The 278,607-nt window shown below is 38.4% G+C and overlaps 2 protein-coding genes across 5 annotated transcripts; both read right to left on the bottom strand.

Moving 5' to 3' along the window:
* Window positions 1–44,270: 44,270 nt before the first annotated feature.
* ITGA8 (integrin subunit alpha 8) lies at window positions 44,271–152,715 on the bottom strand. Its single transcript, XM_071560461.1, has 30 exons — window positions 152,300–152,715; window positions 151,985–152,109; window positions 140,834–140,934; window positions 138,217–138,340; window positions 137,394–137,455; window positions 136,362–136,407; window positions 135,284–135,409; window positions 134,098–134,142; window positions 133,152–133,195; window positions 132,116–132,172; window positions 131,879–131,931; window positions 127,323–127,528; window positions 125,025–125,216; window positions 110,695–110,740; window positions 108,742–108,849; window positions 102,033–102,088; window positions 101,346–101,500; window positions 100,089–100,226; window positions 99,562–99,629; window positions 98,467–98,614; window positions 92,220–92,312; window positions 87,019–87,098; window positions 83,910–83,990; window positions 78,888–78,993; window positions 76,968–77,126; window positions 72,009–72,134; window positions 68,698–68,811; window positions 54,893–54,994; window positions 48,740–48,862; window positions 44,271–47,488 (listed from the first exon to the last, which is right to left on the bottom strand). Exons 1-30 carry the CDS (start codon window positions 152,482–152,484, stop codon window positions 47,402–47,404), a joined length of 3,156 nt encoding a protein of 1,051 aa, XP_071416562.1. The 5' UTR covers window positions 152,485–152,715; the 3' UTR covers window positions 44,271–47,401.
* A 3,711-nt stretch (window positions 152,716–156,426) lies between these two features.
* MINDY3 (MINDY lysine 48 deubiquitinase 3) lies at window positions 156,427–203,896 on the bottom strand. 4 transcript variants are annotated; one of them, XM_071560449.1, is made up of 15 exons: window positions 203,723–203,896; window positions 195,816–195,895; window positions 193,684–193,741; window positions 193,079–193,252; window positions 189,465–189,516; window positions 187,476–187,590; window positions 186,984–187,057; window positions 186,448–186,527; window positions 181,186–181,256; window positions 178,771–178,851; window positions 165,167–165,239; window positions 164,280–164,352; window positions 159,728–159,815; window positions 158,363–158,434; window positions 156,427–157,489 (listed from the first exon to the last, which is right to left on the bottom strand). In XM_071560449.1, exons 1-15 carry the CDS (start codon window positions 203,817–203,819, stop codon window positions 157,340–157,342), a joined length of 1,338 nt encoding a protein of 445 aa, XP_071416550.1. In that variant the 5' UTR covers window positions 203,820–203,896; the 3' UTR covers window positions 156,427–157,339. The 4 variants fall into 4 exon arrangements, with proteins under 4 accessions (XP_071416550.1, XP_071416552.1, XP_071416551.1 ...); XM_071560451.1 differs by lacking the exons at window positions 193,684–193,741; window positions 195,816–195,895; window positions 203,723–203,896 and adding an exon at window positions 192,219–192,341 and having other exon boundaries at window positions 189,465–190,516; window positions 193,079–193,168; XM_071560450.1 differs by lacking the exons at window positions 193,684–193,741; window positions 195,816–195,895; window positions 203,723–203,896 and adding an exon at window positions 192,219–192,341 and having other exon boundaries at window positions 189,465–189,542; window positions 193,079–193,168.
* Window positions 203,897–278,607: the final 74,711 nt, after the last annotated feature.

Raw genomic sequence — 278,607 nt, 5'->3', positions numbered from 1 at the left:
ACAAATCATAGAATTAAAAATGAAGAGGGTTCTCCTGCAGACTAAATAATTAAAAGGCATTTCATGATTATATTTAAATGCTCTTCCTTTTTTTTTTTTTTTTTTGTGTGTGTGTGTGTGTGTGTGTGTGTGTGGTCCACTGCTTTTCTTTTCTGACTGCACTGAGACTGAGCATTTTTTGTAATATAGACTCAGCCAAGAAGTTAATTACCATACTGGCAAATATTTATACACTTTTACCAGGACTTCTCTAGGCAAGGTTTTGCATTTCCTCCCCTGTATTTCCCTGTATACTTATTGGAAATGCACAGAACTCCGCATTGTTTTCTTTTTGCTTTGTCCCTACATTTGTCCAAAGTGTATAGATATGGGGTAGGCACATGGGGTGAGTTGGTCCTGTGCAGAGCCAAGAGCTGGACTTGGTGATCCTTGTGGCTCTCTTCCAACTCATGGCATTCTATAGCATGACATGGCATGGCTGAGCAGTCATTTGAACTGTGATACTTTTCATGGTAAGTTTGCACTATCCTTGATATACAGTAGATCATATTGACTGAAGCACAAAGACAGAATCCAGTCACTGACTGCTAATTAAACTTGACATCTGTGCAGTTGATTATAAATGTACCAGAATTGAACAGCTGCTGAAAGTTTTATTAAATGACACTAAAAACACGGGAGATCAGTTATTGTCTCTGTTGCTATCTGAGGACCAACTTTTCCCAGTTTTTTGCAGAGCTGTCTGTCTGAATCAGATGGCACCACAGATTTTCAAGGGAGGGGAGCAGGAATGAGAGAAGGAGCATCTGCAGGTGGTTTTGCCTGAAATACTCATCATCTGGAAAAGATAGAACTTAAGTAGCATGCAAGATAAACACAATGAAACATGAAATACTGAAAAATGGGCAGGACTGTATTATTAGTTTCCGGAGTGAATAAGACCAGGCATCATAATTCATCAGGAATAGAACTGGCTGTGAGGGACTTCTCTCATGATTACTTAGGAAAAAACTGAGCTTCCTCTAGGGGCACAAGCCTCAGAAGGTGGGTACTGAAATGTTCTGAAATTACTTTTGTGTCTGGCATTCTGAACCATTTGAACATTCATGTGGACAGGACTGGCTCTGAGAAAGCGAAACTGAGTAATTGTCTATTGGAGCAGAGTCCTACAAGCAGCAAACCACTGCTATTCACTGAAAATGGGATCAGCTGCTCCTAGGAAAGGCAGCAAACTTAGCTTGTTTCACGGGCTCTGCCTGATCTGTTGGCATTTTCCACTGTGCTGACATACCATGCCTGCTCTCATTATGGATTACCCACTTTAATCTTACACCAAACCCTGTGCTGCTTACTAAGGAATATTCAGCCCCTTATGTGCACTCTAACATCCCATGCTGATCCAGAAACAGCCCTCCAACTGAATGTATCTGTCTTGTAAACTACATTAAAAAAGTTCTATTATCAGCTTCTGCATCCAACACAAAGAAAACTAAGGCAAGATAGTTTGTGGCCATATGTTGGGAAAGCAGGGTAGAGACTAATAAGAAATTTAAAAATGTGGTGGTTTTTTTTCACCAGGAGGGAAGAACTTATGGATCTGCTGAGTGTGGGACTGTGGAACAATGTTCATAGATAAAATCCAGGCTATCCCCATAGTGCAAGGCTCAAGGACGTAAGGACTACTCTGTTTCTATTACAACCCTTGTACGCTGCAAAAGAATACGGGAGACAGGAATTGGGAAAACATATTGAGATCATTTATTGACAGGGATGGTATGGCCATCAAACAGTGTGCCACAAAAACCAAGATGCCAGCAGTTTCTGCTTTCAACTAAAGACATTATGCCAAATAAAGGCATTAATGTCAGTGTATTCTCCAGAGCACAATGAATATAGTTTTTCTGGGGAAACCCTGAAGTGGAGAGGTGAACTCATTACTTGTATTTTATAATGCTGTGATTTTATCTAGCTGGAGATAATAAAGATAAAAATGAGTGGGTTTGACCCAAGAAAAGTAGACAAAATCCTGGATCACATACTTGCAGAGAGTGAGAGGTTCTCAGGATGCCCTGCATTTGTTCTGGTGTAGAGATGTTATTTCAGCAGGAGAGTAACTCAGGCTAGTTCCAAAAGTTAAGCTGTTCAAATGTGCCCTGCATTTGTCTGCCTGTGTTTCAGACTGGCTTAGTGCATGCCAGTCTGCTTTTGAGATGTGCTGGCTTGGAGGACTTCAGTATCTCTGACTGTCAGGCACAGTGTTCACAGGAATGTTTAGGTACACAATTCACACTAAAATGAAGGACTCAGGCTGGTTATAGGCTATACAAACACTGCTGAAATGATCACTGTAGGAAACTGAAACTCTTCAAATATTAGGCTTAATCATGTATACATGTACATGCATGTGTATACACGCAAATTGAAAACGGAAATCCAGTAGTGCCAATATGGAAGTTGTAAAATTCAAGCATGTTTTTCTTGTATTTCCTCTCCATGAAAAGCATTTGTTTATATGTTTAAAATGTCACTGTGGAATACTGTCCTTTTTCAATCTTCATATACATATTGTAAAAGAAAACATAGGTATGCATACATATATGTATGCATACAACTATATCTGTGCATGCCACTGGTAGGCATATAGATATGTATTTATATATATACACAAGGAAAGTATTAACTGAGTAAAAGAGTTTGATTCTTTGTTCACTTTAAAGTCTATGGTCTTAGTTTAATTCTTTAAAAATTACTATACCATGTAAAGGCACACATACATTACACATTCAGCAAAAACATCTTGACAAAAAAAAAAAAGGCACATTGGTACACTCTTACAGCTCATGTTCTTCCGTTCCAGTCAGTGCTTCAGAATAGAGTTGTGACATTAGAGGCAAAGCATGGCAGTGACTGTAGTCCTAATACAGCCTAATAACCTGGGCTGGGATAATTAGCATGACCTCCCTGCTATTGCCATTAAGAGATTTTAAAATGAGGGAATACAGAAGGAGGAAACCAGAAGTGGAAAGGACTAGACAGAAGATAAAGTCTAGAGACTGGGAAAGTGGAGAAGGTGGTTGTAGAGCGTTCCAGCTACAATGGGAACAATGGTTTCTTATTCTGTAACACGATCTAGTGGTCCCAGCTGGCCCTAACACTGATGGAAAGGCTTTATTTAAAAACTATAAAAAACATTTTTCATAAACTATGACTGTAATCTGGGAAGAGAGAGAATTTCTCTGATCATGTGGTCTTTGTTCACACTGTATTCCTTACTGAATCTAGGGAACAATATGAGAGCCCTCCTGTGGCCAGCTGAACACCTATAAATTCCCCTGATCGCAGTCAAAGACAAGACAGCCCACTAGGTCATTACCTGGTGTCTGATTTCTTGTTCAGTGGGAGTAAGTTGTTATTATCACACTATTTATTATGTAGAGGTGTGCATGGCACTCTCAACAATAAATCAAAGGTGACTGGCCTCAAATACTGATCATCTGTTAGTGCACAGACACAGCGAAGAGGAACACAGAGATAACACTAGTACAGTACATAGTGACTTATTATCTATTGCTGTAAATTGACACAACTCCGCCAACACAGGCAAAAGAAGAAAAGTGAATTGAAGAGGAAGCCACATGGAATACTTTAACAAAAGACAGTGAACTTGAAGTGCAAAGGATGTCTCTGAGCACCAGTCTGTGTCTTCACACACAATGCACTGACATTTACAGCAAAACAGAATAGATGTGAAATTCTGTGCTCTGACTGGGTATTTTTGATAGATCTCTCTGCAGAGTGTAGATACTGTACAAGCTATGAAGCTGGGTTCTTGTTAAGAGTCTCCCACGTCTATACTGCTTGGACTCTACCAGGCTACTTCTCATTCACATCAACTTGGTTTACAGAAGGATCAGAACAAAAGGAGTCAATAATGTAAGAAAGGCTGAGAGAACATGTTTTCAATGTCCATAACTCTTCCGGTAAAATTTTTCCTTTTGCTACAGAGGCAGAAAAAGATTTTATGTACCCTCTTAAAAAAGTGAATAGCTGGTCTAAGCACATAGATACCTTAAAAGGTTAAAAAAGAACAACTTACATTATAAAGAATATGAACAAAAATGATACTTTTTAAGCTAAGAAATTTGACAACAATTTAGTCCTTTCATAGTTATGAAAATGCCTTGCCATGAAATAATTATTAATTTACATAGTCAAATTTAAGAGGACATACTGAGAAGCAACAGCTTAGCTCTTCTGAACAAATGTGCCCTGAAGAGTTAGCCTGAAGAGCCATGTGTGTGCCCAATGCAATGCAATGCATTACATTACTGAGCTCTTTAAATGGACATAGGAAGCAGACCACCTTGGGAGAGTTGTCAAAAATCATTTACCCAATATTTCTGATTATTTTCATTAGCATGAGTAAAAGTGCAGGAAAAGAAAGCAGCATTTAATCCTTTCAGTACAACATTAATCAATGGTGCCTACCGTACAGTCACCAGTTTTTCATGTTTTGTAAGTCAAAGCAAAATGCTGTTTGAATAACCAGCAGCTCAGCATTACCCAAACCCCTAAATAGTTTCTCCCTGTAATTGCTTAGTTTCATGATTCTTCTAGACTCCTAAATTCTGCTGTCTTTGCTCTCCTTGTCAGGCATATGTAACATGAGACAAACTTTGGTTCCATACATGAATTTCAATGTGTGAATTAAAATCTGCAAATCCAAGTTGGTCCAAGTGAGGGTCTCCCTCTGTTGGTAGTACAGCCAGCTGATCAGTAGATGGTGGTGGTGCACTGTCACCTGATGCTGCTGGGCAAGGAGAGGACCCAGATATTAAACCATTTTTATTATACAGCAGTCCAGTGACAGTCTCGGAGATGACTGAGTTTTAATGTATCAGAACATTAGAACACTAAGAAGTGAGAAAAGCTAAATATCTTCCTTTTAAAAATTATGGAAAAGTTGTATTTTATTTTTTCCCTAGCATTTCAGGAAAATCCTAAACTTTTTTTTCCCACATCCTTTAGCATTTGCTGTTTTCATATACTAATCAAAATGATAGAACAAGGAGAGCTATTATAAAGAATGGAAAGATACCTAATGCAATTGTCAAACTTTAGAAATCTTGCCAACATGGTTATTTGCCACTTTCCCTATCACACTGACTTTGACACAGCAGCATCTATCTGGAGGTGAAGAAGGGAGAAAAGGAGCTGGTGTTATTCTCCTCTTCTGAGGCGGGTGGAATGGAGACTGGGAACATCCTCTGCCTATTCACATATGGGATTCTGGTGTGCCTTTATCTCTGAGGCTTGATCTGGTTTCACTGCTGTAGGTATTTTAGAGTTTATTCCTAGGGATATATAAGGCATTATGCATCTGGAGCCAGTGTGCTTGGCGTGGGGATGGACTATATTGATCTTGGGGCCTCTACTGAGAGAGTAAGAAGTGAGGTCTTGGACCAGGACCACAAATGAGTGAATTAGAGCTGCCTCTCTGAGCAGTGAAGTGCTGCATCTTTATAACAGGACTTCTGATGGGAGTGACAAGATAAAAGCAGAATATGAAATATTGTAGACTAGGGGCCACATAGCAGGAGTGGATCAGATTTCCAGTTTGCCACCCCTTGTCCAGACTGCAGATTTGCCTGTTGCTGCAATGGGAATTGGCAGCTTGTAGATAAAAGTATATGTGTATGATGGGTGATTAGGATGTTGAAAGTGCAGTTTAACAATAGAGTATATTTGAATATTTCTAGGCTTTTGTTTACAATTTTAAGTGTAACCACTCCAGACCTGGGCAGTGATAGGGCCATAAGAACACTTTAATTTGTGGCTCAAATATGCTGTCAGAAGCAATACTTTCTCAGTTCCTAAGTCATCCTTACGGAGAAGGAGAGAGGAAGAGTCTCACTAACTGAGAGATGATGTGGGTGAACAATCAGAGCTAAAAGAGCAATGTCATTTGGGCTGTGCATAAAACCTATTACAGAGGTAAAACCAGATGTTAAGTCAAAGCTGGATTAGAAGTTGAGAAGAGGGTGAGGAAGCCGATTCAAACTGTTCCTTTTCCTCAAGCATGTGGTGTCAGAATTGGAATCTGGTGTCAGAAAAGACTTGGCTGAAAACATCTTCCAACACTATTTGGTTTTGGTTTTGGTCCTCCCTTCACCCAGAAACAGAACTGCATCATGAAGGTGGATGAATCTTTACCTTGTCTCAAAAGCACTAGTATAAAGCAGACAGAGACACAGAAAAATTGTGCCCCAATGTTAGCAGGCCAGGAACAAGAAATGAGCTTTTCAGATTTCTCCAACATGAGTTGGGTTCCTGTTTCTTTCTCCTTTCCTCTGTCCCTATTTCACTGTAATTTTTCTATCACATAGAAAATAAAAGAAATGCGTGTTTAAAGATGTAGTATAGAGTCATTCCCCTGCTGCCCCTTTTGGATTTAAAAGCTGGTAAGAATTTATTGCTCAGTAAGTTAAACCTGATACTATGACATTTCTGAGGTCAATGGTTATGAAAATGCATCCTTATACTGTCTCTGGGGTGTCGCTGCAAACAAAACACAATCCCCACAGGGTAATGATAGCACATTTACGTAACTGAATACAGAAAATGGAAGATCATAAAAATAACCTTTTATGAACAGTTTCTCCTTTATTAGGTCCTGCAAAAATGTGTATTGCTTCAAAAGGAAACAAAGCAGTGAAAGAGTGTGAAATTTAAATATTTTTTCATTGTACCTTCAAATATTAAAATGGGAATAGGATAAAATACAAAGGAATTCAGAAACTCTAATGCCCAGACATAATTAATTTTGCACTATGAAGATGTCAGTGCAGAAACATTATCCATGTCAGAAAAAAATCAAATCTTTGGATTAAATTAATATCTTAGAGAAAAATCATACCACACTTTGTGCTATACGGCTTAGTCATTAGTGAAGCTATTAAATATTGCTGTTTAATCATGCAGTATAACTACAATGATAGGTTAGCCATAGTTATAACAGTTCTGCCTTGATTAGTGTACCTTATTCTTATATTCTGGTGGTTTTCAGTCTTATAGTCATGAGCTCCTTGTAATCTGGGCATAGAACCTCCGTATAGAGTCATAAGATTTTGCATGCAAATGGCATTTCAAACCCTATGAAAACTGAAGAAAATTTATCTGTCTAAATTTACGTATTTCTAGTAACCAGATGTAGGAAATAGTCCTTTAAGTCTACTATGATAGTCATGAATATTGTAGGAGAATAAATTTAGATTTCCTCTGTATATGCATATGTATATATATACACACACATACATTTTATATATATATATTTATATGTGTGTGTGTGTGTGTGTGTGTGTGTGTGTGTAGTGTTAATTGTCACACCTATCCATTTAATGTGAAATTTACTTTTCTTGCATAGATGCATGGCAAAATATTCAGACACAAGGCACTATTTAGAGAAAAATATCATTATCAGCACTGCAATAAAAATATCACGCTCCCTCTGTTCTTTACCATGTTATAGGGCATAGTACTGCACTCCCTGATTCTGTAGGTGATACCCATGTGTAAAGAAAGGCAGACAATAAAAGTCAAAATTTGGTCCTTAACTTTGATTTGAACTTTGTAATTCATTTTGTGTTATTTCCCAACTGAGAATGTTTCAATGAAAGCAACATGGAGTATTAAAGATGAATTTTGTACTTTCCAAGGTGTGCTATGGGAACTTTCCTGTTCCTTGAAGACCTAATGAATTTTTCAAGGCAGTACTTAAAAAAAAATTGCCACTCAGCTGATTACCTCTTTCTGCTGCTGTTGATAGACTTACAAATAGTACTGGAAAGACTTCTGGTACTGAGAAGGACTCTGTGAGGTTGCTATTACCACTTTTCTGCCTTAGGCTATGCTCAATCTCTACAACCCATTCTCAGCTAGCCCGAGTGATCCAGATCTTATGTGCCAATTAATTCCCCAGGGAATATGATTCCTATGCTTCTCTGCTCTGCCTGTTCAGAAACACTTTCTAACATTTAAATCAAATGTCCTTCAGTGACATATAAACCTTTCTTTTTTTTTGTCCTATCCAACATGAACATGGCAAACCAATTACGTCCTTCCTTTTGCAAAAGCAACTTTTTACATGTTGGAAACTTGTGGCTTCCCCAGTCTTCCTTCCTTTTGGCTGTCAGTCTTTCCAGACAGATAATCATTCTTATTGCCCTCTTTTGGACCTCTTCCCAATCATCCACATCTTTTTCAAAATAACTGGAGTTGCCAAACATCCCTTATAATGTGGGATTTCCCATGTTCAGACTCAAATATCACATGCCTTTATTAAAAACATGTGAAATATCGCCTGCTCTTATATTTCATCTTTATTTTAATAGGTAACATGGGTTTTGAGGTTGCAACTTAGAAACCTGCAGCTGCTTTCCTGTCCCATTCTTCAGAGCTGCCTTTGGCAGGGTGGAGTCATGACCTGGAAGTAGCTGTGCTAGAAGTAAAGGCCAGAGCACCCCTAAAGGAGCCAGGGAGGTCTGAAGGACAGTGCACACCCTGAAGCACCAGGAAAACATATCAGTGTTTTAAAATTCAGAACACACCAACTCTAATATGCTGTCCCACATCAGATATAATTCTCCTGGTAAGAGCCCACCAACATAAGAGAGTAAATCCTTCTATGTTTTGTAGGCGATGCTTTTGATTATACAGCTCAGGAGAGGACATTTTAGGTCCATAACTTCTGTTTGGCTTGGGATTCTCCATGCTCCCCAGCCAGTCATGCTTCATCCTGCATTTATTCAGTTGCTTATACCTGATTACCTAAGTACCTTGTCTTTACTACACTTCATCTTTATCTTATCAGAAGACTCTTCTAATTTGCCAAGATAATTCTGAATTTTGTGCCCTGTTTTCCATTATCCTTGTTGTTTCTCCCAGCCTGGGGTCACTTGTGAATTTAATGCCTATTTTCCCTTCAAGTATACAAATTATTAAAAAAAGGCCCTTAAAACTAGAACCAGACGTTGGACAGACCTTTGAACTGTATTTGATGTAACTTTAATTTCAACAGAGGTTCATCTGCTCTGTTATTTGGAGCAAGTCAAGAGCGGAACAGACTCTATTGTTCAGACACCATTTCTGTGGATATGATGCGACACTGAGGTATGAGTTTGTTTCTTCCACTTCCAGATGTATGGAATTACTGTGTTGCTTGGAGAAGCCAGTATCAGCATTTGTGTCTGGAAGGAGAGACTGGAGAGGCAATCTGAGTGTCCTCAGCCTGCCCACTGCAGTAGAAACAGTTTCATAGACATGAGTGCAGCTCTAGTTGGGGCAGACGAGAAGATCAACCCAAAGGAAGAACCGTCTCCTCTCAAAGCTGAGAATACCCCAGCACTGACTGCCCTCTGCAAAGTATTTACTACAACAAATGGGATTTTTTTTTCTTGAGGTCTCCAGGAACCTTGATAATATGAGAGAAATTACAGCCTTTCCCAGCCTCTAACACCTGAGACATTCAACCTCAGCAGTGTCCATCACCTCTGAAAATTTGAACTGTAGTTGAGCCAAATTGCATGAGAAGCATTTCCTCCAACGTTATCAAAAGTCTGGGATCTCTAACTTTATGAAGAGTTTTGGAGGAATCTTTTAATAATTTCTATGAATACGTGTGAAACTTTTCAATCTGGGGCCTATCAGAGGGGTGGGGTGTAGCTTTAGGAAATACTTGAACCAAACTCGCTTGATTTTTTTTTCTCCCGCACTCAGACTGATGACCAACTTCAATGTAAAAGGTGGCTTTACAGCTGACCTTTCTATTCCTGCCAAGGAGGCCCTACAAGCAGTGGCAAATTCTGTCTTTCCACAAGGTGAAAAAGATACTGTTCATCCTTACCCAGTCTGGACATCTTGGCAGAATCAGAAATATTCTTCTAATTAATTCACTTCCAATGCAAAAGCTTCTGATAATGAAAATGGGTGAAAGGGAGTGGAAAAAAGCAACTAAACTAAGTTTTAAAGTTAATTTCACTCACCTATGATATTTCCAACCTAATTTATAACTTTTAAATCAGCACTATTATTTTCCAGATCATTAAAAAAATAAATTCCTGTTTTCCCTTTGAAAATGGAGATGGTGGTTTATGCCATCCACCAGCCAATTATGAGAAAGAGGTGGCTGGAAAGATATGAAATGTGTACCAGTGCTGATAGAAGATGGGCTCACAGGATTTATATGCACTCAGGGACCACTTATGGGACGGTTTTGTGCCTGTGTGGTCAGACATGTGAATGGCATGGGCCAGTTTTTCTTTGCAATGATGCAAGGAGGTAATAATTCCCACATTTTTCTCTCAGTGTCAGAGGGAAGGTAGCTTTAAAAGCAGGAAGGCTGAGGATTGGGACCTCTAGTTTCTCCAAGGTGATATTAAAAGATTCTTTAACTCCAGACACGTTGTAGTACTAAGCTCCTTAAAGATTTATGGCCTTTATGACAATCATTTTCCCCTGTGAAATTTCCTTTTTGCTTAAGTGTTTACAGGAAGAAAAAGTTTTCTTTTTTCCCCCTCAAGTTTCAGGAACAAACTTTTACTCACTTTAGAAGCATTTACTGGCTTTTCTCCCATGCCTCCTGTCCAGCTGGCTGGGCAGCCACTGCCCTGCCTGCCTCTGTGCTTCAGCTTTATTTTGGGGGAAGGAATTGGGGAAAAATATCCACAAACAAGCTTTGAGATGCTTTACATCATAAAATACCACTTGGGAAGAGATTGTTTTTTACTAAAGGAGGGAGCTTCACTTAATGGGATTAAGGAAATTTCCGACTTCTAAGAGCCTCCTTTTCTTTGCTTCTCATTGTCAGGGGGAAAACGTTCAATCATTGTATTTCAGGATAATGCATCCAATGGCTTTTGACTCTGTGCCCACAGCTACCACTGTCTCAGCTGCACAGAAGGGAGTCAGCTGTCCTAGGGGGGGTTTTACCAAGACCTGTTTCTTACCAAGATAGAGAATATTTATTTTGGTACTTAGATGCACCTTGACATTTGCCTCAAATGAATAGCTCCATTTTTATGAAATATTGTTCTGCTGGAGATGTTTTGGGGAAAAATGCAAAGTATTTTCTTTTGTTGCACATTAGCTCTTCACAGAAAATCACTTCAAACTAATTTCCTTTTGTATTTCTTTTGGTTTTGGAGTATGTTTCAGTGTAATAGTGATGAATCTGCACAATGGGATCATACAACTACTTTGTTAGTACATAGTAAGCTGTGGAAAGACAGGCAAATACAGCAATGCAGCTTAAAAGTAATAACCCCACCACCACCACTTCAAAAACTACTTGCATTACATTTTTGAGCCTGTGTTTCAGAGTCAGTCCTCTTTACCCTTTCACACCAGCCTACAAGTTCGTAGCTTTGTTTCCTTGAAATATTTTGAGGTGGCATTAAAAATGGGCTAATAGGGTATTTTGAGACTGAGAACTACATGATCAGGATGCTTTGGGGTTTTTTACAGCATAAGTAATCTGTAGATTTGCCTTTGACATGTATGTTTCATTAGTATAATTGTATCTTGCAGTAAGTTCATAGTTAGAAAAATAGCCTTATCCATAATGGTTCCTAAAATTCAATTTATGAAATTATTAAAGAAATATAGTGGGTTTAATGAGTATGTCAGCTTTTTTCCTTTTTCTTAGGTAGACTGAAGACAACTGGATAAATTGTGCTTTTACTTTAAACATTTTCAATGGAAACTTTTATATTTTCAAAGGAAATATAAAGCTTACAGAAACTTTTGAACAAATTGAGGCATTCTTTTTGAAATAACTTTTCAGTTTTTCCTAAAGAGTCCAATATGTTTGCCTCAGAAAGATCAAGACAGTTGAAATTAATATTCTTTCATTTTGCTGCAAGACTTGCAGGAAGCCTCAGGAATTTTTATGAGGAGCTTTGGTGCCTTAACTGCATAATTTTTTATGTAAATGAAGCTTTTGTTAAATGTTAAGTAAGGTTAAATCATACTCTGCAGAGATTGTTAAGTAGTTTGACTCAGATTTGGGCTTTCTTCTTGATTACCTGATTTTCTCATGAATTCATCATTTCAGTACTTTCCCAGTTGCCGTAGGACTTAAACAACTTATTGAAATGAGACAAATTCCCAAACGAAATGAAAACCAAACCAACCCACAAAAACAAGACCAAAACTGCAGCAAAATAGAACAGTAGCATAAAGAGAAAAGGTTCTGACCAGGTAGGCAGAAACAAAAATTTCAGTGTATTCTTCAGAGTATGTCCCACTTGTACATCATTTTTAAGGTAATCAGTGCCACAGTAATACCAAGAAAAATAGCCAAACTTCATACTTCTTAAAAAATAAGTATATAACATTGTTACTTTTCATTAATTTCATTAATGTGTTACATTTCACTACTGTCTTTTCACTGTTTGGTTCACCATGTTCTCTAACTTTCACCCACCACAAGCCTGCTGGAGGAGCCTCAGGGCTTGAGTGACACATGAATCACTGTTGGACTCTTGGAGAATTCATCTTCATGCTGGCCTGGTTCCTTGGTGCCTACACCATTTAAGCACATTTTCAGTACAAGTATCTCCCAAATGTTACAGTATGAGACTTGGAAAAATCTCGTTTTATGATCTCTCTGCAACCCTCCACAGTTTATATGTTTCCCAAAGGAGGAGCTTTGTTATTTAGCTCTTGCTAATGTCTCTTGGCCAACAGGACAATGTATATCCATATCCAAAATGTTCAGTTCCCACAGTGCAGCAGGCTCATGCCCAGTTTCCCCAAAACACCAGGAGAGAAAAGGTGGAACAGTAGAGTCTTTTATGTAGAAAATACTTGGCAAATATACAAGCCTGCTGAAACATCCCTTGAGAGGCTAAACAAATTTAAACTTGTAATTCTCTTACAGCTCTTTTAAGATGGTATTTTCTCCCCTAAATACCATGTTGAAATTCTACTTTCAGCAAGTTTAAAAAATGTAAATTACATTTTCAAAACTGAAAAGGAAATCTCTTTGAATAAATAAATCTCAAGAAGTATATCTGCGGGTCTACAAACACAGGCATTGCACCACTCCAAAGTTTCAAAAAGTACAGCATTTGAGCTTAATAGACTCAGAATCACCTGCAAGCCAGATTAGTAAAAGGCTATGCTCTGCTCTCCTGCCAAACTTCAGGGAAAGCTCATATTTTCAAGAGTTCATAACTCAGTTTTAAAATGTTAACAACTGTTTTCCAGACTTCTCTTTGGTATACAAGATCCAGCCCAGAAATCCTTCCATTTCATCAAGTATAAGCATTGTGTACTGCATACAGCAACATGTCAGTTGTGAAATTGTCTCCTGTTGCAATTTATGTTCCTTAGCCTATGCAAAAAATTAAAATAATTAAGTTCCTAAAAAATAAATAAAAAGTAGTCATCTGATTCCTTGCTGCAATATAAAGCTGAATCTTCGGTCTTCAGTGACCTCTGTGAATTTATTCATGTCCCAGGCTGTGACAGTAACAAAGGAAAATCTGTCTAAGCAGACCATGCAATTATTACCCATTACAAAGACACCACTGGAACAGAGATATAATTAATTACAGTAAATTTAGCACCATGAATTGAAGGACTTGACTCCCATTAGCAAACAGGGGAGGGAAGCTCAGCAGGCAGATAACATCTTTTATAGACAGGGATTGTATAAACAGCTATTTCACACTTATTAATCTTGCAAAAGGACTATTGGGGATAAAAAAAGTTGTTCCTGAAAACCAGATGAGCTGTTTGAAGGTATATAGACTCCACCAAAGAGAGTGTGTCAGGACATCCCGTGATCCAGGCTGGCAGACCCACTGGGACAGGATGGAGCCCTAAGTGCTGCCATGGACAGATGCACAGCAGTGCTGCCAGGACACTCACCTCTCCCCTTTGGATGTGTGTCAAGGGAAGGATGTGCTGGTCCTTGCTCTGCACTATGACTCACGTGTGGTGTGCACAAGAGGCTCTCTGGGGTGAAGGATGCCAGATGGGGCAAGGAAAAGGGTCCAGGGCCACACAGATGCCCTTCCCAGGGTTTAAAACCTTCAATAAGATTCTCAGTGAAAACCAGCATGGGATATTGCTGTTCTCTGGAGACACCAGCAGCCACCAGAGTGGCTATGTTCTTGTGAAAATTCCTGAAAATGAGACCACCATATTTGGAGCAAAAGCATTATAGCACCTTTCTTTTTATTTCCCAAATATGCAGCAAGACTAAGCAGAAAACAAATAACTGGGAAAACAGAAATGGCTTTGAAATGGAAGTGTAATAAACAAAAATCAGGAAAAAAGCTCACTTTACCATAACTAAAAACAGAATCATTCAAAATTTCATCTGTGAAAATATATAAGAATTGACATATGGACTGACCATCAGCTGCTCCATCATCTAGGCTAGAGGCGTGATGTTGAAGCTTCTACACTGGGAACACAGCTAGAAAATATTACAAATGCAGTCTTTACCCAGGACTCTCTCTGAACCACAGGCTGTATCAGCGAATGCAGAGCAGGAACCACTTCCACAGATGGAAAGGTCTGTTACATTCCTAAAAATATTAGCATCTAGTGCTGGAAGCTTTTTTCTCTAATAAGATACAGGTGACGAGAACAGCACAACCATGAGGAGGGTCCCCTGCTCTCTCTCTGCAACACTGTTTTCAGGGAAGAACTGAGAAATGTGTAACTGCTGAGTGTTTAATCCAAGACTGAGTATTTGGTGCTGAGGATTCTAGTAATGCCTGGAGCAGGCAGCAGTACTCTGTTTTTGTATAGTCACTTATTTCATAGCCTTCAGGTGGGAAAACTTTAGCTTAAATCTTATTGATAACATAAAATAGAAGTAGCTATTGACTTCATCGACATTTTAGCATGCAAGATACTTTAAAACATGATTTTGAACCTCTTCCATATCTTCACAGATAACTATATTTCTATTTTGCTTGTGAAAGAATATAATTCAGGTGCAAAATGTTTCATAATTCCTCTCTACAAAGGAACTACGTAATTTTTCTTACGTAAATATGTAATGTCAGCTGATGATAAGCACCATTAGCTGCAGAATGCTGTAATGTAATCTTTAGTTACTGAAAACACACCAACACTTCTCCAAAATGTTGCAAGTCATGTCAGTGTCCAAGTTAGCTGCTAACCCTGTGTGGAACTGAAACTTTGGCACCAGGCATTTTGTCACAGGGTCTCAGTGTTTGTTAAAAATGACAGAAGGAAACAAGACATGGAAGAAAATATCTAAATTCAGAAAACTAAAATCTAAATCCAACACTTGGTCTTAGTCCCCTGAAACTTGAAACCTATTGTTTCATTTGGTAGTTTTCTCAGGATATCAATTAAAAGTCAGCATAAGTGCACAAAAACAAACCACATATCTTGAAATATTGCTGTGTCAGAGTCTCAGCTTTCACCCCAGGCAGTGCCAGGGTGTGCACAGTAAATTGTTGTGGCTTTACAGATGACACTGCCTTCCTCATCTTTCCACCACGACCCCCTTGAACAACTAGAAGGACCACCAGCAATACCAGTTCCTGGCCTGGCAAGTGCATTGTCCAGACTAAAACATCTTAATAAGTAATGCTAGGGATTAGAGGGGAAACAGCTCTCCCATGGCAGCATCCACAGAACTGGCTTTCATGTTTTTCTGTCATCAAAGGCTTAAACAGTGATCAGTGTCCGACTCCACAACTGTTTTCTTGGACATTTTATAATTCAGGTATCATTCCCCCAAGAACCTGTCATATGGGGGTCATGTAAATGAGAAGATGTATTTAAAAGTCTGTTTCTTTATGAAGCACTTAAATTCATGCCCTCTGTCCTACAGCTGTGTTCAAATACTTCCAAAACAAGTGAAACATATGTAGCAAAATCAGACTGGGTATACACAATCACTTGTAGTTTCTTCAAGTAAGGCCACCTTAGAGAAGCAAGAATAGTTCTCTAGGAAGTGTTGGAGAGACTTTCCAACATGCACAAATCTACAGTTACTTTGTTCCCAGGGGCCAGTTTTGCTGTTCCACATCACAAAAACTTTTGTTTAATTTGGCCTGCATTTTGGCATACAGCTTACACTGCTGTCCTAATATCGCTGTTCATCTGAGACTATTATAAAACATCACTTTTATCTTGTTTCATCCTCTGATTACATTCGTATTTTCTTCATAGCAGTTTCCTACAACAATTCAGGAGCTGCCACTCTGCTAAACCAGAATGACAATTCAGTACAACCCCTCCCAGTCTGAATTTATTTTTGCAGGATTTCACCAGCAACTCTTATCTAACACTGTTGTATCTAGGAATGTTCTAAAGTCAGATTCATGCACATATAATTGATAGTTTTTGCTTGGCATTGCTGCAATTTCTATCCTGTAGCAAAGATAGCATTTGTACTTCTGACAGCTCTCAGAGATCACACCTTATTTGAAAGTCATGTATTTTCAGATGGATAAAAAGAATATCTGTATTTTAATTCTAGCATTTTCAATGTCCCTTGTAGAAATGGCAACAGTCAGTTTCATCTACCCATACTTTCCTATAAAGACATTAAAGTTTCGTATCCATAAACCAACCTCTACTTATTTGAATTAATTTCTGATAGCACCTCTGTCATATGTCCTGGTAATGTCCAGTTTTCACCCTGCTGCTGTAGGAGGTCTGTACTAATGCAGTTTGTTGAAGTCTTGTTTAGGCAATTTGGGTTTGCCCTTACTATTGCTGGTTAACGGGCTCAAGCTCTGCCAGGGGAAATTTAAGTTGGATACCAGAAAAAAATTCTTTACAGAGAGAGTAATCAGGCATTGGAATGGGCTGCCCAGAGAGGGGGTGGATTCACCATCCCTGGAGGTTTTTAAACAGAGATTGGACGTGGCACTGAGTGCCATGATCTGGTAAAAGGACTGGAGTTGGACCAAGGGTTGGACTTGATGATCTCAGAGGTCTTTTCCAACTCAATCGATTCTATGATTCTATGAATCTCAACTGTTTTGTCAAGTACCAGTCCCAGATTTTCTACAGTTACAATTATTTTACCACTTCATATCATCCTTATTGTTTCAAGGGACCCACCTTGAGTTTAAACCTCTAATTCATAGGAAAAGCTCTTCCAGCCTTCAGGAGCTCTGTATTAGGCCCTAAATGATTCAACTAATTAGGCAGTTAACACCAAGCAAGTCTCAAGGTAAGGGTGGATAGATGGGAACCCAGGGGGACAGGAAAGATGCTCTGCAGCTCTCAGAGTCACAGCTTTTCTTGTGTGTTGAAGAATTGCAGCTTCTGATACTGTCAATAGGCTCGAAAAAGGAGCAGCTGCGAGAGAGGATGGAAGGGAGAATGGCTGTGTGGGACCTCCTGACTTGACCCCACACTTCTGGAGTGTAAATTTTTCCTCCCTTTTTCCTGCTATACTTCACCCATAAAAAATTTGATTACTATGATTTCATGCAGGTGAAGTGAATTTCACTTTTAAGGCTTGAAAGTTGTTTCATTTTCAAACCCTAAGGTTTTACAGTGAGAGAGTGGGAATGAGCTCTGAGAGATTATGGGTGTGATTTTACATGTGTGGGGTTTGGGGGCACTCAGGTTCAGGATCTGGCTTTTTAATACTGCTGAAAGAACTCCAGACTGAGGATTGCAAGCTATCAGGTGAAGGCCATAAAATGAAATGCAATCTCTGCAGGGGGTGGTTTGTCTGTGTAAAATTTCACATCTGCCATTTGTAATGGCATCCTTATAAACCTAAAAAATTCAATGCTCATGCTATTTTGTGTTTAAATACAAAACATTAATTAAAACCTATTTTAAAGCCTGTATTTTATTGATTCATGTCTTGCAGAATAAGCTATGAATCCTCAGCATATATAGTGACTATAAAAAAGAAACTGTAATTTCCTATGTAGTTAAATTTTTTCCTGAGTACTTATTGCTTATCTAATATAGGTTGTTCATCTAATTATTACATTTCCAAAAGAATGTATTGTTTCAAAAACTGACCTCTTTATTAGGTATTTCTCTTGCAAAACAATTCAGAACTCTCCATTCTGACTTTTTTCCCTACAACATAAAACTGCATAGATTGTGCATCTAATTGGACATATTGATGCTTTAGCAGATTTCAGTTTTTTCTTCAAAAGTCAATGATCCTTTTCTTTATTTAAAATATGTTAATATTTTATGGACAGCTTTACAGTTGATTTAGATAGGTCTGTAAAAAGAACCATAGTACTTCAAGACAGCATTCTGCTTTGGAGACCCAGCGGGAAGCTGGGGAACAAGACCATGGACTGCTGGGACCACAGGTCTGCTCAGACCCAGTGGGGCAAAGCCCCAGTGGGGCTTTTTGGCTCTTGGACACAGGAAGCCTATGGCAGCATGAGAAGAGTTTGGATTTATTAGCTACAGTATGATCCAAAGATAAACAGGAGAGATGGATGTGTGGTGATTATCGATCCCTGACTGTGGAATTGGCTGGCATTCTTCAACATGGGCTTTAGTTTTCCTTCTTGTAAAAAACACAGTGTGTGGCAAGAAAAAGAGGACTGGTAGGAGATACACCCACAGTTCACACTGGTAAGAGACTTACCAGTCTGCATGCTGGAATCTTTTCCAAGTCTGATTATATAGGTGTTGCCTTAGAACTGTAGAGCCCTGAATTCTTCCAAATTCCTCATTTCAGCCTTTGAAAATACATGCTGGAGTCTTTCACCCCACAGCCTCCTGGCTGCAGCTTCATGACAGTTCTACTTTCTACATCTTAATCCATCTTTCTCTCTTAAGATCATCTATTTGCTCTCTTTACCGCTAAAACAAATATAGTTACCACATTTGAAGTGGTTGAAGTGAAATATCACACAATGTGCCTGGGTTATAGCCATGCATTAATCCTGAGGGAGGGATGGGGGGATACAGCCATGGGGCCATACATGCCAGCTACAGGCCTCCTTCTTCTGTTTCTGGCTCATGCTGTACCAGAAAAAGTACACTTGGTTATGGAGCTCCTGGTTGGGAGAGGTACCCAACTTAGAATTGTTTAATTGTCAATAATGTCTGCTGAAGAACAGCCAGGGAAGATCCAAGAGATTGACCTTTTCATAGTATGGCACAGAGATATCAACTATAGTAGAATCCCTACACACAGAGATGCCAAAATCGTGGGGCCAAATTTGTTCTTAATGTAGTTGTATTGGCACTAATGAAGTTACATCTGGGATGAATTTGGCCCTTAGCCTGTGAAAATGGAAACCGTATGAAAATCTCTTGCTGAGTTAATGACAATGCTGAGCAGTAAGCAATTCCCCACTAGGTTCCAATACACAGTGTATTCCTTCTTTACTGGCAGCCAGCCCTGTTCAATCAGATTGCTAGAAGGTGGGAAGTGTCCAGAAATCCTAGTTGCTCTTTGCTCCTCAACCACAGTATCTTTTAGGACTAAAAAATTTGACTGTATGTGCATCTGTGAAGCACCAGCAGAGTAGCCTCCCCTGGCAGATTTGCTTTGCACAGCAGCATCCAGCCTCAACCTCCACCATTTCCAAAGGGCGAGGGTTGGTGGCGAAAGGAAAACTGATGTCCTGACAGAAGGGTGGAAAGGTACAGCTCTCTACTGCAATATTACTTGAATAAGGGCTGGAGAACAGGTCTCAGGAGAGAAGGGGAAAAGTCTGTAAGAGAGTCCCACTGAAATATCACCTCTGCCTGAGATGGTAAAGCCTGGAAGAAAACCTCACCTCAGCAAGCAGGATAGGTGAAAAAACACCTGTTACCACTGCTGCTTTGTTTTATCCTGCACTCTTGAGAGCAACACCAAGTGCACAACGGGCTTTGCAGAAGGTCTGCATGGGGTGCAGATGTATTTATTTCCCTGCCCCAGGCTCTCAGTTCTGGTTGGAAGGGGATATGTTGCTATCTCAGTGGACTTTGCCACTGAAATCAATTTTGCTCTGACTATAAGATACTAGGATTCTTTGTGTTGCTGTAAAATATACCAAGGGAAGAATAAAATGCTTATTTAAAAATAATTTAATATAATGTTCCAAAATGTTCCTGAAAATGGAATTTTAGAAAAAGGAGAATTTAAAAAATCCATAGAAAAAAGGTATTCTAAGTCTTTGTTTTTTAACCTCTTTCCTACCAGTGAAAACAGTGGCTTCTGTGTAGCATTTAACCTTTCTTGCAGCTCCACAGAAACTTCAGATGGAGCACTGAAAACCTCTAGTATGTGCTGTTGCTTCACACTAACTATACTTACATTATTATGATACAAATGAATGTATCTTTCACAGCAGTCATCATACCAGTGGCAGTAATACCTCTAAAGACCTCAAACAGCATAATGAATTCTAAACCATTCTATTTTTCCTTAAGAGAGTGAACATTTCCAGGTGTTCTTTAGCCAGATTGCTTAAGCTCTGTCCAAGTTTATCTACAAACAATGTTCCATTTGCTAGTTTATAGTTTCCTGTCCTTTGCCCTCTTGATAATGTGAGATTCAAATCTGCTACTTCTTAATCTTCAGGAATCTCTTCCTGACTCTTGTGAACTTCTAGAAAAGGTCAGTGAAAGGATTGCAGATGTGCCTCTCCTACAAACTTACAGATATACATTATCTGGACTTCAGGCTGTTTGTTTTCAATGCATCTAGAGTTTTTATAGTTGATACTGCTATTATCTCTAACACGTGGGCAGACTCTTGCCCTCCCTTTCCTTTCTGCAGACAGCTACAAATGAGCTGCTCAACAAATGTTCTGTTTGCTATCACCCAGTATCTATTCCTCACTATCATTTTTCATTGACCCTACGGTTATCCTTTCTCTGGTCTGTGTATATATATATATATATATATATATATATATATATATATATATATATATTTATCACACTAACCACATATAAATTCCAGAACTGGACAGTTGTAAGACATTATTTTATGTGGAATCAAAGTCACTTGTCTGAATGATTTGCAGATGTGATCTCAGAGCTGCCTCCAAGTGCAGTGGGAGGAATAGTTACTGTGACCAAGAGCCCTCCCCTCCTGCTGGAGAGGAATCACTGTTGGCAGTGTTAGTCAGCCTCAGCCTCAGCTCCTGGGTAGGACGATAATCAAGTAATGCAAAGTAGGCAAAAGAATCTTTTGCTGACATAAATAGGAACACATATTTTCAACTCATTTAGGAAAAAACAAATTAACTAGCAAATGCTTGTGCTTGAATGGCAATATTCAGAAGTATATCGTGAGTTTGAGATGCTTCTATTGATGATGACTCTGTCACTTCACATTGGGGTTCTCCACATGATTTCTGGAGCATGTTGGAAGAGTTGACAGGGCCCTAATTGCTTAATAGAGAACTTCAGTGCTGTCAGTGGCAATGGAATTAATTTTTCTTTGCTTTTGAAAAGGCCTGATATATTTTACTTTCCTCAACAATTTCCTGGAATTCTACAGCCAGCAGTTCTACACAAAATGTAATGCATTTTGTATTTGCTAGCACCTTTTCTTGTTTATTCTCAAAATTTTGCCCATTCCATAACTATAACGACCTACAATGAGAATGGAGAATGCACAAAGTGGTTAGTAAGCCTACTGCAACTTAAGGTATTCCTTACATTGCTCAAAAATCCACTTCCTAAAATTTAGTATACATTATAGAAACTAATTTAAAAATCATGACCCACAAGCAAAACAATTTCTACTCAATGTAACATCCTTCTTTGTCGTAGGCAGCCCCAAAACATCCTTGTAGTAGAACTACAAGTCATTGTTTTCAGGTAGGCACGAGCACCAAAAGCCAACTTCTTTTATTTAAATAGACATAATGAATGTGTATTTATTTCTATACCTTCAGTGATGGTTATTTATTTGTGCAGTAACAAAGTAGTGATTGCCAGTATGAAATGGCCCAATCGATGTAGTTCATGCACAGCTATGCAGCAGACACCAAGTAAATCATGGGGGAAATGTGAGTCTCCTGAAATGACTGACATTTACAAGGAGAATTGAGCCTTTAAATGTTCAGTAGGTGTAAGGTGGGATTCATCACATCTTTTGATTTTCCCTATTTTGTTCTGCATGGGTCTCCTTGGAGTTGCCCTGTACTGGGTTTGGAAAATAATTACAGACTTGTTGCTTTCTGACAAATGACCTCGTTTCAGAGATTAAGGGAAAGTCTATTTAATAGCGATTAAAATGTAGCAAACTCAACAGATTTTAAAAGAAGTTGTCCTGCAGTCTCATTATTTGATTTTTTTTGCAGTTCATAAAATTTCATATTCATGTAGTAAAAGTGGCTTTTTTCATAGTAGAACAGAGATGAAACTGGTCATAGCCTCTCAGATAGACCTATTTTCCACCAGAAACAGTTTGCTTCAACGTGTGTATTTCTCCCTGACAAGATTCACATCAAGTTTTCAGCCTCTCAGAAACCCTGAGTTGATTTATAATAACAAATGCGAACTGTGTTTTACGGCTAATATTTAAGAGAGGCTATTCGGTGTGTATTCGTTCCCGCAGTTGCCCTGCAGGGTCCGCACAGTTACCTGCGCTGTCCAGGTGAGACCGGGGCGGGCACAGCCACGGCCGCCAGGGGGCGCTGTGGCACCACCCCCGGCGCGGCCGCCCCAGAGCTGCGGGCGGGGCATGGGCGGGGCATGGGCGGGAGCGGGTGGGGCCGGGCCGGGCAGGGCACGGGCGAGTGGGGGGACCGGGCTGGAGTGGGCACGAGCTGGGCTGGGCTGGGCTGGGCTGGGCACGAGCGGGAGCGGCACAGGTGGGAACGGCACGGGCGGGAGTGGGTGAGGCTGGGCCGGGCTGGGCACGGGCGCGAGCGCGCATGGGGCGCGAGCGGGAGCGCATGTGGGGCTGGCTGGGCTGGGCTGGGTTCGGCTCGGCTCGGCTCAACTCAACTCGGCTCGGCTCGGCTCGGCTCGGCTCGGCTCGGCTCGGCTCGGCTCGGCTCGGCTCAACTCAACTCGGCTCGGCTCGGCTCAACTCAACTCGGCTCGGCTCAACTCGGCTCGGCTCGGCTGGACTGCGCTGGGCCGGGCTGCGGTCCTGTCCCTCCTCACTCTGCGGACACAGCCGTGCGCCCGCGGGGCTCCCCCGGTGCGGTGCGGGCTGTGCCTCCCCGTGAGGCGACTGTGCCCGGCCTGGGCACAGCCCGAGCCTGGGGGCAGAATGTCGGCAGGGACGGGGCCCTGGAGGGCACCAAGGGCAGTTCTGGGCCCCGTTTGGTTCTGGTTTGAAGATGAAAGTAAACTTTTTGGTCCCACCGAATCCACTTGAAAAATAGTTTTTAACTTATCATAGAATGTTCATAGAATCATAGAATTGTCAAAGTTGGAAGAGACCTTTAACATCACCAAGTCCAACCCACCTACTCAGCCCTGTCACTGTAACCCCTAAACCACTAAACCAGATCACCCAGTGCCAGATCCAGACACCTCTTGAACACTTCAGGGCTGGTGACTCCATCACCTCCCAAAATAGCAGTTGACAATCTTTTCGTCTGTGAGCATAATCACAGAATCACAGGCTATTCTGAATTGGAAGAGACTCACAAGGATCATCGAGTTATTCTCAGAATGGATCATTGAGTTACAATCCCCTGCCACAAGCCGGAACATGTCCCACTAGACCAGGTGCTCGGAGCCCCTCCCAGCCTGGCTTTGGACACAGCCAGAAATGGGGCATCCACAAGCTCCCTGGGCAACCTGTGCCACTGTCTCACCCTCACCGTAAAAATTTCTTCCTAATATCTAACAAAAATCTTCCCTCTCAATTTGTACCCATTACTCCATGCTCTATCCCTACAATTCCTGATGAACAGTCCCCCTTCAGCTTCCCAAGTAGGGCCCCTTCACACATAAGGTTGCTGTGAGGTCTCCACACAACGTTTCCTGCTCCAGGCTGAACAAACCCAACTTTCTCAGCCTGTCTTGGCAGGGAAGGTGCTCCAGTCCTCTTATCAATTTTGTGGCCCTCCTCTGGACTTGCTCCAACAGTTCCATATCCTTCTTATGTTAGGGACAGTTTTGTGGAGTTTTTTTTTTGCATTTTTTTGCATTTTTGCATTTTTGTATCTCGCTCCAACCTTCTTGCATTTTTACTTCTACTCTCAAAGCAAACAGAGATTCTTCTGTTTTGTGTGCACTCTCTAGATATTCTAAATATTTTTGTTTACTTTTTTTGAATTTCACATATTTCATCTGTGTTTTATTCAGACCGAAAACAAATACTTGAATATTATGCCAGTTCCTCTCAACTCTGCTGCTTCACTGTGATTACACAGCACTATCTGAAACATCCTTGAGACAGTAAAGTGGCTCAGAAGTGCTGTTTACAGCCCCTGACAGAGGCCCTGTTCCTCCTCCAGCCCTTTTTCCACAGCTCATTAAAGCAACCACAGTATAAAACAGAGGTTGGGGTCGTTCGTGCTGCCATCCTGGTCAAACTGTATTTGGTCCATAGTTGAAGAATTTTGACTTTCTGGATATTATATTCACCTCTGAGAGTGAGTTTAGAGACCCATCAGTTCTGGCCAGCTGGCTACAGCTGTCAGCCTGATTTGTGGCCAAAGCTGTTGTGTATCTTTCTATTTTAAACGTTACATTTAATACTATACATAAACATTTAATGATTTTAATTTTTTTTTGCCTATGAGACTTCTTGAAATATCATAAGCAGGTAGAAGAGATCATGTGTTGCTTTCTTTTTCTAATCTTTAGGCAAGTCTGCTGAGTTGGAGGAAACACTGACTGGCACATGGTGCCCGAGGCTGTGCCAACCTTAGTGGAAGACAGTGTCACCTAAAGGGGGAGAGCTTCAACCTTTAACTGAGATTACCTTTGTGTGAAATAAAATATTTTTTTTCGTACTATCTACCTGCCATGAATTACACTGCCAGGGGAGGACATATTGAATCAGAGAAAACATTTAGAAATACCAACTTCTGGTGGTTCAATTCTGATTTTTACCTCTCTTTCACAACAGTTATAATAAAGAATCTCGAGAGCTGTCACTTGAAAGAAATCTTAAATTTCCTACAGCCAAGAAAAGTTTTCTTTTCTGCTTACATTGTACATTGGACACCATGTCATATTTGCTCTCTTTTATGGGGAACCTGTACAGGTGACTTGAGAATGAGTAGGACTAAGCCTTGAGAGGCAAGTCGAAAGCAGGTGAGTCAACAAAATAGCATAGATGAGATGAAACTTTATTAAAAATATTAAGACCTTTTTTTCTTTTTCTAACTTAATATTGCCACGTAATTAACTCAGCAATGCATGATGCTCATCCATTTGATGACCTGGCAAAGAAGTTGTGTTGATCTCTTATGTTTCACTGGAGTCATGGGGCCGTATAGTGAACAGTATGGGACTGTAGCACTGACCAGGTACTGGGAGGCGAGTGTGTACATGAGGTGTGTCATGGTGCCACGCTGGTGTGATGGCACAGCTTGCAGACAGGAGCTGGCTCCTCTCCTGCCAGCTCAGAGCGCAGGCAGAATGAACACGTGTCTGCCTGTGCTCCTCTTCACAGTCTCTCCAATTTCCATGAAGGTAAGAAAATGCATTATCACACAGAACATGTGGACTGCCCTATGCATCCTGGTTCACCTTTTTGTGCAAATGGTATGGATTTCCATATAGTCTTGATTCATCTTTAAAACAATTCTTCAGAGTTTACTAGCTAAAGCTCAACTTCTGAAATGGACTGTTTGGCTGTTAATTTGCTAGAGTTCATATGCAGTTTCCTTCTCCTGGGAATCCAGTACTTCCCTTGATTTGAAGAGGCTATTTAGGAACTGAACAACAGTCCTAAGATGATAGGAAGCCACTTTTGTCCTTCATGCTGGGTGCTTGGGCAATGCAACATGTGGGTTATGCCATCTTGTGCAACGCACAACCGCATACTAACATACAGAGAAACAATCTGAAATGGAATTCCAGTTCCCCACACTTCCATCTGAGAAACACAAATGAAGCCCAACACAACACAATTTTGCCCTCCTGGCCATACCAATAACCATCCCACATCCTCTAGAATGTTCTTTCATAGTGCATTTACAGAATGAAGTTTTGCCACTAAAAATTGCCACAGGAACATTCTTATTCACCAAAACAAGAAATCAAGTGGCTGCTGCTTCTTGAAAAACATGAAGGTGTTGTTGTGAACATTGCTGTAGTATTTACAGGGGAAAGGGAAAAATAGCAGCTGTTTAGAGGGGTTTAACTCAAATCTCCATGTGCAGCAGTGTTGCCTCCAGCCTAAAGTCAATGTTGGTTTTGATCCTGAGCCTTGCAATCTGAAGCTGTCCTGTGGTTCTGCAGTTGTGTTTGTTTTGGAAGGTACACAACAAACAACAAGAGGAAGGATATATGAGATAGCACACAGAGCTACAGGGAAAGGGGTTGCGGCTCCAGGGAGGGGGGGAGCTTTGTGCATGTGGCCTCTAAAACCAAAAACACGTCTGTAGAAAATATTTGTTTTTTTCTATACTCCCTTGGGCAAACAAAAATAAAGGGCAGAGGGAAATGATTTTTTTTTAAACTATAGCCCCTGGCTACTAAGGATCAGATACTGTTTTAATCATTTGATCTACTGAGGAGGAGAGCAGAAAGTTTTAGTCTCAAACTCCTAGAGAAGGTTGCAGAGCAGACAGGAAATCCATACCATAAATGGGAATCTGCTGTGAGCTGGTTGAAATGCCCAAGTTCTGGGGTTTTGAGAAAAAATATTAGCCAGATAAATTTACTTCCGTCTTTGTTGGAATGAAAAGTTAGAATTCATACTCCCCCGTATACCAAATATTCCCCAAACCTGAGTTTTGGGAATACTAAAGTGGCCTTGTCAGCACATTTCATTTGAGTGAAGTCACAGCATTTTGTCTTGATAAAGTCAACAGGCTTTGTTTCAGCTTTTGATCTGGAAGTTCTTTGTCACAGAAAATTATGGAAGCTTGTTCTCTGGAGGATGTGTTACTCCCTGAAAAAAAAATCTCATGGATTGTTTTTTCAAGCAAGCTGGGGCAGAAGAAGTTAACTGGAATCTAACTCTGCAGTGATGGCCAGCTTCACAGTAATTCAAATGCCACTAAAGTGTTCTAGTAAGGGGCAGTATTAAGAGTGGCAGCAGCTTGAAAATCCTTAGTGCTGGCAAGGGTATCAGTAATGGCATTATATATACATATATATATATGTGCGTGTGTGTGTGTGTGTGTGTGACTTTTTTGTGCTACAGTATAATGAAATCTATTGAAAACCTGCTATATTTTTCAGTAATATCTTAAATGAGCATAATTAAGCAGACAAGGTCAAAGAAAACAGTTTTTTGTACCTGGGCAGTTAATTATGACTGGTTGCTTGTTTTTAGTTGTAGCTAGCAGTTGTTATCCTGAGGTCAACATCTTTAGGAAATGTCAGAATAGCCTTGTCAAGAAGACAACAACCAGGGCTATGGGGTGAAAATAAGTGTTACAAGAAATAATGATGGAAGTGTTACAAGTGGTTTAAATGTTCATCCGTGGGAACAAGGAAAGGAAGGAAATTATAAACAGGGAAAGATAAGGAACCTGCAAGCAAAGAAGAGCAAGATTATCTTGGCCCAAGAAGTTCATCACTGCTAACTTTCAGGAAAATAAAATCAGATGCAGATCCAAATATTCACTAATTATTAAAGAGATGATTCTAAAAAGATTATGTGACTAAATGCAAGTGAAATTTCATAGGTAAGTGGGTAAGGGAGAGAGGGACTGTTGGTTGCAGCTGATAAAAACAAAGTGCACAGAACAAGCTAAAAAGAAGAGTGAGGACAACAGTAATTAACTGCAATTGAGCTCTTGATGGAAATGGATTAACATTCTACAAGGGAAAGACATGAAATATGTACTCTATTATCTGATCTGATACCAAGGAGGAGGGCAGTTATTTTAAAGAAGATTCATATGGTTGATAGGGAGGAAGGAAATAAGGACATGTTTAAATTAAGACATGGGAAACCAGAGAGGAACAAAACAACACACTGTCAAGGAGATGGACAGGATGACCTTGGAGGTCTTCTCTACTGTGTGCTTCCCAACATACTGACACCCTGGTCCCTTCATGTCAGTATGTTGGGATTTCATATGCTCTTAGATCTAAAGGGTGAGCTGTGTATTGAACTTGCTTCTGTATTTAGCGTGTTGTAGCCTTAAGGACTAATTAATGAGATCAGCGGCTCCTGCCACCTTCTCAACAGATGTGTGTAATCGGCCAATTAGAACAGGCTTTGTAATGCAAACAGCATTGGTAACCAATAATCAGTGCCAATGTGGCACAGCCGCGGAAGAATACAGTTTTAAAGTGTATGAGTTTGTGTGCGTATGAATAAAGTTGCCTGTTGCTGCTAACTGCCGTGGAGTTGTCTCATCAGGTCAAAAACCCGTCTCCCTTGGTTACATCAGTAGAAGACATTTAAGATATCATGTTAATGCTCAACTTTGGCAGACTTCTCTGGCTGCAAAGAGACTGCTTCTCTGCAACCTCTTCGTAATTTTAGAACAATGAAGTTACTAAAATGCAGCTCTGAGTTTCATCAAATCATCTCTTTTAAAATACTGGCAATGAGTAGAGGTGCAAATTTTCTCCTCTTACTGTCTAAGGGTGGTGGTATCTGAGATGTGAATTATTTTGATGTTTTTCCAGCTGCTTTGTACTCTGCTGAAAATAACCAGAATATTCATCTGGGCCAATCTGCAGTCACTTCACACAGAAGCCACCACTGCCCATATACTGGCTTGCATCCAGTTTGTATTTGTGGGTCATGCTCCAGTAGTTTTCTGTAGCCTGGGCCAAATCACTGCACACCATTTTACAGAGTCAGAGAATGGTTTGGATTGGAAAGAACCTTAAAGGCTATCCAGTTCCAACCTCCTGCCGTGGACAACTTCCACTAGATCAGGTTACTCAAAGGCCCATCCCACCTGTCCCTCCCCATCTTTCCTGTAGGCACTCTTTAAGTACTCAAGGCCACTCTAAGGTCTCCCTGGAGCCTTCTATTCTCCAGGCTAAACAACCCCAACTCTCTCAGTCTGTCTTCATAGCAGAGGTGCTCCAGCACCCTGATCATCTTTGTGGGCCTCCTCTGACCTGTTCCAGCAAGTCCATGCCTTTCTTATGCTGGGGGACAGTGCAGAGTAGAGGGGAAGAGTCAGGTCCCACAGCCTGCTAGCCATGCTTCCATTGATGCAGCTCAGGGTGCAACTGGCTTTCTGGGCTGCAAGAATATATACATCACCAGCTCATAATCAGTTTTTCATCCACTAGTACCACTAAGTTCTCTTCTGCAGGGCTACTGTCAATCCAGTCATAACCCAGCCTATATCTGCATGAGATTGCCCTGAACTGACCTTACTGAACTTCATGAGGCTTGCACAGGCTCACCTCTAAAGCCTGTCAGGGTCTCTCTGAATGGCATCCTTTCCATCCAGATTATCAACTGCACCACTCACTTTGGTGTCATCCACAAACTTGCTGAGGGTGCACTCTGTCACTGACCATGTCCCCATCAAAGATGTTAAATAATATTGGTGCCAGTATGGACACCTGAAGGACACCACTCATCACTGGTCTCCATCCAGACATTAAGCAACTATTTGAATGCAACTTTTTGTGTGACCATCCAGCTAATTCCTTATTCACTGAGTGGTCCACCCATCAATTCCATCTCTTCATTTTAGGGACAAGGATGTTGTATGGGACAGTATCTAATGCTTTGCACAAATCCAGGAAGATTGGAATTGGACTGTTCTATATGTCCCAGCTCTGTGGGGAAAAAGAATGATAAAATACCAGTCTCTGCATCCAGACCTGTGGAATTGCTAAGGCAACAGCCAGACAGTCACAGGAATGCCATGCACTATTGAATTAAAGGGTACTAAGATGATAAAACCTTATTTCCAGTGATGCCCCCTCTATTGTCTGCATTTAGATGAGTTGGACAGGATTTTTGCACTGGATCCTAATACCTTGGATTTGATTCTTGTAATAGAAGTAACTGTCTGCTACCATAGAGATGTATGTGGGAATCCAGCTGGGTCTCGCCAACCTCGTCAGGTGCTCCTCATTCCCAGATTTCTGTCTCTGAGAACATGCAAGCTGAAAGAAGCACTGCATTAGAGACAAATCTCTAGTCACCAATCACATAATTACAGGTTATAAGGCATATCTGGTAGTCTTTTAAGTCCTTGGTTTTGGACACATGCAAGGTAGTTACTTTCTGAGCTCTCCTTCCCAGATAAAAAACTGTGAAGATGATGTCAAGGTACTTTTTTAACAGTCTGTCCACCAGTCGCTTCCTTCCTAAGCACTTACTTTTTTCCTGCTTGCTTGTATTGATTTTTTTGATTTGCAGTCTTGCTCTGACTGTTAAAACAGATAAGCAGCTGCAGTGTGGCATAACAGGCATGACTGCTGGAAAACAGAACTGCACTTCACCTTGTATTTTCCTTCTCTGTTGGGCAACCTTCTCACTCATACCTAACCCCCAGAACCAGCACAAGAAGAATTTTAAAATCCCCCATCAGGGAAGGTATACAGTCAGAAGGATACTCAGCCAACTATTTTTGTCTTTCATTTTTGTGCACATGCCAAGGTGTTTCAGTACAGTGGGAAATAGTCTTATTAAAATTCGTGTCCAGCTCTGCACATGTGTGGACTCATCAATAGTAAAGCAAATGCATGTTCTCTCTCATCTACATTAGCACCAGCCAGAGCAACGGTGATTTCATCTCCTGGGATGTGGTCTCCCTCCATTTAGAGGGGAAATCTACTGTTACAAATAGACAGACTGGGTCAGAGACTTTCTATAGCCCCTATGGCCCAAAGGAAGGTGCACCTCCCAGACTGAAATTCACTGAGGTAGAGAAGGATGTAAAGCAAACTGCCCTTCTAGGACTGGGTACTCTGAAAAACATGCTCCTAGTGATGTAAGGTCAGTGCTAGCACCAACATGCCTTGCACAGTGAAAGCATATGTAGGACATCAGTTGACATCAGCACTGTTGTGTGTTATTAATGACAATGGTGCCTGTGGTTACTGACACCATCCTCCACAATTTTCTCTAATTCTACTATCATCATCATCATCATCATCATCATCATCATCATCATCATCATCATCACATAATTAAGTACCAGGCATGTTTTTTTTAATGAAGGAAATTCAGGAAGTGGTTGACCACCGAAGGACAACAGAACTGTAGTGTCATCTTCCTCCAGGAGCCTGTCCCTGTTTTGGTTTAAACAACAGACCCTGATGATCTGGAAGTTATTTTTCCAGAACCTTCTAGAGACAGAGGTTCTGTACTAACAAACCCCAGACAATGACTCCAGGCAATGTTAACTAGACCTGAGAAAACTGAGCCTCCATTAATATTAGTGGCTTCTTTGTGGTGCATTGACTTGCTGGTCAGCGTTTGTAAACTTCTCAGTCAGGTGCTCCTGGGTTTCTGAAAAGCTGCTACATCTCCCCAGTAGTGCAGCATCTCCAATCTGTCCCTTGCTTGGACAAATCCCAGAGCGAATTTGAAACACCAGGATCAACTATCAGAGAATTTGTGAGCAAGGTGGAGCTGCAGGCTAATCAGACTGTCTGGTGCAGATAGTTTGTCCAGCTTTAGCTTTATAGACAGTATGTACTCTGCTTCCTACACTGCATGAGGGTGTGGGAGACAGTGTGTACAAACAAAACTGGAAAAGCCCCTGATATACACTGTCTTGTAATTAAGTATGTCCTAGAGAGAGAAAGAATAAACGTTACCAAACAGTTCTGGCTTTCTCCTAACCTTTGCAATGAAATCATCCTATAATTTATGGTTTGATTTTTTAAATGACGTTTTATTGGATGAATAAGCTCATGTGTGCATAAAAGTTCATCAGTCAAGAACATATATATACATACAACTTTTAAAGACTAGGAGAAAAACAAGCTCCTTTTTTATTATTTTATTTTCCCTGCAAAAAATGGAGAGAGTCATGAAGAATGTCTTGTGTATGAGTTGGAAACCAGACAAAAGAGAAAAAACCTGCCCTTTTTGTGTTTTATGGCACTCTGCTGTCTTTCTAAAGTTATGGGTTTTTGTATCAGCACTCAGCAGATTTTAGGTGAGATAAAGTGTCCATTCTTCTCTTGTTGCCTTCTTTCCACCTTAGCATCTGCGATCTTAAAACTAAAAAAACACCCAAACCCCCCCTTGTGATTTATTAACCCTAATTGTCATGTAGTGGGTTTCAGAGAAGAGATCATTAACACACCCAGACATAAGGCAGATGTTCCAGTGATGACATGTCAGCGAAGGAGTGTGTTTCTCTTTTGCCTCCTCCCTCTTTCTTATTTATCTAATCTCATTCCCCTCAACACATTTGTCATTTATATCAGTGTGATGTGTGCTGATGGAAGTGGAGGGGCAGGGACAGCTCTCACAGCACGAGCATGGTGGAGCCAGGCCGTGTCCTGCGGGGTGTCCTCTGCTGTGCCTGGCCGTGGCACATCAGCACACAGGCTAGTGCGGATCAGGATTTCAGCAAGGATTAGTAAAACTGACGTGGATATTCAGGCAAGTGGTTGTTTTTATGTGTCATTCCTGAGACAACCATCCCACCACAGTTAAACCTCTCACCTGCTGTCCTGGCTTCATGTCCCAGGGCTTTCCCTGAGGCCGTTCATTCACAGCCTGCCTGGGGGAAAAAGGCTCGTAACAAGTCAGCTTCAGCAGCACATCTGTTTAAGCAAAGTATTATTTATGACGATTTTCCTTTAAAAAAATAGATGTCCTCTGGCCTGAGGGAAAGCAATAAAGGCTCTAAATTATATTCACAATCAAGAATTAATCTAAGTGACTGGACAAGGAACTAAAGAAAGGAAGAAACATGAGCTTCAGTCTATAAAGAAGCATTTTTTCCCCGGCTGCCTGGCAGTCTATGTTGAGTAGCACAGAACTTAGTCTATAAAGGTAAAGAATAAAAACAGTTAGTGTATCTATAATTTTAAAATATTTTCTTTAAGAAAAAACTCTAAAAACCAGAAAAAACAAGAAAGATCCCAAATAACTATCTTGATAAGAAGTATTTCCCAAAGACAAACCAATGAAAACCCTTCCAGAGCAGGATCCTAATGCATGGTTATATATATAAAATCCTTCTCCTTTCCCCCTTAAACCTATGCTGCATGGAAGGTTTATTTTATTCTTGTCATGGTAAGTGATTCCATGGCTGCTTTTCATTTTAGGAGTAAAGGCTAAACTTTAATTATGATTGCACCAGTTTTAAGTTTCGGTATATCTGCACACATAACACTTAACACACTTAGAACAGAAACATCATACAGAGGCATCATATCTCCCACTACATTTTGTGTGTTTCTAATATGAGGAAGCCAGAAATGGAGTAAGCTAGCATGCCTATCAACTTCCAGCTCCCAATTTCCCTTTCCTTGTTCATCAAGAAAGCTGTGAAAGGCTTTGAGAAGACTAAAGAGCTCACAGCTGCTGCTTTCCCACACGAGTCAAGATATCCACAAAGACGCAATCACCTTCTTTCTTCCTACCCCCTTCACTCTCTATGTGGAAAAAAAGAAGGGAAGCTTTGATGGCAGCTCTGACTTTGTGATGGCAAAGGGATGCAATTTGATCTTCAGTGCTCTGAGTCTTTTATAGCTGAGTATTACCATTAAAATCAGTGTCTCCAGACAGGATTCTTTTTTTAAATTGACTAACAATTCCAGAATTAACTTTTTGTGGCACAGATCTCTCATGCTTTTCTTGCTCTCTCTGCACACCACACCACCTTCCTGAATTATGTTCCTCAGAACGCACTCAGCACTGGTTTCAGAACAATACGTTTCCCATCTAAATGCATTTTTTTAAAGCAGAAGAGACACCTACTAACTCAGGGCCCAGAGATGACTGATTTGGGCAAGAAAACCAATCTCTCGACAGACAAGGAAATAGGGTTGTCTTTATCTTTGGGACTGACTAAAATTGTCACTGTCAGTGTTACATATTTTCTAAGTGTGGGTAAAATTTAATGATTTGTGCCTTCCTTGCTAGATGTCCCCTCAGCAGGTCAAGAAAAAAAAATCTGCGTTACTCGTTAGCGTTAAGTTAGTCCCTCAAAAGGAGGTTGACATGACAGAGTTCCCTCTGGAATAAGTCCTGTAGCATCCTGACTAACCTTGTGTTCTGTATGCCTGATGGCTCTGGCTTCACATAAGTGTGTTAATAGTGCAGTGGAGGTAACAGATTTTTTTTTTGCCAGTCAAGAAGCATTGATGGGAAATCTGTTCTTGTCTACCTATATATTAAAAATGAGACTATAAATATATTTGATAAAAGCTGCAGAACTGCTGAAAGGCAGACTTCTTTAAAACTATTTGATTTTGTGAGGTTCTTTGACTGCAAAGTAGCTTCAGTCAGAATTAACATGGCTCACACTGAGTGGATTAGCAACTAAATAGACAATACGTGACAAATTACTATGTGGAAGCAGGAGGACATTAGAACTGAAGGATGTCACTGAGCAGGTGTGTTTCTAGAGGTATCCAGTTCTGCTCCCATGTTATTTAAAGTTTATTATCAATAATTCTATAGGAATCACAAGCATTACTGTAATATTAACATACATAAAATATTGATGCAACATTGACAGGAAACTCCCTGTTCAAAGGCAAACTGTAAGAAAATGAAGCAACGGCTGTGTGCTTAAGTTAAACAAATTTGGACTGCAATTGAGACATGAAATTTTCAATAGTGAGGACAGCTAAATAGTTGGCAAATCAGAATATCTCTCAGATGAATTTGACATAGTATGTAATTAATTCCTGAATAATTGGATGCTCAGGAGATGCAAGTAAGCACTCAAGCATGAAGAATGGCAAAATCTGAGGCACAGTATACTCTTTAGATTCATTATGATGGACTGTTAGCCCTGTGCTTTCAATAGAGACCACTGGATTTGTTCCAAGAGTGAGCAAGGAGTTCTCTGTGTTTCTGTCCAGGCTCTTCCACAGTGTTTTTCACCATTTTTCAACATAATTTCTCCTCCACATCCATTCTGGTGACACATATAACTACCAGAAATACTGCTGGAGATGGTGCAGGAACAAGTCAAGCACACATGGAAATGTTTGAAAAGCCAGTTGCTGGATGCACTGCAGATGTTGCTTGTTTGGAACACTGGTTGCTGTTCTGCTCACAAGTATTTCCAAAAATACACTGAACACCAACATGAATTGCAAATCCTTTTTTTAACCAATACTTTCACTTTGGCATAGTTTTGTTCTGTATTAGACATTTTATAAAGGAAAGAAAAAGTGATTGCAAAGAGAAGTTAGAATATCTCAGGCAAAAAAAAAAAAGATTCACAATGGGGAATGATAGTTTTTGTTCTCCATTGAATGGCATTTTTAAAAACAAGTGGAGTTCAATAATTCTCAGGACAGAATCTTGTCCTGAGTCTGACATGCTTGTGGAAAAAGCAAAACAGGAACAGTATGCAGGGTATTGTATATTACAAATACTCTATGCCTTATGAATGGAAAAAAAAATCCATCACTGTAGATGTTACTGCCTCATAGTTTGTTTTTCCTCTTCTCTGACTTTCATTATTCCAAAATTAATTTTTGAAAAAATTTATCAACTGTATGTAAAAAAATTAAGAGATAATAGTTTTAGATATCACATTAATTTAAAATTACTTTGTACCTTTTGCCTAAATAAATATTAATGGTTTCAAACATTGACCTTTCTTTTCAGAAATGGGATTGTTTTTAAGAGGTTAAGTATCTTGGCATGCTTCTTCTTTTTAAAACTTATTTTAAAAATAAAATCAGATGCAGATTAAACTTGAATTTCAGAATCAGAAAGCAAGTTTTTGTTCAAAAAAATTTTAATGATAAACTACATCAGCTGGGGAAGGGAGTGGTTTTGAACTGCCTACCATTGACCTACATGAAATAAAAAAAACCAAACCCCAACTCTTGAGAACTGTAGACAGAAGAAAAACCTAGACATACAAGAGAAGCAGGCTGGATCCTCCGTATGTGTATTTCCCCATCAATAATTTACACCAAAGAAAAGCATTTTCCTTTCCTGTCTGTCCATTCCACATGCCCATCAAAATTCAGACTTGAGCTTGAAAGTGCAAGATGTCACCGTCCAACATAATACCTGTAACAGATGACTGAAGCTGTGATGATGTGGTGCTGCCGATCTCATAGTCACCATCTATGCAAAGGGTTTTTTCCTCTGGCAAAGAGCCCCGATGCCAGCTGACTTCTGTGGGGTCAGCAGAAATGTGTACCAAAAAGCACCAGAACTAGCCAGTTATAAAATTTGCTGCTACTATTATGGCTGTGGCTTCTTGTAGTTAGTTTCAAGACAGGCAGAGTTTCTGATGCTGAGATGGTCCTGATGGTGTGCATGAGGGTGAGTAATGGAAATCCCCACCTGTGCTCTCAGCAGGGATGCTGGTGGTGTCCCTCACTGGAATTTGCACTCGGGCCATGCTCTGTGAAAAGCAGCAGCTTGTATCTGTACTTCCCAAGAAGAGGAAAGAAATGGCTTTGTGGAAGACACTTCCGCATTACAGACATTCCAGTTGTTCCTTTGAGCCACAGCCATAACTCTCTCCAGATGTAACCCTTCACTTCTCCCTCTTTACAAGTTTATTTTCCTTGTAAGGAAGAAAAACATGGAAAAGATTTTTGGTGGCTGTAAACCAAACTGAGAAGTACTGAATGTAAAGAATGAAAAAGGCTTTGTAGAAGATCTGACTACAGCCAGTGAGTTGAGTCACACACAGAAAGCCATGGAAGTGCTTCTGTCTATATGAAATTCATCTTCTTGCCTAACATTGTATGGGAGAGGAGTATGCATGTGCTGGTGCAAACACATGAAGGGAAATCTTTGCCTAAATTTATGACTTGAGCAAGGAACTCCATTGCCTGTGTAGCTCCTGCTGAAAATCTGTGAGAGACTGAAATCTGAAGGCTCTGGACATATCCTGCCTGGAAGGTTTTCATCATCACAGCAAACATGTATGTACAAGGCTATGGCAGCTCCACAGCTCTCACACTTCTCGGTATCTTCTCTCTGAAGCAGGAAGAAGGTACACTGTGAAAGCACTCCATTTTCACACTTCTTAAATAGTAAGCCAATGGGCCTATCATATTTTTAAGTTTAAAACCAAACCCAGTGATTTCTGATGCCAGCAGCCCTGGGCATCTCTTTGATACTGCCAAATGGGGCATCATACCATTAACTTTTTCTTCCCCCAGAAGCCCTCCTGAGTCTGTCAGTTTGCAGAGTGGGCCTGATGCCCAGAGCTGCACAGCTCTGTCAGCTAAGACAATAGCATAAGAACAGAAAACATGAAAACCTTTACTCATCAGTGACACCAAAATTCCTTTTTGAGAAGTTCAAGGAAAATAAGTAAGGACAGGAGGAAGTGAAGACCTTCTGCTGAGGCATGGTGGGCACCTGAATTCCATTGTAAAACATTTCAGTGCAGAGCTTGCTGTTTTGGTATGTGTGAGATACAGTAGTTCTTCCAAGGACACTCTGAACTACTGATTCAATAATTCACATTGGAAAGAAAACTCTGCACATGCAGATGCAGTAGGCAGGGATTATTCCACATTTTATGTCAACACATAGGTATCCTGGAGAGCATTGTGTTTTTTTCCTTCCCCCACTTCTCTGGTTTTTGGTCTGGTTTATGTTTAGATTCTTATTAAAAACATGTGAAAGTATCACAAACATGAATTTGGCTGCCTAAACTTAGGTTCCTAAAGCCATATGTAGCTATCTAGAGTGGCTGATTTTCAGAGATGAGGGTTCAGAGCGTGGCAGAGCAAGCATTGATACATAACAGAGGTGCTTGTTTTGGGTGATCTAGTTTGAAAGTTTTGCCTGGTATATTCATGAAGTTCAACATGAAAATGGTGAATCTCTGGGCATCTGACAAATCAAATGCTTAAATGATTAGCAGAACATAGCAAGGCTGTAAATTTTCTAAGACATTCATTGGGGATCTCAAACAACATATTTGGAATTCCAGGCTTCTTTGTTTATTGACAAGAAACCATATTTAGACTAATTGTTAGCAAACTTAAGGATGATTTAAGAGAAATTTAGGAGCCTTAGTTCAACAAAGTACATAGGACCACATACTAGTTGGGGCAGCCAGCCCTGGAGGTGTCCAGCCTTAATAGCTTCTCCTGCTGCTGTCGGTATGTGCTCGTGCTTTACTGCACATATTTAGAAAAGTATCAGCACAAGCACTTCATTGCCAGAGGTTTTGCAACTAGTGCAGAATAACTTGAAGTCCATGGGAGCCCCCAAACCACTGAGCCTGTTTAGATGATGCCACACACTGACTGGCTCAAGAAAGGATGAGGGAGAAAGGGACACTGTGTAACAGCCTCTTCGCTACTCTATTCAACTGCAAAGCAGAACAAGTGAATGCTAGAATTTATTCAACCTGTCAGGATCTGAACAACCATTTATTTTTTAGAAGAGTGTAACTGTGTGATGGACATGTCTGGAAAAAGACATATGCTTCATCCCTCTCATGGTATTAGTGCCTTTGGTGCAGAAAAGGATGCTGGACACCCAGGAACCACAGGAGAATAAGCACCCTGGTACGCAGGGAGAGGGGACCATCCTGGGGTGCAAGAAAGTCCATGCTTTGGGCCTACTTGTGCATTTTGTAATACAGAAGATGGAAACTGCTTACTAATGTGGGCACAGACCACAACTTTCCAGTTCAGAATATCAATCCATTTGTCTGCCTGCAGCTCTGTAGTCCCACTGCTCCATAGGCTGCTGTGAACAGCAGTACAGCTGAGAGCAGAGCAGGCAACACAGGGCTGAGACGAGTTGGGCACAGCCTGTGCCTGCTTGCCTACCTTACCTTGCACACCAGTGCTCTTCTGAAAGGTGGCCTTGGGACAGCACCCAGTGCCTCAGCCCTCAGCAGGGTAGGGCAAAAAGCCCAAGTTGGTACATGCTGTTTCGTCCTTGGCACTAGACTCAAATGTTGCTGAATGGGCTCAAGGGAGTTGCTGAAGAGTAAACCCACAGCTGTGACTTCCACTGGCTGTATAAGGCATTGGAGTAACTCGGAGAGATGCCCAATTTAGGAATCCAGAATAGGAAGTCTGCTTATGGCCCTGGTATGCTATGACCATTGCTTATTATGCTGTTCATAATCACATCATTGTTTTCGTATGGTTCTGTTTTATTACATCCATCTGCTGCTTCATATTTTATATTTGAAGTGCAGGCTTTCTGTACCACAAATTTGGAGCCAATCCACCATAGTACAAGCATGCCAACACCCCAATCCTGCACTTCTCTCACAGGTCCTGGTGAAAGCACTCAACAGTAGGATGAAACACTTGAGAGAGTAGATTGTGCAGAAAAATGCTTCATTTGTCCTTAGAGAACCAGCATTTCAGGTGTTTGCTGGTGCCTGATACCTAGTGTAGCAAGAATTCAGGACTTGGAGGACAAATTAAGAGGTTGATTCTTCTATCAGTTTTTTAAGCTGTAGACATCACTGGAGTTAGTGGAGAAGTTTTCACTAAAGCTTTACATGTCGTCTTTACATCTGTGACACAAGCCAGGCAAAACAAGGAACTGCATTAACATACAGGCTCCACTGCCACCCTCTTCTACTCATGGTGGTTTCATGGCAGCTTTGGATGCCGGTATGATGTGATCCTGATGGGTTTAAAAAAACACTGTGACTAGGAGAGATTTTCAAGTATTATAGCTTCTGACTGCTCAGCTTCAGGTAGGTCCAATTTTTTGTAAGGCACCTGGGGACTCAATGCACCAGTCACTTCATCTTTAACCCCTCCTTATTTGAGTCAACACACCAGCATGGCTGTTCCTCAGGGACACACATTTTTGTTCCTCCAAAGCCTCTTCAGTGACCTGATTCATGGCTGCTTGTGTGTCTGTATTCCCATTCCATGTTGTCCATTCCCTCAGTTATGGAAACAAAAAAGGCAGTGCAGTAGAGCAAAAGCCAGGCTCTACATTTCTAGTTTGTAGCTGGAAAGCTCCAGAGTAATTTGTGAGAAGTTCTAGATACGACATATAATTCCAAGATAATTCTATGTTCAAGAGAAATGCAAGCTTGATCCTTTTAGTGTTCATGAATCCAAAGTTGAAAAGAAAAGTATTTAATATTAATAGTTCTTCCCACCTGAATTAGTCTACACAGCAGCTTGGAAATCTATTATTTGTATGATATTTTAGTAGCTTTGTATGTATTGAATTAATGATAATGTAAGAAGAACACTTTCTCTGGAGGCCTGAGATGAATAAATAGCTCAAATCACAGTACCCACTACTACTTTCCTCAGCAGTTTGGTTTTACTTTATTTCACCAATTATAACCAGTGCCTCTAACAGAACACGCTCAAGCAGCTGAAAAATAACCCTATATGGTTTCGTGGGTCTGCGCAGAAAGAAAGGGAGCAGTCTCATGCTTCTCCAATACATGCCCTTGAACTTGCAGCTGCTAGTCCATGGATGCTGATGTTACTCAGTACTGATATGGCATTTAAAGTTTGCTTCAGCCTTAAGAGAATTAGGAGATTCCTGGTTTCCACCAAGGAGTTTATTATTTGTAAGGTATATCCAGCACTGTTCTTTGGTGGCATTGATGCAGAGGTGGAAGCAAAGGATGAAGAGTTTTGCCCAGAATTATGTGAAGTTTGTGAACAATCCAACCATCCAAATTCAGCCCAGCACCCAAGGCCATCCCTTCCCTCCCATGTCCTCAGTGTACACTGACAAGAAGCTGAAGCACCTGAGTGGTGATGAGGAGGATGTTATAAAGATCCAAGATACATGTAATAACATGGGCAGCTGGCAGAGGCTGTTTTGAGAGGTGGTCTGCAAGGAATGGCCCAGGACACTGTTCTGGGATAATAAAATCAGCTCAACATGACCTACACAAGATAAGTATATGCCTGACACAACATACCAACTGTAGTGATGACACTGAGGAGTCCACAACATACTAGGTAAGAAGATTTGCTCTTAAAGACCTTGCAGTGAGTCAATGTATTGGATATTGAATGGCTTCACACAGATGTTGTTTGCTTAAAATGGCTGGAGGGTCAATTTCAGGCTTACTTTGTACTACTAAATTACAGAACAAAGACTTGGCTGGTTGCTTAGTGAAATAATCTGTAATAGGTGCCGTAGGACTGACGTTTTGTGTATATACGGGCATTAGAAAAGTGGGGTGGAGACTAAACACCCCTTACCCTCAAAATTAAGTAGAATAGGTTTTTACCAATCATATGAGAATACTGAAAAGTTGCAGACATGCTCATGAGATGGGAGATATCCTCAGCATTTCAAACAAGCAGGTGTATAGGAGATGGCATTGATTCTCTGTGATCCAAACTGAAGCTTTCTACATGCATAAAGAAGCTTGTTAGTGTATGTAGCAACACTTAATAAATAAAAAAATCCCACTTAAATACTACTTTACTCCTCAGGGTAAGCAAGGCAGAGACAGAAAGTTTCCACAAAAGATTTAGTTTTTACTGGTTTGAAAGAAATGTCTATTACCATTGGATAGCACAGTCTGTACTACCACAGTGAAAGATGTCATACAGCCTCAGCAAATACAGAAGTCACTCTGAAACAGCAATGAAGCCAAAAGCTGGAAGAAATTCAAGTGTCATCTGTTTACCACCTCCTTCCTTCTCTCAAAGTCAATAAATACAGCCCTTCATTTAAGAATGAGAGACTCACAGTTAACTCAACAGTCCTGTCACAGCTGCAAGTATTTTTCCCCTTTCATTATCTACTTTCTAGGGAAATGGTCTTCCTCAAACTTTGCATGAGCAATGAATCAGTTGGCCATTGTGAAAAAAAATCACTTTAGTAGATCATTAGTCTCATTATCTTCTTGGGTCAAAATTTCTCATCTCCTGTAGCTGGGCCTTATTTCCAATCCACTCACTTACTAATCAACATTCATGTTGCTCCTGATCTACTCTGTGATAACAGATATATGTTTAAAGGTTTGAGTTCTCCTCTAGAGCCTCCTACTCCTTCTCTATTCTACTTCTCTTCTCTTTTCAAAGTTAATGTAGTATCCTGCAGCCTTTGTAACTGCTTGATATCAAGTGCTCTGTACCCAGACACTTTGCGTTCATGCTTGTAACCATGGTGTTTGAAGGGCAGGGCTTCTGTGGTGTTGTCCTCCTCAAGAAAAACAAATCTTTCCTAATTTTAGGCACTGACAAAATCTAGTCTTTGTCCTTCTCCACAGCAAAGTTTCTTCCTGGTGTACCAGGTCAAACTGTGAATGTTTCATCCTACTCCTGGTTTAAAGGTGCCATTTACCCATGCACTTCCTGTTCTTATACACAGGGATGACAAGACTATTGGATCTTTAAAAATAAAGTCTTCTGGTTTTCATGTTAGTTGGCACAGAATAGTTGTTACAACAAAGCCATAACACTCTTAGAAGTCTCAGCAGACATCTGAGCTATGTCCTGATACCTCTTCTGTGCCTAAAATGGAAAAAGATTAATCCAGATCTAAGCCTGGGTCTCCTGTGAGATTTCACTGTTAGTTTAAATGTATTTTTTTCAGCTCTTACTATGCTGACCTAACTTTTCTCATCTGCTATTAAAATTTTAAAATCCACCATCATCACCAAAATCAGTAAGGCTACTTGAAGAGCCAAGAACTATTGTGTATACTTTAAAATGTGAAATTTCTACAAAGGATATGAAATTCATGGAACCTTTTTGCAACCTCAGAGATTATTTTCTGTTGCTGCTGGTCTAATGTGATAAATGGGCAGATTGCTTTTGCTGTGAAAATGTTAACCCTCATGACCAGGAGAACATCAGAAGAGAGATGTTATTTGTGCTTTTGTCATGCACTTGCCTTGGTTGCTATTTATTTGTCTTGTGCAAGTTTAAAATTTGCCCTCCACTCCACAGCTTTGCTGAGAGAATTGCTTGGTATTTGGCTTGTACAGTGATGATAAATGAGGGCACACCCTGACCCTCCTTGACAGGAGAAATGGAGAACCAAAGATTGATGTTAATATGATTCTGAATATGAATTTGGGTAAACTGATGAAAAGTAAGCTAGTCCCTGCAATGCAATGACCAGCCTGAATTCTGCTCTGCTGCTGTTATCCTGAGATGCTTCTGGAAAAGCAATACTGTCTGATGCAGTCCAGTTGGAAAGAGTTCCTGCAGTCTGCTTTACAAACCCTTACTGAAATAAAGAACAATACACAGCCAAATGAAATGTGAAAACAACTCAAACAATTGAAACACTGAAAATAAATGAAACCATATGAAAAATGAGTTGAACAAGTATTTCCATTCTTCTTTTCTAAAAACCACTGTGTACAGTAGGGTAGTATCTGCCCCTCAAATACACCACACAGGCAAAACAGGAACAGTCCTTCAATATTAAAACCAATTTTGCTGTGTCACATCATGGCGCCTCCACAAGCTGAATTCAAGACTTTTTATTCTTAAGAGGCACTACCATTGCACTACATTTTCATGTGCATCTTTGCCAACAATCATAAATAAAATAATCACTCATAAACAATTCCTAAAGGTGGTGTGTCAGATGGCATTTCATTAAAAAGAACACCTTACTGCAATGTAGTGAAATACCATAGGCCATGGCTGGTTGGGGCTTTCTTTTCCCTGTGTATCTCTAGGTGTTTTGTTGGTTCCCAAAAGGCTTTTTAGTTAATATATGCTGTGCCTACCAGAAGATCCTCCTTGGTAATGGACGAAAAATTCACAGTTAAAAGGTAGAGAGAATCAGTGCCATTTTCAAGAGCTGTCTAATGTGGGAAACCTGTAAAAGCTGTCGGGAGAAGAAAGCAAAAAGTAAATGAGTTACAGAATGGTGACAAGAAAAAATAACCTGTGGTAAAATGAAAATTGTATTTGCTCAATACCTTTTGAGAGTAAACCTGTAAGTGAAAACGTGCTCAAAGGTACTGATCCCTGTAATGTAAAATCTGAAACTTTCATGAAACACAAAACACCACTGGACACTAAAGACAGTCTGCTGCACGGATAAAATAACCCAACACCACTCACACTCAGCAAGAAGCATGAGAAATAAAAGATGAATATCTCTCTGTTTACTAGACTGCTGTGGTTGTCATAGCAATAAGAAGTTTCAAAAGACTTTAATTTTTAAAGTAACCTTTTGCTTTTCCTGCTCTCTGGACTTCTCTGGTGCTCTCAGCAATCAGCAGCTTGTTGCACACATGTGGAATCACAGGCTGAATTACTTGTACAGAAAGTTGCATTTAGTACTCATTACAAGGCTGACGTCACCGAAACAAAAGTTCAGTCATGGAGGGATGTGGCAGAGGTATCATGCAGCACATTACTAATATACTGGGGGGAAAGATTATGTCAACTGCTTGCTAGTATCCACATCCAGGATGCAATCTCCCCAGGGAATAAACACTCTTGGCAAGCAGTGAAATCCAGAAATCTTCACAAAGCTGTTTATAATTTTCAGTCAAAGCTATCCACAAATGCTGGGAATAAAGGCTACAGTACTTGACAGCACACGGTTCCAGACATTTCCATGGGGGAAGTTTAATCTACAAGGATGTAGAAATATAAAACAAAGTATTGCTCAAAGTAACTGTTTGTCAGATCATGTGCCTCTAATTTGGTTTCCAGTGACATTACACAGCTGCAGCCAATGGATTCCAGCCAGGCCCAACAGACACTGAGGTTCTTTATTGTTTAAATTTAGTATCTGAACATGTTTTGCCCATCATTAAAATAGAGAGTAATTGCTCAAAAGTGAACTATAGATGTTACAACTGCAAAGAACTTATTAGGTCACCAATCCCATCCGTGGAGCAATGCAAGATTGAAAACACATTGCAACAAATACTGAACAAAGCTGTATTTGTTTTCATTTTTTCACTATTATTTTTTTTCTTTATTGTAACCATTATCAGTATATTCAAAAGTTTAAAAAACAACCACAAATGCCAGTGTAAACATGCTTCAGGTATATAAGTAATATAAAGTTATTGCACATACAAAAGTCCTATGTTCAATATCTCCTTACGGTACTATTTCATCAGAGTAAGAGTTGTGCAGATGATGTGACCGCATTGAGCTACCTGACCTTATTTCGGAAGCTGCTACACACAATTCAATATTTACAAAAGCCAGAAGCTCACTGTCTTTCATGGAAAGATGATTTTGCCTGGAATGTATAGGATAAAGAAGTGTGCAAATAGGGATAGGCTTGCTTTATGGTGGTATTTATCAGCTGATCTCTCTAATCTAAAGGGTCAGCTGAAACCCATTTGGAGGAAGAAATCTTGTAATGGCTTCTGGGAAACTGAGAAGTTGTCAGGCCTCCCTATCCTTAGGAAATGGAGGTGCTTGCTTGTGTGACACACACAGATGCTGCACCTCCATTTTTGGAGGCACATGTCTTCTCTTCTCGTTAAATCTAAGGGGCGCAGTGCATCTGATAAGCTAAAGACTCCATAAAGATCTTCTTGCAAATTTGGCTTAGATATGAAGAGGTAACACAGCTCCTGCTTGGATTTCACAGGTCAGTCTGTGTGCAAGAAATGGTGAAACTGTAAAATCTTGTGCCAGACTCACAGAAGTGACAATGTTCACGGCTGCTCCTGTCCTGAAGTATTACGAAGCAGAAGGGTAGTTATCTAAAAGGAGCCAACAAGTGGCAGAATGGAGGACGCCATTTGCCAATTGAGAAGCTGAGACAGACTAGAAAGAAGAGAAGCTCAGGAGAAGGCAAGAGTGGTGTATGTTTCAGAAAATGAACAATTCCTCCTGAAGTTTACACAATATAGCTAATTTCACGCTCACAGGCAGCACTGAAAGACTCAAGCTTTCAGGTGCAAATTTGTACAGACCAGAGCTTAGAGTCCCTGTTAAGGAGCATTTGCTGACAGAACAGAAATAATGAAACATTTCTTCTTCAGAATCCTTAACTCAGAAAAATTAATCAATCCTAAGTGTATTTTTTTACTCTTTACCTCAAAATATCTTTTCCTCTTTTTGTTCATGCTCTGCTGGCTGGTATCCTATTTTTCTGCGTGAATACAAATTCTGCCCTCCTTGCCTGCAAGTCTTTGCTTAAAAAATAATTCAGTCCTAAACTTTGCTGAAATCAACACTGGAAAAATGCTGCCATCTTGAAGACTGTAAAATTAAAAAAAGGCAAAGATTTCTTTAGTGTTAAGATCTACTAAAACAGAAGATACAATGGTGAGAAGCCATATTAAGAGACAATTTCAACAAAGTAACAGAGCAATGGAAAAGAAAATCTACTAGCCCCCAAACCCTTAAGACTTCACAATATCATCAGTGTGACTGTGATAATTTAAAACAGTGTTTCAGAAATTATTGTATCCCACATCAACTGTACAGCAAGGCAAGGACAGGGTAACTCATCCCCTGCACTATGCTGTGCATGGATTTAGTTATCTTGGTGGGATACTGCCAGCTCTGGGCTGAAAGAGATACAACATGTACTTGTTTATGACATGTCTCATCTCCTAAAGTGTTGCATAAATCTGCTTTACAAACACCTTGTAGTCAAGAAAGTTGTGCTCTTGTGGATAAAATGAGTTTACTTTTCTATTTACATGCAAATTAAGAACATGATTTCTATTTTTTTTTTACTTTCTTCTCTCAAGATCTATGTTGATTATTATAACAGATACTTATTCCAAAAAGGTGGAAACATAAATAACTGTGCCCCATCTATTACGTTCTTCATAGACTACCTTTGTTATTCAGAAGTACTTCCACAGTACTGATATATTGCTTGTCTCCCTGAGCCATAATTTCATAGAAGTTCTTATTAGGGAGGTTTCAAACGTATTCTGCATGATACAGTAGCATTTAGAAGGTTTGTCCTGGTCCATCTTCTAGACAATACAGCAATGAAGGCATTCTCTCCTTGAGAGGTCTGGACTTGTTCTGGAACCATCTCAGGATACCACACGTGCTCAAAAGAAAGCATCTGCTGAAATGTAGACTGACTGTAATGTGGGATAAACACTCTGTTCAGTGGCGAATATGTAAGGCAGTGATAAAGCGACTTTCTTTGGCATGGATGGCCATCATGTGGCATGTTCTCAGAACACTGCACAGATCAGAGTGTGACACCATGTCACTTGCAGGTATAAAGAAAACTGGTGGAAGGAATCCTTCATTTAATCCTCATTGTGTTTCTAGTCTCAGGCAAGATTCTGACTGGAACCGTCACTCTCTTCCTTTATGCATCAGTAGTCTTGTTATTTGTCAGCTGTTGCCTGTCAGCCATGTCATCTTGAGGAGGTCTAGCTCTGTCAAAGAAGCCACACTGTAGAAAACAATCAACAGAAACAAAGGTGTCATGGTAAAACAACCATAGGAAGACTCAGATGCAGCTTGATTCTTCACTCACCCTGGAAGGTCAGACACAATCTAAGGCAGGCAGATAGACTGTGAATATACTGTATTTCTACACAAGTCATTCTCTATGAAAAATTAGTTTTATGTGAAAAGCACTGAGTTCCCAAGTAAACTTTAAAAATTCCCATTATATGAAAGATGTCTTTGCAGGAGGTGTAAAGTTGGTCTGAATGCTGATATGGATTGATGCTAATGTGAAAACTACTAATTTCAGTTCAGCAAGATGCACATTCAGAAAAGATATTTATACAGACAAACAGTAATAATAATAGAGGTTGAATATGTGTTGGGAAATGTGCACAGGACAGTGTTGTGACCCAGATTAAAGATCATAAAAGATGAGATATGTCTGACCCAACTTTAACTGCCTAGAAGTTACCCTTTTAGTCAAAAGGTTGCACATTCACAAGAGGTCAAAGGAAGGTACCACCAAAAGGTAGTTCGTCTCATCCTTGCATGTTTGAGTCATAGCCTTTTGCTGCTGTTGTTACCTGACTGGGTGAATTTGGGAACTTTGCACAGACTGCACACCTAACCATAACCTTTAGGCTGCTAAAGACAGATGAGCCATATCGTAACTTGAGGAACTATTTATATCTTATTTTTAATGTTAACTTCGAGGATCGTCAAAACTACATTGGTTTCCTGTAATATAGAAGTTTCCAATAACTTGCCTTAAAACTTGGGAAGGTAGTGTAACAACCCAACACAGAAATAGAAAACTTTAAAAACAGAAGATAAGTTATAGTAATTTAAAAGGAAATCTTCTAAAAATTAATTCTCACAGCTGGGAGTGTTGTTCCATGCTGACAAAAACTGGAAATTCCTGAATTATTCAGAGAAAACAAAGTTAGAGTAACTTCTTTTTGAACCTAAACATCCTGAAAAAGAGGTTCATAGGTCTTGAGAAACAGCCAAGCTCTTTATGCCCATTTATAACCAGACTTTAATAATAAAGGAGGATTTTGAAAACAAGTTCCCTGCATAAAGGTCAGTGACACTAGCATGTCAGAAATGCCAAAACAAAAGACGTGTATTGTTGCTTTTGCTCCAAACTGTTAAAGAGCACAAAATTCCAGCCTTTCTTTTTTTTCTATCTTCTAGTATCTTCCAGTATCTTTCAGGGTTTTTTTAAGGCAACAGTAATAATGCAACATACCTTCCACAAAGCTAGGGTCAGCAGAGCTAGTACCAGTAGTCCAAGAAGTATAGCTAGTATTATAACCCATAAAGGGATTTCAAAGGAGACATTTGGGGTGGACCAAATGACAGATGTTCTGATCTGAAATGAAAAGAATACTTTAAATGAACAAAAATGAAGCAAGTAAAGCAAATCTGACAGTAGAATATAGAGGTTAGAAGCATTCACTTCAACAGCGTTCTGCAGGTTAGAAATACACGTTCCCTGAAATTCTCCCATGTTGGCTTCATTTACTCCAAGTTCCTTCGAACTTGCTCAGGACAACTTTTAGAAATAGAATTCATACATACACAAAATTCTTGTCGTATCAGACACACAAACCATTTCCCTTAATACAAAGTAGCAAAAAATACTGTGCAGATGCTTCAAGGATATTCAAGGAGTAAAGTTCTACTCACATGCACACTGGTACAACCTAGGCCTCAATAACTGAATTACACTAAATTGCTCTGAAACAATGGTTGACTTCGGCCCAAACTCTTAATTCAAACCACAGTAGATACCAGCTACATTTTTCTTATTTTAATTTCTGCTGACATACATTTTTTCTGATGATTTGCATTTCAGCTACGCAGTCAAAAAATGAAACTCAAGCAGCATGTATTGTCCTTGTGATAAAGCCCAATGCACAGTATGATAATATGTTCCTTAAAAGAAGCCAAGCATATTACCTAAATGGGAAATAAGCATGACATGCACTCTCTCATCGTATGAGGCTCTGGAAAGCAGCAGGTGTTAACATGAGTTATCAAAGCTTTTAATTGACTTCACGAAATTCTCTCTTTAAACCTTCATGGGGACAAAAGAGTAGTAACAACCCTTCTGTATTTCTCTTCTGGGGCCATCCACACTCTCCTCCTCATTCTCCTTGCCATACCTTTTACCAAATTTAATTCACGCTCTCAGACTCCACTTGGAAGGCCCCTGGTCAATCTCACTGAATATTTGCTCTGTCCCTGCTTCTCCTGAGTGACAGACTACTTACCACAACCACCTTAATAAATATTTGTAACAAGCAACAGCAAAAAACACCAACCCCAGCAGTGCTTTCTGTCCTCTCAAGTTTGACAAAATGACAGACTCCATTTTACAGCAAGATCAAACCTGATGGAAGACCCACTTGCATTCAAAGATTTTATTTCGCCATTTCAGGTACTTGTAACTTCAGCCAAATTCCCAGGTAGCATAATGTAACTGAGGCAAATGCAACAGGAAATGGAGTCAGTATTGCTGCCTTGGCAGGGACTGTAGAACATCAGGAAGCCAGAACAAAAAGACTCAGACAAGCTGCTGGTCAGGTATGGATGGCTTCATAGACATACAGTCTGCTGAAATTGTAATCCTGAATATGGAAATTGTTGGAGTGATCAAATACTTGGGGAAGGATTTTTTGTTTACAGATTTCTTCAGATAGTATTTAACTGAACCACATCTGTCTTCTTGGGCACCAAGTCCACTTTCATCCAGTCTAGGGCAACTACTTATCTCCACAGGTGCTCTCACATGGGATGAACCAAGCTGCTGCCTGGTGTTTGAATATTTCATAGGACTGCCTACTGATAGCTGCACAGGAGCAGAGCAACTAGACTCTTGACTAATGTGCACCAGTTCACTGATCAAAATTAGGTACAGTCAATCTAAACTTCAAAGCCTGGTTGAGATCCTGCTGAAATCAATTTCACTAAGGTTGGTGGATTTTGGATAAAGCTGATATAGAGTGCATGCAGCTGTAAGTACCTGTGTTGCCATTCCATGTCTTCTTTGACGTGCCACTTCCCAGATCTTTACTATATTTGTGTATTGTTTTCTTTCCTCTTAGGCTATGAAAACAATAAGGCAAGCAAGCTCTTTCTGTAATACCTAAAGCACCAATCGGTATGGATCCAGATAAGAACATGTGGATCTTCCTGAGGATGCTAACCAATTAGGAGTGGTGCAGCAGCACTCAGCCTAGCTTGCGCTGCTTGGGTTCTGAACCCTTTCTCCCTTCTCCCTTCTTCCTTGTGTTGTTCTGCCTTCACAGACAGCCTAGAGCAATTTGCAGTGTAGTTTCAGTAGCTCATCTGGAGCCTGACAAATGTTGAAACATAAATAAGAAACTGTAATCTTAAAGAAGTGCAGAGCATCATGTTTATAATCCTTAGATTATCAGCAATGAGCCAAACAGATGGCAGAAATCAGGTCTATCTTGTATCAAGCAGAATGGTGCTGCAAAGCCGCCACATCTCTCTTCTCTTTTAGCCTGAGTGAGGCCAGAGCTAATGAAATATTTGTCTGTTAAAATCTTGAAACCATCCTGTCACACCCATACCCTTTTCCCATGATTCCTTCTTTGTCTGAGGTTTTGAAAGCAAGGGAAGGGTTGTGCTAAGTGCCTGAGATTTATTTCCTGAGCAGGGCGTTATTTGTAGACATCAGTCTCACTCCTGCCTATATACCAGTAGAATATGCAGCCTCTGGGCTGCCCCCTTTATACTCTATACAAAGGCTTGCAAGGCTACTAATGCAATTGCTGATGAACAGTTTGACAGGGCAATTCCTGAACACCCACAGAGTTGTGGCAGAAGCTAGGGGGGAAGAAAATACAAAGCATCCCTTCAGTTTTGCCTGCCTTGTTTCACCATTTCCACAGAAGACTGTCCCTCCTCCACCCCATGCCGTTCCGCAACAGTATTACATATGATTTTGATTAAAGACAAGTTTGCATTATTCAACTTGGATTTCTGTTCTTCTCCATGTGGTAGGTTTAGTACTGCAGGGGTAGAGCCAGTGAATTTTTGGGGGAGAGATTTATCTGTTTTCATCTAAGGTGGCCAATGTGAAGAAGTGGAATTTTTACACAAGTGTTACATGTTGGCACCGTACTTCAGATGCATGTTGGCTTTCCTCTCTGTTCAGGACAAGGCTTTCTTATGCTGAACACTGAAAACAGTGCTTGCCTCTCTGTCAGAGAATGAAAAGCATAGCTCATACACTTGAGAGGAGCCATCTGACTTTAGGCTTTCATACTGCTGAACGTCTCACGCCTGTCTGTATGCAAAGGATGCCAAAGAATGCCATCTGGCTCAGGCACTGAGATGAGGCTGAAGCCAACTCAAGAGTTATGGAAAGAGCCTTTGTTTGCTATCAGAAATAAAATCCATGCTGGTCTTAGCACAGATGCTCTCTGATAGTCTTAACTTCAGAACCCCTGTTGTGGTTTCATGAAAGTCACTTGTTGCTCATGAAAGTGTATCTATAGGGGGCTTTTATTTTCCCTTTTTTTTTTTTTGAATGTGCTACAGTTAAGTAAGTAGATAAAAGAACTATTAATTTTTTTGCCACAGTTTTTTCTACAGTTTGAATTCTGCTCCTAAGTTTGCTGCTACTCAATGCATCCTCAAAATTGTTGCTGATTCCTCTGGAAGGCAGAACTAGGCAGAGAAGAGCTTTCATGAGTGGTAAGCTGCTGGTTCACTGTCAATCCCTTGTGGATAGACAGGAATTAGGTTTCACTGGTGGAAACATCCTGCATCCATAATCAGAATTCAGTGCATGCTAGTGGGATTATCACAAAGCTATTTTTTTCTCTCTGGTTGTTTAAAAGACTCACTTTAAAATCTAAAAAAAACCTCTCCATAGTATATTCTGCTACTTTAAGAGACAGTAGCTAAACTGATTATTATTCTAATGCTACTACTTTTGGTGCCCCCGATGACCTTCCTCTAGTCTTTAGCAATTGTTTTTTACAGAGGCTGAGAAACAGGAATTCTTTTGTACTCCTACTAGTCCCCATCCAATCTTTGCAGCATGATGTTCTTATATGCTCTGAAAAAATTATCCAAGTAGAATGTAAAAGCTCCCTTGAACTTGGAGTCATAGTTAATATTGACATTTATGTTCACACTTTAAAAATTTTTATGTAAATATATTTCATAAGGAATATATGCACATCTAAAATGAAAGTACTATCACCATGTAATAACTAAAAAAAGTTAAGCGCCTTAGTCTGTAACCAGTTTTACTCACTGTAGGATGCTGATCAAACAGTTTAGACTAAAGGCATCCCACCTGAAGGTCCTATCAAACATTTAAGAGAAGCAATTATATTTTATTAAACTCCCAAACTGGCTCAAGAATCATATATTAAAATAGAACAAATTGCTGTTTATTCTAACTCTGTACTTCTTGTAATAAAAAGTACTTTCAAGTTGCACATGAAATTCATCAAGTAAGACAGTATCATTTACCATAATAAAACTTTTAAGAAAAAATGACCATTTTCTCTTGAATGATACAGCCATTAGCAAGGAAATCCAACCAGCTGCAATTCCAAGTATATGAAAATTAAGATAAATACTAATACTGATGTCAGTGGTTGAAGCTCCACTAAATTTCATGCTAATTTTCTGTTTGATGCATTTTCACTCCCATGTTTTACTATACAAGATTAATATCTTCTTACATTTATCTAACCTTTCCCGCACCTTTGTATCATGACCCTACTCTCTCTGTTCAAGACCTACAATTCCATAACGATGCAAATAAAGACCTCAGTGCTGTAAATACGACTACATGACTCTGTAGGTTACTGATGTATATGGGATTATTCATGCCATTAAAACTAAACATAAATATCAACTTGCATAACTGGAACACAGCCCTCTATGAGTTAAATAAGGACATATGATCTGTTCTTTTAACTATAGTATCTTCTCTATAGAAACTTTAAAGTGTTAGCTAATTATTCGACATATACTTTTGACAATTAATTTAAAAATACTAAAATCTTTCTTTCTCTTCCACTCTTTCATCGTTTAAAAGAAAAACACAAACTTACAAACGAATCTTTGGAAACTTTTAAAACATAACTAGTAATCTTTTTCAGAAGGAGCAAAAATACTGAGCTTTGCTCAACTTCAAGCAAATATTTCTTCTTGCAAGTGGAACATCAAAGAACCGGTGCATATAACACATCAAGCTGTAGAGCTGGCAAGCATCCACTGCCATGTCCAGATATGAAACAACATAAAAGTGCTATCATTTTTCAACGTTTTACAGTTGCCATTTCAGGCATTTTGCTGTAAATCATCTGCAGCAAATAACAAGCATTATACTGGCTGGAGTAAGAGAATAAAATGCTTATCTGATCATTTGGTAGATCATCTGACACTTGTTGGGAACAGCAGGCTATCACCTGGGATAAAGTGCTTCAGTCCAGATGAAGGCACCACTACCAACAGAATTCTGCACAACATGTGTTTCTGGTATGGAACACATGCTGCAAGAAAATAAAAAGAGCCTGAGTGTATCTATCAGCTTGGAGCCTTTGAACCTTTCTGGATGAATACTGCATTAAGCACCAAATCTCTCTGTTGAAATCATGGTTCTCCTGATGGTGGAGGTTGGAGTCGCTGTGCATACAGGATCAAGATTTTACCTTGAGTCTTCCCAGAGCAAGTATCAATCAACCATGCAATCTGTGCACGTTCAAAACAGCACTTTATAACTTTTTTCATATAGTAATCCAGGGCCATACAAATTTGGACTGCAAATAAGGCAAGTACTTTAGCATCTATCTATCATGTCTGCATGATGTGCTTGCTGGGCTGTGAAATGGGAACCCTAGAGAGGTATGCAAACCTTTCTGAAAACCAGAGTATCAAAAAAGCTTAATATAGACAAGAGAGAAGTTGCTGTAGAAATCCATATGCTTGTGTGACAGAACTGCTGACTGGGAGAAGAGTGAGATCTCTAAATCTGACAGAAACATGGTTTGGAATTTTGCATAAAAATTTCCTCTAGACTTATTTTACCCCAAACAAAGTAACTAGACACTTGCTTTCACAGTTCTGTTGTTTTCTTCTGGGTGAAAAATCTATCCCTACTGCAATAAAGAAGTCTGCACATTAATGCAGCAAGAGATTATTTAAAAATGTAATCAGTATCATATATCATCACCTTCCACGGGAAGCAATAAAGGTATTTCCTTTAGGGATTATTTCAGGAACTTACGCTAGAAACACAGGAAAGACCAATCTCAATATTTTCATCTATAAAAACTTTTACAGCTGTGATTAGAATGACCAAATACATGTGCTTCACACAAAGGTATCATTTTCAGTTACTTACTGCTATGTGTCCTGTGGGAAGCTTTGCTGGTTGCACTTTATATGGCATGCTCTTAACTTCGAAGGAAACATTGGAAGAAAGACTGTAGAGATCATTCTTTCTCTGCAATTATAGAGAAACAGAAATTATTAAAAACCGTTCTTGTATTTAAAAGCATTATGAAAAAATAAGGAGAGAAGAAATACAGAGTGCTGATTTCCTAAGGCAAAGATTGTTTCTTTTGGTAGAGTGTGCAGGAATACTGGGACCTGTACATGCCCATGAGATAAATACAGCACAAAGCTACAATACAGAGGTCACATTTCAAATGGAGAAGAAGGGTTAGATATGCAGACAGACACATGAAGTTGTTTCTCACATTTCTTTCTGAAAGAGGTGAGTTAAAAGTATCGGCCAAGTTTATGGGATGTCTATGTTTTAAAACCTCAGTTCTGCTCACCAAGCCCAACAACCAGCATGGGTATCTTGAGAAGGTTTCCTGGCCTATGTTGAGACTGGGTTGACAGAGCTTCCTCATAGTATCAACAGAATGGCTATGCCTTCCTATCAAAGAACAACAGGAACAAACATCTTTGCACTTCACTTACACAGAATCACAGAATAGTTAGTGTGGAAGGGACCTTTGGAGATCATTTAGTTCAACCTCCCTGCCAAGGCAGGGTCATCTAGAGCAGGTTACACTTTGAATGTGACTAATTTCCTATTGCAGTTGAACTCAAAAGCCACACTCACCTTTCTTGTTTTCTACTTTGTGTCACTATGAGAGGAATGTATAGCAGCCATTGTTTAACTGACTGCCTAGTAAAACATTTATATACCTGTCATTAAGCACTTCTACAAACCCAAAGAAGTGCAGACAAAAAAAATGCATCTGTCAGTTCTCCATGTTTCATTTATACTTGTTTATATTTATAAAATATTATTAGATTAGATTAGATCAGATCAGATCAGATCGGGCATTACCATACCTAGTTCAGAATGACTATAAACTGATACATCATATAGCTCATGCAGTGACTTTTAATCAGTCCTTTCACCTCATTTGATGCCAGGTAGGGAGTGACACATTACACATGATCATTTGTGAGTCTCATTGTGCTATTCTGACCTTGACAATAATTCCCCTCTCTGTGAAAACTGGCTTAAATGATAGCTAAGTGCTGGAAAAATACCTGCGTGTGTATGTTACAAACTGACTTAAGAGCTGACACAAGCAAAGTGCATGTCCTTTAAAGGAATGGTTACAACATTTACTACCATGGATACAAATATTTTCCACACTCATATTTTGAATTCTGTTGAGCTCTTGGCATCACCAGTATCTAAATGGAGCTAGTTTTGAAGGCTAAGTACACATCAGGTATCAAGCAAATATTTCAGTTCACTTTGAATTTGACGTTTCAATTTTACTGAATGTTATTTTGCTACACAGGATCTTGCATTTGAACATCCTCTTTTTTTTGGTTTTTATTCCAAGGAAGGATGACTGAATGATTAACCATATCCTTCTGGTAGTCAACAGATCTGTTTCTAATTCCATCTCTGCAACTGATTTTTTGGGTGACACTACATGCAACTCATCTTGTATTTCCTTTCCCAGGTAAAGCTGGGGTAGTGATAAGGATCTCCTTTGAAAGTGCTTTGATATTCACTGAAAAGCATTAGACAGATAAGTGCTAATATGGCCAATAGAATCCAGAGGGCTAGGTTTTATGGCTATTATTATGTCAATTTTCTATCTCACTATTGTCATCATATTGCATTTTTGCTACCTGTATCAATCCTTCCTGAAATATGACCAGATTTCAAATACAGTATTTGACTAATGACTTACAGAAAGATACAGCCTTGGTAAATAAAGCAGTCTTTGTCACCAGCTTCTTACAGGCCATCGTATTTGGAACATATGCTGTCACTTTCTAAATGCCCTTCTGCAAAACTTTGTTCTTCCTTTTATTTCCTGCACAGTTAGGAGTTCTGCTCCATTGAGAAGACTTGGTTAATATGACTACCCAACATCTTTTCTTTCCTGGGGTTTTTATCTGGAATTCCCTCTTGGATCGAAGGCATAATCACTCCCTAAGAATTGCTTTTCCCCTTTCAAATGTCTTGTTGAGCAAAAATTTGAGGTAAGAAGATCCCCTGACAATTTGGGCTACTGTTTCTTTCCTTCACTAATGGAGAAAGGTTTGCCATATAGTGAAAATGACTTGAAAGAAGCATAACCTAAACGTGGGAGCCAGCTTGGATGGAGTTGGATTATCACGGACCAACTCAAAGTTTTCACAGAACTGCTGCAGTTGGAGGGCACATCTGGAGACTGTGTACTCCAAGAACAAGCTCAGAGCACAGTCAGATAGAGAAATATACTCCAGACCATGTCCAGCTGTGTTTTGAATATTTCCAAGGGAGACTCCACAAGCTCAAGAAGCAACCTTTCCAGTGTTTTACTACTCTCACAGTAAAAGGTGTTTTCCTTATGTTTAAATGGAATTTTCTGTATTTCAGCTTGTGCTTCTTTCCTGTTACTGGATGTCGCTGGAAGAGTCTGCCTCTACATTCTTTACTCCCTCCTATTAGATATTTATACACACATATGAGATCCCACCTGAGCCTTCTTTTCACCAGACTGAACACTCCCAACTGTCTCAGCCTCTCCTTATATATCAAATGCTCCAAGCCCTTAACCATCACTGTGGCCATTGGCTGGACTTGCTCCAGTATGTCCATGTCTCACTTGTCCCAGAATTGGAGTCCAGATCTGTCTCACCAGTGCTGAGTGGAGAGGAAGAATCACCTCCCTTGACCTGCTGGCAATGCTCTTTCTAATGCAGCCCAACAGGTTGTTGACTTACTTATGCTGCAAGGGCACACACAGTGGGTTCATGCTCACCTTTGTGTCTAGCAGGACTCTGAGATCCCTCACCAGAACACTGCCTTCCAGTAGGTCTGCCCCCAGCCTGCACTGGTGCATAGTGTTAGTCATGTGGTACACAGCACTTTGCATTGCCCTTTGTCTCTCTTCATGACATTCCTGCCAACTCACTTCTCCTGCCTGTCAAGCTTCCTCTGAAGGGCAATACAACCAACTGTTGGATCAAAGACTCTTTCCACTTTCCTATCATCTGTAAACTTGCTGAAAGTGTACTGTGTCCCATTATCCAAGCCATGAATGATGTTAAACAGTATTGGCCCCAGTACTGAGCCCAGGGTATACCATTATTAACAGACTGAGAGCTGTACTTCCTACTGCTGATCACAATGCTTGAAGCCTGGCAGTTCAGTCAGTTTTGAATCCACCTATTTTCACTCATTTTGACAGTGTCAAAAATCTTGCTAAAATCAAGATACAAACCTTGTCCACCAAGATAAACCTAATTTTTCTCATTCCAGAAGGCTATCAGGTTCATCAATCATGATTTCCCTTTTGCAAGTCCACACTGACAACTCCCAATCACCTTCTTGTCCTTCAGATGTTTGCAAATGGCTTCCATCACTTTTTTCCTCCATCACCTTCTCAGGTACTGAAATGAGGCTGACTGGACTATAGTTCTCTGAATCCTCCTTCTTAAAGACAGATGTGATATTTGCTTTCTTCCAGTCCTCAGGAACTTCCCCCAAGAACTGGAATATTTCCAAGATAATTGAGAGACGTCTCACATTGTCATAGTGGTATTCTGTCAGGTCCTCCCTTCAACTTTTTTATGTCCAATTTGTTTAAATGTTCTCCATACCTGATATTCCTTCATTGAAGGTAAATGTTGATGGCTCAGGTTTCCTCTCTGGTTGTAGAGGATTACTGTATGCAGAATTTACCAGTAAAGACCAAAGCAAGGGAGGCATTAATTAACTCAGCCTTCTCCATGACCCATTCAGCAGATGACCCATATTTTCCCTAGTCTTCTTTTGGCTGCTAATATACTTATAGAAGCCTCCTTAATTCCCTTTAAATCCCTCACTAGGCTCAGCTCCTGGTGAGCTTTTACCTTCCTGGCTCTGTCCTTGCATGCTCAGGCACTGTCTCTATATCCCTTATCTGCCCCTGCACTGGGTCAACTGACCCTGCTTACACGTCTTCTATGTTTCACAGAATGATAAAGGTTGGAAAACACGTCTAAAATTGAATCAAACCTTTAGTCAATCACCACCTTTCCATGTTTGACTTTTACCAAGTCAGGATGGACAGTTCATGAGTTAAATGAGGTGATGGGAATCCTGGACGAACACCAGTTTTTCTTGACTCCTTTTTTTCCCAAGATTATCTCCCATGGAGTTCTTCCAAGCAGAACCCTGAAAAGGCTGCAGGCTGCTCTCCTGAGGTCCAGGATCTGGTATTTGCCTTGTCCATTCTGTCTTCTTTTAAAAAAAATACTTTTCTCTGCAAATATGTGAGTTTTTACTGGTGATATAAAGCCAGCACATTTATTGCCTTCTGGAATTCATTTGGCTATGCCGTAATTTCATTCTTTTAAAATATTGAGGCAGCCAAATGGTTATTATCAGAACAGTCAACCTCTCCTTGGGGCTCATACTAGGAAAGAGTAATATGAAAAAACTGTCTCAAATGACTACATAGGGATAGTCAAATCAGCTCCTTAACACAGACAGCATCTAATGAAAGGGAACTACCTGTTCCATCAACAGTGTTTGAAGTGGAAAATTAAACTTTGTAAATAAGTATTTTTATACACTGTCATCTATGAGATGATATCCAGAAAATTTTTCCTTATCACATTAATTATTTTCCATTTTTGGACTCAAGCCAGTCTTCATTTTTTATTCTTCAGCACTAGACCTCTCACACAAAGTTCCAGCTTGTTTCTGTGGTTGTGCAATGATTTGCATTCAGAAAAAAACTTGAAAAAAGCCTTATGTTTTCAATTCTAAGCAATTCATATTAAGCAGGATTCTGTATATGATTTATATGATTTATAAATGTTATCTGCAGTGGAGAGAGCAGGATATGTTATATTATTAAAGAAGGAGACATTAGACATTCAGCCTGATTGGCTAAGGTACAGTGAAGGCATTAACTCTCCTGAAACTTCATATAACGGAAATGCAGCACTCATGGAAAAATAAAGCCTTTCACCTACTATACATGGCTTATTTAACTTTCAGCTTATATCGGCAATAAGAACATCAGAGGAGGGTACTTCCTGTGGATTAATGCTTGGCTGGGGTTAATAAGCTTGGGTTGTGACCACAGCTATCAACTCCCCTCAACCGCTGATGAGGTTCCTGGAAATGCTGGAATACAGGAATGGAGAATATAAAAGACTAGAGAGCATTTTCCTGCATTTACAAACTTAGGCTTTTGGGCGAAGGCCTTTCAAACAATGACTGTGGTCAACATCAGTTGCAAACAGGATTTTTACTTGTGCCAACACCTTGGAGATACAGGCAGCTGTCTCTCCTATAGCCTTGTTTATAATTCTCAAGCCAACTTTAAGAAACAGCATTTTTTTACCATATAACTTTTTAAATAGCATGTATTTAAACACAGTGTTTACTGGAAACAGCAGGACCTGTGGCTTGAAATTCAAGCTGAGGACTTAATTGTGGCTCAGAGAAAGGGAAAGAAGGAATTTGGTTTTTGTGTCTGTGCCTAATGACCAACAGTAGCTCATCCCTAGCTACACTGGCCTTTGAGGTTTCCCTTGTGTTAGAACCAGCAGAGCCTGCTCTTACACGAGTTGCTGAGACAGTAGTTTGCAATATTCTGGGAAGCAGGCAAAGCATGGCCATTCCTGTGTTGCCTCGGTGGTAGGTCCTGCTGATGTATTTATTACGGCTTCTCACTCTCTACATGCTTTTGCTTTACAAATAGTTTTTTGAACTGAAGACTGTTTTCTTAAAAGCTGTGAGACAAAAGAGCAGCCAGAAATGAAGGAAAATGTTCCCAATAAATATTCAGTGCTTCGCTAAGTACAATTGAGACAGAAATAATGTGAGAAGTACCCAAAAATCTTCGACAATTTGAAGGACAGTTTTCCAGACTCCAGTGGAATGCTGGTGCTTTCTGCAGGAAGCTCAAGTACAGAGCAGAAGTCCCTCCAAAGCATCTTTAAGGTATGTGGGCATCTTGCTAAGAGAGCAGACTGAAATGCAGAGACAAATCTGGTTTGCAGGGAGCTGGACTGAGGGCAGAAGGAACAAAACCTTCAGCAGCCTTAAGTCTAACAGATCATTGCTGTTCTGCAGGTTTGAAGAGTTCCGTAGAGAGCCTCTAGAATGACTCTGTTCCATTGCCTCTATGGAGAATTGCTCAACCTCTCAGAAATCTTTTTCTGGTTACACGTAGTTCAGAGAAGTCCCTATAATTGAAGGGCACATCCTTTCTCTATGGCAAGCTGCATGCTGTGGTGGAATGTTCCCTCCAAGAACTTATGTCTGTTGCATATGGAGTTCAGTGCTGTTATAACAATATTGGCCCTGCTTGAATAAAACTTGTTTCCCTTCGTGTCTGCTGGAGTCCGGCACACTTTAAAGACAAGAGGGTAAGCAATACCTCTTAAATATATGCTTTGAGAATTCATTAGCTTGCTTTCTTTAACCAATACCTCCAACAACCTGAACTATTGCCAGAAGAGTAGCTTACATAAATGCTGAGAGTAGAGGTCATAGACTACTTGTTCCTGTATTAATTTGTTTAAAAATGTGTGTTTGATTCTGTACGTGGTCAAAAAGTATTTATGCTACTTGTACAAAGAGGGTATGACCACCCAAATGTATCTGTGACCAAAGACAATAAATCAACACATCCTCCACTTCTTATACTTCACATCTATCTTTTACATTCATTTAAACAGACTATGTTAAATTATAATAGAGGCAGATATTTTGTTGTGATTCTAGAAGATTTCAGTATACAGATTATAATGGTTATTGATTTAAGATGTTTCTTTTTTTGTAAACCTAACATTACCTATACTTTAGCACATCTAGTAAGAGTCTCATGTTCTGCTCTTGTTAACACTGAACATATTTTGAACATCAATGAATGAAAACAAAACTAGTTCACACCCAAAAAACCTTCAATTAGTTAGCCCAGCCCCACGGAAATGTCTCTTTCTAGCCTTCATTATGCATAAACAATCAAATGCAGCATAATACAGTATTTTCGGCCGCACACAGTTTTATTTTTTACTTATTTTGTTATTTCAAATAACAGTTGTTGGATGTAAAGGCAAATTTCATTGACGACTTCCTCCTTTTGTTTTATAATGGCTTGAAGGGCAGTACATAAAATTTTTGGCTTTTAATTCTCAGTCTGAATTAAAATAATCTACTTAAACTTCCATATATGGCTTATATATGGCAATGAATGAGGAAACAAGATATATCTCTCACTAATTTTTCTGCTTCTCCACTTCCGTTCATGGACAGGGAATTTAGGTTGGCTGTAGAAATATTCTTTGAAAACACTAATCAATCTTCCTTTGACTGAGATGTTTTCCACTGGGCACAGAAAGAGGTTCTGTGCTGGGGGATACTGAGGATAGAAATTACTGTTCCTTGGGGTCATACCCCAGTTACAGATGGCATAATTGCTCCCATAGTAAAGATGAGAGGAAGAGAAGTGATTGAATAAAGGATCTTATACAAGAGCTAAATCTCTCGGACCACCTCCATCAGCTCACCTCTGTTTTGAGATCCAAGCCTCTGCCAACATACATGAGCTGCACAGTCTATGTGGCCCCACTGCATGGGCTATGTGCACTCTGCCTCCAGTGGCCTTTGTGCAGCTAAACTGAATCCCTGTCCCACAAGCACTACCTGGCCTAAAGAACCTCCATCACACTGAAGAGTCTCTGAATTCACCTGTAATAAAAGACTGAGATTCTCAACAAGATTTCTCGTCAAGGTTATATAATTAGAGCAAGCAGTCTAACAGTGATGACAGCTCCAGGCCCAAGGCAATGAAAGCAAAGGTGGATGAGAGGACTGGGAGGATCTGTAGCTAGCTGATGGTTCAAAATAACAAGGTATTACATCAGGCTCCTCCTCACTTTCTATACCTTTCCAGACATCTCAATTTTTTTTATGTCCCTGTAGAAGTGCAACTTCAGCAAGAGGGAACAGCATCATTTTATAAAGTATGGATGTAGGGCCTCTCAAGCTGAGGAGGGAATTGAATTTGTGTCTTCAAGTCATGAATTCTCTAATCACTAGACTGCCAGGTCTAACTTCTGGCACTGAATACTGAATAAACAAAGTCCTCTTTAGGTCTTTCAACTAATTCTACAAGTACCTCCTTAGTAAGTTTTGGATTCTCCATTCTGAGAGGGTGGACATATTCCCACCTAATCCTGATTTGGGTGTCCAACCTCCTGATGAGGGATAGCCTTCATGCCCTCCTGATGAGGGGTAGCCCTGATGGTTAGAGCAAGTCAATTTGTTTGAGGTACCACATTTTCTCCATGTACTGAACAGGGAGCCCAGGTATTTAGTTTCAGGTTTTGGATACCAGTCAGGACCAGACACTTAAGATAGGTTTTTGCAGCACACATCACTTTTTTATGTCAAGCATGTATTTACATTTATAGGCACCTAAAAAGAAACAGGACCACTGAACATTCAGAAACACTGAAATAAGGAACTGTTACCAGAGAAGCCCAAAGATGACTTTGGGTACTCTAAGAGAGCACCCGGCTGCAATGTGGCTGCTGTGATTTTCTTCCTTTTCAACTTTTTCTGATTAAAACTAGGTTTTTCTCCCTTCTAGCTATTGAAGTTCATGCAAGCAGGAGTGCCAAATTCACGTATCTGAAACTGTCTAAAAATCAAAAGAGAAACAATACAATTATATTCAATAACATTAAAATAAAAATAACTTCAAACTTCTCAGAAACCTCACACATCCTCTGTGGTTTTTTTTACATTACTGCCTCCCCAAGCTCTCCCAGAAGGAGATTTGTATCATTGTGAGGAATTTTCAGTACAGGCAGAAATAATAGCTAAGAATGATCTGAGATCCACAACCCACAGTATTAGAAGTTCCAAAGAGCTTGGAGCCTGAAGGATGTCAGAAATCACACAGATGGTAGAGATTCATCACTTAGAAATTCATTTTCAAAACAGATGTTTTAGTGGACAACTCCCAAGTCTAACATTAAAAAGTACCCACCAAAGTTCAAAGGCCACTGGGCCAGATCCCCTCAGGTCTCCCTCTGATGACTCAGAAATGTCATGTTTAGACAAATAAGGGAGCCCCATCAGAACAGAGCGTAACATAACCATGTAAGGTTGTTTCTCTTTTGCTCGAATCAGGCTATTATTTGCTTGATCAGCAAGTCTGAATACAAAAGTCAGCTTTACTAGAGGGTTCATATTTACAGCCAGGCTTTGAAGTTAATCCAAAAAAGTCTGTGATTCTTCTTGGCCTTTGCACAATGTCTGTCTCTATCTTTTGCTGGCTGGTTGGGAAATTTGGGCTGCTTTATTTACTCTAACATGTCTAATCATGGCATGTCATTTAACTGTTATTTGTTATGGGAGTTTGGGTTTTAAGGTGACAGATTACAACTGTCAAGAGACAAGGGGTCAGCTGTTGTCAGTTAAACTAAGTCGAAGAGGAAGAAGTCACTCAGTACATGACAGATCTTTTGTGGCAACAAAATATACAGACTGATCCACATAACTTTGATGAAAAACATGAGTTATTTAATCCTAGCATAAATCAATCATTTTCAATGAAATCCTTCTCAGGTTTGCATTAGCATATCTGTAAGAAGAAAATACATCATGACAGTGTGCTCTTGGCTTTAATGAGCACAAATGATTTCTTCTGCAGATCATCATGTCTTCATTTAGATTATAACACAGTGGAGGAATGTTGTATGTCACCATTATCCTGCTTTCTTTGGCTCATGAAAACTTTGTACATTAATTGCATGTGCAAAAGAGGTTGGGATGTTCCTGTAGAGAATTTTCCTCTATGTTTCCTTACAAAACCATGACCGTGGACTTCAGTCTGGCCCTTGAACAGTCCTTCCTGGGTCACAATCACCTCATCCTGCTATTTTGATTGCATTTTAAACCTCAGTTTGAATCTGTAGCTTTCAGCCTAGGTAACAACACTTGTGTTTCAAATATACTTTAGTTTACTTTTGAAACTACAAGTTTGCAGACTTACTAAGAGCAGATTGTGCCCTTTTTAGGAAACTAATTATGCTCTACAGTCTTTTATAGTGATGGATGCCTCTCTAAGTTGCCTGTGAATCAGGGATCATGTTATTCTGGCAGCTACTTAGACATAAATGGGAGGATGCAACAGTTCTCTGGAGACTACCTTTCCCTCCTTGGGAAAAAAATCCTGTTGGTTTCAGTGGAGTTTTCTGAGTCTTCACAAGACCTTCAAGTTACTATTCAAAGGAAACAGAAATATTTACAGGGAAAAGGTAAAATCACAGCCCATAAAAAGCATTGTTTGATAGCAAGGGTATGTACAGTGGGGTAAGCAGAAGATGCTCCTGTAGGAGTGTTTCCCATGAGGTCTCTGCACCCAGGGATTTTACAGGATGGCTTATCCTTGCCCCTGCCCACAGGTTGGTGTAAGCTTCTACTTTTGCCTGGAGCTCGCTGAGTGAAGGGAGGTACAGGCATAGCAATCTGGACTGGTTAAGGAGCAAGAAGGAGCTAAAGGGACTGCAGCACTGGCAGTGCCTGGTGTGCACGCACATGCCCATGTCACAAGGCCCAGCTTTGACCCTTCTGCCCCATATGGATCATAAGGAGAGCAGGGAAGGTGTTTCCAATCAGCTGGATAATGCACTTTCTGTCTTGTAACTGTCCACAGAGTCAAGCAACAAGCTATGGCATCTAACTTTCAGATTACTACAATTATGTAAAGTGAGTCCCACTGTTCCTGCTTTAAACATGCCACTGAATTTCATGCAGCTATCCTTGCTCTGAACCTAAGTCAAGCTAATGAAGGTTACGTCCTAGAAACAGATTCTGTTTTTAGCAAGAGTCACTAAGAAATGGAGATTTCGTGTCTTCTGTAGCTAGTTTGATCCAACTGTTACACATCTTCTGTGACAGCCAAAAACTCAGAGAAACACTCTGTTTCTTATTACAATTGTTTAGCTTTAATCTCTTACAGTTATTTCTTGTTATATACTAAATTGGACTTAGAAGAATCTTTATGAGGTTAATTCCCACTGAAATAGCTGTAAATAGCCTCGAAAATTGACATCTAAGGATCTGTGCACAGAGTTTCATTTATGAGTTTCTTTTTTCACAGACCTTGGTTTTGCCTCTTATGGAGTTAATTAGATTTCACCAGCAGAATGATGAAAAGAAAGACTTGACTGGACCCAGAATATGTCAGGTTCAGTTCCCAGTAAGGTAGCTAGCTAAAGGAGCTAAGCTTTATTTTTTGCTTGGTGAAGAAAATCATGAAGGTTCTCTGTGTTGTTGCTTGCACACTGCAGTGCTCGAAACTGTCACACGTTGTTCCAGTCAAAGATAATATCTCTGCCTCTCTGCCTGTCTCTGTGTTTTAGGAACTAGTGCAGTTAAGTTCTTATCTGAACTTCCCAGTGACTAGTCAGTGTGCAACTGTTAGTTTCTTAATGGAATTAGAAAAAACTGGAATAAAATTCCCCTCCTGTTTTCCAACAGATTTATCTTTCCTATGACTGCAGAGATGCTTACATACTGCCATTTTCTGTGCAAAATTTTCTAAGACCTTTGCAAAATCTTGCACCAGAAGATGTGCATCCCAGTTCCCAGATTTAGAAGAACAGAAAGACATTCAAGCTGTCATGTTTTTGGGCTTACATTTGAACCAGAGCCTGCCCTTTTTCACACTAGCAGATGACTCACTCAGCAAACCTAAATGAAGTACATCCAGTCTAGAGTATCAAACACATTTTCTAAATATGCCTCCTCTTAAAATATTGTTCGAGGGGAACTGGAGAAAGGATATGAAATTTTCTTGGGATTGTTAATGGAAAGAACATGTACTGATGAATCAGGAATTAGTTCACCTAATATCTGAAAGGGTGCCCTTTGTTACTGAGCTAGACAGAAATCTCTTTCTCTTGAGCAAGGTGAGACAGCGGGGGTAGAAGTTAAGCTCTCTTCAGTCATAATGGTGTTAACAGCTTTTGCAGAAGAAACTCAGAATATGACCTGAAGTCCTGACAGATACGGAGAAAAACCTTTCAAGTCATCCTTTCAGTAACACTGCCATCGTCCTGTACACTAAGACAGACCAGTGAGCACTCAAAGTTTGCACCCATTGTGGATTTGCAGCCAAGATGGTTAGCTATTGAGGTGGCATTCAGATTCCTAGAAATACTGTCTTATTGGCTCTCATTTCTCCAGGAAAGCAAGTTAAATGAGGAAGAATTTCTTTTGTCTACTTTCACAATTTAGGGAAGGGAGAAATTGACTTACAAGTGTGAGAATCTTAATATAAAGCTCCTGCTGTAAACTCAAGATCCTCAATTCTGCATGGCTAATGTAAGAGCTGCTGTGGGTATAAAGAATTCTTCTCCCACAGCTCTGAGGAACACAGGAAGGTTCTTGTGTTCCACATAGAAAGACTGGGGAATTCTAAATTCCTTGAAAAAGAAGGTGATAATCAATCAGTTTGATCAAGAAAGGAGCAATAGTTATTTCCTAGTGACAGCAAACTGAATTACGACTTTCTCAATGTACTGCCCAGTGTTAAAGATATGACAACCACATAGTAAATAGACACTTGGCCAGCTGTGAGGTAACAGCTCACAGTGGAATCCCTCTGCCTTACAGAATCATAGAACAGTTTGAGTTGAAAGGGACCTTTAAAGGTCATCTGCCATAAGCCTGGACATCTCAACCAGACCAGGTTGCTCAGAGCCCTGTCCATCTGACCTTGAATGTTTCCAGGGACAGGGCACCCACCACCTCTCTAGGCAACCTGTTCCAGTGTTTCACTATTCTCACTGCAAAAAACTTCTTCCTTACACCTTAGCTAATTAGATCCTCTTTTAGTTTAAAACCATTACCCTTTGCCCTGTCACAACAGGTCCTGATAAAAAGTTTCTTTCCATCTTTCTCATAAGGCCCCCTTTAGGTACTGACAGGTTCAAGCTCTGTCTGTAGCCTTCTCTTCTCCAGGCTGAACAACCCCAACTCTCTCAGCTTTTCCTCATGAGAGAGGGGTTCTACCCCTGCAATCAACTTTGTGGCTCTCCTGTGGGCCCACTCCAATAAGTCCCTTTATGCAGTGTAAATACAATTCTGAGAGCAGAAGAAGTTGGAAATAGAAGAATTTACAATGAGAAGTTGACTTCTTCCATGATCTGCACTGTCCTTTCTCTTTAATAGTAATGCAGAGATTGTCACCATGTTAGTGTTGTATATTGTGTGAGCTTGATACATATGACTGTTCCCTAGATTAACAGAGAATGAATAACAATGCATTTTTAAGCTGGACACAGTGTACATGATATGCTGTTTGGCTCCAAATAAAAACTTCCTTTGGGAAAGATGTTACAAATACAGAGCATATCAGGGACACCTAAGAAACTATTGATTTGGGCCAGTCCAGGAAAGGTGTTTAAAACTAGTCTTGGAATTTGCAGGTAGGATTCAGAACATAAATTTGAGAGGGAATGATAGTGAAAAAAAGAAGAGTAAGCAGCATGCATAGAACCTGGAGAGGAAGCAGTGAGATGTCATCTTCAAACAAAGTAGTTGCAAAAAGCATTTGCATTTGACCCATTTAATGTCATCATTTATGTTTTTAAATACTTAAGTCGAAAAAAAATATATAGGAGTCCTCATGTATAGATTTTTGTGTGCATTACCTTCAGGAATGTTTGAGCCCAGAGCCGGGACCGGATTTTTAGCGCGGCACTCTTCCCTCTTTCCAGTTGTCCCACGGTGCATGAAATTAGGACACACTTCACATTTGTACAGTTCTGGGCACAAAATAAAGGGAAGACATACTCATGCTTTGAAAATGTATAAAATCATAAATAAGCAAAACTAAATCCACTTTCCCTTTAAGAGCTAAATAGTCTGAAATCATTAATTTCATCTAATATACATGAGAAACCCCATGAGTCATTATTAGACCTATAAAACAAGCGGGAGATTCTTTTTGCATCATCAATAAATACAAACACCTACTTGAAGTAATGAAAATAAAAGTAATAACTTTCAACAATATCTGCTCTGAAGAACTTTTAAGATGTCTGGGTGCTTACCAATCCTTTGAATCACGTGCTTTGCCTTCACCTATCAGTCATTTTATGATTTCAACACTTTTTTTTTCTGCTCTATGTATGAAGGAAATGTTTATTTATGTTCCTAAATCTTTCCCCTCTTCTAACTCCCCTGCTTTTCCTACTGATATTTACTTTATAGCAGCCAGAATATTTGCTGCGATTTATTAGTTGCTTTACTTGAAACTTACTGTCCATGAAACATTCCTGATGAGCAGTGATTCTGGCTCGTACACAGGGTTGAAAGCAAAAGCCAAGCAATGCAACTTAAAACTATACACTCTTAAAGTCTGCCAGAAGAATGTCACAAAAGAGGTTAAAAGCTAACTGGAAGCCACTGAAGGGAATGAGCAGAGTTCTATAGGATAACTACAGAAATTATGCAGTTGTTTAGGGCATAGAAAGGGAGAAAGATCTCATAGAAAAATGATTAAATATGTGTGAAAAAAAATTAAAATGTTTTATATATACAAATAGGTTTTATCAGAAAAGTTTTTGTTTAATCCAAGAGAAAGGCTGAGATTTTAATTGATTCTTATTTTTATAACAAAGCAGAGAATGCCTCCCATGACAGAAGGCCCTGTGACCTCAAATGCAAAGCTAAGTTTTCAAAAGTAAGAATATTCCCTAGTGAGAGTGAGAATGCACTACCAAAGCCCATACTTCAGGAAATGAGATGATGATGTATGTAACAAATCTGAAAGCACCCTTAAGGAATCCTCTATCTTTACAGATGGCTTTCCCCACAAATCTCTATCTTATCACTGGATAAGCAGAAGCTGTATGCTTAACCGCTCTTTTCTATATCTGCCTGAAAATGAAACTGTAAACCTTGGAACTTGCAAATACAGACTTTTTTAAAAAAATGAATATTTTAAAGTATCTGTTTATTTGGCCTTATTCTCCAAACAGATTTATTTATTTTGCAGGAAGGAGAAGAGCTGTTTTCATTAATCATAGTGGCCAAAAACACATACTAACAAAATAAATCATTAGCATGCAAAGAGTCTATTTTTGGCTGAAATTTTAGGACCTGAACACATAATTCTGTTTTTCTAAGTAATGCATTTAGCCTGTAGTGATTTTGAGAGCAATGTAACATTAGAGCTAATGGAAGAGAAACCAAATGTTTAAGAAACAGTATAAACAGAATAGGAGGTTCTCAGAACATTTTGTCTCTGTGAAAATGATTTGATGAAAATGAAAAAACCTTAAAATTTCCAAAAAAAATCACAATTTTTAACCAAGAATTATCTTTGGCCAATCAGTCTTTTCCCAGAGCAATATTCATTTTCCGTGTGTCAACTAAAACAAATAATTTTTATGCATCAGTAGCATGTAATGCTGAAGGCACACAGAATTGGGACACCTTCTAACTGAACCAGTGACATTGTTTTTCTATGCTCATCCTCCTATGTATCCAGTGGTAAGCACCTCACCCAATCCTATCCTAATTTGTGCTGATCAAAAGCACATTGTACTAGAAGACTGCTCATTAAAGTGCCAATTTCATATTACTAAGTATTCATCTAAATATACTTGATCTGTCTACATGAAGCAGCTGAATATTCCCTGCTTCATATTTTAAGCTGCAGATACTTAAGAATTTTGTTAACCACTTCCAGTTGCTGCAATAATTTTTATGTTGGCAGCCTCTGAGCCTAATCATTGAGAAAGATAACTGATAATTTACTGAAGAATGTATTAAGTGTTCTGTGATATTGACTGGCATGTCTTCCAAAGCCCAGGCATTTTTCCTTCAGCCCCAGTGGAATCAGATTCTTCCCAGGGTATTGGGTTGATGAAAGAATGACACAATAATCAACACTGATTATTGTTTAAAACTAGTTAATCTGTGATTTTGTTCTTAATAACATTATGGCATTTGTACTTTCAGATACTATCTTCTTCCTGTTACAAAAATTGCCAAATTAACTTTCAGAAGCAGTATAACTATTCTATTACTCCAGAAGACTTTGTGAGGTTCTTTTCTTCCTACCAAATTCTAGAGATCTCAAGAAACTTAAACATGAGCTTGCAGTAAACAGCTTAATAAGAGACTGGACAACATGAAAGAAACTCTGCCAGGAGTTCATAAAAATAGATGGAAAGCACTGATTGTGTGAATCCCTGACTGACCTCAAGGTCACCGAGTTTCAACGGGCAAGGGGAGCTGATACCTACAACGCTGAAATATACTAAGGATGGGACTTTAAATACAGAAATGGAAAAAAGACTTCTGAAAATACAGCCAAGTCTAAATACTCAGGTGCCAGAGAGACTAATCAGAACAATTTTCCTGGGAGAGAGACTATTGCTCTTGCTCCAGCATTGTCTGGATTGTTAAAAATGCAGTGACCTGTCCCCTTTGCCCTGCTTGTGGTACTAAAAAGGGAGAGAGTTTCGCCTTTCCACTTGTATGTAAGTACTTACTGGGAGGAACAAATATGTACTAAACTGTATGTCAGAACTGTTATTTGACATGAAAATGTCAAAATGTCCTAGCCAGAATGCTAGAGTCAAGGTAAGAAGAGACGTACTTTTCAGAAGTCAGAACCTGAAATTTGTTTTGGGATGAGGGGCTTAATCTCTAAATCTGTGTTGAAATTTCCTGTGATAAATGTACCAGTGCAAGACCACAGAGGTTTGTTTGCAAACAGCCTGGAGTAAGACAGCCAGGAATCTCGCATGCATGATTTTTAATGTAAAAATCTGTCAAACAAATTCTCTAACCTGTGGCACAATGATATGTAATAAACAGCATTTTAAACTGAGGGGTTAAAATTGCTTTGAAAAATATTTATAAGTTTGTAAATAAATTGCAGTCAAATTAACAGCCATCTTGATATACTGTAACCACAGTCTTGGTTTATAGGTTTTAGACAGCTCACCAGTATTTTGGCTGAGTTCTTCCTGTGAGGTTCGGCCACTGCGATATCCCTTCTCTTGATGTAATGAGAAATTGTGGAATTATATAAAAAAGCAGCAAGTTCAGGAGTGTCTTGTGGAATAGAAAACTGTAAAGAGAAAAAAATGTGAATGATAATGACATGCTCATAGAATGACTCTCATAGATTTGTTCCCTCTCAGAGGTCCTGAATTTGGGATTAACAATGTTTTTTCAATATAACAGCACAACCATGAGAATAGACTGTCTTCAACTAGGAGCATGCTGAATAACAGCACAGTAAGATATTGCCCAGTTAAAGGAATTACAGTAGATAACAATTCTTTGCACTTTTTACTGGTGTCAATTTCACTGTTTTACTTAATTTTGTTAGACTCTTGGGGCAAGATTCTGATTTATATAACAGGATAAATTCAAAGTTGTCACACAGAAATCTGATCATTAGTTCAGATCAGAATCTGCCTATGGAAATATAATGATTTTACCAGTTTTAGAAAGCAGGGAAAAAAAGGGCAATCTGACTTCAAAGAACACAACTTTTGATCATTATTTGTTACAGATTTCTATTGGTAACAGCTCAACTTTGTATAATGTAATAATGTAATAATGTTCATTTTTAATCTCTTATTAAAATGCCTTCTCTTCAGATTTATATTTACAGATGTTTATCCTCCACTTAAAACTTACTTCTTTTCTTGTTGGCAGTTTGTCTTTAATTTTTACACAGAGCATTTATGGCTTTCATGAAGCCTCAAAGAATTCTTGGGGAATAGAGGGAAAGATAAATTTTAAGTCATGTCAATCCAATCCTGCAAAATCATTATATGATAGATGTGGGAATTTGCAGTAAGATCTCAACAGGAACTCACCTAAACATAGCCAAGACTATTCCTTAAGGATCTCAGATTATAAAGAGTTATGTCAGATTCTTCTTATCAGTTCCTTTAACCTTTGAACACAGAATATCTTAAACAAATTCCTACAGAAAACTTTCATAATTCTAATAAATGTTGTAGCACTAAAGGGAAGAGAGTAGCTGTAAACACCTAAAACCTTTCACACATTAATGCTGTGTAGTACTAGATTTGGAAAATTTGTACCATTCATCTGAAATTATAATGCTAAAAACAAAATTGTTTTGATATTGTCTGAGATCTTCAGTCAAAAGCATCCTACAATGCGAAAGACACTATAATTCATTAACAGATGAAAACCCATTAAGCAAAAGTAAGAATCTGTTGCTTAATGAGGTTAACATCATCTATTTGCAATAAGTGAACACTTAAGTAGCCAGTAAATCTCTCCCTTTCAATGTGGTAACATGTGGGAACTCCACTTCCAGGATTCTTTCACCAGTATATACAGGCTTCTTTAACAATGAAAAATTTAAAAAATGCAATATAATGATATACCTGTGCAGAAGCCCTCAAGCCCAAGTAGTGAACTATTACAGCAAAGGTTTGAAAACAGCTCTCTGTGGTTAAGAGAAAACACGTCTCCTGCAACAATTTAAAAGCAGCATTTCTACAGTGGCCTTAATGTTCAGGTTAAAGATATTATTTTATCCTTCTTGAGTCAGTATTATGGAACTGTAAAACTCTGTAACTATTTTATATGGCACATATTCAGCACACTCTACTTTATCTTAAATGGATTATCACTCTCTCCCTTTAACTACCACAGACTGCCCCAGGTTCCCCATCATGGAATACTGTATCACTTTCTGCTCCCAAGCCTTATGACTTTGAGCAGGTTTCCAGACACCACCAGTTATTCACTTCTCATTTCAAAATCCTGTTTCGCTTTTCTCTTTTTCTAGCCAGGCAATACCCTCCTGCTGCAAAGTGTAACTCCATCAGAAATATTCTGGAATATCTTTCAGCTCCCAAATATTTTCTGTTCAGGGACTTATCTGTATGAAGTTTTTGTTAACTTACTAATCTTCACTGGACTTCTCTTTTGTGAATTTGTTCAGATTCCTCTTAAAATTATGTAAACTTTTAACCCTGACTACTTCCCTTTGTCCATAAGTTCCAGACACTTAAGACTTGTCACCATGAACCATCACTTCCTTTTGCTTGTCTTGAGTCTGGCTCTCCAGGCTTCATTAAATGCTCCAGTTCTTGTGCAGGAATAGAGAGAGAACAGTCAATCCATACCCATGCCCTTCCCACCACTACTCCTTTTGTGGATCATACTTAGCATAGTCACCTCCTTTCTGGTTGAAGCATCCTAATGTACTAAGTTCTTCTGCAATGGAATTCATTACATATCTTTGGTAAGTACGTTTGCTCCTCTTTAAACCTTTTTCAATATTCATAACTTTATTATCCTTTCACATACCTCACTGCTTCAGAGAAAGATAAGCTACAAAAAAGTCCCTAGACAAGAGTCTTCTCATGTGTCCACAGGTTTGATTCATCTTTGTGGACAAAACAACAAAGCACAAAGGAAACCTTTTCATAAGACAAGAAATTCAGCTTGGGGAGGAATATACTGCTTTGACTGAAACTGAATAATCTAGGTGATTTCAAAGGGGAAATGCCCGAGTGCCCTAAGACAGCTAGGCTCAGAAATCCAAGAGAAACCAGGCACATATGTCCTTAGCCTTATTTGAAAATTTGAGCCAAGCATCTTGCTGTTTATACAAGACCTGAAGGAAGCTGCTTCTGCATCCTCTTCTGAAGCAATAGACAAGCATTACATAGTTAAAACCTGATTTGTGCATTTGTGCTATTCAGTGCTTTGAAAATAGAAGTATGGAAAGGATAGTTACATTCTTGCAATAAAGACTTGTGCATGTAAAGCCATATTCTGCTAAAACAGATGGATCATTATTATAGGAAAATTTGTCACAAGCTTCACAAGAATGTAGTCTCATTTATATAACAGATTCAAACAAAAACTAAAAAAAACACAACCAAAACAAAAATATACATTGCCTGAAAATGTCATTAAGAAATGTGGCAGCACTCTACCCAGATTCTTAATTCAAACTTAAACCAGAACATAGTGGCTAAGAAGGGAGGATGTTGAACTTTACTCTTTTTTATGTACTGTACTTGCAACCTGATTTGAGCAGTGAGTTGGAGATGCTAAGCCTGTACATACAAACGCAGCACCTCAGCTTCTTCTTCCTCACCACTTTCAAAAAATGTGTGGAAATAAGGTGGAAAAAATAAATAGAAGAAAATTCTCTGTTTCCAAACTTGTGCTTCGAGTATAAGATGGAAACATTTTCTATCCTCTGTTTCTTATCACTTATTTCCTTTTTCTTCCTCTAGATAAACTAAATAAAACAGTGGAATCCTAATCCCTCCAGTTTCATGGGTGAAACAAAAATCTAGCCATGAAGTATTTGGTATACATCAACTTTTCTTTATTCTTGTATGTATGTATTGTAGTTCTCACTCTTAAGCTAAAGGTTTTACTTGTAGCTCCTGTGGTTATGAACAATCCCCATCACTAGAGACATGTCTCCACTTTCATCCATTATACTGAACTCAAACCCCAACTGGTATGCAAAAGATATAAAGCACCTTCAGTGCTTGGAATGCAGCTCTCCCTGCAAGTTGTTTAACAGGCTACTGTTTCAACTTGAGAAGTGTTGTTTACTCCAGAAATATCTGGAATTAGTTGTGCCTAATAAATTGGATACCTTGTTTTTGATGGGATAATATGTAGATCTGTGTTTTGCTTAATCTTCTGGTTTAGAGCCAAACCAACCCTCTTTTGGGGGGATCGGCCATCACAAACATAGATATCGAAACAGGAAATTGTCCAAGCAGCCAGGGATCAGGTTAGGAAAGCTAAAGCCCTGACAGAATTAAATCTGGCCAGGGACATCAAGGGCAATAAGAAAACCTTCTATGGGTATATCAGTAATCAAAGGAAGATGAGGAAAAATCTAAGTCCTCTTCATAAAGAAGTGGGAGACATGGTTACCCAGGGTGTGGAGGAGGCTTAGGTACTCAATGCGTCTTTAGTCTCAGTTTTCACTGGCAAGTGCTTCAGTCACTGCCCAGGTTGCAGAAGGGAAAGGCAAGGACTGGGAGAATGAAGAACTGCTTGCTGTAGGAGAAGTTCAGGTTCAAGAACATTTAAGGAGCCTGAAAGTGCACAGATCTGTAAGAACTCATAAGATGCACCCACAGATCCTGAGGGAACTGGCAGAGGCACTGGCTAAGCCACTATACACATTTAATAAGTTGTGGCAGTTTGGTGGTTTTCACTGACTGGAAAAGGGGGAACATAACCCTCATTTCTAAACAGGGAAAAAAAGGGGAACTAGAGGCTGGCCAGCCAGTCTCACCTCTGCGCCTTGCAAGATCATGGAGAAGATCCTCCTGGAAACTGTGCTAAGGCACATGGAAAGTAAGGAGGTGACTGGTGACAGCCAACATGGCTTCACTAAAGGCAAATCATTCCTGGCTGATTTGGTGGTCTTCTGTGGTGGGGTTACAGCGTTGGTGGATTAGGGAAAAACAATTGACATCATCTACATGGACCTGTGCAAAGCATTTGACACTCCCAGATGACATCCTTATCTCCACAGTGGAAAGACATGGATCTGATGGATGAAGCACGATAAGGAATGGGCTGTATGGTAGCACTCAAAGAGTGGCAGACAGTGGCCCAAAGAGTTACAAGTGGGGTTCCTCAGGAGTCAGTACTGGGACAGTCGCTGTTTAACATCTCTGTTGGTAGCATGGACAGCAGGATTGAATGCACCCTTCTCACAGGAAGTGCACAAACCCCAAACATATACCATGCAACACAACTCTCACACTAAAAACATTATAGACTTATCTATAGCTTGTTTCTCACCCAGGAAAATGATCTTGGTGTTGCTGCTAAAAATTTCCCCAAAGCTCCATCCCATTGTGAAGTGTAGGCAAAAAAAAAAAATCAAGCCTATTACAGACAGGGATAAAGTACTTACCTTTATTTGCATTGTATTAATAGGAGAGCTTGTTTGACAGTGCAATGGTCCATGTGTCTGAATGTGAAGAATATAAAGAAGAAACTCTTCTTGACTGGACACAGGCCAACCAACATGGAGAACTGTATTATTGATGGCACTTGGTCCTATATTATGCAGCTGTCAAAGACGTATCATTAGTACTCTCCAAGGCAGGAAATAACAGTAAAAAGCACAGCACCAACTACTTAGTTATTTTCAAATTCTTAGTGTCCACAGCCATGAATTATTTTGGGAAGGATGTATAGGTTATAAATAATCACTTTATTGATGGAGAATCTCTGGCAGGTAGTAGCAAATCTGGGAGAACAGCCTTTTCTGTCAGTCTGTATTCAAGAAATCCAACCCCTTCCTCATTTCTTCCGACACATGAAGAGCTGAAATTACCTCAAAAAGTATAAAAAACCCAATCCAAAACACACTAACAAAAAACCATTACAGAAGTATGAAGAATGAACCTTAGCAGATCATACTTGAAAAGAGAAGCCAAAACTTTAGACTATAAAGAATCAAATTTCAGGGCACAGGAATAGAAGGTCTACAAGAACTTTAGCTTCTCTGGTTAAGAACTCTATTTTTAATACTTCTCAATTCAAGTTTCCTCAAAAGAAGTAAAGGAATCTCCTAAGGTAATATCTCAGAATATTTTTTTTCTGGGAAAATGAGCAAAGATAGAAATAATATTAGTTTAAAAGACTGGGCTATTAAAATAGTTTCCTTGTATCAGTTTACGGTTTGAAAATATCTGATGACCACAGGAACTTTGGATATGTATAATCATGGGGCACGAAGAGCTGAAGAAGCTGAACACCATGGAGATTTATGCAAACTTTCTAGAGATGTGAGAACCTCATTTTTTTAAACGTGTGCAATTTTTGTGACTGATGAACTTTATTTAGAACTGAATAAACCCCACTTTCAATCTTACATCTTCTGGGAGGGGGTGTTTGGCTGTTATTATGCTTTGCTGATATAAACCATGAAAGTAGTTTCCATAATAAATGTAACTAATCACTGTAATTATTATAATACATTTGAAGTCACATATATTGTTTCACAAACAACCAAAATTCTTGAGAAGGGAAGATTTGTTAGGGATTTTGCAGTTTAGAGAAAAGTTTTAAGATGAGGAATTCACAAATGATAATTTGTATTTTACAGACTGATTCATTACAGTTTAGTATGTCATGCAAATTGTAATCTACATTGCTGATTAAGCTCTGTTGCTTATATTTTCTTGAGAGCTAGTTAGTGAATTATAACCATATGTGAAGCACTCTGTTTTACCCTCTAGAATAAAGGTCATCCATCCGATTCTAAGGATGGCCTGTATTCCATGTAGTTCACTCAATGCCTTTTTTCTATGATGAATTCTTCTTTTTAAATTAATATAGGAAAATACAAAAAAGAATACAAGGTAGAAACCTGTGTTCTTCAAATATTAAGGGTTATGTTCAACAGAACATTTTCTGAGCAATGAGGTAACAACTTAGATGTTATGTCTACCATTTTTTTCCGTAAGCTAAATGTCAAAGGAAACATTTTTTCCTGTGTACAGCACTCAGAGCTTCTAATGAGAAGGTATTTGACATTGACTGTAATGAAATTTTAAGTACTGTTTTAAATTCTTGTCAAACACCCAAAATGTTTATAAATCCCTTCAGTATCAACGACAGACTCCTAGCATAAACCAATATATCCTCCACTCACATGAGCAGATAATGGGGTTGTGAATTCCCAGATTAAATTTGGGTCATGTGCTAAAGTCAGAATATTTACATTTGTGGCTTTATCTAGCTGCAGATAAAGACATCAACCCAAGTTCATCAGTATTTCAATGGGGGCAGCTTGAGGTCCTGTGGTAACATACATAATTTTTACCTCATAGATGTGTTCTACTAAAGGACCAACTTCTTCTTCTTTCGTAGGTTCATCTGTGGGTTCCCAGTTGTGAAGTGGCAAAATAATCGTTGGGGGGTGAGACACTCTGTAATACACAAAACAGTAAATGTTACCAGTGACTGACTGCACTACTTTCAGAAAAAAATTAAGACCACTATGGAAGACTGAACCCTCAAGGGCTTGTTATTTGGGCACACTAAATAGGTGAGTGAAACATTACATACTACCTAGTCCTTAGAGATGACTGAGGGTGTGCATTTAGTTCATACTTCCTCTGATGGTGGTTCTTTCCTCTGTTTGGAGAGAGGAATCAAGTTGCTGTGGCATTTACATCATTCTCACTGATGAGATATCTGAATATGTTATCCACAAAACTAGAGTAATGACACATAAATATACTTTCTCATTTCCATTTAAAGCCTGTAAGTGTTTAAAGCTATACATCTTTCTTCCCTGTGTAACATTTTTAGATATTTATCTAACTACTCGGACAGTAAGTTTTTATAACCTCTGTTATTATTCCTTTAAACACACTTTGCAGAATAGTCTCTCATTTTACAGGTGGGAACCTGAGATACCTGAGACTTCCATAAAGTCATATTGGAAACTGCTGTGTGGAGAAACTGAACTCAGAACTAGAGCCTGAACTAGTGGTACAGCTGCTTTGCAAACGAAACAACAGCAGCCAAGGCATTCCCTGAAATATTGTTGCAACTTGCAACATGTGAATAAAACATAAGTGAAGAAAACGGTGACCTAAGATTTGATGGATGGATCCCATTCAGATGACAACTTAACCTCACTCAGGTGTTCAGAAGCTGGGAAATCAGATACAAGACTGTCTTTCAGCATGGTAGGTGAGTTCTGGCACAGACATTTGTCATCTGACAGTATAGCAAGTAGATCTTGGTGCTAAAATGGTATTACCCTTTCTTTGCAAGGGTGAACTCTCACTCAGTTTTGCTGGTTTATAGAGTCTTTAGCTTAAAGAAAAGCCATCAAATTTCATTGCTTGTTCTGTCAAAGCTGGAAGTTTGCTGACAGAAAACTGTTAAAGAACAATCACTAATGAATTTTTTGAGAATATAACATTGGAATAAAATGATGGATTTCTAGGCACTGATGTTAATCACTTTGTAGTGGCACTGCTGCAGATTGCCCCTTGAAGAAGAGAATACTGGATGATTTTGTTGCAAATGCTGACAAAATACTTTAGAAAGAAACAAACTGTTCCTGTTTACAGCTCTTATACCACATACAATGAATGAAATGTCTGAAAGAAAATTTTCTAAAGCATACAGCTTCTCAAAGGAGCAAGGAATCCCAGAGAACAACTTAATGCCATCCAGCTGAACTCTGTGAAGTTTAGGGTATCCTAAACACTTCCTCAGACTTCAAAAGGCCAGCAGTTTGTACTAACAAGTACGCCAGAGGGCAAATTTACAAGCTAACACAAATAATAAAGGAAATTAAACTTATTTATTAAAAAAGACATTTCAGATGAGTAACTTAGCCTAACTTACTATATTTCACAAATGGTCTTCTTTCCAATATGAATTCTAATTATTGATCATTGCTGGAGAATAGAAACTTTCCTGTGTTGCTGCAATAGCCAAGACACATAGACCCTAAAGCTACCACAAAAAGTTTCAAATCAGAAACTGTACATAGACAAAAAGAATCAGACATGAGGTTTCAAAAACTACTGTTTTCTACTGCACTCCCTGGGAAGTATTTTTCTTATCCACAAAATTACAAAAGGCAGAGTGTAAATGTACACACTCAATTAAAATTATTCTGAAGTATAAAAGGACATTTATTTTAACAGATTTTAGAGCTATTAACATCAAAGTAGCAGAATCAGGTTAAATGAAAAAGAAATCCTCTCTTTTGACTACTTTATTTTGCATTTCACTGAGAACATTTTTAACATTTGAATGATTTATTAAGTAAGGATTTTTCCTAGACTTTAAGGTGACAATTACCAGTCAAACATGAGCACTGAAAAATAAGATAAACAAAGTATGGTCTACAGAAAAGGCTTATGTGGGATATACAATAAGAATTCTCCCAGCTGCAAATCCTCCCAATCCAAACGACTTCCTTCCTGAATTCCTCATTCCTCTAGTGCTTTTTCAGCAGTGGGAGATAACAATTACAATACTGAGACTCCTACATTTTTAGAGGAAAAAAGGTAAGCAGAATAATCAAATCTCAGTTATCAAAGCAACTACTCATCGAAATACCTAAGGAGTTCTCTTCATTTTCTTTTGAAGAGGATATTGGAGAAGATTTCTCCCTTCTTCATAAAGGAATTATTTGCATGGTTCCACTGTACAAGTATGCACAGTGCCTTGGCACAATTTCATAACTACTTATACTTTTCCTCAGTAAAATGTACCACACATCCAATTCCACTTTGTGCAACTTAGTGCAGAGCAGCAGAGAAACCAATGCAAGATATTTTCCAGTCCAAATGTGGACATAGTCTCTCTTTTATTTTTATCTAGGAAATAGTGAGCAATTCCCTTGGAACTGCATGTTTTAACATTCTGAGTAATTAGCAAAATCTCTCAACAAAGCTCTTGGGAATGTATTCCTTGGTACATGCTGGCTGTAGCTAATAATGAAACTAAAAAGACTTGAGAGGAAAGAAACTGGAAGTCATTCAATTAAGTAATTTCTCTTTATTTAATGACCAGTTTCTCAGCATTGCAGGCAGCAATTCAAGACACTTTTTCTACTTGTTGCCAAGCTCTTAAAAACTGAGGATGTTTTGGTTATTTTTTTGTCTATCTATTTACCTGTTACAGAACTTTTCATTAAAAAGAACACACTATGGCACGGAAGGAACATGATGGAGGCAAAAAGTTTCCAAAAAGTTTGCAAATTAAAAAATATTTGTAAGATTTTTCTCTGAAAGTGAAAAGCAGCCTCATTAAAAAAAACAATCCACAGCAGTGGAAGAAGACCTTACTGAGAAGTTCTGTGCATGTAACCATAACTGTTCCATCGATGCACTGACACTCCAGGCAGCCTCTACCCTGGGTGTTCACCCACAGCAACATCTGACAGCTGCTGGCTCCCAACATTTTCTCACACATCTGTAGCCCATTAAATAACACCTCTAATTCTTATTTCCTCAGCCTCTACTTCCTTCTGTGTTACCTCACCCTCATTTTGTATTTTTTTCACCTCTCTTCCTATCCAGCTCATTTCCCTAGATCACCACAAAAGACAGAAAATTAAATAATATTTTCACTTCTATTCTTATTAAACATGTTGTCTCTCAACTGCTACTTTTCAGAAATACAAGCAATAACATATATCCACATGGTCTTTAAGTGCACTCCTCCTTTTTTCCCCCTAACCCTACTTTTAAGGTCAGTCTTCTTAATGTGGAATACACTTATAAAATACAATCAAAAATAGTTTTAAAATCTCACTGATTGAGATTGAATATTAGAGCAGAAATCATGGTCTCTGTGATCTGGAAAATTTTTTGGCTTATTGCTGGCACTAGGTAGTCATATTGTCTTAGAAGTGATAACAGTAACTATTTTTTATAAACAACCCTCCCCTAAATATATACATTTTTATTTGTTTATATCTAGTGCAGCCCCTTGAGGTGCATCATATGAGAGACATCTAGCCCTTTTGCATCAGTCAAGCCTCACTGCCTGATGCTGAAGTGCAGCTGGGCCATGTAGTTCCCGCTTTCCCTTTGCAGAGCTGATAATACTCAAAGTCTTGAGATGTATTTGGAGGAGACGTAGGATATCTAACATCTCAGACAAAAAGCACTTTGAGCAATTATTTGCTTTAAAAGAGCTTCCTGCCAACTTCCTTCAGGATGCCAGGATAGGAGTCTAGTTTCAAGATTTTACAATGTAGTCTGATATTCTTATAGAATCTTAGAATAATTGAGGTTGGAAAAAAAACTTTAAGATCATCAAGTCTGACCATAAAATTAACACTAAAGCCACCACTTAATCATGTCCCTCAGTGCAACATCTACACAGCTTTTCAATACCTCTAGGGATAGAGATTTCATCACTTCCCTGGGCAGTCTCTTCCAATGCTCAAAAACCCTTTCCTTGAAGAAAATTTTCTTAATATCCAGCCTGAACCACCCTAGTGCCACCTGAGGCCATTTCATCTTGTCTGTTTGTTACCTGGGAGAGGAGCCCAAACCCCACCTGGCTACAACCTCCTTTCAGGCAGAGAGAAGGAAGGTCTCCCTCAATCTCCCTTTCTCCAGGCTAAACACCCCCAGCTCTCTCAGCCACTCCTCAGAAGAATTGTGCTCCAGACCCTTCACCAGCTTTGTTGCCCTTCTCAGGACATGCTCCAGCACTTCAATGTCCTTCTTGTAGTGAGGGAGCCAAAAACGATCCCAGTATTCGAGGTGTGGCCTGACCAGTGCTAAGTACAGGGGGAAAATTATTGCCTTGATCTGCTGGCCATGCTGTGTCTGATACAGGCCAGGACTCCATTGGCCTTCTTGACCACCTGGGCACACTGCTGGCTCATGTTCAGCTGGCAATTATCAACTAAGTGCATTTCATAGTTTCCAAAACCAAGCTGTATGTGAAAATAGAGATAGAAATCATCTTTGATCATATCCCATGCTTGTTTAGTTTTGGTATCCTTTGTCAGTGGACAGGCACTTGCTTCAGGCAGAAATGTAAGAATCATACAGTAGTAGCTGGTTGACTTGTCATAACTTATTCCTTACTCATCTTTTCTCCAAAGGCCTCACTCTGCTTTCTATTAGTGTATGTCCTGCCATACATTTTTCATTTTCATTTTACATGTTTTACATTTCCAGTCCCAAGAGCAGTAGATTCTGCTTTGGTATTCAGCATTAAGTGTCCAAGTGGTTGCACAAGCAGACTGACACATATGAAGAGGCATTTTATACCAGTGATATCCATATACACGATTTGAATGCCCAAATAAAGTAGTTATCTTAACGAGCTGAAGTAGTTGAATACTTACCCTCTGATCTGTACTTGAGCTGCAGCACTGACATTGATATGGAGGTTAACTAAGTTGCTGGTGGGATTTATCTTGTTAGAGCTGGAAAAAGTAAGTACTAGTGTTAACAAAGGTTATTTATCAGAACTTCACGAAGCCGAGCCACACACACACACAGAGTCTTACAGATACAGCACTGAACACCACAAGGCCCTTCAACTAGGATGCAATGCCACTGGACATATTACAACATGTGCTTCCTAATGCCACCCTTCAGTGTTGTAGGACACTGGTATTTAAGTCTGATAATATTGGAGCTCATCACATGCTTAAAAATACAATCAACTCAAGCTTCCTTTAAAGAATCCTATGATGGCTATGATCATACAAATTTATTTGGCTCAGAATATTATGTATATTCCTTTGTTCAGCTTGGTTATCTGTCTGGATAAAAGTATCTTCATAGAATACAAGTTTGTTTCATGTGTTGGAGGGAGGCAGTGTTCATGAACAAGACAGGCTTTTTATAAAAAAATCTGGTTTTATGACTCTCCAAACTTGTGACTTCTGCATGACAGTCTTTAAGGAAAAAGAACCAAGATCAACTGTTTCTTTCCTTTTGTTATTTTCCTCCCTCTCCTATCCAGAAAGTGTTTACACTCCTAATCCCACTTACCAGTGAAAACACATCCCTGTGTTTAAAGTCCAGTGCTCTCACTCGCTTTACTGTCTTCTCTTATTGCAAACCCTTAGTAATAAAGATACTTTCTCTCACCGTAAAAGGCCATTCCTATGACTATAGCCCAGTTATGTAAAGAAAGATTTGCAGGTTTAAATTAATAAAGATAGTGAAAATAAGTAATTATAGACTTAGAATTTATTTAATCATGGGATTAACGATACTAAATGTGGATGTTTTTTTCAAGCAAGTATGGACTTCCTTGCTTCACGAAGACTAAGTTTCTGCTGTTGTCACAGTTTGTTATCACATCTGGGTAGCATCAGTGAAATGGAAACATTCAGAGGAGGCCAGCATTCCCAGTGACTGACTACTGAGAAGCAGAGGGCAATACTGCTTTGATCCAGGCTTTCTGGTTACAGATTGCTAAAATTAAGAGCAGCTCTAATTTGTTTGTAAACTAATGCAGATTGCCTTCAAACATTATTTGAACCCTTAATGTAATCCTCTATAGCCATTGTTTTGAGTACAAAAGTAAAAAAATTGCTTAAAGTATAAAAATTACCAAACCACTACTTTGTTAGAATAAGCTGCTCTCCAATTGGTGTAATGGCCTTGCTTTCCCTAGACCTAAAATACAGATTTTGAGCATATACATCTAGTATTCAAATCTTGTTCACGCTTTCAGGTATTTTTTTAGAGAAGAAAATAGTTTGACAGCTCTCTCTCTAAGGGGTATATAATTGCCTAGCAAAATCCACCACAGAAAAGGAATCAGATTTCAATACACTACTCAGACTCTTGTTTGTTTCCTATAAGTAATGAACTTCAGTCTTGCAAACAAAAATATTTATTTCCACTTGATGTTATGAAATAAATGAAAGGTCTCTCTTTTTAATAAATCAGACTAGGACACAAATTCAGACATGTCCTTCCCTTTCTTTCCATTTAGGTAATTTGTACATTCAGTTCCCTTTCCCTTTCAGGATTGTTTTACCTGTTCACTGAGGACACAGAAATGCACAAACTGTAGTGCTACTTGAGAATGAATGTACAAAGCAGTGAGTTTTAACTGTGGGTTACATTCCCCATGCAAGAAGTTTTACTCTTTCTTTTGTCTTTAAAGTGGTTTCAGCATTATCATACCAGCTTGTGGAAATTGTTGGGTTTGGTAGCCCAACAGATTTCCTCCTTTTTCGTTTTAGTGAGTCATACTCAAAGAGGGAGCATGAGATGTTGTTTTCTCCTGAAGTTCAGGCTTACTCTTAATAAACTCATGTCACTTTTCCTAAAAGAGTGACCTAGCCTCAAGTTTTTATCACCTGGACAGATTTAGCTGTCCAAAAACTCTGAGCCACCCCAATTTCACAGTATGAAAAAGCTAGTGGCATGAGCCTCTGATACCCATCTAAAACTGTATTGCTTCCATGAATGAACAGTGGCACAGACAGGGGACCTAAGAGTTAATTGTTGTACCTCTCTCTGGAGGAGCACATGTCCAGGTTTGCATGATCTCCATCTCACCAGCCAGATCCCTGGGAGAGGGCTGATGCCTGACCAAGCACCTCACTGATTTCTGAGGCATTGCTGTGCCTTTCCTGAGTTCCTGCATGTCCTTTTCCTTCAAGGGTTACACTATGAAAACACGACTCAAACATTTTAAATGTCTCAGTTATTTAGCACAATGACCAAGACCCTCATTAAAGGCCAGACATTAACAATTAAGTCGGGGGGCGGGGGGGAGGGGGGGGGGGGAGGGGGGGGCAGGGAGGCCCCTTCAGGAACTCCAGTGTGTATTTGATGATGACAGATGGAGCAGAAGCCCTGCCACCTACAGAAAAAGTCCCAAGTTTGTTCTTGCTGTTATACTAACTCAGCCTGCCCTGTGCTTTTTTGTCCCTGTGGAAGAAGTACTGCTCAGTATAAACCAGAAGATTCTCCAGCAGTCATATGTGAGGCCCAAAAAACTGGGGGAAAATAATGGGAAAACGACAGTTCACCTGCATTAAACTGAAGCAGTTCTCTCTCTGCATGCCTGTAAATCTGTTGAGCAGATTTTAACTGCTCTTTTATTTTCTAAATTGCTGAGAAAAAGAGTCATGTCTTCCTTTTTAATTTCAGAGCATGACATGTTTGTACACATGCAACTTTGTTACAAGGTGATCACAGTTCATTAATTTGGAAGTGGAAAACAAAGTAAGCATTGCCAAAGCTGTAGATGGTCCTTGGATTACTGACCAAAATCAGTCAACTTGAATTTTAAAGAAATCATTTTGCTAAAGGATAACAAGGATCCAACTTCATAGATCCTCCTGAAATAAGCTACCACAGGAGAACCCATGAAATCATTACTAACACTCAAGAGTTAGAATGACCTTCTTATACATTAAACTTTATATATTGATAGAAATTGATAATTCAAATAAGCATGCTCTTGCTAAAATATCTAACCTCTTTATTTGCAGCTCAAAACTGATGCTGGAATCTGCATCTTCAAAATGTTGAACAGAAAATCGAATGCCTGTGGAGAACTGAGAAAGAAACAACAGCAGGTCACTCAAAATGGCTGATCTCCCAGATCAATAAAGCAGTACTGCTCAACACTGCATTTCACAGAAATACTGGATACTGTTGCTTTTAAAAATTAGTATGAAATAACATCATCTAGTTGTTAAGAAAAAATACTATCCTGCCTGTGAATGTCACCAGATGGAAAACTTGGCTGGACAGAGGAAAGATCAGAGGAATAGAGAAGCACACTCCCAAGAACACAGCAGTGGGTCCTTCTTCATCCAGACAGTCTTTGCTTTACTTTGCTAAGCCAAAAGAAAATAATAGCTGTCTGGCACCTCTCATCCCTGCTTCCATCCACCCACGCCTTTGTCCAGGTCTCCAGGGCTTCCTGCTCCCCACACCGTCTCTGCAACTGTGACCTATGAGATGCATGCCTTAGGTGTGGGGTTGACTGAGCACCTAAGGCTAAATTGGCAGGAGTTTCAATTTAATTTGGATATTTTTTCACTGCAGTTTTGTTAAGAGGAATAGATATTCAGAGTCATATTTTCAGTTCAGTTGCAGTGTGTGACTGGACGAGACGGGGTAAAACACACCGTTCCCAAAATTGCGGGAGGTAAGTGCTTTCACTGGTGCTCCCCTGTGTTTCTGCAGCCCTGGCTTCCTCCCTTCAACAGTTTCCATTTGCTTTGCAAGAAGGGCAGGGAGTAAAGCAAAACAAGTTAATTTAGAAGAGAGAAGGGGCACCTAGAGAAGGAATATACAATAGCATATGGTGGGGTCTCTGTAAGCCTCTTGGACATATTTCCAGCCCCAGGATGTAAGTGGCAGAAAGCTGGAGGAAATGCCATCTTCTCACTCACTGTCTACCTCCCCCATGGCCCGATGGTAGAATTTCATGCCAGATAACATGCACAATGTGCTTTAGTTTTCTTGAAAAGGATGGTTACATATACACATATTGTCCATGTGGAGAAACAATCTTCCTGAGAAAACTATAAAAAGGCATTAGGAAATGAGGGCATCGTTCACTCATTTCTGGCAATATCTGACCAGATTACATGGAGGGGGTAAAAAGGGCAAAAAAGAAAAGTAAAAAAAAGGAAAAGAGAAAAAAAAGAGTTGTCTTCTTGGCATAATTTCGTTAAAATACTTGAAGGAACCTTTCAGTGATGGGAAACAACAGTGTAGGGTTTTATGTTTGGGACTGACATGTAACATCACTGAAAAGGAAGAATTTTCCTCTGTGGATGTTGTTTCATATGTTTAAGCAATTCATTTTTCCTAACAATTTTTTTTTCCTTCAATTCTCCTTTCTTCATTTGCACTGAATCCTAATCTGGTCCCAGAACAAGACTTACCTACCATGTTTCAACTACTCTTTTTCAGTTGGGCTATGCTAAAAGTAATACTGTCATCATAAATGAAATAGTGAGTTTATGTGAGTTATCATTAATAAAATGTTAAGTGTATGTGAGTTTAATGTCACAGTTATAGCTGATCTTTCTTTTTCGAAAGCAAAGTCTGATGAAAAAAAAAAGCTCATTAAATTACTCAGAAGTTGAATAGGTGATGAATAGAGATGTAAGCTCTTTATAAGATCACTTTTTCGAGATGATGTTAACAACTGTATTGAAATTCCATTCATGTTTAAAAATATAATGACTATCTTTTAGACAAAATGACTATCTTTTAGTCTTCTGGACAAAAAATTGCAAATATTCAATTCACCACTTCTCTTACTGTTTTTACTAACCAGTCTAAGGAAATTTGTTTCCACTTACAGAAGAAAAAAGATTTGATGAACCAAAGATAAAATTTTCATCAGACAGAGCAGATGTGAGCTTTAGTTTTGATGATCTATTACACCCCTGAGGCTTAATCCCGTATGTAATGGTGAAACACACTCCTACTGTACAATTCTAATAAGCTGCAGATGTTGTCCCTGTATAGTTGTATGACTTGGTCAATGTCAAGTAACCCTTGACACTGCTACTAATAATAGGGCAAGGACGCTCACTTGCCCTTGCTGAACACCCACTGAAGCCAAAGGAGTTTAATTTGCTTGAACTTGTAACTTAGCAATCACTCAACCTCCTTATTTTACTGGATGTAAAGTTTATCAAATATGTTGAATTTTATTTTAAATTTTCAAAGTGAAGTTAAAATTGTATTAAAATTGCATTTTTTCCCCCATGTTTGTCTCATGCATCTTTGAAACACGTAACATTTCTGCTATTATTGATAAGCTTTAGTCTGTTACTGTGTTTGACGGGATTGAAGAGTATGCTGGGAAACAGAGGGACAGCAGTTTTTGAAGTGTCTTACAGTGCATAGGAAACATAAAACCTCTATGCTCTTGAAGAATCAGTTTGGTGCATACCAAGAAATAGGCAAGATCTTCCATGCCTCCAGTCTTCTAACCTTCTATTAATTTCTATTAAATTGCAAATTTTTCTACCAGAATTTTTAATAAAGCCTGCATTTCACTCACTAACGCCACTGAACAGGCACTAGGAAGCTGGTCAATCTGATCCATTTCAGAGTCATGAATAAGTCCACTGAGCAGTCTTTGCCAGTGAGATTGTTTCAGTAATTTAGTTTGCATTCTGGACCATGTGATATTCTGATTTTCTTTACCATTTTTTTTAATCTTCTTTTTTACCTTTTTGTCTTTTTTTAACCTCAAAGATACTGCTAAAAAGGTTAAGTATTTTTTTGTGGACAGTTTTAAGGACACAAATGACAATAATGCATTTTGAAGATGTGACGTCAGACAACGCTGTAGTCCACTGCAGTACTATCCCATGGGTTGTATCACAAAATTCCAAAATAACCCTCATACTCAGAATCTTAAAGAGTTCAAGAATTCTAGTATTTCAGGGTGCTGAAAAGCCATGACAATTACTCAATAGTTAAGATTTTTAGGAATGTTTGATTTTGACCTAACCCTTCCTTCCCACTCACAACTTCCACAGAATCCTTTTCTGACTGAGTATTTTGAGAATAACTCATCTCCTGCCAGAGCAGAATTGTTTTGCAAAATTGGAAATGGATCAGAGCAACATTCTGTGTTTTATGCAATGTGTACAAAGGGCTGGTATTTTGCTTTTGGAAGTATATTTGCCATCATAAATATGTTTGGACTGAAAAAGCAAAAGTCCTTTCACCTTTACTAAGCATCCATGAGAACTGGTTTCAAAGATGAAGTTAGGATTTAAGATTTCACTTGCTAAAATAAAACAACTTAGCCATCTGGCTTTGTAATGCTGTATCTTCATATGCCTCAATTTTCAAGGGTTGGATTATTTTGTTATAAACCAGAATATCCTTAAATATGTTATGAACTCATGTTTTATTCTGCTACCTCTAAGTCTCTCTTTATAAAGTATTTTGCTTAGGAACATTTGGTAACAGCAAACCATAAATGGCAGCCCTAGAATTGATTCTAAAAAGAAGGATCAGTTACGCTGTGGAAAATCACAAGGAGATAGGTAAGAGTAGTGTTGCTTTAATAGCCACTGAATGGCATTGTTAAAGTCTTCACACTGCTAGCATTTTGGGTCAAGGATGATGCAGCAACAGAGCTTTGGATTCAAAGCAAGAAGTGTGAGGGTCTGTCAGACTTTTCCATTGCTTATGTTTATGACAATATGAAAATCACAAAGATTTGCTCCTAGCATGGCGTACATGTGAACGTCTCTTGTATTCAGTCTTCCTTTTCTCTTCCAAACCATCTCCTGCCCGCCTCCACTGCATCCTGATCATCAAGACTCTTCTATACTTCTGTCTGTATCTTGAGAATTTGCTTCTGCTTAACCAGAAAATGACTAAGAAGGTAACTAAAACTGCTGGTTTCCCGATACTAGAAATTACAGAAACAGAATCACAGAGTTACAGGGACTGCCTGTGACCGTGCAAGCAGATGGCTGTATGAGATACTTGATTGCATTCACTTCCCAAAGGTCTGTGGCTGATCTGAGGCTATCTGTAGGATCCAAACAAACTCATTCTAGTCCAAGTCTCATATAATATGACCCATTTGGTTCTTTTATCAAGGCTCAGACATGAACTGCTTCAAGGTCATAAGAGGCCAGGAAAGACCTCCTCTATAGAGAGTTTGAAGAAAGAAATATTGATCTGCTGTAGGACAAACCTTAACTTTGTAGGGATTTTGAAAATACATAGGAAATTTGCTTTGGTTTCTTTGCAAAGCCACAGGTCCATTATGAAATTAAAACAGTGGAAGTTTTCAATTACAAGTTGTTATTTATTCCTGATATATGTTCATGCTGTTGACCGCTTCATTTTTATTAGGACTAATTTTTATCTAAGTATAAATGTTTGGATTATTTGGTTTTAGTTAAATATTCATAGCATTTATGAATTCATAAGAAACACTAAATTCCTCTGCAAGAGCATCCATGGCTGAACATTCCTGGATTTAATACTTCTGGGATTTCCCAGACCAGTTTGTCATGCAATAGGGACAAGCAATGACAGCTGTGGAATGGGTAGCTCTTTTTTATCTCCAAACTTACTTTTAATCCTTACCTAGTGTCTATCATCAGTCGTTATTCAGTTCTGCTTTTGTCTGAAAACAAGGCTACCACTGTTCCATCCAATGTGTAGTATGATTCATTGGAGGCTGTCTTAGGAAGATCTTTAGATTTATAATAATAACTTGAAGTAAAACTTTATTCCAACAACATTTTCCTAGATATAAACTGTCATACAATCTGACAAGACAACTCAGGCACTCAAGATAAGAATCAGGCTAAAGAAGTTGTCATTTACTATACATATCTTTAGTAAAGGGGATACTAAAAGAGAAAAATAAATAGAGGACATTATGAATAGCAATTCTCTTCTCATTATAATAGAGTAACTTCTTTGACAAACTGAGTCACTCAATTTCTTTACAGTAAGCAAGATAACACACAGGTTCTAACATAATTAATAGTTATTCAAAAGCACAGTTCTGCCTCTTATTACACCAACAAATTCCTGTCCAAGTAAATAATCTGGTCTATGTGCTGCTTATTGGGATGCCTTCTGCTAATTGAATAGATTTCCAGTTGTTCCCCTTTAAAATTCAATTAGATAAAAATCAGTAAATGCATCTGGTTTTGCCTTACATTTGCGCCAGCCACCATGGGGTTCCCAAGATCACAAACCACCATCCTAGTTTCGTTTTCCATCTTGTAATCACAGCTCAACACACGCAGTGCCTGCAACAAAAGGACACCAACATGGAGGTCAGAGATCACAGTGAAATGTATCCAGTTGGGAAAGTGATGCCTTTTTGACTGTGACATTTCTTTTGATTTCGGACACCTGCTCAATGCACTATCAAAACATTTACTTGGTTATTGTCAGACAACAGGGGAAAACTGATGCCAGGGAAAACCAAACAGGATAGTTTCCCAGAACCTTAAGAATCACGATGAGATCACTCTATGTCTAGTTTTAACATACTACTCTGTTGTTGCGAATCATTCCTATAGACATAATGACTCAACACAGAAAAATGAGCAGGCAAAACCGGGTGAGGCGAACAGGTCTCACACGAACTGCAATGCTTGTGTTATCCTTCACCAGAAGTCTCTATAGTGAACTTCTGGCACTGTCAGTGTAGACCTTTATTTTCCAATCTATGGTAAAATACTTAAAACACTAAATTCTGCTGTAAAAACGTAAGCTGTTATTTGCGTTTATAAATTGGCAACAAAGGAGATAGGTTTCCACATTATCAGAAATAAAGGTTTGTGTTGTTTAGAGCAATCTTTATCACTAGTAATGTGATCTGTAAACAAAACAGACTGTACAGAAGGAGGAAAAGCTATAGAATAGTCCAAGTTGGGAGGTGAAAATAAGGACAAAGCAACAAAATGTGGGTGGTTTCTTTTCGTTTTCCTCTCTGACATATTCAGTAAAAGAAGATATTTCCATATATGTGCAGAAGTAAACAAGCTTTGTAAAAGCAGGATGGCTCAAATTGCAATACCTTTGCTCTCATTTGTGTTTCTCACAGATGAAGCAGTTATGTGCAAGTTATATAAAAAGACCTGGGAAATCTCCAGACCAAGGACTACCAACTCATCTTATCTGTAAAAGCCAGCATGTACACTTTGTCCTCATAATTTCCTGAATTTAAAAGAAAAGATAGGGCATGTTCTAAACATGTCCCATAGGAAGCATGCCCTCAGCACACACCTCACTGTACACTGACACTTTTACAGTTTGCTAGGAGGAAACAAAGTTTGTTACACAGCATGTCCAGTGCACTAATAGCCTTCCAACCCTCTCTAGGGTTGTGAGGGAAGATTTTTATACTCTTTCCAGCTGGTTAATTAGAGGTTGAAAGCAACACATGAAGAAGAGAGGATGTTAACACAGTTGAAATCAAACTTGTTTGAACACTGTTCATTTTAGCTTGAGGTGTGGGTTCATAATTTTGCTTTTTTTGAGGGAATGAGTGTTTGAAATTAAGGTTTAAATCTTACAAAATAGATTTTCATCTATATTAGACATTTGGCAGTTTGAAAAAAACCTGCACAGAGTAAATCAGCCCTTATCACACATTTGTCCTTCCAAGGCTTAAAAAATAGAGGAGTTTTGTGAGTAGGTTTTCTGCAGTTTGAAGGATATGCTCTTAGGACAGAAAATTATTAATGATACAGAACTTATACGATCAGCATCACAAAAGGTAATTTGTGCAGCATGAAGATATGACAAAGGGTCAGATGTGGTAGAATTCCTTCAATAATGAGATTTACTGTGTCTGTTTTTGCACTCATCACCTTTTGAGGTGATTAAATACCAAACAAGAAAATTAGAACCAGGCAAGAAGCAAGCAAGAGCAGAGACTTGTATACCTACTATTGTCAGTATCAGTGGGTTCATATGTAACTCAGCCCATTGGGAAATGTTTGCCACAAACCCCTTCCACCTGCCACTGGTACCAATTTATATTTTATAGCAACACATGGTCTTGAGCAGAAGTAAAACCCCAACAATTAACACATGTGCTCTAAGGGTGCATTTTAAGTAGAAAATGATTGGATGCTTTAAGTAATCCACACAGTCTACAAACTTGAAAATTCTTGGTGGTCATAGTGATGAATCACTAATTAATGCCAGAAGAGTTAAGCACAGGCTGAAGAGTCAAACACCTCCTCTCTTTCCTTGATCATCACATTCCAATTATATTTTCTGAGGAGAAGTGGATGGATTAGGTACCAGGTGCCAAAATTTAGTTTCTCATACAGTTGATGTATGAAGAAGTAGTGATTGTCCTCATAAGCTCAAATCACAACTCATCTAACCAGCCATCATGTACCTAGTCTAGGAATTTTCAGATAAGACAAGAAAGTTTCAGATCCTTGACTCAAATTTTAAGATCACAGACATTCACTTTCCTCTCCACTTGCATATAATCACATACATCTCTGCAAAATGCTATTCACTGCGGTTCACTGGCACAGTCTGTGTACAATATTCTACAGAATGAGTCCTGAGATAACAGCACAATGAACTGGGGCAGGTCAAACACTGAATTGCATAAAACTGAAGGCAGGAGGTAGGAGGCAAGGGAATTTTCAATTGAGTTGATGACTTCAACAGCTTCTGAGTATAATTCAAATGATATAGAATAACTAAGTAAGTTGTTAAAATAAAAAAAAAAAACAAACAACAACAATAAAAAACACCAAAAACGAGGTTGGATAGGAAACACTTAAAAGATAAATGTGCTTTCCTATTGGATAAACTTAAAACAGAGTAGCCCCACAATAAAGTAGACAAGTATCCTCTATGAAGATAGTTAGTTTGAAATGATGAGAGCCCAACTGAATTGTTTGATTCTACAGATTTTTAAGTTCCATCAGAAATGTATCAAGTGATTTAGTCAGCTGATTACATTTCATATACTTTTGTCTCAGTCTTCCTGTTTTGCTGGGTGAGGTGAATATTATCTCTGCCTTAATACCAGGAATCTGCAGTTTGGAGGAAAACAGCTACACAGAGGACGGTAAACATAGATACAACCAAGAGTCAATGACATGTTAGAGGTAGAGCTTTAAGAACATGATTGCAGCAGGCTCTACCATAAATCCACCTGTCTGCTGAAATGACTCTGTATTAAATTATTTCAGAAGGAGTCACAGATTGGCAAGGTACAACACAAACACGAAAATAAGACTTGAAATTCTGACTCTACTGCAACTGACATCAAGACTTTAATTTTCATTTATAGTCCACGCCTGTGCCCCTCTCTAATTTATATTCATATATTCTATGACCCCTAAGAATTTGGTCTTCCTGGTAACAGCATTACTTAATTTGCACATTGGAGACAGAATGAATTAAATAAGAAAACAGAACAGGAGGATATAAAAGAATGACTGAGTTTATAAATTTTTTTTCATTCTATTTTTTTTTTTAAATTTCAAAGACTGTATATTCTTCTTTGTCACATTCATACCAGTTTTAGGTGACATATGGCAGTACAGAAAAGCAAGTGAACACATACAAGAGACAACCTCCACCAGTAGTTAAATACCAGAAGATTTTAGATTTGCCTTTTTGAAGAAATGTACAATATCAATTTCTTTTCAAATGCATTTAGAAGTTAATTTTTTAGTTTACTTAATGGAACCATAATATTTTGAAGACTATAGTTTTAAGAAGTGTACATGTACAGTTTAAAAACAACAGAAAGAATAAACTTGCTTTCAGTATTGTTTGTCATCCTTGAGAAAACTGTCTTTGAAAGGCAGAAGGAAAAACACTACGAATGATGTAGATAGTAGGACTAATGTTCTGATCTTTCTCAGAAAGGACATAATGACATCTCTTTGAATGAAATAATTATGAAAAGTAAGAAACTATGAAATTCATTATGTGTTGCAGTGAACTAAGTAAATGCAGGCAAAAGGAAGGCAATTTTTCTATAAATCTTTAAGGTTTCAGAATTGCATTTGTCAAAAAGGTATTTTATCTTCCACAAAGACTTAAGGAAATGAAGAAGTTGCATTAGCACAGAATCACACACAATGACAGAATATACTGAGCTGGAAATGAACCCACAAGGATGCTCAAGTCCAGTTCCTGGCCCTGCACAGGACCATCCCCAAGAGTCACACCAAGTGCCTGAGAGTATCGTCCAAATGCTTCTTGAACTCTGTCAGGGTTGGTGCTGTGATCAGTTCCCTGTAGAGTCTGTTTCAGTGCCCAACCACACTCTGGGAGAAGAACCTTTATCCAATACCCAACCTAAACCTCCCCTAACACAACTTCAGGCCATTCCCTCGGGTCCTGTCACTGGTTACCACAGAGCAGAGATCAGTGCCTGCCCCTCCTCTTCCCCTCACAAGGAAGTTGTAACTGCAGTGACGTCTCCCCTCAGTCTCCTCCAGGCTGAACAGAACAAGTGCCCTCAGCTGCTCTTCATACAGCTTCCCTTCAAGGTGCTTCAGCATCTTCGTTGCCCTCCTTTGGTTACACTCTCTAACAGCTTATTATTTTTCTATATTGAGGTGCCCCGCACTGAACACAATATTCTAGGTGAGGCTGCACCAGTGCAGAGCAGAGAGGGACAATCCCCTCCCTTGACTGGCTGGTGATGCTTTGCCTGATGCCTGGGTTTTAAAAATTTTGTATTCAAAAGAAATAGAACATTAACACTGTTTCCCAATCCATTCTAGCTTCTCTTTAGTCTTCCAAAGCACCAGAATACTTCACGTCTTTTTACCTTTCTTTCTCCATGAGTCTATCCTGCTGGCATTATACAATTCAAATTTTTCCTAAAATAAGAAAAAGCCCTGAATGATTTCTCTGCAGTTCATATCATAGAACTTTTTGGGTTGGAAGGGGCCTTAACGATCACCTAGTTTCAACTCTCCTCCCATGAGTAGGGACACGCTCCACTAGACTTGGTGGCTCCATTCAACCTGGCCTTAAACGCTTCTAGGGATGGGGCATCCATAATTTCTCCAGGCAACCTATTCCAGTGTCTCACCAGCTCACAGTAAAGAATTTTTTCCTAATCCTACTCTCTGTTTAAAACCATACCCCCTTGTCCTGTCACCACATGCTCTTGTAAAAAGTCCCTCTCCATCTTTCTTGTAGACTCCCTTTAGGTACTGGAAGGACACAATTAGGTCATTGCAGAGCCTTTTCTTTTCCAGGCTGAACAATCCCAATTTTCTCAGCTTTCCCTCACAGTAGAGGTGCTCCATTCCTCTAGTTAGCTGGTAGCTCTTCACTGGACTTGCTCCAACAGGTCAAGGTCCTTCCTGTGCTGAGGACCCCAGAGCTGGGTGCAGCACTGCAGGTGGGGTCTCACCAGAGCAGAGAAGAGCAGAGGGGCAGAATCACCTCACTCGCCCTGCTGCCCACACTGCTTTGGATGCAGCCCAGGACATATTGCCAGCTCAGGTCCAGCCTCTCAACCACCACCCCCAAGTCCCTCCAATGGTAGATATGTGCCAATATGTGCTGTGGGTTTTGGATTAAGTGCCTTCCCTGACATCCTTGGTGATGTCCAAAAGATCAGCTAAAGATTTCTAGAGAGCAACAAAGAAAAAAAAGTAACCGTGTGTAGTATATTAAAGAGAACTTTAGTTTTGTAAATCTCAGTCCAAAAAAAGAGACTTTGCTAAGAGAACAGAAGAATAGGCAATAGAGAAAGGTTGGCGTCTTTAAGATATGCTTCTGAGATGGAAGGTTGCAGAGTATTTCCATATTGTCATCTTTGATGACAACATTACTTTTATTTTTTTTCAAACTAGGTTAAAAGCCTAGTCACTGATAGAAGGAGAACAAGGAAATACCTTGTAAGTTACTTTGAACTTCCTTAAAAACATTTGCCTTTAGAAAGGAAATTAACTTGTTTTCTCCCACTCTCACCCTTGAGGCCCTTCTGAACATTCCAGGCACTAAGAGAAAAAAAGCAGGCTCATATTGCAACAGCTTGGGAGATTTATGGGCAGATGAGGTGATTCAGACTTGCTGTCCAACAGAGAATACATGGACACTCTGCTTGTTTGCAGGATAGTGTTTCATCTTTGCTCTTAAAAAACAAACAGACCCAAAAGGGAAACATTGCATGTTCAGTACAGCTCAGCAGGACTTCAGTCAACATTAGTCCTTCTGTGAACACTGGCACATTTTACATTATAACTGTGTTTTTGCCCATTCACAACAAAAATAATCGACGACAAAGGAAAACAACTTTGTCAAGTTTATACTGCACTTAATGTTCAGCTAAATCAGGATATCAGAGTGGGACAACCTTAAAAATGGTAAAACACTGGTGTGCTGGGAGCATGAGAACAGCAAAGTTTCTGCTTTATTATTGCTAACATTTTGATTTTCATTTACCTTGTTGTTACGTTCAACCCCAGTGTAATCTGCCTCAGGGGGAATCTTTATATGTAACTCAGCTTCATAGGCTCCTTCCCCATCATTCCTTAGATTTATTATGAGCATGAGACAGTTTTCTTCTCCAATTATTAGCTGATCTGTATCCCTGTATAGAAAATACTACTTGTCAGGAGTCAAAAAATGCAAAATTAGGATTTACATATGAATAAAGCAGAAGGGCATTTTGCTCTCATAACATTTGTTCTGGAAAATATTCTGTGAACACATAATAAAACATTTTCCAGAAAAAATTACCCATGGAAAAGTATGCCAGCAGCTGGGTAGGAAAGAGATAAAGAGAAAACACCACTGTGGGCAATCAAAGTGGACTACCAGAGAACTTCTAAGTTACTGCTATAAAATTTCAGAGTCTGACTACCAGTAAGAAGTATTTAGTGGAGGAATTACTTGCCATGGGGGTACCACCAGCATTGCTTCTGAGGGGCACAAGACAATAGTTTTCCCCTCATGGCCAATATACAATCAACAGTGACAGAAATACTCCTGAGACCTGCAATGGCACTGTGCCCTTTCACAGCTATGGACTGATTTTGACAGCACAGTCAGATAACTGTCTGAGGTTCCCACTTCTCCTGCCTGGCATATTTCTCCCTCCATAAGAGAAATTGTTGCCATGTTTAGAAATCTTTTTATTCTGAGATTCATTTACTTCACTGTATACTCTACTGTATACTGAGTTCAGGAGAACTGTGCCCCAAGTTCAAAGTCTGCCACACTGAAATAAAAAATTTTGGAACCTTCTATGAACAACAATTTGTGTATCTTTTGTCATTCAGAGAACTAGAACCACTTCTAATAAATACCTGCAAACTGTATTTTCTGTGATAACCATGAAACATCATTAATGTGATTTGCAAGTGTGCATTTCTCCATTTCTTGGTGTATAAATGAAATGGACATGCAAATTAAAATCTGGAAAATTATTAGCTGTAGCAAACAACAGAACTGTGTTCTACATACTTCATTCTGTTACAGCAGTTAGCAGTGTTCAGACTTCCCTATACACAGCATCATTGATTTTATTTAACTTACGGCAGAGCAGAAAGTTGCAAGTCAGGAATGCACAAATTGTCCTCTCCACAGTCAACCAGAATGTAAGCCTGTATTATTGGCAAGTAAAAAAAAAATGGTAATACAGTCAGTACATGCTTCAAAGGTCAAATCACTTCATTAAAAACCACTAACCTAAGTGTCTTAAATATAATTAACATAGCCTTAGTGAGTTAAATCTCTTTCTGTAAATTCCTTTCCACATGGTAGTTGAAGACCAAACTGTCAACTATGTCCTTAGCAGAACAGTAGTATAATCTTTCAGGCCCTTTCCCACAGTAACTTGGCTTACATAGTCTAGAATGCAATCAAAACTAGAAGCAAACAAAATTTTGGAAATACTTTAAAGGGCTGTTGGTTATATATTTATATTCAATTTACATTTTGAATTAGTTAAATCTTTATTGTGCAATTTTTGGACATGATATTCTGTTTAAAGGAAAATGACACATAGTATTTGGAAATGCTTCCATGTTTATATACAGAAAAGTGGCATGCAAAATTCATACCTGCTCTGTTAATGAGCTTTTCTGGTAATAGTTCAGTATTGGCTTCACAGTCAAACTATCTTCAAAACCGGATTCATCCAAACTATAATTGAAGTTTATATTGATGGGAGATAATTTGTCTCTAAATTCTGTTTCATCCTGTGAGTGACAATCACATAATAAAACCCAGTGGTTTAATACAATTATTTCAGATTAGCATGGCTTGTCAACAGATTCAGACTTCAGTCCTTATTGAATGTAAAGACATGGTTCTTTGACAGCTGCTGGCCAAATTCTGGCTGCATGCAGTGTCATTAGAAGAGCAAAGCGACTCTCCAGTAACTGGAATTCCCAGCACACATTGCAACCACATCCCCTTCTGGAAGAAGATGGCTTAGCTCAGTAGACTCAGAAATTTTTCAAAGCATTAGCCTAAAACTGAACTGTTTAAAAGAGACACACAGCACCAACCCCTATCAGTTGCTGCCCACCTTCCTTTTGAAATGGAGGTAGGGCCTGGATGGATTTGTGGAGGTAATAGTGGTGGTTTGTACCACAACAAAAATTTATATAAATTAGCAATGGTAAAATTCCTCTATTGTCTAGGTAGTGCTTGAAACTTCTCTACTGCACCTCCCACTGCATTTCGTGGGCCAGACTTGGAATCTACTTCAATTGCATGACATAAATCCAGCTGCAAGTGAGTAACTATTGACACTTTCTTCTTTACAACTTCAGTTCCACAGTTTTAACTTTTCTAAAAACATATTTAAATACGTTTAAAATATTTTTTTAAATACATGAATTTTAGGCCAACGTTTCTGGTGAGGCTCCTTTAAAATACCTGTTGAAACTGAACTGGCGTGACATTTGATATGACTTGTTGACCAACTCACTGCAAATGCTAAAAAATAAAGGGATACTAAAACGGGAAATAAACCTTGCATTTTTGTATCAGGAGATGCAGTATTTGATCAAAATTTCCAGAAGAGCATGAAATGAATCTATTTTTACAAAGAGAAACTTCACAATCCTCAAAAGAAGTCTTTCCTTTATACTTACATTGACAAAAGATGAGCCAAAGATTTATATGGGGAATTTTTTTCAAGGTAGCAATATGTTCTGGACATACTGGGCACACAGATGGCCTATCTTATCTGACATTCCTGTAATTTTGGAAATTGTCCTTTTTCCAGTGGCTCCTTTTTTACTGTTATCTTTAAATCCTTGGTACTACTTCAATGATGATGACAGTCCAATATATTTTAAACAACTTACTCTGAGATAAACAAGGAAGTCCTGGCAATGGAGCTGTTTCTGTCTTTCTATCACAATGGAGAAGTAATGATGTGACTGATGGTAATCGAAGAAAAGGGTCCTCTTAACAGCTCCTTTCTGTTTCAATGAATCTAATTGCAATTCACCTTTCAGCACTAAAGGATACAAATAAATCAAACATTTATTGATTTAATGTGGAAAGAAAAAATAGCAAACAATTCATTATGTATTATAATTGATTAATCTAATGAAGTCTTCCAAGGAAAACTAATCCATGCTTTAAGTGTCTGTGTTTAGCTGCCCACTAGTTTTTGATGCAAAGTATGGAAGATGTGTAATTTAAGCTTTCTGATTTCACCAGCAGATCATACATGTACAGGACTTATTTCTCTTTAATTTTTTTTCAAACCAGAACATTCTCCAATAAGGTACATTCTTGGTTTTATTTGGAAAATGGCTTAACCTGAATCAAAAATCCTTTAAATGAGAAATAGAAGCTTTTTGTTACACACACACACACACACACACACACACACACACACACACACACACACATATATATATATAAATTCCATTTTTAAATTCCATTTTCTTGCCTTAGGAGGATCTCACTCCTATTATCTTTCAAAGTGTAAGAAAAAATAGAGCCATCCACAGTAAATTACAGGAACAGAAAACATGTCTTACCTATCTCATCTGAAATACTTTGACCTTCAAAGTCTGCGCAGACTCTTACAGTAAAGCTACATATAAAAGAGTAGAAGTAGTTATTAGCAGAAAGAGAACTGACCTGGGAACCAGCAGCTCCCAAGTCATACCTTTTAGTCATACCTTTTACTCTCATTTTCTTAAAAAGATGTTAATTGAGGTCTGTATTTGGCTACCTATTATATTCCCTAATTAAGTTAGCAAGTTTCCTAGGCTTCAGTAATCACAGAAGACAGTCTCTGAATATCTTCCTGGCAAAGGTATGGGGAATAGCCTCTGTTCTCAGTAATTCTTGAGATTCCTACAGAGATTACCCTTCTAATACTATTGCCAAAGTTGGATTTTCTGTGCTGAGCTTCAGCAACCACCTTTGTATGAGCCTGTCTGCAGAAGGCCTTTCTGGTTCATCATGGTCAAAACAGAAAAATCTCTGAGCATGTAGTCAACACTCAAGCTGTTTCCTAGCAAAGCAAAATACATAGAATACCAATGTGTTTCACTGGCATTATAAGATTCTTATTATTTCAAGAAGTTAAATAAAAATATATTTGCATTAGCCATTGCTCTTCATCTCCTGAATACCATTAGGATATATACTAATGTCCACCTGCAGTGGATACGAAACCAGTAACATAACCTTTAAAACAACCTGTAATAACATTCTAATTGCATGTTTGCTTCCTCTGACAGATGGAATGGAACCATGCCACATCTGGGACACACGTTACTCTCATGATGTCAATAGAATCTTCTTACTGTGGGAAATAAAAACTCCCAGTATTCCTTCAGGAAAAAAAAAATGGCACTATGCCATTAAACTTCACTTAACTGTAGCCTTCAAGTGACAATCCAGTTATCCAATTATTTCCTAATACATAAGGACAAAACAACAAAAATGAGGAAAGCTTGTGCAATTTAGACATCAGGCTTCACAGGTCAGTCTCTCATGTCAGAACATACGAATGCATTTCTCAAATGCAAATGTAAGAAGAAACTCAGTGATCTTGCTTTGGAGGAGTCAGATAATTTTTGCACTACCATGTTGTTATGGGTTTAGCCAGGTGGACCTAAATTTAGGTTTTAAAGTTCAGATTAGGCCTGAAATTGTCAGCTGACTTGAGCTGGGCTGAGCTAGCTAACAGCTGACTTCTTCTAGCCAATAATATTGTATTCCATACCATACTACATCATCTCAAAGGGTGTAAAATCCAGTGTGTGGGAGTGGCTTAGTTAGTTCCATCATGGCTGCACTAAGAGGAGGACATCTAGCAGCTCCTCTACTATGCTAAGCCCTGCTCCTGTTGCCTCTGCTTGCATTTTGTTTGCATTCAGGGAAGTAGAGATATTTTGTTGTTATACTTTCTCTTTCTTGCTGAGTGTCTTTTGGAGTGCCTATGAATTTAGAGTAATGGGCTTTGTATTAATTGGGGAGTGGGAAGTTATTCCTTGTTATATATGCATAACTTGTGTAAGTGTGTGTTATATTGTAGTTCTCTCTTAGTTTTCTCTTCTCTGTATAAATACATGTAGTTAGTTTCAGCATAAACCTGGTTTTGGGGTTTTTTTTCCTCTCTCTCTACTTTTTCCCTTGGCTGGTTGGGGGGGGCAGGAACCCTTTTCACCCTGTCCTGGACAGTTGGCACGTTGCCAGCTCAACCCAGGACACATGCTTGAAAAAAGGTTGAGTTACAACATCCAGCTTGGAATGCTTTTCTTGTTAAACAGAACAATTTCAGTGCATATTTTATTTACTGCAATGAACAGAATAATTCATCATTCATATTTGATATTTGAACTCATGTTCTTAAGTATTAGTGTAAGAGTCAAGATTTACTCTTTCCACTACAGGCAGAGCATGCCAAAAGGGAATGGCAGTGCAAATGAGCAGAAATTTGAAGTGAATCTCCCAGATTCTGGCCACACAAGAGGCAGGACTGCAGTTTCTGCAGAATTCTGCCACACATTTGTGATTTTATTGTTTAGTTCAGAAATACTTCTAGAGACATCAAAGATTTTAATCACAAACCCAGACAAATTTAGATACGCTCATCTCTTTGAAAGGAAGATGCTGTGGAGAGCCTGAGGGAGGCTTTAGCTTCAAGAAAAAGAAAAGCAGAGGGAAAGACAGAACACAAAAGAGGACAGGAGTCTAAAGGATTTATGAAGATTCAAGATCTGACTCCTAGACAGTAAGAAATAAAACAGCTGAGCTTTTGAACTCGCTCATAGAAACAATCAACCAAACAATGCAATTAACAATCCAAGGAAGAAAATTTCAACAGATAAGAAATAACTGGGAAATAGTCCATCATCCTAAAGCATATGAACTTTTTATGTCCTATCAATCTTGCCTCTCTGAAGAGATCCCCACATTACATTTATTCTCCGCTGTGTCTGTCATCACCATAAGCTCATGGTTTGATTAGTATTTGACTGTAGTTACAATATAGAGGGAAAACCTTAAAACTGAACACACTAGGTTTTCCTGGCAATCTTGGGACAACAAAGTAGTTTATTTGAAATAATTTTGTGTTCTCCAGGTAGAAAGAAACATTTTTAATATTATTAAAACAAGAAATTTAAAAAATTCATATTTCTTAAAAACTGGTTTAGGCATAGATAGCAGCAGTCTCTTTAGACGTCAAACCTAATAAAATTACCTAATATCAATTAAAATTGTTAATTCTTAGAAAAATCAAAAATCTAGTTACTCCCAAATAATATTTTCCAGACTGCACTTTATACCAGAAAGAATTTAATTTGGTCTGGCTATTCTAGTAGACGAGAAATATAGAAAACTCACTTCAGGAGGTGAAAAGCAAGGAATTACCAGATCCTACCAGATATCATTTGTCATTGTTGAAAATTTCTTTAGCACACAGCTTTGCATATGAGGACAAAGAATAGATAATACTTTAGCAGAAAGGCAGTTTAAAATATAATGTTATGGACTTCCATTCTGTGTAAGGCTGATATCCACCCTACAAGGTCATAAACCTTAACAGAAGATCAGAAGCTGTTATCATCTGCTGACAAATGACGTTTAAACAAACTGTTTCCTCTTTGAAGTATAATATGTAAAAGCAAGTAAATATATTTCTATTACGATGCTCTAACACTTGCCCTGCTTTTAGATTTTGTTATGCCAAAGTCTAAGCCAGTGACCAGCACAAGCTTGAATGCTGAAGGCATTCCACGGCTTAGCTATATCACGTGGCCAGGCTGTGGTAACCCCAGGGCTGCTGGATAACCCAAACGATGGCCTGTTGGGTGTCTCTGGGGCTACTGAACTAATACCTGGCACAGAGGTCTCTCACGCAGCAATCCAGCTGTGTGGTAGCCACTGTCACCACGTGCCTCTTTCCCTCTCATCAGCCCCTGAGGTGTGAGGTATCCACCCCCCTGAGTGCTGGCCACTGGCTTTGCTGTCTGACCCATGGAGTCAGGCTGGCCAAGAATCCATGGAAAATCTCACCCAAATCCATCTCAACAATGGCCCTTAGGTACATATCCATGGGGCACCAATCACATCCTGCTTCAAATTAGGTCAACAGGAAAAGAAAATACTAACAGTAGAAAGGAAAAAAATAAAAAACCAGTCTGATCTATCCAGTTAAGAAAGGCTGAAATGTTATTTTTTTTGATTTTATTGCAGGAATTCTGTATTAAGCTTTTTTTTTTTTTAAGGCATGTGTAGAAATGTCTCATTTACTGAATCTACCTGAATCAAGATAATAAATATTTTATTACTACTTTAATAGGAAAACATTTGGAGATAGAAGAAAGACAATTTTTTTTCAAAGTATTTTTTGATAGTAGGAACTTGAAGATAAGACATTTCAAGCAGTCTGCCTCTGGTTTAGTGAGTTTGCAGAAGGTGGATAGCTCTGTTCCCTAAAGAAGCCTACAAGGCACATCTCAAATCAGACTTCTAAACCCAAAAAGCACTTACAAGTAAAAAACATATTCCACAAATTGAATTTTTATCATGATTGGCCTCTTCTCTCTTACTTTTGGTAAATCAGGTAACTTCTCTGACCTCTTGCTCCTCTACAAATTGGAAGTAAAAATATTTACCTTAAATTAGTGACAGGTGAGTAACCCAGTCTTGGACTTAATGAATCATATGATGTGGAAATAGCTTTTGAAAAATGAAAATGTTTGATTTATTTACCCCTTTTAACAGATACTAACTTGCATCTCTCACATTTACGGAAAAAAAAAGGTTTTTTCCAAGTTGCAGAATTTGATTCATATTGGCTAGTTTTGGGAACTGAGAAATAGCAGAGAATGAATTATATGCTTCTAGAAGTTCAGAACAATTCCTCTAGGGCTGCAAACAAAAATGACTTTTTGTGCATGTTTCCTCTGTGCTTCAGCTTTCCAATCATGGCAAAAATAATATTTTCCTAATACTTGGAAACGTACAATAATTCACATTATTCATGCACACACACTTCCTCAAACTTTTCTGGTAGGAAGTTTTCTTTCGTTCTCAGCTTGCAGTGTCAATCAGTAGACTTTTTATACAAGTTGTGCAGCTGGCTAAGAGATACAGAAATCCACCCCATGGGACTGAGGAATTCTTTGCCTGTTGGAGTTTCCCTACTAATTGTTTTCATATGTACAAGTTTATATCAACTAAGGAGAAAAATTACAGTGAGGAAAATAGCAGCAGCTGCTATTCAGTCATTTTGTAATACCAACTAAGTCTTTAGGGAACAGTATTTTAGAATAAAGCAGACAGAAATTAAATTATGCTCCTATTAAAGCTCTTGTAGATACAAACCAAACATCTTCTGGCTTATGGTAGCAGAGAAATGAAAAATAATGAAAACAAAATATGCTAAAGGAGTATTCAATTTTTACTCCTTTTTAAAAACAATGTCTCAAAGAAGAAGTATTTTTTAAACAGAGATGTTTTTATTTATTTCTCTGGTGCAAAAAACCACCTTTTTTCTTTTAGTACTGTCTTGGTTATTGTTATTGGTTCCAAAGTCTTTTCCATTATGACATTAAGCATTTTATTAAAAGTCTGAAAAGCTGACGTTGGGGAAAAAAATAATTCAGATCAATGAACGTGCTTCAGCCAAGTGTTGGTATTTTAAATTCTGTATTACAACAACTATTAAAACAAAAGGTACTCGAATCAATCAATCAGGGTGGCTCTTGATCTGTCCGATTCCAGATCTTGTCCTTGATCTTGATCCTATTAAAAAAAAGCCAAAGCTTTGTAAACTTCTGGGATTGTGTAGTTCTACCCAGTGCCTTCTACATTGCTCTGTAGATGAGCAGTTTTCTACACTCGATGTAGAAATAAAGAACATTATGACAAATACGTGAAGCCTCCAAAAGTGTAAAAGAAAAAGAGTGAAAAATCTCTTGACAGCCCCACCCCAGAAGCACTGAAAACCCATATATTTAGTGATGCACATATATAAGTGCATCAGAGTTTAATTCCTTTATGGCTCTTAAATGAACTGCTTCTGGTCATGATTATTTTTTATGGTTCATATTTATCAATTTATTCTATGGACTCTTTTGTTGACTCTTACATTTGAGATAATTTTTATAACTTGTGTCCTATAAAGAACATCTCCAGCATGATGAATCCCTCTGACTACCTCTGGTTTAAAAGCAGTGCAGAATTTCTGTAGTCTTGTATCTCCTGGAGTCCTCCTTTACACCTTAATATTATTTTCATCCAGCCTACATCCTGGCCGCCTTTCTGCTTTCAATATTTTTATGTCTGAGAAATCTGTTCCTCACAGTCTCTTTGGCAAGACTTACTAGTACTTTATATTCAATATGCATGTGTTTATGCTCTGTTTTGATTTTATTTCCAGGTTTGTTATGGTTTCCACTTTCAAACAATATCTTATGTATTTGTAATAGTCTCTTTTATCAGCTGTTCTGGGGTCCTTTCGAAGTGACTTTTTTCTAGTGCAGTCAACATGCCTTTATGTGCTATGATGTGATATTAGATAGCCTCCAACTGTCCTGCAAGCATTTTATTTTTGTAACTGATCTTAGATTGGTTTATTTAGCTCTAAGTTTATTTTAATTTTTTTTCAAAGTTAAATGCTACTGAGGTGAAGGGTTTCTCTTTTGAAGATAGATGAAACATTGTCTGGTGTGGTGCACTAAAAAGAGCTTTCCTCTGCCCAAAGACAACCAGAAAAAACATCCCGTGAACCTCCCTCAGGATGGCCAGCCAGGTATCTTCTCTCTTCCACAGAGGACTGAGATCAGTCTTTCTCCAACAGAAAATTGTGGGCCCACCGGCTCTGCATCATTTTCATTGATGCATTTTCTCAACAAAGATATATGTTTCAACAGATTAATGTTTAGGTGTTTTGTCTGTTTTAGCTGTTTAATGTTTCACTCATCCAAATACTGCATATAATTTTGTAGCTTGACCATAGGAGACACTGAGCATCCCCCTAAGCAGGAGACTCAGTGTAGCAAAGGACTCAACTTTTAGCTACCAACCTTTGACAATGTGTGAAGTACCAGAAGATGTAAAAAAGAATTCTGTATAGGTTTTTCATTGTTGTTGTGCTCAGAGCATGTTTGATCATTTTAAACTTTGAACATGTTAAAAAAAAAAAGCTGCAATAAAAGTTAGGAATAGGAAGTTATTTAAGAAAGAGGGTAAGAATGCTTTTTGAGTTAATCATGAACTTACCAGGCCACCAAAAGCTGAGAGTCAGGGAGCTGACAAGTTTTGTTGTCTGGATTCACAATCATGGGGTTCAGAATAAGATGAGCATTCACTGTCACAACAGGTCTGGCTCTGTGGGACAGAAATAAGGTTCACTGCATACAGAAAGAGCACATTAGTACCTAAGTAGAAGCAGAGAAAACACTGAACTGAGATGGCCATAAAGAAGCCATAGAGATGTGGGGTTACATGGGAGAACACATTATAATACTGCTGCTACCTAAAAAAATCACAACACATCACTGAAAGAGTATCTTATAGGTGTGTCCCCATCCCCGACTAAAGCACATCAGACACATTCAGACACCTTTCATCACACTGGGTTTTCACAGATGGGCAGTCTGCCTTTCTGGGATTTAAAGAAGTCCTTTGACCATTTGGCAGATTTGTTTAGTACTGTCTCCATTAACAGTAACATGTTCAGACTTGCTATCTCTGTTTAAGATTCTTAAAAAAATAAACCTACTCTGGTTAAAGTAGAAGTTGATGTAGAATATGAACACTGAAGTAAATTCTATCTGACATTTCTTGAGAAAATCAACTCTGTCAATCAGAAATAATCATCAGTAAATTCTGCTGAGTACATGAACATATAGTTATGGTGATGGGAATCATCCCTCTGAAGCTTATATTAAGAGATAATCTGTAACTGAGAGCAATGTAGAAGACAAGTGAAAATAAGTAAGGGTCTAGATTCTGGATTTTTTTTTTAAGACAGAAATACTATTATACAGTAACTTACACAATTCTGGCTAACCCGGCTTATTACAAAATTACTTTCCTCCTATTTTAATATGCATCTGAGCTTTTCTGATTACTTCTCCATATTACTTCAGCAAGACATTAAAAATAATATTACTCTCTTCACTTTTGTGCTACAGGGAAAATAATTTTTTCTATAAAATTTCAGTTAACAATATTCTATTTCACCAAAGTAACAAGTTGCATATTTGATGCACTAAGGACAAGAAATAGCCTCCAGCTATTCCCTTTCTTAAATTGAATAGAACAGATTTGATTGTTATTGAAAATACACAATGGATTTAATTCTCCAGTGTTTCACATCCTGTGCAGTCATTCTGCAAAGCGGTGCATTATGAAGTATTTGCACGATTCTTTCGCAGGGCAGTAGGAAAATGAGGTCTATTCACTGCACCTACAGTGTTTGCTGAAATGAACTAACATTCCTGTTTTACAAAATTCTTGTGCTTTCACAAACATTCAGTTGAGAAGCAGAACATGTCTTCTATCAATCAGGTGTTGTTGGGAATACAGAATGCAAAAAGAGAGAATCAAGAAGCATGACTACATCGCTGTAGCGATGTATGGCAACTATTTAAATGTGAAGAACTGCCCGCATGACTGGACTAAGAGACCAGGAGCAGATTTTTGTTTATGTACTGAGTAGTTTTAATTCGTAACTCTAATTAAAAAATGCATTTAGTGAAACTCCATAGTCAGCAACAACTTTTTATCTGGTAAAACGGGATCTTGTGCATTTTTTTAAGCTGAGACTAAAAGAATCAATCTTTGTTTTCAATAAATAGTTCATCTTAATATACAAAATTTCTGAAGAATCAGAGTCACTTTAAAATTTTTTACTATTATGATTCGCACAGGAAAGAAATTAATTTTCAATTCTATGCTTTTTAAATTTTTTATTTAAAATTAACTGAAGAGTCAAACATTCCAGAAGCTTCTTGAGCTAAGACTGAGCATGAAAATTTCCATTAAAAATTACAAGTTTTGAGCATGGTGAAAAAGGCATTTGTTTCTCACAAGATGTTTCATTTATCATTTCTAGTGATCATATTTTTCTCATTGCAACAGGGGAATACAGGAATGTGATTTTTTGTTTAATTGCAGATCTCCTATTGTAAGCTGCAAAATATAAAATCCATTTTATTTACCACATACCTGTAAACAACTGCTTTTCCAGCTCCAAACGCACCCACAATTAAATCTAGAAAAAAACCCAAAACTTCAGAAGAACTGCATAGAAATCTCTCACACATTTTTTCCAGTCTAAATTAGATTATTGTCATTAAAAATGCAGTAACATAAAACAAATATGACAATTCCTTTCTAAGCAATTTTTTTCAAAACTGTACCTGAAAGAAAACATTTCACACTGTCAGAAATTGCCTCATAAATTTCTTGATTGTATCCAGTAAGTGCTACTCTATTTTACCCAAGGCCACCAATGACACAGTCTCACTTCTCTCCAACTTGTATCAAAGGGGAAAAGGATGCCATTAAGGTATTTACATTTTATTCCAAATTGTAATTGCTCCAAAAGATGCAAAACAATTTCCTGTCACTTTCATACAAGTCATGTTGAAAATTTATGGTGTTCCTTTCTGACAATCCTTCCTGTCCTGCTTTGTGCTTTATTTGTACATGAATTTAAGTGTTACATCTCTGTACACATAAAGATGATGCAAAGTCAGAGGATGGCTGTTATCAGAGTTTCTGTTGTTTCCAGCATTGCAGCAGCATGTACGAAGGCTTACAACAGTTATCCATCTAAAGTTGTCTTTTTCCCCAAAGGTCACCATGTCAAACAAACGTAGTCAACAACACAGGGGCTACACTGGGTCTCAGGCACTTCTTTGTTAGTGGTCATTGACCTGGGTTTGGGATTCTACAGGACCAAGTATTTCCTCTTTTTGCCTCAAGCTCCCACACAGGGCACCCATCGAGACTGGTTTGCTGGATCCATTCAGGCCTGCTGGAGAAAAATGGGAGCCAAGCAGTGACAAAAAAAGATCAACTTTCCTGCCACCTCTGGCTTTGGAAAGAGCTCTGTTTCATTTTCAAAGCCCCCAGTGTCCCTTTCACCCCCTGTTGTTATTATATGATTTGACTGACACGTGTCCAATTCAGCAGATTGAGCCTTACAACAGACCTTGCAGTGGTACGGACTGCCAACCTAAACTGATTCAAGTAAGTTAATTAAACCAGTACTTAGAGTTGTAAACAAACCCTTACTTGTTGCTTTTATACTTTGAGCACTGGTTTGGTTAAGAAGCCCTGAAGTCATCAAGCATGATGCAAATACAAGGCTTTGATGTTAATCAGCTGGATGGGTTTGATCCAGGATTGGCAGTGTGTTTTCTAGTGCTCTTTTGTCTTCGAGATGTTCAGGATTTCACAAGTTTAAACAAGTACTTCACATGGGCAACAGCCAGTCCTACAGTGAATTCTATTGAAAAACATCCTAACAGGAGAAGGCATGGACAGTTTATGGGTCTGATCCTCTTTTTGTACAACATTTACATTTTTCTAGTTTCATTGGCCTGAGAAGAATATGCTTCAGGGTCAGGAACACTTTAAATAGCAGACGATGAGTGTTGTTTTTATCTCCTTTTTGGGACATTTATGCATCCTTTTCATTAGCAGTTCTTTTAGACAACTTGCACAAAGTACTAAAATCTACAGATATTTAAATAAGCAATTGATACAAACTATGAGACAAAGCCATCATCATAAAGGCTACACCATGCACAAGGCATAACTTTTCCTGGAAGCTCCCTGACAGCAGCACCCCCAGTAACCCCACAAAATAGATTTAATATTTTGTTGCTTTTGTTTGTGTTTGAGGTTTTTTCTGGGTTTTGTGTTAGGCTTTTTTCCTATTTGTTGTTTTTTTAAGGAGAAAGAAACATAATGTTACTAACAGAAAGAGAAGAAGGAAGGGGTTTCTGTTCCATTGTTTCCAGCTGGATACTCTACGAATTCTGCAACAGACTTGACTTACAGTATGTACTGTTTCATACTAGCCTTGATGATTCAAGAGGTTTCAGGGCTTTGTTATGGCAGAGATGAAAAAGGTAGACATCTAAGATTTATGCAGACTCTGGTCTTGGGATGATTTCATAATCTGATCTTTCATTAAAAAATCATAGAGCCCTAGGGTATGCTGTGTTGGAAGGGACTCATCAGAAGATTGAGTCCAATTCTTCGCTCTGCACAGGACACCCCAAGAGTCACACCATGTGCTTAAGATCATTATTCAAACACCCCTTGAACTCAGGCAGCCTTGGTACTGTGACCACTTCCCTGGGGAGCCTATTCCAGTGCTCAACAACTCTCTGGCTGAAAAATCTTTTCCTGAAATCTCACCTAAGCCTCCACTGACTCAGCTTCAGGTCACTTCCTCAAGTCCTGTCACAAGTCACCACAGAGAAGAGATCAGTGCCTGCCCTTCCTCTTCCCCTCACAAGGAAGATGTAACTGCAGTGAGGTCTCCTCTTCTCCAGCTGAACAGACCAAGTGCTCTCATCTGCTCCTCCTACGGCTTCCCCTCAAGGCCCTTCACCATGTTGCCCTTCTTTGGACACTCTCCAACAGCTTAATATCTTTCTTATATTGTAGTGATGAAAACTGCACACAATATTCAAGGTCAGGCCACCTCAGTGCAGAGCAGAGCAGGTCAATCCCCTCATTCAACTGCCTGTTGATGCTGGGCCTGATGCCCCCAGGACACGATGGGCCCTCCTGGCTGCCAGGGCACTGCTGACTTATATTCCACTTGCCATCCACCAGGACCTCCAGATCCCTTTCCACAGCATTGCTCTCCAGGCCCTTGTTCTCCGGTGTACACAGGCAAATAGGGCTGCCCCAACCCAGGTGCAGAATCCACTATTTGCCCTTGATAAACTTCATACAGTTGATGATTGTCCATCTCTCGAATTTGTCAAGGTCTCTCTGCAGGACCTCTCTGCCATTAAGGGAGTCAACAGCTCCTCCCAGTTTCATGTTGTTGGCAAACTTCCTTAGTATTCCCTCGAGTCCTGTATCCAAGTCATTTATGAAGATGTTGAAGAGAATTGGGCCAAGGATGGAGCCCTGTAGAACCCCACTAGTGACAGGTCACCAGCCTGATGCTACCCCTGACCTCTGAGCCCCTTGCTCACCCATTGTGTAAAACAGTTATTCAGCCATATGCTGGACATTTTGTCCAGAAGGATACTGTGTGAGACAGTATCAAAAGCTTTATTGAAATCCAAAAATATTACATCTACTGGCTTTCCTACATCACCAGGTGGGTTACCCTGTCATAGAAGGAAATCAGGTTAGGGTTAGGGTTAGAGTTAGGGTTAGGGTTAGGGTTAGGGTTAGGGCAGGACTTTCCTCTCATGAAGCTGTGCTGGCTAAGATTGATGACTGTGTTATCCCCCAGGTGTTTCTCAATACTTCCCAGAATAATCTTTTCCATGATTCTACCAGGCACATAAGTGAGACTGACAGGTTTGTAGTTTCCAGAGTTCTTCTTCCTCTTCGAGAAAATCAGGACAATGTTCTCAGCTGGGACCTCTCAGGATACTGAAGATGGCTCAAAAATCATCCAAATAGGTTTTGTTATGACATCAGCCATCTCCTTGAGGATTGTGGGATGAATCTTATCAGGCCCCATAGATTTGTAGGGATCCAGCTGGAGCAGCAGATTCTGCACAAGTACAGGGTCAACTGGGAGTTGATAATTCTTGCAGTCATGGTCCTCCAGCTCAGGGTACTGAGACTGCCTTGGTCCATGATCCATGTTCAAGACAGAGGCAAAGAATGCATTAAACATCTTTGCCTTATCTCTGTCCCCATTTGTGATGTGACCATCCTCACACTGCAACAGGAAGAAGTTATTTCTATACTGCCTATTGCCATTAATATATTTGAAAAAATTCTTTTATTGTCCCTCACATTTCTGGCAGTTTCAACTGCAATTGAGCTTTGGCTGCATGAATTTTCTCCCTATAGTGCTCCCCATAGTCCCTATAGTGGTAAGTAGCATCTCTATATTCTTCCCATGTTGCATGACCTTGCTTCCACTCTGCATACACCTTCCTTTTTGTCTTATTTTCACATAATTTCCAAATAGTAATTTCCATATATATTTCCAAATAAAACACTCTAATTCATCATGGGCACAAGGGAAAGCTTGAACACATGGCTTGAGTAACCTTAATAAAAGAAAGCCTGTTAGAATCTGAAGGTGAAAAGAATGAGTCTGTCAGATATAATTAGCCTAACTAGTGCGAATGAACTCAATTTCAGTGTCTACAGTTGTGCAGACTTAGGTCCCCTCTATCTCGTCATCGCTACTTCAGTATTAAAGAGGCTTTCCTACACCTGCTTAATGGTTAAATCGTGGAACAAAACCCAGCTTATTTCAAGACAGAGAGTGATGAGTCTAGAGGAGCAGTGATAGGCCTCACCCATCAAAAGACTGGCTTTCCATGAGCAGTTTTCCTGTATTGCCACCTCAGCTAGGTTTGGAGACACAGCAAAAAAGATGAGAACCTTCAATCATAGCACCACCACAAAGGCCCTATTTGAGCAATCTCTAAAGGCAACCAGGACTGTGCTCATCTTGCTCTCCTTTGGAAGCTCTTAATTTTACCCTTACATATCCTTTATTCTCTGTCCTAACCCACCCTTAATTCTTGATCCAAAGAGCTTGAAAGAATGAAACTACTCAGTAGAGAAAGTGGAATTAAGGATGAATATGCAAACAATAAAACATATTTATGCCCAGTAGGGAAATTTACCAGAAGATTCATTATGGATTTTAATTTGCTTCTACTTGTTCCATTACAGAGCAGCAGTTTTATTCTTCTTGCTTTTGTTGCTTTGTGGGGGGTACAACTCATATACCCATCATTGGGAAAAACCATTTTTGATGCTGATACAAATGCATGAGATTGGAATACACATCCAATCAGAGCACCTGTATAAGCAGAAGTTTCTGATTTGTTGTGTGTTCTGCAGAAGAAATGTTACTATTAATTTCTATGAAAAAAAGCATGAGATGCCTAAATTATCTGGTTTGGCAACTTTCCCCTCCTAAAAATAGAGAGAAGTTGTCTTTGTTAATACTTGTTAATGCTACGCATGCAATGTCACTGATGCAAAGGTCACGTGCTGAAAAATAAGGGTTTAACAAGCAACACATGGCAAAAAAGCCAGTTGAAAAAACCAGCTTAACTCCTTATAACCCTTCCAAACAGAGCCTTAAGAAAAGCATATGAAAACCTTTAGTCCTCTGCATTAGTGAGTTTTTTTCCAAGCTCAGATTAAAATGTGTATACATAAAGAGAGAAACAAAGAAGGCGAGGTATCAGAATCACAAAATCTCCTTTGCTTCATTTTTCTCATATTTCATGTTTTCAGGATAATGAGGGACCTCACTGGTTTAAGTAAATGACCACTTTGCCTATGTTACCTCTGAGAAAATTCTTTATCAGCTTTGCTCCTTCAGAGAAGCCAAGATCTGTAAGGAGGGACTGGTGGCAGCAGCTGTGTGTTTCTGCCTCATTGCTGTGGAGGAATAAATGAGCTGTAGGGTCACAACCACACTGCAAAACCTAAGAAAACGAGCATGGAGTGATTCCACAGGAATTTTTAACTTCCATTTCAACAGAGCTTACAGGTTGCATGCATTAAAGTCCCAGTTGGCGGAGTTCACAGTGCTTAATCCTGAAACAAGTGTCTTTGTTATGGACTTAACTGATGTCAAGGGGCACTGCACAAAGCTAAACAATTCTAATGCTTATTTCAAATCTTACTTTACTCTGAAGAGAAGGGTTGCAAGATGCTGTCTGGTGCATCCATTTGATGAGATAAATTACCACAAAAAGTTAAGGAGATGGCAATGAAAGGCATACCAGAGTTTGTAAGCTGGTCTGTTTACCTGCACCTTCTGCCATGGGGCTGTGCCAGACCTGAAACACCATGTGATAAAGGGCAGAAACTTGCCATGATGCTCACCAAATCTTCAACCAAACAAAGGAAGTAGGAAGATTGACACAATCCTACTTCCAGTCTCAACAAGTATATTTCTTTATTAACTTGAGAAAATTCTTTGATCCCCTGGTATTTTTAAAGGACATCTCCATTCCCTGTGAGAGATGCAGCCCCAGGGAATCTGCGTAGGGAGGAACATGTGTGGTGCTCAGCACCCCAGATTTAGCTGTAGTCTGTCCAGCAATCCTAAGAGAAATTGCCAAGGTGTGGTATCTCATCTCGCTTCATAGGGAACAGTGACCCAGGAAAACAGCTAATGAAGGACGTATAACTGGCACACACCTCATGTGTGAGCAACTCAAAAATGGAACGACAGCTGAGTTGCCTTCCCAGTGCACCTCCATCAGGAAGGGCAGGAAAGCGTCAACTTTGGGGACTCAGAATGATTTGCTGACAGCTTGAAACATAACTTTGTGTAATTTGTCAGTTTACTTCCACTCCGTACAAACGGACTGGAAAACAATTAGAACTCTACCTGAGTACAGGTGCTTATGGAAATTTCATAGAAGTGGGTGAGGAACCTGCCTAGCTGCAAACCCTGTTAAAAAATCTTTGTGAGTATTTTTGCTTTTTATTTTCTGCAGCAGATCAGGCACCAAAAAGGCCCATGATCATATTTCTATTTGTTTTCTAGGATTTCATCATGCATTACAACCCCAAATCTTAGTAGGAAAGATCCAGAATAAAATCTCCTTTAAATGGTCATGACTCCAGGCTTGACATAGGCTGTCCAGTTTAGCCAGCTTTACTTAAGAATTTTAGTTAAGTATTACAAACAGCCATCACCCAAAACAGAGTCACTTTCTTCTAACCCTACCATTCTCAACCGCCTCAATCCTTCTCCATTTTTCAACCATTGCAGGTCTGTTAAGGATAATACCAAAGGATAATTCATATCAATGCTTCCCCCTTTTATCTGAATGAGTCCCTTTCATAATACAAATCTATTACAAACAAATCCCAAAGAGGACAGTTAATGCATTATCACTTCAGTAAAACACTGCTTACTGGGATCAGTGGCTTTACTCTTATATTCTATTTGGCACAATACTGTGATTTCATTAAATTATCTCAAAGAATTTTAGAAAAGCATAGCTATAAATTACACAGATAATAATTTGCCATAAAATGAACATACTCATAGGCAATTCTTGGATTCTCTACATCTTTCATTGATTATTCATGTGAAAACATAATTAACTGGTAGAAGCACTTCAGCTTTTCTGCATTTGTTGGCAGAACCCAAGCTGTTGTCCTGGTTCCCCCACACAACAGTCCTCTCTTGGCAGAGGAGATGAAGCTTCTCACTGATTTAATTTGTTTGCCTTCCACAAATCTCCTGGACTAACTTCATAATTTAAACATGACTAGATCCCGATTTGTGATATTGTTGGCACAATGCCTATTGTTCACAAAAATAATTATAAATCAAAGAACTCCTGTCTGTATGAAAGAAATTTGCAGATTTTCTTTCTGCTGTTTGAGTTAATGTACTCAGCAGATGGAGCTGTTAACTCCTATTTTAACAAGATTAGACTGGTTTACTGAAGGTCTGAGAAAATTTTGTCTGATTATTACACTTCTTAAAATGTTTCTGGAGTAATCTGTTTACATTAGCTACATGATATTTTTAAGCTAATAACTAAGTTCAAAATAACAAGGCATGTAGATGCCTTTATACTTTCCCTGTGCTGACAAAGGTTTGACTAAAAAGAACAACAAAAAGAACTGAACAACAGCTGTGTTTGTACTAAAACAGGATACCTTGAAGATGAAAATTCAGGGGCACTGACTCCAGAATGACTCTCTAAATTAATAAGGAAGACTTTCACAAGCATCTCAACAGGCAGGGAGTAGAAACAATAGTGAACAATTTATTTGAGCAATTAACTAATAAACTAATCAACAGTCTTTGAACAGTGAATTCATCCAGACCACTGTTCTGAATCCACCCACACTATTAAAAGAAACTGGATAAATCATCCTGGTTCACAAACACATTTGAAGAAACCACAGTCTGCGGGAGGATATACCACAAAAAGAAAGTAAGTTTAATGAGTAAGTTTTTCATTATAAGCTATTTGCTCAGCTATGATCAGCCATCAAATGACTAAACATATGCTGAAATGTGAGGGTGGAAAACTTCCAGCCTCCAAATGCCTGAGCCCTGCACAGATAGATGAACCAGCTGGAAGTGCGGCACCAGCACCTCAATAATCACAGACTCCAAGCACTCAGTGGAGACTGGCTTTGAATGGATGCCCAGAAGCCAAAAGAAACAAATTTCTTTCCCATTAAAGAGATTTATGGATTTCTTTTGTTCCTATGAAAACTGAACTATGCTAATAGAAAAAGACAAATAAAATTATAAATAAAATGAACTACAATTAAAAATGCCTGCCTTTGCTTCATTCCCTCCTCCAGGTCTTGATTACACAAATAAAGCTCAGGATGGAGCAAAGGGGTCCTAAAAGCCCCAGATTTACAGGACAGTGGAAGGTGTCTTGAAGATTACCATTATGTGGCTCAAATGTCCCAGTGCAGAAGAGAGCCAGGAACACAGAGGTGAGGTAGGGATTTCAGAATATCTTTATGTAAGCTTTGAAGAGCTGCTGTCACAGAGAATCACATGGTTACATAAAATGTGTTATGGGCCTCACCAGTACGACCTTAGAGACAGTCCAGTGCTGTTTTGCCATATCCTAACCTCAGCACTGAAAACAGCAGCACAGAATCTCACACAGAATTCCAACTACCATTGTGTTTGCACTTAACTGATGGAAAAAGCCCACCTTTCACAATTTTTCGCTCCATTCACCTCCTTTATTTCTTTAATCCCATTTATTTTTTTTACATTGCTGTCAATCCAAAGCAATGGCAGGAAGCTAGTATTTACTATAGAAGCAGTAGTGAGATCAGATGTTCTCCTTTGAACATGACCTTAGAACATGAGCTGTCACAAAAAAGTGAAACGGATCATCTGTTGAAAGATGTTACAATTATGTCAGCATTAGTAAATTGGTGGCAGAGACTGTGCCTATGTGCTGCACCTCTACTGTGTGCAGTGGTGTCGTTAGAATGGCCTAAAAGCAGTTTGCCCATGCCAATTATTAGTCTCCAAAAGTCAGCACATTGCAACCCTGTTTTGGCAAAAAAGTGAGTTTGATAGTATGGACAAAGACTGTTCAGTGACAGTTTGGAACCAACGACAGCGTATTTCATTTTACTCATGTGCATGTAGCTTAAGAGGATTAATTGGTCTTTACTTTGGTAAGTATGGTACTAAGCTTGTCAGGGTCTTGCTTGAAAGACCAGGAAAGCTGTGCATTGTTTGTTCCCCTGAAGAGTCACATCAAAAAACTCAGCTGGCTTGGCACAATCTATATGACTGATAAGCTTAATCTGTTTCCTCTTACTAGTCTTACCCAACTATAAAGTTCAGACATGTTTTGCCTAACTCTTACATCACCACCACCACCAGTGTTTGGCATTGCAATTCTAGTAGGTAAAGAAGAGTACTCTATTTGGGGCTGAAGGTGATGAACACCAGCACAGAGAGGGCAGCTGAATGTCTTTAGAGTGACACAGCTGTCAGGATGATCAGCACAGCCTTCTGCCTCTGCTGCTTCCCAGGGTTGAAAGTTTCCCGCTACCTCCAAGCCTGCAAACCAGAGATCACCCTATTATCACCCCTGTCTGTGTTGATAAAACAACAGTTGTAGGCACATAACATCTGGAGTGTCTGTAAGTATGATACAATTTACAGAATACCTTCACTGGAAAGCTGTGGACATGTAAACCAAAGGTTATGCTTAGTAACAAAAACTCCGTCTTCCCTGTTCAAAGGTTAGAAAAATCTCCATATTTTCACAATGCTGAGCGTAGAGATCTGTTACTTTTACAGTGATAACATCTGTGCCAGGACAGCTGAAGACAGATGGTCATTACATGACAGGATTGCTAATGAGAAGGAAAAGCAGCACTGTCTGCATGCTGACCCTACCAGAGAAACTTCCATTTTTAGGTACGATGTTGAACACGTAGTCATTCAGCTGCATCCTGTGCTTTGTGCAGTGAATGGCTACACACGTGAAACTAAAATAAAGTCAGGGCATGAGCTTGAACACTGTGTTGGTACTGTCCGTATTTTTGTTTTAGCATAGATTCAGCTGTGATTTTAGTGTGCGCAAGATAGTACTCTCCCAGATATTAGCCAGGAAAGGTCTGGGGAATAGTCTGGGCCAAAGACCTTTCCCAAAGTCAGTTTGGGTATGGCACTCCTGTTCCAGTGGACAGGAGGATTTCATCTGATAATAGCGAGCCGTGCTGTGCCATGTAGCCTCAAGGCCAGACCACAGTTCCTGGCTCACTTTATTTTCTTGCACGAACATAATCACTGATACCAAGGAAAAGTATTTGGAACTATTGTTTTGTCAAGTACTAATTCTGATTTTCTTCTCAGTAGGGAGAACACAGCTCTTTTTTTATGTTGGTTAAGTTTGAAACCCAGGTCAATTGTAAAATCTTCATTAGAAGCAATACGTCACTCAGATCTAAGTCACACATTACCAACTGCTCTTTACACATGAAAAAGAGGCAGCAGTAGTGACAAGACTGAACCATCATCTGGTAGAGCAGGTCTGGTGTGCCATTTTCCATTGCACAAGGAACAATTAAATAAATTAAGGTTGCTTTCACAGGTAAAACATATGGCTGAGAGAGGGAATATGGCAGAAGTCTGTAAAATAGCAGTGTACTAAAGAATTGTTCATTGTCTCTTCAGTGTGAGAACTAGCGTACATCTACAGAAACTGTCCAACAGAATGTTCAAGACTGGAATGGGACACAGTGAAAAGAATTATTTATTCACAAAACATTCGGCGAGGTGTGGGGTCCCTTGCTGCATGTTGCATGTGCCAAAAGTTTACATGAGTTGTACATCTGATTGGTCAAATTTATGAAAGAAAAGTCTGTCAAGGGCTACCAAATTTGGAGATGCCACCTTTGACTCAGGGCCACTCTGCTCCTCCAGTTGGTTAATGCTGGCTGAATATGCTGGGAAATATCACAACAACTGTACATTTCCCGGGATAGCTGTTGTTGGCCACTGCTGGAAACACATGACTGTGCTAGATAGATCTTTCATTTGTATCAGCATGGCTGTATTATGTTCTTCCCTGCCTGCTCTGCTACTGTACCGTTAAAACTGTCTGTGATCTCTTTTCTCCTGTATTTATTATACAGCTGGGCTCACGGGGGACAACAGACTCTTCCCCTGCTTTTCCTAAATAGTACCAGAAAGTAGGAGGGGGACTCTCTCCCTTTGCTGGTCAGGAGTGGCAGGAAAAGGAGGAAGGAGAAGCCACTCCACCCACAGGAAAGCTGGGAGATATGAACAGTGCTGTGTACTAGGGAGCCTTCATCTGCTCCCTATTTCCTTCTCTGTTCCTGAGCTTATATTGGCATTTGGATGAAGAGAGAAAGATAACACTTCCTACATCAAATGGCTGCTCTTCTCCAGAAGGCAAATAGATTCAATTCAGCCTGAATTGAACTTCCAAGCCAAGAGGGGCTTTAACCTTTGTCCAACAGGAGAAAAAATTTACTGTGATCTACCTTCACTTTTTAGGAACTATATTCCCCAACCTGTAATTGAAGAGCATTGTTTCCTGTGCTCACTACAGTGATCCCAGGATGAACCTCAGTGGTCTGTGTTAAGAAGCCACACAAAGAGGTGGTATTTTCTGACCTCCAGGTCAGTGACCCAGTCCAAAAATATGAATATATCACCTGATCTAAAGTAGGTCTGAACTTCTAAAGGCTCTGAAAATACTACACAGTTGATTAAAAATGAAATGGAAGAGTATCCCCCATCTCTCATCCTCTCATTTCCTAGCAGGCATATGCCTGACTCACGAACAGCGTTAGGCATAATGGCTTGAGTAAATTATAAAAAGCACAGTTAGAGTTATACAAATCAGTCCTGAACACTTGAACTATAGCCATGGAAGAGCTAATTGCTTGGAGAATCTCATCTTAGACAGTGGCAATACATGCAACCAGACATTACAGCTGGCTCGCATTTCTCAGTCCATGGGATCAGAACTACCAAGAGTGATGTGTCAGCATAATTTGGCTTTACTGCATTTTTCTTTTTATAAAATGGTTGCTCTTAGGATATACACATTAAAAAGCTTTAACTAAATTTTTTGTGATAATTTTTTCCTAAGTGTTCGCAACTCTCTTTAAACCACAGGCGCAAACAGCAGTTTGGGCAGCATGGAATTAGAGGCTAGTTTTCTAGACTTTCTACAAATAGCAAGTCAGTTTCTCTAAAATAAAATTTCCTTCCTATTACTTCCAACTTCAGTACCTCATTTCCTCCTTGTACAAGGGCTGCCCTTCAGCATTTCCATCAGGAGGTGAAGAAGAAAAGCTCTTTGACACAAGAAGGATTACTTCATTGCCTACCATGTTTGTCCTGTGCTTACATTTCCCTGTATTCTCTTCCTTTTTTACCCCCCCTTTTTCCCATAGGAAGGTATTCTATTTTTGTGCTAGTACTGTGCCATGTTTGTGTTACTTTTTTCAGCTGTTTTGGTGCTTCAAGACTTTGGGAATTAAGGAAGAGCTGGTTGACTGATAGTAAGGGCTTTTTTCTTCTCATTTTCTGAAAGATTCTCACCAGTACTCTAGACTGCTCATCCAGATATTCAACAGAGGGATGGAGGGGAAAGCTACTTATAGTAAATGCAGGGTGGTGGTTTTTTTGGTTTCAGTTTTTTTTCTTTCCATTTGTTTTTTGAAAATGCGTAATTCATGTAATAAAACCAAACCCTCTAACACATAGTGATCTGATACCACAATGCGAAATTCTGGAAGTAGGATCCATAGCGGAGCCAACAATGACAGGCAGCATAATTCCAAGAAATCTCATAACTACAGCAATTACTCAGTACACATTTAGAAAGACCCAAACTTTCCACAAGTTAGCTGAAAAGATTCTCTGTATTAAGTGTGCTTATACAGTAGTGAGATTTCTACTATTCTTTCTCCCCTGTGAGTCAAAGAATCTCTCCTTTCCCTCTATCTTTTTAATCTTAGAAATGCCAGGAATGCAATATCCTGTTTTCTTTGGTTTTGCTGGGGGGCCTTGTGGGTGCTTTAGGAGATGTTTAAACGCTGAAACTTTAATAAAGAGCTCTGTTGTCCAAAAGAACCTCATTAGTCATGGACAATAAAAGACTATTAATAGCAACATCAACAATATGCAAAAAAAAAAATCAAAACAGCATTTAAAAGCCCTTTTTTCTCTCAAATGTGAAAGATCCTCTTACTTTAGTCTTGTGATAGCCTCACTTTATTACTCTGTGGTCAGCTTTTCTGTTTGTAAAACTGTGACTTCTAACGTAAACACCCCTTTCCAGAAATTCTATTCCGCTTTTGGAAAGACACCTCTTTCAAGGTTGTTACAATCCATCACAAATTGGTAAAAGAGATACCCATTTTGTCCCTTTGAAAAATCACAATTTGCACTTTTGAAATAATACAGGTTTTAAGAACTCTAACCCAAGGCTAACAAAAGTGATTTCACAGTAACTCAGGGAGGTACAGGCAATTAGCATTTTACTGTGGATGAACATTTCGCAATAAAAAAATACGATATTTTACTGCATATCCTTGCTAAGGCTTCTGAATTGTGTTGAAAAGAAACAGAACAGATTTGCTTCCAGAGGAGAGTAAATACAAGCACACTTAAGAGTCCTTAGGTGCTAGGAATTCTTTTTCAAAAATAAATACTTCCATGTGAAACTTAACTAATGTTACAAACTTGATAAATGTGAATGTATGTCAGGTAAACTAATAAGGAAGAATCAAAGCTAACTTAAAAAAGAAGACACCATATAGCAAAATGAAAACAGAGATGGAAAGGCCCAAATAAAATATTTACCTTTAAGCCATTTGCATTCTCTCTGCTTTATTGTAATGCAACCCAAGCCATTAACTATATATAGCTCAGTGTCTCTTCAGACAGCAAAAAATGACTTAGCAACACAACCAAGTCAATCCGTTCTTTTACAATGCAATATGGTTTTAATTAAGAAAGAATGCCAGTAAGAAGGAGACCTTACAAGTTTAATAAGCTGAGAGCAATTCAGTTTTTGGAAGTGGGGGGGAAAGGGTTAAGCTTTTTATTGTAAACTTCACATGTTTTATGTTAATACAACTATTTAAGGCCTTTCTTGACTTTCTGATCATGTCTTTTGACAGGAAAGGGAGTATTTGTTTGTGTCTGATTTTAACTCTCAGGAAAGTAAACTAGAACTGTCCAAAAATGTCTACCCTTTTTTCTGACCTCTGCCTTCCAAAAGGAGCAGTTTAGGCATGATGCATTTTCCAGAGAATGGAAGTATGAAATTCCTTTTCTAATGGAAAAATCTTACCTGGGTAATCATTCTTGTCTACATCTGAGTCTCCTCTTAGAGTGAAGCCAAATCCCGAAGGCATGGACTGTGAGGCCCAGGCTCCAATGAGAACCTGGGAAGGGTTAGTGTTTAACCCATTACTGTATCCGTTGTAAATGAGCACTTTCCCTCTTCTGTCTTCTCCTGCAAACGGTGCACCAATAGCAATGTCTACAGTGCAAAAAATAGAATAAAAAGAATGGGCACAATTAAAAATTAACTCCCAGCAGGAAAACAGACACAAATGGCTTCTGCTGCAAACATGCAAGATCTTCAAGATTCTCTCCTTCTGTATGGATTCTAGTTTGAAGGCAAATATACAAAAATGTTTGCAGTGACTTTTCTGCGTCAAAATTTCATGACAAAAGCTTATAAAATAATCCTATGAAGATGTTATTGAATTACAGTCCACACTGGATTCCTCTACAAATTTCCAGGGCAGTTAATTAGCTTTAATAAACCAAGATTTAATGAATGCCTGCTTCTACTTTAATATTTTTAAACAGGCACCGATTTTCCTTGATTTCCTCTATCACCTAATTAAACAGGAACAGCTGTTAGATAAAACTAATTTTCTTTTTCCATACAAAATATTCTACATAGACCAAAAGAATTCCATCCCCTCAAACATCCAGTACTTTAGTATGCAAAAGAGAACAATGGAATATCATGTTTGCATCTATACCAAGCCATGATCTTATTGAGAAATAGGAATAGTACCGAGTCAGGAATTTAAAAGGAGGCCTCAGTCACTATGCAATTAAACAATTCTTTAAAATGTGGTGCCATATCAAGAAGCAGAACTCACAGTGTTTTTCTTAGTTCCTATGCAAGGGATGTGGAGACAGTCATGTGTCCAGACTGAGATTCAACAGTTACACTAGCAGAGCTAGCCAATAGGAAACACCAGAAGATACACATCTGCAGCTCTCTTTTTTAGGTTCCCATCTAGGAGTTGATGCTGAACTTCTCTATTAAACTTGAATTGAGCACCTGGAATCTGTACCTTCACTCTAAAGGCAGAAGTGCACAAAAGTTCTATGACTGGTATCTTCAGCTATGAAGCAGAAGACTGGCTCCAGATTCTTGTTAGTCTTCACACAGTAACAGAGGAAGGCAGGAATGTCTCCTGCCTGCCTTATTGAATTCTGGAGAGCAGGGAGACCAGCATTCCCTGCCCAGAGTTGCTGAGGGCATCTGCTATTGCTCACAGGTAGAAAACAGGAAGTCTCCACCATGGGGCTCAGCTCTGCTGAACTCCATGGTGGGATTCCAGGACAGGCCAGTGAGGGTATTCTCAGCAGTCATAATCCAATGGCTTCTACCCACAGAGGGTATTCATATTTTGTACAGTCTGAACCCCAAATAAACTTATGTCTTCCAACATGAGTTCTTCCTTGCACAGCAGCCACACAATGAGGACATTGCCCCAGAAACCAGTGGCTTAGAGCACTGGAGTAAAGTCCATACATTTTTTCTAAGTGGGCCAATTATCTTAAAGGCTACAGTGCACAATAGCTCCTGTAGGAAAAACTTCTTGGTGTTTTAGATGCAGAGATGCCTGTTTTGAAGATCCCTAACATCCTGGAAATAAGAAGTAAGGAAAAGCATGCAGGGAAAACTAAGGAGCTACTGACCATGTCTAGGAGGCCAACTCCAGGTGATGAAGGCATCCCAGCTATCTCAGCTAAGTGAGCGGTTTACTTGCACTATTTTCTTGAATGTAGGCTGCCAGTTAGCTGACATTAATATTTTGGTGTATGTGTGTGCTATTAGCATTCAAAAAAGGACCCATTATGCCAATGTTTCTTTTGGTGCCTAAGTACCAATGGAAGGCCGATTCCAAAATAGTGCTTCTGTACTTGCCCAATTCTTTCCCTGCTGACAAAATGCTCCACGTACTGAGCCTCATTCAATTTTCAAACTCCTCCAATCATTTGAGGAGAGAGGAACCCTGCTTTTACACAAACACAACATCTTAACTGAGTAATTAAATGTAATTACAGTAATAAAACAAAAAATATATTTTTATTCAAATGACCAGACTAATAATTAGTATAAAATAGCCATGTAGTCAATATGACTGCCCTCTTATTGGGAAATTTTTCCTGATTTGGCTCTCAGCTTTATTTGCATTAGTGTAAATTCTCATGATTTTCAAAGGCCATTATATGTTTAAAAGCCTTTTTCAGCCACTGCACAGACACACAATATTCACTGTTAGCCATTTTTAATTTCAATGTTATACAGAGATATAGAACATTACATAAAAATTACCATTATATCCATCTTGATTGAGATCCCCAAGGTGTGTGATTGCACTGCCAAATCTGCCAAACACCTCAGTGCCTGTCAGAATTTGCGCATCTCGGAAGAGGAATGCACTTTCTTGCAGGTAGAGATAAACTTGACCAACTTCTTTAGGCTTGCTCTCAAATTCTCGTTCCATAAAGAGAGGGGCACCAACTAAGATATCATCTAAACTGGAAGAGTCAAACAGAAAACAGTGTCTGGGTATAAAAAAAATAGTATAGGCATTTGCTAACAGGAAGCTGATAATTATCATATGGTCATATTCTAACTGAGGTAAGAAAGTATTTCTGGAGTTCTGGTCTAAAAATGGTAAAAGCATGGTTGCTTAGGGAAGGCTGCCCACAGCTATGCCCACACCAGTTTTGAATGTCTTCATGGATGGAGATCCACAACCTCTCTGGGAAACTGTTTCCAGTGTTTGATCACCATCACAGCAAAAATAGTTCTTTCTAGGCTTAAACTGGATTTCTTGCACTTCACTTTATGCTCACAATCAACATTGAAAACTTACACTTTGCAGTTGATATTTATCACACAGTATCTCATCTAGAAGCCTTTTAATCATGTTGTAGAACACACACATTTTAGAAGTTGTGACAAAGTACTTCTAGAAATGTTATTTTTAAATTAAGTTTTATAGTATGTTTCCATAAAGGAAACTGTATTTCAAAATGTCAGGTCACTTTGGTACAACTGTTCCACTTTATATGTTAGATTTTACCCTATGGCATGAACAACTAAAAAAAAAAGGAAGGAAGCAGATGCTAACTTGACATCTGTGGTGGGAATTTTCCTTTCACATTAAACATCAAAAGTACTCCTCTACTAATGGAAGATGTTTGTGCTTGGGACAGAATATCCACTGAAATGGTTACCATGAAACAATAGCAACAACAAATATTAATCACAGATGCTCTTTTAAAAATAAGTTTTTTTGCATATGCCATAAACTAAAAGCATTACACAGTAGTACTATCAACACTTACTATCTTATTACACTGTAAATTACACAGTAAATTGGGATCCCATGGAGTTAAATGCTGCATATGGTAAAAGACGAGCTTGGCTCCCACCAGTATTCTACAAATGACTGATTGTAAGACTGAGGGAGATTTTTTTAGAGGTGATAAGGAACCAAATCATTGAGTCAGGAAGCTATCAGTACATTGATGTAAAATATACAGATACCCAGACAACTTTATACTCCACAGAGCAATATCCAGAGTGCCTCAAATGGTGAAAAGAGAGGCAGACTATCTATCATGGCCTAGAATTCTCTAAGCAGAAGTCTAACCCAGAACACAAGATTCACCAGCTGAGACAGAAAACAAGGTGACAGGAGCTGGAGCTTGTTGTACAGGAAGCACAGCACCTCAGCTAGAAGTGCACAGTACTGGGTTATTTTTCTAGGAAAATTTCTACTTTGTCAAAATAAATGACAATGACTGTAAAAAATGCATGAATAGTGCAGGGAGCAGGAGCCAGAGGCAACTGAGTAAGATGGCTCATCATCTGATGTACTGAGGGAAAGGTGGAAGGAAGGTAGTCATCTAATACACTGACCTATTTCTAAACTGGTTCTGGGCAGCAGAGTTACAGGGAATACATGCAGCACTTGGTTTGCCTTCCCTCCAGGTCTTCACATTACCACCCCCACCAAGGCCTTCCTTTCCTTATCCTCTTGATTTTTGCCTTCTCTGCCAGAGCTGAGCTCTGTAGGTCAAGGCAAGCCGCTTCAGCAAGTCCTCTGCAATTCTAGGAGTTGGGGTTTAGAGTTTGTTCTTTTTGTGCTGTCACAGAACTGTAGAAAGGAACGATTTGTCAGCTATCCAACTCTCTCTAATCTTCATTTAGTTATTTCTGGTTCTTCTTCAAGTGGATAAAATAAGCAAGCAATTGCTGCTTACCATACTTTATAGTTAGTTTTGCCTCCCAGCTTCTACAGTTTAATTATTTAGATAACAAACAGTAAAAGGGGTGTGGGGAGTGTGTGTACTTGTTGGGTTCTAAGTATTTATGTGATTAGCATTATGCATTTTTATTGGTGAAGGAGGATATTTCAATTGGCCTTTTAAATTTTAGGAGTTCATGTTTAAAAAATTGAGAGTTTTGAGCCAAATTCAGGTTAATGTGATTCCTTTTAAAAAGCATATAAGAGTAAAGTAAAAGCAAAAGTCCCTGCACAACAATATTAAACCATGAAGTGTAGTTCAGTTTGCAGAGGTATTTTGAACTGGTTCCTTAGATTGATTTCATTGCTGCACTAAGATGTTACAGTTAACATAAATTATATGTTAATTTTTTTGTTCCAGCACAGAAAGGTAACCAGCCAGTACAACGTCCCTTCTGATTAAAAAAAAATCTTTAAAAAGCAGAAAGCTGACCAAAGCTGAGACTGTATGCCAATCCTTTGTATCCTGCTGCGTAATAAAAAGCAGGAGTATGGGAAATGCCAAGAGGTCAAAGGATAACTATGGAAAGCTTTGATATATGCCAAATAAAAAACACAGCAAACAGTTTATTTCACTATTTTTATTGGACAATTTCAGCCTAAACTGAAAGTGCTCTCTTTTTCCCTCTTTATTAGGAACAGAGCTCGTAAGTTCATGGCAAAGCTTGATTCTTTAAGTTTCATTGTGGATTTCTCACTATTAGCAGTGGGCAACTAAACAGTAGCTCAACCAGTATCCTTAATTTCCCTGTTCTGCCTGCAATCCTGATGTGGTACAGATAAAACAGCAAGGGTCACCCTGGAATACCTGCAGAACCACTGGAGCAGAAGGTCTGCAGAGCTTTTTTCCCCTAGGATGAGCCTAATCTTTGAGCCACATGTTCACTCTTACTACAGCAAAGCACCATTCTTATTCATCTTTTATTAATCTCTTTAGAAAATAATTAGGTTTCTCATACTGATAAGGCTATCACTATCTCCTGAGGTTTAGCTGCAAAAAGCCTAAGTGATTTTGAAGTGTTAATTTCTCTTTTGCTTTTTTGCCTCTATTTTACTCTTCAGATAAAAGTTTCTATTGACTATATGTGCAAACCAGCAAAGACAGACTACATATCTAATCAGACATGTTTATCAAGTAGAGCTTTTTGTGTTTTGTTTTCAGTGGGATGTTTGGATCTCAGGAAGAGTCATTAGATTTCTTTTAAGATATAGACTGGGAGACCACACAGATCTAAACAGCAGTTTGATTATATTATTGACATAAACTTTGGTTTTAGAGGTACACAGAAAACAGGAGACCTGCCAAGTAACCCCACAGTTAACAGGAAGTAACCTGCACAGGAAAAAGTTTGGTTCAGTGAGAAATTAAATAGCAAGCTCCCTGAAGTCTATTGAGTGCCTATTCCAACTTAATTAATGCTTCTTTACCCTTTCACATTCGTAATACATTAATAGGATTAAAAAAATCCTGACTCCATATACAATCATAAAAATACAAATTTTCAAAAGCTGTGGTACTATGACAAAATCTGATCTTAGAAACTTGGAAAGATATGAGTCCTATGAAGCCACTGTTGAAGCTTCTGGATTTTTGTCGTTCTGTTTTGTAACTGCAGTAACATTTTACCACCTTGTTACTCTTCTCTTTTCTTACACTCCTCACTCTTACAAGGATCACTAGTCACTTATGGGAAGCAGTAATTTAGCCCAGAAAAATGATTTATTGCTCTACATTTGAGCACTTATCAAGAAATGATCACAAGAAAAAAAAATGAAGTAGACACAACTGAGACACTTCACAACTGGCAAGAGTATGCCACATCTTTAAATACAGTCCTGGCTCACCTTTGTGCAGATTCCAAGGCTCTGAGCTTCAGGGATCTTTATCTCCTTGCTAGAAAGCCAGTACCAATTTTACCTTACTAAAGTCTATTCTTGTAAAATATTCAATCCAACTTTACATGAGCTGAAAGTTAGCAAGTGTGTTGTTCAACAGGCCCTGGAATCCCCAGGGTCCCAGGCATGACCCTAGGAGCTGAGCAGTGCTCTCCCTCAGAACAGCTATGGGACATAGACAATTGTTGGTCCTTGGGATGATAAAAATGAATGGCCAACCAGCAGGTGCTGGAATGAGAAGCTGATGATATTGCAAAGCTTTCAAAATTGAGAAGTGAAGCTATGGATGGCTCCCATGTGAGAAGACTTACCTGCTTTTGAGAATGGCAGAATACACTTTTGACTTTCACCTATCTTATCACAGTGGTAGATAGCACTGGATATTCCTTGTTTTTCTACCTGGATCTGTTTCCTAAGACTTTGAACATTCCTGCTCTGACACATGGTTTTGAATAAATATTTCAAGATAAACTCATCCAAACTAGGCCTGCATATACTCGTGCCACTGTGATTACACAAAGATAAGCCTATGTGAACAACTAAAATTAGAAAAGCAGAGAGGTCAAGAAAAGCATTTTAAGGTATGAAGCACCTGAAAACCTAAATTTATTAATAAATATCAGGCATTGCTTCTATGAATGTTCAGTGGAGCTGAATATATTTGGTAACCTACCCATCATTGTTAACATCAGATACTGCAACTGTGTACCCAAAATAAGACGCCATCTGGAAATAAAAAACAACAGATAGGCTTTCATATCAGATATCAATTAAAAATTTTTTTACTGATAATCCTCTTTTTTTCCTTGTCATTAATACCAAAAATAATTTTATATAGTCTTAAAACTATGTTAATGAAACTATATCCCCTAGAGATAAAATATTTCATCAAGTAGTTGCTTGACATTACCTGTTCACCAGTGAAGTTCTGGATAAAGGTCAAGTCTGAAGAATTAATAATTGAGACCTGGTAACAGAAAAATAAGAAAGTTTCAAGCACACCTGGAGATGCTACAGCATGACAACACTGCAAACCACTTTGACACATTGAAGGATGGTCAAAGTGGCCAGGAAGAAACAATTCTTTTCAGTCTCACCACAGCTTCGCCGTATGATCTTGAACAAATCACTAAGATTTATGACACAGGTTCCCCATGAATAAAATAGGTAAAAGACTATTTCCCTTCCCTACTGGACACTTAACAGCAGCTAATCACAGACTATCAGTTAATCAGTGACTAGGCAAGAAAACATGAACTTAAAACATAAAGAAATATATATATATATATATACACACACACACACACACACACACACACACCCCCCTTTCTTCTGAAATATTTTAAGAACAATTCCAGAGATACAAATAATTTTGAGTCCACAAAACTAGAGAATGTGTCTCTGGCTGGGATCTCTTTTCTCAATCAGGTGAGTTGTGAAATTTTTTTTTCCTATGAGGTACAAGCTGTATCCACAAATGTATATTGTTTCCTCCCTTCACTGCTAACTTCCTATCATGATTCTTTGCATCTGGTATTCAGTGTATATACTTACAGCACTGAAAGTAAACACTGGGTATGAATAGTCTGAACTTGGACTCCTTTTCACTGCAGACACAGCATAGCACATGAAATATGCTAACCTATGGGTAAGTTTAGGTCTAGTAACACTTAGAGGGTATAGGGATATGAGTTTTTCTCAGAGCATGCTTGTAATTTCCTACTGAAAACAGACTTTGGAAGGTATTAAGTGCTTACCATTCAATGCCTAAGCCAGTCAGGTATTTCATACCAGCCAAGTAAGCTTGAGGGTGAAAGTCAGTGGCAGTTTTCTCTGATTTTAAAGTTTGATATCAGAGAGACAAAATACAATGTAGCTTTTAACCTTTCTAATAGACTAAGTGCTCTCTTACTATAAAAAGGATAAAATGAGGGTCCAGTACATACATAGCCAAAGTTCTGTGCTCCCCTCGGGACTCCAGCAACCAACTCTGAAAGGATAAATGATCAACAGTGAATTGGTTATGTTATCTGAGTGGTGCATGCAACATTCATCCCATGCCACTTAAACCTTCCTTGAGATATATATATATATATATGTATGTGTGTGTCTCAAACATGGGTTCATTTGTGGAAATGTACTATGTACTACATCTCTTGGCTTTGTGAGTCTGAACCATGTAGCTGTTCAGCTACTCAAGACAGCTACCCCTTAAGGAATACTTTCTGACTGCCAGCATTACACAAGAAACACAGCTCTTCAGGTACGAAACACCAGGGATCACAGGTATTTTCAGCTAACTGTATGTTTTGAAATCCTTTACAATTTCAGAACATCTGAAAATAGCTAAATCAGGAGAAAATTTCTATTTATAAATGATTCTTTTTAACATACTTTACCAAACAGACAGCTGTTACAGGAGCTTTTCTTCTACACTAGATCCAACTTGCAGAGAACAGATACTGTTCATTTCCTAAAACACCTGCAAAACTTACTTTGCAATTTAAAAATTAGACCATGTTCAGCCTGTTGTTAGTTGTCCTACCACAACACTGCTATGAGTTCAGCTTACCAGAGTGGCTGAATTAAGTGAACCTGGATGGCTCCACCTAAAATGTTGTCTGACTTCTAAACAGATCCCTGAGAATGATACCAGAACATCAGATTCAGACTTTTGTGTTACTTACATTCTTTGTTAAGTTGCACTGTCTAAGGAAATATTTGCCTCTGAGAATACTGAGTACAGATAGCTTAAATCTCATCAGTGTTTCAAATGTATAATAATATATAATAATAATAATGTATAATGTATGTTCCCGAGTAGAGACCCAGAATAAGGAATTTAATAGGTGCATGGCTATATGGTTTTCATCCAACTACATAGCATCTTACCTTGCTCAGAATCACCAGTAAATTCCCCAGCAGCCACTGAGTATCCTGTTTAAAGATAAATTACAAGAAAAACCCCACCTTGATAAACAATTTCTTTCAAAATATATGCAAGGCCAATTAGATTTGTCTCTTTGACTGATCATATGAATTCAAATTTTCTATCATTAGTACACTAAAACTGTGTGGAAAAAAGGAAAAATTTTTATCACATTATTATTACTAAATTAATGGTAGGTCTGAATGTATAATACATTGATCCCTCTTTCGAAAAAATGAGCTTCTAAATCATTAATACTTAATAAATTATCTGAATAAAACAGCAGGTACTGTGGTGTTTTGCCCTAAAACCCACCGACACAATTTAGGTCTCCGTTACCGTACCGTAGTATGTGAGAGTCCCAGTTGAGCTTTGTATGGAAGACACATTTCCAAAAGTGCAGTTAAGCACTTCTTGGAGCTTTAGTGAATCTGTGAGATGGTTGCTATTGTCACAGTAAAGACTTTTGGGTTGTATCAGGGAGTGTAATTTCAAGGCTATGTGCAGGAGTGAATGGATGCATCTTTGCCTTCCAATTCTCTTCTAGACTATTCTAGAACTATGTGAAGAAAAACCTGTCTTACACACCAAAAACGTGAATATCATGAAAATTCTTAGAGATCAGTACTAATAAAATGCAGATAAGAAGCCTTTTTTCTACTTATTACATAATATTGCCAAACTGACTTTTGTTATTGCTTACTCCAACTGTATCTTTTAAATATCTGTGAGAATAAATTGAGTATTTGTGTAATACTGTACAAAATACCACAGAACTGAATTTTCATTTATCTACTAAAGAGTGAAATAGTCTCTAGTAACCTTAAGTTCAATTCATCATCTTGGAATGAAAAAAATACATAAATGGGAAAATCTCGTATTTCTGCTTAATTATTTAAGTTAAAATAATAAGAACCCTAATGAGTCATTTAATATTTCAACACTCAAACCCTGTTGCTGTGCATAACTTTAAGAATGTTAATAATCTCACTGAAGTAACCAGCAAACTACTGATTTGCTGCTGTGCTTAAGGCAAAACATTTTCAAATCCTCTCACAATTGAGCTAGTAGTAATTTAGGGCTTTTTCCCATATTTATATGACTTGTGCTTTTAGAACATATTGCTAACTTATCTAGAGCTTAGCTTACCCATGTAATTGTCATCATACGAGGGTGGTGCCACTCCTGTTTGCTTCTCTCGTGCCAGTTTCCTCAGAATATCCTTGAAGGAATAATTTGCAATGATGTCCGCAATACTTGCAGTGATTACCTGACCTGGATTCAAACAGCTTCATAAATGAAAAGGACATAAAAGAGAGCCACATTCTACAGAACATGGCTTGCAGAACATCAGAACACAGCTGAAGGGATAACATAGCATGGAGGCAAAGAGAGATACCTTTTCTCCATCTTCCTCCATTATTACCCTGGTAGTCTCAAGAGTACATGTAAACCAATACAATAAGGCATTGAATCTCTATTGAACCATCACAAAAACATCTCTAGACCCATTTCAATGTACTGATTCAAACTAAAGTCACTGCACTGTACAAATGTCGTAGACCACTGGAAGCCATTTCTCAGTGGAGAATTCAGAGCTATGAATTCCCTACCATCACGATCATCTACATCTTCCTCCTTTAAAGGCATTGCAAAAACACATCAAAGAGGCTGAGAATGGGCAAGTGCGTAGGCAGAGGCTGGGAATCAGCTATATCATACATGTCAAAACAGGTTTAAACAAAAATAACCTTTTAACCCTTTACCAAAACAACATTAGGTTTTATCTACATGAGAAACTACATCTTGGAAGCTACAGTGATACCACAAATTAACTTCTAATATATAGAGGTAAGTATTAAAGGTTGTGTTCAGAAACTAACAGTAACAAAAACTTTAAAAAATACATTTGCTGTACAAGTATTAGCTATTTTTAAACCTGCAGTATTTCTCCAGAAAAATTGAACTTACTAATTAAACAACAAATATGCTAAAATACCAACATAAAAATAGTTATTTGTATTTGTTTCACTTGCCATATAACCTACATCCTGAATTTTCCCTGACTTTTTATGCTCAGTTGCTGTTAAGCAATTGTTCTGATTTACTTTTTTGGAAAATAAGATCAGGGACTGGTTATCCCAAACTGACAAAACAATAGAAATCTAGAATAACAACGCTTTCTGCTTCACTTCTTAGATCAAGTTATGCAGCCAGATGAACATACCTTGCCAATAAAAACTACCGGGCCCTCCTACTATCAGGTCTCCATTCTACAAAAAGCAGAATTGAACAAAATTATACCACAAAAGAATACTGCAAAAATGAGCATGCATGGGAAAAAATTATTTAAATGACCCAATTAATATCAGCATCATGATAAAGGGGAGTAGCTGTGTTCAAGGAAAGAATGCAGGTACATAGATCTACAGAAAAATTCAGTTGAAAAAGAGTTAAGAACACCCTCTGCATCTTCGCTTGAATGAAAGCTGAAATATTTTTACTACTAACATAACATTTTAAAAATTGCTGCTTATTTGTAATAAAGTTAGCATAAAAGAGGGTCTTCACATTCAATAAAATGACAGTAATGTTTTATAGAGAAGTACCCTACACTGAGGTCTTAATCCCTTGGCTATTAGTATAAATAACAACGCAGATACAGAACACTGAACACAATGTCAATGGTCAAAGTTATGTGAGGCCCTGGTGCTCTAATAATGGCACAGATAACAACAACAGTTGCTAAGTTTATCCTCTGTCCCACTATATTGATTCTGGACCCCCCTGGCATTTAAGAACAACTAGTACTTGCCCTTAAGCACTTTCCCCCCCACATGAGAATGGTCTTACTCAATGATTACTGTGCCTCCAAAAGCATCATTAATACAAACTATTTTAATTTCTTAAAACTAGCTGGTGCCTGCCCATTACTTTTCGAAGGTCAAGTCCCTGTGAAGCATTGTAAGTGGGATGGACTGAGATAGAAGCATAAAGAATTGTTTGCCTGATTATCTATTAAAATAGACAGACCAGAGTCAGAGTGGAATGCTACAAAGAGATAAACAGGTGCTGATTATTTTTTTGTTAATGGAAAACGGGAAATTTTGGAGCTTGAAAAGGAGGAAAGACCTTGCAACAACTTCACTAAACATTTCATATGAAACACCATGATAAACACACAACAACTGAGACAGCACTTGAACACTGGGGATACATCACAATTACATTTGGTCAAAATATTCAGGTAGAAACTCACCTTGTAAAAATCTAAGCTGAAACCTGCTTGACAAAACCCTTGTCCTTCAGGATCTGCGTTGCCTGCAATTATGAAGGTAGATTTTACTGATTTCACAGTGCTTATGGAAGATAACATACACACCCCGGGGGCTGCAAGGCTGTAAATCCAAAACTGCCAAAATATGTGAAAAGATATATTCTTTTTCAGAAGAGGCAGAGAAAATCAAGACCTTCTAACTAACCTCACTGAATCTAACCTAACTAAACTTGGTTCTAAATGTAAATGCAGTTTTTCCCTATTCACCAAGAAGATGGCTACTACATCCTCAGAACAACACAGTGTGTAACAGCAGTGCTAATGTACATGTCTTTCTTACATGCTAAAAGTTCTTCACAAATGAGCTACTGAGGATGATATTTGCACAAGTGGTGATACAGGCTTGTGTGTTTCTATGTAGGGTCTGGTGTTCAAATGGTGATCTTGTGATGAGAGATACATACTCAGCATAAGTATGAATAATTGGTTTGAAATGCTGTCTGGTTCTTATCTACATTTGCTGTTTGCTACATTTTAAAGCCATACAAATTGAACCAATTAGAGCTCATCACCATAACTGCACACACTTAATTTACTTAATTTCTCCTCTTTCAATTAATTATACAATAAAGCATCCATTTGCAGGCATATAATTTAATGATGATTTTTCTTTACACCCTCATTTAATGCAGTAACATTACACAGCAACCTTCATTCAACTAAGGCTGTGTGAAGACTGAAACAGTGAAAATATTGAGTGCAATATCAATTCCTTCAACACAGGATTGTTCATATTAATACTTACTGTTGCGACATGGTGAATATTCAGCATATGCACTGAAGTTCTGAATTGCTACATAACAGGTGCCAACAGGGTCCTTCTCAGGGCTATCTTTAAGGGTTCTCCAATGATACAAAGGAGCACAAGCCTGTCAAAACACAAACAGTGTCACACATACTTTTCACATACTCATGCATCTGGCAAATGTAGTTTTTTTAATAAACTGTATACAAAGATTGTCTCTGGTATTGTATCATTCATACAGCAATGATCCCAAGATACTGACGAAGAACATGCAGGACCTGAAATGCACACTGATTTTTCACTTACAGCCCTTGGTAGGCAAAATCTGTCAGGGATTACAAGTCACCTTTAAGCATATGTTACAAATACCCTCTATGCCTGCTTCACAAGTAGTATGTTTGCTCTATTACTGCTCATTGTACAGGACTAAGCCTGTAGTTTAAGATGTGAATCTCACATATGTGGCTTTAGGCAATCCCAGTTCTATCCTGGTATGTTTTAAGACAATAGTTATTGCAGCAGAACTTACTTTACTTCACTTAGCAGAAGGAGATTTTTCAGAGTGTTGTGTCATATTGTCTATCATAATCATCAGATTATTTGCCTGCTTATAAACCCCTGCTTCAAATCTTTGTAGATATGATACAGCTATTCCACCATCTGAGTGTACATTTTTTTCTTAAGTAAGTTTTGGCTAGAGAACAAGTATTTAATCTGCTGTGTTACAGCAGTGGTGTTACAAACATGACAGTGTAAAGATAAAAGATATACAAGTTGTGTAGAGAAAGGCATCTTTTCTGAGGCAATCCCGTTAATTAGAAAAATAAAAATAATAAGCTGTCAGGTCATGCTTCAGGGGTTCCTATGCCCTAAAACTTTTCACTTCCAGGGAGGGTGAAGACACTACCTCTCCCTATAATCTTGCCTCTGCAAGACAAATAAATCCTTCATTCATATCCTACCTTGTCCTACTTATCCAATGAGAAACCTGTCTGCCTCTGGCAAGGTATGGCTATTACTCACATTACTGTATAAGCCTTCGATCTGCAATCAGTTCCAGCCTGATGAATTACTGTGCTACTCAGAGCTTGCCATGTAAGTCAGAGCTTCTGGAGCAATGTTTAAGGCAAATGTGTCTGCCTAGAAAACCTTGCATATTAAAGAGGAGTATGTGTCCTGTGGGGGTGGTTTTAGGTACATTTGACATCAAGTAGAATGGATTGAAAAAAGAATGCAATATAAACACTGATTTGATGCAGTTTACCATCATATTTGTAGCTTAAAAAACAAGTTCCTGATAGTTTGATGACATTTTCTTTTTCTTCCCCTTTCAGCCTACAAAGATTAACAAAGTTTTCCGGATTTGCTCTCCAAATTTTTGCCTGAAAAGAGTCGACTATATCTACATTTCAGTGTGAGAAGAATTACCAGAAGAATTACCAGAGTGTGAGAAGAATTACCATAAAGCTTGGTCAGTTCAGACACAGCACATCAGATGGTGACGAGGTTTTCTGCTCACTTGATTAAGACTTAGCAAATGGTGGTAAAGAAGTACTTTATTTCAATTTGTGAATTCTTGTTTAATAGGGTACATAAAATGAAGTATCTTCAGCTATTTTAAAAATTTTTTAGAATTTTTATGTTTACTTAGCTCTGTAACAGAATAGGGTAATGTGTTATTCATTACCTGTTTCATGTCAAAATCTTTCAGTAGGTTAACCACAAGGCATATAATACAAGGGAAAGCACTTCCTTTTGACATTTCCTCCATTCTGACTATTTTTTAAGTAATAATTGTAAGTTTTAAGCAAATCCCAAAACAAATTATTGTTTTGTAATTGTAAAAGCTAATAAAACTAACGACCAAACTAATTATTCTTATCACCACTACTTCAGTGTCATTTTCAATGTAATCCTGAGTGCATAAATTGGAAATATAAACTATCTGTGTATTAGAAGCATCACCACCCCTCTACTAAGCAATAAAACATACTTGCCCACTGCTGAAGGCCTCTATCAATACAGGGAAAATGTTCAGTGAAACTGGAAAACAGTCATCATGTTTTCACAGTCATCTTGATTTGGAACTTTTTTAAAATTACTTTTTTGCATCTCTTTTACCATGACTGTGACATAGCTGTTCAAAGCAATGTAAATGTGACAAAAGAGGTCAGTGCTTTCTTTCTCCTTCTAACTAAACTTCAATAGATGTTCTTGGCTTTCACTACATTTCAACATATTCCAATACATATAATTTCGTTACATTCTGTATTTAACATTCCAAATGTATCTTCATAATGCAAAACATTTTATAGCATAGAGCTATCAGTTACTCTGTATCTCTAAAACATGTCCATTATCTGTTTTAAACACATCATTCACTTCCATCACAATATGCCATTCTGCTATTTTCACATGGCAGCAGGATCATCTTCACTTGATAAGTTCAACCTGATTCTATAAACTTTCATTTTCAGAATTATATACATCATCTGCTTTATAATTCATGCATAATCACAGTTATTTCCATAATATACACATAGAGAGCTATTAAATATACACATTTGAGGAAAATAAAACATTATATCCAAATGAATACCAAACACATAAGGCTTACCACAACTTTTTCTTTATGAGCTTTGACTGTTGCTCCAAACCACTGATTTGTCTTAAACTCAATAGGTTCCTTGGTGCCATTGACTTTAATTTTCCTGTTGTCTGACAAAGAAAGAAGCAGCATGTTGGCAGCTTATTTTTAAAAAAGTATTACCGTGTCAGTTACAGACACAGATGAAGGGACCAAAGGATATATTACATTGCATCAACTGTCACCATCCAACTTGTTTAACTGAAAATGAACCTTCTAGTATCACTTTAGCTTTTCACTGGTCATTGGAAAACAGCTTAAATTCACATTAAAAAATTCAAAATAATTACACTTAAATTTTAGAAAAACATGCACAGGACTGGAATGAGAAATGCTGTGTTTCTCCTTGCAAAAAACCCTCAAAAACCAAAGAAACCACATCTTCCCAAAAAAAACCCAAACGAACAAATGAAAAAGATTTCACCTGGAATTTATGATGAAGAATGAAAAAGAAATCTACAAACATAGGTGAAAAGCCCTAAAAAGTTTTCTCAGATGTGGTAAAAATTTTCTACGCAAAAAGCATGTTCCATAATTAGTTTTTGTCAAACAAATGACTTTTCTCAGCATGCTTAGTCAAACTCCAACACTACAGATAGCAAGGGACTCAGTTTTTAACAGAATTACATGTGTACACACTGTCACAAGAGACAGCTTCTTAATGTTACTTTATACAGAGTCTTGCAGATGTCAGCATAAGAGAAGCCATCTGGGCAAAGATTCAAGCCAATTATAATGCATTTCAGGTTTTAATAAAAAGCAGACATCCCTTCCTTTCACCCTCAGTTCTCTGAAGTAAACTGATTTCCCATATGTTCATGAGCTATGCTCTTCCCTTACCAGTCAATCCTAATGAACTATTCAGTTTATACATAAGCAGGGCAATACTCCTTCCCCCTTGTATCTGTGTTCCCTTATGTTTGTTCCTGGTTCCTATCAGGAGGGATTTCAGAAGAATCAATCCTTTTTATTCACTCTAAGTGAAAATAAAAGCAAATACTGTCTCCCTTGGAAGGTCAAAAAAATAAAAGTAATATTAAATTATATACTACGGATTTACACACATTTTAAATAACTGAGGAAAAATGCAGCCAACACTTTAAAAAGCCAACACTCCTTGGGATTTTCCAGCAAGAATATAAGAGATACCTGAATGCTTTTCTAGGATGTTACATCGCCTGTTACTTCAGCTCATGATAACCTCATAAATGTAAATATAAACAGAAATAGAATGAAAAAGGCATTGTATTTAGAGAAAAAGGGTACTCTGCCTCTGTGTTTATTTCTAATAAACATGAAGGCAAGTTGAATGAGAATGAATTTTTTAAAGTTTGAAAGTCTCTAAGGAAACATCTGTAGCAATCTTCCTTCATACGAGTATTTGGTTTTGTGCTGCACCAATTACAAGAGCTACTATGGATGTCTATGCTTAGAGAGAAAAGAGAGACAAATTTCAGGAATATTTAGATCTTAAAAATTCAGGAAATAGAACTTAAAATTACTCTAAAAATATTAATTTTACAAAACACATTTTATTGAAGTTAGGCCTAAACTGGTGTGGAGTGTGAGAGACAGTGCATTTGAGACACCACATTGTAAGAGCTGCCAGCCTCTACCCAGTTGTGGCAATACTCCTTTTATTATTTTTTCCAACGAAGTCAGACCCTTTCAAATTTTAAGGGTTTCGTTTTTCTTTTTTTAATGCTCCAGCAGATCTGAACAAGATCAATGTCCACAGATGATATCTTGATAGAAACAAAGGTTCTGAAGCTTGAAAATCAGCCACGGGCAGCTTACAAGCAGCCAATGTTATCCTGGCTCTGAGGAGACTCATAACCAGTATGCTAACTTAAAAGGAGCTTACGTTTTCAATCAAAACAACATACTTTTCTACTGGTAAAGTACACCAACATTTGAAAAGAAGTTAAATTTTAAAACTAGAACAACCGTTTCCAGGACTTACAAAACCACAGCTGAATTTACCAGCAAATCTGCAAGAACTGGACACCCCCCCCCCCCCCCCACCTAGTGGCATATGGTGTAGTAGGAATCCTGTGTCATGTGGCATGGGATCTTCATTACAAAATAATTAGCAAAATATCAAAGACTAAGAAATTAATAAATAGTTTTTCCCCAAGGTAGTATCTTCTGATAGAAATTTTCTAATCACCTTTGTTCAGCATCCTTACTGGAGCTATGGAGTCACACTCCCAGTTTCTGAGGTTGCGTCTTAAAACGCAGTTTAGTCTTTTGTAAGTAAAAACCAATCAGTATTTCAGATTGCTGTAAAACTTCTTTCCCTACAATTTTATCAAAATGAAGCTAAATACACAACTAACCTGTCTGAATACACATGGGCTGTCATTACTGTGCCCTGCTGTAACTGTCCATTTCTGAGCTACTCACTCATTCACATCTGAGGACATAATCTAGGCCAGTTCTCCTCCTAAAGCAAACATCTGAGAAGATCAGAAGAATCATGGCCTAGAAGTACTTCTTTTTTAACCAACTCTAGATAACTGTGGATGATCAGCTTAGACTAGACTCAGATAGAAACTATTCATTTACCCAGGTAAGTCTCACTCCAACTATAAAAAAAAAATCTGTCTTTGGTACTTTCCTCAAAATAGTGTTATCTGGGTGTTTCAGAAAGTAGTTTGTCTGTATCCTGACAACACCTTTACAGGACAGGGAGGCATCTCTCCCTGTGCTGTTTATGGGGATCTGAGGCCCACAGGCTATGTCTATACTGTACCTTACCCACAGGCCAAGCTGTATTTCTGTGAGCAGCAAAACCTTGGCTTGAATTCAGGTTGCATTCAAATGTCATCTTTTCTAGAAGAGAATGCTTGGCCCCTTTTAGGACAGAGTCCAGGCTATCTTGTATCACGATACGTGACACTAGTGCAAGGATAGCTAGAATACAAGGCAGCAGCTGGGCTGGGCACACAACGCCTGAGCCTGTCCACAAAGCAGTCCAGGGAGTGCCTGAGTACCAGCTGGACTGCTTCAGAGCCAACCCAGGATCTGTTCCAGATGGTTAACAGTCTGGATGATTTGCAAATTTGGCTTGAAACGCAGCTCTGGAGTCACTCATAATTGTACTGCCTAGGACTGTATTGCAGACTAAGGCCCAGACAAAGAGGAGTATGCAAAGAGCAGAGACTTATAAACGTAAATTTAGGTGCAAGCACATCCTTGAACTGCATTTCAGCAACACAAAGCACCTTATTTTCTACTGCAAGAGCCATAACTCCTATACATGGTACTTCCCTACAATCCAGCATCAGAAGCAGCTCTGGAGATAGTGAAACATGATTCTTAAAACCAGTGTTCCTTCACCCAGTCTTTTAGTCTTGAGGTACCTAGGGGCTACCAAAGGGAAAAAAAGGCCGCATACACTGCCACAGCAGTAGCTGGACAAGTAGAAAAATTTGACTTCAGACAGTAAAAAGCAAATCCATGTTAAGAACAACAATGCAGAGATTTCATTTGCCGGAATTAAATCCTGAACCTCGAGCAAGTGTAAATGCAAATCCATCATTTGCACACATTAGACTAAGTTTGGTGCTTTCTGTGGGGATTGATCTCCCCTCAGTCACTGAGCAGTACACTATAAACAGTTTAATAGGCAGGAATCAAACATTACTCTTACAAATATTTCTTTTTCCTACTAATCAAGATCTGCATAAGAAACAGATGTATTTGCAAACACTGGTAGTGGCTTATTGTGATTCACTCAGCTCTTGAATACTGTAAGTAAAAAATGCATCATCTTTTATAATTTGAAAATATTCAAATGAATAAAAGCAAATCAAGGTGGTGATCAGTCAAAGGTTGGTCCTGATAATCTTACCGGTCTTTTCCAGCCTAAATGATTCTGTGAAAATATTTTAATCAAACTTAACACAGGAAAACAATGTTTCTAATCAAAGCAACAAATCCATCTATGTAATAAATCTGCAATTCTTCAGTTAAATTTTCACCATTCCGGAACTTTTCCAAGTATTACCTTTACTTGCTCTATGTGTATTTGCCTGCATGTACTGGATAAACCCAGATGACCACTAATCAGGCATTAATCAGATTCAGTTGCTCTTTTCCCTCAAATCTGTACCTACATCCAGGATGGCAAATCCCTTTCAAATACCTGTTTTGATATATGTGTGTACATACCTATGCACATTCATACATATAAAAATATAATTATATATACACAGAGTAGAGGTGAATAATCACCTCAATCTGTCCAAATTTATATAAAATGGAAATACTAAAATATAAAACCTACAAACATTTCTATAAATTTATACAGGTAAGGGAAAGTGAATCTCCTCTTGACATGGAGACAACACCTGGAATGCTATGTACAGTTTTGAGACATCAGTACAAGACTTGGGCATGAGGCTGTGGCATCTCCACTCTTCAGTGGTTTCAGAAGTGGACTATACAAGGCTCTGACCAAGCTCATCTTACTTCGAAATCAGATCTGCACCATCATAAGGCTTCTGGTTTTCAGAAGGCAAGAGGCAGAGGGAAGGCTTTGATCTGGCATACATGCTCCCATACTCTAGAAGTGAGGGAAAAGAGGAAATCTTGACAACCCTCACAACAGTGCTATCTTTTCCATACCACTACAATAGAAAAGTCCAATGATACCACTCATTACAAAGCAAAGGTAACTCAGCAATTTTCACAGGGTCATTGATATTAGACCCTCACCAGAGGGACAGAATTCAAATGCAAAGCTAAACACTATGCATGGTCTAGGGAGCCAAGCCAAGCAATTGCTTTTAATTAATGTTGAAGGGAAAAAAGGACTCCATAGTGTTTAGAGACAGTAAGGATATGCAAAATGCTAGCATGATGACAACAGTTGCTTCTATTTTTAGATTTATCTGGTTCTGCAAACATCTATTTAATTTCTGTTTTTTACTCTAACTTAGCTGCTATTTGTATGAGCTATTTTAATTTGATAGATCATATCTAGAGAGCTATATTTGGACTTTCATTCCATGAACAACAAAAATAAAAAGAACCATCAAACCCAATACGATTTTTTCCCCCTAAGTAAAATCTGATCAAAACCAAATTAGGACCTCAGAGCTTGAACTAACATAGCCAAGGGTATTTTTTGCCCTTCTTTAGATAAGGCTGCAACTTACAAAAGAAAGTCATGAGGGTCCATTATAAATCAGAATGCAGCAAGTGAACCATGAGGCTACAGATAAGGTCTTACTGGCACAGCCGACAGAAAAAATGTCAGTGTTTAAAAGTACAATGAAGTTCTCCCTCAGTAATTTCTCTTGAGATGCAAATTCTTTTTCTATAACAGGATTCTAAGTTTTCCCCTGAATCTTACCATCTCCTCAGCTAATGATTTTTTCATGTAACTAAACCTCTCGAGTCCCACAATACATCTTTTCCTTATACAATACCTGGGTTCTGTTACAATCAGCTCAACTGCTGGCCAGAGTAGCTCATGTTTTTTATCAGCTACACACTTGCCCAGAACTGATTTACAACCCACTCCCCTGCTCCTCTTCAGAGGCTGTTCAGAATTTTTTCCAGCTAGTTTAGAAAAATATAACCTATTCTACTAAAACTAGTAAAGTTGACTGATAGTGAAGACAACATCCCAGTGAGTTCTGGAAACTCAGAGTAACTGGTATCTAAAATTCTGCCTTTGGGAGCTAATTTAAAACATAAGAACTTGATGCACTTCATTAAGTATTACAACTAAAAGTGACTGTTATAATGAGTTTCTGAAATCCGAACTATTCGCTTTTATCAGATTTCAAATGCATTTTAGGCGACATTTAAGTTTCCTCCTGGCTGCAAGAAGCTTTGAATGGTTCGGAAGTTCCCCAGTTAATCAAGTGGGGAGAATGTTTTCTTCATATTGCTCTCCTGCTACCTCTCCTGGTGGCTGAATGAAAGAGCACACAGCTGAAACAAGGTCTTGGTAATTCTACCTCGATGCTAAAGCAGAAAAAGTCATTGTAAACCTCACTTCATACAGGAGAAACTGAAAAGAAGTTAGCTTTGTGTAGGTAAGAGAGGAAAGACAGAGCACAAGCTTTTAATATGATGCCAATGCTTGTTTTCCTGTCCTCTCATTGAGTTTCAAAGAGTATCACAGCTGTACACTGCAATGCAACCAGACAGCTTTACAAAACAGGGAAACAAGAGAGAAGAGTCTTTGCCCTTCAGTCTGTATCTCCTGAAGTAAGTGGATACTAAAAGCCCTTCCATTATATTTTATCTCAGTTCCCTGTTGCAATGGAGCAGGTTAAAGCACCCGTTTGCTCTCAGGGGCAGTGCTTTCAGCTTCCCCCTGGAGTCTTGACCCCAGCACACAGACTTGGGGAGCTTTAAAGAACTGCAAACATGGGACTGCAGAGTCAGTGCTGTATCAACAGCAGGAAACAAAGAGTTCCTGCTAAAGCCTCTTCTTGGCTGGAAGCCATATCACTAGTCAACCCATACGGGAATGTCTTGTTACATGACTTGCTTATGGATAGGTCAGCTCAAGTCCTACAGCATGTCAAAATTTCAACCTCCTTCCCTCCTCTGCCCCTCTGTCATTTGTCAAGAACTGTATTTCATCAATAGGGTTAATTATTGACACAAGTAAATCTTCTCAATCTTTTGGAAATCTCTGAATTAGCTACTATGAGGAAGAGAGATAGGTGACCTGAGAAATTAGTGACAATGTGGGACAACTACCTGTAGAACAATTTCAGTTAGGTGATGTGACTCTTAGGAATGGCTGCAGATACTCCTGCACCTCTATTAACTCCAGTGAAACCATCTTCTCAGCAGAGTAGTTTAGCCCACACACCCCTCCACATTAACACAAGTTACGTAGCTGCCATAGCACTCAGGCTGGCTTGGGCATCCTAAGATATGCAGAGGGCCACAGAGATGATTTCAGAAGTAGCCTTGGGTTTGAAAATCATTGCCAGTATTAAGGAGCCCAGTCTGTGTTTGACAGGTAGAACACAGCACATTTTGTTAAAGCTTTTTTCATATCTTTCACTGGGAATTGAGTGAACTCTGAGTGTTCCTGTCAGGTATGTGTTATTCAATGCAATGTCTATTCCCTCACATGATCTTAGTTTCTGAGGAGAAAAAAAAAAAAGGCAAGAAGCCTTCACAAACCATAAGGATTTTTCTTTAGTCATTTAAAACTTACATGATCAAAAAAAGTTTAGGGCGCAACCCCTGCAGTGTCATATCCCTGATTCACCAGGAGACATTGCAGTTGTCTCACACCAGTGTCAAGATGTCAGGTTCAGTTAGGTTTAGTACTTGTGTTCTGCCTTTAGGACTCCATGGCATACAGGACACAGAAAACTTTCTTTAAACTAACACTTTAGTAGTAGTCATAACAACATAAATAAAACTTCAACAAAACAGCCTTTACAGGACCAAAGACCATCCTATATCAGTGCTTAATATAATAAAATTAACCTAAGCACAACTAAATTTTTTCCCTAAGGTATCTGTCACTTGATTCCTTGATATCACTTCTTGAAAAAATGTCCACTCTGTCTAATGCAATAGGTACTTTAGAAACCCAAGACATCTTTTACTTCTTTCCCTTCCCTGACTCATGACCCTGTTCTTGTTCATCACTGCCTCCTAACAAGCCTTGAATGTTGGTGGAGAAAGATTTTGTTCCTTCTTGATTTATTATACTTTACAGCCCCATAACAAGGCATATCTACTCATTTATTACATAAACATCTCAGTAAAATAGTACAAAGTAACTTCACATCTGTAACACCACGATATTTGAAAACATCCAGATTCTTGACTTAATCCATCAGACATTACTAGTCAGTGTCCTCACTATTTTCATTCAGTAGGACTGAGATATTAACAGTGTTAATACAAATAACATCAAAGCATTTGCAAACATTTCTTGAAATTGGGTCTACTGCTCTCATGGAAACAGTGAAATTACCTCTACAGCTACATGTAAGACTTACCAATTAGGTGCCCACTTACACATTTATTTGTGGCAGTCAAAGTACAAATATCATGCAAGTGTACTCACTGTATGTTCCCTCCTCAGCAGCAGAACATGCCTTGCATTTAAAGCAACATACCTGAGCTTCATTTGTGCATCCAGTCTGCAGAAATGGAATACATGAGCCCTTATGCTCACAAGTAATTTAAGCCAATGGCTTTCAACTTCTTAGATTGAATCTCTTGAGCTTTTATGTTATAGTGGAAATTTCACAGGTTTTGTGACCTGAAGCAATTTCACACATCTGACTTCAGACACAGTATATGTGAATCTGCTTTACTTTCACCAATTCTTTAGAAGTTCTCCATTAGAGTGTGGGCTGAAAAATACTAATTTAACAAATTCTTTTTCTATTTGGTGGTTCACACTGCCTTTTAAGTGTTACATTCTACTCTCTCTTTCTTTCTAGTTTCACTCAATTTTTGTCTGAACTTAGAATGCTTGCAATTATTCAGGAGATTTGTTTCTTTCACTGGGCTTTGTGAATCTAACTGAAAGAGCTGATATTATTTAGGGTCAAGAAAAAATTACTTAAAAATGGAAGATTTGTATAAAAATGCATCAAAGTGAAATCTTCCAGCTCTGAAGCAGCCTCTGTAGTTTTTCTGTTTTGTTTCAGAAAAAAACCCCAAAGCTTTACATGACTTTTAAAGATCTCCTATGAGGCATGAAGCATTAATCTTTAAAGCTACAGCTGAATTTCCAGTCTTCTAACAACTTCTGGGTGTTTCTGTTTTGGAAGAAAGAATGACCTTGTGGCTAAGGAATGGGAGGAAGAAGAAAACAATCTCAAGTCAGTTGCCAGAAGCATCACCAAGTTGCTGTATGATCTATGACAACCCAGACTGACTTTATTCTGTTTATTAGAATAAATACTAAAATGGGAATATAAATACAAAATGGGAATGGCAACGTTTCTGAGTGATGTTGTAGGGAGAAGGCATAGTGAATACAGGATGCCTGTACAACAAAGAGCCATGAACTGAAAACAACCCCCCATACTACTTAGGACTAAGTCCCATTAGGCATACAATGACTAAAGGCTTCAAAAGGAACCATGTGTGACAGACTATTTGAAATAGTTTCATCTAGGATAGAGCTCATGTGGACTACATGTCTGCTTGGGGGAAAAATGAGAAAGAAGGAAAACTTGCTCCTGTAAAAGTGGATTTTGGAGAGAAAAGAATCACAGGAAATATACGTCCATACATCAGCACAAACAGTCATCTAAGGTGAACTGAAGATGGCCTATCTGTTACTGGCAATGAAGATTAGGGGTTGGTACAAGCTATGCAAACCTTCCCCGAGTCCCTGTCTATGAGGGCAGCTGGACACCTTTACTGCCCTTGAAACTGGAATTGGACAGCCAGCACCAACATTGCTAAATCAGCCTATGCTGCTGTTCCTTCTCCAAGGACCATGCATTTCTGTCTACACGATGGTGTTATGGGTTCACCTAGGTGGGCCTAGATTTGGGCTCTGGAGTGTGGACTAGGCCGAAGCTCACTCTGGCTTAACTTCAGCTGTCTACAAGTCAGGATTCTATCTAGACGACACAATCAACCATCTCTGGAAGACTGAATGAACCACACTTTGGAGATTCCAAGCTGAATAGTTGTGTGATACAGTCCACAGCCTTACTGATGCAGTTACTCATCAGTCTATGCCTTTATTCAAGATACAGTATCTGCAAAAGGACATGGAGCTGTCCTGAGTTTCTCACAGGAAAAGTCAGATGCCCTCATAGGTTTCATCAATAGGTTTTCATTAATTTTTCAAAATGCCCATTCAAAAATGCAACAGAGTTTTCATTTGGTCTGTAAGTTTTCTACTCAAACCTGAAATTAATTTGTATAGATAATACATTCCACTTTTGTTACATGAACTATGTAATCATAGATGGAAATACATGAATATTTCCTGGTTTTATTTTAAATATGTACACTCAGGGCATATTACAATAAAAATAATGTGTGCATATTGTCAGTGCACATTCCCATTTATATGTATTACTGTATGCAGTACACAGTTTTATATGCCCAAGTAGCCAAATGCAGCAACTATCACTTACTCTGTTTTGAAGAATTCCCAGTGTGACTGGACAGTCATCCTGATCAGAGCTCCTGGACACTAACACAGTAATAAGATGTGGGTGGCTGGAGCTGGAAGGGGTAAAGAACTGCACTGCTTACTTGCTACATTTAAGTAAGCTCTTCTAATTTAACTTTTGCTCTCAGAAAAAAACCTGAATTGTATTGTGTTTCTATTTCAATAAATCACAAATATTAAGATTAAATACGACCTAAAGAGTACTAACTTTTGCTTAATAATCAAATTGTCAAAGTCTGCCTAAATAAAGGAATTAGTTTTAAAGCCTCTACAGACACTAGGCTTAAATTATTTTCCAGACTTATAAAGAGACAACAGAAAACACAAACAGCCTGAATTGTTTAAAATGTGTGCTCCCTCCAATTAAATAAGAAACATCTGTCTTGGGACTTTGGAAGTGGCTATCATCTATCCACATTGTGCCTAAATGGGTTTGCATCTAGCTTCCAATATTCTGAAATAAAATTCCTGTTTTTTGAAAAGAATTAAGCAAGCATGCCACATGAGGTCCTTCATCCCTCTGAAGAGCTGGAAAACCTCTTGCTGACAATCACAGTAAAGACTAGAAATCCTGTTATTTCAGAGATTCTAGGAAGTGTGAGACATGGGTTTTGGGGCTTTCCCTCTTTGCCTTCCGAACACCAGAAACTATTTCCAAAAGGAGGAATCTGCCACAAATATCTTTCATTAAATTTAAAAGGACAACCCCCCTTTCCCCCCCCGAGCAGTTATTAAGATGAACTACGTGCCGATCCTGGAGGTCATACTCCTGTGATTTCTCTGGGGACCATTAAACTCTTCACCGCAAGCGCACATGCATTCAGACTCCAGGAGCGGGATTTCTCCAGCCAAGTGCAGATATTCGGACCAAAGTGACCCCAAGTGAAGGGATCGCGGCGAAGCCGAGGGATACCCGGGCACGGCATCGCGGCACAGCGAGCGCTGCGCTGGGACCAGCCGCTCAGCTCACTTACTGGTGTTGTCGAAGGGGATCTGCTTGCAGCGGGCAGCGGGCCAGGCGCAGTAATATACCGCTCCTCCTTCCACGATGTCCGGCTGCGTGGTGTTGGCTTTGGGAGCTCCCACCAGGACACTGACCCTGCCAAGCACACCGGGAGGTCACCGGGGCCATGAGGACGAGCGGGCGATGGGCGCTGTCACCCCGCGGCCGGGACGCCGCCGTTTCCCCAGCGCCTTCCCAAAGCGCGCCCCCGACCTCGTGAGCCCCCCGGCCCCAGCCGGGCAGGGCGGCCGGCCCGGACCCCGCCACCCCCGGCGGCGACACTCACGTGCTGGGGTCGGGGATGTAGAAGTCCACCGAGTACCCGAAGTAGCTTCCCGGAGGTCCGCTGTACACCGTCCGCTTCTCCTCGTCCAGGTTGAAGGCCACCAGCGCCGGCACCCAGAGCAGCGCTGACAGGAGGAGCAGCGGGCGCTGCCGGCGGCGCGGCCGCCCGCGGCTGAGGCGCAGCATCCTCGGCGGCTCCCGCTGGCAGAGCGGAGCGGCGCGGGGCAGAGCGGCGCTGGCAGGGGCGGAGCAGGGCAGAGCGGAGTGGAGTGGAGCAGAGCAGAGTGGAGCGGAGCAGAGAAGAGCGGAGTGGAGAACAGCGGGGCAGAGCAGAGCAGAGCGGAGCGGCCGCCGCCGTGCGCGGGCGGGTGCGGCGCGGAAGGCTCGGCCGCTGTAGAGGGCGCCCCCTGGCGGCGCACGGGCCGGGGCGGGGGCCGCTCGGGGCGCGGGGGCTGCCCCGCTGCCCCCAGGGATGTGCCCGGGGAAAGAGACTCGTCTTGCCGGGAAGCTCCGCCGGCGGAGACGAGCGAATCGCCTGCCAAGCAGGACACCCCCCTGAACTCCTCAGTAGATACCGATGCTGCGTTCACGGTGGAAGGTGCCGGAGTGTGGCTGGTGGTTTCGAGTTGAGTTTCTCTCAATTTCCAGCCCTTCCAAGAGTTTAAACTGAAGAGCTCGATACTTGAAAATCCCTTTTAGGAAACTGAAGTGCATTGAAAAAAATGTAGACCTTTATCAGATTGTTACGCCCGGCATGGCTATTATGAAATAAAACCAAACAACCATAGCAAGGAAAAAACCTTTCTCACCACAGCGAAGGTGAAAACAACACAGTTCAGAACTTATTAGAAAACACATTCCTCTGGAGTTTCTCCCGAGAGCCCGCCCGGCTACGCACAGCTTGGATAAGCCGGAGGGGGCACCTCAGCCTGCGGGAAGCCTCGCACAGCACCTGGCACAGCTCCTGCGGAGCAGGTGCCGGACCTCCTTCCCCGTGGAAATAACCAATGCTGCTGCACTGCACGTGGCACATACGTGGAATGGCGCTTTTAGAAAGCTCCTCTAGTAATGTCTTCTTAAAAGCAATTGAAAACGATTTGGCCGTGTAACTCCTGTCTTGAATTGTTCTACCTCTGCAAGCTCCACAATAGTTTTAAGTGGTTTTGTCAAGAATATATATATAAAACCCCCCTGACAGCCTGAAATGCTCCCTTTCCCTACAAAGCTAAATGAGGCATCACAGGCCGTATCTTGACAGCATCATTTGTATTTTTTCTGGCCAACTCAAAGCTAGGAACAAAAGAAGAAACATTTTATTTTCAATGCAATCAACTGTTATAAGAATTGTTTTTCAGAATTTAAAACACAGATGTGTCCAAAACAATAACAGAGAAAGATCAGAAGGATAGGGAACCTATTTATAAACATGTTACCGTAGAGCATACCTATGAAAGCATCTGAGAGTAGTTGTGAGGTTCTGGTCTCCTTACTTTGTGTTTATTTTATTTTAAGTGCTTTATGGCAAGATTATTCAGATAAGGCTGACATTCCTTTTCACAAAAATAGAACTGTGTGTTTATTTCCAGCATTAACTGCGTGACCCTTAGCTGTCCCCACAGGCTTGTAATATTCCTTAATTCTGCTTGCCTTTTATTTATACAAAATTTACTTTTTCCATTAGAGCAAAACATCACCACTGACACTACTTCATTATTTCACATCGAACAAGTATCTCTTAGAGATCTGAACACCAGTAATGAATTCAGAAGTACCTCAGTGACTTGTAGGACTCAAACTTTTGAAAGTCACGCAACCTTAAGGTAATTGAAGAAATTTTGAAATTGTGTTGCCTTATGCTAATAATTATGCCTCATTACTTTTTAGCACAACAACAGTCAGTTCCAGGGCTGAGTGTCACAAGTAAAGTTTCTGCTCAGATTGCACTCCAGACCTGTGGCACTCAGGAGTGAGAAGGCAGCACATTCTGGTGCTGTAGCCATCTTGTACAGATGTATCCAAAACAGTTAAAATTCAGTAATGAGCTAGGTGAGTGTTCTCACAGGTGAAAAGCCAAAGGGGCATAGTTAGAAATACATGCCACCTAACCTGGTTCGCTTGAGCTAAACTTAGAAGAGGAATAAAGTGCTTCAAATCAGTACTAAAATCTGTATGAAGAGAGCAGGGTGGGATGAAAACAAGGAAATCTCTATCAAGATCCTGTTGCCTCCAAAGTTAACATACAGCAGTCCCCTTCCCTTTAACACTTCTTTTCCTTTTTTTTGCCTCTCCCTTCATATAAAGATGTATGAGTGTAGGATATTCCAAATCAATTCAGAAATAAAGAATAGCATTTTTTGTCTTTTACGACATGCAGTGTTTTCCTAAATAACCCAGGCCTATTCCGATCACTGGAAGCTTATTCCCTATCTTGGTTTCCTCAGACTTTAGAATGTTTGGACTGGACACTGATCTGCACTGCTTAGGAGGTAAGCAACTGCCCCAGACATTGGTAGACTGAAGTTTGGACTTGAGCATACCTATGGTCTGACACATTAACTGCTATAAATATTGAACTAAAAAGTCTTAACAGGCTCTAGAACCAGACCTGACACCAGGATGGAATAAAAAAAAGCACAGATGGATCAGAAATTATAGCTGTCTGAAGGATAAAGCCAAGAACTTCAACAAAAGTAACTAAAACCCCAAATGCCCTGCCAGTATTTAAGTGATTCACTGTTTTAAAGGGCTCTATGTGGATTATAACAAGGATATTTGCATTTGGATTTATACTGGCTGCTTACATGGAACAGTTCAGATTTTAACAAAGTAAATATGTATTTGTTAGAATTCAGCTTTCAAATATAACTCACCTGGGCTATTATGAGGCACCGGAAGTAGTCTTTCCGTTATTTATTTAGGTAATTTATTTAGATTATCTTGACTGTGAAGCTCAGTATACATCGAAATGGGAATCATTTTTTTTATCATTTAGCCAGCAGTTGACCCAAGGACCCCTTTTTTCCCCCATCATCTCTTTGTTATGAAAGTCCATTTAGAGCAAAGAGACACCACATATATCTGAACAATTTTCTGTCTCTACAGGACTTGAGACATGAGAGGAAGAATCCAGTTTTCCAGATGGACTGTCCAGTGCCCTGCTAACTGTACCATGTTGCCAGCTGGGGCACTAGTTGCCTCCCAGAAGATACTGACCTTTCCTCTAAAATTGAACCACTGTGCCATACATAAAAAAATCATTCACCTACAGGATTAATCAAAATGTAATTTAACTGCATATTTAGTTCATGTGCTTTCTTACAATTAGCACTATCAATTTGCTCTGGTTAGTTAGAGTATGTATTTAATCCCATAGAATGCTCTGGCTTTATGTATTGACTAAGTTTCAATTGATATATATATATCTATATCTATCTCACATTACCTGGGCTTCTATTTTTTTTCTGAGACAGAACATAAGTCTTAATGGACAGTGGACTAGAAAAAAGGATGTTTACTCCAACATTCAAGCTATGATTCTCTGCAAACTCAGCTGTAAGATACTATTGTACAAGCCAAGACAGACACCAGAATGTAAACGAAAGAGCAAGAAAAGTGAATTTTCACCTTCCAAGACATCAGTGGAAGTCTGTCTAAAGACATTTATCTTAAATGTGCAAAACCAGCTAAAGTAAATGCCTATGAAGCTTGGGTATTTTTTGAAAAGCAAAGTTTCACACTTGTCAAGCAGATTCTCTTATTATCTATACTTTTGAGTAGTACTACCACTGTTGCACAAGTCTTTTCACATCAGGCCCACACTGCAAAACAGAATACTTGTGTTTAAAGTGAGTCCTAAGGTCAATTAAGAAATCTTTTCAAATTATTGTTATCTGCAAAGAAATAATTTTTTTCAGAAAAAGAAATCTGAAAAGAAAGGTAAGATATTCTGCTCTCTGTTTACAATAAGGAATGGTCATGGTAATTTCAGAAATCAGGAAACTACCTTTGGTGTGTTTTTTTCTCCACTGAGATGTGTTCACCTTGAAAGCTGACATTCTAAACCTGTGCTTCCTTTTCATAATCTCAGAGAAACAGCAAACAAGTTCAATTAAACCAAACTAAATAATGTATGATTCAAGGAAAAGATTTTATTTTAGGGCTAAGAAGTTGATAATAAATAAAGGAATATAGTAATGTAATACCAGATGTTCTCATGCACTTAACACATACAGTAACGCTGGCTTACACTGCTGTTTGGACAAATTAAGAGATATTTGGCAATATTATAAGTTTGAATAGTTTAAGATTATAGAACAAGAAATTCTTTCTGCTGTTTTTACATTTCTTTTGTACAAATTCAAATAAATATTAATACATCTATTTTTCCTCAGATTTTCTCTTAACTTTTAACATGCCCAAAAACTAAGCCACAGTAATATACAACTGCCAAGAAAAAGTATTTAAGAATTATACTTATTCCTAAAAATGTATCATATTTATGTCACATTGTGCAAGCTCTTCAGGTAAAATTAGATTTTAGGAAAAACTGAAGAAAATTTGAACTCATTAAAACATATCCAGTGCAAAGGCCAGTCTAGTCCACATATCATGGTACTGTAATGTAAGCTAATATAATTTAAATAATAAAACATGCCTATATGATTCTGAGAAAGCTGAATATGTTTTATGTTTTAAAGATCTGACATCTAATATGCAGATTCTGCAGTATCAGAATTTTTCAAATCTTCATGAGATGGCAAATGGTAAGACTTTATAAGAAGGCTTTCTTTTATTTTAGGATAATTCACATTAACAGTACTACAGTGGCCAAAAAAGACAAGCTATTGTAATAGAAATAAATCTGATTAAAAAATTAAATATTCAATTAACACTGAAAAAGTGTTTGTAATCATTATTTACAATTCATCAATGATACCAGTGTATAACTCCACACAGTCAAAGTATACCACTTCCAAGCAAATACCAATCCTGTATCCCCATTCGAGGATGTGACAGCAGTATGTTGTTTATGGGCAACATATCAGTTTAGAGAAGGAGATCGATCTGTGGTCCAGAGCAGTTCTATATATGGCCATTTGGTTTGCAAGCAGCGTTTCACAGGAGTGTCGTCGGTCTGTAGCATTGGTTCTTCAAACCCCATAACAACTGCTGTGCCTTCTACATACATGACCTGTCAAAATAAAGCCAGTTATGTCAGCCTGGTTAAAAACTCAAAGATAAGGTGATTATTTTCACTGAGTTAGGAGGGCATTTGTTAAGATGTACACTTTTTCTTAGTACAAAAAACAAATCCGTGAAGTTTTATATACTTTTTTTTTTATGAAATGTAAGTACGAAATAAAAAAAACCTAATCTTTTAATACTTCTGCCTACATTTTGGGTATGAAAGTGTAAAAGTTTTCACAAGTGTAATTTTAAGGACTTAACTAAAGGTATTTCAAAGACTGAGTATATGCATTTTCTCAAAGAGTCTTCTTACTTGAGTCATTTGTGTTCCTTATTATGTCTATTAATGCCTTAGAACTTTTTCCCCTAAATTCTGCTTCAGGATCTTAGAAGCAGTTGGTGTGTCATGTATAGCCCTCCTTTCAAGAAAGCTGAAAATGAAGTTGTAATTTTTGTCCCCCCCATTAAGTGGCTCCAAAAATACTGGGTTTTGATACAAGACTGGATTACAAAAATGTTTCACAAAAAAATTACAAACATCTTAATTCAGAGGTAGGATTCCTTATAGAACTTGCACTTTGTGTATCTATCTCCACTGTCCTTTACAGTTCAGATCCCCCTTCTGACAGCGAAGCGTGATAAGTGCTCTTATCAAAATGCAGAGCTTTAAGAGATGTGGTCTGGCCAAGCAATCCAGTATAGTGGCTCAAGCACCATCAGGAGTACAAAATAGTTCCCAACTCCAAATACATAATTTTGAAAGAAAATTAGCAAAATAGCAGCTTTGTAAGACTTTTTTCCAAGTTAAGAGTATTTTGCCTGTAACTATATTCAGTTTTGCATAGTAACTGTATTAGGGCTTAATTGTAAACCTTACCTTCTCGTTATAGTTAGATTGCTTCAGTCCATTGTAATGGTAAACAGTGAATGACTCTGAAACCCTGGAGTCCTAGGAGAAAGAAGTCAGTCAATTTTGTGTGAGATATACAATGTGCCTTGGGTCTTCTCTTTCCAACTAGACAGATGCATTCAAGCAGGAAGACTTAAGGAAAGTGTAAAAAAGTACACTTTCTTTAAGATAACCATCTTGAAAATTTTGTTAGTTTTACCTTTCTCACCAGAAATAAAGAGATGCCAGTAAACTAAAGGGTAATGCCCCCAAGAGTAACTTTGAACTACAACTTCAGTACTGACCAGGTAGAAGCTGTCCTGATTTTAATGTCAGACACCTTGTGCAATAGTCACATTCATGTGTATTTATGACTGCTTGAATGCCAGATGATTTTCACTAAGGACTAGATCCATGAACAAGCCTCCATACACCTGCAAAGAGAGCTCTTATCCAGACCAGCTCCCTGTTCTGATTTACCACATTATCTGTACAAAGAAGCTTCTTGTGGCAGGAGTGAGGCAGTGTAAGGGCAGGAAAATGTGGTCCAGAGCAAAGGAGAAGAGGAATAATACAATCATAGAAGATGCTGAGGGACCCATCAGGATCATTGAGTCCAACTCCTGGCCCTGTGCAGGACACCCCAAGAGTCACACCATGTGCCCGAGAGCATTGTCCAAATGTTTCCTGAACTCAGACAGACTTGGTGTGGTGACCAATTCCCTAGGGAGTCTGCTCCAGTGCTCAGCCACCTGCTGTGACAGCAGTGCTAGATTAACATATGCTTCTCAGTGGTAGTGCTGTCTTAATGAATATATAGAACAGAGTTTGAAAATAATTTTCCATGACCCTGGCAGATACTGACTTCCACATATGCTAAACATAAGTCTATCATGACTTTTTGTTAAACTGTCAAAAACTTTAGAGACATACATAAAAATCATTATGTTTGTAACCTTTTTCCATTTGCTAGCAACATTTGTAATATTGATAATGACAGCTGTAGATATTTATTCTCAGAAAAACCAAACTCGGATGAACTTTCCGAGTAGGAAACCAGTTCAATTCCAAAATTGCAAATGCAAAATAAGTATGTACTTCCTGAAGATAAACTTAGATCTGGTTGCTATAACAGAGTTTACTTCCAGTGTAAAGCTGAAAAAATCACGGCCACGTTATGCTAAACAGAAGTCAACCACTTGTGTAATACAGAAGTTATTTGCTGGTCAGTTGTGTCAAATGAACGGAATACTTACTAAAAATAACTCTTGTAATATTGATTAAAGTGTTTAATGAATGTCAGAGACAATTGGAAGAGGCAATGCTCTTCAGTGATAGAGCTATATTGATTACCTGCTCAGGGAAAAATTCTTGCAGAAAGGGACCCAGTAATATGATGCCCAGTCCTTCTGGGTCTAATTTGGTCTTCATGAGGTTTACACTAAGACAAAAACATTGAATATAAAAGTATGAGTAAGACACTTTTATTCTGCATGACTAAGTTATGCTGTGCTACCACAGTACTGACTGCCAAGTATAGCAATACTATTCTATTTTCAATCGTGACAACTGCACCAGAATGGCACGCAAGTTGCCAAAACATGGTTATTTTTAAATAAAATTAATCTGTTAGTTTAAATTAAATAAGTGATAATTCTGAACAACCACCATATTTGGTAAAATAATTTGAAACCCATATAACCTAAGACCAGGTTTACAGCCCAAAAGGCATTTTGCTGTCTTGTAAGCATTCTTTAAAGATACAAAAACCAGTCATCTTTCAAATACAGCTCTCTAACTGCCAAACAACCTGTTTTTAAACAGAGATTTGAAAAACTTCCAAGATTTTCTAAGTACACTGAAATAAATTCAAATTTAACAGATATATTGCTTATTTACATTGCATACTTGATATCAAAGAAGCCAGAACCAACAAACAAAGGAAACACTAACAATACTAATCTGAAAGCCTCACTGCGTGACTGTGGTATAACTTCAGGTCCCTGTAAATCAATGTCGATTATAACTTTATTTAAGCAATACATTTCTACAGACATGAGATCACATCTGTGTGCATCTACTCGGCCTTTTGCCCAAGTTATACCGTACACAAGAACATCCTCACTGGGTCAAACCAACAGAGTGCTTGACCAGAATCCTGTTTCTGACACTGGTTACTAGTGGATGCTTATGACAGGGTACAACAGGGAAAAGGCACACCCTTAGGTTACCCTCTCCATTTCTATCAGTCTGCTGCTGAAAGACATCTTCAGTGACAGGCAGTATCCAAAACACAAAAGATAGATATGTATTTTTCTTTCCATGCATGTACTTAATTGGCTTTGAACCCATATGTCTCTCTATCACTATCAGTTTAAATCTAAGACCTGTTTCCTGACCAGTAATATCTAGTTCACAAACCAACAAAGTGTATGTGAAATCAGGATTGTTTTATTCTCTGAGCAACCAATCTATGTTTACTGTATTGAGACTTCTCTGTTACTGTATCTTCTAGTAACTTCTACTGCTCTTACATATTTTTTTATTTGTTTTAATATCTTGAATACTTTTGTATCAGCAGCAAACTATCATACAAATCTCTATTGTCATATCCTCACTGGCGCCATAACAAGCTTCACAGACTTAATACAAAATCCAGTCAAATTCCTCCTAATGATCTCCCTCCACTACAAAAAAGTGACATTTTTTTCTTTGATCAATACTTTATTTACAAAAAACCCTTTCTTCCTATTCCACATGTACACATGAAATATTTACATCTGAATTTTCCCCAGACTGGCCTTCAAGTCTTTTTCCAAGCATTACTGTACATTTGACACCTTCTCATTCTGATACTGTTTGGTTACCAGCACGGTTCAGTGGTGTGTAACTTAAAATAGTTCAGCAATTTCATTCTGATGTTTCTTCAGGATTTTTGCTTTTTTACTTATCTTGGCACTTAATTGCTCTGACTATACATAAAAAGGCCAGTGGAAAGCTCTCTGTAATGTTCCCCAGTGAGGATGAGATCAGCTCCCTACCATCTTCCGCAGTGAATACAAAAAACTCACTACACTTGTCTAACTAACTGAATACTTTTAAACATTGGGTATATCTATCAGAAGTACAGACTTCTTGCAAGTCTCCTGGTTCTGATGGGTTCATAAGAATATTATTTGGTTTTGTTTTGTGACTTTACAGATTAGTCTTCAGACGATTTTTAACTATGATTTATTTTGTATTTACATTTAACATATCCAGATTCTTCCCTATTTTTTTCATGTAGGCAGTTCATTTTCCTTTCATAAGACACACTATTAGCTTCTCATAGATTCCTCTTTTACCACCCAGGCCTCTAACCACCCCAGGTGTCTTTTGTTAGGGGCTTCAGGCAGAAGGCACAATTTCTGAGGTTTTTTTGATTATTGCATGAAAGCATTTTATCCTTTAGGCTACCATTTATGTCTCTTCATTTTTAAGTAACTTCTTTTTTTTGGTCCTAGCATAGTACTCATCATAAATGATTTGGCTTCTTCTTGTTTCTCCCTCAATACACACAGAATACATTATGCAAATCTTAAGAGTGTGGCTTTGCTAAGATCCTTGGAAGAGGAATTTTACAATCCATAAAACTGAATGTGATATCCTATAAACTGTGCTAATTTAAAATCTTAAGAAAGTTCATTACTCAAGTGAAACTACAACTGAGTATTTGCAAAATACTGGACTTCAGTCCCTCTATTCCTCATTCTCACTGCTCTCAAAGTACAAAATTTTAGATGTTTCAGCGGCTGTTTGAAACTTGCTCAAATTCTTGAAATGCTGTAACAGAGTTGTAAAAGCATTTGTGTTTGTAAACAGAACCATTACAGATAATTTTGAAAATGCACTTAAAATTATGTATTAAAATGAAAGCAAGTTATATACACACTGATGGAATACAAGAACTGTTCAAAAATACAGCACCATCCTCAGTTTTTAAGTGTGGTCAGTGTACAAAATTCAATCCATTAAGCAGGAGGGAAGATTTAATAAATTTTGATTGTGATATGTGTCAGCTGAGGCTTTTTCATTCATCGAATTGCTGAGGCTGTTCAGTGTTACTGGTATTACAACAGAGCTACTAAACATGTGTGTTCATGCCTCAGTCTCCTCAGCTCAAAGCCTGGCTCCTGAACTGAAGAGGTTACACAATTTGGGGTGATGACACTTATGGTCTTTGTACTCTTATGGCTGAGAAGTGTGTGGGGATAAAAGGTTCCACTACTGGTCAAATAGAGAGACAAGACAAAATGTTTTAAACAAGCTAAACCTAGATTGACAGATGTACTGATATTGGTGCCATAAAGAGCATCAAATGATTTTTAGAAACAAACAGGCAAAATGAGACAGCTCGATTATTTACTAAATGATTAGAAAACTTTACTAAAATCATATGCAATGGCATTCAGTACTTACTAATCCACCTTGCTAATACACATCTGCTCTATAGTTCTACAACTCTAAGCAGGTCTGACCATTACACATCCTGAGATTCTGAGAAACTTAAAGCCTTAAATCAGATTATCAGAAATGTAAACGGTGTACTTAGAGGCAAGGACTTTAATTTTACTTTAAAACAAACAAACAAAAAACAAGTATAAGAGCCTCTATGGAATTTGAAATGTGTTATTTATACTTGTGTTCCACATCAAATGGACAGGATATCTAGGACCAGAACAGAGCAGGTCCTCAAGACAGTAATATCAGGCAATATATTTGAGAAGAGGAGATGAGTCAAGACTGCATATTTCATGGTTTGATCATGGCTTTTCAGTATAGTTATATGCATATCAAGTATCAATATTCTGTCTGGCTCTTCCAACATCAGTTTATATTTGATGTGCTATGCACAATAAAACAAGACACAAATGCTCTGAAAGCCAAACAGAAAAAATGTGGAATGCTAGAAGAGGTTTGTTGAAAATTTATTGAGACAGCTGAACAAAAAGGCCAAAAGAAAGGTTTTCAGACCTATTAGAATATGTTTTTTTATCTTTCCTCCCTTAAAAAAAAAATCTGCAGATTGCACCACTTATAAGACGAACATGAGCCTTTTGTCTTGTACTTTCTTTTGGCTTCGTTTCATGGTATCTCTTTGTTTCAATTCTCTCCTCTGTCCTCCAGAGAACAGCTCAGTAAACTCCATTATATTTTAACACTTGAAAGGACAGAAAATCAATCACATTTCAGATGGCTGTGTTAAGTGAACTTGCAGTCTCCACAGCCATTCTGCAGAACAACGGTTTAGACACAACTAAACTAGACCATAAGGTTTACAAAAGGGCAGAAGCATCTTTAGGAGCAGGAAAAAAAGCTGAAGTACGTAACTCTGCTTTCTGGGTTAAGCATTCAGTGGCAAAATATGGTAAGTTTTGACAACAAAGGTTAACTGTTGTCACTTAATTTTAGTCCTGTCCACATGAGATCTAAAATAAGTTACCTTTTTCATTTTAAAGTTTTAACTCTAATCCTGGGAATCAATGTGGCATTTCTGGAAACACTACAAGGTCCTGAGCGCTGGTAGGAAAAAAGTGTAACTGAAGCAGTTTCAGCTTCAAACTCTGCAACACATCTAGTGGTAATATAATGCAAACTGCCTCTCAGTACCTTGACTGTTTGGCTCTTCTGTCCCACAGTTTCACCCCCATTAACATACAGAAATATATTCATGACTGTCTCCTCAATATATAGTAATGTGGTAGGTCTGAGGGCTTTTTTGGCTTCTAGTTATCACTACCAAAGTTAGAGACATCTTAATTTTAATTCCTTCCACTTTATTTAAAGCTGACTTAAGGATTTCAAAATAACATTCTATGCCCAGAATGCAATCTGGAACAAAATCCAAACTATTTATCATACTTACTATTCAGGATCTGAAACAAGGTCCAGAGCCTTCATTACATCTTCTAGCAGAGTGTCAGGTATAAAACCATTATCTGAAAAAATAGCAAAGCTTGTTGTGAGAAAAAGAAACAAAATGCTTTCCAAGAGTACAAATTTCACTTAAAAATACAAATACTATGTATTACATTTGCATCTGTAGAATTTACAAGCAAACAGTGGGGTTGTAGAAGGAATGCAGTTTTCAAACACTTCTCTCCCACTTTATTTGACCCAGTAGAGTGCAGTACAGAAAGTGTGGGTTTATCATTCATACACTTAGAAGCTTAATGCTTGCTAAGAATTCAATCTTTGTATTAGTAATCTCCACCTCCACTAGGTACGTTGGGATAGTAACTGTAAACTTTTCCCCTTTTGAGTAGTCAAAATAGTATCTGAATGTTATATTCTGTTTTCCAACACATAAGAAAATTCTCTGTGTGTGCCACATGCATTCAAGAACAAAATCTCATGAAGAATGAGTCACATCAGATCAGTTGTTTTATGAAAATATAATAAAGGAGAAATCAAATTATATTTAACTTTATGTTAATTGCAAAGAACATTACAAGGTTAAAAAAGGCATGTTCTAAGAACTCTAATTCCTATTGCACAAATTCCCTTATTCAAAATTCTCAGAGCATTTCTTCCCAGAATCATGGAATGGTTTGGGTTGGAAAGGACCTTAAAATTCACTTAGTTCCAACTCCCTGCCCTGGGCAGGAACACTTTCCACTAGACCAGGATGCTCAGTGTGACTTACAGATTAGCCACTGTTTGGGACATTTCTTAAGTACGAGGAGCTTCATTCCTCTCTTAGTGAGTATGTTGCCATTAAAATCTTATTTCAGAAAGAAGTACAGCCCTTACCCTCAGGGTCATATGTCTGGAACACTCTTCTAGCTTGTTCTGAAGGTGCTTCAGGAGCAACAAGGGCCATATCCTGTGGAACAAGGAGAAGAAAGAAGAAAACGTTCAGAATATTTTAACTTCAGATGTAGATAATTTAGAAGTTTTTTAGCCATACTACACCTGGTTGGAACCTAAATTAATAAAAATTTAAATAAAACAGAAGAAAAGATAATTTGGTAATTTTGCTGATAGTGACATAAAATAATCAAGAAATATGCTAAGGATTATTCTACTAACTTCTAGACAAATTTTATGCAAGTTTCTTCATGCAGATGTGGCACAAAAGCTAACTGGAAACCAGGATTCATCCTATACTTGAGAGCTCCATGTGAGAAAGCATACAGAGGAAACTAATTTGGGAAGAGTTCCTTCATCCTGCTAATCTCTCCTGAAGAGAAAAACTTGAAAATTCCTTGATTTGCATACTGAAATATCAACACTAGATTTTTATATTAATTCAGTACCATAAAAATGTAATTTTAAAGATCCATAAATACGACTTATTTGGAACAAAACCACTATTTAAGGAAAAAATTTTCAGTGATTTTATAAATGAAGGATAACTATAACATTTATTTACAGAAAACTAATATTTTAATGGTGTATCTTCATGTTTACGTATATTCTAAACATCTTTAAAGTACTTTCAGAAAAAAAGACCATAATAGCTCAACACAACTAGTTTCATGATGCCACAAGACGTGTGAAATTGTACAGTTGTTGACCACATACCCTTTCACAATGGGTAACACCTATGGGATTATATAAGGTTTATACATACACTGTAGAATTTCATCATATGTGACCAACTCTTAATTAATCTGGAGTACAGAACATACTAAGCAGGAGTAGATTTCACAATTACAGTGTATGACAGTAAAGTAATGCAAATCATCCTCAGTTTAAAACTGATGCCATACCACATACAGCTTATTAACAACAAAATGATCAATGATTTCAATAGTCAGGATTTAACTCTAAAGAGGGAATATTTTAATGGCAGGTTCTTATTAATGAATCAGCAGCTCACAAAGCCAGTGTAATAAAGGAGAACTCTTCAAATTTCCAACAGCAGGAAGGATATAACCCAAAGCAACTTCCAACTGCACATACGATTTCAAATGTAAACTACGTATTTCCACTTTGATCTACAAGTATGTTCTTTCCATACAATCTTACCATAATCCAAGAATAAAGACTATAATTTGCATTGTCCACCCTTCCTGCAAATTATACAGTTAATGCAGTACTTTCCACAGTTTCATGTGATGCTAAATTGATTTTAAAGTAAATGTCCTGCAACTACCTACCAACATATTTTTCTTTTGATAGTCACATTGCAAATAGAGTACATTTCTGTTGGTATTTTAATTTTCCAAGTCCTAGTTATTTCAGTTCATGTATGTGTAAGCAGGAAGAACTTCAGAGATGAAGTCACTGAATGCATTACTCAATTCTCTGTCTTTCAACTGAACTTTTAAATATGGTAAAGCCTCCAAATTATTATATATTAACACTTTTTATTCATTAAATGTGATTTACTGATGTTCAAAGCAACTAGTTTCAGAAGGAAACTTAGGAAAGTTACTTGCCTTGGAGAGATGACCAAAAAACCCACCTCTCTTATCTGCAAAATAATTCTAACTTTTCACTGAGAGTGTTTTCTTATAAAAAGTTAAAAATACAAGATTTTACTCCTTTATCTACAAATACTATACAACCTCTAACTTAGAATGTCATTCATTTCCACTATCCAGAAACCTTTGAAAGTTCAATTCGTCCATATATATTTGTATCTATGGAGAAAAAAACCCAAAACATGGCTCCTTCATGTAATAAAGCTGAAAATGTGACAAACATCTAACAAAAACATACTTCAGCTGCCCAAGCTGATATTTCACCATATGTGCCAAAATATATTCCCCAGCCCAGCTTTATGAATTGTATTTTGATGTAACCCATGCACCAAAAGTTCCATACAAGGGAATCCCATGAACAGTTAATTACAATAATTATTTCCAATACTAAGTACAACATGTCCCAAAAATCATGTTTCACTCATTGGATCTTGTGATACACATACAAGCAATTTTATATTACTTTGAAAAGTTACTCTCATCAGTAGGACCAGCTATTTTAAGATCCCATGTTTATCCTCAGAGGCAAAAAATATTCTTCATAAGTTTTAATGAAAACATACCAGAAGTTTTCATTCTACAAATCAAAAGCAGAACAAAATGGCTAAGCCACACAGAAATCCTGGCTATGAATTTTCACAAAGATTGTACCCTGAAAGACCTGTTGCTCTGAAAAATAAAATCTTCTCTTACATCCACTGCATTATGGTTAAACACTACCACTGTTTAGTGATACACAGATGAATTACATATTGTAGCACTTTCTTCTTTAAAATTTGTCTAGAGACAAAACAGAAACTCTAATTATTTATCAACTTCTTAACTTGCTATAATTTAATCATATCTGGAGGACCAAAGTTTACTTAATCCAGTCTAACATTAGAGAAGAAAATGTGTAATTTTTCAATGCTATAATCAGTGGCTTTCAAGGCATCAATTTTTCCAAAATAGTTTCCTAAGAAAACAGGATTGATGGGATCTCTGAAACTGAATCCCATCTCTCCAGCTGACTTCTGAATCCACTGCCCAATTTCAGTTTTACAGAGGAAATGGAGTCTCACAAGTGGTTGGTGAAAGTGGATACCAAGCAGGGCATCTTACTGTGGAGCTGGTTCAAAAAAAATTTGATTTTATATGTCAGCAAGATTCCTTTGGAAATCAGCTTTTGAAAGAGGAAAGACACTTCACACAATCCTACTGATGTACTATGCAATTGTATCATTCTAATTTGCAGGCACAGGCCTTTCACACATGACCAGAAGGCATTCCAAACTGGATAATGCTCTGAAATAAGAATCACAGAATCACAGAATTGATCGGTTTGGAAAAGACCTCTGAGATTATCAAGTCCAACCCTTGGTCCAACTCCACTTCATTTACTAGATCATGGCACTCAGTGCCACGTCCAATCTCAGTTTAATGCGAATCTTGAGCCTTTTACTTATTCAGTTACTAACTTGTTTTGCTCATCAATACAAACAAGATCATTGTTTTGGAAGTAAAAATACATTACTGGAATTATAGACCAGAAGTCAGCAAATCTGAGTTTACCAGAGTTTTTATCTAATTACTAAATTACATACTAACCCCCCAGTCACAAATTTAATCCAAAAGGGCAGCTTTTCCAAATAGCTGTTGTCTAAGAAGAATCAAGCTGAAGTGGGAAAATCTCATGTTTTATGACTTCCAAAACCTTTATAATAACGTAATTCATTCAGGATTAACATTAGCTTCTATTACCATGCTACCTTTTTTCTATGTAAAAAAATGAATATCTGTATTACATACTATTTCTATATCTATTATTTTAGCCTATAGACACGAGTTGATTGCTATACAACTTGTGGTGAGCATTAACATACTAGTTCTGTTTGGCAATAAGGATGTGGGAAACAAACGAGTATGTCAGGAATACTTAATAGCAAAGTCTAGAGCCACTTAAGATATACTGCAGAAATTCAAATCTTCCTAAATACAGTTCTCACAGTACTAAAAGCTGCAATTAATGTTGGAAACCAGCTTACAGTGTTCAGTTTCCCACTTAAACCACGTAATTCTCTCTTGGGATGATGAAAACCTTCTGGTTTGCTTTAATGTAGAATGATGAAATGTTTTGGAAAATAGACCAGATTATTTTATAGCTCAAATATGACAAAAGTGTTTTTAAATGACAATTATTAGCCTGGTTAATTATTCTAACAATAATATTTTATGTCTTTACAAGTGAAATGTATGAGCTCTATGAAGCAATGAAGAAAACAATACAATAATAATGCCATGTAATCCACTGCAATCTGGTACTGGTAAACAGTATTTTAGGAAGTCATTGTATGTACATATGTTGATATATACATGGAGAAAAGACTAAAGATTCACAAATGTTACAGTTTCACATTAAAAAAGGTGTTGCCTTTTAGTTTCATATTTGAACATGGTATTTCAGGTAACCAACTCCAACAGTAGCAGAATAGAGTGATTGTCTTCTATGAAAACCACTATCACTCTTAATCAATACAAAAATTGTGGGGATTTGGTTTCTTTAAAGCTGTATTATACAATAAAGCCCATTTCATTTCACACCAATCACAAGCTTTCTTAACTACACATAGGCAGTGACTGAACTTTTTTTCCAAGTACATCTTCACTGTTTGAATATTTCCATACCTAAGTGTCTTTAGCTTCTTTAAGTTTCTGATTGACAACTTTGGCACCGCTCTGTAACACAAAGTAGCTATTTTTAAAGTACATATATAAACGTCTAATCAACAGGTAGACGAAGATGGCATTGAACTCCCTATAATACAAATCACAAAGAGAAAACAGATTTCATACCCTTCTTATGTAAAACAAACCAACACTGGAAAAAATGCACTTAAATATTGAAATGAGGCTACTACAGTTTCAGAAACAAATACATTATCTGAATGTGACTTCTGATGTTATAGAAGTGGAGAAGTAAAGGCAGAGGATTAAGGCAATGTCTTAAATATCACTAAATTTGCTTCATCTTTGCTAGGAAAAGTTCAAAACTTCCTCCACCACAGATAATCCTTCCCCCACCCCACCCGCTTTTTTTTTGTTTGTTTTTTCCTGCATCCATGTTTAGACTTTCAATTCATTCATTCACATATCTTAACCTGAAAGTAGAGCTGCCTTATCAAAACAGGTCAAAGATGTTATTCTGTACACAAAAATGTTGCTATTGGTATGAAAAGAGTCAATAAAGGGATGAAACCCTTATCTTTCAATACTTCTTAAAAAGTGGTTAGAAACTGATTACTAAAGGTGTACTTGTAAAGGAGTAAATCAGATGCTGCACATGGATTCACCCTAATGTTCTCAGGATTCAACAGCTCTCATATGTGTTAAGGTTGTGTGGCTCAAACATCAGCTACAACCCAAACTGATTCAGTGTCTTGCTGTTCATAAATTATCTAAAGTCTCCTGACACAGATTTTCTATACAAGTTCAGTCTGGCAGTTAGTGAGTTTTGCAAAAAGCAGAACTGGCATAGAGTTTCAGAACAGAACTACAACAGTTACTATTTTAAAGTGTATTTTTATTATTGAAGCATACTTTGTTATGTTGGCAGTCTTATTTACTGTTTCTGGTTCCCTGGATCTATCCCAGTAGGGTTTGAGAACATGGGAACAAAGCAGGCTGAACAGAGAATATAAAAATTTGTCAGGCTCTACTTCCAAGAATACATGGTGCCCTGCTTAAAAAGAACATCTGGTTTTCAGACATTTTGGAGAAAAAATTTTCAGAGACAAAATTGTCACAAAATAGTTTCCCTGTTGTTTAGCCCAAGAACACTTCACTTAAAATATCTTTAAGAGGCATTCAATAACTATATTTAAAACTCAATTTCCTAAGTTCTGTAATATATTAATGCTTTTAGGACATCTTTCTTTTTCAGGAAGCAAAATTGTAAGGGGAAGAACAAATCTGAGGAATCAATCTAGAACATGTATTTATAACATGTGTACACAGACAAACAACCACTCACAGAGATTCATTTTCTCAAACAAAAGACATGAGAGGCAGATGATCAGCTCATACGCTGGAACTGCTGTTCAGTCACGTAGTGAATACTAGAGTCCCAATTATAAGTCCTAGTGAAAATGGGTAAGATAGTATTCTTTGTAATAAAAATCTGCAGTTAGTAGGCTGCAATTAAAAGATAAAATAAAAAGGAAGGTGGCTTGCAGAGCAAAGAATGGATGGTGTGAGCCTGGCACTATCAAGGTGTGCTGTATAATATTTTCAGTATAATATATTCAGTAACACAGAAAGGTGTCTGCAAATCAATTACATATAGATTTATCTATAAACAATATCTAATTTCAGAACATTAGCAACAGACTGCAATAGCTACAAATAGAACATGTGCCAAATGCAGTATCCAGTGGTAAATGTTAACGCATTAAGTGAGGTGGGTAAGTTTGGTGGCCAGCAGGAAAAAAAAAGTATCACAATATACAAGAGCACATTTTATTTCAAAGTGTGTTTAAGGAAACTTCATGGAGTTCCCTAGGAATGGTTGTACCCTACTGCCTTGCTATCTGAGCAATAGCACAAACAACACTGTGCTTCTATATAGCTGAAAATAAAATAATTGCAGCAGAATTATGTGGGACTTGTACCTGGAAAGGCTAGGGCACCTGACTAGTGGAAGAAGCAAATGATGGAGGAAAAAGCCATCAGTATTTTGTTTTTCACTTGATTCAGAATTACAAATAACATTTTTAATGCAACATTTCTTTAAATATCAATTTTTTTGATATTTAAATACAATACTATTGAGAACTCTATCAATTTATTAACCATATTTTAAACAATGAGCCAGTATGTCTTTCCTCCAAATTCCAAAACCAGAATATCTACCCATTATGTGATGACTCAGGCCCAATGTCTTCGCTATTGTATCAAATATAGCTGGAACCAACACTGATTTCACACCTAAAAGGGATACAGAATGATACAAGTTCTCAGCCTTTGTTTCTATGCAGTACCTTTACTTTTAGAGGTTACTTCATACAGTGACCTTACACAGTATAAAACTGCACTTAGCAATTCCTTTGATGAATTTACCATTTGCAAGCCACTCTGCATATAATACCAAAAAGAATGAAACAATTAAAATGTGTTTCTTTAAAAATCACTTTCATTTGATAGGGAAACGCATTGTTTATACCCTCCTCCTTTCAGAAATAGGAGGCTGCAGTTCCTTCTACATGTCAATAAATGCTCCTATGGCGTATGATCCAATCTGTTACTATCAAGTTTCCAATTTCAGTTTATATATGAAAGTCATACATTCTAATATGAGGAAAAGGAAAAAATACTCCTCAGGACAGCGCTGGCTATGAACAGACAGTAAATGACCCACCATTTCTATGCTGCTCTGTGTATTTTTCACAACAGGTGTTTTACACATTCACCACTACAACCAATTTCAGCTATTCTGAAAACAGACCAGCTAGTGTTCAGAAATAATGTATCCATCGACTTATGTGTTAAAATATTGCCTCACGGAGATGACTGCACATTAGTCCAAAAAGTGTTCCCACATAATCTTTACAAATCAGACAATATTTTTTTTTTAAGCAACTGAAATGCAAACTTGGTGTTATGGGTTCACCTAGGTAGGCCTAGATTTGGGCTCTGAAGTCTGGACTAGGCCGAAACTGTCGGCTGACTTGAGCTGGGCTGAGCTAACAGCTGACCCCTTCTAGCCAGTAATTTTGTATTCCATATCACATTATGACATCATCTCCAGGGAAGTAGGAACCAGTGTGGGAGTGGTTAAGGCAGTCGCTTACTCAGCCCTCCTCTTGGGAGGACTCACGATGCTGTCCCAGGGGGGATGGAGAGGACCAGGCCCACCACTGGCTCACAGGATACCTCAGGAAAGTAAAATGTGTTGTTCTGGGTCTCTCCTTTCTGCTTGGGTTTGTCTCCCTGGGGAATAAGCTTCTTCTTAAGTAATGTGTAGTTAGGACAGTAGAATTTGTGGGTTCGTTAAGAAGTTGAGGTGGGGAACTTGTTGCTGCAGACTTGTGTGAGTGTATATTTGTACTCTCTTCTAATTGTCTCTTTCTTTCTGTGAAAAGTATATGTAGATTTAGTATAAATGCAGTTTGAAGTGGTTTTTTTTCTTTCCCCTCTCTTTTCCTCCCTTTCCCTGGTGTTAGGAGGGAGGCTTTTCTCTCTGTGCTTGGGGGGGGTTGGCAGTTGCTTATCTCAAACCAAGACAGTTACCATGAGAAAGGTCAACAGAGCACACACTTAGAAGGGAACTAGGAAGTTGCAAAAGCGAATTGATAGATGACCTCTAGAATCACTTTTCATCCTAACCGTATTTAAAACAGGCTTGAAATGATTAAGGAGACATTCTCCTAAAAATGTTTAATGTGATATTCATGGCCATTACTTAAGCATATTTTCTTTGTAAGTTTTCCAATTCAGAAGTGCTCCTACAATGTATTAAACAGAGAGCTTAAAAGTTCACGGGTAATTTCTTAATTTTTCATTTGTGGATCTGGAAACGGTTCTCTTATTGCACTGGCTTTCTATCATTCCTTCTTTCATCTCTCCTTTCTTCCTTCATTTTGAAGGGTGTTTTATTCAACAAGTGGTAGTGTTTTATTTTGAATTTTTATAAACTAAAAATTTGGGTGGATCAGATGTTCCTATTGGAACTGCTACAACTACTCCTCAGACCCCATTTTACAAGTGTTCATTTAGGCTTTGAAACTGTATGCCCTGAGTCAGTACAAAGGTGGTCTCTCATCTACCTCAGCACAGAACAGTATCAAAATGTGTTAACATTTCAGGATGAATTCTTTTCAGTGACACAGAAATTGGAATGACTCAAACAAAACAAACACATGAAAAGCGGTATCCAAACAGCTCTTTACTCTCAGCTACTTCATATATAAAAAAAATGAAACTCCCTCTCTGAAGGAAAACAGATGGATGAGAAGTTTTTTTTTTCCCAAAAGGAAGTAATCTGCTTATTTGCTTAGAGCCATATATAATTACATTTCATGGTCTGTATCAGCCAACCATGAAAAATGCCCTTAAATGATCACTGTGAAAACTGTATATAATGGGATGACTATTACGCATTTTCTAAAACTTCAGAGATCATATAGATATGACTAAATAGCTGAAATTAGTCAGACGGGGTAAATAGGAAAAAAAATTGTTTTAGGATGATAAACCCCAAATAATTAGTTAGATTAACATGCAGAGTCTTGTATCTCTGAGTTTAATGATCTCTATGCTACAATTTCTGGCTGTAAGAACAAATAATGCACATAAGTTACTTTTATTGAGAAGAGAGTTGTTATCACATACCAGTAATAGTTGAATTTTTACATATAACTCTTGTTTTCTTTCATGACCACGCACAATCTCTCTTGGTGTTCTGAGCTTAAATGCTGTACCAAGTAACACTCCCCCTTAGCCCAGTTCTGGTAAATACCCTGACCCAAATTCAGGCTCTCCTATAGCAGTGTGAGCATTTGCTGAGGTGCCCTTCAGTGAACTGTGATTAAAGACTGTTTAGGAGGAGGAGAAGTGAATGTTCTTTCTTCTGAGACACAATACTATCAAGGATGCAGAATAAAGGCCCTGAGAATATGTAGAATAGGCTACAGTGATCAAAGTTAGAAAAATAAAAAAATGCAATTCAAAACCAGTATGCTTCCAACAGACCAGAAGAAGGACCTTTTCTTTGAAAAGCAGTAATTTATAACTTGTTCAGATGTCTCAGCCAGGACTTTCCTCTGCTTATCTAATTCTCTGAATCTAGAAAAGCTACAATCTCATAACTGAAAATGGATGGCAAATTCTGTTGGGGACTGTGTGCTCCAAGATGTAGAAACAAATAAAGGGAATTTTTTTAAAACTTACACAGCTGAAGTGTCCCCATGGACTTTCAATCACTGGAGTTTCATTCCATGCTGTCTTTTCACTTTCAAAGAGTCTGAATTCAAACTTCCAGACCATGTGGATTTGCATATCAGCAGAACAGTATTTAGAGAGCAGATGTTAACCTACTTTTGTTTTTCCTATTGTTTGCACTGGAAGATTTTCTTACTATATTTTGCATGACATTTCAACCTCTTGGTATTCTTCTTTATAGTGTCTGATCACACTTGGACGTTCCTGAAAGTTCTGAATACTCTCAGTTTGACATAGTTTCATACGAGTATCATAAAAATAATCAAGATTTATCCATACAGCATTTCACCCAGAACACCACAACCTTATTTAGAGCTGCCCCACTCCTCATTTCTTTTCCCTACAATAAAACAGATAAAAAATAAAAAAATACTAACATTAAAGCTCATTTTTAGAGGACATTTACAATACCATATATTTGCCTTTGCACCCTCTGCCTCAGCATGTCAGATGAAAGCTTCCTTGTTTGCTTTTGTTGGATTAAGGCCATTTGAAAGTTTTCCTATTCACTGAAGGAAGGGAAGGCAGAGAGAGGCAGAAATGATGGCTGTTTTGATTTAGTTCCCTGTGAAGAATCCACATTCTCTCTTTCTCGGGGAAAATCTATCTTGCTGCAAATGCAGAGTCCATGACCACTAAGAGTAATAGCCATGCTTATTTTTTCAGAAAATGTTAAATTGGATTGCTGAGCATTAAGAAACTTTCTGACCTTATACATAAAGAGCTGTAACTGAAAGAAAGAAAATATGATGGCATTAATTACAGTTCCCTGCTAGGATTTGTCCCCTCTCCCAAGTATTCACACAAGCTTTTCCAGCTCTATTATGACATATATTAGAATTCTGAAGAACTATTTAGGCAATACAGACATTCATGTGTCCTTTCTGACTTCACTACATACCCATCTGCAGAGCAAGCTGTAGTACTTCTGCCTGAGACAGTCTACCTTAGAAATAAATACATGGAAGATATGAGGTTTCATTTCAGATTCTATTTCCTTTACACAAGATCTAACTACAAATAATTATTTGGCTAATGACAGTCAGCAAGTCCCAGGTACCAAAACTACTGATACTCTCTTCAATAAATGTGCTTCAATCAAAATTGCTATTCTAAGGAAAAAATATTTCTTTTTATTTCTCTCTACATCCAATTCTTAGTAGTAAAACTAGGCTAATAACTCCTTGGGTATGTAGAGAAACGCTGTAACAACCAAGATAAGGAGATGAAGACCATGCAGATACAATAAAACTTATTCTTTTAGTAATGGGAGAAACTGCTGACCCCTTGCAGACTTCTATTAAAACTAGGACATGACTCAATTGTCTCCATTTAAGGCTATTTCAGGCAGCAGCAGTTACCACAGAATTTAAGCCAAACTCCATACTTTAGTTAATTTTTTTATTTTCACTTTAAGCTGTAAGTGTGACCTTCAGCCCAAAGATACTGTGCTGCATTTTGCTCAGACATTACAATCCACTGAAAATAGAGAAAGTTTTAGAATGGCAGCTATTTAGAAAGTTTTTTATTTTAGAAAGTATGACTGAAATCCATTTCTCATAGCCACAGCTACAAAATAATAGTCTACATTTAGAGTAGAGCAAACATATTCTGGCAGACAGCAATAGATGTACATCTTACAGTATTTCAAACAAAATGTTCCAAGACAGAAAAGGAAGGTGGTTTATACTTCATTCCACAGACAGGAGAACAACGTTTATAATTCCTCAAATGTAAAAATTCTGAATGAAATATCTGAGTATTAAAGAACAGCATCCAGCTTTCTTTAAGTATGAGAGTATGCAGAATTTCAGTAAAACCTTTGGCTTTTTAAACCTCCATGCTCAAGAAAAGTCCCTGGGATAGCATGAAGATTGTCCTGTTCTCTAATTTTCCCATGCTACTTGTCCAGTGACAGCAGCCTAGGAAGATGGCTATTTCTAGATTTCTAGACCCAATTACTCAGCTAATGACAAAAGTGATTACTATTCTGCTTAATAATTGCTTAACATTCTTCTATTTACACATAAGGGTTTAGGCTCCTGTAAAACATACACAGCTTGAAAGAATTAACACATTTGTATTTTTTTCTGACTTAATCTGTACTGGTTTTGGCTCCACAGTTCATTTTTCTCTTTCCATTCTGAAAATTTCTTTCTCATGTAATCAAACTCACCATCAAACTAGAAGCTACATCCTCAGTATCAAACACCATCTACACAACTACACACGCTACTTTAGCAACTTGCTGACTAATCACTGGCAATGAATTAAAGTTTCTTCCTGTAGTTTTTGGCATGTAGCTTCAATTGATACAATAATGGATTGTCAACATGATTCATATTTCCACTATAGCTGCCATCTCTGCTCCACCTGAAATGCTCAACAACAGCGGTTTTACAAAGGATGGGGTCACACACGCAAATTCAGGGGCTCAAGAGCATTTACACATCCTCAGCTCCTGTGTGGTTTAATAATAACAAAAAAAAATCTAGGAAATTCTTTGCCAAGACCATGCCAATTCCTTATTCTAAGATATTAACCGCAAGCTGAAATTTTCAACAGCCTAAGTGGAGTTCAGTGAAGAAAGGAGAACTAATAAAGAGACACCAGATACTGATACCAAGTTACTATAAAACCCAGCAAACAGCCCTCAACATCCTAAAAGAAAGAGGATTAGAAATGGATTTCTACTTGGAAATGGCCTCTGTAGACACTAAACATTAGATGCAATAACAAGTACACTAGACTTTGAATAACAGTGATTACACCTATTTGTATCAGACTGCTGTCTATACGACAAGGTATTGACTTTGATGGTATAATTCAGAAAAACAGTGGATAAAATTTCAAAATTGAAATAAAAATGCTTTACTAGGAAAGACTGGGGAGAGAGCAAAGCAAAAAAATAATCATTCAAAGGGGAATAAGGATTTTTCTGTTTTTGTGGAGTAGGGAACAAAGTATTTATCAGACACTAGGGATTCAGAATTTGCAAAATATATTCAATGTGCAACACTGGCTAATTAATTTTAAGGATTTTTTTACATTTAAGTTTAAATATAAGGGTTTAATTTAAAGTAAATAAATACTACTACACAGAAGCTCCCACAGTATTGTGGGAGGTTGTGTTTTTTTAATAAGACAAATCTTAGCATTTGTGTTGTCTTTTTAAACTTTAGGCAAAATTTTACTTAAAGAAATTCAACAACTCAAGAATTTACAGCTTTATCTTTGTTCTGTGTTCCAATATCCATTTTCAAGATTTATACCTATAATACTAGTTAATTTCTAAGATATTATGTACAGGGAAGTTAATAAGTACTAATAAATATACTAGTAAGTACCATTCAAAGTTTCAATAAAATTTTTAATCAGAAACAAGTGTTCTATAAATCATCCACTACAGAAACAGAATTTGTCTCCTTGGAAAATCTGGTCTAAGGTTTTAAACAGAGCTCCTCTCAAAAGTATTCCATATGTCTCACAGATTACAGTACACACCTGACAGAGTAAATATAAAGAATTATTGCAACAGTCCTGGTATCTATTTTTAATCTAGAACAACCAACTATTGTTATAGATTAAAAATTGTGACAGTACTGTCAAGAAGATTAAACCCCTAAAGGCACCTACAATAACTACTTCCTTTTTATATTTCACTTGCACTGTAGAGATTTAAGACAGTACTTACCCTAAGCATGGTGTTCTAAAGCATATCCTACCCCCAGCCCAATAAATTAAGCTAAAACTGAAAGACTTCACTGACATTTATGAGGATTGCTAAACTTATGTGAACAACTCTACCTTCAAGGGAAGGCTTAATTAAAAGGTTTGGTGACTGTATATTTTCATTAAAGCCACATAAAACTCACATGGTAGCAAGAGCTGTACTTTGAATTTATGTGGTGTTTATCTGCCTGAAGTTACCAAAAACCACATCTAACATACCTTGGCAAAGAAGACTGTGAGGTGCGTTTCACTGCCAAGTATCCAAATGGGAAATTTTGGAGACTTCAAATAGGAGCCAACCTAAAAAGGTACAACAAAATGAGAAACACAAAGCAAACCTCAAAAAATCACCTACAAGTTAATGATAATTCAGCTAGTGTAGTCAGAACTGCTCTAAAACTAATATAAAATGTTCAATAAAATTACATAACTGTGTACAATACTTAGGTTCTAATTTTAATCACTGATTCCCGTTTGACTTGGAAAATAACATAGTTTAGGATAATAAGACATCACTAAGACTGTGCTGTCAATGATATCTCTCACTTCAACCTTGGGAACATGCTCCAAACACTGCATACAGCTGCTCCTACGCTTAACAATACTATAATCAGATGTTAATAGAGGTAGAAGTCCACTTGACTTATTAGCTGGTTTTGGATGAATCAATTCAAAATTGACATTTATTTAATAAATGGACAGCTAGTTACAGTCAATACACCAAGGTTCTGCCAACTACATTAACCTCTTTAACCCTAAAGGAATTCAATGGAGATTGAAAAGAAACCAAAGAACAACCCAAATGTCTTTTGAAATAGATGAGTATTAATCCTGTTTCAAAAGCAGCCTTTGTAAAACAGCCAGGAGCTGTTACTCCACAGGGGAGCCATGCTGGAGCAGTTCATGATGCACGGCAGCCAGTGGGAAGGATCCACACTGGAGAAGCTCAAGGAGGACTGTCTCCCATGGGTGGGACCCCATGGTGGAGCAGGTAAAGCAAAGATCCCCCTGCAGACCATGATGACACAGGCTGCTCCCTGTAGTCCACAATGGACTATGATGTGGACTTAACTAATGGTAGACTACAGCAGGAGCCCCTTGTTGCAGCCAGTCTGGGGACAAGGGGTGGAGTTCACTGCAATGTTAAACCCCATAACCTGTCCGAAAAGGACCAGAGGCAGAGATTCAAATGGATACACCTTTAAATTGTTCTAAGCCATGATTTGAGTTGTATGTTACAGGGACTACTGTAACAGGAACCACCTGCATCAATGGAGAAGCCTTACAAGCAGTTTCAATGCAGCAATGACCTGACCTGAGCTGGCTTTGGTGCCCATCAACTCCACCCAGCACACCACCTCTCCTGTACTGTGTGGCCACCGAAACAGATGGAGCCCAAAGTTACAGACTAAATGAACTCAAAAGGACATTTTGTGGACATTTAACAGGGGTGGTCCATAGAGTGAGGGAATGACATCTGTATATTATATCAAAGGGTGGGAAGGGGGGTGGTGGTTAACGAGGTTGTATTGAATAGTGTGGGACCTGAACACCATGTAAACGGTGTGGAGCAAGGGGTGGAATGTGTTGGTTTGGAATGGGACAGAGTTAATTTTCTTTACAGTGGTTGGTATGGGGCTGTGTTTTGGATTTGTGCTGAACACAGGGTTGATAATATAGAGATATTCTTGTTATTACTGAGCAGGGATTACACAGAGCCAAGGCCTTTTCTGCTTTTTGTACTGCCATGCTGGCAAGGAAGTTGGGAAAGCACAGGAAGCTGGGAGGAGACATAGCTGGGAAAAGTGACCCAAACACACCAAAGAGATTATTTCACATCATATGACATCATAATCAGTTCATAGAGCGGGAAGGAAGAAGCAGGAAGGGGAGACGTTTGGCATGATGGCATTCATCTGCCTGAGTAACCATTATGTGAGACACAACTCTGCTCTCCTGAGGATGACTGAACACACCTGCCTGCTCATGCGATGCACTAAATAGTTCCTTGGTTTGCTTTGCTTGTGTGCACAGCTTCTGCTTTCTCTATTAAACTGACTTTATCTCAATCCACGAGTTTTCTACCTTTTACCCTTCCAATTTTCTGCCTGATCCCACTGGTGGGGGAGTGAGTGAGTTGGGTGCATGGTGTTTGGCTGCTGGCTTGAGTTAAATTACAGCAGTAAAGCACAAAATTTCTCACACAAGAACCTGAAATCAAGAAATTCTGTGTCACAACAGGAAGAAACCATATGGCCTAGGGTGCCCATCAGTTACTTTCAGATGTTTGGAGATAAATACATTCACAACAGCAAACTGCTTCGGGACTTGACAGCTCTATAACCATCCACACAATTTGCTTTAGAGTTCCTTTAGTGAACCCATAAGCTTCTATCTAGCTGTAAGAAATTAGAGCAATAAAGTTTTAATTTAAATAGCATCAAACAACATCTACTACAAAGATACATTTAACAATTTTATCATAAATCTGTTTTAATATGTTAGTTTTAATTTCAACATAATTTGAAAGTTCTTTAAGATCTCCAATTATAAATATGAAGCTTTCAGTAATACTGTTAAAATATTCCACAACACCTTAATGAAAATTTTTACACTATGTCGAAAACAGCTTACCTTACAATACCTCAGAGATTCCATCAATGTCAAAAAGCCTACTGTTGCCTGTTTGTGTATGCCAAGAAGTTCTATTAAAACAAAACACAACATTTATTGAAGAAAAATCTGCAAATTCTATTTTAACCCTTTTTTCCCCTTACTTTTAAAACTGGTCACGTAATAAGAACTAAGTCATGCAGTTTTAGTCACAATGGCAAATCATTAAGTTATAACCAAAATTACAAAGGTTTAATAATTTCCCTCTATAAAATAACAAATAAGAGCCAAACCCAAGGTTTTAAAAGCTTACTGTTGATAGGCTCTTTTCAAAACTTGCTGGAATTAGTAGGAGATGAAGCATTTGGAACTTACATCACAATTAATTATTCTCAGAAAAATCTAAGAAAAACAGCTATCTTGAAGAAGATAAAAATCCCATATATATGCACATATGTATTTTTCTTCCTCCTTTCCATTTTTTTTCCCAAGAGTTCCTTGGCCATATTTACCTAATCATTTCACATTCTGAATAATGAAACACAATTTTGCAAAATATAGTTTTGTTAGCTGGAAAAGTAATCTGATTTTCTGTACTGACTTCCACTTAATGTATCATAGAGCTCTCAAACACACATAGCTGTCAGGAATAGCTCAAATATTTATGTACTACCGATTCAAAGAGCACTTACAAAGCCTTATTTAATGTTCTCTAATAAAGAATGAGAAAGTACTTCAAAATTCAAGCTTTGAAACTAATTATAAGGATTTGGAAAAAGCTCTCAGCTTACATATACATCATCTGAACAGTTCCAAGTACTGACTGCTTGGAACAGCTCAGCCAGGTCCCCAACATTGCTTAAACAAGGGCAGCACATACCTGGAAACACACATCATGATCAATTTAACGAGATCTGGATTTCATCCTTTTTCCAGTGAACATTGACTTTTGCATTTGAAAGTTCCCTCTAAAACGTTAAGTCTAAACTATATTTTTAACATTGATCATTCACATCCAACAGCATAAAACTATCCATGGGCTAAAGCCTCAGGACCACAGCTAGTGAAAGAAACCATTCTAAATTTAAAAAAAATTCTGGATTTGCAGAATCAACTCTGCATGTCATTGTAACTCACAACACTAGGCATGGTATGCCATGCTCCCTTCACCAACTTCAAGCTTATCAAATTTTACAATAGTGATGAACAGCTATTGTGTTAATGGTTTAACTTTTCCCTCTACTGTTAAGTGAAAAAAAAAATCTATCCAAACTCTAACCCAAAAAACTTACAAACATGAGCTTGTTCACTACCTTTGAGGCCTGGAAGTAAAACCTCTTCCTTAAAATGTCAGCTATACATATAAAAGGCTCTTACAGTGCAAAATTCTTTGATCTGAAACTGTGCTTTGAAGGATTATCTTCAAATTTGCTTGGAATTAAAACATTCAGGGGTGCATATAAAACACATTGCAGAACTCAGTTATAAAACCGACTTAGAGATGTATTGCTATAAATTGCCATACACTGAGGCAATTCAGTCTTTCTTTGAACTGAGGGCAAGAGAGCTATAGCCCAAATTAAAAAAAAAATAGTGAAGAATCCTGCAAACTAGGGAACAGCTATTGTACAGAAATAGTACATTTATATGTGCAATGAAAGGGAAAAGACAGCAAAAGTAAGCAATAGAACATTAAAGAAATAATTTTACACATCTTATGTATTTCTTAAAAACCATTAACAAAAACAAATGTAAAGTTCAGTTTGCTGAAGAAAGACTTCAGATTTAGGAGCCAATGCTTGGAACAGAACAGCAAAGTCACATGTAAATAGTATTTACTCTTCAGAAAATTATTCTAAATAATTTCTATGATTCTATTATCAAATACTTTGTTACCCTGACAGATAACTACATGAGAACTCTGACTGATAATGAGAGAGCTGGGATTCTGGCTACAACAGTGGCCACAGAATGTGAATATCCCAAATAGCAGTCAAGCTCATTCGATTGTCCACCTCAGCTTGTAGTCACTGGTCTACCCACGGCACCTTCAGAATTAACAGAGAAGACAGACACAAAAGCAAAAATGACTTTTTGATGACTTATGAGGAAACAAAGAGAGATCAGCTGCCCTAAATCAAAGCTTGTCCTGTGAATATCCTCACCTCACAAAGAGAAAAGACCCTTGGAAGTGATCTGGTAACATCAAAGATCATCTAAGAAAGCTAATATGTTTGCATCTTGTCAGTAAGTTAGTTTCTCTTTTTTGGAAAAGCAATTTGCAAAGTATTGAACTGTTTAAACAGATGGAAAACTAGAGCCTTTTTTAAAAAAAAAGGTGTGAGGATTCTGGTACGAACCGCACGGGCACATCGCCCCCCAGCGGCCACACCGAGCACCACAAACCCCTGGCACTGCCTGGGAAGAGCGGCTGCAGCATTATCGGTATTCCCAGGGAATTGATACACTTCAAGAAAGAATTACGATCCTGAAAAAAAAGGAGAAAAAAGTCTACTTCGCCATATCCTCCCACTGTGGATAATTGTGGCAAGAGAAGAAACGAGAATAAGAAGAAAGGCTTAAAGGAGAATATGTAGATAGTGAAAGAAGAGGGATCATTTCACTGCTATTTTTACCACTGGTAGCAAAGAACAATTCCAGCTAATAACTCCTACTGTATTTGGAAAATATGCAGTGCTGTAAGAGTCAGAGCTCTGAGTACAATCTGCAAGCTACCTGGTAGTTCCTGAAGTTTGCAATTCAGTTAATTCTTTGTCACTGCTAAAATTACTGACTGTACCTTTAAAATGGTTTATAAGCAATTTTAAGGATTTACTTATTAATTAAAAACTGCTTATCTAAACAGTGGAACAAGAAGTAAAGTGACTTCAGACAACTTCTGGATAAAACAGCCACCAACCATATTCAGTCTGTTATTTTCACACCTGCAATGCCTCCTAGATGAGAAACACACAGCACTGGCCCGAAACAAGATGAAGGCTACAAAGAAAAACAAAATACAAAAGAAATCATGGGAGAAGAAAAGATGACAAAAAGGATTGTAAGATGTATTCAAAATTCAGTCTTGCCTAAGAAATTGTGAACACTACTGGGCAGTTCCTTCTTTATTATAGACTAAACAGGTCACTTTATAACAGATAGGATTATAAACTTAAGAGTGAATAAACTGGGTTTGGTTCTAATTATCCCAAGGGCTTGAAGAAAATGGAGAGCTCTCAGTAGTAAAGTCCAATTACTTGACTGGTCAAAAACTAACAGGACACATAATATCAGATCCTTAAGAGGTATTAAAGACCATTTACTGCTCCTCTGCTACTCCCAAAAAGAGAAAAATATTTCTTTTGGAGTTCTGGTTCTGGAATTTTAGGGCAGAATTGACTGAAAATCTAAACGTGGAATATTACTGTGTGCAAAAGGAGTTCAGCATTCTCAAAAAAGAAAAAAATTCCAACTTGGATAACTAAGGAATAAGGCCTACTGGAAAGCAAATCTGAAAAACAAACAAGAGAATGAATTCACAGATTTCATAAACAATTTAGTGAATTGCAAAAGAGTAAATTATAATAATGTAAAGGAAAGCTGCAAGAACAACTCAGATTGGTTGATCACAATCTAAAAATTCAGACTGATAAATCACAATCTCTCAAAACAGGAAAATTAAAAATACTGAAGAGAACACACTAATAAAACCTGGAAAACTAATGACAACAAAATTCAGATAGAAATAGGGAGCATAAATGACAACAATGCGCAAAATGAATCAGGGTAGAAATTTAGTGAGAAAACACAAAATGAAATGAGACAAAGAAAATGAAAGTATTGAAAGCCATCTTTGTTTTAATTAACAAAAAGGTATATGATGCCATATACTCAAGATAAGTAATGATAACGGTGTCAGCCATAAAAAAAAGAATAAAATTGGCTAAGAACTGCAAATAACATAGGCCTGTTCAAGCTTTCATATCTTAATGAAATTTATTATATAACACTCAAGTAGCCAGATAAAGTAATTCTCTGAAGCACTAATAATTAACTTATGTATCAAAGGTATAGAAGTTGTCAGAATAATAGAAAAGGGAAAACTGGGTCCTTACCCTAGCAAAAAGCTAGAGGAGAAACCCAGGAGAAAGGATGCTTTTAACAGCCAAAGGGATAGTAAACAATTTGCATGGAGTAGGAAGGACAGAAAAAAAACTGGCTCAGTAATACACAATAATCCACTCTGAACACTCTGACAAGTCTACCAAATAGAGTAATGTTAGATACAGTATCCAAATGACATTCTATACATCTGAAAGTACAGGCTGTAGGGAATCAACTCAAGTACAAGTCTAAAATGTCTCAAAGGAGATTACACTACTCATTCATTATCAAACCAGAGCATTTCACTTTAGGTCTTGCACAGATCTGTCTTGAACCTCAGTTCAAGTCAGTATTTTCAGTGATGACTTAGATGATGGAAAATCATTGTAAAAATGTGTTGATGAACCTGAGATGGACCTTATAGCAGTGGGAGAGAAGATGTGAACATTTCCACACTTCCAATTGTTCCTGCTTTCAAATGATCTCTTTGTAAGATGAAATGCAAAAAACCATCTTGGTGAGCCTCCACTGAACTCATTCCACAATGTCCATGTTTTTCCTTTACTGGGGAGCCTAGGACTGGACACATCACTTCAAAGGTTGTCCCACAATTCCTAAACAGAGGGAAAGAACCATCCCTTCCCTTCAATGACTATCTATTCTCCAGCCCACAATGCTGCTGGTTGCCTTTGCCGGAAGGGCAGACTAGTGACTGTGTGTAACTCACTGCCCACAGGGCCCTCAGATCCCCTCCTATAAAGCTGCTTCCCAGCCAGCCAGGGCTGCCCTGTGCTGTTGCATGGGCATATTCCATCCCAGATACAGGACTTGGGTGAACTTCATGAGGTTCCTGTCTGTTCATTTCTCTAGCCTGATGTGGCTGCACTGAGTAGTGGCCCTGTCCCCAGTATACTGGCCAGCCTTCCCAGGTGCACTCCCCTTCATCATCCAGGTCATCAGGTACCTTAAAATTTCAACTTGTAGCTGACAATCCTGCATTCCCTGGTACTAAGATCAGTAATTTTGTGCAAGGATGTTTTATTGCCATCTGAAGTCTGCTTAAATCAAAGGGCAGCAAACAGACTATCAAAATAGAAATGGAGCATATTCTAAACCTGTAGGTCAGCATCTTATGGTATGTAAAAATTATGAACAAGCATAAAACTAGAATCAACTTACTCATTCCTGAACATTCTCTGTCTCCATCCCACACATTAGAAACAGCATGTCCCGTCAACAGGAGATTAATCAAACTTTGGCTAGATAACAGAAAGAAATTATATAAGAAATTAAAAAGGATGTGTATTTTATTTCTGCAAATGTGTTTTATGTCTAGCAAATGAAAAATTATTGCATTACCCAGCTAAGCATTCTGTAACTACTTTCCATGAACTAGCATGTATTTCTAATTTAGCAACAGTAATTGTCACTTGCATGGTTCAACTACAAACTTCCTATAAAAATGTGGCCCTGAATTTGAGAATTATTCCTCTGAAAATTCAGTAATAACAGAAGTGTTTCCTTAAGAATTAATGCACTAAATGGAGCTAGCAGTGAAAAAGGCACATTCTTTTCAGTGTGGCTTTTAGTTAAAGTTATAACTGCATTTCTGTCACTGTGTCAGTGATTTCCTAAAAGAATGATCAGTTACAGAAACATACAAAATTAGCCCACTAAACTGTTCTAAGTGCTAGCAACTATAATTTGCAGCTTACCTTCCATGACCATAAACAGGATCTATCAATGGCTCAGTTGCATCTTCAATTTCATTTTTTATGTTTTCAATACCCTGCAGAAAAATTACAAATATCTTTGCTATCTTAAGAGAAGAATTAAAATATTTATACAACAGAATGCAGTAGTAAAACATTCAGAAGCTCATGTTCTTATAAGAACTGATAACTAAATGGACTGCTTTCTCTTGATATATAAAGGGAAGGATGTTTTCAGAACATGTAATTCTTCCACAACAGAAAATGAAAGGGAAAAAAAAAACAACCAAACCCCAAAAAGTAAAGGTCTGAGCTTTTCAAGTTTTTAGGCTGAGAATGTAGTGCAATGGATGAAGATACCATTCCATACAGTGATCTAGATTTGGCTTAGTTTATCAGTTTATTGTTCACCTTTTACAGAAAAAAGGGTTACAATCATATTTACTCTTAAAGAAATAAAAAACACACACACAAAAAATCAAACAACCCACAAACCTTTGTCAGTATTACAGAATACAGAAAGAGCAATACTCCAAATCTGTTTGTCCATGCTGAATATTGATCCCAAACTGCATCCTTCAGTTCAGGGAAGCTTTTGAATGCTCGTTTGCTAAAGACAAAAAACCCAACAAACAAACAGCAGAAAAGAAGAATATATTTAGATGCAGAATTAGAACAGTATCACAAAGCACAAACCAAAACTACTAATACCTAATATGAAAATGTCCAAGTAAGAGTAGGTCTGGTGTTACATACAGAATGACAGAGCAGCTGTTCTGAAGTTACTATAACTGCCATAAAGTCATCAGTATTTACCCATCAGAAGATGATAAATAGTTCTGGAGCAATATGCAAAAATGAACATAGGTTTTATATGCAAACACTAACCATAAAGATACATTCACTTGTGAAAGAGCTGAGTGGCTTGCACCAGTAATTCTACATAACACTGCTACTGAAATTGCAAATCGACTGTGTCACCAAAATAACATTTGCATTATCTAGTCTGAAAGACATTTAGCCTATAAACAGTGAAGAAAAAAACTCCTCTACTTCACCAGGCAAAATTATCTTCCAGGCTTTTGAAGAAATTATTACATTTCCCATGAGAATTTGACTTTTGTAGACTCTAGCTTTGGAAAAAGCAAAATGTTCACAACCACAAGTGGTACAGTAACATTTAGGACACTGTCTGGTTGCAAAATATAGTGGCTGCCTGGATGACAAGGTAACACCATGGATCGTATGTTTAAAAAGAATAAAAGTAAAATCAAAACAGAGGAAAGAAGAGATCCATCAAGGGATTCCAGTGAAGCAATATACTTTCTATTTCTTGAGATTTTTAGAGAGAGCTAAAGACTTCTTTTGAGAATATAGACATTAGTTTTTATTAATTTGAATTAGATCATACTCTCTGTTTATCTTACACAGTTATATTCTTTTTAATTTCTTACACACTTTTAATAGGTTTTGTTTACAAAAGAAACAAGCATCTACAAAAACATATCCACAGATAGGTTTACTCTGGCCAATACTCAAGATTTTCAAACTACCTTTCTGCACCAGTAGAGTACACATGGCATACAAGGTACACAAGGCAATGACAGTTCTGAAATCCATTGCTCAGCTTGCTCTAAAAGCAAATGCCAGAGCATTCATTTTTCCAGTTAGAAATACAGAAAAATCAAGCAGGTACCACAAGCCCAAAGACTTCGGGAGTGCCCAGGAAATTAGTGTTTTGATAAGGTTACAAAAATTTTATATTCTCCTCTTTGTCTTTTCCTTATGTTACAATGGGTTTAAAAAATAAATTATATTACTCCTGATACCATAACCAGTGGTAATTTCAGTTCTAGTTAGCAACATTTTCCATATCAGGTGTTCTTTGGAAGTCTGGTGCTCTTTATTTACTCTTTGGCATTTACTTGTATACTGTTTACAACTGTCCACTGTGAAAATAAAAGGTTGTTACCTTTGAAGATAAACACACTAGAACTTTGAGCTCTGTATTTACACCCCAAAAAGAAAACAGTGTTTAAAGTATGAAACAAATTTCAGTCATATATATGAAATATTTTTGTAAATGTTTCTTATGATATCTCAAATAAAGAAAAATACTAGATGATTTTTTGAGTAAATATATCACAAATATTTCAGATAGAAACACCTAATACACACAGAGGATTAACATCTTTAACTTAAATCTTGATTAGCTGTGTTCACATACCCAAGCTATCAGACCAATTTTGCAAACTACATTGCTCCAGTTTTATTTTAAAGCCTAATACTTATGGCTCAAAATAATATTCCACTTCAAATGGTGAAATGCAAAGAAAAACCACCAAAACCCCCAAACAAAAATTTGAAATCCAAGTTTAAGCTGATGTTTAATACACAAAGTTCCTCAATATACCCCTTGTAGGCCTGTGAATATCAGTGTAACTTCAAACTGTTGTATTTTAAATGTTACAACATATTACTTACTGAATTAATGCATGAAATCGCTCAAAGCCAAGCTCTTCGACAGCCAAGGCAGCTATACACAAGAGACACTTTTCAGCACTACACATGGCAAAAAAAATGACACAAGATACACACAGCAAGCTAGTATACTTTCAAGCTCTAATTATATATTTAATCCTCCCCTGACATTTAAATTTAATTGATTAGTATAAACTAATTTACTGCAACATTAAGATTCCACCATACAAATTAGCGAGAACATTTCTATTTGGACTAATCAATATTAAAAGCACAAAGCCACTGGAGTGTGTAGCCTTGGAAGTATTTGTCAAATGCTAAGCTGTTGATTTTGTACAAAACATGGCTGTTACCAAGTCACCAAGCTTATGCATACTAAGATATAATTTTTCAGGTCAACAAGAAGTTTCTTCCTAAAAAAGCAGCATGTTTATTTGGATCATTATATCAGTGTAGGTAAGCTGTATTTTTTCTTCAAATACACGTTTCTGTTACTGAAATTTAGTTGCTCTTTTCTGTTTAGTGCTTATTTATTACAAATGAGTAGAATTATTCTATACAGTGTTACATGCATTCTGTTTTTAAATAAATTCTCATTGTTTTCTTTTAATAATAGTCTTTCAAATAGGTGTTGTGTCCAAGACAGAAAAAAATACAGCATTAGTGTCTTCCCAAGTTCAACACCAGCTTTATACCTTTCTTTTACCTTTTCTTTACCTTTCTGCTAGTGGAACAATACACAAGAGAGACAGATCTGCTTTCTTATAGAGCCCAATGCTGAATATTTAAACAATGTCTGATCATCTAGCTACTGAATTTGACTGCACACAATTCAGTTAAGACCTGAAGCCACTAGGCCTAACAGTACTGATCAGTTCTTTCCACAAGAATTCCAGAAAGGGCTTTTAATGCCAATTCCGATCGTATTGAGAGATGCACTTGATTTGCCCATGTGCAAATACAACTGATTCTCCAGGAACAGGATACTTTCATGTTCTACTTCAGAAATATGGCAGCAGCAGTCTTAAGAGTGTCAGTTTCTGTCTGTTGAAAAGCTACAAGGAATTGATAAAATTTGGTTACCAAGAGCAAAATTAGACTTAAAAAATGTATTTTTGAGAAATTTCTTAAAACATATGAAACAATGAATCTGAATTGCATAAAATACTGGAGAAACTAAACCTCCTTCAAGAAGATACATTTTTGTAAACAGAAAGTTAGAGGGACTAAATCATATAAAGCAATCTTTGAACCTGGGAACTTGCACTACTAAAGCCAACATATGGCCAACAAGTCACTGCTATACACCACAAAAGCAGATGAAAAATGCTATTGCATTCAGTAAGTGTGCTCAAATCCGCCCTTTGTTCACATAGGCAGTTACATGATAGGCAGTTCACATGACAGGCAGTTTCATTCTGTTACTAAAGAACAGAGTGAAATGGTAAGAGAATTACTATTGGAAATAAAGGGAAAGAAGCAGAAATTCTAAAGAGAAGTATGGCTATACATAACCCAAACAATGCTAAATAGAGACAGTAGTTAGTGGAAAGAAAAAGAACTAACAGCAAGAGAACATTAGATGTATGAGAAATTCAATTGTATGGACACTCTTTGAAATTATACTCTATCATGCTGGGTCTAACTGTATTTCATGGGTTTATTATATCTCCATATTCACTTCCCAAATAGCAGCAGCCTACCATATGGAACTGTATCTGTAATACTTTCTGCCACCCAAACTCAATTCTTAATTCTACCAACTATGACAATACCAGTTCCTATTTGTATTGAGTACAGTAGCCAGGCAAGAAATAAATGTATTCCTTTGCACTAACAGTTACACAACTCTTCGTTAGTAACAATATCTTCTCCTCCACATCCTCGTCCCACACTAAACCAGGTTAAGAAGCTGGTTTAGTTATAGCAGGACAGAGGAGGAAAAAACAGCCCAAACCTAATAAATGTATCTTAAATCGGGTAGTGTATTGCATTATACGTATAAGACACAGTACTGTCTGAACTGAAGAGTACGTACAAGATGCACATTCAGTGTCTAGCAGGGAATGTAGAATAGGAACAATGAAAGACCCTGTCCATGACACAAGCACACTGCTCATGGTAAGTATATCCTGCTCTTCCTAAGCTCATTCCATATTAAAGAAAAGTCAGGCAGAACTTGAAGACTTGTACAGAAGCATTAAAAAAGTAGTTATGTAATAGAATGGATTAGTTCATAAGAGTCAGTGTTGAGAGTTACTATTAATTGAATGTGTATTTAAAAACCCCCACTTTCTGCTGAACATTTTCTACAGCAAAAATTCTTTTGGAATAAGGCAATACATTAAAAAGCACAAGAGTAAGAACCTCTAGGCAGCTAGAGTCTGCTTCACTTACTCTTCAAAGGAAACTTCATAATATGAGCAAGAGCTTTAGAGACTACTGGAAAATCCACAGAAATTGAGAGTTACAACTGCCTTATCTTGCAAAGGAATATTTTTTACAGAAAAGTTGCAGATACCATTTTCTGTATAATACTTTTTCTTACTTAAAAAGAACTCAACGTTTTTGGAACACTTAAGTGCTGATGCTGGTTTTTTTCAATTAAGTACATTTTTATTCTTATTGTTTGAGCCTTCTAAAGCATATGGAGCATTTGCTAGAAGCAGATGAAGATGACTTGTAACAAAGAGCTCCAGCACTACCAACTGCTATAACTAGCTGTGCACATATAAATCTATTTTGTATGATTCTTACTTTGTAGTTACGCCACAAACTGCTGAATAACATATTCCTTCCATCAAAAGATGGCACCTTTATAGGCATGTTCTCATGTGAAGAGTTTTTCGTACTTCTTAAGGGACACATTGGGAAGAAAAACTAAAAGAAAAAGAAGCTTATCTTGTAACACAGTAGATCTCTCCCAATGAAAGGTTAAGAAATACATGTCTCTCTGATCATATGTACACAGAGGAATTTTCCATAACCATGGCTCTGCAGCAGTTAGATACGACTGGATGGTGTATCTTAGTGCAACAGATGATGTTCGCTGGATCCTTGATGTCAGTAACTAACAAAAGAATTGACATGTTTGCAAAAAGCAGGCAACTGAAAAATTCTAACTTACAAAAAAATTCTGATAATCTACCAGGTGTTTTAAGCTGTTTGGTACTGCATATAACCAAACAAACAGAAAAAGGCTACTTTTCCATAACAGGGGATCCAGAATATTTTAGAACAGATAAAGCATTGCATGATTTCCTGCAAATGTTCCTCTAAAATAAAGCAACAAGTGACAAGTTAAAGTGTTCTTCCTGTTTTAGGAAGCATGTAGATGTTTCAAAATCAAAGATATATCAGGACTCAATAAATTAAAAAATAAAATTGAAAATATTATGGAAACTGCTGAAATTCAAAAGAAACATGTATGTGTGATAGCACATTCCTTTCAACAAAAAAGATCAATGCATCTAATTGAGAGACAAAAATCCGTCTGTTGCTAATAGAATTACAAAGGCAAAAACTACAACTGTGAATTAATAAAAAGCAGCAGCCCCCCAAAAACTACATAACAACTCACTAAGCCACAGATAGTTTAGAAAAGAAATCCGTCTTACAAGGTTGTTCCTCTCGACGACTAGATTCTGCAGGACTTTCAGAAATGCCAGCAGTTTCTTCAGTTGTTTTTCCTCTTATCCATGTTGCCAGACAGTATGACTCAGAATTATCAGAGCAAGCCATTTCCAAAATATCACATAATGTATGGCAGAGAAGGTTCTTCTGCTCCTCTTCTGAAAGATCAGAAACCAGCGTTGAGTTCAATTGCTGATAACAGCACTGCATATAAGCTAATAGTATTTTTATACATTATTGCTATCTAAATAATTAAGTTAAATAATGAGATCAAAATAATAATGTTAATTGCTCTTTGACTATATTGGACCAAAGAATTATAAAGCTGTCTTTAAAAGAATGTGGGTTTATATGATTTCTAATCAATTACATTTTTTAATAATAGATTTCAATTAGATATTCATAAAATGCGTTAAGTATTATGAACAAGCATAGATTACACAAATGGGAATTCTGAAGCATTTACTATACATATAGCATGGGAGCACATAAACAAAAAGGAATATTTTAAATTATTTGTACTAGGACATGCTTTACAAATAAATAAAATGGAAAAATAAAGAGGGGGGGAAAAAAGAGGTCTCAATACCTGGACAGTCTCTCCAAGTAGACTTTTCACTGGTAAAAAGCCTCTTCAAAAGGAATGCCTTTGTTATCAAAGAATAAAATAATATTAAAATGCCAGCCAACAGCAAATTTTACATTACATCACACACTCTGTACCAAAAGATTTTTGCATGTTATTAGAAGGGTTTCAAGCTGCTCATCATTCAGTGAAAAACCATGAGCCTGCACTGTTTCCTGGCCTTTCCCAGCCAAAGTAGCTACAAAGGCAGCCTCGTAACTACTGTCGAGTTTGAGCCTTCAGGGCACCTCAAACGCACAGAGTGCGTATTGACATAAACATCTTCAGACTCAAAGGACAGCAGGAATGGAGGCACAAATATATTTCAATATGACTGACCAGTAGTACAAGCCATCCCTAGTCACTCAGACAAAACTCTTTAGCAGTTAACAAGCCCACCTCTTCTAACCATTGCAAGTCATAACTTGCTGATCAGGTTAAAGAAAAACTATGCATCTCTATATCCCTGCTCTGTTTTCCCATCAATATTAATGCTGCAACTTAAAAAAAAAAGAAAGATATGCTCTAAGTGACAGAGAAGGAAGAATGAAAGAACAAACTTTGGGAAGCACAGTCTTGGTCTTTCTGATTGCTTTATTAGATGCCATTTCAGATATACACAGTACCTCAAAAACAGCTGGTTCAACTTTGACTTCTTTCCTAACACACTCACCCTCACAGATCTTTTGCACACCTTTTTAGTAATTCACAGCAGCACCAGGCACTGCAGGATCTGTTTGATCCTTTCCTCCTTCCCTAGCTGGAACTCAGTTCACTTTTAATCATGCTTTAATCACTTAATTTCAAGGAAGTTGAACTATATTTAAGTCTGAAAAAACACTATCTGTAAGAACATTAGATATGGTAAAGACTTGGCATTGCCTTTAAGGAGCTGACTGGTTCTATTCTTTACGCTCTCCACTCCTCTCATATAAAAGACTTTTAAATCTCACACCAGAGACCAGACACCCAGCACCTGGTTTTACAACAGGACTAGACAGAGCCATACCACAGAGTGTATTTCACAATCAAATATTTTTTTATTGATTGTTTTCAAATTAAACAAGTGGTGCTCCCTCCTGTAGTACAAGTTGTTTGGTGAGACCAGTGTTTAGAGGGTCTTGAAGTAACAGGGGTTTTATGACAATCACATTGTACACACCACAGGTGCAAACAATTCCCCAGTGTCAGTTGTCTGACTCGGACACCTTCCAGTTCATGATCAGATTCCAGATTCACTTTGCTATATAACTTTAGTATGTCCCCTATCAGTGGACAAGGCCTCCAATCACACTGAGACACCTGCAGAATGTCAGTTGTGTTTAAGAGGAGTCAAGAGCACGTTACCAGAAAATCTGGCCCCAGACTCAATACCTGCCTGTCTCTGCAGGGTGTCCCTAAGAGACTGAAGAACAGTTGCAGTTACACAAACTACTGTACAGGTCCTACATCTCTCCAGCAGTCAGAACTGCCCCAGAAACAGCACTGCAAAGAGCACATACACAGCCTACAAGGTACGATGGGAGTATGAAAACTACCACAGCTGGTTGAACGTGTCTGAAGCACAAGTGAAATCCTAAGCGTGTATCCAGAATAAAATGTATTCACCTGACACACTTCAACTATTCTTCTAACTAGAACTTTAAAAGTACAACATTTCCACTTCTATTACATAGCAAACCTTGTTAGCTTTGAAAATCAACTACTTCAAATATTTCTAATACAGTTTTCTAAGGCAGCCACTGGGACACTGATATTACCCTTTACGGCACAGAATTCAAGAGATGAAAAGAATGAGGATTACATTTATATCTGATCTTTTCCTTCTTCCCTTTATTATGCATTCCCCACCTCGAAGTTACTTCTGCATGGATCAACCTGCTGCAATTCCTCAAACAAATGTCCCTCTGCAAAACTATAATTCAAAATCAGCCCATGCCCATCTCTGCCTTTTTACAGAGTTGTCTCCTCCCCACTTTAATTATAAAATCAAAATACAACTAAACTGCATTTTTTCATACTTATTTTCATTTGAAATATACAAAGAACAAATTTTGGGCTAATTTTAAACCATTCCTATAATAAAGGGATCTTACCTGTACAGGTGCTATCACTGCACAAGGGCCACCTTCAAATTGTTCTAACGCAGTTGATTCAGAGTCACTAAAGACAAATCCTGTCAAATGAACACAGATTATATGTAAAGAAATATGTAAATAAGCACATGTTTATGTATATTCCTTCCCAAACAGAAATGACACCTGATCTATCTATCACCTTTAAAGATCAGGTAAATTTTTGTTTCCCTGAAATGCATCAGAATATGGTTAAATTTATCTGAATTAAAAAAAGTCATGAGTACAGATGTAAGGACAGAAATGAATTATTTATCTCAGCAATTAAATCATGGCCATAAAGGGTCAACAGCTAAGGTTTTAAACAAAAGAATTATGATAGTTTGTGGTAATATTTTGTCTCACATGTGTAACAAAAATTCATCTTTGAACCTCCACTGAACATGCATAATACATTTCTATTCCCTATGAAAGTCACGGTACCCCTCCCACTGATCTCATTTTTGGCCTATCAGTGTGTCCTATTAAGACTGAAATACGCTAAGTAACATTAATATTTACTTGTAACCACTGAATCAAAGGTGTTCTTTCACAGAAGATACAGTATATGTATTGAGATAAAACAACCCCTATTTTCCCCCTCCATCTTTAATGTATTTCAGAATTATCTTACAATGACATAATAAAACAAATGCTAGAGCTATTGTTGCAAAATTGTTCCACTACCACCTTGCCCTTAAACTTGTCTCTAAGATATGGATATTCATGCCTTTCATTTCTCATGGGTAACTACCTTGACGAAGCTGACACACGGCAACTTGCAGTGAGTGATATTTTGCATTATTCTTTTAAGTGCTGATTGTGCCGAAGTGACTCCAGTTCAATGTAATATACAAACCATGCAACTGCAGTCAGCAACCAACAAGCAAATGGGGACAGGCAAAAAGGGATATACATGCACATTCTGACAGACACTGTCAGTCTCAGCAGAAAGAATATTCAATGCTTCTGATCCACAATTTCTCCTTTTCCCAATTCTGTATCCCTACATGCTGCCATATGAAAAGCATGGATGTGACTCTGAACTGGGGAAAGGCATCCCCCCCCAATACAGCATGACAGGTACATCATCCCAAGTGGCAAGAGAGAACCACTGCACATTTTTTAGGCCACATTTAATCACAGAAATGGTAGTTCTTCCACAACAACATGACTTTTTTTTGTTATAAAAAGGGTCACTGTAGCCATGGGGTTTTCCCTATATCTGACAGAAGGCTCTCCAGGCTTATCTTTAACTACATGTGCAAATGTGCATTACAAAGATGTATTTTACATCCAATAGGTCAAGCTTGCATACTCAGATCCAGCACCACCTAAGGCAGCAATGAAGCTCCATTAATTCATACTTCAACCAAAGTTTGCAGTAGTGTCATTTCACTTCTGTAAGCACACCCTAGTAAAAAATACCACCAGTCCTTTAAACTTTCTGAATTAGTTTGTGCAGGCTTAGCATACTACAAGGTAAGTTCTCCTCTGCTCTGAAGCATTACTGTGCATGCCATCTAAGCACTCGGCAGCAATAAAGGCTTTTTTAGTTGTATTAATAATTTGGTCACTGCAGACAAACAACATACTTGGATGTGGTACCATTAAACCACACTCTAGAAATCTTGAATTTGCTTCACGTTCTTCAGGCTTCTTACAGAAATCATGAACTGTCTCAGCTTAACCCTGACCTGTTTTTCAAAACTGCTTCCTAAAAATAAAGAACACTGAGCATGACCCACCAGAATGAATACAAGTTTGAGACAAACAAGGCAAAGTTGGTATTACACAGAATGACAGAAAACAACCACAGAAAAAACGCATATATAATACCGGAAGAAACACTTTATTTCTATTTACCTAAATATTGCTTAATGCTTAATAAACATTAAGGTTCTAGAACCTTTAAGCAAAAAAATGGACTTCAGACAGTATGTTCTTGCTCTGTTTTTAAAAAATCCATAAAATGGGAAATCAGCTCAGGTAAAATTTCCGAAACAAGTGGTCTGAAGTCCAGCTGGATTCAGGTCTAGGTCAGCCTCCAATCACACATACTTACCTTTTTAACCCTTCATAATAGTCACATCTTGGGCAGTCTCTGTAAATACTCATCAACTCTACGCTCTGCCTTATGATCAAGATAAAATTTCATGAAGGAAAGAGATGTAATCCAGGCAAAATATTTTCCTTTAATTAATCCATCTGCCTTTTACCCATAATTATCAATAATTTACCTATAAACTACCATTACCATTTACCCTCTGTGTCATTTATAACCTTATTAAATGCTCCACTGACCCGATTTTTTCAGTATCACTACTGCTCTACTGCCTTTGGGGTGGAGCAGGGAGCCAGTAGATCCAGATTCCTCCTAGTAACCATTGTATTGCCCAGTATTTTGAGTTAGGCCATGCCCAAATCTGACTTTGTATCACACAACAGTTTATTCTCCTATTTCCCCAAAATATAGCATTTACCAAGGCCCATGTTTTTTCTCACACCTACTTGTTAGCTAGTCCATGTGCGGTTTGTCAAAATTAACATATGACTTAGTCACCTATTGCCCTTCATGTCACATTCCTCATCACAGTTCAAAGCACTACAACACCCATTCATTCTTGTATTGTGACTACTCCTCTACCTTCCTCCATCTTTTTACTCTTAGCCTATTTCTAAAGAGTACTTTTTCCACACAAGACATCTTAGACATTAATAACACTGTCATTTCACAGAGATTTTCACTCTGTGCAAGAACCAACTCTGAATGAAAGAGACAAGGGAATCAGCAAACAGTGTGCAACACAACCACATTAGAAAAACCCTTACTCTCCCTCTGATCCCATCCAGCTACAAAGATGTGCTGTTATTAATTTTTTAATCCTGTTCTCTGCTAAACCAGCCTCTCACCATGGAACTGTATTTCTTTTTCTCTTTTGGGATACAAGAACTGTCTGACAAAACACTAGAATAAATCATTATTACCCAAGCACAAGGTTTACAACACATCTTGATGTTTCACTCTTTCTTTAGAGCTGGGTGTAGAATGATTGAGACAGTTTGCTTATGGCTTTGGGTTTTCCAAGTGTCTCTTTACAGTAAAATGAAACTTCCCACACACAAAAAGAAAGGAGCACTTACTAGAGCAATACTACAACAAAACACCACTTAATGGGAAGTCCTGCAAGGGTTTGAGGAAAGTATCCAAACTACCTGGTGGGCTACTACTAAACTGTGCAAAAAAGTGCCAGAAAACAAGGTAAGATTCCAATGTGTCTTCCTTTTTTAACACTTTTGAAAAAAATCCAACCACAAAACAAAACACCTACAGAATACTGATATTACAGAATTCAGGTAATTCTGAATTTAGATCAAAACTTCTGAATCTGTACCCTGGTAAGAGCCTTCTATGTGAGTACTCCTCTAGATCTTTCATTTTCTTTAAGCCTGTCAGCCTTATCCAGAGAAAGGAATGGACTTACTGGCACCATATCCTTTCTTAAAGGACAGTATCTTCCAGGTATTCCTTTTTGGGCCTGGGCAGCAGCAGGAGTTTGGGGTTCAGCAGTTATTCAGATAATTGTGTTACAGGGCATTTCGAATTCTTCCTGCTCCATGAATATTCCAACTGTATTAGCCACCATGCCCACTAGCCAGAAAATAAAATTTCTTTGCAACTTAACTTATCCCATCTCATTTTTTCACAGTGAATAGTATTTCCTATGCTTCTATTTAACAGTGCTGAAAGAACTGTTACTTACATATAATGGCACAATCCCTAAAAAAACCTGTATTTCTGCCCTAAAGTCTGACTTTTGACTCAGCAATCTTCACACAATGTTTTGTGTTCAGAATGAATAATGAAGACAACTTTGCATCATGGAAGTATGGAATAAACATTTAAATATTGTATACAACAGAAAGGGATTTGACAATCTGTCTAAAACAGAAACATGTTTGTCTGTAAAGACATCATCATCATCCTAAAAGAAATACATCATTCTAAGAGAGGGAAGAAGAAAAAAAGTCTAGCAGTGTAAAATTGAGAATGAAACCTTTCTGGAGCAGCCTGGCTGTTCGAAGCTTGTCCTGGCTGTTTCTCCAAACACTCCTGTTGTCTCACATTTCCTAACAGTACAGCTTGTGTTGGCATTAGAGTCCCCCTCCTACTGTCAGGGACTGCCGACTTCTCCTTAAAGAGAAGCTCAAAGTCAATGGTCAACAGTATCTCTTTGCTTGAAGACCCCGGTATTTTTTCCAGATTTCGTGCAAATTCCTGGAAGCAGGTTTGGCTTCTAACTTCTTACCTATATTTGACAGATGCCTTAAAAGCAGTTCACAGACTGTGACTTGAAGACCACTGACAAAGGTTTCCTCTGCTAAATGTGACCAGCATGGGTAAAGCACAGGCTTCAAAAGCAGTTTCATCAAGGATCTGAAGAGGCAACACTTACGGCAAACAAGCAGCAACAAGTAGCCAGAGCTCGGCCAATAGGTGTGATCACTTCCTCCTGCTGTTTGCACAATCCACCCTTGTCTATACCCTGACTGTGAGAATGAAATGAAAAATGGTTTTCTTCTTCGTGATAACTGACTGCAATGAGTGATATGGAACTCAAAGAGATGGAAAGTACACAAATATTCTACAAATGACAGTCATCAAAACATTAAAAAAATTACATAGATACCAATGACTATTTCTCTTCTATCAACTAAATGAATTAAACATTATTAAATTTAACTCAGAGAAACACATTTCAAATTGCTACTTCTGCTAAGACTTTGCAGAATAGTAAGTTTGTTCTTTTTGCTCAAAATATATCTGCTTGGCTGGTAAAAATACTGATCCTAATAGTCCTGCAGTGATCACAGTTTAACGGTATTTCTACTCAAATGACTTAAAAACAATACAACAGGATGTAGCTTCTCAACCAACCATGTAATAAGAGCCCATTTGGTGATGTTTCATCAGAAAGAAGAGTTTCAAGCATGTAAAAAAAGGAAACCTGGAAAGAATAGGAGATAAAGAGAGAAGCCTGGAAAGAATAGGAGAGAAAGAAAAACAAAGTTGTCACCCACTCACCCAGTGCTCAACCTGGAAGCTGGAAGAGGATCCAGATAAAAACAAACATTTGTTATCCACATACACACAAACTGCACTATTAGTATCTTTACACTACATTTTTGCAGTTAAGTGGTTGTTTTAAAAAGACTGTCCTGTACCTTTCTTTCCAAAGACCAGTGAGAACGCAGTTCATGAAATTCTGCAAGGATACTGTACTCAAACCTATTTTATGTATGTGATGCCTTGGGGCTCATCTGAAGAGCAGCTTTATGAATAGAATCAATGGAGAATGGATCAATGAATAAAATTACTCCTAACATGGATATCTCTCTTTAGGATTCAATGCTCTTCTTAAGTCATTCCCAAGTCATCATATCTATGACAGGAAACACCCAAGAGCAGACTGAAGCTTTGCGCTACATTCCTGTGTCAACTTTGAAAATTCTGGTAAACAGAATTCACATGGTTCAAACTGCAAATTCTGCTGCAATCAGAAAGAAAAAAAAATAAAGCCCACACTAAAAACCTCATAACTACTGCAACAGCAACTTTGCAGCCATGCCTTTGTGAAGTCAGGAATAAAAACAATATATTTAAAGTTGCCAATGAAGCAAACTGAGGGAATTGCTGTCATTAACTTCCAACGCATATCCACATGAGCTGGGGCAGTTCTGTCAGTTGCCTGCAGACCAACCCCTCCTGAGTACAGACCAGATGAGTATGATTGTCAATGAATTTGGTGCATGACAAGGATCCAGGAATGCTGCTGCTTTTACTGAGAAACGGACTGATTTGAGTCTTAAATTCCTGAACACCCTCCCTACTCTCTACTTTTCTTTCCAAATCAAAATCACAGTTCTCAACTTCCAAAGGGTTTGAGAAAGGATCAGACAATGTTCAGCAAGTCTCTGAAATAAATACCAGTGTTGGCAATCCATTCAAAAAAAACCCCAAAACAAAAACCAAAACCCCCAACACTAAACTAGCTGTTCGATGCTTTCTGCACATATTATGCGAAAGAAGGGTCTATCTTTTAAACTTTGAAATCTTTGGCAATAGTAAAGCTTGATATTTTCGTGATTTTTTTCTTTTAAATCTTGATGAGTCAGTGTTGACACAACTGCTTTGTAGTAATTAAATGCTGCAGAACTTTTTCAACCAAATAGAAACAGAAAGCTGGGTAAAAGTATTACACAGCTATACAAGTGACTGACTGTTTTGATTCTCAGCACAAGACCTCCAAACAACATACTAAACTTAATGTTACTGGGGTTTGGCACACAAAAATAGGTTATACTAAGGAAGATATAGAGAAGTGAACAGATACACTACACTGTATACTCACAGGTCTTTCCCTAAAGACAGACAGGAAATAACAGCTCCTTTGCAGAAGCCACTAAGAACACCAGAGACCTTCTCCAGGAGTCCCTCACTGGATCACAAGTGCAGGGCATTATAACACACCTTTCAGTAAATTTTGAAACTGCTAAAACTTCTCATACAAGTTATCTTTAAAATGTCAATTGGGGCAACCCAACATTACTGGTTAAATAATTAAGCTTTTTAACAACAATTCTTCTTTTCTGACTTTGCACAAACCTGGTACTGAAACAGCAACATTAACAAAACTTAAAAAGAGATATTTCAGAAAGGAATCATATTTCAATAATCAGTTCACTAGGAAAAGTAATGGCTTTACTATGCCTGCCTAAATACTAGATCTTGGAAGGAATTGGGCATTTTTCCCCCAAATGCTTCTCACTGAATTAACACAGATAAATCCAGAGAAAAGCTTATCAGTCTGGTAAGACACTATGTCCTTTAATGGGGAGTAGCTGTGCAGCTCCCAAATGACCACCACACATACATATACTGGAACTACACAATGACAACACTCTTGTTACAAAAAAAAAAGAACAGAAAAAACTAAGAAATTTCTGTTTCAACCAACTTTACCCTGAGACCCAAACAATTTTAATTTTTTTTTAATCTCTAAATTCCATTATCACTTGTGAATATTCTCCAGGAACTAGTGATTTTATCATGAACATCCTAACCATTACTAGAATTTTTCAAAGCCCACAGTAAGTTATAAAGACAGCTATTATTCCCTTCTTTCAGCCAGGACAGGTACACAGACTGATTCCTTGCGTATCATTTTTACAGCCAAGCCTCCAAATTACGCCTTGCAATTGCAGTTTTAAAAGAACACCATAAAGTCTCCATCAAGAAGAAACTGTGTAGAGGCTGCATATTTTAAATATAGAAGAAACACCTTACAAATACACCAGGTTCCATGTTATTGCTGCTTTACCTCTTTCCACATCCTAAAGATAGCATGCACCTGCCTCCATGGCCAAGGAACCAGTTTAAAAGCAAAATCTGTGTGTCTCTGTCCCAAGCCTGACCCCACTTTTGCTAAGTCTATTTGAGACTCCTACACCCCTCGCAAATAAAAACCCCAAAACCAAAGCAGAACTTATATTCCTGTTTCCACAAGATACGTAAAATCACGGCATGAGACGCTGTTGAAGTATTCAAGAAAGGCATTTCCTTTTTTATTCGCTTTTAAGTTCCTTTGGAGCTCTGTGGCTAAAGGCGACCGAGCTGAGAGAAAATAATTATTCTGCAAGTGAAGCTGCCGCATCATTTTCTGGCGTGGGCCACACGGTGCTGCTGCTGCGGCCCCCCGAGCGGGACCCGGGCCCGGCGCCCCGCAGGGGAGGGCAGGGGAGGGCAGGACCCGCGGGGGGGCCCGGCGGGGAGGGGAGGGGAGGGGAGAGGAGGGCCGGGCGGGGCGCGGCGCGGCGCACACAGGTACCTTGCGCCCAGCGGCAGAAGATGGTGTCGGCCAGCCCGCGGGGCCCGGCCTTCTTGCCCCACACGAGGTGGACGAGCTCCTGGCCCGCCTCGGACATGGCGGGGCGGCGGCACCAGGACCAGGGCCGGGGCCGGGCGGGCGCGGCGGCTCCGGCGGCCCCTGCGCAGGGAGGGAGGGCGGGGCTGAAGGAGGGGCGGCTCTTCCGCTTCCCCAGCAGGCCCCGCTGCTTCCGCGGGCCGAGCCGGGTTGGGGGGTGGTTTTCTATCACTCCTGGCAACGCTGGGAAAGCCTTTCGAGGGGAATGTGTCCCAGGGGAAACGACTATGTATCCACAGTTGGAACTCTTCGTGCGGCGTGCAGCCGAAATAGAGCTGCGATGCGGTGCCCACCCGCTTCACAGCATCATTAGGGTCGGAAGAGACCTCTGGAAACAGAATCGTAGAATCATCAAGGTTGGAAGAGATCTTTATTATCGTGAAGTCCAACCATCGGTCCAGCACTACCACTGTAGCCCTTACAGAATCACAGAATATTCTGAATTGGAAGGGACCACAAGGATCATCGAGTCCAACTCTTAAGTCAATGGCCCCTATAGGGGATTGAACCCATGACCTTGGCATTATTACAACCAAGTTTTAACGAACTGAGCTAACACCCTTGAACTGCAAACCAGGTCACCTGGCACCAGATCAGGTGTCTCTTAAGCACTCCCAGGGGTGGTGACTCCACCACCTCCCTCGGCAAACTATTCCAATGCCTGGTCACCCTAATAGTGAAACTTGTTTTTTCCAACAGTAGATCCGAATCTCCCCTGTGATGATGTCTGTATCACCTCATTCGAGGCAGGATCCCCTAGACCAGGTGACACAGGAATGTATCCAGGTGGGTTTTCAGTGTCTCCAGAGAGGGAGACTCCACATCATCCCTGGGCAGCCTGTTCCATACTCTGCCATCCTCAGGACGAGGGAGTTCTCTCTTCCTCATGTTGAGGTAGAACCTCTTGTGTTTCAGTTTACGGCCATTGCTCCTCATCCTATTGCTGGGCACCACTGAAGAGTCTGGCATCATCCTGTTCACACTGCTTTTGAGGTATTTGTAAGCATTAATGAGATTCCCTCTCGGTCTTCCTGTCTCTAGACTGAGCAGGCTCAGCTCCCTTAGTCTTGCCTTATAAGAATTGCTCCAGCCCCTTAGTCATTTTTGTGGCCATCCTCTGGACTCTCTCCAACAGTTCCTCATCTTTCATCATGCAATTAGTGCTTTTATGGAGATTGAGCACATATTGAAGCCGCTACAATTGCAATCATTCTGCATTGAGAACAGCCAATATCAAGGGTGCTTATGAGCCTTCTGACATGTCATACCACAAATTGATCAGAAGATGGGGTGGTTGTACTTCTGATTTTTAAATGTTTTCAAGTATATGCACAATTAAGCATGTGTTGAATAATTATTGACAAGTCATCGATTTCCTTCAATGTTGTCTAGCAGAATGGATTCTGGATTTTCATAAGTAATGCAATAATAATGGACACTAGCAAAACGAACTCCAACAGGAAGGAATTTAATTAGAATTAAAGGCATCATAACAGCAAAATCATGTTCTGTACATACTATTAGAAAAGCCATCATGTTGCTAGTTTTTGTGCATTTTGAATCGATAGTGCAATAAAATGAAAATTTTACTGTAGTACTTTAATACTCCGAATACCACACTTAAAATTGTAAGCATCCCATGAACAAGGGGAAAATAACAAAGTATATTTATTTTAAAGTCTGTTGTTGTATATACATTTGAAATATTTCAGAGAAGTATATATCAAACTGGTGTGATGGTGCAAGTCTAAGTCAGCTAGTCAACAAAGTTCAGACTATCCACATACAACAAGGCTTTATGAGGGGAAGGAGAGAGGTGCAAATTTTAGCCCCTCTTTTCAAGTTCCTGGGCTTGTTCTAAGGAAGCAAATTTACATTGTCATGGAGACCCAGGGTGCAATTTGAAAAACAGTTCAGTAAACAAGTGAAGAATGTAAAATGAGGATGCTGAACCTACAATTGTGTGACAACCACTGCAGCATGGCAGAGGAGTTGTGTGGCACCACCCAGAGATACCAAAAGGCTGGAAAAGCTCCTCCTCCACTTCCATCTCTGGCGTGTTGAATCAAGACTTAAAGAAAATAAGTGTCCAGAGAAGGGTAACAAAGCTGGTGCAGGGTTCAGAGAGTAAATCATATGAAGAATGGCTGAGGGAGCTTGAGTTGTTTAGCTTGGAGAAAAGGAGGCTGAGGGGAGACTTTATTGCTCTCTACAACTACCTGAAAAGGAGTTTGTAGCAAGGTGGGGGTTGGCTTCCTCTCCCAGGCAAGTAGTGACAGAACAAGAGGACATAGTCACAAACTGCACCAGGGGAGGTTCAGGTTGGACATAAAGACAACTTTCTTCACAGAGTGTTGTCAAGCATTGGTATGGATTGCCCAGGGAGGTGGTGGAGTCACCATATCTAGGGGTCTTCGAGAAAAGACTGGATGTGCCACTTAGTACTAACAGTCTAGTTGACAGGATGGTGATCAGTCAAAGATTGAATTTGATGATCTTGGAGGTCTTTTCCAAACTAAATGATTCTATTACTCTATGACGATTGTGGAAAGGAAGTTAATTAGAATGAGAGTGCCCTTTGATTTCATGGTTGCAAACAGGTATTCACAGTGAGACAGATGAAGGAAAAGCTCAGTCACTGGAAAACTGTGAGCCAGAAGATGTCCTGCAGTTGAATGTGCTCTAAATTGAAGTGCAACAGATTTACTTTCTCACCACAGAGTGTGAGAATCTTTACCAGCTGCAAATCTCTGATTACAGACCCACAGGTGAGCTAACAGCTAATACTCCTGTAAAGTCAGAATATAAAATTGGATCTATATTTCTAACCTGAATTACAATGACAAATAGCCACATTTTGGTGCAGTAGCAGTATTTTTGTGTAGCAATGACAGGTTTGAAGATAAATGCTTTCACCAGCAACTGATATGTAGCCCTGATGTTGCTAATTTGCTCCATATAATTTGATACAAGAAAAAAATCTTCAGAGTTGCTCACAATACTGACAAAAGCAAAGACAGGAATGAGAGACACAAGCTGTAGTGATTTGATCCATCTTGATTTGGTTGGCATACAGCACATGATGTTCAATAAGGAAAAATAAAAATTAATGAATCTAGGAACAAGGGAGCAATTTGGGGGATATGTGCCAACTGGAACAATCTGCCGTGTGCTGGTTAAGAAAAGCATTAGGAAATTATTTTGGAAATACCACGAAATACCACTGAAATCATTAGCCTTACTAATACAAATGGGAAAAGGCAAACTGTATAGTCAGCTGTAGCAAAACCCACCAAATCCAAGCAAATGAGGTGGTGGATGACATCAGTTACTATTTTTGATCTCTCACTGACCATGTTTTAAGTGTGGGCATTTGTCAGCTACTGACATGTTGCATATGCATACCAAAGATTTGGACAGAAGATTTGTGTGCAAATTTATGTAGGCCACTGAGTTGCAGTTAGTGAGGAGGAAACTAAAAAGGAGGATTAGGAGAAATTCCAAGCTCACTTGTGTCTAATACCAGGTTTTCATCTATGCTGTATTTCAGAAATAAATGCAAGTGGATTGGAGTCAGAACTCTGAACAAATAGAGTGCATATCTACATACTAATACTTGAAAAGAATATTTGCTAATATGATGAAACTGGTCTTTAAATATTGTATCTGCAGACTCTGGAATGTAGGAACTGTACTATAAAGTCTGGACTTCATGGAAGATAAATAAACATCAGATGTATCTGCATATTGGGTCTTTGATGCCTTAAAATATTTAGAGGTATGCAAATCAAGAGAGATTGAAAATTACTGCCCTACAGCATTGTTTGGCTATATTGTAAGTAGTATGCATTGATTATTAGCTCCTCTTACAAAGAGTTTCTATTAAATGCATTTTTTCCTTTTTTTTTTAATGTTGGACTGCCATCATGTGGCTGGTTTGGTGACTTAATGTGCACTTTTAAAAATATATGAAAGGTGTTCTTTTCTTTCAAACATTGTGCACTATTCACTTCTCTGTGTGTGTGTGTGTGTGTGTGTGTTTTTGTAAAATGCTATTAATTCCCTCTGTAGACTGGTGGGGTGGGGTTGGGGTTTTAGGAAAATGTAGCAGCTACTGCTCTTCCTTCCAATCTCTAATCCAAACTCACTCAGATTAGCTCGATTCTGTTGGTTGCAGTATGTAACATTTTGGAAGAGTTCTGCACTATACAAAAGGAGAAGGTAAAGAACATAAGTATATCCTCTATATGTGTGAAATCCCTTTTGGTTTAATTAATTTATTTTTTAAGGATTAAGTCTCTTCATGAGTAAAGTGTTTGGATTAACTGAGAGTTTATGGGTTTTTTACTGCTACGAACTGTTGACAGACAGCAGGACAAGTTACTGACGTACCTTTTTGCCAGGCAAATGTCAGTAAAATTTGTCTACACTGAAATAGCTTTGCCTTACTTGTCTTTTAAAATACTAGCATGAGTGGTAGGAAAAACATTAATAAATGCAAGGCTACTTAGTCTGAATAGCTTCAAAGGAAATCACAGTAGTGTTGTGTTGCTAAATTGTTCTGAGGAGGTAGAAATAATTCCTAAAATTCAAGTTTTCTACAGTTCTCTTTTCTGTTTGCTCCCATCTCTTAATTACCTCACCCTCTCTCTCTGCCCCCTTACCCCAACAAAACAAAAATCCAACTAACAGGTCTGTATAGAAAAATTGTTATTAAGAAGTTGAAACCTTGTGGTGAACCAAATCATAAAAGTGTTTAGTTGTCTACTTACTTCCAACTGATGTGAATGTATAGGGACTTTGTTTATAAGGAAACTTGAAGTGTTATGTACCTATTTGCTCTCAGGGTCATCTCTGAGAAGAAATTTCAGTATGAAAAGTTATACTCAAAATTGCCTGCAGGTTTGTATCTGGGGAATAATGAATGTCACCAGCTTACAAAATGTTGATTACTCCATCGCTTGCAGCAGAGGTAACTTCTGGACTGGAGTTGACATCAATTCTTCCAACTAGTTCTTGGTTAAGAGGAAAAGCTAATTGTAGTAGCAGTGATGGCAAAGTGGTGTGCTGACCCGTTTTTTGCTGAGGTTAGACAGTGAGGCACTATATGGAAAAGACAAGGACGTGGTGTCATGCTCATCTGTCCAGTGTCCCAGTCCTGAATTGGGATAGCCCTGCAAGGTTTTTTGTCTGGCAGAGGAAAAGACCCTCCGATCCAGAGAATGGGCAGAGTAAGTTTCTTTCTGCCAGCAGGAAGATAGGGAGGGAAACCTGGGAACACAAATTAAACTCTTCAGTTGTCAAAGAATATACAATGGTCCTGACACTTTACCTCTCCTTAGGCCTCCTTATTTTGAGAAGAAAGTAAAACTTATATTTTGACCTGTGTATCAACCCAATTCTCTGAGAAGTTAAGAGTCCAAGTCTAAGAAACAGAAAGCTCTCACATGTCTCATTTTCTCTTTTGAAATGATGAATTACTGCTGGATTTGCAAAAGTTCTTAGGTAACTGACTCCTACTGAAATTATAGAAAAGAGAAAATGTGCAATTTCTTGGTAGATATTTGCCCTCAGAATCTGTCGATGAAACTAAACAAGTGAGTGATTGTCCTGTGCATGTGAATGTTTGGGATTGACATCCTTTTGGAATGGCAAGGAATTTCTAGAGAAGCACAATGCTCGGTGATAGCCCATATAGCAAGGTAAAAAGCAGTTATTTCTCATGTATATAACATAAATATAGTGTCTAAATGGTAAAGACAATAGATTTGTTTTAGGTAAGCTGCTGGAGCAAGAACTCCAGGAACACCATAAGTGAATATCCCTGTGTTCATAGTACTAGCTACATCAGAACGTAACAATTCTACTCACTGTTGTATTCCATTGAAGATTCATAAGTACAGGGGGGAAAAAAAGCATGACAGAAAATGGACTATTTTAGAAACAGTCACTCAACTTTTTGCAAGTTACCATGGCATTTTCACGTTGTTCAAAGACAAGAGTTGTCTTTTCTCTCCCACAGAATACTGAGGTTTTCTATTGTTTTCAAATAAAATGATCTTACTGAAACAGGTAAATTTACACATCTATTATCTGTTATTAAATGGTCACTCAGTGTGTGACTCACAGCAAATGCCTCTGAATTATGGACAGTAATTTTTTCTGGGAGAAAAATGAAAAAAAAGGCATTGTAATTGGAAAGAAAAAGTCTATTAAGAGTATAATTAAATGAAGAATGTCAAATTCTAACACCATGATACTAATACTGTATCTCTGGCATTATTAGTTGGAAGTGGCTCAGACAAGCTCAGTACAACATGAACGGGCTAATAACTTGCTATGCAGTCAATACCCTCTGGTTAATTGCAGATTTACCTAGCAGTGACAATGCACAGAAGAAAAGATAAAAGACATGTAGAGTCTTAAGTTTTAGTTATGTGAACTACATTTCAAACTAAAATGTTATTTGCTGCAAAATACCGAATTGTTTGATTTCAAAAAAGCTGAATTGAAATATATTAATTGCATTGAAATGTTAGAAGAATTAAATATGCATAATTTAGTCAGAATTGAATAGGGAATTTCCAATCTTCTAAAAGGAGTGGCTTACTGCAGAAAGTACCAACTAAGTATTTAGCCTTCTTGTCTTGAAGTGATTGAAAAAAAGTTGGTTTTACTGGGGAAGTTTTGTTGCCAAGCAGGTGACGTGTTGGAAGAATGCAGAATGAAGAGGTGGTTCAGATTGCTGAAAGGAGAACTCAGAAAGTGGTCAGTACTAGAGGGGCAGGAAACTCCTTCTCTAAATGTGACAACCAAAACCATTTAAGTGTCTTGCTCGCTAAATTCTTTTTCTTATTCTTACAGGTTTTCTATTTCAAACTACTCTTTTCTAAAAGCCTGTCAAACTGGTTCTCGTATCCTTTTCATCCATAATACTTATGTTTAATGATACTTGTATTTTTTAAATTATCTGTCTTTAAGCTTTGTTTTGTCTCCTAAGTATTAATCTAAATGTTACTGCTTTTTTATTCTTGCCATGATCTGTTTCTTCCTATATGACATTATGTCCTTCAGATCTGTGATGAAAATTCATTATTTCATCTCTTTTCACGGAGGTAGCTGAAAATCCCATCTACTTATTGATACCCTTTCTGCAAGAGTCTGTGTGCTCCTTAGGCCTATGACACGTCTGTGTCTGCAATGTAATCTGCAAAAGTATCGCATACTTGTGACATTTTACGAATGCGTAAGTAAGAATGCAAGGATCAAATTCAAAGGGAGCAACCATGTTGGAAACAATGATTTGTTCAGAGGAGATGCTGAGCAGTACTGAGAAAAGCACCCACCAAATGAGAAACCTCAGAGAAAGGGAGATATAGAGATGGGTCTTTTTTTTAATCAGAAGATGAATTCCTACTTCCTTTTTATGGAATGTTATCATGACACCAAAATAAATCATAGGATTTTATAAATCATTATACTTATATATAGCTTATTTATATAGGTTGTATATGAGTGCCTCATGCACTCAAGCTTGGCCTTTGGAAGAATCCAACCAGTCACTCGGATCATTGAAATTAACTGGTTTACCATATTTGAATGAAAATTCTTTGCCCAATAGAGGGTGTTGTAGTTCTTAGAATAGCTAGAATACTGCTACTTAGTTTAACTAAATTCAGTGAAAAAAAATCCTTGGCTCATTCCTGTGGTTAAGAAATTAGGGGTCAGGGAGTTTTGCTGATTTATGGCAGCTGAACATCTGCTTTGGAACACGCAAAGTGAAGGATTCAAATTTACAGTTTCCCACAACAACCATGACTTCTCTCTGTTTTACAAACCATTGGCAATTTACTGACAACTTTTATTCTTGAACATATAAACTGTTTTAGAGTTGGGTTTGGATTTTTTTTCCTTTTAAATTTCTCCACAATCAAAATTATGCTGATATTTTTGTTTTCTTTCCATGCACTTACTTTTTTTAAAAAACAGAATAATAAAGACTAGTAAAATATAATAACCTCTTTCCTGTCATTCTAGGTAGCAAGTGATAGACATAAAAGCTTCAAGAGATAATTGTGATCTAGAACTGTCTAGATTAATTAGGAACATATCCTCAATACCACATTACTCTCTCAGTTAAAAACTCTGCAGATGAATAGGAGCATTTCCTCAACACTACATTCCTGTGTTAGTTAAAACCATCTATTCCTGAAATAAAATACTTGGAATGATTCATGGTTTTTATGGATCATAACTGCAAGTATTGGAAAGGGATTTTTTGAAATTTTGCCATTTGATGGAAATAAACAAGTTTTCCTGTTATGTACGAATTCAGTTTTCTTTGGGTTTTGTGAAACTTTCAATTCCAGAAAGGCTTGAGCCTATTAAGAGGAGGGTTTTTTTTCTCTTCTTGTTTCCCTTCTGCTTCTTTGAAATAAACTAGGTAGCTTTATGTATTACATGTTCTTAGAAACAATATATGAACTCCTGAAATTTAAGGCTAAAAAGAAAACTTCTCATTCAGCACAACAGTGGGACTGCTGCTACCACTGCTGTTAAGAAAAAATAATCAGCAGATAAATCTAAAGTATTATGGCAGTTTTCATCCTAAGATGGCTGGCTGTGGAAAACAGAGGAGACAGTCTGATATTCAAACATCCTGTCATTTGAGTCACTAGAAATGGTTGAAGTTTAAATGCTTGTTATTAAATTGTATGGAACTGGTAGTGTCAGACCCTGTTCTGCAATTTGACATATGGTACGTCCTTGTATAGTATTTTACAAAACTTAGCATTGCTTGAAGTGCGTATGGATGAGTTTCAAACTCCATTTGTCTCTCCTATTACCTCACTAATCTTTTTGTTTTAAAAATCTTCATAAGCACTTAGCATTAGTATACTTTCAGCAGTATCACATATGTACAGAGAAGTCCTAGTGCAGCCTTCCTCTCCTCTTTCTGTGATAGCTTCATTCTGGAGCAGTGACAAAACTCGAGCGCATCAGCAGATGTGAATGTAAGTTACTCCTATGATGAACTGCATGACTACAGAGAAACATTTTTGGCTTGGAACCCTTTTTCATATGATATTGAAAAGAAATGCAGCTTAGCATGGTGAAATTTTCAACAAGCTTTATGTATTTTAGTGAAGAAATGCATTCAATTCAGGCAATAAGCGATGAGGATGTATACCCTCAGAATCTTGCAATTCTGAGCTTCTAGTGTTGCATTTGCTTGAGAAGTTGCCATATTGACAGAGCAAATTAAAATCCTGACTCCTTTTTTTTAAATTCAGGAGGCATTGTGTTTGCAATGAGCAGCACCCTTGGGAACAGAGAAGTTTCCTAAGAAAGTTTCAGAAGGAAATGAAAGGCCAACAAGGATCTGGTTATGGCTTCCCAGATTTCTAGATTTTTATTTTCATTTTGCAATTTACACCAGTTCAAAACGTTTACTGAGCAACTGCTTCCTGTGCACTCTGGCTGCTTCTCATGTGTGATAAACTTTCTTTAGGTTACCTGTATATTTTCTGTGCCATGTAGCCTGGGAGGTTCATCTGCTTTCTATTCTGTGATGAGTGGCTAAGCCAATAAGGGTAGAGCAGTGGATGTTGTATACTTTAAATTTAGTACGGCCTTTAACAGAGCACCTAGTGTTTTTACAGCCAAACTGATGCAAAGCTCCCCTGGTAAATGGTTATGAGTGGCTTGACTCAGGGATTGATGCCAATCATGTTTCTTCTCAGTAGCAACTTGGATGACTGGATCAAGTGCATCCGTTGTCAGTCTGGATATAAATGTACTGGGAAGGGTGTTCAGTATACTGAAGTGCAGGGCTGCTGCTTCAGAAACTTTGTCAGGCTCCAGAAATGGGCTGTCAGGAACCGCATGAATATTGCCAAATGCAAATCCAAAGTCCTCCATGAAGCATGGAAAAAGCCCTTGCAACAGGACAGTGCAGCACTGGCTGGCTAGAAAGTAGCTTTGTAGGAAAGGTTTCAAGGCCCTTGTGGGCAGTGAGTTCCACACAGTCACCTGTGTGTCCTTCTGGCAAAGGGCAGCTGCATCATGGGCTGCATTGGGAGGAGTGTAGACAACAGCTGCAGGGAAATGGTGGCTCTTTCCCTTGTCTGGCACTTGTAGGAAAGCCTCTAGAGTGGTGTGTCCAGTTCTGGGCTCCTCAACACAGAAAAGACATTAACATAATGGAGAAAGTGCATTAGAAAGCCATTTTGATGTTTAGAGGTCTGTAGCACGTGATATACAAGGAGAGAATGAGAGATGTGTTCTGTCCTAAAAAGAGAAGGCTAATGCCGTAGTGGAATCTTACTGCTCTGTGTCAGAGCCTCACAGGAGAGTGTTGAGGAGACACAGCTAAACTCTCTACAGAGGAGCACAGTGAAAGGACAAGAGGCTATGACCAGAAGTTAGAATATAGGTAACTTGCCCCAGTGCAAGGGGGAAACCTTTGCCCTGAGAGCATGCTGCAACAGGTTGCCTGTATAGCTGTGGAATCTTCATCCAAGGAGATACTTGACACTTGACCAGCAACTGGCCTCAGTGTATGGATCTAAATGGACCTGCACTGATAGGGCATTGGTGTGTTTTTCAGTTCTTCCTTCCAACTGACCTGATTCTAAAGGATTCATTACATGGTAGTCATTGAATACATGTGGACTGATGCCAGTAAGAGAGATCTGTCTCTCTTTATTCCTATTTTTGAAGTAGAAGGTACAGGTCAATGGAGTTTTGTTTTGCAGAGGACATTATAAAAATGAAACCATTAAAATTGAAGAAGAAGAAATGAATTGTAAATTTTCATCTGTATAGTGTGTTACTTGAGTCTTAGAAGTGCATGAACAGTATTATATGTATTTAATCTTCTCTATCTAATTTTTATTTTTTATTTGATAACTTCTCTCGTAAGAGCTTTCTAGTAATTGCATTCACTTTCGTGTTGTAGATAATCACATCATGTACCTGTTTCACAAAGTGATGGTGATCCACCTGAAACCTAGACTTTTTGCTCCTACCCTTCTGAGTTTTTTCTGTAACTTCTTATTCCCAGGCTAATTGTGACCAGGATGACAATGATGATGATGATGATGATTTACTAGTATTTTTTGAAGTCTCATCTTCAGTGTAGAGGTGAAGTCATTTCACTGAAGCTAAGCTCTCTTCATTCAGCAACTACATCCAGAGATAGGATAAGTTGTATATCGAGTGCTTTGATTAACAGCTTAACAGTTTCCTCCTTGATTTGAAGTCTCTTGGTGCCTTCCCACTCCATTACTAGCTAAAAATTAACAGGCTTTTCCCCACTGGCAGTCCAGTATTTGAAAGCTTAAAACAGAAACGTTTGTATGCGGGTAGTAGTTATGGGATCATCTTTGTTCTCTCAGGCTAGTGCTCCAGAGAGGAAAAGCACCAAGACAAAACCAGTGTGCAATGTATACTCAACTTTAAAGTCTTATTTCAGATAAGACGACTGTTGCACATGGTAATGGATTTGTTTCTATCCTTTCTTGGTTTTCTCTCTTGTAATGGTCTCCCTCTCTGCCAAAGTTATATATTTATTTATGGTATCTAATAATTTTATTCAGAAATAAATGGTAGAGACATTATAGTCTCTGGGATTAAATACACAGACAGTTCTGTGTGAAGTTGTATAATTCATAACAGTAAACTCCATCAACTTCCAGTTTTATACCCATAATATCAGGCGTTAAGAACAGTTTTTACCCTGTAAAATGAAGAAAGGGAAACAATAAGGATTTATTGCACCCCATAAAGAAAAGAAAAGAAATGGAATAGAATTTAAGAAATAATATTGTAACTCAAAACAATCCAGAGATTAATATTAAATACATACAGTTATATCTAAAGTAATTCAGTGTAATAAATAACATGGAAAGAATATTGTAAATCATGGGACCTAGTTTAGTTTCCACATGTTGTTTTATATAAGATCAACCAGGCCTTATGGGAAACCAGAGTGTAATTTTACAGTGCACTCCTTTGAACTGGGTTTGTGCAAGTGAAGGCTTGAAATAATAATGTGTCAAATGTTTCCCATATTACCAAATGTTATAGCAATCTTGCTGTTCGCATATAGATCCTGCTATAGCTGTGTCTGTTGCTGTCTTTGAGCTTCTTAATAGTCACGGTCTGCGGTATTTGATTTCCCTTCTTGACTCTAAGTTTTGATATGTCAAAATTAGTATTTTAGATTATTGAACAGAATCAGGATTCAGTACAAAAATTTGTTATTGTCTGTAAGCATTGTCTCCTGCAATATGTTTTTGGAGTATTTTTAAAGTAAAATTGAAAATACATTTTACAAGTATTTTCAATAAACACCTTACTAATACTTTTACCCATAAGGTTTTAATAAGCATGAAAAATATATTATCATCTTATATATAATGATGCATGGTAAAGAAATAATGTCAACTTATCCAATCAGAACCTTAAGGCTAAAGAGGCTCAAATTTGGATGGATTTTCAGCAAATGGTTATGAAGGGCTGTCATTTTTTTGTAGTTACTTATGACTTGTCAACAAAACTGTATTATAGAGTGAACAAGAACCAAAGCAAAACACTTTTCACAGGGAAAGTTATTTAAAATTATGTATTCACTTTTTGTGACAATCACACAAAATACCAGTAGTAGTTCCCTAGACAGAAGATGGTCTGTGTCCTTTTTCTCAATAAATGATATATAAAAGTCTTTCTTAGGATGGTGTTGGAAATATTTTGATCTTGAATTCCAAGTCCATCATAAAAGTCATGTTCAATACCTGTCCAAATTTCTGTTAGTATGAAATTTGTCACAAATGCTAGTGCCAGACCTTCAGCTTTGTGCCAGCTTAAAAAGTGCATTTTTAATTTAGAAAAATTAGGTCTTTTTTTCCTAATCACTGCAGACAATGAAACTTATTTCAAAGATGAATATAATTCTCTGTTTTGTGGGAAGATTATTTTAACAGAAACTTCATAAATCAGATGTTGGTGCCTAATTTAGTTCTGTCACTCATTTGCAGTACTGTAAATGATGTAATGGTATAGTCTAGACCTTTGGTAGATACACAGTACATATTTTTTGCCAATTTGCTGAATGTAAAGGTCTAGAATAAAGTTAAGATATAGAAAGTTAATGCAATCTGTTTATAAATCTTTTTACTATTAAAAAAGAAAAGAGGAAGAAGAACAAAATCAAGATGCTATGCTATTGCTCTTTGGGTGATTAAGTAGTTTACACTGCAAAGATCCATTTTCAAACTTAAACCCTCAAACAAACGCATTCTTTTGCAGCACTGGGAGAGTATATACAGTTGCTGGCTTTGTTCTATTTTGATGAAATGTGTCATTGATAAAAGAGAGTCCAAGCTTCCCTAAACCAATTAAAATGTTTTTGCCTCAGGTAGTAAATAAAAGCACATGATAGAACTAAAGCAGACTGGGAGAGTGGTAATCAGTACAGTAGTTCAGTATTGAACAATATTGAACACTGTAACAATAACACATAATAAATCATTTTGAAAGGTACATTGGATATATTTTTTCAAGGACAAATAAAGTATACTCACAAGGATCAAAAGGACACCTTTTTATGCTCTGTTTTAGAAATTATTGACAGTTTCTTTTTCAAGTAGCTTTAGGTTGCTTAACTGCAAAATGTTTATGAGGCTACTTTTGAGTATGGGTCAGTGAGATGTAAATATGTTTTATTGAAAGCTTTTTTTCTTGGAAACATCATGCAACTGTGATGTTTCATTTTTAAGAGCACTATCTTGATTTTTATACATTGACTATCTTGATCTTACAAATGTAAAATGTGTTCAACCCCCTTAATCTTATATCATGCAAGCCATTGGTAGAGCTCAGCTTGTGTTGTTGCTGGTGTTGCTTTACATTTATAGAACTGATTCAATAGAAAAAAATCATATTAGGAGAATTTTTTTTCTGTTTGTTCATAAGTATGTCACTGTGGAGCTACAAGCAGTGCAATATACACTGTTTCTATTTAAGAAGAAGCTGTGTGAAAAAAATAGTTCTACATATAGTCCCTCCTGTAACTTGCATATTCCAGCGCAGAAATGGTTAAAAACTGTTAATGTAAACATAGTTAAGTTCTTCTTCCCTTCTTTCCATGACTACCTAGTAACTGTAACCTAGGACACAGAGGACCATGACATAAGCTACCAGAAAAACCCCTAAAACTAGATGTAGTCAAGTGCTTTGTTTAACAATAGAGTTAGGAGCCTCTGAAAGCCTTAAAAAGGCTCAGTTAAGAACTGTGTCTGTGGAGCTCAGGCGTCGTGTCATCTCCTTGCATGTTCTTCACTGCATTGTGTGGTTGTTATGATGCTGACATCTTTGCTCCTCCTTCTGCTCCTCATCTTGCTTTTGCTTTTGGTCTGACCATACCTACTTATCTCCTTCTAGCCAAATGGCTCGCTCACCACGTAAGTGAAGAAGGTGTATGAACAGAACTGGAAAGAATATTCCTGTATCTGTTTTGACTGGAGCAATTGGCCAATGAGATATTTCTTCTAGGAGAAGTTGTTAAGGGAGTCAGATGTCTTGATATCATCCTTTCTTTTCTCAAAGAGGGCTCAAAATGAATGAAATTATAAGCTCCTTTCAGATTGCACTCAGCATAACTCTTGCTGCACTTCTTTAGGGCTATAATCCCAGTGCTGTTCAGTGCATATTGTTGATTTATTGATTCTTTCTCTTTGTGTCTGCGAATTGCACAAAATGGTGTTCTGCAAAAATCCCTCTACCTGCATAATTGATGTGCCTTTGTTTGGCTGTCATACATGCTTGCTCCTAAGTTGATGCAACTATTCCTTCTCATTAAGTTGTTCCGTTAAGGAGTTCAGTGACATCTTACAACTGGCTTTTTCTGCCTACTAAGAATACTCAAGTGACTGAAAAGCAGCCCTTCCTAGAATGGATATCAATCTAAGTACTCAGTGCACAGTAAGGTACATGGTGGTGTGATGTGTTTAAATGCTTTAGAATAACCTAATTTTAACAGAAATATCTGATACAAAATTGATAGACCGCTATAGTGGGTGAAAATGGAAAAAAAAAGGAAAAATTATGTAAAAGATGTAGAATAAGGTAGCTTTTGTTTTTAAGTGGAAGATAAGGAGAATAAACAAATATAGGAGCCCCATGTATTAGGAGATTCTAGTGGATATTAGCGTAGACCTATGGAATGAACGGACCAAGACACTTGGGGTTAGGTGACCTGAAAAAGTCTCACACATTTAAGTGTGTAAGTAGAGTATCATTCTCATTGTAACTTACTCCAATTGAGAGGGGAATAGGTGAAAAATCAAGTTTATACATTCATTAGCTATTAAACTAATTGCTATGTCATGTTGGGTTCTGGCTTTGTAATGCAAACTGTGAGTTCTTTTAAATTTTGAGCATTTTGAAGCCACTTTCCTTTGCCATCACCTCTCATAATTTTGCCATTTCTGTTTAATTATGAATTGTATTTTCCAACAATTCACCACGAAAGTGTCCTTAAATGCCTGAACTTGCTTCATTGCTAAGTGAAAGGGACTGTATCCTTTTAAGCTTTGTTAGTGTCATGCAAAAATAAATATGTCACCTGGGAAAACATAGCTACTCAAGTATTTTGATATGGGGTTCTTCTCCCTCAAGCCACACTCTCTTGAAAGAAATCACCTGAATAGCCTGCTTGGATAGAACAGCCCTTGCATTTATTACAGAGCTTTTATTCTAAGACTTTTCTACCTCACATTTTTTCACAGCTCAGTGTTATTTATCAGGTGGAGGAGAATGAGATGAAAAATATTAAATATTATTAGGATATTTTCTTCATCCACTTTTAATTCCATGTTCCACAAACCCAAGAAACAACAGGAGTGTCTCTCTGGCTTTAACCAATGACTTTGGATCTAAAACCAACAGGCACGGACATAAGCACAACTCTTGTATTCCTATATAGAAAACTATGATAATGAACTTAACACTGGACTCAAGTATCATATACAAACTCAGTTTATTAAAATGTGCAATAGCTTGAACTAAAACAGTAGCAACAAAAAAGAAGAAATGGGAAAAACATGGCTATGTCATACCCCAAAATTAACAGAAATTGTTTTGTTTTTTTCACTATTTACCAAGAATGTCAGGAGTATTAAATATCAAGAGATTTTAAGAACAAAGAAAATTTATGTGATCATTGTGTATGTGTGGTAGCAACAGTAACACAGAACTACACAGTTTTCAATTAACAGTGGAGCAATACTGAAATATATTTCATAAATACACAGGTAAAAGGACTTTACTGCTAATCAGAATGAATTGCTGCATTCAACACAAGCTGCTACAGGTCTTTAAATTGCTTTTGCCTTGCTGCATGGATATAGCTGAACATAGTTTAATACATTTTTTACATGATGTAATTTTGTCTAGCTCATACAATGTCAGGGTAATAATAATGATATTCTAATATTAATGCAAGCACAAGATATACATATTGATGAATAATGGTCATATGTTTTTGGATCTCCTTGCCAAGTCATATTAAAATGACAAATAATTGCCATTGCTTCAGAGAAATGGTACAGGCTCTGTAGTCAAAAAGCACATTAGGGACCCACAGTGTCCATTTGTTATCCTTTGTCAGGAAAACATGGTTCTTTAATGAAAGTGAATGAAAGGACACTGATTGAGGACAGTGACACTAAACCTCTTTCTCAATAGGAGCCATGACATGAGTATTAATAAGGGGATTGAAAGGTTACGACTCAGCTTTGAAACTCTGGAAGCACAGTAGAATCTGAAATAACTCCCCTCTCATAATATGGGGAAAGTCACAGTGTAAAATGCATTGCATAAGCCTTCTGGCCACAGGAGGATAGAGTGGATGGAAATTGGTTCCCAGACAATTCAGGCAAATGCCATTTAAAATCTTAACCCAAATATATTTTTGTTAAAGTCTTGCTTTTAATTCTGTCTTGATAAATGATCCTTTTCCTTTTCATTATCCCCTCCCTCTTTGCTCCCAGTACTATAAAAATGCTAACAAAATCAGCCCAGGCATTTCCTTAGCATTGGTGAGAGCAGCTGAAAAAGCAAGGGCACAGACACAGCCCAAGTTAAGTATAAAACAGTCACCTAGAACAAAGCATTTAGTAAGAATTCAACATGTATGTTACTTGGGAGAATGACGGAATATCCATATAAAAGAGGGGTTTTTATGGATAATGCATTATGACGATCACTTATTAATTACTGAGAACCCAGAGGAGCCAGTCAGGGTCATGGAAGAGTCTGAAACAGGCAGTTCCTGATCCTGCGGAGCTCTGTATGTGTGCAGTCCTGCTGGAGTTGGTGATGTGTGCAAGGAAGCAATGCAGATGTGTGTGTCTCTGTGGGATAATGGCTGGAGCTGCGGTGTTCTTATTGATAAGAATTTTCCTCTGAAAGTCTGCACAAACTCTGTATGATCACAATTTCTGACCACCTTTGCAGGTTTATGTTCTTTTTATAGTTCCACTTTCGTATGCACAGAAAATATCTTCCAGAAATTTGATGGGTTTAGAGTTACAGTAAAAAGCCTCACAATACTAAAATATCAGGTTTTCCATGCCAGTAGCAAAGCTGGGCAAAATGCCAAAAGCTTAGAGGTGTTTGAAGGCAGAGACTGGTTCTGTTCATCACAGAGATAAAGTAAGCTGTGATGTTCACAAGTAGATTTCGGTTTATTCAAACAAGGTTAGAAGACTCTAATTGAAAGTTTTACTTCTGAAAGATCTGACAAAATGGCAAACCATTGCATACATTAAAGAAATGCATTTAAATTCAGATTTAAATGCATTTAAGAGGCTCCAATAATACCAGATTAATATCTTTAGGCAAGATTAATAGTGATGGGGGCCAAGTCTACACCAGAAAATTCAGATGGCCTGGAGTTGTTTCCTGATGAAGAAGACAACAGCATGGCGTGCCCATGTCCATGTTATTAAATGCTTTTATTCTTCAAATAGGTTGCCTCTATGCATGCTGTTGACTGAGACTCTGCCAGCTTTTCCTAAACTATGTTTAGGAGTTGGCTGAGACATGTATTTGAAACAGGGATAAATTATACCATGGAATTTTCTAATAATTGCATGATGGAGGAGTTTCATTGTTCACTGGTGCTGTTTTGTTTAATGCTATATCTGTAAAGAACAGTGTGATTTCTTCAGTAAACAATAATTGAATAAATACAAGTTGATGGTTTATATTCATGTAGAGGAACAGTGGAGATTTTAAGAGTGAAATGGCTACAGAAAACAATCAAAGTGGTGTAATTTATTTTATTAAATATAAAGAAAATGTGAAAGCAATTTCCATCAAGCTGGTCAATGGAGAGCAATAGCAACATTTTCTGTCAAGCAAGGGGTCACCATCTTTTGGAAGTAACAGAGAAAAAGAGAATATATGCATGCACTGGTGACATGATGGAAATTCTCAGCTCATTTCTGGCTCTTCTCCTCATCGTCTGCACTGCATGTATGTTGGATCCTAAAGCTCTGTCTTGGACCCCACCATTAATTCCTTCCCAGGGTAAATCCAAGTGTGTTATTAGTAAGAAGGTGTAGTTCACTCCACAGACTGCTTCTCCTGTACAGCAAGGGAGAGCTCAGACCTATGTGGTTTGGCTGTGTAGCCATCCAAACCCCTTGAAGCAAACCCAGTACCTGTCATATATCACCCATGTCCAAACAGTTTACTCAGTCTTACATTACTCTGGGATAATGTTTCCCTTTTATTTTTGGCACCTTAACTGGAAAGTGACAAGAGAATCATTATTAATTCTTAGGACCACAGAAGTATCATTCAGATACCACAGGGGACTCAGATCAAGTGCAGCACAATCTAGACATGGATGGTGCTTGCTAGAAAAGATTTCATGTCCCAAGCAGTGTGGGCATGAGTCATTTGGCATAATTTGTCACTGTGACCTCTGCTGTAGCCTGTAGAAGGTGCTCTAAGCATTGTAGACACAATCTTAGTCAGTCAAAGTATAACTGAGAGGTTGGATGCAGGACTGTGAGAAGTAAACACTTAGGATATATCAGGTGAAATGTTTTTAAGAGAGAAAGAAATGTGAATGCCTTTTATAAGGCCTTGGTAAGATCTCATCTGCAGTACCGATCAGTTCTGCTCAGTTGGATTCAATAAATTGAGATCAAGTTGAAACAATTGCAAAGAAAAGTTCCCGGATGATCGAGGAGCTGAAGATCACAACTGGGTTTTACTAGTCTTGAAAAAAGTAAGCTGGAAGATCATGTGATTGCTTTGACCACATCAGGGAGGGGACACATGGAATTGAAAATGCTTAAACTCAAGGGTATTGTTGATTCAAATGAGTATAGATGAGTAAACATGAATTAATAAAGTTAGGCTAAATATTGCAACCTCTAAGAGAGAAAGCTTGTGAAAATCCTGCGTGTGGGTGTTGTGGTTTAACCCCAGCCAGCAGCCAAGCCCCACACAGCCACTTGCTCACTCCCCCACCAGCTCAGGGAGAGAATTGGAAGGTAAAACAAAGAAAACTCGTGGGCTGAGATAAGACAGTTTAATAGGGAAAGCAAAAGCTCTGTGCACAAGCAAGACAAACCAAGAAATTAATTCACTGCTTTCCAGGGGCAGGCAAGTGTTCAGCCATTCCCAGGACAGCAGGGCCCCATCATGCATAATGGTTACTTGGGAAGGCAAACATTGTTACTCCAAATGCTCCCCCTCCACGTTTTTACTTCTTCCTCACACTTTATATACTGAGCATGATGTCATAAAGTATGGAATATCCCTTTGGTCCATTTGGGTCACTTGTCCCAGCTCTGTCTCCTCCCAGCCTCCCATGCAACCCCCAACTGCTTCACCAGCATGGCAGTGCAAAAAGCAGAAAAGGCCTTGGCTCTATGTAAGCCCTGCCCAGCAATAACAAAACCAGCTCTTCATTATCAACCCTGTGTTCAGCACAAATCCAAACCACAGCCTCACACCAGCCACTGTGGAGAAAATTAATTCTACCCCAGCCCAAACCAGCACAATGGGTTGTGGAGACAAGACGCTGAGTTTTTCAGATGGATCTTGAGGAATGTAGGGAAGCAATTATATGATTGATGGTCCAGGGATCTTTGCATGACTATTTCATGTATCCCAAATACTGTAGAAATATTGTTCATGTAAAGCATTATAAAGTTATCATTTCTTAGTTTCTCTTTTAAGAATATAAATACTTTTTGTGCATGAAATTTTTTGTGATGTTTACATTGCACAAAGTATCTATGTGAGTTTGATGTGTAGCTGTGTCAATTACAGGATAAAATACAGATACCTGTGCCTTAACTGAGAAATAGGATTTGTACACTCAGAAATGCCCCACTGATCTATGTATGCATTGTGCATTTTCATATAAATATTGTGTCACACATTTTGAACTTTGCAAATTTTGAAAATTTAGCCCTTGATATGTCATTTTTTTTGAATGGAGTATCTGCTACCTAAAGTTTTTTAAGGTTATTCTTTTGTTTTGATTTATTTCTGATCTGTGGTGAGGCTTATTCTGGCAATGACAGGAGGGACAAATTGTTCATAGATCTTGTGTGCCATTCCTGATACAGTACATTTTCACTACTGTAGTTCTCATGTACAGTGTTAGAAGTAGTTGAATGAAGAGACAGAATGCCAATACCTTGGTAAATAATGGACTTATTTTTCTTGCTGATAGTCTGATCTTTCTGGAGCTCCCTTCCAGAGTCTCAGACCCTGATAATACTGGTCTACACAATCCAGTAATGGGTTTGCTTTGCTTTATTCATGGAGAGAATTAGTTTTGAAGGAATTTAAGAAAACAAAGTGGAGGATCTGAGTCTGGTTATATTGCATTGAAATTCTCTGCAAACCACTTTTTACATTTTCTTATGCTGTAATAGTATATACTTCTGTAATTTTCCTTTAAAAAATAAGTTATATTTTAGTATATTCTTTTATGATTTTCCTTTAAAAAACAAGAGTTATCTTTATAGCTGTAAGATAAACTCATTCAATGGTGAATTCAATTCAGTTTCCAAATAGACAATAGCAGACACCACAGATATTTGCAATACTGGTTTCATATCAGTTTTATATGTACAGAAATAATAGATGTGCAAAATGTCTATTTAAATGTGTTTTAAAATTCATTGTTATAGCAAAAGCATCAAAAATTGCTGTCATTGAAAGGAATTAGATAGAAACGTTTCCATGATTGCCTTTTCATACCTGAGGTATAACGAACATTCTTTTTCCTAGTTAGGCAGTCAGTGTTTAACAACACCAAAAGTTCCCGTTTGTCCTTATGGCCCTCCATGTAGTCAGTGCCTGCTATTATATTTATCTGAAATAGCAGCCTCACTTATGATAGTTGTATTCAGCCATTTATTATTCACAGCTTATCAGAGTGGGAGTTAAAGACAGATTGCTGTGGTTTTGCATTCTTCCTGAAGTTTGGGCAAAAATATTTCCTAGCATAACCAACACAGAGTCCCACCAGAGGAGATGCCATCACCTTGTAAACCGTGGGTCCTGCAACCAGACAGCCCTGGCTGCTTCATTGCAGCTTGGAAAATTCTCCATCAGCTGAAGACATAACAGCATATGCATACCTATGCACTGGTTATCCTTTTGGATATCATGTCCTGTGGAGGCTAGAAAATTTTGCCCCAGAAAAGCAGAAATAGAGAAAGCTCTGGGCAGAGGCTGCCCTTAAATAAGACCTGCTGGCTTCCATTGGATTTTGTGGATGGGCAGTGCTTTGACCTTAGGGAACCATCTTTATGCACTTTGTAACAAACAATTAATGTGTGTCTTACGTAGAGCTGTGTTACTTCTGCAATGGAGAGCCAATGAACTTTTCTGTGTGATTAGAGTTGGAAATTTTCAGTTTGAAAATAAGCAAATAATTAATACTTCCAAAACCTATTTGCCCCATTTTTTTTCATGGCTTAATTCTTGCAGTAACTAGACAGTCTGGTTTAAAATTCATATAAAAAATAGTTTTTTTAATGAAAAAAATTCAGAGTCAAAATCAAGACTCAGTACATTTGAATATGGAATGGTAATATTTTTCTAATTAGATTAATCACTCAAATTCATTAAAATATCATTTTGTTACAACTTGTTTACTGGAGAAATATGGCTCAACAGTTCCTAAGTAATGCTCAGCTTCTCAGAGAAGTTAAGGCATACAAATAACTTTGAAATTTTGGGAATATATGCCTTAGTTTAAATGTGGAAAGAGCTAAACAGACAATTTTGACCATGTTTGCCTCCATCTGGTTTAATATTGCTGTGTCTGAAATGAAGCTGCTTACATGCGTAAAGTAAAGCCTGTACCTAGATTATATTCTTTCCTGGATCAGGATCAGAATCTAGAATTTTTATGTGAAGTCAAATTCTTTCAGTGTCCCATCTTGTTCCTAAGATATATTTTTTCTTTTGATTTTAGAAGGAGTAGAATCAAACACAAATGTTCTATACTGCTGTGAAATAATTTTTAAGGCAGTGTAGAAATTAAGAAAGCATAGAAATCTTTTTACATAAAGCATTAATTCAAGTCCATAACTGGGACAAATCCAGTGGGGTTTTGGGCAGATTTTGAGTGGATGGAGAAGTCAACAACTATCTCTACTTGCCAATGTAGAGAATCCCTTGAGCTTGTCTACTCAACCTGTTCCAATACACAGTCTTTGCTCCAAGTTGGAGGATGCTCTGCCTGGGAAGATAATGAAGGTGCCGGCTAGGCTGGATGGAAGTGAATAATTAAAGAAGATTGTAAATTATATTACCATCAAATGCTGGAGGATATGGTCCTGCTGCAAAAGAACTGGCTCTCATGTGTCTGAGGCAATCTTCAGAAGATATTAAGTATGAATATTGGATGCATAATTAGGTTTTCTTGAAGGTATATTAGTACATTAGAGGTAGATTGTGCAATAATTTGTGTTATTCCACATTACCTATACTTTGATAGAGCAGTTGTATCACTGCTTGTATTTCTGCATCTCTAGATGATATTTTTCTAGAATAAATGTATTTTAGAAAATGGAAGATTACAGTAAGTCTTTATGTGTAGCATTCCTTCTTTTTTTTACATCTACATTTTATTCCCTTTCCATATTTTCTTTCCCCTTTAATTTGATGGGAACCATACACAGAAGCCAGGCAGATAAATGTACTGAAACCTTGTTAGCATTTAATCTCTTTTTAGATAAATGCAAATATGTCTGTCAATGATACTGGAACCTTGTCCAGCAGTCATCTGAGGAACTTGCTCATCCATTTTTCACAGTGTGTCCATTATTATCAGTTGCTGAAGATTGTGATCCAGAATATTTGTTCCTGATGAAAACAATAGAATTAAGCCACAGGGCTTCAGAAAATTGCTTTCATATTCAAGCAGTGCTACACATATACAGACACCTTGTTGATGATTTTCCTGCCCTGCAGAAAATGTATTGCTGCTGCCACAAACCTGTCTTTTGGCACTTTGTCACTTACAAGTGATGATAAAATTGCAACAAAGAGACTTCTTTTTAATCTCATAGGTCATCGTTTGTACTCTGGACAGTCCTCCCTTTGTCCTCACTTTTAGTTTAGATAAGGTGGAAAAATACTTTTGGTTGCCTCTCAACTTATCTTAAAAATACAAACCCCGAAAAGTCAACCTCAATGTACTCTAAGATTTTTAACATGGCAACTTTTTTCTTCATGTTTCTCATTTAGATCAAAAGCTCTTTGTGGATTTTAAATGTATATTTCTTAGACAGCTGAATTGCAGGCAGGCTTTTAAGTTATAGATTCACATCAAACTATAAACCTTTAGAGAGTCATTTAATCCCTTTAATTTTGTGAAACCCCCAGAATGATGTGATTATTGTATTACTGAAATTATATTATATCCATTTGTCACTGCTAAACACTTAAACATAATATTTTTAGATTCAGTTGTCTGGTCCAGCAATTCAAAGTTGCAGAAATTTGGTAATGGATGGAAAGACAAAAATTCTGAATAAATCCTTGTATATGTTGAATATTTTGAAGACAGACTTCACACCATTTCTAGAAACAACAATTTATCAGGCTACATTCATTTTTTTCCCTATACTTTCTTTTCTGGGAGATTTTTTCTCATCTTTTTCAGCTGCTTCTTCAGCTTTATACCTCAATGAAACCCCAAACCTCTCTGTGACATAAAAAGTCTACTGCCAAGGGATTTGATGCAGCATATGCAGTATTTTGTCTTCTATCTATTCCGGTCTGAGTCTCTTCCAGTTGGAGATACGGAAAGAGCAAAAAGAAAAAGAGGCTTAAAATCTCCTGAAAAGAGCAGCAGTAGAAGGTACTCTTGCAGTGTGCCAAGCAGAGTCTATGAAAGTATCACATATTCCCTAGGATGAAGGAGTCAGGTCCTGCAATCCCCATTGCACACAATGGTTGAAGAGTGTGTCCAAAGGAAGGGGGAGACAGAAGTACAAAGTTTGCTGATTTGAGTACAACCTCCTGAAGCCTAGGACTTTCACAATTCCTCCTATGAGAAAGCCAAGCATTAAGAAACACAGAAATGGACGCTTAAGTGCCTAAAAAACCTTAAAGGCCAAACTCTCTGTAGGTGTCCAGGGGAAACAAGATTCATCACTCCAGATGAAGGGATTCTTATGTTCAAACCAATTACTGCCAAGGATAACACACAGATTGCTCATTCACACTAATTTGAGCCCTACGAATAAAAGTGTCCTGGGCCACTTGCCTGTGTTGCTTTCCCTCGTCGCCTAAAATCACTGGTGATTCACCAATATAAACTGGCAAAAGCAGAAATAGTCACAATAAACATTTTTCCTTCTCTGTGGAATTAACAATGTCATCTGAACTTGAAGATAATGAACCAACATTGTCTAGTTAAATTATACCCTTGACAACCTGCACAATAAATAAAGATGCAAGTCTAAATAGCTAAGTTGAGGAAATTATTTTTTCACTAGGTAACCTTCCCTTTTAGATTTACTAATTATTTCTTTTCATTCTTATATTTGCCTTCTTAATTTTATTTTCTACTAAGTGCTTATAGATTAAATACATCCAGACCCCCATTCCCTGTTCAGGACTTGCACTGTAGTGGTCTTTCAAACTAGTAACTTCAAAAAGAAATGGTTTAGAATAGAAACATGTATCTATGATATCCTGTCTAATTGCAATGCTTTAGAATACTAATATGAAGTGTCCAACCAAGTTTCACAACCAAAGAAACAGTCTATGGCAAGAAAAAATATTTTGAATGAATTATTAAGCATGAGATGATTGGACTTCATATAAAAAATGCAATTTCTCAAAAAAACCCCTGTAAATATTGTTCAAAGTAATTTCTCAGTATAATATTTTATTGCAAATCATTCTATAAGTGTTGGAACTTTGCTCTTAAGTTTAGTTTCGAAGTCTTTTATTATGTAAATCACCGCTTCCTGACCTTATGCTGATCACATAAGATTTTGCATGGGTATCATGAAAATATATGTACTTCCATGTAAAAAGTAAATAAGGCAAAAGCAAGGCAATTTCCTCAATAACAGGCTATAAAAAAGAAGCAGAAGAATATTGAAAAAAAGCACAAAGCAAAATTATGAAAAGGATGAGCAGTTTTAGGACTTGGATAGAATTTTCTCAAAATTTTAGGAAGATTTTCAAGGGTTAGTGCATTTCATATCATCCAGTGGTAGTTTCTGAACTGATACTTTAAGGCTGTGTTTATACCTGGAGCTCAATTCTGTACTCAGATACGAGCTGAGTAATTTTGCAATAATAAGGCTTTTGTAATAAAATTAGCCACACTCTGACTGTGCTTATTATACAGGGCTGCTCATGTGCCCCTGGCACACTCAGCAGCATCACTCCATGGCTGTGCTCTGGTGTGCGGGTCTGGGGGCCCTGGTACAAGAATTTGCTCTGCCAAAAAAGGACAATGCACAGAAGTTGCCCTGATTCAAACAGTACCTTATACCTGAACATTGAATTAACCTGTAGCTCAGTTAAAAAATTCCTGGATAAGACTCATTATGGCCAAATGCAGGAGGAGCTGTGCTGAACCGGCACAGATGGCTGAAGCTGAGGCTTCATCTTGTCCTGCACAAGGAACAAGACACTTCTGTCTCCTGGTGATATAACTGGGATAAATGTGAGCATACCATGAGAGTGGTAAAGGGTATAACAGAGACAGGAATGTTAATATAATTGTGCAAAAAATCCCCCCTGGGTTTATAAAACATGTTTTAAAATCAATACATAGTTCAAGATTTAGCAATAATTTTGTCTGTATGTAGTTGTTAATGTTTTTATTCAGTTTTATTTATTTCTGCTGCAATCCTCTAGTATTTAATAATCTCTCTCTATTTTGGTTTTTTTTTTTTTGTTTAGTGAAGCAAAGCTTCTCTATTACAATCCTGAATCTCCACACTTGGGATCCCTGTGGTAACCCTGGCAACCTTGTTGGCTGAGCAGAGTCGAGTCCTTTCCCCCAGCCCTGCAAAGTGCTGCTGCCTGAGCTGGAGTGTCACCACTGCTGGCATGTCACCTGCTCTTTTGGTGTGAAGGTAATAAGGTTCTACCACATAGTTTTTCATCAAGACAGGTGGCAGGGCCGAGCTTAAATGTGTTTTGTCACCTTTTGAGATTTTGTCATTGTTACTCATCCTAGAAAATATAAAACAAGCTCTTTTAAATTATTTTTAGTTCTCTAATTGAGTAAACAGTTCTGTGTCTGCTAGAGTTTTTAAAAAAGAAGGAATTTTCTATCCTATTCTGTAGGGTCCTCAAGCCCTCACTCTGTTAGCATAATCCATAAACTATTAACATAATCTATAATACACTCTTCTGTATCATCTATTAAATTATACATCCATAGGACATGTGAAATTAGTATGCACCATACAAAACTTAACTGGGTTTTTTTTAGGTATTTTCCAAGAATCTTTCTTCCCATTTCACATATGTATACTTGAAAAATTTAGAAAGGAAATTTTGGACTGATAGGCATAAAATATGGACTGTCCCTCTCTTGAGAGATGCTGACAGTTGCTGTGGCTTCAAAAAGGAGCACTCTACATGGTTAAAATTTGTTCTAATCGAACAACTGTATATTTTCACCTCATAAATTTGCACTGCAGTCTGTGGCAAGATTCAGGCAATCCTGCTAAGTGTTCCATATCTTCTCTCCCCTCTCTTTCTAGTTTACAGCATGCTTCAGTTTTGTTGGTTTTCAGGGTCCTAACTTTAGTCTGTTCATGATTCTGAGAGCCAGTATAATTGCCTCTTTTATCTATATCCGGTATTTCTCAAAAGAATTCCTTCTAGATGGTTCCAAAACAATAGAGCATTCAGCAGAATAGATGTTGTTTGTAGACTATCTTAAAATTTTGAAACAGATCACTTTATTTTTGTGTATGTTAGTGACTTAGTTTACTCTTCATTAAAATCCCAGGGGATAAAAGTTTGCTTTTAGTTTTAGTCTTCAAAATTCAGCATATGAAATACATTGATTTATTGATATGAGTTTAACCAAGCCAGGTATTGGGGCTTCTGTGACAATTGAATTGATTTATGACAAAGGATTAATCTATAATTTCTTCTTGATCTAGTGTTGTGTATAGGAAAGGCTGAAGTGATAGACTTACTGTTCAAATTTCTGTGTTGCACTTGCCTAGAACAAAACTGGAATGAGCAAAGGGCAAGAAGGGTTAGACTCAAGGTTACGGTTTGAATTAGGGTTGAGAGAGGGACTGAGGCCTGAGCTGATAGTTTTACTCGTCAGCCCTCTGAGACTTGTCCATGTTGGTTTAAGAGCTTTGTGAGTGCTGCTGGTATAGCAGTATCTTCAGGGTAGTGAATAGGGTTATAAGTTTGTTTGATTTGCTTAATGTTTAGATTCTGCTTATCTCCTACAGTGAGGATGAGGGCTAGAATCCAAGGGGTTCTACACTTTATGTTCCTGTTGAGTGTGAGTTTTTGTAGTAATGTTAGGTTTGAATGTAGGGTAGTAATGGAAAGTAGTTGGAACTTCATTAATTTGGCTATGTGGAGTATGCAGATCATAGAATTATTATATAATCATAGAATGGTTTGGGTTGGAAGGGACCTTAAAGATCATCTTGTTCCAACAATCCTGCCTGGGGCAGCGATGCCACCCACTGGATCAGGTTGCCCAGGGCCCCAGCCAACCTGGCCTTGAACACTTGCAGGGATGGGACATTTATAGCTTTTCTGGGCAATGCCTCGCCACCCCGTGAGTAAAGAATGTCTTCCTGTATCTAATCTAAACATAGTTTAAAGCTCTTCCCCTTTGTCCTATCACTGTCTGCCCATGTAAATCTTCATTCCAGTAGATTTGTTTTAAATTTATAATGAATTCATTCCGTGCTATGGGTCAGCAGGCTGCAGTTCAGCCTGCCTGCACTCTAGACCAACTTGGAGACCATGCGCCCAGTGGCTTTGAAGGGGCCCTTCAGGAAGGTCTGCAGAGGAGCTTCAGACATGAATCCCTTCCAAAGTTTATGATTAGACACAATGCTGTAATGACAGTGGATGGATCGTGACCATGGTGGGCCACATGAACTCAGATCTCATTGAGGCAGAGTATGGATTTTATCTTTACGCAAAAGAAGACTTCAGTTTTGTGTGAACTGTAAGATAAGTGGCTTGATATTGGTAATGCGCACAGATTTAGTTGAGGACTGATGAGAAAATTGGGATTTCCATTTCACCCTATTCTGAGATAGATAACAGAGGCTAAGTAGAGTTAGGCAGGCAGAGATCCAGGACATGTTGATTTTATTGTTGAGTACCTGGAGGTCCTCATAATCTATTCTAAATATACTTTTCCAACTATGAAAATGACTGTTGGAAAACTGTAAGCTGGGACAGCTTCACTAGCTGATCCTTGGATTTGGCAAGACAGAGAAATAAACTGAGCACCCCAGGCACTGTTCTCTCTAATACTTTTTGCCAGCCTTTGTCCTAATGTTAACAATAATCCTTAATAGCAGTTTAGACACCTCTCCCCTGGCCAAAATCAAGCATAACTGGTTTTCTATTTAACATCCATTGCCATCACATTTCTTCAGGTGTTAGGTTTCATACAAAAGTAATAAGAAAAAGTCAGTTCCAGGTGTCTATGGCACTAATCAAATTCTACCCTTAGAGCTAATAGCAGCAAAGGATAATAGAAGTACTTGATTTGGCCCAAGTCCTTTTCCTGAGTCCTTGTTCTTCTAAGATCATGTAGTAAAAGTAATAATTTATCATCTATGTTTTGTAAATCTAATCAGAGCCCTTACCAGAGCTAACCATTATTCAGACACAGTTAATGGAAACAGAAATTGTTCCTAAACTGCAATTGATTTAAACAACAAGCTGGATAAATTAGCATGTTTCTGTGACCCTGACCCCAACTCACTCCTAACCCTGAATTTAAAAACAGGCTGGGACACCTCTCATGTAAACTGCTTATTTTCCTCTGACTATCAGCCTTCTTCCTAGTTCTATGGATCTTGAAGGAACACTTCAGTTCCTTCTTTTATAATCGGGTCCCCAACCCCAGGATTAATTGTAGCAATTACACCTTTACTGTTAAAGTAAAATGCAGATCAAAGCAGTCTCTGCAACTTTAATAAACTCTCAGGCACTAACTGTCATGCTTTAGTTGTAGGGAGTTTAAAATGGAGGGGGTTTGTGGGTTTTTTTTCTGTATTTTCTTCACTTCTGGGCCCTACTTCTCAAATATTGTATAATGACAGACTTGAATAAACATTTGCTTCACATTATTAAAGAGCATATGCAGGTGATGGTAGGTGATGGTACATATAGAAGTTCAATTGCTTTCCTAGAGACAACAGTAGGATTACAGATAAACGAAATCAGGGAATGTTTAAACTATAAAATGCCTCACAGTTAGAAACTCCTAGAAACAAAGCACTGCCAGGATGAAGCAAAAATAATACTTACAAATATTATTAGCATTCTAGTATTATCAGTTTCAGAATGGTGACACCCACTAATTGCAGTCTCATGTTTATAATGAGGAGACCTGTCTTTGTGAACTATTGAGCTGACAATTAGTGGATATGTGACTGCAGTGGGATGTGTGTGGCTACAGTCAGCTCTGCACTCATCATCTCCTTAGTGGTTTAACCAAAAAGACACAGAGACCAGGACACAAAATACATCAGAAGCCAGAACAGGCAATCATTTCTTAGATATGTTAATTAAAAAAATCACATTACTGATGGTAATATAGAAGAATTTAGACTGGACTAATTTGATCTTCATTGCTCCAGAGTATTTGATTTCCATGCCAGGCTTTGCAGCATAGGTTTTGTTACAGGGTAAGCAGTTTTAGCCTGACTCAAACATGCAGTTTTCTTACTGTTTCCTGTTGTTTCTTTTCAGGAACCTTCAATTCTCACTATTTCAGTATGAGAACAGGAGAGTTCATCTGACAGTATTACAACTGTATAATTGTAGTGTTACTGATTCCTATAATAGATTCAGTTTTTCTGACAAAGATGGCCGTCATTCCATCTTCAATCATTGGAGTATCAGGACACTTTAGTATTAGGTGAGAAACCCACCTTGGTCGCCTATTTACAAGCAATTTATCTTCTTAATAGTCTCTTGAAAAATTGGTGACAAGATTTGGTAACAGATTGTCATTCGGGGCAAAATGTACCATCTATAGCTTGCCAGTTTCTACAAAAACCAAAGTGGGGAGATCCATTATACTGGTACATCACAAGGTCTTTCAAAACAGCAGTGCAAAGCACACAGTACCAGATACATCCGTTCTCTTGTGATGTAAACCTGCAGCACAACCAGCTATGGGAAAAAAATGGCAGAACTCATAGATCCTGTGCATATCAATGCGTAGGGCGTTCGTCATGAGGTGATACTTTTAGAACAGAAACTGTGATATACAGTCATTGCTTTGAAATGTTAGAGAATAAGTTGGGAGGAAAAATATAAATATCCACTGTCTTGAGGTGCCAGCAGGCATGAAAAATCACCACCCGATAAATCTTGTTGGGTTAAAAATGAGTTCCTGGCACCTCCAGGACTGAATACACAGGATTACCTGATTTATGGGAGTTATGAAGTTACATGGTGCCACTTGAGAAGCCCAAGGCAGGGAGCTGTTCAGGTGGGAGGATAAATAGTGATTATATTTGATTTTCAATACTAAGATAGAAAGGAAGAAAAAGTTCCATCAAGCCTCAATCACTCTTTGAGATCCTGTTCTGGAAATATCTTTCTACCAGATACAATGGCATTAGGGAAGCTTCCAGCACCATATCAGGGTGGTCCTTCACTGAAAAAGAGTAATAGCCAACCCCCAAATCCTTAGTGGAGATGTGGATTTTCAAGCAGGCAAATTAGTGATAGTTTTTTCTTCTACAAGATTTGGATGTTTAGATCCTCATGTAAGAGGAGAAGAGTTCTCCAAACTCACAACTGGGCAGCTGAACAAGAGAAGAATTAATATTTACATTTTGAATGTAACTGTGATGAATAAAGGACTATTTCAGGTTTGGCCAAATACTGCTTGTATTACTTTTGAAAATAGTTCTAGTATATAATTAATGGAGTAGTGTGGAAATGGTTGTCAATGCAAATAACTTGATTATCAAAATGACTGTGCAAGAGTGAGCACTTTTCTCATTTCCTGTTTGTTTTTTGGGACTATTTCCTTGCTTTCTTTAAGACATCATTAGCATGAAGCAGCAATTAGATCAGTCTCTTTTCAAAGCAGACATGCCTGGTGTATCACTAATTGAGAGAAAAACTATGTAAGGATTAAGGCTTTTTCACCAGAAAAAAACATCATAGTGTGTTTGAACTTAGGCACCTAAACAAAAAATCTGGGTTGTAGGAGATTCGGAGATTCTGATAGCTTGAAACTGTCTCTAACTCCAGTGGAAATGCTGGAAATGAACCACTGAGGGAAAACACAATCTGTTCTGCATAGATTCTTAATTTTGGGGGTTTTTCCTAAGATTTGGGTTTTTTTCTTTTTCATTTTTCCCACCTCCCAGACTGAAATAGTTTGAGCCTTTGACTGAAAACATGCATCATTTATGCAAAACTATTGATAATAACTCTACTTCAGGTTCTTTCTCATCAGTATGAACTTAGGGTTTCAATTTCTGTAAAACTCCAGTTCTTGGTCTTTGTCAGACACAAGATGCAGATGCTACAATTTTCCTCAAAACTTTTACTCCTTCCTTCCTTCCTTCCTTCCTTCCTTCCTTCCTTCCTTCCTTCCTTCCTTCCTTCCTTCCTTCCTTCCTTCCTTCCTTCCTTCCTTCCTTCCTTCCTTCCTTCCTTCCTTCCTTCCTTCCTTCCTTCCTTCCTTCCTTCCTTCCTTCCTTCCTTCCTTCCTTCCTTCCTTCCTTCCTTCCTTCCTTCCTTCCTTCCTTCCTTCCTTCCTTCCTTCCTTCCTTCCTTCCTTCCTTCCTTCCTTCCTTCCTTCCTTCCTTCCTTCCTTCCTTCCTTCCTTCCTTCCTTCCTTCCTTCCTTCCTTCCTTCCTTCCTTCCTTCCTTCCTTCCTTCCTTCCTTCCTTCCTTCCTTCCTTCCTTCCTTCCTTCCTTCCTTCCTTCCTTCCTTCCTTCCTTCCTTCCTTCCTTCCTTCCTTCCTTCCTTCCTTCCTTCCTTCCTTCCTTCCTTCCTTCCTTCCTTCCTTCCTTCCTTCCTTCCTTCCTTCCTTCCTTCCTTCCTTCCTTCCTTCCTTCCTTCCTTCCTTCCTTCCTTCCTTCCTTCCTTCCTTCCTTCCTTCCTTCCTTCCTTCCTTCCTTCCTTCCTTCCTTCCTTCCTTCCTTCCTTCCTTCCTTCCTTCCTTCCTTCCTTCCTTCCTTCCTTCCTTCCTTCCTTCCTTCCTTCCTTCCTTCCTTCCTTCCTTCCTTCCTTCCCTCCCTCCCTCCCTCCCTCCCTCCCTCCCTCCCTCCCTCCCTCCCTTCCTCCCTCCCTTCCTCCCTCCTTCCCCCCCTCCCTCCCTTCCTCCCTTCCTTTCCTTCCTCCCTCCCTCCTTTCCTCCTTCCCTCCCTTCCTCCCTCCTTTCCTCCTTCCCTCCCTTCCTCCCTCCCTCCCACCTCCCTTCCCCACCTCCCTTCCCCACCTCCCTTCCCTACCTCCCTTTCTCCTTCCCCTTTCTCCCTCCCCTTTCTCCCTCCCCTTTTCCCTTCCTCCCTTCAGCAGATTTCTGTGATTTCTTTCCTTTCTTTTAAATAAAAATGTTGCAGTTGCTTCTGAGAAAAATGATATGAAGAAATAAATTGTTGCCCCAAATTTAAAAAGCTGTTTATGGTTCTTTTTCACTGAAATCCTTCAGTAAAAACTTTAAATGCAAAGGTGTACCATGTGTCAACATGGGCCGGTTATTTCACTCTGAGGTTCCCAGAGAACAGAAATGTTAATTTTGCAAGATAATTTTTTAGGCCACATACAGCATTTTCTATGAAAATTCTGCCTTGCTGGAATATGCTGAGTGGGCGCACAACTGTGTGCTGGGCCAATGACACACACCCACCCCACCCTTCCTCCTACCAGCTGCATGACTGCTCTTGTACGTTCTGGTGCTCTTGCCACTGAGGACTTCCCTGCAAGAGTCCCCTCCCATGGTGGGACATCAGCCTGCCAGCAAATGTAAGAATAAATAGCTGTTGCAAAATGAGTGCTTCCACTGCTGTTACTTATGCCTAATGTAGATTAATGAAGTGAGCTGTGGTGTGCAAAGAGCTGAACAGGCTGAGACTGATCAGAAGCCATAGGGCAGATGCAGAAATATGTTTTGTCTGACTTTTCTTTCTTAACTCTGAAACTGAGTATGCATTTAGGAGAAAAACTCCTCCTCCTTGGTAAAGAACTATTTGGGGCCACAGGAATTCTCTGGCAGACCTCCCATTCTCCTAGGCTACATTTAAAGAACATGAATATATAGAATTCACAGAAAAAAAGAAAAATAAAATGAATATTGTAGTTGAAAAATGCAAAGCATATTTTTATTATGCATTCTTTCACTGTGTTTTCACATAGAATTCTGTTCTAAAAAAAACTGGCTTATGCTGTCTGTGCTATACACTTAGGTACAGTTATTGGTTAGTTGCTATATCTTTTTTAAACTAAGCTGGAGAATTAAATTTTCCTGCTATGTCAAATTAAATTTTCCTTTCAAAACGAATTAATTTGATTCAGTTCTCAAAAACACATCCCAGAAACCACACCTCAGTCAAAACAGCTCGATGAAAAATGGAAAATCTCTGTTATTTCTGTAATTTTATGATCCAATTTAGTAATAAACTTTATTAAGAAATGTTTTGCTTTTTTAATTTAATGGAGTAACACTTTGGAAGTGTGCTGTTCTTCCAGAAGTGGTTAAGAAATCTACTTCTGCATCTCATAAATAATTCTGGCAGGTAAAAGCCAAAGTGCTGCTCTTTCTATGTGCACCTATGTATAATTGTGTAGTGGACTTTCACAGGAACAACAAAGCATTATTGAAGATTTGTGTGGAAAGATTTATCTTATTCTGTTAAAACAAGTCATTAGATTTATCTCTTTCAGTATCATAGGTCTTCATTGAGTCAAATAAACCATATTTTGTTTACCACCCTGGAAAGATATAAATGCTAAATACTCTTTAACTTTATTTTATGAGAGTGAATATTATATTCCTCTTTCCAGTGACCTTTTATTGCTTTGTGAATAAAAAAATAATTTACCAGACAGAAATAACAGCCAGAGGAAGGTGGGATTTATGATCATGCCAACTCCACTAAAACCAAAGGATAAACATAGTAGTCTCAGAATAAAAATGGTGAATTATCTAGTGCTTGGTCTTGAAACTTTAACTTCTCTCAGAAAATCAGAGCTTTACTCATGTCATCATGGCAGAAGCAAAAGAGTGTGGGTTCTGGTTATTTTTTCATATTTTTTTTCTGTTACTTGTATTAGATATATTCTATCTGTAAGCAATTAGAATATGAGCACGTTTTCCTTCCAGTCTATAATATGTTATTAAATGTAGGAACTGCAGAACATCTCTAAATTCTGAACTCAGCAGATTTTTATATTATCCTATATCTTAATTGTATGAAGTCTAGAACTTTTCAAAATAAGGCAAAAATCAAGTTTCCATGCTGGAATCTGTTTTCTCTACAGGATCTCTGTTTTTGAAACACAGTCTGCTTTAAGAATTAACTGTAAAATGAAAACTTCTTTTTTTCCAAAGATCAGCTCTCAGAACTTTGTTTCACATGACACTGAAAAATTATTGAGGTGGCATCATGCTAAATTCTGTACTGACATTCAGAGAGACTAGTTCTTCTACACTTAAAAAAACAGTTAATCTTCTCAAAATATATGGCTGGTCTAGTTAAATAATCTCACTCTGCATCTTAACCCACTACCCATTTTTTAGTTTAAATCTGATTTTTCTTTAATTTTAAATTCTCACCGAAGTCTTCTACACAGTCAGATCAGACTCAGAGGTATATAGTTGATTTTGTAATTTTAAGCCTTCCCTCTTTTCTTAAATGAAAGAAGATTGAAAATATTAGTTTCATTATTTTTAAAGTCATACAATGCTTCATCTGCACTGACAAACACTTGGCATTAATTTCATGTATGTATTCTTGAGGACTTCTGGGATAGGAAACAGCTTTTGCCAGCTTAGTTACATTTTGCACTTTGTTTCTCTTCCTGTTGGTATTTACTAGTTCCCAATTCTCTGTTCTTTTCAGTCCTTTGGAGAGGAAGAAGACAGGCAAAAGGCAGAAAGGTGGGGGACAGTGAGACAATCCTTTGCAAGGTGCCCCAAACCCCTTGCATCTGGGCTCTTCAGGTTCCAAGTGGGACATGAGGGGAAGGAGCCAAAGGAGGGGAAGAAAGGAACCCATGCAAATTGGAGGAAAAGAAATAGTTTCAAGGAATTCAGAAGAACAAAAGACAGTAAGGTAAGGTCTGACTACACTAGGTCAGGGAAGGAATCAACGGTTAAGCCCTGTGTGAAATGGGGTTCAGGATAAGCTACTGTATAAGGAGCTGCTGCCTCCCAGGGAGTGAATGGTTGAAAGGGAAGCACATAGCAAAGCACTCTTTGCACCTTGCTCATTCGCAGTCAAATATCACTCTCCAGGTTCGCACCTGTCTTCTGTGGAAGTGTTTGGGACAGGATACAGAGATATCCCATGCTATTGTGGTGCTTCAGGTGAGGACTTTTGCCCTTTTCTCCTAAGGTTTTTAGTTTATATTGGTTTTATTCTTACTTAAATTACGCCCCGTATTTCATATGTCAGATAGTTTTTCACGTTACCATCAAAGTAACACTTAATGATGAAAGGTCACAGGTGTATGTAATTCCTAAGCAACACGTTCTCCTGCAAAAAAATTAACTCAGTTACCTCTAGTCTGGAGACAGTGCTCAGCCATAACTGACTGAGGAGATAAGCAAGTAAGGTTGCTGGAGCGGCTGACCTTTGTTCCCTGATACTTTCAAAGGAGCTTGTGGGTATTCCTTTCATTGTCTCCTTGGTGGAAGACAAGTGAAAGAGCAACTTTGCATATTGCCTCTCTCAAAACCAGGCACATGCATCCCTCAGCACTACACAGAATTTGCTAGCTTTTCAGCTGAATAAAATTACAAAGTCAAAACCCGAAGTGAACTGGTCCTTTTGTTCATAAGATGAAATGAGTGTTCTAATGCCCTAAGATCTCACAGATTTTTATGCTAAATTAATAAAAAAAATTGTGAAGAAAATGTCCATTTTGCAACTGTAATAGAATTTTCTTGCATCAGCAGCAGCTGTGTCTGTTCCATGTAGGTGACAGGCTGACAAATGGAAAGATTATTTCTGTTCCTTCTTTCATTTGAGAGTCATAAATCTGAAAAATGTGGAATAGATTTTTTTCATGCATCTTATAAGATTTTATAGGAAGATCCAAGATGGCAGAGAGGGTATAGTTCCAGAATATAAATTAAGGTTTGTACTGGTACCAACAGCAGTCACTCAACATGATTTGACAGTATCTTTGTCAAATCGATATACAATGCTTTGTTGAACTAGTGCAGTAAGTGAATATGTCTGATAAAATAAATGTGTTGTCCATGCCATTGACATGAATGCTTATTTAATAAGATCGTTTTGATTCCAAGTCAGTTTTCATATTTATACTACTGCAAATCCTGAAGAAGCAGTTGTGTCAGTCATCTTTATGACCTCATATTCCATAGAGATGCAGATCTGCTCAGCTTTGTCTTGATGTTTGTGCTATTTTATTGATAGCAAATACGACGATAATTTATATTCACCTTGCATAGGCAGACACAAAGCTTTATCCTTTCTTGGTGGTGGTACAAAGATCAAGCAAAGTGGATGTTGAGTTATTGGTCAGCTCAGGTGCTCTTTGTCATGAGGCATTTCATTCTGTACTGCTGTGGAGCCAGCTGATACTGGGGCAATAACTACACCATAGGCCTTGATAGGTTTTTGATGCTGCAGTTCCAACACCAAATTTTCCTTAGACATAAAGCTACTAAATTTAAGAAAAATACAAATCCTTCAGATCCTATAGATCCACACATCTGTGGCAATTCAAATGCAGTGGATTAAGTTGTATTTGTGTGGGTGAGCAGCTAGAGCCACGGAAAATGTCACTCTGGGCCACACTCATAGAGTCCTCAGGGGACAGTGGTGTCAGTAGAAACATGTCTCTTAGATCTCTGGCACAATTAGATTGCAAAATTCTTACTAAACCTGAAATGATATATCTGTGATTTTATTTAGCTGTTCTGATGACAGCCTAAAGTTTTTTTTTAATGATAAACCTTTTCATTAGTTCTATAATTTTCTTCTTTTTATTCCTATACATATATAAAGCACAGGTACTCTTTTGCAAATTGCAACATTAAGATTATACAGTCAGAGGACAGTTTAATGCCACATTCTAGTGCTCAAAAGGACATATCACAGTATGGATTTATGGTTGTCTGATTACCTGGAGAAAGTCCTCTTGTTGACAGTGTGAAAATGAAAGCCTGGTGGTGAAAGGTTCTGTTCTTTGTGTGTTGACATCTCCATCACTATAAACTCTTCATATTCCTGGGGGCATAAGAGATACTAGTTCCTGCTTGATCACTGATGAGTCAAATAGTAGTTAGTATGGGATTTTTTTAGTGAACAATTTATTTTTTTTAATAGATGTAGCAAGACTGGTATGTCTTTCTTACAGGTACTGCTTCCACAGAGCTAGGCATGCCCCAAATATCCTGAAACCTTTACCTTTCCTTCTTTTCATCTCCACAGACAACAAAAATTGCCCTTAATGAGGGATCTGTATAAAGATTGACCCCTCACATCTGAGGCTTTGAACAGGATCCAAGATTTGCGCTTAAGTTTTGTGCACAGAGTGAGCCACAGTGCATTTGAAAACATCAAACTATAAAATAACTGTTTTAACCTGAATGTGGAGTGTCTGCTTTGGTATAGCTCCCTGGTCTTCTTTAGTATATGAAAGAACTGTCTAAAGCGGAGAGGGCAAGCCTGTGTGAGTGGGATGGTGCCTTCAAATGTGATGAGTGGGAGGTACAAAACTCCCCATGTGCCTCCCCTCTACCTCCTACTCCCTGTGTTGAACATCCATCTCCAGATGGAGTAAAACAGGGAAGAAGCAAAGAGGTCGCTCCATTCCTCCTCCATAGTGTGGCCGCCTTCGTAGGATGATTCAGGAAATTATCCTTTTTCATGCATTCCACCCTCTGGCAAGTGTCTTTCCTACAGAGGATGCCAGGAGCATTTCTACCTCCAGGAGGAAGAAGATAAAATTGTAAATAACATTTAAGAGTTAACTATTTTTGGCTATATTGCATAGGCTGAAAGTCCTATTTTCTCCTTGAGAAATTTGTTTTGTGTGATTTGACTGAATCAAGTCAGGAAAAGAACACAGAAGATATTTCTACAAGTACTACAGACCACCAATCAGTAGCACAAGCAAGATTTAAATGTAGCGAAAAATGGGAAATCAGGAAGGGTGGAATGACTGTCACAGTCACAGTGGCAAGACTGCCACACATGCTGCTGCTTCTGTAACATCGTGCTGCAACTCAGATGTGTCCCACAGTGTGAACACCACCCCTGCACCAGGCCAGCACTATGTCAAACTGAGCAGTGACAACATGCTCTAAGCAAGAGAGCAGGACCATTTCTTACCTGCCGTAGAAGAGAAACATTTTTGTTCTGCTCTGTGGACGAATGCGCTGGGAAAAGACAGCTTTCTGATTCCACACAGTCTACTGCAACCTGGTGTGCCTCTGAAAAGACACTGATGGGTTGTGGATGGGCTCTAGTGCTGGTCCCAAGTCCTTCTCAGATGAAGGATTTGGGGCCATGGATATTTACAGTTCTCATCTTTGCACATTCCCGATTCTGGATACCTCATTGTTTGTTGTTTTTTTTCAGTAAGTGCATCTCTGGTGGCTGGTACCACAGGTTTCAAAGTAAGCTTTCCACTCACAGGCAGCAGCTGCTCCCACATATTCTCTTTTAAGTCTAGCCTGCGAGGTAGCAATTCTGCACTGCTGTCTGGGCTTGTACTGTGCCACCTCCTGTTACTGGTAAAAAAGCTAGGCACACAAACCAGTAAAGACTAGATTTGTTTGAGGCTGATCTAAACTGCAGACTGTACTTAATTTGTAGTCTAATTATAGCCTCAGAATTGCTTCTTGTTCTCCCAGGATCTTACTTGAGAAGGAAGAATATGGCAGACAATAATGGGCAAGAATATCTTAGAAAGCTTTTACTCATTCATAACTCTTTTTAACAAAGCATTTTTCTATACTTCTGTTTGCAAAACTGTAAACAGCACTGAGGAGTTTCCCTCCTCCACCAAGGGGAATGAGAAGAGAACAGCTCTTGCCTCTTGATGCTTTCTCTTGAGACTGCAGGCTTGGTGGGTAATGCTAAACAATTTAGTACAGGCCCAAATGTCAGGGACAAAGACTGCTACATTAAAGAACACACCTCTAGAAGCAGAAATTCTGAAAAACATCTTTGAGTTTTCAGCAGATGATCTGCTGCTCAGTGCTCTGGCAAGAAACCACTAATATAGATAAACAGGATCATCTCAAGTAAGAATGGGAAAACAGGGTCCAATTCAAAACAAGTTTATTTTTTAAAATGCACTATAAGTAAACTGCTAAACTAATTGGCATACAATATTACTTTTTACAAGGGCATGTGGAAGTAGGACAAGGTGGGATGACTTTGAACTGAAAGAGGGTAGGTTTGGGTGAAATATTAGAAAGAAATTCTTTACTGTGAGGATGGTCAGGTACTGAAACAGGTTACCCAGGGAAGCTTTGGAAGCCCCATCCCTGGAAGTGTTCAAGACCAGGTTGGATAGGGCTTTGAGCAATGTGGTTTAGTGGAAAGTGTTCCTGCCTATGGCAGAGGGATTGGAAGTAGGTGATCTTTAAGGTCCCTTCCAGCTCAAACTTTTCTATGACTCTATGATTATGAAGACTAAAATCTTACGCTAGTAAGACAAATTCTTGCTTCCGTGGAGCACTCTTGAGCACAGAGGTGTCTGTATTTGTCATAAAGTGGAGGCTGGTAAAGGACTCCAGAAAATATCACTCACTTTCTTTTTTAAACTTTGCCTGAATCATACACTATGCATCTCTGTCAAATGTGAGGCATTTATCTAGATGGACCTTGGGTCTAACCTAGTATAGGTAGTCATATGTAGTTGTTGCTGCTACTGATATATTTACTGTCCTGATATATGATCAGTTCCCTAGTTCTGATATTCCCAGTCCAAGAGGGAAACTAAAAATTTGAAGACAGCAAGAATATTTTTTAGTACTAGGAAACAAGTCAAAACTAAGGAACCCTGTTATATTTCCCTTAACAAGGGCAGGGCTAAGGGATAGTTTGCTTATAATCCAAAAGTATCTAACTGAGAAAGGCCAAACTCTTCAGCTGAAAGATGTCATGCGTGATGGTAGGATTCATCTGGCTAAATATAGATGTCTGTACCTGAGCTGGTCTGTCTAGAAGCTCTGTGTGTCAATACAGATCTAAGCAATACTCTCAGTGGATTGTAAAGCACAATTCATCTCAGTCTGAAGTAGATGTCTAAAACAGGTTAGATGAATCACTCCCTTAAAGTTTCTATTTGCTCTACAGTCTGTGAAAGGCACCTAGTGTGACTGGCACAGTTGCAGACCACAACTGAAGTTGCCCAAAGTTGTTCAAGTTTTATTCTTAATGTCTATAAACCGATTAGCAGAGATTAATAAGAGTAGTTGGGTACAGTACAGCTGAGGTGATTAGCAATTGGGGCACATTGTTGAAGGACTGAGATGGCTCTTTCAAAGACTTTTTCAAAAAATAGGGTTACACTTTATTTCCTAGAAAATATGCCCTAGAAACATGGCAACTGGCCTTGTGCCAGAGGATTCCCCTGACCCATGTTGTGCAGGAGATCACACTATCAAATCATAATGATTCCTCCCAGTCTTAAAAATCTGTGCCTTCAATCACTGCTAATAAAGAGTGGCATGTTTTCAATGCCTTTCTAAGCGGCTCTTGATCAATACAGATGTGCCATTTACCTGCAGGGTTTTCCCCACAGTTGTTAACTGCTGCTGCTGCTGCTGCTGCTGCTGCTGCTGCTGCTGCTGCTGCTGCTGCTGCTGCTGCTGCTGCTTTTGTGTTCATGTCAAATGATGTAATGTTACAAACCAGCTTATAAGTCTCAGGCATTCTGACATTTTCACATCAGTACCAAAGGGCAGATTTAGCAGTGGCTCAGAGAGTGGTAGACTTCCCCCTAAGCACTCTGTTCCATGCTGTGCAGCCAGAAATGAAGCTGCAGTGTACGGCAGTCTCTTCCATCAATATCATGGCAACATCCAGCCCTGTGTAGCCAAGTTTACTCTTATATCACTTAGTTTGAAGTGAAAATTTCTGAATTTAAAGCTAGGAGTTTAAGGAGGGTCTTTCCCAACTCAGTCTTTCCTGCCGCTGTCAAGTTTATCTGTAATATAGGTTGCCTTTAAATCCATCATTGTCAGACGGAGAAGAAAGATAATGGTTGTGAGCATGGCTATGGCATGAGTGTATTCTGCACTACCCCTGTTTTCACCAAGTATAATGGCAAGAGAACACATTAATTAATCTTAATATTCACAAATACAGCTTTACTTTGTATTACTGCCATTTAGGATGACTAACCAGGACTTGCATGCAGTAGCTGTGTTCTTAGAGTAGCTGGTATGAAATCAAATTATGAGTCAAAATACAACAAAAGCACTTTTGACTGGTCTGAATACTTTATCAACTAAAATATTTTCTACTATTTTTTTTTCAATTCTATGACATGCATAATAATTCTGACACTCTCTCTTCAATATTACTGGTGTTATTAGAAATTTTGCATGTTTAGCTTTTTTTAAAGGGCTGATCAATGATGGCTTGAGGGAAGGGGATGTTGAAGAATATTATAAAACCAGAACAATCTGTTTTTCATGGGCTGAACAGTGATCAGTATCACTAGTAATAATCACTGCTGTCTCATATGATTTCATCTCACAAATGACCAAAGCTGGGAAAGCTATACCTGAAAGGCTTAAATTCCTGGTTACTAAATCTGGATCTTCAGCTGCAGGTGCTCAGACATCTCTAAGGTACTATCAGCAAGCCTGGTCATAAATCACAAAGACTTGTTGTTTACCACTATGACTGATCTCCAAAAACAGGATCAATGCAGCTCATTCCTGAAACCTGAGAAAAGGTATATATAGATACAGATATAGATATATATAAGAGAAAATTGCAAGAATGACAGTATTAAAAAGAAGGTCAAACTTTAAATCACCTTGGTTCCCAGAAACATTCCTTTAAGCCTCCTGATGAGAATAATTTCACAGTCTGTGTGGATTGCATTACGCCTACCCTTAACTGAGTCCTTTAAAGATAGTTACTGACTCATTTTTATTCTAAAAATCTTTACTGTGGTGACATCTCTTCTTGTGCAATAAGGTAAATGCAGATGAATTAAATGTAATGTTCCATGGTATTTTTGCTGCTATGAGGCTCACTCCAGGTTTTGCCCCAGTCTGGAGCAATGGAGGGGCATTTTTTGCACTGTTTCAGGACAGGCTTGGAGAAAAGCAAGCACTTTGAAGCAGTGATGCATGGAACAGTCTAGCACAGGGAACTGCCTTGCTGTGGGGAGAAGGCAGAATCAAAGCTGCTGCCAATATAATTCCTTTCTGCTTGCACAAAGTCAAGTCATTACTCTGGAAAGAAAGATCACTCTCCCTCTCACAATCTGGTCTTTAAATCCAGCATCCAGCACTGAGGCACAGGAGGAATTTTCACAGCCTTTGGCTTTTCTTTGCTGTGTGCCAGCTGAACCACAATTTGTTCCTCCCTGAATACATTCTGCAACTGAAGGAGCAGAAACTGAAGGAGCAGACTGTGCAATCATCATACTCATATAAGGGGAGATCAAAGATCCTTCCAGCCCACTATTCTGTTTCTGAGAGTGGACAGCAGCAGACGTCCTGGGGAAAAAAAAAGAGGGAAAAGGCAACAATGACACTTTCCTGGTGTCTTTGTCTCCATTCTAGGGGTTTATGCTTCCCATGTTTTCTCGGCTAGAGCCAAATTCTGCTCAACATTTTCTTCAGAAAACTTTTGCAACCAATACTGTGTGTTGTTCTTCCTGGAGTTGATCCTCAAGGCAGTGATGCCACCATAAATCCAAAATATCTACTGTTCATCCTGTTGCATTACATTCTTCACCAGGTGCAACAGAATAAAGCTTGCTCCTGGCAGGTTGCCTCTTTTTCTCTGGCACAACTTGAAACAGGAATCGCAAACCATGCTCTGTGACAGGACTCAGTAACAGCATATTTATATAACTTCGCTGACTTCCATGGAGCTGGACTACATTTTCACTGGACTCTGTGTTACATTTAAAAGCTGAGCTAGAACAAAAGTTTTTGCATCTGTAACAGTTTTAGAGTAGCGCTGTGCAGATATGGCTGGGTAGATGGCCAAAGGAAATGTTCACAGCATATTTCGGTGCCAGCTTGAGCATTAATAAGTCTTCTGTAGCCAAGAGAAAGAGAAGGCATGTACTTCAGCTCTACAATTATACCAGAGCAATCAGCAGCCTTTTCTAGTTGCTAAATTTTGAACACATGAACAACCTTCCCATTACTCCAACATTTTCCAGTTACCAATTTTGTTTTAAAAGTAAAATTAAATTACTAGATCTCTGACAATCTGTGGTGGTCCAGCATCTTGCCCTGCAGCAGTTTCAGCTCTGACAACAATAACAGAACTTTTAGGAATAAAAGCTGTGACTGATTTTCTAGTTAATTTATTGTAATTAGCTTTACTTAATTATACATACAGCTGTTCTGCACCTTCAACATAGCTCAGGGGACTTTTTAAAATGCTTAAGTCTAAATGTCATGTTTTAGCACAGTATAGAGCACAGTATTGTTCTTCTCAGGATCTGGTGGGAGAGAAGGGCATCAAGCAGCCCATCTTTCTTTCCTTTCACTTCCTCCATACATTCTCAGAACATCCTCCTCCCTCATTCCTTTATTTTTCTTGGGCAAGAAAGAGAAGCCTCTCTGCTGTACCTGACACTCACTCAGTGCACCAGAGGGCTGTGGAGTTCACCACCTTCCTCCCTTTCCAGAGCACACACTTGCAGTCTCCAGTAAACTTCACCTGGTCTAGGAAGGAGGGTGGAACATGCCTCAAAGTACAGAGGAGGAATACCCTCAAAGGCAATCTTAACCTTGAATTTTCTGCTGCCTTTACAACACTGCAATATTTTTTCCTCCTCACAAATAGATTCTGGAAATATTTATGATATTGAATCCCATTTCACTTATCTTGTGAGGAGACCTTTAAAGGAAAGCTTCATAAGGATTTTTTCCACCCTGATCACAAAGTATTGCTAGGTCCCTAAAAGTGGTTAATAAATTCTTTGTCTAAATCACCTCAGCACAAAAGGCAGCACAATTTCAGCAAATCAAGCACTTACTCACGTAAACAATCAGCTGGATTCTTCCACTAGGTTTGTATTGTTTATTGAAAGTGGTAATGACAATAGTTGAGATAGATAGGAATTTTAATCTGCTTTTCTATCAGATGAGAATATGCAAGGTCACCTTCACTGTGATTCAGATACTCACATGTGCATGTTACCTACACAGATAACTAGTGCTGTCCAAGTTTGTTTGTATTGTCATTCCACTTAAAATAATTTATATTAATTCTTTCCCCCTTATTAATCCTACAGAGTTTTATATCCTTATCTTTACCAGGTCTTTCCTGTTTTGTCAAACTTCTGCAAGCAAGATGTAGAAGGTGCTGGAACATCTTGGGGATAATTACTCTTCAACTAATTTGAAGCAGTAATGATGATATTATAGATTTTTATGGAGCAAATGTTTTATGTTTTATTAATTGCACTTGTTCTTTCCTTTGGTATTTTTCCTTATGTCTAATAGCCTTCCAGGTTTACTGTCTAAACTACTCCTGTCATACATCTTGTACCCCAAAAGATAGGCTTTATGATAGCACTCTAAAGTCCAGATGCTACCCTTCAGAGAAGGAGAGTATTTATGAAGAAAATATCAGTCAGAAGCATGTTGACTTCTTGTGATGGAGAACGTCTGGCAGATTGTGCCCTTTCACAAACTTCACCATATAGATTCTGTTTGTCTAACACAATCATGGCTTGTACAACTGCTCTAGCCAGGTATCTCAGAAAGTCTGACAGGTATAATTAACAAAAATCCCTATACCTTTTCTCCATATCTATCTGCCTTTTCCTTCTCCCTTTCCTTAACTTCCTCCCTCACTGCTAAGAGCATGGTATTTTTGACTGAACAACTGGGTAATGTAGTTTTGTGTTGGAAACATTACATTAAAGGTTTGAGGCAGAGAGGGGGATCTGGTGGTGAGCCAAGTGGTGTCCTGAAGGTTGTCTTGGGGTGGTGTAAGGGTGGGACTGGAGCAGAGCTGGTGTCTTCCTGAGAAGGAAGCTGTTTGTCCCAAACTTCTGCAAATCCTTATAGAATTTTGCAGGTACAGACTGGGCAGTATATAAAGGGGAGACACCTACATTTGGTTATAAAGAGACTTTTGTAAAAATCATCAAACATCTATGTACCACTTAAAGCACCTGAGTCTGCCTTTCCAAGCCTTTAAGCCAATATTCAGAGGGAACTTGTTGCTATATGCTATGTTTTGTATAAATCATCCCTTCTTCTCCACACATTGCAAGGGACAGAATATGTCAGTGGCCTTGGCTTTCACATCACTCCTCTAGCATAGGGAAGCACCATATAAGAGATGGGAAGAAAACTCGGAGCCTGCAGATTCCACTTATTCCTTCAAGATGTTTGTGGCAATGCACAAACTGGGAGCTTGGGGGTTTTTTTTGACTCTTTTGTCTTCTCAGTAGTACTGGTTGGTTAGGTTGGAGACATCAAGCTATAGCTTCTTAGGCAATCTAAGGAATATTTTAAAGTGAAGGTCAAAATACTCTTTCCTAATGAAGTGCTGGTTATTTCTTGTATACCTTGCAGAAAGAAAACATAGCTCTGTACAACAGATGGAGGCCCAGTTGCCCTGCTGTGCCCCCATGAGTCCCTGTTTTGCAAACAAACAAAACACATAGACAGATATATTCCTGACCTCTAATCAAAACACTTTTCTACTATTTAGAGAGGTTAAGAGGATGCAGGTTATACTATTTGCCATGAGTTTGTTTGGTGTTTTATCATAGACAGGAGTCCTGGAGCCAAGTAGGACCAGCCTTGGCTGCCAGAGGATTTCTGGCACAGAAATTGTTGGGACTGTGTAACTGTTGTGGTGGTGCAGGAATATTTATGACCTTCTTACTTTAGGTGCATCTTTGTGCAATTTCTTCCTTAAAGAGCTATTGAAAATTGCTTTTATTTCTCACAATTAAATATGATTTTTTTTCCCTGTCTCGCTTTACTACCCAGAGAAAGACAGAAGTTTGTAAAGCTCAAGGGGTGGCATGTGTCTCCCAGGGCAGGGTTAAATAAGGTGCTACTCTTCCACGGTTCTCCAAGCCACCTGCAAACCCTTTCAGTGTTCTTGTCTTCACTTTCAGCTGGGGCTAAGTGAAGTACAGAGAAATCTTTAATGGCAGGGACTGCCAGGTGATTAACTGGCAATCTGAAAATGGCACCCAGAAAGACCTTGACCATCTTCTGTAAAGGAGGGGCAAATGAAAAATCTGAGAGAAGAACAGTTAACGTTTCATGAAGCCAGAGTCCTCTTCACCCAAGTGCAATGACTCAAATTCTGAGAGACGAGTACTGTCCCTATTGCTTTACTGCAATTTGTCCTGGACCTGCAAATGTACTGTTTCCTTGGCGTCAGCACCAACTCTCAGGGAAAGATTCACTCCTTTCCCATATTCTTTAACATCCAGGTGTCCAGGACTGGGGCAAGAGAAGCCCAGCATCACATAAAAAGACAGAAATAGGAGAGAAAATTGTCACTGAAAGTAAAAGCAGCTCATTAGCGATGTATCGACTCACACTTGTAAATTTACATCTGAAATTTGACTGTCATCTCATTCTCCTGGGCACCATTTTTGTATTTTTTCACCATATTGCATCCTCTGATACTTAAAGAGTAAGGCTGAAATTCACACTGGGGCTGAGGGACAGGTGCTTATGCAAGAGACTGTAGTTATTGCCTAAGATGTCAGGGTCCAGCAATGCAATTCCCAGAGCAAATTGGAGGTTAGAATTAAATTCATGATGCCCAACTCTAGGATAAAATTCATGATGCCCAGAATGTCCAGCTGGTCAGTAGGGAGTAATGCAGAAATGCTGAGAGAACTGCTTTGGGATTTACAGTCCAGGAGCCCTCCCTGTACTTGGGTACACACAACTAAGTTGTCCCTTGGATATATGCAGTTATATCAGTCTTTTCTTGGAAAAGATGATGGTGAGGGAAGGAGAGGTGTGAGAGGTGGCAGACTTATTACCTGTAATGGGTCAGTGAACCAAAGCAGGTTGTTCAAAACTAGAGCTAATTTTGCCAATTTTATGTTATGTTTAGAATCATGTGTTCCATGTCTTTACTGAGGATTCCTCAATGCTTCCAAAATTGAGGGAAAAAACTCCAAACAACACAATCCCAACCCCTCCAAACCCCCAGTCCAAACAGCAAAGTACACAGCAATATTCCTTGGTAGGTTTTCAAATTGACTCTTATTCCAGATAGAAAAGTATTACCCTGGAACTGCAAATCATAGTCATATGATTTTGCTACACTCTTTTGAGCTTAAATGCCTAATCTATGTTGGCTTCCTGTAATACTAAAAAGAACAAAATAAATTTTCAAATCAGAAAGTAGGCAGATATTGGAGGAAAACTCTAAACCCAATGCACAAGTATCTAGCAACTGTTTTCTTTTAGTGGACTTTACAAAACCTATCGGGCAAATGCAATCCTCCCTAAATAATGCTGATTCTACTTCTTCCCAAGAAGAAATAACTGAAAGGAATCAAATGATAAATGAAATGAATGGTGCCCCTTCAAAGCAAATGGTGATAAATAGAATCACCTTGGTGTTGCTAACCCTCACACTAAAGTGAACAGGTCAGTATAATTTGTATATATATATGGGGTTTTTTTTACCTTTTGCAGGCTGGTTCTTTGTGCTGAATCTGATTTTAAATTGATAAATTAGTAAGAGGGAGGTTGTCTAATGAGCAAGTAGGCAGCAATATATAAAACAATCCCAAACAAATCTAGGCTTCTACCAGTCTCTGGGGTTTTTTTGGTGTTCCTTTTAGGAGAGAAAAGCATACTAAATCTGAAGCTGCAGCCCAAAATATATAAATATTTTATGTTATTTTCCATATTGGTGCATGATAGGCACACAAATATGCATATCATCTTTCAATATGTGTAAAAGTCTGCAAGACTGGAAGGACAATCTCTAAACATGATAAGTGGAACAGTTCGCAATTGCTTGCCTATGAGTGTTTAAACATGCAACAATCCATCTGCATTTCTGAAAATGAAGTGCTTCATGTTGTACTAGAAAAATAACCCACTGGAATCAGTGAGAAAATGCTCATTTAATTCCATGAATATTCAATCAAATGCTGAATTTTCTTACTTTTAAGGTTGGATGTAGTTCCTCTAAGGAATATATATAATCACAGGCAAAGCACCTCATTAAGTATCTTCATTATTCCTTTCAAAAAGACTTAATGAACAAAGATGAGAAAATAATTTTTTGTCCTAAAAAGATTAGGAAATGTTGAAAAGTGAAATCATAAAAACAGCAGAAATCAAAATATTGAAAATTTTCATGAAGAAACAACATGGGTGAAATTGTCATTTCTATGATTTCAAATATTTCATTTTGCTTCCAACTTCTGTGTTTTAAATAACTTAAATGTCAGTATAGAAGTAATTTCAAACTGAAAATCCAGCACATTCTTTCCTTAGAATAGTAACATTGAAAGTTTTGTGCTGTTTATGTAAATATTCTTTTCTTTAGTAACCTAAATTATGGACCTTTTCCCATATTTTGATTTAAACATTATTCAGCATGAAAGCTCTTTATCAACTTATTCAGTCATAAATTCTTCAAATTCCCCACAACCAGGAAAGTAGGAGCATTTTTCCTTTTTTCCTCCTATTCATGGATGAATTTCCTTAAACTGTCTCTAATCTTGAATGATGTGTCATACAAATGTGGGCATAATTTTGTTTGCCAGTTGTCTGCTGAAGACAACCTCATGACCCAAATGATTTACCTCACTGCTTTCAGCTCAGTGTTTTGCTTACTATCAAAACAGAAGAAACAGAGGTTTTATATCCAGATTTTTTCCAGTGTCTATGAATATCTAAATGAAAATCATTACAAGCAGAAGAAAAAATATTATTTACTAAACTCTGACTCCCTGTGCTAGTAATGCTGCTCCAAAGTAAAGCCTATTCTTGCTATGATATTTCAGTTTTTTATTTAGTCTTGTTGTTGTTCTGATGCTGGTGGAATTTTCCTGATTTTTTTTTTGCTCTGTTAGGCCATCATGGTAGAACCCAGCTCATTTTTCATTTTCAGTCTCATCCTAGAGGACATGTATGTTAGACAATCTCCCTCAAACTAACTCCAAGGCTTTTCTTTGCCATCCCCTCAGCCTAGTGCAAAGGCACTTGGTAGTGCCAGAGAGCCTCTCTGGCAGATAATATGCAGCAGACAGCTGTGTAGGTAAGCTTATGATGAGAACTTCAGAGAAATTGAAGATAACTTCCTGTGGCTGCATTCTACTGTCTTGAATATCTCACAGACTGAAAATAGCTTTCTGTGTTTATCTACAATTTCTATTTCTGTTTCCTGTGGGTTTCCTATTAATAATGGAAAATAAGATAATTAAAAAAAAAAAACACAACAGAAAAAACGAACCAAAAAGCCTCTCTGTGTGCTTTGGCTCTCCTATAGCTGAGTTAGCAACTCTGGCTGCATGCTGAGATGACTGGTAGAGCTTCAGGCCCTTATTGCCAAGGTCTGCATTATATTTTTCCCTCACCAGCAACAAGCAGCTTTTCCTTTTTTTTAAAGCTTCTAGGTAATAATATTGTTATGCCAAACTTATGAAAAGGGAAAGACATCCAAACAGATACCAGATGATAGCATCAGTAAGTCCTGTATTTAAAAAAAATTATTTTTTTCCTTTTCAATTAAAAAAAAAATCCTTAAAGAATTTCTTTGAAACTCACAGATGCTAAGAGCCTTGCAGTACCCCTGGAAGTTTGAGAAATACTGCCATTTTATCCCCAAAATCCTAAGTCTCATGCATTAAAGGTGCCATACCTGCTTTCAAAGCTGGCTAAAATGCCTCTGATATTATCCATGGTCACACAGGAAATCTTTGGAGAACAAGAGACATAAACCTGGAGCATTTAGTGTAACATGGTCTTGTGAATGGTTGAGTGCAGCTTGTTCTCTGGCTGGATGACATCAGATCTTAAAGATCAGCAACTCTTTTAAGACTTTCTGTGGTTTTAGGAGGAGAGGGACCAAGAATATGAACTTATTTATATCTGAAAGGGGAATATCCTAAACTTTGGATAGCATGAGGAAGCAGCCTACCACAAAGCAAGGACTGGGCAACACCCATTGAGTGCAATCAGTAAGGAAATAATGAGTTTTTTGATTTCCTGGGTATCATAAATTGATTTTACCATTGGGATACTGCAGCATTAGCTACAGTGGGTCTGAAAACTAAGTATTTAATATTTTTCAGTGTCTGAGAGAAATGATGCAACAGGTAAGTCATGCAAGAATATATATTAATCACTCTCCCCTATTTCATTTTCCTCATGCTTGCAGTTTGCCCTATGTAAATCTAGCTTATTCACATAGTTCTCATTAGCATTTCACATCTTCAAGAATCTACACATGAAATTATTTCCTTTTCTCCAGCTGTACCAACACAAAAGTTTGCATTCAATTAATGCTAGAGTGTTTGCAACTTAAAACTAAAGTGCTCTGTTTTGCTGAGTTGAGTCATCACTAAAGGGTATGCAACATCCATCTTGTAACCAACTGTAGTTAGACCCTTTAATTAATGACTTGGGATTCTGCTTTGTCTTTTAAAAGGATAAAATCTAATTGCAGCTCAGATTAGGCTGTCTAATGAACATGACCACTAAGCAATTGATCAAAACTAACAGGGGGAATAGTTATGCCAACGTTAAGTAAATCTCTTGTTTGTTTTGCATAAGTAACCTAAGAAAGCATTACAAACATTATTGATGCATTATTTGCTTCACTGGAATTTTAGTCAAAGACTTTGCTGTGGATCAAAGACACAGACTCTAAGCCCTATTTTTTTAGTAGTAGGAGTATTGCTTTTTTGTCTTCCATTTAGAACAATATCACAAAGATGCTGTTCTGAGAGCCTTTTGACATAGAAAACCCAATTTCAATTTATCACACATCAGGAGAGATGCTGGAGATGAGTAAGGCAGCCCAATCTGCTCTTCACAGAACTACCAGAGCAACTAAGAAAAGGGGAAGGGTGATAGTCAGAGGTGACTCTTCTGAGAGGTATGGAGACACCCACTTGGCAATCTGATGCACACTCTAGAGGGCTGTGCTGCTTACCAGGTGTTTGCATCAGAGATGCCACCATGACACTAACCAAGCCTCTTACAGTCCACTATTTTCTACTGCTGTTGTTTCACATGGGCACCAGTGATACGGACAAGAGCAGTCTGAGGGGTATCAAGGATTACAGAACACTGGAAGGAGTGGTAAGAGACTCCAGAGTGCAGGTAGTTTTTCCATCAATCCTTCTAGTCAAAGGGTAGGGGTTTGAAAGAGCCAGTTGAATCTCAAAAATCAACAGGTGATTACAGGACTGGTGGCACAGCCAGGAGTTCAGCTGCTTTAGACAGTGGGACTGGCATAGAGAAACCTGGTGTCCTGGGGGCTGATGGAGCCTATCTGTCAGAGAAGGGAAAGAGCATCTTTGGCCATAGGCTGGTGAAGGGGTCTTTAATTTAAGTTTCCAGGGGAGGGAAACCTCAATCCATCCCATTCTTACCAATGCCCAGAGCCTGGAGAGGCATCACATGCCAGCAGGAGAGCACCTGAAAAGCAGCACAGTGTGTCCTAGTTAAAGCAGCCAGGATCACTTGTAGTCAATGACTCAATGTCTAGCTGGAAACCAGTGATGTGCCTCAGGGATCAGTATTGGGACTAACACTGTTTAACACCTTTGTCAGTGACATAGACAGTGATATCGAGTTCACCCTCAGTGACTTTGCCAATGATACACCAAGCTACGTGGTGTGGTTGATATGCTGGAGGGAAGGGATGCCATCCAGAGGAACCTTCACAGGCTTGAGAGGTAGGCCTGTGCGAGCCTTGTGAGGTTCTACAAGGCCAAATGCAAGGTCCTGCATGTGAATCATGGCATTCTTAAGCATAAATACAGGCTGGATGGAGAATGGACTGAGAGCAGGCCTGCAGAGAAAGACTTGGGGGTGTTCACTCATGAGAAGTAGCACATGAGCCAGCAATGTGTGTTGGCAGCCCGGAAATCCAATGTATCCTGGGATGCATCAATAGAAGCATGGCCAGCACATCATGGGAGAGGATTCTGCCCTTCTACTCTGCTCTCATGAGAGCCCACCTGGAGCACTGCATCCAGCCCTGGGACCTCAAACATAAGAAGAACATGGACCTGCTGGACTGAGTCCAGAGGAGAGCCACAAACATGATCAGTTTCTCCTCTGAACACAAACCAAGAGAGTTTGGGATGTTCAGGCTGGAGAAGAGAAGGCTCCAGGGACACCTTGGAGCATTTTCCAGTGTCCAAAGTAAGTCTCCAAGAGAGCTGGAGAGGGACTTTTTACAAGGGCTATAGTGACATGACAAGAGCTGAATGGCTTTAAATTGAAAAAGGGTAAGTTTAGATTAGATGTTAGGAAGAAATTCTTTACTGCGAGGGTAGCAAGGCACTGGAACAGGCTGTTCAGAGAACCTGTGGCTGCCCTATTCTTGGAAGTGTTTCAGGCCAGGTTGGATTGGGATTTGAGCAACATTGTCTACTGAGAGGTGTCCCTCCCCACTTCAGTGGGGGTTGCTCCTTCCAACCCCAGACTATTCTATGATTTTAACCTTCTTGCAGGAGTAATCTACATATTTACCTTCACACATAAAAATAAACTCCAATTTTCTCCTATGGAATATTTTGTTTTTATTACTGAAAACAAGTCTTTTGTCCTAATTAGGCAGAGTTGGAGATCAAAAGATAAACTTTCCATTTTTTCATTATGTTCATGGTGTACTTCTAGGCAAGAATTAGGTCAGAGTATGAAATTTATGCTCCAGATACACAGTAAATTTTTAAAATTTACATAATGTAGCAATATGTCTTCAAAATACTTTCCTCTTGATCTTTAGTTAGAGAAAATTTCTATTACCTGAGCAAGGGTTTCAAGATAAAGCCCTGTACAAAGATCATATAAGATTAACTTGTACAGTGCAATTATTCAGATACAAGACCCTCATATTTTAATACATTCAGATTCAAAAATGAAAGTCTAAGCTCCTTTTACATATTTTATTTTCTGACATGAGGCCAATTTCTTAAATATTGGAGAATTTTCTCAGGTTCATTATTTATGAGTATTTTTATGGGAAAGTCAGTTTAAGATAATCATAAAATCTTTAAAATTAGAAAAAATTCTTGAAAGGTTATGCTAGAGATATGACACATTCCTTAAAATTAAGGAAAAAAAAAACTAGAAAAAGAAACAAGATGTAAAAAGTTTAGTAGTCTTAACATAGGTGCTATGAATTGGAATCATTTCCACAGAATCACAGAATTATGGGAAGGCACCTCTGGAAATAGACTAGTCTGACCTCCTGCTCAGCGAGGGGTTAATTACATCAGGTTGCTCAGCCATGTCCAGTCAGATTTTGAATATCTCCAAGGATGAAGATGACATACCTCTCTGAGCACCCTGTGCCAGTGTTTGGCCACATGTAGAATAAAGAAGCTTATTTTCTTATGTTTAAGCAGAATTTCTTGTATTTGTTTGTGCCCATTGCCCATTGTCCTGTCACTGAGTGCTGCTGGGAGGACTGAGGCTCAGTCTTCTTAACTTCTTTACTCCTTCCCTTCAGCTATTTATACCCTTTGATAACATCCCCCCAGACCCTTCTCTTCTCCAGGCTGAATGGCCCCAGCTCTCTCAGCCTCTCCTCGTGTGTCAGGTACTTCAGCCTCTCCAACATTGCTGTGGCTCTTCTCTGGGTTCTCTGTAGTATGTCCATGTCTCTTACACTGGGGAGCCCAGGACTAGACACTGCACTGCAGAGATGTCTCACTAGGGCTGAGGGGAGAGGGAGGAGCATCTTCCTTTACCTGCTTACAATGCTTTTCCTGACACAGCCTGGGACCCTGGGAGCAAATTTTGCCTAACTTTCAATATCTGCAAAGGATCTAACCTAGTAACCCAAAGATGTCTTTGTAATCAATGGAGAGAAATAGGAACATCTATTGGAAGTAGGATGAATTGTATCCTTGAACAGTGTCTTTTTATTTATAGTAGAAGAAATTTAAACGAATCAGATTAGAAGTTTACCACTAAATAAGAGACACTCGACTGCTAAATAACAATTTAGAATTTATGAAGCTAAATCTAAGGAGAAGGTTTGCTCTGCCTAAACACTTGGCACCTATCTCTATCTAGTTGTATTTGGGAGTTAAAATAAATTTCTGAGGTCATAACTTAAAAAAGGATACTTTTGGGGGGGAATATGATCAGTGAAGAAGAAAGTGCTCAGTTTTGCTGGAAGAACCTGTCCACTAGAGCATTTACTCAGATGGTGGAAGAAAGACACAAAAATATTTGAACCATACCATATAAGCTACTACAGCAGAGTATTCTGCAATGTGCTAAAGCCAAATGACTGTACAGAAAAGAGATGAAAAATTCACAAGGTCAGTTACAGATTCTGACTCTTTAGCTTTTGCAGGAAGTTTGTTGGCATATGACAACACCTATGTAGGGAATTAGATCCCTCAAACATGACTGCCAGTTGCTGTCCAGTGGTGACAGAAGTCTCTGTGGCAGGAGTCTTTGGAACAGTGTCTTTGGGTGGGTTGGGATTCCCAGAGCTGGTGCTCTGCTCAGTTCTAGCCTGGTCGGCTCATGGTCCTACATGACCACCTCCAGCACATAATTATCTTAACTACATACAAAACAACTCTTAAATATCCTAACTACGTATTAAAAAATGGGTTATGTGACCATTTCCGTAGCTGCAGGAAAAATTTCTATTTCCAAGTGTCTTATCTATGCACGTGTATCGGCTCTACAGCAGAAACAGCTTGGGCATCTCTAGGACATTCTAGTCAGGATACAAATCAACATATTTGAGCATACAAATTGTTGCCTGGGGAGAATCTCCAGGACTGCAAGAAATTCCTGTCTGGAGAGTTCCTATCACAATCAGTCAAACACTTTGCTGTGGAGAAATGATGCTGTGCACCCATTTCAAACCACTCCTCTGTCCCAAACCAGCCCAGTATCTCACTGAGGAGGTCTAGAATTCTTTTCCCAGGAGTCTGTCATTCCAGTTTATTCCCTGGAGTGTGCATTTCTGGAGCACATGACTCACCCCTGTAGATGCATCTGGGCAGGTCCTATAGTGCCTGCTTCACAACTTGCTTCAGGAAAGTCTTCTATAAAGTAGTATATTTAGATATGAACATTACTGGATACCACAGAATTAAAATGTAAGACAAGTCTATGGGAAATAACCTTCATTAGTCATTTTGCAATTAGAGAAGGTTTTTTTAATTCTACAGAATTTCACAAGCAGCTATCTTAATGTCTCCATCACCCATTTAAACAGAAAGAAATGTGTTGCTCTGAAATGCAGAAATTTCTGCAGGAATGCCAGAAGTAGATACACACCATGGAAACTCCACATAGCTTACATCTATAGTTCCGATGCAGAGAAAAATCAATGTATTTCTCAAAAATATTTCTATGGGGAAAAAAAGGCAGGCTTTCTTGTTTTGTTTACAAATCAATGTAGAAGTACTATTTTTTTAATTATGTAAAAGCTGCAATGCAATTGCAAAGAAAGCCAGCCAACAAATTGTAGAAATCAATGTTTTAGTAATAATTTCAAGGCTTTTCACTTTCATAAATAAGTACATCAAAATATAAATCTCAATTGATTCATTGATGAGAGGGAAAAAATGTCAAAACCATAAGATTCTCTGCTGTAATGAGGAGGCGGTAAGTGCTGATTAGGTGTGATATGGGTTTTTTCATATATATATGAAATACACACTTCATTAAAATCACTGCAGAGAGCCAACCTATGCAAAGGGAGTCAGAAAGTAACATATCTTCCTTTTATGCACAAAAATGCTAGTCTCCAAAATATAGGATCCCAAAATAAAAGCAATGATTCAGCATAATAAGAATAGAATCACAGCATCATTTAGGGTGGAATAGACCTTTAAGATCATCAAGGCCACTTGTTAACTCAGCACTGCCATGCCCACCACTAAACCATGTCCCTCTGTGCCATATCTACACTTTTAAATACCTCCAGAGATAGTTACTCAAATTCTTCCCTGGGCAGCCCATTCCAATGCTTGACAACCTTTTCTGTGAAAACATTTTTCATAGTACCCAATCTGAACCTCCCCTGGTGCAAGTTGAAGCCATTTCCTCTTGTCACTTGTCAGCTGGGAGAAGAGACTATCTCCTGCTCGCTACAATGTCCTTTCAGGTACTTATAGAGAGCAACAAGTTCCCCCCTGAGACTCATTTTGCCCAGACTAAATACTCCCAGCTCCCTCAGTGGCTCCTCGTCAGACTTGTGCTCCAAACCCTTCACCAGCTTTGCTGCCCTTCTCTGGACACGCTCCCGCACTTCTATGTTTTTCTTGTAGTGAGGGGCCCAGAACTGGACACAGGATTTGGGATGTGGCATCACCAGTGCCAAGTACAGGGGGACAATCACTGTCCTGGTCCTGCTGGCCACACTATTCGTGATACAAGCCAGGGTGCCATTGGCCTCCTTGGCCACCTGGGCACATGCTGGCTCATGTTCAGCTGCTGTCAACCAGCACCCCCAGGTCTTTTTCTGCTGGGCAGCTTTCCAGACACTCTTCCCCCCACCTGTAGCACTGCCTGGGGATGTTGTGATCCAAGGGCAAGACCCAGAATTTTGCCTGGTTGAGCCTCATACCACTGGCCTCATCTCAATGGTCCAGCCTTGCCAGGACCCTCTGCAGAGCCTTCCTACCCTCCAGCAGAACAACCCTCCTGCCCAGTCAATTAAATGCAGGGCTTGATTAGGTTGTCTCTCTTTCCACCAGGCACAATATTTTCACACTTTTGTGAATACCTTCAAAAACACCATCTGGGGCCATGCTGGCGCAAATATACTGTGCACTGAGTTCAATTTTTTTTCACTGGAAGAACATGTCTTGGTGATCTCAGATGAGAATCAGGACTGGTACCTTTAAGTACCCACATTTGAAAGTTAACGTGCTTTCAGACTCCTTTGAAGGCATGTGATGTGTTAACATTCACAAATGTCCCAAGAGACAGGTAACATTAAATAAATAATTTTGACCTCACTATGTGGTATACTTTATTTCAAATGTGTTTTAAGCCTAAAATATTAAGCTTCCAAAAATTAAAAAAATATTCACATATTCCAAATGACATTCTAAACTTTACTTTAAGGAAAACTCCAGGTATTTTTCAAGCTTTAATTTATGTTTTAAAACATTCTTGTAAAGTAGTGTGCAGATATGTACAAGGAATTTCCAAGCAATTTCACTCTCTGGTGTAATGCAAGGCATGATAGGATTGCAAGAGTTCTGAGGAGTGGGGTACTGGAGAAGATAAAGTCAAGAAAGAATGCATCATTTACTGACTAGAGTTTCCCAAGTCAGAGGACTGTTCAAGTTGAGGTGGAGTCTGCCTGACAGATAATATATAGTTTTCCCTCCCCAATTCCTAGCATCAAGAGTCATAATAAAAGAACTCTTATAACTTCATAACAGAGATGGGTCTGGCACTCTGTTGGGTAGTGAGATGTCCCCAGGACACTACAAGAACATCAGTCTCTGACTAATAATTTGCTGCTGTGACATCTATGCACCTGGGAATGCTTTGCTAAGTTTCCATAACTGTGAAATACACTCTTGTTTTGTATATGAATCTGTGTGCTCAACATAGCAACAATTCAGACTTTCAGTGTTCCGTGATTCACTATTGCCTGCTATTTATTCCATCCCTATCTCGCACTAATAATTGTTGTAGATATTAAAAAATACATTGTTGTAGCTTTCAGCAAATGATCAGTGTCAAACAAATCATTTTGCTGACAAAAAGTGATATTGCTTATATGAGGCTCTCAGATACTTGAAGGTGGACTAAGAACAATAAGATTAGGATCTAACAGAGATTTGATCTCTGTCATCTCAACAACAGGATGTTGACAGCTAGAATAAATAACTTCTCAGCAGCAACTTGTTAAACTGGGTTAAAAGAGGATCTGTAATGATGTGGCCTGCTTTAATACCTCCTGCCAATCAGATTATATTTTATTACTCGGCTGAACTGTACAGCATGATTCAGTTTGTGTGAAACTAGAGGGGGTCACAAGATACAGACACTCATATTTCCTGAAAGCATTTTGGCAGAAAATGTGGATAAAAACAAGAGCATGCTGACATCAGAAGAAAGGACAGAAGGTTCCATAACAGTTATTCAAGGCTATCAGACGGCTGGCCCAAGGCAAAGTGGCCACACTTTGCCATATAAAAAATGTTCTCTATTCTGCTATGACACACATCAGGAACACCTCTGAAAGTACTATATATAAATCAGCTCATACTACCATTAAATATCCTTGAGAATAAGTTATGAGGCACCATCAGACAATTCAAGCAAGTAAAAGTCTTTCCTGAAACATGAATGAATGGAAAAACTTCAACTACCAACTTCAAACTCACCCAAATGGCCAACAAGAAATGAGTAGTGTTGGTCAGAAAATGCTCATAGAGCCAGAATAGGCATGGAAATTTCAGAGCAACACTAGTGCTAGTGTCCTGAACAAATTACACTGTATCTTGTACTTTAGAACATTACATTTACTTTTATAAACTGACAGAGCATAGAGGTGAAAGGAGATACTAGCTTTCAAACAGGCTTTTGATATGTTGCACCCTCTATTTGCAAGGCTATACATTATAGTCAATGTACCTTAGCCTGTTGGCTGGTAGCTGGATGCAAAGATGTTCTGCAAGTGTTTCCACTAACTTTCCAATTGTTGTATCATTCCTTTATATTCTCTTTCAAACTAGCTAGTGAGTATCTGGCTATCAGAACTAAATGCAGACTTTCGTTGTTATCCTTACTGATATTAGGTTCAAAAGCAAAATCAATAACTTTTTTAGTCAGTGTCACCTCTTTAAGAGGAGATATTTGCACTTTCTGACTCAGCATCTTTCTGTCTTGGGACCCAAAATAAAGGCCCACAGGTTAAATCTGGAGAAGAAGGTACCTGTCTCTTCCAGAACAGATTGGTCCTCATACACTTTCATGGGAAGCAAAAGATTAACCTCTGGCCATTGGGGTAGGTTCAAATCTGATTTTTCATTTTCTTTTGGAAATTGCTCTTCGGACCATAGTCTAATCTGAAATGGTGGTCCTCTGAAACTGCACCTCTGCATTGCAAAAACCAGAGACTGGAAGGTGCAGAAGAGTGCTTGGACAAGACAGCCTGGGGCAGCATGTAAACTTACAGCCTTGCTGGGAAATCTTCCATTCCCATCTCTCCTTCAACATCTGGCTTTGTTTCACACACGTGGCTCTGTGTATTCTTTCAGTAATTTAAATCCCTGTGTTTTCTGTCTCAGTGCTCTTTACAATTCTGCTGGCATTTGTGTCAATTCTGGAATTTTTAGCAATGCTGTTGTGTGTAATCATGGATGAAATCCTGTGAGGAAGTTCTTGTAGAAGCACAACCCAGTCAGCCCTGCTAATAACCCAGGCCCAAGCATTTTAGATCAAATGTTAAAGCTATTTAAAATGTGTTCTACTACTGGAGTGCTAGTTAACCTTTTCCAAATGAACATTTTGGATTTTCCCTGCATTTTTGTCTCTGTAGGCCCATCTGAAATATCTGCCTGCTGAAACAGTACAAGAAAACTTAAAATTTCAAAATAAGTCCATGTAGCTCCATCAGTGTTGTATGGAGCTGGTGGTGACTGAGTTGCTGAGGCAGATTAAAGAACACAGAACTTGACCTGATTTTTGCAATCACCAAAAAGACAAATCTTTACCAAACTTGGTAGTTACTGAGTTACATCCTCTTGTCAGCTACTTCCTTTCAGTTATAATTTATGTCTTTCCTTCATGTTAATCCAGCGTTTTATTTCTTTCTTTCCCTTATCTTAACTTATTCATGTCAGAGGTGATGTCTTGTGCTCTCAGGAAAGTGCATCATGTGTTTGAAGCAAAGTTACAAAATGAATGAAAAATACTTGTACTATCCTTCTTGTTTTGCTATGGATTGAAGAAAAGGGAGGTGAGATGTGATAAAAAGAAAGAACTGCTCTTGTCCCTTCTGTTTCTCTCAGATCACAAAATAAGAAGATGGGTTAGGGAATGGTTGAAGGACTTAAATGTTGAGAGGCAAGTACAGAAAGAATTTTCTCCTATAAACCTGCACGTGATGGCTTTGAAATCTTTTGGTTTGCTTTAGCTTGGGAAAACACCTGATTTGTAGTTAGGCTTATCCCAAACTATCAGGCACACTGGCATCAGCTTGGGGAAGAAAGGCTTGGAACCCTCCTCTATCTCAGACAACATATTAAGATTCCCAGTCAACCTTTGCAGGAAAGGAAAACAACTGTGAACAGCAGAGCTGAGTTTGCTGAAGGATTCTGGACTGTACCAGTGCCCTGGAAGCAGCATGTTTGGGGTGGATGTGCTTCTCTGTCATCAGTGAGCATCCTGAGGGAATCCTGGAGAGCAAATTTAGGACCAGGAGACAGAAAGAAAAAACCTGTTAATTTAGGTAGGCTATGCCAGAGTAAAGCAATCGGCACTCACCCTCCAGGTCCATGATTCTCTACAGAGCTGTCTAAAACTATTTCCAGTGATGCCCCGCAGCTTTCCAATGCTCCCAGTCCACCAGGGCTCAGACTGCAGCAGCTGCTCATAATCATGTGAAAACAACAGGAAAGGACAAGTAACTTCCAAGGACTTAAGGCTGAATTTCTAAAGGTTTGCATCCTGCTTTGATAAGTCTGAGAGATACTCCTTTCCTAAGAACATTTCAGTGAAGTGCTCCCAGCAGAACTGAAAGGTAACTCAGAGTTGTGATCAGCCTAGGAAAAGTCGCAGTAGTTTAAACATTAGCGACTTTGCACAGGTAATCTAGACTTCAATACAGTCTGTTTTTTGTAAAAAGTTTTCTTTTAGAAAATGTAGACATTTAAAGCTAAATTCTTTAATATTTTCATGTAAATAGCCAATCTCCATTTACCTTTTTCTAGACCTAAGATTTTATCCTTCATTTTCATTATATTTCACTAGAGAATCAAATTAATGGGCATGTATTGACAAAGCAAACATTTCTACCTACTACTGAGACACTTGCGTACGTGAAACTTGAATACTTGTCATATTTATCCTCTTGAATTTAAAAATGTCCCTTTCCTATGGTCACAGGTGTGCACTTTCTCACGCCCTTATCCTGGGAGCTGGGGCAATTTTCCTATTCATTGTACAGAGTCACCTGAAGAAACTTGGTCAAAGAGAAGGTATGCAATGTAGGAGATGCATAAAATTTCTCCAGAGCTGGGTGACCACCATTCAAGTGGTCCTTCCTTTCCTTTGTCATATAAATTTAAACTGGAACAAACAGCTGCTCCCTAACCTCTGTATTCACATGCACCCTCTACCCATATCCAGGCAGTACAATTAGTAGGAAACTCATATGATCAGGAAAGGAGGGAATCACACTGAGCTCCAGGAGCCTCTCCCCTCTAGATGCCAAGGGGTTGGATCTGCAGGCCACAAGCTGGAGCACACTCACACAGCTGTGGAGACTTAGCACTGCGTTTTAGAGATGTCAGGCTGTTACTGTTAATTGCTAATTTGCAAATCAGGTATGGGCTGCATTTGAAATATGTATATTAAGTATCAAAAGTGCAAATTTTATGACTATCCAGTAGCCTAAAGGAGGGGAAGGGTGACCAGATTAATTTTTCTTCATAGTTTTCTGTGGAAAAGCCTTGGGCTGTTTATGAGAGTCCTCAGAACTATTTTGTTCTCATCTTGTTTGCTATTAGAAATTACAGTGTTTGATTAATATACAAAGTGAATGTTGATGCACATAGAAACAGGAGAGAAGGGTTGGAATTGTCCTCCTTAATTATAGAGTCCTTCTTGCTGCTGTCTCAGTCAGTCATATCATATAAATATTTTCATAAAATTGTGTCATTTCATCTTAGAATGACTTATGCAATTTTTTTTCTGTTTTTCTGCAGGAAGGCAATTCAGGAACATAATTTTTCTTATGTCAGGGACCCCCACTAGTGTCTAGCCTAAGTTTGTCCTCAGCTCAATATTCTTCATAGATTAATATGTCTGTTAAATTAAACAGCTCTTTTTCCTGATTCTTTCCTTCCATGTTGCATCCACAGAGAGTGATCATGCCAGCCTGCTTTACTTTCTGTCATGACACGTGTTAACACTCTGTAACTAGTGCATTTATCACCAGCAATAGTGAACCTGCTTTCCTGTTCCTTCAATAAACTGTACTATTTGTGAACCCAGATTGTACAAGTCCTTATTGAACACAACCAGACCTTATTGAATTGGTAAATTGCATAATTTGTGAATATGTGCTTATGAAAGTTCTTCTTACTGAACTTGACCAGACTTACTGTGCTGAGTTAGCTACAATCAACAATTAAGCCAAATCACACCCAGCCTCTCTGATCTCTGAGGACCAGTTGCAACGTAAGGTCGTTTATTTTCTGTCAAATTTCTATGCCCTTAATGGAACACACAGTCTCATTTTTTAGAGGGTCTTTTTCTATTTCAATACTTTCCAACACCTTAGTTTCCTGTATTGATCACTTCTTTCTTCCTTTGCTTATAGTCGTCTTTCTTAGCCCTAGTATTTCCCTTCAGGTCTGCAGCTGTTCTTTCTGAGCTTTTTACCTCTAGGCTGGTATACATATTTTGAACATTTCTGCCTCTGAGATGCGGGGAAATCTGACCCCCATCCTGCATGCCAGTTCCGATGCTTTCAGTTATTCTGACATCTTTAGCAAGTTCCCTCAGTTAAAATAATCCCTTTTGAAACTGAGAATCTTAAATGCAGACCTTTTCATTATTTTACTTCTAAACTAGGGTGCTAGACTTGAGATATCCCACTAAATGATGTTTGTTTGGGGGATGATACTAATTGGCTGCAAACCCCATGGAAGAGAGAAAAAATAAAGCTAATTCAGCACCCTGACTCACATCTGTCGCTGTCCACCCCTGAATTCCTCATCTCCATCACACAAGAGGAGGCAGCAAAGTGACAGAGAAACAGACATTCTGCATTTGTTAATGGTTGTATTCTTAGCTGATCATGTAGGAGCAAAGGCAAATAAAGTTACTACATTTTAAGGAAACAAGACATTTAAAGGACAAGCTACTTGCTTCAGGGGAGAAACTCGGTTTACTCTGATGTTGGACATAGCTCAGATCTTTGCAGTTAAAAGCCCTGACTGAACTAGCCTCACCAACATGCCCCCACTACAGATAAATGCATCCATGAGAAGAACAAGTACGAGCTGATGTCAGACATGGACCACAAGCTGAGTGTCAGGGATGACCAAACACTAGAAAAAAGATGTATGAGACAAGAACAAATGAACAAGGATTGTCTAAAGAAGGCAATGAGACAATTAATGATAACAGTCCTCAGCACAACTACAGTGAGGATGGGAGAAATCTATGCAGGAGTAAATAGGAAAAGAAATAATGGAATTGAATTGCTGCATGAAAGTTTTATAACATGCTAAAATATGTACCTCATGTGTGTACTAAAAATGGACAACAATTTATTGGCAAGGAAATCTGCAACAATTCCATTACTGGAGTTCTCCAAGAACAGATTAAACAGATGAAAATAACTTTTTTTTCAGAAGGGTCGTGGTTATCATTGATTTTGCCTTGAGGATGATGAACAGACCATATGAGTACTAGGGAACCTTCCAGACCTATTACTCTGTGGCAAAGACTGGGACGACTAGGAAAGGTCTGGCCTTTTGTGCATTTTCTCATCCATCCTCTCTCTATACACAGATTCTTCACCAAGAAGGTATATATGTGAAATAAATTCAACTTTAGCAAATGTAGAAATTGAGGCTTTAAACTTTTTGTCTCCTGCTTTGATGAGAAAACCCAGTTTGGTTAAGGCCAAAACAAAATGGCAGGAGCAATGCCTTTTTGTACATAATAGCATGAATAGTTCTTTTTCACTATGTGTGGTACCATCTGGAGATCATTTTGTTTCCTAAAAACAATGGGATTTATTATATTTTTCTAGGCAGGTTACCATATTGCTATTTGTTTTCCCTCAGTATTATTCAGATGAAGGACAAGACAATTTTTTTCTGATAAATTCCCCATCAATGCCCCTATTCTTCCCCTGCCAATTAATTTTCTGGGTAATTTTAGCTGACTTTTCTAAAATGGCCTCCGTTGCTATTAATCTAGGTCTCCTACAATATCTAATTACATATGGCTATCATACACATGAGTTTGCGTGAAAGCCTTTTATATTTAAACTCTGTGACCTGACTCTATATTTAGAGCCATCAGATAATTTTTAATCTCTGTCTGCCATGAGTTTTACTATTACCAGTTCTCCAACTTTCAGCAGCTGCCTCTGTGGGCTGCAGGCTCTAGTGGGCCTGTCTGCATCATCCTGCTCATCCCATCCAAAATGGGCAAGGAAATTGCAGATTGACCTCCACACAGGAAAACAAGAGGCAACAAAGGATGGACCAGAACAGACACATTTTCTTCACAGATCTCCCCATGCTGTAGCATATTTGTGCCCTGCTTCCGTTTAGAGCCTTTTCATTGTAATGCTTTATATAAAATATTACCAGTTCTACATTTACACTTAGGGAGTTGATGAGATAGTAGGTTTGAGATAGTAAAATGTTTTAATCTAAGGCCATTTTCTATTAAAAATGTTCATAATTTTCCAATATTTTTTAAAAGAAAAACAGTCTGGCTTACTTTAAATTAGGTTTGCTTTTCTGCTGTGAGCAAGATGAAAAACATCAGTCATGGATACACTGGTAAGCTGGGGAGAGCACAAAATATCACTGAGGACAGACAGAGCAACAAGAATGGAAAGAAACTTAGAAAATTTGATCTTGTTGTAAGTAACACATCCTTTTAATACACAGAAAATGACATTTTAGGTAGGGAAACATTAATAGTCTCACACAAAATGGATGCTACAGGAGTAAGTAATCAATTGTTCAGCATGGGGAAGGATAAGATGACTTTGGCTTAATTTCCAGCAAAGAAGGCTTAGTTTTGACTTTGCTAATTCTAACAATAGAAAAGTACTGTTACAGGCTACTCAGAGAGATGGCAGAATTCCCAATGCAATATTTCAAGAACATATTTCCAGAATGACCTCAGTATGTTTGGATCTGCCTCAGTATGGAAAGATAATCTGGCCCAGCCTTGTATGGTTCCGAACTACCTTCCCTGTACTGTTTCAAGGAGAAAAAAGGAGAACCTGAAATAATCTTTCTCAAATTTTAGTTTCGGGTCAAATTGAAATATCTCTTGTTTTTCCAATTAAAAATAAAAATCTTGGAGAGATTTTATGAAAAACAGATGGGATTTTTTTTTCCCACTAAAGTTTTAGTGGTGATTATCATTCAAAATGTTGAATTGGTTAATATATTTCTAAGAGGAGAAAAAAAAACCCTCTTAAAACTTCAGCACAAGAGTCATTTTACCTGGGCTGTAAATAGAGGTGAACTCTTTCTGGATTTGACTGCCACATGAGCCTGGGAATGAACTACACTTTTTGACTGATCAGTGAGAAAGTGCTTTACTCTTAGTCCTAAGACTTATACTGCAGGAAGAAAGACTCCAGCAAGTTGGATATAGATGGCAACATCTCTTCCAACTTGACATCACCTCACCCAATTCAGAAGAGACCATAGTAAGGAAAAAGGCAATTAGTTGGCTATCTAAAATGAACACAGAGCTATCTCCCTCACAGCTGGAGGCACACTGCGCCACTGTTTTGGAGGTGATGTTGGGTACCATAGAGGGAGAGGTGAGAAAAATAATTCCCAATTAAATCAATCCATTATTTTTCATGCTCTCTGCAGAATAATTCCCAGGAACTGCAAGCAGCTGCCCCAGAGTGCAGGTTTTCAGATGCTATGTGTGCTGCAGCTTGCCACTCGGCAAGTGTGTTCTTCCTCCCGGTGCCTGCTGACAGGTCTGGCCCTGCAACCATCTGGCTTGTGAAGTAATGAGACCAAATGAAATGGATCTTGAGGAATTAACATTCTTTCCTTAATCTATTAATAACTGAAGAGTGTTGATTTTGATGAGAGCTATATCCTTTATTATGAAGCAGATTGGTTAATTAGAAGCATCGTAATTAAGATTATATTGGCTATGTGTATACCTTCTGAAACACACATATTTTTAATAAGGAGAGTTAGGTTTTGCTCACAGACTTAAACAGTCACAGAAAATGCTATGTGTAAAAAATCAACAAAATGAAATAAAGACAATTTTCTCCAGCTCTCTGTTACTGCTTTTTTACTATGCAAAAATCTGTCTATTTTTAATATGGCTGCCACCTAGAAGCTGTCAGTGTATAGAAACATGCAAATCTCTGCAAGACTACCATCCCACCTCATCTTCAGGGTCCTGAGGGCCATCTGCCCAGCCCAAATAAGCACACAGGCAGGCACCTTACTTAATAAGGAAAAATATTCCCATTTACCCAACTTAACTCTGGTCATGAGCACTTCATGGGTTCATTTGTGTGCTCCTTTCCCTGGAAGACACAAGACCCAGCTGATTCACAGGCATTTCTTAACTGTATAGAGGTTTTGCTTGATTTAATTAAATTTACTTTAAGCTGATCTAAAGCCACACTGGTGTAATTTTGAATTTAGCCATCACCTTCAGGTAACTTGCTATTCTAGGAGTAGTTTGTTCACATGTCAAGGCTTTCAGATTGAGGAGCTGGCTGTTAAAAATACCTTCTATTTGTCTGGCACAGTTATTAACTGGTACAATTCAATGTTTGTAAAACTGGTAGTTGTTATTTTAAATATCAGCCTTTAAGTAAATGACTTGTCATTACCACTTTCCAAGCCAGTAAGGTACTGAGAGTGTGGGCACAACTGAGTAGTTCTAGCGTTCCCTGTGGAACCCCAACACTGTCACCTCTGATATTTTCCTGAGCTATCCACCCTCGAAGACTGCACAGCAATGTCAGCTGCCCAGTTCACTTATTAGCAGTGTAAAATGGCAGTTTTTCGTTCTTTATCTTCAAATTCATGCTCCTGTTATAACTCAAATGCGTTATTAAGATTCACTCTTGTTCACCATGAGAGACACACAGGCACTCAGATCACTCCTTTCCTTTACTCCTCTAACTCTCCACTGCATTGCTTCATCCCCTCCAACTCCACCTCTGTACAGGCTTTGCTCTGATTTCTGCTCCCATTGATTCTCTCCATCACCTGCAATCATTGCTTTCTATACACATCTCACTTCTTCCCCTATTCCTCTAACCACTCCTCAGATTTTCACTTCCTCATCCTGTAAGCCTTGCCAAAAATCCAGGGGATGTTTGGGAGGGCTGTAGCAGGCTGCCAAGCCCCTTGGGGCACTAGGCACTGCCTCCCATTGGGTCTGCAGCTGCTGTTCCACTCTCACTATGTTCAGCTCCAGCACCTGGTTTTTCACCTTTCCCCTCTAGCACAGAATGGCTCCAGAGGTACTAATCAGAGGAATATATTTTCACCCTTCCCGTTGCCCACCCAGATGAGGTCCAAGCATCTCTGATGGCTCTGTGCCAGGTGGGTTAGTGGGTCCCAAAGAGGTGTTACGGGCCCAGGTCTGTTGAAGGCTGCTTCTTCCCAGTGGTCCTTTCACCCTTGTAGCAGCATGGGCTGCATCACCCCAGAAGGGTTCAGCTGGCCCCTGGTACCCTGCCACACACTGCCACTGGCACTGGAATGCTGCAATAGTGTCATCCCACTCAGCCAGAGCTGTTCTGGCCCTGTTAAATGGCAGTCTGTATTTAAGTAGAGGGAGTTTAGATTATTAAACTCCATCAAAGAACAACTTCGGGATTTTTGTGACATTTACCACACAATCATCTGTTTCTTTTCCCAAATGGCTGTTTGCATCAATAAGTTCAGGTTTAATAGTCCTAAATACTATTTTGTTTAGAAGGGTAACAAAGCAGTCTTTAGGTTTGCAACTTTGGAACTTCTGACTTGTACAAAATGGCCGTATTTTTCCTTGGGCTCCTTCTTCCCCTCCTACACGGGCCAGTGGCAGCTGAGTTGTATGGCCTCATGGCACCTGGGCTTCCTCCTGATGTTGGGTTTTTTTCCTGGGAACAGACAACAAAGTGCACTCATGAGATATATAGTCATGATACCAATGGATAGGGAAAGGCAATGGTAGCATCACCAGAATGAGAGAAAGATGTGCATTTCTCTTTCCCATCCTCTGACCATCCCCATTTCATCTTCCACATCTCTCCAACTTCAAGAGAAAGATGTGGAGCCAGCACTACCAACTGAATGCATCCAAAGTTAGGATCTTTTTAAAGGCTTTAGATATCAAAATAAAAGTATTGGCCTGATATCCAAGAAGGCTCAAACGCACTTCATTTTACCTCTGCGCACCAGGAAATTATTTCTTTTAGATGTCCAAAAATGCTGTTAGTGGTTTAATTTATGTTTAAATATATTGTCCCAGGAATGTCTCATTTTGATAATAAATATGCTACTATTGCAATGTCTAAATAAGAACAACAGAATGAAAACTCAGAGTATTTTGTTCCAAGTAGAGAAGGTGTTCAAGGATGTAGCAGGGGAGTACACTATCTGGAAGAGAAAAACAGATTTCAAGGGAGCATATGTGAGAGTGGACATCAGAATTGTACGGCAGAACAAAACTGAAGACAAAAGACCTGAAATTTTGTATTTATTTTCTTACTATTCAGGAGACATTACATCTCCGTCAGTGACCTCTGAAGAAGGATACTGTCCATAGGTGTAATTTAACTTCTATATTTGAAGACAACTATTTATTTTTTAACCTAAGGAAATGGAAATGGAAATGGAGAACCTGGCAACTGCTGATGAACAGAAAAGCAGGGAAAAGCAACCAGGTTACAACTCTACTCTGGTTTTCCTTCTGTACTATGGTCTCCAGGAGACATAGTGTTGCCAGAAAAGGTCTGTGGGAGGAATCATCCACTTCTAACTTCTTTTTTTCTTTCTCAGAACTATAATTAAAATACTATAAAACTGTAATTTGTTTTTGAGAGTTTTGCTTGATCCTGTTTCTCGTTGTCTTATAAGCTGTGATTTACACCACTGGTACCTTCGTAGAAGATGTTCCTTGTGATTTAGAGTAGTGTTAAAACTAAGCAAAACCCACTGTAGAATCTCAGAGAGTAGCTCCAGAGCCCTTACTCTCAGATGTGTAGCATCTGTACAATTTGTGTAATTTCATGTATGTAATACCTAATCCTGCAAGTGATACTGACGGGAGTAGTACTGCTGACAACAGACATTTCAGTTTAGACCAGATTTGAAGGCTGGCACACAGTCAATAATACAGTTCAAAACTGCTGCCCGGCACTCCTACAACAACAGCCACAGCTGAAGACCATCGCACACCCACCAGACACTCTACAATAACATGCCTGGGAGGTGTTTCTGCAATAGTCTTGATAGTCAGTGGAAAAGCAGAGAGAAAAAAAACTGCTTCCAGATATAAAATATTTTGAGACTCCATTCAAGCTATTATAGCTGTGCTAAAACTGGCCTTGAAAATTTTAGACATTTTACTTATGGAATGAAAAAACCTTGTGTCACTACTAAATTGATTATTGTTGATCTGTTCACAAATGGCCATGCAAAATTAGATAATTTAATGACAAAAAAAATTTAAAAAAAGTTAGTGAACACTGCTAAAGAATTACATGCAGTACCATCTGTTGGCTTTGTTCTTCTTCCGCGGAATCTTTGCACGTACATTGAAGGTTACTGTTACCATCTGAATTGCATAAACTCAGCATGAGTAAACAGAAATGATTTATTTTGTGAATTTCCAAGTTCAGAACTTGTGAACTGCAGCATTTAGCCTTGCCACTGATTAAGCTGTTTTATAAAGAATTTCATTAATCTTACTTCATTGTATAAGGTATTAATTTTAGAGGATTTGTTGCTATGTGTTTTCATAGTTCAATAAAAAATGATCAAGTTAAAGTGGAAAGGGATATGGAGCAGAAGGCTTGTGCCTTTAGGGACTAACACCAGTTATTAGACACATATCTTAAATAATCTGAAATTTCTCCTGGCAGGTGTATCATAAACAAGGAGCTGTAACTTATGCTCTGATGGTGCTGAGCTACTTGGCCATTATAATTAAACTTACATTAAAAGAACCCTCCTGCTGTTCCCCTCTCCTTCTGGAAAGGCTAGCAGTTTTCTTCAAACAATTATGACAGTATTTCTAACACCTCTGCATTAGTTTTCAGAATATAAAAAGTCACACCCTCCTTTACATGGCCAGACTGCAAATCTAGCAGGGAGGAAAGGAAGCACAGAAAGAGGGAGCAGGGAGCAGCGTTTCCCATCAGAGGAGGGGATTGCTGGAAAGAGAAAGGCAACAGCAAGAGTGATTTCTTCTTCTAATCCTATTTTTAGGGTAATGTGAAATAGCTATACAGGTTTCTAGCTAAAAGGATAAAGAATGTCCAAAAAAGAAAACAATGTCAGTACTACAAGGCCATTGCTTTTCTGGGATGGCCAAAGATCCCTGTGTCATTGCTATGCTGTATATTTAACTCATGATATGGGGGATAGCAGAGGTGAAGATGAAGCGTCTCAGCAAGTGAGACCACTTGGGTCTCTTCCACCAGACAATTCCAATCTTCAGTTTCAGGCTCTCTTCTTTCCCCCCTGGAGTTCAGTCTTCCACATGCCTGCTGACTTCGAATCTTTTCGGGATCTTGTTCATACCTCATCACCAAATTGCAGCCCTTCTCATTTAGTCCCATTTTTGTTCCTTCACCTCTTCCCTTCATCTCAGTTTTCATATACCTGCAGGCTCCTGGTTTACTCATACATACCAAACTCTGCATATTATGAAATTTTCAGGGCATTAAAAACCTGAATTTGAATAAATCTCAACTGATCCTATGCCAAGTGAATTTTCAAATTGCAATTTGGGCAACTGTTTGACACATATAAACAGAGTTTTCTGGCTTCCCTGTGCTCCTGCTTAGGGCACTGGAAGTTGTCAGCCCCTCAAATGCATTAACTTGTGTGAGAGGACCATCTTTTCTGCAAACAGTTTTTGGCTGAGTTCTGCAAAAACAAATTTATTCTCCAAACAGAAATTCATAGACACAGCACATATGAGCACTTACAGCTTTGCAAAGTTATAAGCAACCAAAAGAGAGACTAAAATGGGAATCAGTACCAAATCTTATCTACAGCCAGTGCTGGGATCTCGTTTGCAATATGAACACATGCCTGTATGGTATCTGTATAGCATCCTGTTCTCCTGCTGCTTCAAGAGGTATTCAGGCTATGTCATAAAATGTTAGCAATTCCAATTCTTCTCCAGCCAAGCCTTCCAACTGTAGATTTCCAAAGTGCACAGAAATATTTATAACTAGCATTCATATTGCTAATTGAAATATTAGTAGGAGATACCAGCTGCTTCATGCATCAAAATACTGACATTCATTATTATTGGTTGGCAGAGACTTCAGGGAGTTTTTTTAATTTTTGTATAAATTCAAGTGTTAATGAAAGCATACTAGGGAAGGTGAGAGTGTAAGGAAACAGAGACTTAAAAATGAACTCTAACCCTTTGCTCTAGCCCTGAGTTGGTAAGACCTTTGACTGCAGAGCCAAAGCCTGGGCTTGGTGCTGTGGAAAGCAAAGGACTAACATCACCATTTGACTTTTTCCAATTTCTTTTTCTCAGCTGTACAGGAAGAGCACACCAGATATTTGAAAAGGTTTATGCTACCCGTATGGCTTGGTGTGCAGTTATATTAACAAGAATAATGAGAGAAATGGAAAAAGAAAATCTTGAGCAGCCTTAAAAGATGTTGCTTTAAGGAAGCCTAACTCAGTCCCTTCAGGGCGAAGACATGTTTTATCCTACGCATTGCCAATTTGAAGTTGCATGCCATTTTCTTAATTGCATATTCAAATGATTAAGAAGCACTGCTGCTAGCATTATGATCACAGATGAAATTAATATAGGGTCTCACTGCTTTTGGAATGATCTGGAATATTATTACATATATATTAAATAAGAAAATAATGGCCATTTTAGATATTATAAGCAATACAAGAGAAACAGGTGCAATTTCATTATTCTCTTCATGCAGCTTGATAATCAGTATAATCCTCCTTCTTGGAAAGACTGACTATATAAATGTTATCATTCTTGTAGTAGCAATCTTGCCTAACTAGGAGGACACATTACAGTTTAGATGTCCCTGTCCTAGATATTGTACAAATGGAAGGGAAAGGTAAATCCAAGGCGACTAGAAATTACAACCTTAGTCTAAGACAGAAGGCATCAAGTAGGCATCAAGGTTAAAAAAAATCATTCTTGTTATAGTGTATATTAAAAGCTGAACTTCCTATTGCTTTGGCTTACCATGCTGTGATTTCAGGATTAATCTTACCTGAGCAGTTTGTTAACTTTTCATTTTATCAATCCACATATTTACACCATGTACTTATCATAGTGGTGCCCAAGAGAGTTGCAGGCTCATGACAGCCTTAGTAACCAACATTTGGATATATAAATGGAGGAGCATTCACACAGTGAAAAATCAGAGATTTCACTCTCAAGGTCCTATTAGTGAACTTAAATGGTGATGGACTGTCACTCAAGTGTGACATTAGAGGGAGCGTAAGACACTTGTGGCTCAGCATCCCTTAGAAACAGGTGGAGGATTACTGGTTAATCCTTCTTCACTGGTTACCTAGCAAAAATCCAGCAGATAATGTAAAATAACCTAGGTATTTTGTGTCTTTGATGGAATTCTCTCTTGCTGTATTAGGAAAAGGCACACACTGGACACAGTGTCTCCAATCCTGGGTTTCCTTGTGGTTTGATGTATTAGATCTTTGTGCTTTGTTTTTGGCATTACTTCCCATGAAATAACACAACTGAGAAAGCAAAGGGGTCCCAAAACTCCAGTGACACTGCTGGTGGTGGGACTGCCCTCCTGGGCTCCTCACCAGGGATCTGTGTAGGTGGGCTCTGTTGCACACCAGCTCAGTGCTAGGGCTGACTGTAATGTTTTGGCCACACAATTTTGTTTGAAAATTTGCATTTGTCATAAAAAAGCACTTGGAGGGAAAGCATACAGTTTCTTTGGAAAAGATCTTTCAGGTTTTAGATAGAATTTTTAACTAGAAAGAAAGTTTTTCTCCCCAGAATTTGTCATACAAGGCATAGAAACCATGGTTCCCTTCCCTGCTCTACAGGAAGTACAGTGAGGATTTCCCACTGCCTTGTTTGGCACCCTAAGTGCTAGTAATTGGTTATTGCAGGCTGGGTTAGTTTATTGTTCTTCAGTGTTTGGAGGGTTTCATGTCTCATGCTGCAATGAAAGGGTGTCTTTTTTGCAGCCAGAATATCTGCTGCCAAGACTGAGACTGTCAAAACTCTACCATCAGGTTTTTCCTTCACAGCACATAGGAAGGCCATAGGAAAAAG

This window comes from Pithys albifrons, chromosome 7, assembly GCF_047495875.1.
Source record: "Pithys albifrons albifrons isolate INPA30051 chromosome 7, PitAlb_v1, whole genome shotgun sequence".
In the NCBI taxonomy this organism is placed as follows: Eukaryota; Metazoa; Chordata; class Aves; order Passeriformes; family Thamnophilidae; genus Pithys; species Pithys albifrons.
This window is presented reverse-complemented; position numbering and strand designations above follow the sequence as displayed.

Bases quoted from the DNA above. Each gene is read 5' to 3' on its own strand.
- ITGA8 (XM_071560461.1), bottom strand. From the start codon at position 152,484: ATGCTGCGCCTCAGCCGCGGGCGGCCGCGCCGCCGGCAGCGCCCGCTG. The intron at 131,932-132,115 runs GTAATGTCAAGC...TTTTATTTCCAG, and splicing joins AGAACTTCACTGGTGAACAG to ATGGCGTCTTATTTTGGGTA. The intron at 127,529-131,878 runs GTAGGTTACCAA...TGACTCTTCCAG, and splicing joins TCTGATGTTAACAATGATGG to TTTAGATGATATCTTAGTTG.
- MINDY3 (XM_071560449.1), bottom strand. From the start codon at position 203,819: ATGTCCGAGGCGGGCCAGGAGCTCGTCCACCTCGTGTGGGGCAAGAAG. The intron at 193,253-193,683 runs GTATTGAGACCT...CTGATCTTTCAG, and splicing joins TACTTGGAGAGACTGTCCAG to AAGAGGAGCAGAAGAACCTT. The intron at 181,257-186,447 runs GTAAGTTGATTC...TTGTTTTAATAG, and splicing joins CAGAGAATGTTCAGGAATGA to AACTTCTTGGCATACACAAA.